This window comes from Bombus flavifrons, chromosome 10, assembly GCF_040668555.2.
Source record: "Bombus flavifrons isolate JBK064 chromosome 10, iyBomFlav1_principal, whole genome shotgun sequence".
In the NCBI taxonomy this organism is placed as follows: Eukaryota; Metazoa; Arthropoda; class Insecta; order Hymenoptera; family Apidae; genus Bombus; species Bombus flavifrons.
This window is the reverse complement of record NC_138451.1, coordinates 1591560-1879917: the sequence shown is the minus strand read 5'-3', so window position 1 is coordinate 1879917 and position 288358 is coordinate 1591560. Positions and strand designations below refer to the sequence as shown.

At 40.8% G+C, this 288358-nt stretch overlaps 3 long non-coding RNA genes and 2 pseudogenes across 3 annotated transcripts; 1 reads left to right on the top strand and 4 right to left on the bottom strand.

Annotated features, from left to right (window-relative positions):
- Window positions 1-38253: 38253 nt before the first annotated feature.
- Window positions 38254-39486, bottom strand: LOC138184409 (uncharacterized). The gene is made up of 3 exons (XR_011174315.1): window positions 39170-39486; window positions 38839-38906; window positions 38254-38454 (listed from the first exon to the last, which is right to left on the bottom strand). It is a non-coding gene; the product is annotated as an uncharacterized LOC138184409 (long non-coding RNA).
- A 72156-nt stretch (window positions 39487-111642) lies between these two features.
- LOC138184327 (cap-specific mRNA (nucleoside-2'-O-)-methyltransferase 1-like) lies at window positions 111643-114224 on the bottom strand (annotated as a pseudogene).
- A 5933-nt stretch (window positions 114225-120157) lies between these two features.
- On the bottom strand, window positions 120158-120275 carry LOC138184604 (uncharacterized; annotated as a pseudogene).
- Window positions 120276-125835: 5560 nt separating this feature from the next.
- LOC138183826 (uncharacterized) lies at window positions 125836-280659 on the bottom strand. Its single transcript, XR_011174182.1, has 2 exons — window positions 280551-280659; window positions 125836-126308 (listed from the first exon to the last, which is right to left on the bottom strand). It is a non-coding gene; the product is annotated as an uncharacterized LOC138183826 (long non-coding RNA).
- On the top strand, window positions 131716-133977 carry LOC138183873 (uncharacterized). The gene is made up of 3 exons (XR_011174193.1): window positions 131716-132254; window positions 132349-132399; window positions 133516-133977. It is a non-coding gene; the product is annotated as an uncharacterized LOC138183873 (long non-coding RNA).
- Window positions 280660-288358: the final 7699 nt, after the last annotated feature.

The window sequence follows — 288358 nt, the reverse complement described above, 5'->3', positions numbered from 1 at the left end:
ATTTCGACGTTTAAGCGCCCTTTTTACTCGATTTAACGTGCAGAATGCAATGCATGCCAGTTTCAACGTCTAAACAAGCGGAACAGCTGGCAAATTTCGATGATTTCGTCGATATTGACCAAAACTAACCGTCATTTCCTTCACGTTTGAGATATTTCGACGTTTAAGCGCCCTTTTTACTCGATTTAACGTGCAGAATATAATGCAAGCCAGTTTCAACGTCTAAACAAGCGGAACAGATCGCAAATCTCGATGATTTCGACGATTTTGACGAAAACTGACCGTCATTTCCTTCCCGCTTGAGATATTTCGACGTTTAAGCGCCCTTTTTACTCGATTTAACGTGCAGAATGCAATGCATGCCAGTTTCAGCTTCGAAACAAGCGGAACAGCTCGCAAATCTCGATGATTTCGTCGATTTTGATGAAAACTAACCGTCATTTCCTTCCCGTTTGAGATATTTCTACGTTTAAGCGCTCATTTTACTCCATTTAAAGTGCAGAATGCAATGCATGCCTGTTTCAGCTTCGAAACAAGCGGAAGAGCTCTCAAATCTCGATGATTTCGTCGATTTTGACCAAAACTGACCGTCATTTCCTTCCCGTTTGAGATATTTCGACGTTTAAGCGCTATTTTTACTCCATTTAACGTGCAGAATGTAATGCAAGGCAGTTTCAACGTCTAAACAAGCGGAACAGCTCGGAAATCTCGATGATTTCGTCGATTTTGATGAAAACTGACCGTCATTTCCTTCCCGTTTGAGATATTTCGACGTTTAAGCGCTCTTTTTATTCCATTTAACGTGCAGAATGTAATACATGCCAGTTTCAACGTCTAAACAAGCGGAACATCTCGCAAAACTCGATGATTTCGTCGATATTGACCAAACTGACCGTCATTTCCTTCCCGTTTGAGATATTTCGAAGTTTAAGCGCTCTTTTTACTCCATTTAACGTGCAGAATGCAATGCATGCCATTTCAGCTTCGAAACAAGCGGAACAGCTCGCAAATCTCAATGATTTCGTCGATTTTGACCAAAACTAACCGTCATTTCCTTCTCGTTTGAGATATTTCGACGGTTAAGCTCTCTTTTTACTCCATTTAACGTGCAGAATGTAATACATGCCAGTTTCAGCTTCGAAACAAGCGGAACAGCTCGCAAATCTCGATGATTTCGTCGATTTTGACCAAAAGTGACCGTCATTTCCTTCCCGCTTGAGACATTTCGACGTTTAAGCGCCCTTTTTACTCTATTTAACGTGCAGAATATAATGCAAGCCAGTTTCAACGTCTAAACAAGCGGAACAGATCGCAAATCTCGATGATTTCGACGATTTTGACCAAAACTGACCGTCATTTCCTTCCCGTTTGAGATATTTCGACGTTTAAGCACCCTTTTTACTCCATTTAAAGTGCAGAATGCAATACATGCCAGTTTCAACGTCTACGCAAGCGGAACATCACGCAAATCTCGATGATTCCGTCGATTTTGACGAAAACTGACCGTCATTTCCTTCCCGCTTGAGATATTTCGACGTTTAAGCGCCCTTTTTACTCGATTTAACGTGCAGAATGCAATGCATGCCAGTTTCAGCTTCGAAACAAGCGGAAGAGCTCGCAAATCTCGATGATTTCGTCGATTTTGATGAAAACTAACCGTCATTTCCTTCCCGTTTGAGATATTTCTACGGTTAAGCGCTCATTTTACTCCATTTAAAGTGCAGAATGCAATGCATGCCTGTTTCAGCTTCGAAACAAGCGGAAGAGCTCTCAAATCTCGATGATTTCGTCGATTTTGACCAAAACTGACCGTCATTTCCTTCCCGTTTGAGATATTTCGACGTTTAAGCGCTATTTTTACTCCATTTAACGTGCAGAATGTAATGCAAGGCAGTTTCAACGTCTAAACAAGCGGAACAGCTCGGAAATCTCGATGATTTCGTCGATTTTGATGAAAACTGACCGTCATTTCCTTCCCGTTTGAGATATTTCGACGTTTAAGCGCTCTTTTTATTCCATTTAACGTGCAGAATGTAATACATGCCAGTTTCAACGTCTAAACAAGCGGAACATCTCGCAAAACTCGATGATTTCGTCGATATTGACCAAACTGACCGTCATTTCCTTCCCGTTTGAGATATTTCGAAGTTTAAGCGCTCTTTTTACTCCATTTAACGTGCAGAATGCAATGCATGCCATTTCAGCTTCGAAACAAGCGGAACAGCTCGCAAATCTCAATGATTTCGTCGATTTTGACCAAAACTAACCGTCATTTCCTTCTCGTTTGAGATATTTCGACGGTTAAGCTCTCTTTTTACTCCATTTAACGTGCAGAATGTAATACATGCCAGTTTCAGCTTCGAAACAAGCGGAACAGCTCGCAAATCTCGATGATTTCGTCGATTTTGACCAAAAGTGACCGTCATTTCCTTCCCGCTTGACATATTTCGACGTTTAAGCGCCCTTTTTACTCGATTTAACGTGCAGAATATAATGCAAGCCAGTTTCAACGTCTAAACAAGCGGAACAGATCGCAAATCTCGATGATTTCGACGATTTTGACCAAAACTGACCGTCATTTCCTTCCCGTTTGAGATATTCCGACGTTTAAGCGCCCTTTTTACTCCATTTAAAGTGCAGAATGCAATACATGCCAGTTTCAACGTCTAAGCAAGCGGAACATCACGCAAATCTCGATGATTCCGTCGATTTTGACGAAAACTGACCGTCATTTCCTTCCCGCTTGAGATATTTCGACGTTTAAGCGCCCTTTTTACTCGATTTAACGTGCAGAATGCAATGCATGCCAGTTTCAGCTTCGAAACAAGCGGAACAGCTCGCAAATCTCGATGATTTCGTCGATTTTGATGAAAACTAACCGTCATTTCCTTCCCGTTTGAGATATTTCTACGTTTAAGCGCTCATTTTACTCCATTTAAAGTGCAGAATGCAATGCATGCCTGTTTCAGCTTCGAAACAAGCGGAAGAGCTCTCAAATCTCGATGATTTCGTCGATTTTGACCAGAACTAACCGTCATTTCCTTCCCGTTTGCGATATTTCGACGTTTAAGCTCTCCTTTTACTTCATTTAACGTGCAGAATGCAATGCACGCCTGTTTCAGCTTCGAAACAAGCAGAAGAGCTCGCAAATCTCGATGATTTCGTCGATTTTGTCCAAAACTAACCGTCATTTCCTTCCCGTTTGCGATATTTCGACGTTTAAGCGCTCTTTTTATTCCATTTAACGTGCAGAATGTAATACATGCCAGTTTCAACGTCTAAACAAGCGGAACATCTCGCAAAACTCGATGATTTCGTCGATATTGACCAAACTGACCGTCATTTCCTTCCCGTTTGAGATATTTCGAAGTTTAAGCGCTCTTTTTACTCCATTTAACGTGCAGAATGCAATGCATGCCATTTCAGCTTCGAAACAAGCGGAACAGCTCGCAAATCTCAATGATTTCGTCGATTTTGACCAAAACTAACCGTCATTTCCTTCTCGTTTGAGATATTTCGACGGTTAAGCTCTCTTTTTACTCCATTTAACGTGCAGAATGTAATACATGCCAGTTTCAGCTTCGAAACAAGCGGAACAGCTCGCAAATCTCGATGATTTCGTCGATTTTGACCAAAAGTGACCGTCATTTCCTTCCCGCTTGACATATTTCGACGTTTAAGCGCCCTTTTTACTCGATTTAACGTGCAGAATATAATGCAAGCCAGTTTCAACGTCTAAACAAGCGGAACAGATCGCAAATCTCGATGATTTCGACGATTTTGACCAAAACTGACCGTCATTTCCTTCCCGTTTGAGATATTCCGACGTTTAAGCGCCCTTTTTACTCCATTTAAAGTGCAGAATGCAATACATGCCAGTTTCAACGTCTAAGCAAGCGGAACATCACGCAAATCTCGATGATTCCGTCGATTTTGACGAAAACTGACCGTCATTTCCTTCCCGCTTGAGATATTTCGACGTTTAAGCGCCCTTTTTACTCGATTTAACGTGCAGAATGCAATGCATGCCAGTTTCAGCTTCGAAACAAGCGGAACAGCTCGCAAATCTCGATGATTTCGTCGATTTTGATGAAAACTAACCGTCATTTCCTTCCCGTTTGAGATATTTCTACGTTTAAGCGCTCATTTTACTCCATTTAAAGTAGAGAATGCAATGCATGCCTGTTTCAGCTTCGAAACAAGCGGAAGAGCTCTCAAATCTCGATGATTTCGTCGATTTTGACCAGAACTAACCGTCATTTCCTTCCCGTTTGCGATATTTCGACGTTTAAGCTCTCCTTTTACTTCATTTAACGTGCAGAATGCAATGCACGCCTGTTTCAGCTTCGAAACAAGCAGAAGAGCTCGCAAATCTCGATGATTTCGTCGATTTTGTCCAAAACTAACCGTCATTTCCTTCCCGTTTGCGATATTTCGACGTTTAAGCTCTCCTTTTACTTCATTTAACGTGCAGAATGCAATACACGCTAGTTTCAGCTTCGAAAAAAGCGGAACAGCTCGCAAATCTCGATGATTTCGTCGATTTTGACCAAAACTGACCGTCATTTCCTTCCCGTTTGAGATATTTCGAAGTTTAAGCGCTCTTTTTACTCCATTTAACGTGCAGAATGCAATGCATGCCATTTCAGCTTCGAAACAAGCGGAACAGCTCGCAAATCTCAATGATTTCGTCGATTTTGACCAAAACTAACCGTCATTTCCTTCTCGTTTGAGATATTTCGACGGTTAAGCTCTCTTTTTACTCCATTTAACGTGCAGAATGTAATACATGCCAGTTTCAGCTTCGAAACAAGCGGAACAGCTCGCAAATCTCGATGATTTCGTCGATTTTGACCAAAAGTGACCGTCATTTCCTTCCCGCTTGAGATATTTCGACGTTTAAGCGCCCTTTTTACTCGATTTAACGTGCAGAATATAATGCAAGCCAGTTTCAACGTCTAAACAAGCGGAACAGCTCGCAAATCTCGATGATTTCGACGATTTTGACCAAAACTGACCGTCATTTCCTTTCCGTTTGAGATATTTCGACGTTTAAGCGCTCTTTTTACTCCAATTAACGTGCAGAATGTAATGCAAGGCAGTTTCAACGTCTAAACAAGCGGAACAGCTCGCAAATCTCGACGATTTCGTCGATTTTGACGAAAACACACCGTCATTTACTTCCCGTTTGAGATATTTCGACGTTTAAGCGCTCTTTTTATTCCATTTAACGTGCAGAATGCAATGCACGCCAGTTTCAGCTTCGAAACAAGCAGAAGAGCTCGCAAATCTCGATGATTTCGTCGATTTTGACCAAAACTAACCGTCATTTCCATCCCGTTTGAGATATTTCGACGTTTAAGAGCTCTTTTTACTCCATTTAACGTGCAGAATGCAATGCATGCCAGTTTCAACGTCTAAACAAGCGGAACATCTCGCAAAACTCGATGATTTCGTCGATATTGACCAAACTGACCGTCATTTCCTTCCCGTTTGAGATATTTCGAAGTTTAAGCGCTCTTTTTACTCCATTTAACGTGCAGAATGCAATGCATGCCATTTCAGCTTCGAAACAAGCGGAACAGCTCGCAAATCTCAATGATTTCGTCGATTTTGACCAAAACTAACCGTCATTTCCTTCTCGTTTGAGATATTTCGACGGTTAAGCTCTCTTTTTACTCCATTTAACGTGCAGAATGTAATACATGCCAGTTTCAGCTTCGAAACAAGCGGAACAGCTCGCAAATCTCGATGATTTCGTCGATTTTGACCAAAAGTGACCGTCATTTCCTTCCCGCTTGACATATTTCGACGTTTAAGCGCCCTTTTTACTCGATTTAACGTGCAGAATATAATGCAAGCCAGTTTCAACGTCTAAACAAGCGGAACAGATCGCAAATCTCGATGATTTCGACGATTTTGACCAAAACTGACCGTCATTTCCTTCCCGTTTGAGATATTCCGACGTTTAAGCGCCCTTTTTACTCCATTTAAAGTGCAGAATGCAATACATGCCAGTTTCAACGTCTAAGCAAGCGGAACATCACGCAAATCTCGATGATTCCGTCGATTTTGACGAAAACTGACCGTCATTTCCTTCCCGCTTGAGATATTTCGACGTTTAAGCGCCCTTTTTACTCGATTTAACGTGCAGAATGCAATGCATGCCAGTTTCAGCTTCGAAACAAGCGGAACAGCTCGCAAATCTCGATGATTTCGTCGATTTTGATGAAAACTAACCGTCATTTCCTTCCCGTTTGAGATATTTCTACGTTTAAGCGCTCATTTTACTCCATTTAAAGTAGAGAATGCAATGCATGCCTGTTTCAGCTTCGAAACAAGCGGAAGAGCTCTCAAATCTCGATGATTTCGTCGATTTTGACCAGAACTAACCGTCATTTCCTTCCCGTTTGCGATATTTCGACGTTTAAGCTCTCCTTTTACTTCATTTAACGTGCAGAATGCAATGCACGCCTGTTTCAGCTTCGAAACAAGCAGAAGAGCTCGCAAATCTCGATGATTTCGTCGATTTTGTCCAAAACTAACCGTCATTTCCTTCCCGTTTGCGATATTTCGACGTTTAAGCTCTCCTTTTACTTCATTTAACGTGCAGAATGCAATACACGCTAGTTTCAGCTTCGAAAAAAGCGGAACAGCTCGCAAATCTCGATGATTTCGTCGATTTTGACCAAAACTGACCGTCATTTCCTTCCCGTTTGAGATATTTCGAAGTTTAAGCGCTCTTTTTACTCCATTTAACGTGCAGAATGCAATGCATGCCATTTCAGCTTCGAAACAAGCGGAACAGCTCGCAAATCTCAATGATTTCGTCGATTTTGACCAAAACTAACCGTCATTTCCTTCTCGTTTGAGATATTTCGACGGTTAAGCTCTCTTTTTACTCCATTTAACGTGCAGAATGTAATACATGCCAGTTTCAGCTTCGAAACAAGCGGAACAGCTCGCAAATCTCGATGATTTCGTCGATTTTGACCAAAAGTGACCGTCATTTCCTTCCCGCTTGAGATATTTCGACGTTTAAGCGCCCTTTTTACTCGATTTAACGTGCAGAATATAATGCAAGCCAGTTTCAACGTCTAAACAAGCGGAACAGCTCGCAAATCTCGATGATTTCGTCGACTTTGACCAAAAGTGACCGTCATTTCCTTCCCGTTTGAGATATTTCGACGTTTAAGCTCTCCTTTTACTTCATTTAACGTGCAGAATGCAATGCATGCCAGTTTCAACGTCTAAACAAGCGGAACAGCTCGCAAATCTCGATGATTTCGACGATATTGACCAAAACTGACCGTCATTTCCTTCCCGTTTGAGATATTTCGACGTTTAAGCTCTCTTTTTACTCCATTTAACGTGCAGAATGTAACACACGCCAGTTTCAGCTTCGAAACAAGCGGAACAGCTCGCAAATCTCGATGATTTCGTCGATTTTGACCAAAACTAACCGTCATTTCCTTCCCGTTTGAGATATTTCGACGTTTAAGCGCTCTTTTTACTCCATTTAACGTGCAGAATGTTATACACGCCAGTTTCAGCTTCGAAACAAGCGGAGCAGCTCCCAAATATCGTTGATTTCGTCGATTTTGACTAAAACTAACCGTCATTTCCTTCCCGTTTGAGATATTCCGACGTTTAAGCGCTCTTTTTACTCCATTTAACGTGCAGGATGTAATACAGGCCAGTTTCAGCTTCGAAACAAGCGGAACAGCTCGCAAATCTCGATGACTTCGTCGATTTTGACCAAAACTAACCGTCATTTCCTTCCCGTTTGAGATATTTCGACGTTTAAGCGCTCTTTTTACTCCATTTAACGTGCAGAATGTAATACACGCCAGTTTCAGCTTCGAAACAAGCGGAACAGCTCCCAAATATCGATGATTTCGTCGATTTTGACTAAAACTAACCGTCATTTCCTTCCCGTTTGAGATATTCCGACGTTTAAGCGCTCTTTTTACTCCATTTAAAGTGCAGAATGTAATACACGCCAGTTTCAGCTTCGAAACAAGCGGAACAGCTCGCAAATCTCGATGATTTCGTCGATTTTGACCAAAACTAACGGTCATTTCCTTCCCGTTTGAGATATTTTGACGTTTAAGCGCTCTTTTTACTCCATTTAACGTGCAGAATGTAATACACGCCAGTTTCAGCTTCGAAACAAGCGGAACAGCTCGCAAATCTCGACGATTTCGTCGATTTTGACCAAAACTAACCGTCATTTCCTTCCCCTTTGAGATATTTCGACGGTTAAGCGCTCTTTTTACTCCATTTAGCGTGCAGAATGTAATACACGCCAGTTTCAGCTTCGAAGCAAGCGGAACAGCTCGCAAATCTCGATGATTTCGTCGATTTTAACCAAAACTAACCGTCATTTCCTTCCCGTTTGAGATATTTCGACGGTTAAGCGCTCTTTTTACTCCATTTAACGTGCAGAATGTAATACACGCCAGTTTCAGCTTCGAAACAAGCGGAACAGCTCGCAAATCTCGATGATTTTGTCACGTAAAACGGATATTTGGGTCGCGAGAGAAAAGAATCCTGAGTCGTAGCCCAACTATTAATTCTCTTTTATCGAACTTTATTAAGACTTTGGCACTTACAATAACGTTGAACAGAGAAAGGGATGTTGTACAAGAACAGCAACTAGAACGAGAACTCCCCGGGCTGGGTTAAGTCTCGGCTTATATACACCCTGGCTTGCGGGTGTTGGGGGGTTTGGTGTGGATTCTAAGGAATCCGAAGGTCGGGGCTGGGGCCTTGTCTCTGGTGGGGACTAAGATGCGTCGCGGCGTTGGCGTCCGACAGTCGGGAGTCGATGTCTTTTCTCTGAGAGGTAGTTGGCGTCACAGGGAATTCGGTGTGGATTCCAAGGAGTCCGAAAGTCGGTGTTGGGGCCTTATCTCTGATGGGGACTAAGATGCGTTGCGGCGTTGGCGCCCGACAGTATCTGAGAGGTAATTGGTGTCACATACCCCCCTCTTTAGATGGATTTTGGTCCTCCAAAATCTTAGTGTTTCTTCAGCATCGACGGATGAAATTTGGCCCTGGGCGGTGTCAATAGTTCGAAACTAACTCTTGGTTCGCTTCCAGGTTGTACAGGTAACATCGGCGTGTAAACGTTTATAGGGGCGGAAGGTGTTGCGGTACCAATGTTGGGTGCATTATTAACGGTGTTTTTCTTAATTTTACAGCAAAATATGTGAATACACAGTTTTGACAGTCCTGTCTTATTAAGCAGATACAAGCATATGAGTCCAATTGATATATATCCTATAATTTGCAACGTGCTGAGACCCCAAGTTTTAATTTGTGTCATTCTGTGCGAAAAAGTTAATTGATTGGCTCTATCTTCTATTTGACTCAAGGTATCAGTATAGCCGTTTAGGTTGCTCATTACTTTGGGAGTTTTTTCTAGGATATCAAGCATTGAGGATAGATCTACGTTATTAGTTATATTTATGGTTTTAATCTTAATATCGTAAGAAACGTTCTTGGGATTACCACTGATTCTCATATGGTTGTCTCCGTACAATATATCTACGGTTATTTTAGTTCTCAACAGGGAGGGTTGCTCCAGTTTGACAATTTGATGACCTTCTTCCGAGAATATATTGAGTTCTATTGGTTTTTCTGGTATAGCTATGTAGTGATTTTCGTTTTTGAGCGGTATAGAAGTTACTTCTACGATTTTATAGACTGTGAATTTACAAAATCTCATGGTATTGTCTACACTAATTATTTTAGATGCGCAATCGTGTTTCGAATGTCTATAATGTATGGGTTGAGTTTGTTTACAAATATATAATTCGCGTCTGATTCGACATTGCTTGTCCAAATACATCTGGTCCACATTCACATAAGTTAATCCTGAGGTAATGTCACGTCCCGCGCTCCGCACGTGCCGTAACGAAGATACAAAATTACTATACGCAAATCAGCGCGAGAAAAATTTGAATACACCAAGGAACACACGCTACTACAAAACAAAATAAAAAATTAACAAATGAGGGCGACAAATAAATCCAACTATCAGCATAAAATAAAGTAAATAAAATCAATTAATAAACTGGACTAGATACGAACCAATCAAATAAATCAAGAATAAGAAGGATTCTATATGACAAATTTGCAAAATAAAGGAAAAGGAGCAACAAGAAGATATACTACAATCAATCAACGAAGACGGAATATGTAAAATACAAAAGATAGAATTTAAATCAGTAAATAAAAATTAATTAATGAATTAAACGAGTCGCGAACCAAACGAGTAAATCAAGAAATAAGAATAACTACAAAAGGAAAATAATTGAAACACCAGGAATATATGTGTATATAAATATATATTCAATCAACGCAGCAACAACTTGGAGAGTTACATATAAATATAAACATATATGCCAAACATGTAATAACCCAGAAAATATTAGAAACAATACTTCCAATACTATACTAATAATACAAATCCAACATTACCAAACTATAAATATATGAGTATATAAAATCAATGAACTTATAGTCTAACGAATACATAAAACATACAATATTGCATTATTAAAGAAATAGAGGTTACATCGTCAGAAATATACATATATGTGTGTGCACTCCACATTATTAAATTAAAATTATTAATTTAAGATACATACTTAAAACTAGCCAACATTCGGGTAAAATAATTATAAAATGAGAACTACATTACGTAACATGCATGTCTATATATATAAATATATAAATATATAATCTACACTCTAAACCAAACTACTACTAATAATCTAAATGAATATAAAAGAAATAGAACACACAACGCAACACTAGGGACTAAGTAACAACCTATCGACAGGCTAAAACGTTCAAAAATAATTAACACCGCCTCGACTGGGAGAATTGCGTACAGCATAAATATGTAAACCATATCAAACACATAATAATCTGGTAAACGATAGAAATAAAACTCTCAATACTACGTTGTCACATTACAAAACATATATGTATATATGAAAACAAATAATTGACATATAACCTCAAATACACAATTAAAGAATTTATATAAGAAAGTCACACTATCAGAAATATATACATATATACTTATATGCGTATGTGTGTATGCGTGTTCTATTCTACTAAATCAAAATTAACAATCTAGTAAACATAAAATAAACAATTAACATTTCACTTCGTATGAAACTACACCACTACAAGAAACATGTATATGCATATATATATATATATATATATGCTAGGGCCGGGGGCGTTTGGTGAGCCTCCTTCGGAGTCGGCCATCATAACCTTATCCCGCGTACTTGAACTCGTATTCCGTGAGCAAGCACTCCAGACGCGACAATCAAAGACGGTGACTACACTCGCGATAATCGAATCGGTATCCCTATGTCCCTAACGAATCCGCGACCAACGGGATGCACTTACTCGGATCAGAAGGCGCGACTACCTTCGTAGGCGAGCTCTCCAGAAAGAATGAATCTCGTCTCAATCATGCCACCGAGGGCAACTCTGATGCGGGTGTCTCCCAGGACACGAAATCATCGGACTCGTCCAGGATAGCCCTCGTTCTCGAAGTGAGGGAAGTTGACGTCGCTGTCTATTGGTCAACTTGAGACAAAGACTACTTGTCCGTTAGAAGCATCTTAATTACCAAAAAATCCCAGGTTTTATAGCCGGTCCTAGGCTAACTGGACTTGTGCTGTGTACGTGCCCCAATATCTAATATTCCTTGTCCGAAGGAACCGTTAGCGTGTTTTACTGCCGGGTACCTCTATGGGTATCCTTTTAATGAGGGTCATACTATCGCTCCATGCCTTTTTTTCTAAATCGCACGCCCGTCCCGTTGGCCGCGGCTACGTTCGGCGACGGATGGTCGCCTTGAGTCTAGGTTTTATTATCGCAAATTAAATACGACTAGATCGAGTAACAGTACTTTATTTAATTACTTTCGTTACATGTTCATAGCTTTTTCCGAGGTTCCGGCGAGGGTTCTGGTGTCCTTTTCGTCTCCGACACGGCCATCCTGACTAACACACGTCCCTGTGTGTATCTAAAATGTCGAGTTTTCTAATGTTAGACTTGGTACGGATACCCTTATTTACAACTTAGCTAGATCGATGGTCCGGTTTGCCCGTAATTTTTGTTCAGAGATTTGGTAATGAGAGGAATACGAAAAACAAATTACTAACGTCATGATTGGTGTTCGAAATGCTAGTTGCATCCTGCAGGTTGTTAATCTGGTCGCAATGACGTGATGGACCATTTTTGATTTCGCACCCAAGTGAATCTCGTTTACTGGATCGCACGACCGCCCAAAGTTTTATTACGTTATCGCCCAATGATAGATTTAATCCATTGCTCGGCCTTCCTGGCCCTTCTTACATTATCACCCAATGGTTCATTTCACCCATTGCTCGGCCTTCCTGACCTTTCTTACATTATCACTCAATGGTACCTTTAACCCATTACACAGTCTACATCCAATGGTACATTTACCCATTGCACAGTCTACCTCCAATGGTACATTTAACCCATTGCACAGTCTACATCCAATGGTACATTTAACCCATTGCACAGTCTACATCCAATGGTACATTTACCCATTGCACAGCCAACATCCAATGGTACATTTAACCCATTGCACAGTCTACATCCAATGGTACATTTAACCCATTGCACAGTCTACATCCAATGGTACATCTACCCATTGCACAGTCTACATCCAATGGTACATTTACCCATTGCACAGCCTACATCTAATGGTACATTTAACCCATTGCACAGTCTACATCCAATGGTACATTTAACCCATTGCACAGTCTACATCCAATGGTACATTTAACCCATTGCACAGTCTACATCCAATGGTACATTTAACCCATTGCACAGTCTACATCCAATGGTACATTTACCCATTGCACAGTCTACATCCAATGGTACATTTACCCATTGCACAGCCTACATCCAATGGTACATTTACCCATTGCACAGTCTACATCCAATGGTACATTTACCCATTGCACAGTCTACCTCCAATGGTACATTTAACCCATTGCACAGTCTACATCCAATGGTACATTTAACCCATTGCACAGTCTACATCCAATGGTACATTTACCCATTGCACAGCCAACATCCAATGGTACATTTAACCCATTGCACAGTCTACATCCAATGGTACATTTAACCCATTGCACAGTCTACATCCAATGGTACATCTACCCATTGCACAGTCTACATCCAATGGTACATTTACCCATTGCACAGTCTACATCCAATGGTACATTTACCCATTGCACAGCCTACATCCAATGGTACATTTAACCCATTGCACAGTCTACATCCAATGGTACATTTAACCCATTGCACAGTCTACATCCAATGGTACATTTAACCCATTGCACAGTCTACATCCAATGGTACATTTAACCCATTGCACAGTCTCACTGACCTTTCCTACATTACTCTGCTAGGCGTTATTATCATCGTGCTTGTGATCCTCCGAGATCGGGGCGCTCATATCGCCATGGTCACCGTTCTCGCCATCGCTACAGACGTCCAATTCCGCAGGGATACGACTATTCGGCATCTTTCGCAACCTATCATGACTATATTTATAGGATCGCTTGCCGTCTACTGTTTTCAGCACATATCTATCCCCTTCTAAAATTTCCGTTATTACAAAAGGGCCCCTGAATTTTGGGTCTAGCTTGGTCTGGTTCCTCTCTTCGTTTTTGAGTAATACGTAGTCGCCGGGGTTAAACTTAACTATCCTAGCTCTAGTTTTTATCGTATTTAGCGTACGCTTCCATGTTTTCTTTCGCCTGCTGCCTTACGTTGTCAAGGTCTACCTCTCTTTCTCCGATACCGTCGGCTACGACCAGTCCGTATGGTCTTGCTACTTTCCCGATTAGCAGTTCCAGTGGGCTCGACTTGGTTACGCGGTTGGTGGTGCAATTCAAAGCCAATTGCATCTCCCCGATCGCGTCTTGCCATGAACGCCCGGTCGTTTTTACCGTTGTGAACATATTTTTTAACGTGCTCATAACACGTTCTACTTGCCCATTGGCCCTACTTGCACCGGTCGCGATCAAATGAACTTTGATTTGTTTGCTTGCACAGAATTCTTGAAATTCCCGGCCCGTGAAACATCTACCCTGATCTGCTATTATCCGACAGGGCCTACCGAACAAAAACACGGTGGACTTAAGTGCCTTGATAACGCTAAGCGAATCCAATTTGCGTGTGTGGTGTAAGTGCACGAATTTCGTAAAGGCATCGATCAAGACGACGACATACTCTTTCGAGTCATTCTTGCCACTCAGCTTGCCCGTTATGTCCATGTGCACCGTATGCCACGGTATGCCGGTCTTAGGTATAGGATGCAGTTCAGCCTGTATTTTACCTGAACTAGCCTTCGAAACTCTACAAGCATGGCAGTTCTCGACGAATTTGCGAACATACTTCGCCATTCCCTCGAACCAATAATACTCATACAGTTTCTCGAGCGTTTTATCCCATCCTAAGTGCATAATTGACTGATGCACATGGTTGATAACGGACCATCTAAAACCTCTCGGAACAATGGGTAAGCAAAGGGTTCTGCTCTTTCGTTGTATTTTACGGCAAAGTGTACCGGATCGCAGTTCGTAGGTATTCGCGATATCTTCCGCGAGCTCTTCGTTCTGTAATTTATTAACGATTTCGGAGATTTGCGGATCGCGACGTTGTTCTGCCAGTAACCAGTCTCCGGAGATCTCGGCTAGGTTAATCTCCTTTTCTGCGATTTTGTTGATCGTACGGTGGTTCGAGTTCACGGGGTTTCGCGAAAAGAAGTCTACGTGGGCCATTCGCTTACCCTCTCGATACATGATGTCAAAATCAAACATTTGTAGATACGCCCACCACCGATAAACCCGGTCATTTAAGTTTACTTTGTTGCTGGAGGCCTTCAGCGAATTGCAGTCGGTAACAACTAGGAATTTCCGCCCGTGTAAATAGTGTCGGAAATGCTTGACGGCGTTCACTACTGCTAATGTCTCCAGTTCGTACGAATGATACCTGGATTCCGCGGGGCTGGTCCTTTTACTATAGTATTCAATGACCCCGTTTTTCCCCTCAACTTTGTGCATTAAAATAGCCCCATAACCCTCCGAGCTAGCGTCTGTATGTAGTTCTATGGGGTGGCTGGGGTCGAATATCATTAACACTGGCGCGTCAGTCAGGGCGGAGATCACTTTTTGTCTTATCGTTTCGTGCCTGTCCGTCCAAGTTATGTGTTTACTACTAGAAGTGAGTGCATACAGGGGTTTCACCACTTGCGAAAATTTAGGAATAAATTTTCGGAAGTACGAGGCCAAACCTATGAACTGCCTCAGCTGTGTGACGGTCGACGGTGCAGGTAAAGAATTCAAAGCTTGTATTTTTCCCGGGTTTGGACGAACTTCTCCGTTACGAATTACCTATCCCAAATAAAATTCCGACGTCTTCAGAAAAGAACATTTAGCGAAATTGAAAGAAAATCCGGCGTTTACGAGAGTGTTTAGTACAGCGTGCAACCTTTCTAGAGCTTGATCTATTGAGTCGGCGATTATTAGAACGTCGTCCAAATAAACAACGACATACGAGTAAGCGAGGTCGCCTAAGGCTTTGAAAATGGCTCTCTGGAAAACGGCCGGTGCATTCTTCAATCCAAATGGCATCGTTACGTCTTCGTATTGACCGTCGGGGGTAACGAACGCTGTATATTCCGTCGAGTTAGGATGAATAGGAATCTGATGAAATCCGCTGGCCATATCTAGGCTAATGAAGTATTTCGCGCTCTGCAATCTCGCGATTTGATCGGCAATAAGGGGTAAGGGATACCGGTCCGCGACCGTATTTCTATTTAGCGCTCGAAAGTCCACGCACAATCCGTCTGAGCCATCCCTCCTCCCCACGAGCACCGCGGGGCTCGCAAACGGCGAATTACTAGGCCTTACAATTTTCGCTCTCATTAATTCGTCCATCCTATCGCGTACTATTCTGCGCTCCTCCTCGCTAAGCCTGTAAGGGCCTCTCTGCACGGTGACGTTGGGATCAATCAGCCGCACCTCCAACCGGCCCGCACTGACGCGAGCACGCGGAAAGCCCGTGATGAATGAATCCTTAAATCTCTCAAGAACGGAAATCAATCGGTCCTTCTCGGTACCAATTACATCGGTGTCAACCTCGTTAACGTTGACCTCGTCTTCCGCGATTTTGCTACAGGCGCTAATCACTTTCGTCTTACAAATATCGACGCTATTCCGTGTAATATTTACGTCGAACCCTTGGCTTAAAATTTCACGTCCTATCATGATATCGTATTTTAAGTAGCTATCGGCCAGGACATGGAAAGTTATTTCCAAAGTAAAACCGTTGATACATACGGTGGATAAAATTTGGGATGTACTTTTAACGCACGTGTTTCCTATTCCTCGCATTACTACTACGTCAGTCGTTCTTTTGCCAGCGAATTTCGCGGCGGCGGACTCCTTAATTAACGAGTATTCGGCTCCGGAATCGAAACAAAACGGGAACGACTCACCCAGGTGGCTTAATTCGCCGATGGAAGCTTCTACCCGGCAGGCATCAATCCGTCGTTCCTTCCCGGGAGCATGGCCTTCCTTTCGTGACACTGGGCAGTGAGGGGCGATATGTCCCTCCTCATGGCACTTGAAGCAAGTCGCCTTCGACGGTGCGGCGGGTCGTTTTTCCCTTGGATTCCGTCTATCCTGCTCCTTCCTGGTTTGGATTTTCGCGTAACACTCCTTTTTCCTATGATCACGCTAGCGGTCGCGCACCACGCAGCCGGGTCGGCAACCCCACGGCTTCGGGGTTAAAACGTGGTAACACCAAACTCACAGGTTCCGCACTTGGCACTTGCTCCTTCGGCTTTTGCGTTAGCGTTTTAATCATCTCTTGCATGATGGCCATCTGCTCTTGTAGCGCTTTAAGCGGTTCTGATCCCACTTCTGATGTCGGAGAATGACCCAGGCTAGGGCCGGGGGCGTTTGGTGAGCCTCCTTCGGAGTCGGCCATCATAACCTTATCCCGCGTACTTGAACTCGTATTCCGTGAGCAAGCACTCCAGACGCGACAATCAAAGACGGTGACTACACTCGCGATAATCGAATCGGTATCCCTATGTCCCTAACGAATCCGCGACCAACGGGATGCACTTACTCGGATCAGAAGGCGCGACTACCTTCGTAGGCGAGCTCTCCAGAAAGAATGAATCTCGTTTCAATCATGCCACCGAGGGCAACTCTGATGCGGGTGTCTCCCAGGACACGAAATCATCGGACTCGTCCAGGATAGCCCTCGTTCTCGAAGTGAGGGAAGTTGACGTCGCTGTCTATTGGTCAACTTGAGACAAAGACTACTTGTCCGTTAGAAGCATCTTAATTACCAAAAAATCCCAGGTTTTATAGCCGGTCCTAGGCTAACTGGACTTGTGCTGTGTACGTGCCCCAATATCTAATATTCCTTGTCCGAAGGAACCGTTAGCGTGTTTTACTGCCGGGTACCTCTATGGGTATCCTTTTAATGAGGGTCATACTATCGCTCCATGCCTTTTTTTCTAAATCGCACGCCCGTCCCGTTGGCCGCGGCTACGTTCGGCGACGGATGGTCGCCTTGAGTCTAGGTTTTATTATCGCAAATTAAATACGACTAGATCGAGTAACAGTACTTTATTTAATTACTTTCGTTACATGTTCATAGCTTTTTCCGAGGTTCCGGCGAGGGTTCTGGTGTCCTTTTCGTCTCCGACATATATATATACGTTTGTGTGTGTCTTATATTATTGAACACTATAAAATAAACTACTTAGAACAATGAATAAGACTATCGAAAAAAAATTACAAAACATTAGTCACATTAAAATGACACACAATATAAATATATATATGTCGGGGTGTGATTGGAATTTTGGGCGCGTGACAATTCTTCACGTGAGTTATCCATTGTTTAACACAACTAAGATTATATTTTCACGTATACACAAGTCTACTACAAAGATTAACAAATAATAAGTCTAGAGAATAATAAACTTAGCAAATAATGAAGTTAGCGGAAAATATATTGAACGAATAATAAATTAAGCAAATAATAAAGTTAGTGGATAATAAGTTGAACGGTTAGTAAGTCTAACAGATAATAAAGCTAATGAATTATTACGTTTAACGGATAGTAAGTTCAATGAATAATATGGTTTACAAACAATAAGTTAATAATCGTTATAAACAATAATTTGAGTTCAAACGAATCCACGATCAACGGGATGACTCCTTACTAAGCGCAGACTGATCTTAAGCACAGAAACACGACGTGTCACTCTCTAAAGCAGTCACAAGACGAATGCCAGTCTCGTGGAGATTTTTCTCTCTGTACGATTGCATTTTGTTTTCTATACCCGTTTGGAAGCATCGAGAAGGTTCCAAACGCCGTTGCTAGGCACACTCGTTGGAAGCATCGAGAAAGTTCCAAACGCCGTTGCTAGGCAGTTTCTGCCTGGAGTTTTGATTACTAATACAATGTATGTCCCATTGCATCGGCACCTCCGAGGCAACATCACACGTGGCTAGGCCCGCTCTCGAGGTCGCATGCCGCCACAACCACATTTCTCGGAGAACACATACAACCACGCCAGACCTCCGTTAGATAAAACATCCATCCCGTGACCGTGGCTACGTTCGGCGACCAATTGTCGCCTCGAACCCAATCTTGATATCACAAATCTCGAACAATTACAGCTATGATAAAATCCAGGCTAGACTACTAGAAGATGTTCCCAAAATTTCCAAGGAACGGCTTCGGCTTTCCTTTCATCTCCGACATATATATATATATATATATATATATATATATATATATATATATGCATATACATGTTTCTTCTAGTGGTGTAGTTTCATACGAAGTGAAATGTTAATTATTTATTTTATATTAACTTCATTTAATAAGATAGAACACACACACGTACACGTATATATGTATATATTTCTAATAGTGTGATTTTCATTTAGATTCTTTAGTAATATAATGTTACGTGTATGAGGTTATGTTTTGATTTCATATATACATATATATCTTGTATTGTGACAACATAGTATTAAAGTTTTATTTCTAGATTATCGTGTGTTTAATATGTTTTCCACATATTTGTGTTTGACAGTAGAATCTCTGTACGCAATTCTTCAAGTCGTTGCGGTGTCAATTATTTTGAACGTTTTAGCCTGTCGATAGGTTGTTACTTAGTCCCTAGTGTTGCGTTGTGTGTTCTATTTCTTTTATATTCATTTAGATTATTAGTAGTAGTTTGGTTTAGAGTGTAGATTATATATTTATATGTCGGAGATGAAAGGACATCGGAGTCCTCCCTTTGGAACCCCGGGAAAATCCCTTAACACCGTAGTCTAGATTCTATCATAGGTGTAATTAAACAATTGTCGTCTTTCGATCCGATTGTATTTGTTCAAGATTTGTGATAATGAGCTTGGGCTCGAGGCGATAGCCAGTCGCCGAACGTAGCCGCGGTCAAGGGATGAACGTTTTGCCTAACAAAGGTATGAAGTAATTCTATAGCTCTCTTTAAAAGAAATATCTCTGGCGACACATGACAGTAAACATTCCAACGGTCTCTGTCCCGTGGCCACACGCAGTTCCTATTCTTCGAGAAAGATGATTGCCAGATGTCGATGTGTCTCCGCAGTACATGTTCAGCTAATCTGAGGTCCTGTTATATATCTTAAGATTTAGTTACCTAAAGTCCTTCAAACAGATAAACAGTCTTTGTCCCAACTACGGGAAGATAGGGGAGATCTATTTCTTTCAACAAACGGCGTCTCCCACTAGCAACTTTCCCTCGAGGGCGGCTAGCATCTTTTCTAACCACCGATATGGAGATAGACCAATTAGCAGCAACGTTAATTTCGCTTACTTTCTGAACGAAGACTATCCTCTACAATTCCGATGATCTCGTGCCCTTAGACACACCCCATATAGTTTTCCTCTGTGGCATCATCTGTGTCTTTACGATTAGTGATTATTTCACGTTTTACCAACAAAGAGTCAGACTTAGATTTTGTGAGAACGTTCATCTATCATCCCGTTGACCAGGGATTCGTTATCGAACCTGAGACCATCGTCACTAATGTCGCGAGTGCCTAATCGCCGTGATTAATTGTCAAGGCTGTAACAACTCCATTATTGTAATAAGCTATACCTGTGTTGTACCGTGTCAATGGCTAATCCCCGTGAAGATTCATTTAACGCCCACAGCCCTACTCCTAGCGCTAACCCGACAAATATATATCATATAACACATACCGACTCAATAGCACACCAGATATAAAGGACAAGAATCTGTCCTACTCGAGTATCACCAAACAACCATCAGAACAGAAAAAAGGCATTCTAAGGAACAAACCTTGAACAATGGCAGAAAATACAACAACGAAAAGGTCGCCATAACGATGTCAGAAATGGAAAATCACATTAGTGGGCAAGCAAAGCAGGTAAAGCCAATAATGCTGAATTTTTAACACTCTTCTAACAGTATAAGGATGGAATCGTGTAAAATAACGTTACGAAGTGTCGGTGGTCTTTCAACATATCCTGGACGTCCAGATATACTGCTAATTTCTGAAACGCATTTTACAAACTGCAGTTATTGTAAAATACCGAGATACAAAGTATACTCTGCCAGTTACCCCAGTGATAATGTACATATAGGTTCCGCCTAATGATAAAAGATATTATTAAACGCAATGTGTTACGACCTTTTATGGAGGCTTACCTACAACATACAAGCTTAGTCGTAGAAAGTCGTCGTAAAATATCAATGAAAATGTACTTAAACTTGTTTAATGCAGCTAAACACTCTTATCGAAGAGCAAGGGTAATAAACGCTCAAGGAAGCAACCTACTGTAAGCGATACAAAGGCTGCACGTACAAATCCTTGCAACTGGATAACCTACATATTGGTCTACCCACGAAAGATCTGATGTACTAGATTTCTTCGTCACAAATGCAATAAATCAAGAAAGTTTCTCTGTCTAACCATACTTAGGGCTGGAATCAAAACATACAGCAATATCGGCAACAATCACGAACCAAAGCATTACGTATAAAAAAAAGTCACCTACGTTATGTAATGCTACCTATAATGCTAAAAAACTTTTGATTAATTCCAGAAGACGGGACAGAAATAAAAATGTCACTAAAAACGGAAGGACAAATAGATGGAGCTGTAAATCATTTTATCCACGCAATACAGGCAGTTGTGTGGAAACCACACCCATCGTCGAAAAGTAAGAAACGTCCATCACTTCAACGACATAAGAGAGTTGTTAATTCAAAAAATAAGAAGATGGCAAGAAACCAAACACTTGTATGATAAAACGAGACTAAACCAAGCACACAAAAAACTGAAAATCCTACTACAGAGAAGTCGAAACGATTCGTTCAATGAATTCCTGAAAAATCTCGCACCTAACACAACTACAGATCATTCATCATGGAAATCCAGAAAAAGATAAGACAGCTTATGAAACCTGTTCCTCCGACAAAAATGGAAATTGTAAACTAGGCGAGGATTGAGATAGAAAAAGCCGAAATGTTTGCCGAGCTTCTTTCAAAAGTGTTTCAACTACCAGCAAACTAAATAAGTCACCAAGAAAACGACAGATTGACAGATCGAGCAGATGCACGGCTGAAATCATTCGATCAAATACTTCTCCCCAGGCGAAATCGAACACTTTCGAGAAACAATGCTTCTGACTGTTATCTCTGACGCGATGGTCAAAATAGGTTACTTCCCAATCTGCTGGATTGTAATGATTGCAATTGCATTGTAACAAAGTGTGGTACACCGCTGTGTTAATCAGAATCATGTTATCCTCTCATAAAATTGTACCTCTCGGACAGATTATTCTAGGGCAAAACCAAACGAACCACTCGATTTCTGTTACTTTCTATTACTTTGTTCTATTTAATCAGTATCATATATATCGTATACACGCCAGTCTTCCCGACAGTACGAAATAGTACAACAACTACCTTCGAGATGCTCCACGAAGCCTCAAAAGAATTACATCATTTAACGAAATAGAGCTCTGGTTAAGAACACGGAGAACTAAAATCAATGTTACCCGTCCTATATGTTCCCCAGTAGAATTAGACGACAATGAAATACCGTAGCAGGAAACAACCAAGTATATACTGGACGGAAAACTATTATGGAAAACGCGCATTCATAAAGAAAAGGATCGATTAAGCGAAAGGCATAGAAAACTTTTATGTCTGATTGGTAAACAGTCGCAATTAGTCTGTCAATTATAGGGCATAGCCTTAGACTGCAACATAAAAGCGATAGAAAGATGACAGAATGAAAAGCCAGGAGCTACGATGAATGCAGATTGGTACATTCGAAACCAGCAAGTAATAATTAAAAAAATTCCCCCCGTAAAAGAAGAAATCGTGCCAACATCTTGGCCATAAGTACATCTTCGAAGAACGTAGAAGATTGAAGAAATTTTATTTTCTGCAGGTACTTCAGATTTAGCGATTCAGTTAAACAGCATTAGTTTGGTATACCATTGAATGTATCGATGTTCAGGTCAACCTAACCCAGCACATGTCGATGCTCCTTATCATTAAATGATAGATTGCACGTATGCAGATATTTAAAAAAATTTATACATTTAGATATATTGCGTCGATTGAATGTACGAATGAAATCGTAACGTGAAATCGGAACATTCATAAATCTTATACTCAGTACAAACATTCATTAAATCTAACGGAAACTTTTGGTTAAAAGTGAAAGGTTCTTCACGTACGATTATTATTATGCGATGTGCGATATGATGTGCAGAGAATAACCGAAATCGACACATTCGGATGGCTTAAGGATACATACCCTTTTGGTAATTGGAACGGAATATCATGGTGGCCAGTTTCAATATAATGTACATACGTATGCATTAAAAATTTCCAATAATTTAATTTCTCTTGTCCATCTTTTCAATGTGATATCTTGCGGGATGTTTTATCTTTCTGAGAACTTCTGCAGCTTCGACTTTCTGACACCACTTAGCTGAAAAGACATTTTGGGGAAGACAAATGTATCTAAATTATTAATCTTTTGTAAAAAAAATTGTAAAATTAATATTAATCCTTAACTGACATTGTTGGATCGAAAGCGTGTGCTTATTTTCAACAGAATATTATTTAGTTACAAAATTACAAATAGATTGACTCAGGACGATTTTACTCTTTATTAAGGTTGTCGAAAAACATTGTGACATTATCAAATCCGTGTGAAAATGCAGTAAAAAGGTTGGTATCTATAAGTGTCAAACAATATGGAGCAGTTTCGTTATTTAAGAGTTCGTCGTCTCAATTCTCGTTTAAATGACGAGCTACATATTCCTCGTTTTAGTTTAAATATAGCAAAGTATTTGATCCTAGTCTTGGCAAAAGTGAAAAGAAAAGAAAGAGAAGAGTGTTGTGTTATCATCGCTTTAATGACACAACAAAAATATAAATCTTTTGTTGAAATTGCATTAGGTGATCATTCGCAGATGATCAGGTGCATCATTTACACACTGAAGAAGTAGATACGTTTCGGACGTACCAGCACCGTTTCCAGTTGGATGCAATGTCTGATACAAAAAAACCATTTCGATGTCTGTCTAGCACGACGTATGTAATTATTATATAATTATTATAATCAACGTACACGGGCAAAGAGTGGCTTTATGTCGAAAAATAAAAAAAAAATTTGACATAACATTTCTCCATCCGAGGTTTAGTTCCCGGAAAAATCGAGTTTCAAAATTTGACAAGCATACTTAAAATTGACTAATTCCCGGACTGAACAGGAGTTTAAGCTACATGTGGAAATGGCAACATATAAAGATCTAGAATAACACTTTTACTTAAGGTGTTTTGTTTTTGTCAGAAAAATAAACTTAAAAATCATATCATACGAGTGTATCAAAGTAGTTCGCAATTAAACATGTTCAAATTATATTTTCTTGAAAATAAGACTATACGAGCAAATATTACTTAACATTTTGAACTTATTTTAACATTTATAATAATTTCGTATTGATTGTTTATTCATAACTAATCGGTACTTAGTTGAGCAAGTCAAAGTATATGTTCGATTTACTTGTTAATTAATTGTACTACAATTTCCGAACCACGAAATAATTTTTTTTTTCGAAGAATCGAACAAATTAGGCTGTGATCAAAGGTTTAAGAAATCGCCTCACTATCGTGGTGATTAAGTTTATCATTTAGTTGACTACGCCGTATTTAGTATAGCCTAATTATCGATTATCCGAAACTCGATAGTAACCCGTGCTGTTCGAGTATCAAAAATGTGCTAGCTTTAATCCGGCACTTCAAATTTCATTCAATTTATTGTGAGCGACAATTTATAACGGGCAAATTTTACTTGAAGTAACAAAAAAATATTAACAACTAAAAATGATGAATCATTCGAGCGAACTTGCAATGCCAATATGTAATTTATTACTCTAGGCACAATTTTCAAATGAAATAACAAATACTTTACCTACGGACCACTGTGACACATTACAATATAATAAATTCGAATTATTTTGTTTTCGATAAATTCGATCACTTAATTTTGTATCGAATTTTCACAGTGTCACTACGAAACAACGCATCGTACTTTTCACATTTTAGGAATTTCCATTTGTTTATCAATATATTTAAGAATTAGAAGCATTTCCATTTCCAATAGAATCCCATTTATTGAAGCGAACGATATTATAGTTAGTGGAAGATTAGTATATTAACTGATCCGTGGATTAAACGTATCTATCTGGACATGAGCTCCTGTTATTTGAACATGAATCTCTAATATTAGGTTGTCCAAAATGTTTCTTTCGTTTTATAAGGAAATAATAGACGCACAATGTTTTTTGTTTTATATTAGTTTATTGAATTATGCACGAACATAATAATAGAAATGGAACGAAATGGATCATACTTAATTCAATAAAATAATATAAAACAGAAATTGTTGTTCATCTATCTATGTTGTTTCACCTTATGAAACGAGAGAAACTTTTCGAACAACCTAATACTAAGGACCTTGGAGAAATTTTCATTATACGAATCATCCGTCATCGATCAGTTTAAATAAATGAGGTTTCGTCATGTGTTTTAAAATTCAAAAGGTATAGTGCAAATGTTTGCATTGCCTTCGATTTCTTAAGCATTGCTCGGCCACTAAGTTGGAAAAGGAATTTGTGATATTCTCAAAAAATGTATTGTTGTAAAGTCATTGGACACACCTATCTAATAAACATTAGTTCTCGATAGGAAAGATATACTACCCCATGTAGAAAAATGTAGATGTTTTTGATTTTTCTTGATTACATTTTCTGGATTGATACAGATGTTTTATGCAAATGTGAATATATGGGCATGTGGTATTCAAATCTAAGGGTGTATCAAAAAAAGTTTTTTTTTTATTTACAAGTACTTTACAATCAATTCTCGCATTGAGAATTTTGAGTAAGTTTCTCTGGCGTGGCGCAGTGACATGATTAATTATTTATAAGTTTATTTCTAGCTGAATCTAGTGCTTAGGTCTAACGGATAGTATTTTCTTAGCCTGCGGATCCGGTCCAACGTATTAAGTAATTTAGTAATTAGGGGTTTTCGATGTTTGTTAACTCTTATGATATATCTATTACTACATTTTGTTATTTCTTCCTTGACTGTGGGTATCTTGAGGTCGCGATGTATTGCTTTGTTGGTAACATACCAGAGTGCGTCTATTAGGTATCTTAGAGTTTTCGATTGGAAGCGTTGATGTATTTCAATATTGGAATTACTTGCTGTTTCCCATAGCTGGATTCCGTAGGTCCAGACAGGTTTTATTATGGTCTTATAGAGCGTAATTTTGCTCTACGTGCTTAAGTTGGAACGTCGGTCAATGAGCCAGTAAAATTTTTTAAGTTTAGCCTTGAGTTGCTTCGATTTGTTTATGATGTGTTGTTTCCATGTCAATCTCCTGTCCAGAGTCATGCCCAGATATCTGACTGAATCCTTATTGGGAATTATGATATTGTTAATGGTCACCTGAGGGCAGGTTTGTTTTCGCAGCGTGAAGGTTACATGTGAGGATTTGTTTTCGTTAATTTTGAAGCCCCATTTGTGGAACCACTTTTCCATAGACCTCGCTGAAGAGTGTGAGATGCCATTATTGGGTCTGAGTGGGATGCTAGTAATGCTGTGCCGTTAGCAAATGTCGCTGTTGTTATCTCTGCTAAGTTTGGTAAATCAGCAGTGTAGATAGAGGACAGTAGGGGTCCAAGTACACTGCCTTGGGGTATGCCGGTTTCTATTGGTAATGTTGCGGTTGTGGCGTCTAAGTATTTGACCATGAATTGTCTATTGGTTAGGTAGGATTTTAGGATGGAGTAATATGTGTGTGGTAAGATTTTCTTCAGTTTGAAGAAAAATTCTTCATGCCACACTTTGTCGAATGCCTGTTGAATGTCTAGGAATACTGCAGAGCAGTATTTTTTCTTTTCTATGTTTTGGCTTATGTTGTGTGTTAAACGATGAATTTGTTCTATCGTGGAATTTTGCTTCTGTAAACCGAATTGGTGATCTGGCAGTGTTTTCAATTCCTCTAAGAGTAGTAGGAGTCGATTCGTGAGCATCTTTTCGAATAGTTTTGACGAAGTGGGTAGAAGACTAATTGGGCGGTAGGAGCTAGCTTCTTGTATTGGTTTTCCGGGTTTAGGGATGAGAGTTATCATTGATATTTTCCAGGGCTTCGGATAATATTCAAGACGAAGGATTGCATTGAAAATTGATGTGATGAGTGCAATCCCTTTTATGGGAAGTTCCTTGGTTGCTTTATTGCCTATTAGGTCGTGCCCCGCTGATTTCTTGGGATTTAGGCGACCGATTGATTCTGTAACCTCTAGACAAGTGAAAGGTTTAATAGGAAGAGACATTTGGTAGGGAGAGTGCAGATATTCCGTTATTTCCGGGGCAATGTTGGAGGAATGGGGTTTAAATTCGTTATAGTCTCCTCCAGTTATGGATCTGTTGCCCGGAGCATCAAGGAAGTTATCAAAGTCTTCTTTGGCGATGGAGTGTCTGGAAGGGCAGTATACTGCTGAAGTGATGATTGTACCATGGCAGTCTTCTATTGCTACGTTTGTTGCTTGGAGGTAGTCTTTCTGGAATGATGGAAGTTCGTAATGCTTAAGGCTGGATTTGATTATGATTCCGGTGCCGCCGTGGGCCTTTCCACTGGGATGTTGGGTATGGTAGAAGTTATAACCATTTATTTTCAGATAGTTTTTGTCGGTGAAGTGGGTTTCAGGTACGAGCATTACGTCGATTTGCTGTTGTTTTAGGAAGAGTTCTAGTTCGAATTTGTGTTAAGCTGGACCGTTGGCATTCCAAAGAGGTATGCGTCTTGGTTTTATTTTGCGTCGGGGCGAATTAATTTATCCATGATGAGTGTTAATAATGATAGTAAGTTATTTATGTGTTCTGATTGTTTTTGGATTAATTTTTCGAATCTAGAGAAATTGTCTGTGTTTTGTGGATTGGGAACACTATTTTGAGAATGGTCCCTATGAGTTTTCGGATTAGTTTGACTTCCTTGTACTGCTTGGGCATAGGAGATTGAAGTAGTAGTGAAATGTGGAGGACTGGGTATTTGGTTGATCATCTCTTTGGCTCTGAGTTTAGGATACTTCTTTATGTATAGGGTTTTGTAAGCTGAGCAACCTTTGTAGTTAGCAGGATGGTCTCCTTGACAGTGGATGCACTTCGCTGGGGTTTCTGGTGATTTAGTGCACTGCTCAGTGGGGTGTGTACCTGCGCATTTAACGCAGCGCAAATTATGATTGCAGTATTTCTGCGTATGACCGTACCTTTGGCACCTTTTACATTGCACTATCTCTTTTTTTTTTATTAAAGCAGGTTCGATTTTTACTACCGAGTTCATTAGTCGAGTTATGTTATAGATTTGTTTGCTATTTAATTTTTGTTTTAAGTCGATGAAGAATAAGGATAGCGGGTTTCTTTAGATTCTGTGTCTTATGTGGCTGATGTTAATTTCTTCATGACCAAGTTTAAGGATTTCGAACTTCAGTTCGTCTAAGTTAGCCGAGTGGTGGATGTTGCGTAGTACTACTCGATAAGGTCTTTCTTGTTTAAGTTGGTAGGTGTGATAATTAGCATTCAATGTTTTTAATAGTTTTGTTATCTTTCTATATAAGTCTGGGTTAACCGGCAGAATTTTGACTTGGTTATTATTTATTTTTAGTTTATATTCCTCTTTGTTGATTTCTTTCTCAATGGACTTCACCATTGGTTGTATATCGATGACATCAACAACAAATATAAGTGGTGGAGAGGAATTTTTTTTTCGTATGTTGGTTAGTTGGTGAATCTGCAACGTCCGTGGAGTTGTTTGTGAATTCTAGTATTCAGTATCCATTGTATGTGGTTACACAGCTTCTTGACTGTTCGTTCTGATTAGCGTTTGCGTTTGTTTTAACTGATTCTAGTTTACGCTTTTTAATGTTTTTGGTGTCAATAGTATGGAGGGATATATTGCTCTTTTGTCACGGAGGAGGTAGTACGGTGCAATTATGGTTTTGCTCCAGAGAACCTGGTCGCGATTCTTGGGCCATCATCGAGCTAATTAATTCGAGTTGAATAACTAGTCGAGAGGCTATGAGGCTATGATTCGGGTAGAGCTTAGGAGCATTGGAATTTTTCACTTATAAGATAGAAAATACTTGGATTATGTTTGTTTCAATTCACTTTCGACGGATGGGCGTCACGTGTTGTTTTGTAAACTTCACAGGGCACTAGACACACGTCTGCACGCTTTGACACTCGGACTGGAACTCGAAGGATAACTTAACGCAAAGTTCGTGCTTTCCTGATGCTACTGCATCTAGATCTTGTAGCAGGTTCAAAGGCTGACCTAAGAGTTTACGTTCGTATCATTCGTTATTGCTTAAAGCATCAAGTATTAGGCACTTAGTATTCCTTTGTTTTAAATGTGCATTGTCCTTCGTTTTCGTGATTTTGTAACCATTATATAGACTGATGTATTTGGATGTTCGAGAAACCCATAGCGTTTTTATTACGAATTTTCATCAAGCAATGAAATATTTCAATAAATACCGCTTTTGGTTGGATACTAAGGAGAATTAAGGAGGAATGTGCAAAATTCATCCCATTTGTGAAAATGAGACAAGAGTACTAACGAGAGAATGTGAGACTAATGATACCTACTATATAAATAATAATCAATAAAATTACAGCTGATTAACTTAGTTTTTAAACGGTAGCGTAAAGAGTTCCTGAGTAAAGAAATGTTAAAATATAATTCTACAACTTTCATTATTTGATAGTTTAAAGAAGGAAGATAGAAAAGAACTATCCGAGAGCGCGTTATTGTTTGATAATGGTAATAATAATTAAACAGTTCCAGGTATTTACACTATCTACGGAAGGTATTATAGAGCGACCTGAATATTATATTTCCCGATGGCTGGTGTTTTATTTCTACAGAAGTCGATCACTTGTTAGGTGTTCATTGGAAATGAATCGTATTGAACAGATCGGTCCTCTAATTGAAACCCACGAGTGCTGGTGTAAGTTAAACAATGACATTGAATGATTTTATGCGCGGCGACGATAAACAAAGTTCACTTTTGTGAACTGTGATCGATCATTGTTGACCGAAAATTGTAATGGAAAAATGGGGATGTTAATTGACAAGTGCTTGACACATTGGATAACGTATAATATAAATAATTCTAAGAACCGTTTTTATGTGTATATGTGCCATTTTGACGATCGTTGAATCAAAATATTTTATCTTATTACGTTCAATTAAATGTATTGGTTCTAAGTAATCTATTGTAGTTCGTGAACAATAGATTCCGTACTTTGCTCGACAAAGATATAAAATATATAAATTACGATTAAATACTCTAAAATTAAGTAATCTTATTCAACTTCACTAGATCTTTTGCAGTTGCTTACTCACTGTTTGGGACATAACTATAGCAGTCGAGGATTGAGAATATTCATACTTCATATTGTATTTATGTTTTAAAAATATGACATAATGGTTTCACATTTGATTTAACCATTTTCATCACAACATCTGAAGAGCGAAGTAATATTGCAAAATTACTTTGCGAAGTACACGCTGGTTTCCTCAATAACAACTACTTTGAAGAGCATAATACCAGTGCTTTCTTTTTTTTTTTTTTTTTTGTTTGTTTAACGTGGAGGAAATCCGCACGGACACCAGGTCGCTTCTGGGGAAAAGCGGCGTGGTAGTGCCGGACTCCAACCGACTAAAACCTCCACGATGACCGTCCCGGCTGCGATCGAGAGGGGCCCGGGAACCGGTGTAAGCGATACACCCCCCCCGCGCGCTCAATACGTCATATAATGGAGCGGTGTGCGGCCACGTCACACCGCGCCTCGTCGCCGGGGCCGCCGTGCCAGGCAGTCCGGTTTCCCTACCAGGCTGCTCTGCTGAGCTTCCAGCGCCTAAGCTTGTACCCCGCCGGGGGACGCGGCGGACCTAGTGCTTCTCACCGAAGCGCGTCCATGACCCCTGCCGCGCATCATATTGAGTTCTATCTGTGATCGTTCACATTAGAAATATACGTTTTAGAATATTTAACAAACTTTAGAAGCTATTTCATTTGTTTCAATAATACAGATACATATATATATATGGAAACTTAAATATCAAATTAGAATTTTTCTTGTAATTTCATAAAAATTCGTGTATACGCGTGCAATTAGTAACGATGAATATATATCGAAGACTAACTATGTAATATAAATTATAGTTCAAACAATTGAATTCCCTTTTTTTAAAAGACCGAAACGATAAAACGTACAGGTCAACTCGAAGCTCCGGAAACATAATTGCATTGTACCAATATAATCAGTCGAAAGTTAAGCTATTTCAATCCTCGGCAGTACGATGATGTTCGTTCTCGTCGAATGCGAACTTGGAGATTACGAAGCGATCGTGAGTACAGACAGATAGATCGTAATCTGACGACGAACTTCTGTATTCGCCGCATAAATCTAGCTTATCTAACAAGCCGCGCTAACCTTCTCGTAGCCTGGAAGCATCGGCAAACTTGTTATTGTTATTAGGCTCTCGAAACTCATCATGATCTCGCGCCGACGTAATTTTCACGACACGTCGAGTAGATACCCGCAATTTTGGCCGCTTGTACCGCTATTATCGCGCATCTACTTTTGAAATAACTATTTCCGTATCGTCAAACAGCACCCCCTCTTTATTTTGTAACAAGCCTCCTGAAGTCCCTATTTTCTTAAACGTCTACGATCTCGATTTTCTCGCCACGATGCGAGATATCGCAGCTTTACGTACGGAATCTGTAATTTTTTTGAAATCAAAATTATTCATAGCGCCAGCTATTTGCCCCTTCTTCGTGTCCTTTAGATTTTAATGGCATAGATAAACTTTCATTATGTTTGAAAACTGATAAAGATGAAGATCGATGTCGAAACATTGTTTTTGTTTTTATTAAAAATTTTCATTTTTGGCATTTACTTTCATTTCCTCGTAATTTAAATTTCTCAATTATTTTCAAAACTAGCTGAATGCGAAGCAGAAAAAGAAGTGAATCATTATATAGCAGCTCCTAAGGCTGGGGAAACAAGGGAAGCAATTGAGTCCAATTCCACGTTCACTGTCTCCGTTTCCATAGAGAACAAAGCTCGAGATGTTTCGCGCGCTCGCGGCAAAATGAACGCTACGATGCTCAACCTTCTATTCCTTTCACCAACTACAAAGGGTGTCAGGCAGGGAGAGAGGGAAAAAGAGACGGTGGTTGAAACAGTGTCGTAACGAACCGAGCGGGCTGTTAATCGCCCGCACGTTTTTTTCTATCCGATTCCGAAGGGGCTAAAGGAAACTACGCGATTGCGCCGCTCTTTAAGCTCCACGAACCGCGAACATAGGACAAAATAGTATTGCAGTGACTGTAGCAGGATCGAACAAGGAGAACGTGAACGGGAGCGGTTGTAGCGGCTTCTTTAACCGTTTCCACTTCCTCGTGCTATTTTAGTGAAATTGTCCTGCACTCGAGGCTCTTCTCTTTAAGATGGTCCTATTCGGGGACCGCCCGAAAAACATTCGAGTTCCCATTGTACGAGTACGTCCGTCTGTTCAGGATGCTTTACCTCGTTGATGCACACCCCCTACACTCCTTTGCAACCTGGTAAATATCCAGGTAAAATTACTCATTCCAAGTTTCTTGTTAATAGAGGATGTAAGACTTTAATCAGACTTCAGATGAATTTTATTCTATGTATTTCTGATGCCAAATAAAAATTCGTATGTATTTGCTAAATTCGTACATGTCGTTCTTTATGATAGTTGATTTTGTTCGATTAGAGAGTCGATATTAAAAATTAATCCGAACTTGATATTTCTAATCTTCCTTTTTACAGCCAAATTGCTCGAGATTCGCCGAATTTAAAGTGACAACACACAATGAACCACATATGTTAACCATGATATGTTATAGAATAAATTTATAAAATCTACTATTCTGTGAATAATGTTAGCCTACTTTGTTGTTAGATAAATAATCCTATCGATGACTTATTTTATCTCACTTAAAGCACTCCTGAAACAATGCACATCTAAACTTCATGGTTGCGACACATGATTCTTTACAGTCTTTAATTAAATTTGTCAAATAGTTTCGTTTTGAATAATAGAATTAACGAATATACAGTACATCTACTTCTACTTTCATTGGTAAATTAACTAATCCCACCTTTTTCATCTTTTTCAAAATATTCCACTAATTGCATTAACCTCTTCTGGAATTTTTAGAGACTCGGTACGATAGTAATACACGTAACCGGCAATTTAAAGCAGTTTACTATACATTATGCGATTGGATTTACGATTTACGATTTCCGATTTCAAAACGCTTATGCTTAATGAAACAGTGGTGCAGAAAGCAGTCATTTACAGTTTCCTACCATGCACTCGCGTTTGAGATACGATTCAAAGGGAAACCAGCAATACGCCATAGGCACTGACAACATTACAGAATGCATTATCGATTAAAGTTTTATGTATCAAAAAAAATCTTCAGTTGTAATGAAATTCATTTTACATATTGCATATTTCATGAATGGAATAATTTAACGTAGATTTTAAAGAATACTGTTCTAGTGCGAATTGTGATGGCGAGTTTAAAAAATATCCGTGGAATTGAATAAATAAAAAAATATAGTCCTATAATCGTTTGTGGAGGATTGGTGGAGGCACAACAACAACATGAGACGCTCTCGATCCGCCTTGTTCTATGACTCATGTGCCGCTACATCGCCACCCCTACCAGAGATAACATATTTGTTAAGTTATAATTTTTAAATTATTCACACGGTTTTCCTTTGGTCGTCGTTAGTTTAAAAGTTACCGATACATCCTGTGTCCGACAATTTACAATTCTTACCTGAAACCTGTCTGCAACCAATCGAGAAAACGGAATCTACGTCCCGACAGCGTAACGTACCTATTCCTGGTGTCCTCTTTTGATGTTCACTCGTTGCTTTCACTGTTATCGTCGCGAGAGTTCGTTTGACCTACCGAAAGCAGTACTTCACGGGATTAAGCGGTTTTTTTTCTAGGTCGTCCGAAACTACAAAGGCAGGTTTGAGACGATCTATGGAAACCGTTGCGTCGCGATTATTTATTTTAACAACGCAATTTTTCTCTTTTCCCGTTATGACTTTAAACGGCCCGTCGTACTGCGGCTGTAAGGGGCCCCCTATCACGTCATAGCGCAAGAAAACTTACGGCGATGTTTCCAGTTCTTTAAAGATGAAAATTTTCTTTTCGCCATGACGCATAACCGGATATGGCCTGACCTCCCATCCGTTGTTTTAGCCAATTCGCGTTTCTGAGTTGGCCCGCTGCTTGGTTGCTAAGAAAAATTCCGCCGGCAATCGTATGCTGGTGACGCAAATCATTTCAGTTGCCATTGCGTTTAAATCCTCCCTTATCGCGGTTCGAATGCCTAGCAAAACAATCGGCAGGATTTCGAGCCAGTTGCTCCTATCGTGGTACTTTATCGTCGTTTTAAGTTTCCTATACAAGCGCTCTACCATCCCAGTAGACGCGGGATGATAGGCCGATGTGCGCAGGTGCGTGACGCCGAGCAACTGGCATAACTCCTTAAACAGACACGATTCGAATTGGCGTCCTTTGTCCGTCGTTATTTTTAAAGGGACGCCGAAACGAGAAATCCAAGTCGAAAAGAGGACCGAAGCGACGGTTGGCGCTTCCATATCAGCAATGGGAATGACTTCGAGCCAACGCGAAAAACGATCGATACACGATAGACAATATCGATTGCTCTGCGAGCAATCATCACGATAATGTCTAAGTGTATGTGTTCGAACCGGTCTGCTAACGTTTTTAACGCTCCAACTGGTGAGGACACATGCCTTTTTTTTCCTTTTTTTTATACGAGGAGGGTAAAATGCATTACGCATACCAGACGACCCGCGTCATCGGGTTATGTGGAACTCGGCTGATGGTAGTGCCATACCCACTAAAAAACCCTCCTCTTCCAATCCTTCTTCGAGCGGAGAGTGGTCTCGACGGCACTGTTTATAGCACATTACTTCGATGAGACCCCATTCTACGCGTCAACTCCCTATCAAACAAATGCCTCCGTTTCTTCGGAGATAGTCATCATCCTCTTCGTCCCCTTCTTCGAATCGCTCCGCCTTTGTACCTTCCTTTTGCTTGTCTTGTCCTCATCACTGTCCCGCAGAAACTACGGAACAACCGCCAAGTATGGTCGTCGGCCGACACCAATGCGATTATGTTATTCACTGTGAGTGTGTCGCTAACGACATTTTCCAGTTCAGTACGCTGGTCTGACTATCTTGGACACCTCAATAAGGCGTGCTCCGCATCATCTGGGTACGCGTCGCAATCTCAGCATTTGTCGACGGTTTCCTTGTTTATTCTGACCCTATACGTGTTGAAGATACCATGCCCAGTCAACAACTGCATGGTGTAATAGTCCATACTTCGCTTCCTTTTCCTAAAGATGGCTGCATCCTCGATCAGCCTCCTTGTCCAGTTGTTCGTGTTGGACCAGTTCCACTCTTTTCCCCACTCGTCTACCGCTTCCTCTTCGTACAGATGGAGCTGATTTAGGAGTGCTTCTGAGTCGCCGAGGTCAGGTCGGGCTAGTTTTTTCCTAACCTCGTAGATGTTTCCTCGCCACCGCGCCCTGATATGAATGGGCATAGTCTCCGACAACACGCACAACGCCGCATGCGAAATCGTCGTGTAGGCCGTTGAGGTGCTTATCAAGGCACTCCTCTGTGCCCTGCAGAGCTTGCCTACTGTCTTAATCCTGCTGAGCGCATGCACCCAGGCCGGTGAAGCATATAGCACGACCGACTCCCACACCTGATAGTATAACTTCCTACGGGCATCGGAGGGGCCGTTCACATTCGGCAGGAGCCCTCTGATAGCTCCCACAATCGCATCCGTTCAATTACAAACCGCATCAAAATGATCACAATAATTCCTGTTAGAGTTCAACACTACGCCTAGGTATTTAAATATTTCGCGTGTGTTAAGCACCTCTACCATAAATGTTACATTAAACTTCTTCGGAACTCTCATTCTCGTCAACAATATAATCTTCGTTTTCTCCTTTGCTCCCTGGAGACCCGAATTTTCGCACCAATTTAATATCGTCTTCATGTGGAGATTCAAATTGACCTCCACACTATCCTTCTTCTTCAGACCCACCAAGATAGGAAGGTCGTCCGTAAATGCAATAGCTCTTAAATTGACATGATTGTCAAATCTGATCAATAGGCCATCGTAAACTAAATTCCACAAAAGCTGGCCTATCATAGAATGCTTTGGGACACCCGCAAAAATTTGTTTAACGATAAGACCATTCAGGTTGTCTAGAAATAGGAATCGTAGTTCGCGAGAACTCTCGTCAGATCATAGGGGAGACTCCTGCGCTTCGCCTCTTTCAGGATTATCTCCCGCCGCAGGGAATTTAGCATCAATGCACATCATGATGCAGACCATGCCCTGCATTCTGCAAGAAACAGCGAACTTGCAGACCTGCGTGATGGCATCGATAGTACTCTTCCCTTTGCGAAACCTACATTGATTTCGGTGGAACGGATCCATTCCCAATTTCTTCTCGGTGGCCGACTTGAATGAGTATTCCCACACTTTGCTCATTGCCGGTAGGATTCTTATTGGTCGATACGACGAGGCCACTTTCCATTTGGCTGGAACTCTTCCCATCTCGTAAATAGAGTTCACCATATCGAGCAGATCATGCGCCCAATGCTCGAAAATCCACTTGATGACTGTTCCCGGCACCCCGTCGATCCCAACGGCCTTATTCACATTCAGCCGGCCAACCGCTGCTCTAAGCTCGTCCATTTGCTCCCTCCCTCCCCAGGGTAACATTCTGCTTGCTCTTTCTGAGCCTGGCAATGACTCTTTCATACGGAAGGCCCCATGGATCACGGTCTAGGGAGGCTGTGAACTCCTTCCAGGCCAGCCTCTTGCTCGAATAGATAGCTGACCTGAGCTCTTTCCTATTCTTTCTATAATCGGCACCAAGCTGAACGGCGCGCTCCTTATTTTGTCGCCTCGATCATTGTGCTAATCTCCTCTTCCTGAGGCTCTCCCCCCTATCTCGTCGTTCCACCAATAATTTGGGTTCCTACTCCCCTTAGGAGGAAATACTTTATTGAGTAAAGTCTCACAGGATTCTTCAATGATGCGCTGTAGGTAATCCTCTTGCTTGATCGTCTCCCTGGGTTGATCTTTCAATAATTTATTTTTTTTTTGTCGTCGAAACTACTTAAAAATGTCTCGGGTATAACGTCCTTCGTTGAATATTTAAAACATCTCTTCCTTTTATAACTGGCGCCTCCGAACACATGCAAAACGTACCTGTGATCCTAGGCACTGCATTCTTCAAGGACCCCAAAACGCTTATGCTTCTCAAGGAGCTTACTGCTCACGCTCATTATATCCGAAAAGAACCCCAGTTCGAGCCTCTCTGAAATGTGAAGCCATCCAGCATCCCAATAGAAGCAAGGTGTTTCCTGTCCAGAACCTGCGTCTTTCCTCTTTTGTTAGCCTTAGCTAACATATAGCGATCGCTGAAAATCCTAATATAAAAACATAATTAGTTTGTCTCATTTGTATTTACATTTTTGTGATTGATTTTACATTTTATTACTTCGTTTCGGATTATAATAACTCTGCTTTATTCATTTAATAAATTACTGAAATTTTAATATTATCAAAAAAGAATCATTGATTGAAAAAAGACTAAGACTCGATGAACTGAAATAATTGACAATAATGTATTACCAAGATAGAAATAATCTCAGGCAATCTCTTCGTCAAAGCACATTTCCGAAAATGCAGAAACAGTGTTCAAAGTTATTGCTTTGATTCAAAAATCTGCCTGCCGCGAAGTTTTTACTTGCACATAAAATTTCACACATTCTTGTACGGAAAAAAATGAATTTTAATTCATATTTTAAGTTCTACTTATGTTTATAATATCTGAAGTCAAATAAAAGAATGTGACTTAATATTGTCACAAAATGTATGTATCGAATATTGCATGAACCGTCATTATCAACGAGTGAAAATTGCATCTTTAATTGCAACAAAATCGGAGGGCATCCGATTTCTCCGCTATAAAATGCTCAAACGAAATCGCTTCGATATCTCATATTTATACTAAAATTTATTGCTTATGATTAAATATATTTATGTCATACAGGTATATTCGTCTAGATATTTGCCTTTTTTCTATTTATACGGAACACTATTATACATATTTGTCAGTACCACGAATATATTCTCAAATTTATATGTTCAAACTAATTATTAAAAAACTAACTATTAAGAAACTAATTATTAAAAAACTAAAATTATTATAATCGCGATGTGCAAGAAGACCTATCCTGAACTAATAAATAAAGATATGAAAAAAAATGTTACTGCTTACGTGTGTAAAAAATACCCGCGATCACTATGCTCGTAAAAAATTCTACATAATACGACCAGTCAGTCACCCGTGCCGATTCGGACCTTTCATCCTATGACACGATTGAGTGACCGGAGGAACAAAAATGCATGTGATTCACCATTAGAAGCGGAGAAACGGAAAACGTTGCAATCGATACTACACTATCTCAGCAAATATCATTAGAAAGATTAACATCAGGTAGGAACCGTTGAAAATCCAATGGTGGAAATGGAGGTTGTGAAAAATCTATTACAAAACAAAACACGATAAATGATCGCTGATTATTTGGAATGTTGGATATTATGAAAAATGGAAATTCATTACATTCGTAACTATAGTAATAATAAAGATTGAAATTCTAATAAACATTCATAAATGTAAAAACTGAAACTCTAATATAAAAGTTTAAAATGTAAAAATAAAAAATCTAACGATTTTTTAAATATACTAGTCATTTATTGTATAACCTTTTATTAAGACTTTAACACTTTTTTCATTTTAATAGAAGAATAATCTTAGGAAACCCTAACCTATAAAATTTTCAAGCAAATTGTATTTCTTAATCAATATTATTCAAAGCAAAATATACAGAATACACATAATTCAAGTATGATATGTAAAGTTACTTACATTCTTGGCTTTTGAGCCACCATTGGAGCATTCCCAAAGGAGACAAAGAAGTCCAAGCTGTGATATGTCTATAACAAAACATAAAATATCATTAATATCGTTAATACACAATAACAAACATTGAACTTTAGCAATAATAAAGACTAAACTCTAATAAGTATATAAATTGAAACTCTAACATAAAATGTTAAGACTTTAAGACTTTATTTCAATTAAAAAGGACATTTACAGCTTTCTAAATTATCAATCATTTTTATTGTATAATTAACAATAAGTCAAACAAAATATAATAAATAGAACAAATTGAAATACAATATGTAAAACCACTTACATTCTTGAGCTCCTGTAGAGACTTTGTCCTCTTGAGAGATGCACTCACTCTAGTACCGAAAAAGAATGTTCAAAAGAATATAAAATAAGACAACATTACCGCGACCGCTAAAATTATAGTCGGCGAACAAGAACTCTAATGTCACGTACAAAATTGTTTGATAAAATTTTGTTACTTTCGCGTGTGATTATTTCATTGAATTTAATCAAAACGACCGTGATTTAAAAATATTGAAAAATACTTTTGCGAAGCAAACACTGACTCTACAAACCGTATTGCACGCGGTCACAAATATTCCCTAAAAATAGAGTTGTTCATGGGTGCTCTTCTTTTCCCTATCGAACGTTTATTTAGAAAATACTGCTACTTTTCTTCTCACACTTAAGAGATTATTATTGAGAAATTGGAATACGTATGAAAATTATTAGTTTAAAATTATAAAATATTCCTCGATATCGATAAAATGTTTACGAATGCCGTGAACGCAATGCGATCATTTGCAAGAATTATACTGTGAATGTTCGTTACTAGAATATGAAATATACACTCCACTACAATACATGCATTATACAATACATTATAGTCGCGTGTTATAAACAGTTGAAAATATTTCCAAGAATTCAAAGGTTCACAACTAAATATACCTAAATAATACTACAAAAACGCATGCGAAATCTTGCTTTAAAGTACTTGAGTCTACTTAGTTAAACGATAAATAAAGTTAAACGATAGTAAAAAATATAGTAACGAATAATGCGAAAAATATATTAATGACAATAATAAAGAACCAACGCCACCAATAGGTTATAACACGTTACAAACTTGACGCAACACGATCCATGTTATCGGTATGAAATGAGACGACTAAATGACTCCTTGTACCTTAGTTTCGTTGAGCAACTTCCAAAGTGGCGAGAGAAGGGGGGACACATGAGCCGGTGGCACATGCACACAGTTAACGATTACACGCAGTTACAGATTAACAATCTAGACAAAAAATGTATACATCACAGAAACATTCATCTTCTACGTAGCGCTTACACGAATCTTTCTCTACATCGATATTAACAGACATCGTACAATAATTCGTTGCCCTACTGGTAGCATTCAGTATCACAGACACATTTGTCTAACTTGGAACGAGAGAAAGAAATCCACCTTGGTAAACTCGCGGACGAGACAATCGCAGTATATGTCTCTGAATACCATGGTCTTCTCTACGACTTGTGCGAGGGAAACTGCTGGCCATGTATCGTTTGAATTGATGATCACCATGCGTCTCGTTGCTTAGACTAACCTCCTTTCGTTTGCGTAAGAAGATTTTCTCTCGTGCAGGATTATTTTGACCGATTTTCAATTGTCTATATAACTAAAAAGGAAAGACAAAGACGCAATTTTTTTATGCTTGATTTTTGTCTTATTTCGGCTTCAAGAGTTATCCCTTAAATTTTCTGACACCTGTATAATAGGAACCCTACGTGATTACTTATCTAAATCATAGTCAAGTATTTATTAAAAAATTTCTTCTTCTCAAAGTACAATTACCCAATTATATTCCTATAGTGTGCTCATCGTTTTCACATTACACTGGCACACGCAACACTTTGCAGATGAGCCTTTTTCATAATGGCTGCTTTTAAATTACACCATCGTGACTTCTTAACATTTGCCGTAATTGTTCCTTTGGATTGGATATCATAACGGTTGCACCATCCAGCTGCCTTTAAATTAAATTGTTTTATACAATTCTTCTAAATTTAAATGTATAATATATTTAATACGTCATATTTTACATGGGTTGTATATGTATTCTACATTTTGCATCTACCATATTTTTATTATATATAATTATACAGTGAATTTTTAATTATATTTCATAGTATGTATAACAATATATTTTAATGTTTGGAATCCTACTGATGTTTGCATTGCTTCTGTTAAACTTAATTTCCTCAAATTAAATGTTTTATCACATGTACTATTTTTCTTCTAAAGACTTCATTTATATTAATGATTACATTCTACTTTTCATTATAACTACTGAGATCAAATTATATTACGACCGTTCGCGGAGAGACGCGGTCGCGAGGAGAACGCGTCAGCGAGAGGCGTAAATTCTCGCTACGATTCTGCTAATCGACGCCGCGAAATAGTCGTTCCCCTGTTTCGATTAAGATAACAGAGGTGGTTCAAATGAATTTAACACTGTATTAACAGGTTAACATAAAATGGTATATTTGACAATATTTAAAAATAATATGATGAACACGTCATAAATTGTTTACGATATCTCTCATTGAATTCGTTAGACTATGCGACTTTAATTTTAATCGTGAGACCTCTCGATGTATAACGTTTGACTCTTCAAAAGGGACTGATTGCCCTTCGATCATTTCTTTGTCTTCTCTGGGAGACGATCCCCACTAAGCTCGGGTCACGCCAACGTTCGCGCCTATGGTCACGTATGCCGTCTTCTTGTGTGGAAAAAGTAACGGACCGAAATCGACGTTTCTAGAACTCGGTGCTTGGTAACAACTATGCACTTGTCACGTAAAATTGATACTTGGCTTGTGAGAGAAAAGAAAGCTGAGTCGTCACCCAACTATTAATTTTCTTTTATCGAACTTTATTATAACTTTGGCACTTACAATAATAGAATAACGCTGAACCGAAAAAGGGGTGTTGTACAAGAACAGCAACTAGAACAAGAACTGCCCGAGCTGGGTGAAGTCTCGGCTTATATACTCTCTTGCTTGAGGATGTTGAGGAAGTCGGTGTGGGTTCCAAAGGAGTCCGAAGGTCGGGGTTGAGATCTTATCTCTGATGGGGTTGAGAAGTAATTGGTGTCACACGCTCGTCGATACATTGTATATGTTTCGTCGGGCAGATAAGACGATCTGTCTGCGACATTGTAGGACCGCGAGCGACGGTTAGAAATACAGCCTGTGGTAAAACTCGTGGCGTAACAAATTATGAGAATGCAACGCAACTTACGCAGGTTGCGTTAATAATCTCATTGTAATTTCTAATGGAGTGTTCTTATGCGAATGCTCAACGATATCCCGGAATTTTCGAAACTCCTAGCAGGTGAGCAATTTTGTTAGAAGGGAAAGTTTAAGATGGCGTATCAGGTAAAATTTCACAACAGTTTCCATTGGGACGGAATATTGCGAAAGAACATTGTGCGAAACAGGTTTCGTTGGAAATTGTGCACAGGATTATTATGGATAGATCCAATGAGAATTTCTTTAGTTTTTGTGTCACTTCGTAAGTACAGTCCTTATTATTGTTGTGAAAATTGTATATGGTGGAAACAAAATAGTTCGATATGACTTCTTTTGTTATTTGGATTTAAGCGTTTTTAATAAATACGTTTTCATTCTTGTTGGAATTGGAAATCGCGATTTGCTTTAATAAAAGGAGGATTACACGTATTTTTGTATACTTGAAATACTTAGCTTTTTAAAGATTTTCGTCTGTTTCTTTATTATATCAAATGTGAAATTTTATAGTTGATTTATTATTGAACTTGTTACTACTGTGCAGGAATATTTATTGGTACTGATAGTAATTTCTTACTACCAGCTTGTCAAATTTTATGACTAATATTAATTCAATTATGCAAAAGATAATTTTTTCAGCAATGTTACATCATTTTGTACAGTATATGTTTTGACTATTAAAATTGTTGAGAATTGTGGATCTTTGGAGCCGAAATAATGTTATAGGAACACTAAATTTATACTGAAGATTAATATTAAACTACTAATATATTTATTTCATGGACGATTCCTTGTATATTCATCGATACGTACTTTTTCGCGTCTCAGCACTTTCTTCCATACACGACTCTTCACCGACACTTAACCGACTGTTAAGTTTACATTCCTTTGTTTTCGGGACGCATCGCACACACACATACTTCCACACACTGATACTCACATACAAGTATCTCTACTATGCAATTAACTCAGTCCAGCACAGAAAATTACACATATCTTAACAAAAATACAAATATATTTTAATTATTCGCTCACTTAAATAAAGTTACAAATATGCAAAGAAAATCTGACTAGAAAACTTCCCCTATCTACCTAATATTTACTTCTTACAGTACTACAATGACAACATTTTAGTAACAAGTTAGTAATATTATTAACTGATCAATTATTGCATAGAGAGTTCAGACTATAGAATTCTCTATGCAAAAATATAATAAACGATCGGATATTTCAGAAATCATCAAATTTATTTCTTACATTCTGGTCTTGACATACACAAGTAAATCAAGAATTATCTAAATTCTATTTATATAATTAATTAAATTATCAATAGCTGTAATTGTTAAACGCTAAATGACACTACAGAGTAAAAACTAAACAAAATATATCGCAGTTGTCAATCACGTTTTTTATTCGCGACCTCGACACACTCTGTCGCGTAACAAGTTTACTCTTATCGCAATTAGTATTTCCAGATATTTGAGCGGATCTCCTTTTACTTCCGCGCGTTTTATTTTCCACGAGGACGTGCCGGGGATGATGTGACGAGAATATTGAACATGATCCGTCGAATTACATCAACTTTGTGTCGGTTCGACCGGTTTTATTAATCTTAAAATATTTCTTCAACGTGGGAAAGAAAAAAAACCGGGTGCGCAACCATAACCGTAACTAATGTCAGCTTCTTTCGAAGCTTGCGGAGAACTTGTGACGTCAATTCACATCAGAAACCAGGCCACTGTCACAGATGAAATCCGACTAAACAAAGCGATAAGATAGCGAAATTCCAAGCGCCTTGGCATGAGTGACCATCAGGATAACATCCGGTCACTATCCGTTCTCAGAAATATATGATCGAAGCCTTTTCCCACTGCCACGAATAAAAGAATTTAAATACTCCCCTAAAATCATACAAGGCAGTCTTGAACAGTCACGCCTAGAGCTCGGAAGTGTATTGTAAACCAGAAAGAAAAGTTTCTTTTTTTGTTAAATTTCTTTTTATTTTACGTGACAAACTTTTCGCCGTAAAGTTTCCGCACGGCAGGCGCACCCGCGAAAAGTTTCTGCTACGGTGTACATTTGCACTCGGGTGTTTCTTGAATTTGAATATCGCTATTGGCACCGTTTCTCCCCCACGTGAATTTATCTTGTAAATTATCTCTCTCAAGTGTCACGCTCACTCAGCTGCATTCAAACGCGTGCACGCAGTGCGATTCATTCGAGTAGAATCCCGAATCTACAGAAAGAATCCGCCTGAAGAGATTGAAATCCGTAATTACGATCAGCCGTGTCAATTTACGAATAATTATAATTACAATAACGATGTACAAAATAATAGCACAAAAACTACTGTTGAAACAACCAAATGATCAGTTGACACCAATTACTTTCACACTGGCGCAACTAGCTTCTAACGATCACCACGAGCGTTGATATCAATTCCACGCATCACGATTTTTTGCTAAGATCGCGCGTATCTTGCTTACGAGTTCGATACTTAAGTCTGCATCTCATGAAATATCAATGAAGAATTGGACATTGAATTAAAAAAAATTTTTTTTAATTTTTTTTTTTTAATTTTTCCATCGAGACAACGATCTACAATGAGATCCGTTATCACGTACACACGTACACACGTACCGAGCGAAAATTCAAAGTCGATTTTCTCGAAAACAAAGCCTCAAACGAAAAATTTTTATTCTATACTTACGACTTCTTTTTTCGCGTAGGATCACCCACTTTCCGCTTGTACCACCAGTTACCAACCACCCTGTATATTTTTGACATTTATAAGGCATTAATACCTCCCTGTGGCCGTTCGATACTCCATTGTTGATGGCTGTTCTCGACCCCTTTTTTATTCATCGATAAAAATATTATCCCTGTCCCGAAAACCAGCTTATGTGGTGAAAAAGGGAAACCACGGGGTCAAAAACCTTACCGCGCATCGTATCGTTTATTTGGAAGGTCCGCTACACGTAAGCAAGTGGCACGTTGAGAGAAAGTTTGAATCACTGGAGCAATAAAAATGAATACGGGGACAATATATCTCGCCATGAAATTCTTCTTTTCCCTGTGCCAGGCCGTTGACCTATACAACTATGCATTGTCTGTCAAAGATTCGTTCATACACATAATTTTTATCGTCATACGTTTCCTTATGAAATTGATATTTTTAGATACAATCTCGAATAGTCTTAAAAGTTTCCCATACTTGTGTATTTTATTTCTTTCTCCAATATATTTTCCGAATCAGTTCTTTTATTATTTATTTATTTATTTTCACTGATAATACATTTTACAAACGAGTCATACAGTAAAATAATAGAATAAGATAACAAGTAATTTATACTTAAAAAGAAAATACATATATTGTATAAATATGTGTACTTTTCCGAGAAATGATCGTATGTAACGGAAACACCATTTTTAGAAATATTATTAGTATTTCTGTATAGTTTCGTTACATGTTAGTAATTTTGTTACTTGTTTTCTTTCATTTCAAACGAAGAAAGAGGAAACAACCTGTCCGCGGAAACTTCAGAGGAAAAAATTATGTTGCAAATTATATTGGAGAATAAATTAACTTTCTTTATACTCAAGAATAATAGTAACAGCTATAATACACGTATATGTATAGGGAAAGACAAGAGAGCACAGCTAAGGCAATATTTCATAGTAACCACGTTCGTTCACTGACCTACTCTACGTATCAGCTTTCAAAAGTATTCAAACTGACCGAATAAGCAACAGTTCAAACCATTTCTCCGTCTTTTTTTCTCTCTTCGTTCCTCTGCATGGCTCCTTGACATTCCCGGGCGACAACGGTGTGGTAAATTAAATTAAATCCGCCTACAGGGCAACGCGATCGATAGATTTTCATTTTGTGTGGAGCGTTTTCGATTGGAGCGAACAGGACGAAACGTAGGAATAGAGGAGAGAAGGCTGCAACAACGCCGTAGAGACGAAAAAGGAGAAGGAAAGAAGAAGGGCGAAATGAAATTATTGCCTCGCGACCCTTTCATCCCCATCGGTCTCTCTGACAATCGTCATCCTCTCTTGTGGGTGCCACCATTTATTCACCAAGATTTATTCACCAAGCACGCAGCTAGTCGTGAAATTTTTCTGCACCCGGTATCATAGCAATAGTGTGCCATAAGCGAACCTGACGCTGCGCTAAAACGAGATTCGGTCAACGAATTACGTATTTATTGTGCGAAGATAACTTGGAAAAGCGAGAATCATGAACATTGTGTTTATTATATTACTTAAGTCAGTTAAACGATAGTCTTGTGCGTATGTGTGTTTATCTAGTGCGATTTTGGTATTCAGGCGTCGAGATAAACTAGTGGGATGTTCAAATGATGAAAGTGAGACGTAACGTGGTGAAAATGTTGGTTCGACATTTATCAATAGACAAGTAGAACTCGTAATATTTAGCGGATTCAGTTTCAATTTCTTTAGATAAGATCATGAAAATATAACTTTGTATAAATAGTCTATTATACATAGTCCAGCATCAAAATATTCTACGAACGTTCTTATTTATAATCGAAATCCGATTCGTTTAATTGTCTATATGTTTGAGAGAAGTTTTCATTACCATATGTACCTTTCTCGCCGATTTCTATCAATCAATGGAAATATTTCTAAAGGGAGATTTTGAATTATTGCTTGATATTTATGAAATAAAAGCTGTCGATTTAGGTAGAATAGAAAAACATACATCAGAGACAATTATACAGTCTGTCAATAACACAAAGAATATTGAGCGAATTTTACATATTTACAAAAAGAATATGTACCTGGAAAGTCGAGAAAAAGACTCAATAAAATTCACAATAAGTGGGCTCACAAGAATCTGAGAGTAAGGAATATAGACTATAACGACGTTATTAGTTTCAAATGTTAACTGAAGTTATGGATATATTACTGAAGGAGGCAACAGAATAATTAATGCATGAAACCTTTGTGCTAATAACCAATCTCTCGATATATTAAAAGACAAAAACGACCAATAAACGCGACCAGCTTGATTATGAAAGCATTTGAAAGAAGACTTCTATTTGATTGAATTTTAGCAATAAGTGGATAGAGCCATGTTTTCTACTTATAAGCGGCGAACTATCCATACCGATCAATGAGGTTAAGTGTCTGCATGGCTTTATTTCGAGCAGTTTCGATAGTAAAGTACGCCGCACTTTCCATCAGCAAACAAATTACAATTATAATCATGATATATTATTTTTTTACATAATTCCTTGGATGTACCAACGTTAAAAATTAATAAGAACGAGAATAGAGATTGAAGTCGATACACCAACGACTACATCATTACAGGAGTCTGTTTTCTCGAAAGACTATGATTTAAAATTTATTAAAGGAAAACAATAGAACGAAATGAATTTTGCTTTAGTAACTAAGAGAAAATTGAAGAAATCAACAGATACGAACTTATCATATCCTTTCCGTGCGGTCTTCAAGTCAAACAAACATATAATACGATTATATGTTTGTGAATGTTTGTGAAATAGGCTAATTATTAACTGTTGGATAATTTGTAACTTCTTTATACATTTCCAGATCAGTTCCAAACTTCAGCAATATCACCATGATAATTGTGCTTTATGGCAATATTAACAATATTTCAAAAAGTTTCGTATAACACACATAATATATTCGTAAAAGTTTTCTATGATAAGTGTTCACGTACTCTCATAGGTTACTCTATAAAAGAATTAGGGTAACATTAACGGATCATATCAGTTAACGGTTAAATTCAATTTCAGATATCTAATCTTGATCGATGAGAAATTAGTTAGATCAAAAATACGGAAAGGCTTGATTTCTCAAACATGTATTCGGGAACGACGAAATTGGACAATAAGGCTGGTTCCTGGAGTTAAACAAAACGTATCTGTTAAACGGAATACTGTTACGAAATCTACTCGCCAAACAAAGCCACTGCCGTATTTCCGAATGACATCGTAGTCTTCTTCTTTTTATTTATTAACGTGAAGGAAATCCGCACGGATACCAGTGCTTCTGGGGAAAAGCGGCGTGGTAGTGCCGGACTCCAACCGACTAAAACCTCCACGACGACCGTCCCGGCTGCGATCGAGAGAGCGTATCGTGTGAACGATACGCTCCCCCCGCGCTCAATACGTCCCCTAATGCAGTGATGTGCGGCCACGTCACACTGCGCCTCGTCACCGGAGCCGCCGTGCCAGGCAGACCGGTTCCCCTACCGGGCTGCTTTGCGGCCCTGGGGCGCTGAGCTGCCAGCGCCTAAGTTTGCACACCACCGGGGGGCGCGGCGGACCAAGTGTGCTTCACCGAAGCGCATCCACGGCCTCTGCCGCGCCCTCGCCGGTCAATCCACTCAGGGTGACAGTACCGCACCCTCACCCTCTCCGCGGCCTCTTTTCGAAGCATAACTTGCTCACAGAAGGAGCTCACGGCCCTCCTCCTTCTCTCGCTTATCAACAATGCCTCGAGGATCGTCGGCGGCGAGAGGTTCCAACCGATTTCCACGATGAGGTCGCGGCGCGGCCAGTATTCCGGGCCTCGTCCAAAAGGCACACCGGCCGGAAGTCGGAAGGCGGTCCGGAGAGCGCCCCGGCTTCGGCAACAGGACCATCCGCCCCTCCTTCCACGAAGCAGGGAATTCACCTTGAGACAGGCATCCGTCGAACAGATGCATTAGTCTCGGGGCCAAAACCTCGGCCATGTTCTTCCACAGGCGGGCCGGGACTCCATCGGGACCCGGAGCTTTCCGCGCTCCGATCCTCCCGACGGTCCCGGCCAGTTCCTCCTCGGTAACACTCGATTCCGGGCTCCAACTTCCCGCGGTGACACGTGATTCTTCTTCCGGCGGTTGAGGCTCCTGCTCCTCCTCTTCGGTAACGCTGCCATCTCCCTCGTTCGCTGCTCCCTGGAACAGGGTGCCGACGACCTCCTCCAGGAATCGAGGGTTCATGGACGGAGTTTGTTCAATACCATCTTGTAAGGGCGCCCCCAGGGATCAGAGTCGAGGCTGGCTAGAAGCTCGCCCCAGGCCCGCCTCTTCGCCTCCTTGATAGCTCGTTGCAGGGGCCTTCGTGCTTCGCGGTAGGCCTCGTACAGTCGAGCCACCGTAGCTTAGTCCACCCGCCGCCTATGGCGGGATCTGGTGTACCAGCGCCGAGCGGGGATGCACGTCTCGCGGAGACGAGAGATCTCCCCGAACCACCAGTACACAGCGCCGGCGCGGCGCAGGGCTCCAGACCGCGGCATACACGAATCGCAGATCGCGTGCATGTAGCGCTTCGGCCGGGTCGCTCCCGGTTCCGCGTCCTCGTCGGTCGGGGATTCTTCCAACCAAGCGACGGCTATAGCGGCCGCCGCCATGAAGTCCTCGTCGCGCCGGGTCACCGACCACCGTGGAAATCTTCTTCTCCTTCCCGGTGGGCCGATGGGCCCGCGCGCACCCAACGAACGGTCGCCCATCGCGCCGCCAACTGCCACCTCCATCAAGATATAGAGGTGGTCCGAGAGGGTCTCCTCCGGGGAGACCTCCCAACCGGAAACACGGCGGGATGCGGCAGGGTTTGCTCATGTGAGGTCCACTATGGACTCGCCCCGCCACGCCACGCACGCGCTGGACGACGAGAGGTCGAGTGCGGCCGCCCATTCTTGTACGTCGCGTCCCCTTCCGTTGGTCCTGCGGGAGCCCCATGACATCGTAGTCTGTTCTCTGTGTAACGGATTCGCGGACTCGAGATTGTCAATCGAAACAGGACTTTCGATATGCTTGTTACCACGTGACTTAAGCGTGTTCTAAGACATGCCAAGTGGAGGCAGGGAGATGTGGAGAGAGTTGAAAACTTCAAATCTTGCAAACAGCCTCGAGAACTTATTCGCCACCCTTGTAAAGACTAATAAAGCTAAAAAATGCGGATAGAGGCGGTAAATGGCGGGATTGCTAGATAAGAAGTGGTCACCACCTGTTCGATCACTCGCGGAAAGACGCGATCGCGAGGAAACACGTCAACGGGAGTCGTAAATTCCCGTTACGATTAGATAATCGACGCCGCGAAATGATCGATCCCCTATTTCGGTTAGGAGAATAGAGGTGGTTTAACTGAGTAGTTACACTGATTCAACAGGTATAACTTAATATTTGTTCCAACAACTTTGTAGAAAAATGATTACACTGATGCGTGTGTTAAGTTAAATAAGTAGTTGACTGATCTACGGTGTAAACCCGGTTAACAAGATGTTGACGGTTTGAAGGAGAGAAAATCAGTGAGCTTCGGCGATGAAGCTGTGACTGAGGAAAACTAAGGATGGGTGTGTCTAGCGCACAGGACCATCGGATTTGTTGGTGACGCTTTTGGCTAACAGAGTGAGGGAAATAGGCTTCGTTGTTAATTGGTTATTTGCTATGGTGGTGGGTGAGGAAGGATGCTCACCGCCCTTGAGATAAAGTCGTTGGTGGGAGGCCTCATACGTGAGGAACGAAAACTTCCCGTGTCAACCCGTGGTGGGCAATAAACTTTAGGAAACAATGCAGAGAAATTCGGTTCGAAGGACCTCGACTAGGAAATTGCTGAGATTTATGGAGGGTACTTGAGAATATTGAGGGTACGCAGTAACGGCGAGCGGACATTTGGTTACCATCTTGTCCGCGGTGTGTGGCCTGGTCTAGGTAGAGTGTCGCCCGACGTAACAGATGGTACAGGTGGAACGAAAACGAGGAGAGGCTGGAGGAGGAAAGAAAGAGAGGGGGAGAAAAGTGAATAAAGAAAAAGGGGGGAGGAATTACGTAAGGGTTAAAATTGCGTTTCTGGAATGTAGTAGGGCTATTAGCAAGAACAAGGAGGTGTGGGAATACCTAAAGACTTTCGACGTGATCGGGCTCACAGAAACTTGGATAGAGGAAGACATCTGGGAAAAACTAAAATATAGACTATCCAAAAAATTCGACTGGAAGTGTAGGGCAGCATTAAGAGTAAGAAAAAAAGAAAGAGCAAAGGGGGGAATAATAACGGGTATAAATAAGGAACTAAGAGAGATAGAATACAAAAGTAAGTGATAATATATTGGAAAGAAAAATAGAATACAATGATAAGACGTATAGGGTAATGGTAGTGTAATTTCGACCAATCGCGGGGAGACGCAATCGCGAGGAGAGACGTCAACGGGAGTCGTAAATTCCCATTACGATTATACCAATCGACACCACGAGTTGATCGATCCCCTGATTTCCGTTAGGATAATAGGGGTGATTAAGTTTATATAACACTGTGATTCACAGAATTATAAAATATATATATTTCCAACACTTAAACTACACTGTTGAGTAGATATAAATCGTCGATGACAACTTGTCGCACGAAGATGAGATAGATATGAATAGTAGAGCAAGGCTCGTACAGTCGAACTTCGTATGTTAGTAGTCGTAGCACTCGAGGATACTTAATAGAAGTGAGAGTTAGATGCTAGACTTCGACGTTGTAGTATGTAGAAGACGTAAGTTGGCTTGACCTATGCGGTGTTGACGAAATAAGTTGACTTGACCCTCCTGATGTAGCAGGAGAAGTCTTCGACTTGACCCTCCTAATGTCGTAGGAGAAGTGACGAGTAGGAAGCCTCCTACCAACGTGGTTCGTGAGTGACCTTGTGCATGGGAAAACCCAGCCTGTTCTATTAGATAGCTATTCGGGTTTTCCTAATGGGTGCGTACCCGCTTTCTCCATGTGTTTAATTGCGCCTAATAAACCCAAGGACCTCTCTAAAAACCAGATGTGCGTCGAAATTATTTTTAGGCTTAAGAAATCTTTCAGGACAACGGATTGAATGAAGACACATGTGGACATAATGAAAGAGAAAAGTTATGGTTGGTCCTTAGATTTATTGAGGGTCGAAATGACGTTACGCTGGCCGTCGGCTACCCGGTCGCGAGAGCTGCAGCGCCGATCTTTTAAGCGACGTAACAGGTAGTTTATGATCAAGATACAAAAGGGGCATGGAAAGAAATAGAGGAATGAGTAGACGAAAGAGAAGAGGAAGTGATGATCATCTGCGGAGACTGGAATGCAAGAACGGGAGAGGAGGTAGGGCCGATAAACGAGGAACTAGGAAAGAAAAAAACAGACGATCAAAGGACAAGACAATAAACAGGGAAAAGAAAATTTTGTTAAAGTACCTGGAGGAAAGAGGCTGGACGATAGTCAATGGAAGAGATAAGGAAGGGGAGAGTGGACATACATTGGGGAGAGAGGAAACTCTGTGATAGATTACGTGATTGGCAACCAGGAGGCGACAGAAGAGATAATTGGCATGAAAGTAGGAAAAAGGACAGAGTCAGACCACATGGAGGAAAAAGAGGAAGAAGAGAAGGAGAAAAGGAAATGAACAAACGAAAGTAGGGAAAAATACCTGGAGGAAGGCAAAGACTGGACATGCAATGGAAGAACAGTGGAGGAAATGTGGACAGAAATCAAAAAAAAGATAAACGAAGCAATACCAAAGAAGAAAGTGAAGATAAGGAAATGGCTCATGGGGGAGAAAACGTGGTACGACAGGGAGTGGAAAGAAAGGAAAAGAGAGATGAGAAGGAAGATGACAAGGTTTAGGAAAGGAAAATGCAGCAGAGAAGCGCTTATAGAGGGAAAAAAGGCATTCAAACAGTGGTGTAAGGAAAGAAAGGAAAGACACGAAGAAGAAATGGAGAAGATAAAGATGATCAAAACAGAACAAGAAGCGTGGAAATACATTAACAGATACAGAAGAAATAGGGAAGGTATAGATGAGGATATAAGCGAAGAAGAGCGGAAAAATCATTTCATGGAAATTTTGGAAGGAACAGAGCACAAAGAGAGCGAAAAACGGGGGGCATAGAGAGGAGGAGAAAACAGCAGAGGAGAGAGAAGATAAAATAATGAAGGAAGAGGTGATTTACCAGCTAAGGAATTTGATGGAAAAGAAAGCAACGGGGGAAGACGGGTTAGAAAATGAGGTGTAGAAGTATGCACCGACGGAAGTGGGGGAGGCGTTATGGGAGTTATTAAGGAAGATATGGAAAGGGGAGGGGATACCAGAGGAATGGAAAAAAGGGGTGATATGCCCGATATATAAGAAGGGGGACAGGAGAGTAGCGAAGAGCTACAGAGGGGTAATGCTGATGGATACTGCATACGAGATCTACGCAGGGATATTGGACGAACGTCTGAAAGCAGAGATTGAAGACAAATTGGAAGAGGGCCAATTTGGATTCAGAGAAGGAAGAGAAGTAACCGATGCGGTTTACGTGATAAACCACATCATAGACAAACAGCTAGACAAAGAAAGAGGAAAATTATATGCTTGCTTTGCGGATTTAAGAGCGGCGTTCGACAGGCTAATCAGAGAGAAACTGGAGGAGAAATGAGGAAAATGGGGATTAGCGAAAAGCTAATCTGAAGCTAATCTGAGAGCCAAGAACCACAACACAAGAGAATTTTGGACTGTGAGGGGAGTCAGACAAGGATGCCCATTGAGCCCGACGTTATTCAACATCTACATGGCAGGACTAGAGGAAGAATTAAGGAAGGACAAGCCGGGGGCATAGCGGTAGGAGAAAGAAAGGTATGGTCATTGACATACGCAGACGATATTGTGCTGGTGGCGGATAGAGAAAAGAAGCTAAAGGAGGTGTTGAAGAGACTCAAAAAATTTTTGAAGGGAGCCAATTTGGAGCTGAGCACGGAAAAGACTAAAATAGTAGTCTTTGAAAAAAGAAGGAACAAAAGGAGGCAAAGAAAATGGAAGTGGGGAGAGTAAGAATTAGAAGAGATGGACGAGATAAGATACCTAGGGTATATACTGCAGAAAAACGGAAGTGATGAGAAGCACATACAAGATAGGAAAAAGGGACCAACAATTGCAATGAAGAAAATATGGAGCGTGGGAGAAAGAATATTCAAACAGGACTACAAAAGAAGAATGAAAATGTTTGGAGCACTGGTAGAGGCGTGGCGCTGTTTGGAGTAGAGATATGGGGATGGAACATGGAAGAAAGACTGGACAGAGTTCAAAGGAGATATGTGAAATGGATATTAGGCTTAGATATGACAACACCAAATTATATACTGGTAGAGAAATGCAAATTAATAGAAATGAAAGAAAAAGCATTAAAAAGAGCAGCGAGGTACGAAGAGATAGCTCTAGAATCAAAAAAGTAATTAGTAAAGGAGTGCATATAGGAGAGAGAGAGAGAATGGGGGAATGGTCAGGAAGGGAAAAGAGCAAGAAAGAGAAAGAAGAGACTAGAAGAGGTGAGAAAAGGAGGGACGCAGATAGAAACAAGAGAGGAGCAAGAAAGGATGACAACAGACCAAATTATAGAAGAAAGAAGAAAGAGAGAAACAGAAGAGTAGGTGAAAAGGGTAAGGGAATCTAAGTATAATATACACTACAGAAACATAGCCAAAGAGAAATTACCAAAGTACTTAGAAGGGAGGATGAAGTGGAAGGACAGAAGAATACTGGCAAGATTCAGATGCGGAAATGAGACCAAAGCAAGGGAATACTGGAAAGAAGAGGGGAGGGGAAGATGCAGACTATGCAGAAGGAAAGAAGAAGACCGAAGACATGTAATAGAAGAATGTGAAATAACGGGAGGACCAAAAGACATAAGAAAAACGCTGAACGAGACTGGAGAAGGTTTAGCAGAACTGAAAGCAATAATAGAGGAGAGAAGGGCAAACGACAAGAAGGAGGCACAATAAGGAGGCTAAAGACCAAAGTTGCAACAGTTTTTAGTCATTAGTTGATAATTTATAGTTCATAATGCTTAGTTTTTAGAGGTAGAATAAGCAAGGTAGTGCAATAGAACAGAGTGGAAAAGAGGGGAGGTAGACATGTAAGAAGGGAATTAGATGTAAGAGATGTAAAACCGAAAGTTCATCCAAAGCCGAAAGGCACGGACTAAACAATAATAAATAAATAATAAAATATAGTTCTGACAACGTCTCAGACGTTAGTTCCGAGTCGGCGATCATGACAAAAGTATTATAGTACTAGCATTAAAGGAATGGTTTTCGGAAGTGAAATTAGCTCAAATGAAGATGAACTTGATTTCGAAATTTTGAGAAATGAGATCGACTGTGTTCGTGAAAGAATTATTGATAGAGAAAATGAAAGCAGTGATGGAGATAATGACACAGTATTAAGTGTAAGAAATCGAAAAATTACGATAATAGGTAACGAATTCGAAAGTGGCAGTGATGCCCCATTAGATTCTAATAATTCTGAATGGACATATTGCGAAGGATCTATCGAAATACCACCGAGAATAAAATTCATAGCCGACAAAAAATTTACAGGGCCACAAGTATCCTCAAATGTTGAACAACCGTTAGATTTTTTGAAGATATTTTCCTTCGACGAGCTAATAAATCAAATAACATCCGAAGGAAACAACTATGCTGCAAAAATGATAGCGGAGAAGACACTGTCATCACATTCAATTTGGCATGTCACCAAGGTAGAATATTGGCCAAACCATTTTGATGACTGCTTCATAAATTATCATACTAAAAGATGCAGAAATTAATATTACTGAATCATATTTGCAAAGATGTAAATATAAATAAATAATTAAAATACAATATTTTTGTAAGTTAATTTGTGCATAAAATCATTTTACGCTACCAGTAAGACACGCGTCACATATGCGCTAAATCATCTTGAGTTGCTATTTCGCCCGACTGCAAAAGTCCATGAGTGCATAGGATTAGTTTGTTATCATAAAATTTCTGCACTTTAAGAAACGTGACTTCTTTTAGTTTTACGTACTTCAGTTTTAAAGTATGCTAGCTGGTTCTTACGTGTATGAGAGAATGATATAATGTATGTTAATAACCGTGTAATATAAGAGATATATATTCGACTTGATGTATATGACCATAGATTAGAAGTAAAAAGAATATAGAAAATTAAAAAAAAGTGCCAACATCACACGGAGTTCCCAAGCGGTTACCCATATAAGTACTATATTAATATGTCGGGTTTACATTGGAATTAGGGTTAGGGGCGTGAAACGAATCTTCGTTTGGATTAGACATTGTTGATAAGCAATAGAGAAGACATTGACTAGTGCAGATACGATTATTATAGAATTGGACAAGTAACCGTAGTAATTAGATACTTGAGAGACTAATGACAATGATCCTAGGTTCAATAACGAATCCGCGGTCGACGGGATGATGGATGAACGTGCTCACAAAATCTACGTCGGACTCTTTGTTAAAACGTGGAATATCCACCGAGCGTACAGACGCTAGGTAAGTCGCTAATACGATCTCGCGAAAGAGTAACTTTTCGTCGCGATGATGCTGCAGAGGAAAACTATAATGGGGTGTAAGGCAATCAATTATTCGCTCATTTAATCAACCAAAATGGTTTTTGCAATTAAACAACTTCCTGCATATAATTTAATCTACATTATTTCTACATTTCTGAATAAAATATTCATTTCCAGAAACCGATTAAACATTCTGCTTGTACACCTTGATTGGTTTATAATAGGATTAACGTATAAGCAAAAATGATAATTTTACAATCGTGGTAATATTGCTTAATTATTTATTATATACATTTGAATTTCTACACGATTAATAATGCAATAAGTACGGTCGTAATCAATGTTACATTGAGAACGAAACGTTTACATTGAGAAACAAACAATCATTTTAATTGCTCTTGGAGATACAGTCACGATGATGGATACGAAGACTTGTTGGTGAGATGTTTACGTTGCTTTACGTACAATATGTACGGTCATTTGTAAAATTCAGGAAAGCTAATATAAACGCTGGTAACCGTAATACCACAGATACTAATCGCCTAGGTCGGTAAGAGAATTTCTATATCTGAGTGAAATAAAAAGAGTTTAAAGTAGAATTGAATCTAATACAGATCGTGAATTCTATATATTAGGTTAAGTAAAAAGTTCTGAGCGTTTTTCGCTAGATGTCTTTAGTGAGCCATATCTCACGATGTGCACATCGCATCGAGTCATAGTATACACCGATTTCAAGGTGATATTACGCATCAAAAAGGTTCTTTGTCAGTTTTGTGTTCGGTGAAGCCAGTTGTGTGTTACAGCGTTCGAAAATGGAGATAAAAAAAGAGAAAATTCGATACATTCTTCAGTACCACTACGACCAAGGTGAAAAGGCGGAGCAGGCGGCCAAAAAAATTTGTGCTGTTTATGGACCCAGTACAGTATCGAATGCAACAGCAAAGCGGTGGTTCCAACGATTCCGTTCTGGTAATATGGACGTCGAAGATGAGGCACGCTCTGGTAGGCCAATCGTCGAAAATGTGGATAAAATCATGGAAATCGTCGAGTCGGACCGGCATGTGAGCACTTATTCCATTGCCCAGGAACTGAAGATTAGCCAGAAAACCGTTTGGAACCATTTGCATAAGGCTGGTCTCAAGAAGAAGCTCGACGTATGGGTGCCACATGAATTGACGCAAAAGAACCTTTTGGACCGAATTGATGCCTGCGATTCTTTGTTGAGACGTAACGAAATCGACCCATTTTTGAAGCGGATGGTGACTGGCGATGAAAAATGGGTCACATACGAGAACAACAGCCGAAAAAGATCGTGGTCCAATCGCGGTGGGCCGGCCCAAACGATCGCCAAGCGTGGATTAACGGCCAAGAAGGTTTTATTGTGTGTTTGGTGGGATTGGAAGGGAATCATCCATTATGAGCTGCTCCCATCGGGGCAAACACTTAATTCGGACCTCTATTGTCAACAACTGACCAGACTGAAGCAGGCGATCGACCAGAAGCGGCCAGAATTGGCCAATAGGAAAGGTGTTGTGTTCCATCAAGACAACGCCAGGCCGCACACATCTTTAACGACGCGTCAGAAGCTCCGAGAGCTTGGCTGGGAGGTTCTATCGCATCCGCCGTACAGTCCAGACCTGGCACCAAGCGATTATCACCTTTTTAAGTTTTTGCAAAATTTTCTTGATGGTACAAAACTGGCCTCAAGAGAGGCTTGTGAAAATGAGCTGGTCAAGTTTTTTACCAATAGGGACGAGGACTTCTTCAACCGCGGAATTATGAAATTGCCTTCAAAATGGACAAAAGTAATCGAACAAAACGGCGCATATTTAATCTAAATCGAATAATCTTGACTATGTTAATTTCATCGTCGAAATAAAGCGAAAAAGCGCTCAGAACTTTTTACTTCACCAATAAGAATGCTGATGCGGCTTAGTTGAGTACCAGTAGATCCCTCTCCTCGAACTCCCTTCGACACACACACACGCTCCCGCGCTTTTTCTGTTACTCTCAGCAAAAGAAAAAAAAAAAAAAGGAAAAAAAATAATCCACGAAAATATTTGAGTAGTGTTTTACACTGGTTGCAGCCTGTTCATATTGAACACTGTCAGTGACTTCACAGTCATGCAACTACGGACTACTTGATATTAAATACAGAGTCTTAAATAATGGCCAATAAAACAATACAAACTGAAGACGATATACCAATATTTTTATTGTTTTATTGACTATTATTTAGGGTTTGAAAGAATGTACAAAAAAAGGAATAGACATATTTCCGAAACCCATCTGGTAAATACGAATTATGAACAAATCTCCAGCTATGTAAAGTTTGACGATTGTACAAAATAGATTTACGATTTTGATGCACAGCCTGTTTGCTTTCTCGATACCACACCCTTGTTTTCATAAGGAACTTCTGAAATATTATGACTGTTCCTGGATAAATTCGAGTTACATAAATTTAAGTTACATAAGCATTGGCAAAGAATATTGTAAATTCTTCTTCGTGAATGAACTCTCTGTCGCTACATTGCCATGTTTAGCCGTTTTGAGGTAACACGCTAGGACAGTTTTGGAAGGACAGAATCATTCCGACAGTCGATGAGAAACTTTCAGAGAACTGAAAATATAAAGTTAGAGTGTCACTTAGGTGTATTATGTGTGCAGTACGCGTAGTGAGTGTTGTATGCAGTGTAGCATTACTATACGTTGTTTATTACTTAAATCGCCATATCTGTTACAAAGTATTATTTACATTTGGAGAACCTTCGGACATGCACCTTTGTTACGATGCGGTGGACAGCAATAGCACAAAAGCGCAACGTTAATAAGACGAAAAATATCCTGATATGACTATACAGATTTTTCTTTTTCTTTTTATACATGGGGAAATTCTCATGGACACTCCCCCCCCTGCTTTTGTGGGAAGCGGCAGGATAGTGTCGGACCTTAACGACTAAAACCCCACGGTGGACCGCCTGACGCTTAGCTAGGATGCCCTGGGACCTTTTGACCTCCTGCGTATTTTCCTGTCTGAGGGAGTCATTCCTTAGTTCGGGCATTGGGAGGGACCACCCCTCTGAACGCTATTTCCTGGGTCGTCGTGCAAGTCTGAAGGGATCCAGATCCTCCTCGGCGTGTCGACCTCTATGACCACCTAGGGCGGCGCAGGGCCGTCTTTTGGCGCGGAACTTTGCAAGGGTGCGATGTTCTCACTCTTTCCCACTCTGCTTTACGAGCATTATGTCTTCGCAATATGAGCGGACTGTGAGAAACTCTTGTTGCCCCCTCAGCATCGCTTTCACAACTGACGAGGGTTCTAATCTCTCGCCAATGGTTAGCCGTAGAATACGACGTGGGGCCTCCCACGCCGGACAAAATTCCAACGTGTGCTGGGCCGCGTCCTCGCCCTCGCCGCAGTGGTGACAGGTGTTCGTCACCTCTCTTCCGATTCTCTGCAGGTGTTCCCTGAATACTCCAGATCCTGCGAGCACCTGCGTCATCCGGAAGGATAACAGAAACCCTCCGCGGTACTTCCAAGCTTCCCAATTTGGCATGACCGATCTTACGGTACGGTGGCCACGGACCTGGTCTTCGGCGAGTAGGTCGGAGCTCCACCGCTCCACACCTCTCGTCTAGCTTCCCCCCGAACCTCTCGGACCACCTGTTCGGCGGGTGGAGAGTCCCCGCCTGAGCTCTGGCCCCTCTGGTTTTCGTACAATCGTCGGGGCGCCAAGGCCAGGAGCTCGAACGGAGGAGACGCCACCAGGACAGTTGCTGACGTGTATGATATCGTCCGGTTTTAAGCACGTGAAAATTCATGCGCAATAAAAGATAGTTCTGCAGGATGGTGCACTATCACATTCTACCAACGCAGTGCAGGAGCACTTGTTTAACTGTTTTGGAAATAGATGGATCGGTGGAAGGGGACTTGTGCTTTGGTTTGCTCGGTCCCCACGTTTAAATCCCCTCGACTTTTACCTCTGGGGACATATGAGGAGGTTAGTGTACGCATCGCCGGTGTCTACTGCAATAGAACTGCAACACTGCATTCTCAATACGGTAAAATTTTAAGAGAAGCGTCAGGCTCTGTTTACAACAAAACGGAGGTCTTATCGAACATGTGTCGTAATTCGTTATATCTTTTGTGGACACTCGCGGTAGAGACGATCACGGTGCGTGTGCAAGCCTTTTATGAACATTGATAATACGCTTTTTTATTTATGAATTATGGAGGCAACGGTTCAGAGGAAACATTAATTCTCTCCACTCGTAAATTTTATAGAGCTGTTTTCGATCGTTCAATAGAGCTGTTTAATGTTCAATCCAACATTTCTTTGCACAACGTCGCGCGAGATCGTTTGCGTCTCTGAATTTTCTTCTCTTTGACTTGTACGAGATGCATAAGGAACTGCGACTCGCTCGGTAGCTCATTTTTCCTTGATCTGCCGTATTGTGTAGAATTTAATTATTAATGTGTAACAATTAAATTAATAATTTACAACATTTAAGCCATTAACTTACAACGTTTGATCTATTAATTCCTCACAGTTCAACTATTAATTTATAACAATATATCATTAATCTGAAACAATTCCTCCATTAATTTTTAACAATTATACCGATAATTTATAACAGTATCCTCCCATTAATTTAAAATAATTATGCTCTTAATTTATACCATTAATCGGAAGCAATTCTTTTTTTTTTATATTTACGTGAAGGAAATCCGCACGGACGCCAGGCCGCTTCTGGGGAAAGCGGTGTGGTAGTGTCGGACTCCAACCGACTAAAACCTCCACGATGACCGTCCCGGCTGCGATCGAGAGAGGCCCGGGAACCGTTGCGAGCGTCACAACGGGGCCTCCCCCGCTCGCCTAATACCACCGCTGATGGAACGGTGTGTGTGGCCATGTCACACCGCGCCTCGTCGCCTGAGCCGCCGTGCCAGGCAGCCCGGTTCCCCTACCGGACTGCTCGGCGGCCCCGAGGCGCTGAGCCGCCAGCGCCCAAGCCCGAACCCCACCGGGGGACGCGGCGGGCCCAGCGCGTTTCGCCAACGCCACACGGAGTTCCCAGGCGATCACCCATCTAAATACTATCCGTGCCCGGCGCTACTTAACTTTCGTGATCTGACGGGTCGAGTGCTTTTTTTTTTAAAGTTTATTTAAACCAAGATACAATTTTTAATACATATTGGGTATTCACAATAAATTATGAATTTCGATAAGATGTGTTAGGCAAAAGTACCGATACGCGACGGTACGACGTAGCCATACTATATTATGTGTCGGCGTTTTACATTTTTTGTGTTTTAAATCTATTCTTTGGATTTAAGCCGCTGGGGAGCGGAGCTTTTATGTAATTTTGTTTTTGGTTGATTTTTTTGTCCTGAAAACTTGGTCGCAAAACAGGACGCTTCGGTAGTTTACATTTTGGGCGCTGTATGACTTTGGGGGGAGGTGGAATAATAGGGAGGGGCGGGGGAGGGGGATGTCAAATAGGTTTATTTACAATATTTACAGATATTTACAATTACACCTGTGTTATACGGTATCAGAGTTGTGTTCTGTCGGTTTACTGGTTTGCTCTCTTGTTTTATTATGGATTTGGAATCCACCAATATTTCTTTGTGTTTTTTCTGTGATTGTCTTTAGTGTCTTTCAGAGGGAGGGCCATGTTGTATCCCCACCTAGTGTCTGCGGTTTGTCCGTTTAAGTTTTCTTCGTGGAGTATAGTTTTGGTTCCTATTTTTCTTTTTATGTGATAGATTATTGGAATGTTATTTTGGTCTTGGAGGTAGTTTTTTTCGTCTAGGTATGGGAACGCTTCTGGGGGGATGTAGCCTGTTGTCAGAGTGTTTTTGTAATATGCGTCATTTGGGAATAAGAACTGAAGATTAGACTATTTTCTTGTATCTTTGCAGCTTGCGCGAAGTGGTTTCTTATTAATTTTAAGATGTGACAGTCTATGCGGTGAATGTTGGCTAGGTCGTAGATTGTTTTGTTTTTGACATATTTTTTGAATCCGCTGTGTTCGGATCTGTAAGTACTCAAGCAAGCTCTGATGCATCTTCTTTGAAATCTGCGAATATTTTCCATTTGGGAGGCTGATATGTTGTACCAGATTGGGCAGTCGTAGGTTATGATCTTTCTTCTGAAATTTTCTGCAGTGTTCCCTTTCTATTGGACCGATTTTGCTTGACTTGGGTCTAAACAGTATGGTTTCGCATTTGCTTGTGTTGGTTTTTAGTTTCCATGTGTTGTAATAATCGCTAATTTTCTCAAAATGTTCTTGCAGTTCCGTTTTTATTGTTTTGGTTTTGCGGCCCGTTACGTAGATGATTAGGTCATCTGCGAAGGCTATGGAGCGTTTATGGGTGGATGTATTGAGATTAAAGAGGTTTAGTAAGTCACTATTGTAAATACTGAAAAGTAACGGGGAATTTACTGTGCCTTGTTGCAGACCGTTTTTTATGGAGAATTCCTTGCTTGATGTGTGTGAACCTTCAGTCGTTACGAATGTTCTGCTTGTGATCATGTCCCAAACTATTTTAATTAGATATTTGGGAAAGTTTTTCTTGATTAATTTGTATATGAGACCTGGGATCCAGACTGTGTCGAATGCTTTTTCGAGGTCTATTAAGCAGGCGGCTACTCGTTGTATTGCGTTTACCGCCCAGCAGATGTCCGACGTAAGTTTGTTTATTGCGTGAATTGTGGAGTGTTTGTGTCGGAAGCCAAATTGATTTTCTGGGATTATGTCATTTTTTGAGCAGAAGGATGTGAGGGGGCTGTTTATGATTATTTCAAATACTTTGATTATGTTGGGGAAGAGACTTATGGGTCGCAGGTTTGCGGGTGATGAGCCGTCTTTATCTTTTTTTTGTTATAGCTATCAGTTTGGCTTTTTTCCATTTTTGGGGGAAATATGTGTTGTTTAGTGCATTGTTGAAGACTACTGTGTAGTACCGTTTTATTTTGTTCGGTAGGCGCTTGAGTAGGATGTTTGGGATGCCGTCGAAGCCGGAGGATTTTTTGTTGTTTAGTTTGGAGAAGATTTTGTTTAGTTGATTGTAGTTTGTGAAGTAGTTTATTTCTGGTTCCGGTTGTTTGTGATTGTCTGCGGTGTTTTCGTTTCAGAATGTGCTGACTGTTTTGTTTAGCTTTATGTCTTGTTCCATTTCATTTTTAGTTTATTTGTTTCAGTGATGATAATTCTGTTTAGTTGTTCACGGCCCATGTGTTCGTTTTGTGTGTGTGTTTTGGAAAAGTGGGGGCCGATAATGTCTAGTTTTTCTGTTGTTTTGGCTATTACGAAGTTACCCTCGGTGTCTTTGATGGTGTTGAGTGTCGTTATACCTGCTTCTTGGATGAGGGAGGCTTTTTCTGGGGGCAATTTGAGAGGTGGGATGGGGTTTAGTCCTTTTGGCCTGAAGATTTGATTTATCTGTGGGTACATGTTGGCTGTGTCGTTTTTGGAGATGTTTTTTATTTTGTTTGTCCAGTAATGGTTTATGGAGCTTGCGAATTCTTGTTTCAGATGTGTTTTTATTTCGTATAGAAGGTACTTTAGAAATTCTATTTCTTCTCTTTTGTCGTAAGAATAGTTGAATTTTATATTGTTTACTTTGGAGAGTATGTAGCTTTTGTCTCGTTGTAGTTCTTTTATTTTATTGTTGATATAGGGCTAGCATGAATTTTTTTCTTTTATGAGAGACACGGATTTTTGGAGAGCGATTTGTGTATGTTTTTCTATTTCGTCTAAGAATGAGTCGATTTGACTGTTTGTTAGATTGGCGTTGTTGTAGATCTTTAGGTCGCAGTTCTGTTCGAGTATGTTTTGGAATTTTTTCCAGTCTGTCTTTTTGTAATTGTACCTGGGTGCCTCGGTCTGTGTTTCGAGTGTTAGGAGGTCCGATGCATTCTTTTTTATGTGAAATACTAGGGCGTTATGGTCACTGTCATAGGCTAAGGTTTTAAGGGTGTTATTTGGACGTAGGTTTTGAAATTTTAGTCGCGCATCTGCTAAGCATATGTCCAGGTATGAGCCTCCTTTTGGGTAAGAGGGTAGCTCGGAGCTGTATAAGTTTGTTCTGAAGTGAATGCTTTTATTGTCTAGCCAGTTTCTAATGAAGTTGCCTCTCGTGTTGTTTATTTCGTTTTTCCAGCTAGTATGTTTTGCGTTAAGGTCGCCTGCTATTATATAGTAGTTTTCCGGTTTGTTGAGCTGTAAGAGTTCGAAAAGTTTATTGAATTCTTCGCTAAATTCATTCCGGTTTCCATAGGTTGCGTAGGCTGCAGTGATAAATAGGTTTTCCTTATCGCTTACTGTACTTTTATGATCGTTGTTTCTAGGATTTTGAAACTTGTTATTTTGTCATTTAGAATTGTTTTGTGTTTTATAGTTTTTTTTTTTATGAGGATTGTTGTTCCTCCTCCTTGGCTGGCGTTCGGTCTGTCTTGTCTTATCATGGAGTAGTTTTTGAAGTGTACTTTGTGTCTTTTATTTAGTTTTGTTTCTGAGATGAGTACGATGTCGGGGGTTTCTTTATTTATTAGGGTTAGCATACTGTATCGTTTTTGATTTGAAATTAGGGAGTTGGCATTTATTGCAATTATTTTCAGATGTTTTAAGTTTAATTTATATGTTTTTTGCTGTACTTGTTGGTTTTGAGGTTTTTGGTTATTTGTCATATATACCATTGAAAGTGTTGAAGATGGCGTCGAACCTTTCTTCATGCGTTGATAGTGTTGTTTTTATATCATTTAATTGCATTTGATGTTCTTTTAACGCTTGGAGTATGCTTTTTTTAAAGTCTTCAATGATGTTTATTATGTTTAGTTGGGGGGTGTTATCGGATGTAGTTGGGCTTTGGCGTGGGCGCGGATCTAAGTTTGTTATTTGTGGCGTGTCTTCGGTTGTTTTATTTTTTGTTATTTGCTGTTTTACTACGTCCGAGAACTTTAATTCTGGGACGGCTAATTTGGGCAATTCGTTTTGCCTTTGTTTCTTTGCCTTTTTTTATTTTTTCTGCTAGGTTTTTGCGTAGTTCTACGAGTTTAGGGCACCCTTTGTATGACGCTGGGTGTCCGTAGTTTTTGCAGATTACGCAGAATATTTTGTCCTTAGTGACTGCGTCTTCCTTTTTTATTTTGCAGTCGCCTGGGTCATGGGTCTCTGTGCATTTTACACAGCGATAGTTTAGGTTGCAGTTTTATGCAGTGTGCCCTAGTCGCTGGCATTTATGACATTGAATTATGTCATCCTTTCTTTTTATTATTTTTTCCCATTTTATCTTAAAATAGATAAAATGGTTTATTTTTAGTAGATTGCTTATATTGCTGTGAGGGGATAGTTGTATTATATAAATTGAGAGCAATATATTGTTCTCCCTTTATTTTTTTGTCGTGAACCGTGAGACTTTCGGAAATTGTACGTCGTCTATTTGTAATGATTGTAGGTCTGCAATTATTTCTGTTTCAGTGTAGCTGTTGTCTAGTCCTTTTAGCAAGTATGTGTGGTGTTTTTCTGTTTTGGGTGTATAGATATAGAAGGTTGTGTTTGCTGCAAGGAGTGTTTCTTTAGCTTTGTGAAAATCGGGTATGTTTCGGAGGTAGAGCGCATGTTTACCTGTGTGTATCCTTTTAATGTGGAAGTTTTTGATGTTTGACATTTTTACTATGAGTGTTATTGTGTCTTTTGAGTCTTGTGTTGTTATAATGATGGCTGGCGGTTTGATTTCCCTTGTAGTGGTAGGGGCGTTCGTACGCTCAACCGCGGTGTGTCTGCTGGGGTGTCCGTTCGGTGTCCGCCCCCCCCCCCCGGCGATGATATTGGCTGTTGGGGTTGAGATTCTGGTTCGGTTTGTAATATGTCGAATCTGTTGCTGGTTGTAATCGCTGGAGGTGGGGTTGCTCTTATGGGCCTCATGATTGTGAATTCCGTAGCTTTTTCTTCCTGTGTGCAGAGAATTTCCTCGTCTGCGTTTACTAGTCTTTTTGTCCTGGCAATCAGATTTGGTTGTGGATTGAGTTTCCGCGTCTTTTGCGCGGAAAGTCTTAAGCAATTGTTGATTTCTACAGCTGCTTTCTGTGTGTTAATTTTTCTTTTTGTTGTTTTTTTTTTTTTTTTTTTTGTTAAGTCTAAGGCGGATTCCGTTTTCTTGCTTTCTGCTTCATTATCGATGACTCCTATTTTTTTATATACCTTAATTTTGTTGTTTTTTTCTTTTATGATTTTGTTTTTTATTTTTGTTTTATGGCGATGATGTCACTGCAATATTTTTCACTGTTTGACACTTTTTTTTTCACTTTTTGTCTTTTGTTCTTTTTGTTTTGTTCGTTTTGTTTGTTTTGTTGTTTTTTGTCTTTTTCACTTTTTTTGTATTTTGTATCCATTTAGATTTATTTTTTAATTTTAAACACAGTATTTAATTTTTTACATAACTATTTTATATAAAATCAGTGCTAATGCAAAGTGTAACTATAGAGCGTCTATGGATGAAATGTAATTCTTCGTACTCGTTCAAAGCCAAGAAATCAAATCGCATTCATGGAATTGAAGAAGCAAATGCAATTTAATCGATGGCAACGAGGTTTGGTTTCTTCGATGGTAAGTTCAGTGTTCAAACATGATTATGTGGATCCATATACTGTACCTATTCTAATTAATAAATTTCAATACACGCTACTTCTTTGCTATCAAATAATTTTACATCTTCTGCTTCCCATGCTTAAAAACTCTTTATGTAAATAGAACCCGAGCGTAGTTATCTCCCCGTGACGGGGCCACTTCCCAAATAATGATACATGAAGTACTATTTTGGAAGTGTAACGTTAATTTTTTATATTAGTGTTAGATTGCTATTGCTAAACAACATATATTAATAATTCCGAGATATATCAAGATAAAAACTACTTTAATAGTTTAGTCTAGTGTTACGTCGCCTAAAACATCTGCGTTGCAGCTCTCGCGACCGGGCAGCCGATGGCCTGCGTAACGTCATTTCGACCCTCAATAAACCTGAGGACCAACCATAACTTTCTCTTTCATTGTGTACATGTATCTTCATTCAATCCGTCGTCCTGAAAGATTTTTGAGGCTAAAAATATTTTCGACGCACATCTGGTTTTTAGAGAGGTCACTCACGAACCACGTTGGTCGGAGGCTTCCTACTCATCACTTCTCCTACGACTCTGGGAGAGTCAAGTCGCAGACTTCTCCTGCTACATCAGGAAGGTCAAATCAACTTACTTCTTCTACATACTACAACGTCGAAGTCTAGCATCAAAATCTAGTGTCTATCAAGTATCCTCTAGTGCTACGTCCACTAATATACGAAATTCGATTGTACGAACCTTGCTCTATTAGTCATATCTATCTCATATTCGTGCGACAAGTGGTTATCGACGATTTGTATCTACTCAACAGTGTAGTCTAAGTGTTGGAAATATATATTTTATAATTCTGTGAATCACAGTGTTATATAAACTTAATCACCCCTATTATCTTAACGGAAATCAGGGGATCGATCAACTCGTGGTGTCGATTAGTATAATCGTAACGGGAAGTTACGACTCCCGTTGACGTCTCTCCTCGCGATTGCGTCTCCCCGCGATTGGTCGAATTTACATCTAGTCTAGATCATCCAAAACTGTTTGATGAACTAGACTGGACTAATAACCCCCTACGGGGGCACCGTCGGACGTCGTGGAACGTCGCGGGACGTCGTGGAACGTCGTGGGACAGCGTAACACGAGGCCTGCTGCTTGTTATCTCATCTAGCAAAAGAAGCCTAGTTAAGTACTATACATCTCCACCTTCGCCAATTTATTTATGTGGTTGTGAAAGGTAAGCCGCGCTAGACTGTCACGAAAACCCTACATCAGCTTAGATTTCACTGCCATTACCATGTTCTGAAGAAGTCCAAATGTAACAAGGCTGTTTTAAGTTATTATTTGAAGTATTTGATGAAACGTCGATTCAGAGCCGCCTTTTCTCCATCCAGTATAGATTATCCGTGGTATTCCCTATCGGTTGGAGATATGTAACGTGGCTCTGTCTATCTTTTAAATGAGACGTATAGTTCAGCAGGCTCTCATCTTCGTCATCAGATGTTCAAGTTCAAAATCGAAAAAAACACTATTGTTAGTCTAGAGATTATCGAGAAAACACCAGTTTTGGTTTTTCTTAGCACAAAAAACCTGTTGCACTTTCAATAGAGTATTGTTGTGTGTTCCAATCCGTCCTTTTGTAGCTTCGCTAGGTAGTAATCATTTGGGGAGCACGAGGCGGGTATGGGTTCTCAGGTCGTAGGACCACGCCCTGGGAAACCCCGATGGATCTGATGTTCTCCTATAGTCGGGTGGCGGCTGGTCGGTGCCTTTGGTACCCGTCGGTTCGCTGATCCGGTGCGGAGAATTTCGGAGAAGTTGGTGGGCCCATATCTGCCAAGACCACTCACCTCACCATCTCGTGGGGCTCCCCGTCACCCTGCACCGGCCTTGACCGGGGTAGGGTGCGAAAGAGTGAGTGGCACCAGGATGGAGATTAGTTGACGACCCGGCAACCAATTTATAAACAATATGGCAGACACAAAAACTAATAAAAACGTTTACGGTGCAGGGGAGGGAGACCCCAGTACCGGCGCAGTCGTGGGTAGTCAAGTGGGCCCCGCTGCGTCGTCATCTCACGACCACGGCCGTTCGAGGGTGGACCGCCAGGCCCCCGGACGTGTTTCTGCGTCTGGCGAGGACAATGGGATGGAGATTACGGAGGTATCTCCAAGGAGGAGGAGCACGAGGAGCTCGCTCAGAAGCACGGACAGGTCGGAGTGCGCTTTTCTCGCTCCGCCCCTGGTAGACTATGCCACGTCATCGGTGGCAGTAGGGCCGCGGACGCGAGTAAGGTCCGACGACGAGGAGTCCGTCGCCTCGATCTCGTCGCGTTCATCGCTGGCCTCTGCGACGTCCAGGGGTAAGAAGAGGAGGGTCGCCATTACAACCCCGGACGTGCCCGAAGAACTGGACATCCTGGTAAGGACGAGCTCGCCCGCGGAAGTCAGCGCGGAGGTGACGATGCGCATCTCCGAAATTATGAGGGTTGCGACGATATCGTCCAACCTGAAGGGGACGTGTATAAGGACGCTGAAAGACGCGGCGAGCTATCTCACCGCCGCTTGGAAGCACGAGTCCTGCAGGAGAAGGACCGGACAGGCGCGCGACAGCGACGTCGTAGACACGAGGCTGTCCGCGGTGGAACAAGAGAACGCAGCCCTTCGCCAAGAGCTGGCGAAATTGGCTGCTCGCGTTCAGGATTGTCCGCGATGCACCGGCCCACTGCCAGAGTATGGCCGTCCTCCGCGCGAAGACAAGAGTGACAGGGCACGCCTAGATGCCCTGGAGAGGGAGGTCCGGGAGCTCAGTCCCTCCATCGTCAAGACCATCGAGGAGCTGCTCGGGAATCGACGACCACGGACCCCCGACGCACGTCGAAGCGCGGACCGCTCCGCTACTCTCCGTGCCTCCCAAACTGCGTCGCTCCCGAGGGAGCAGGAGGGTGGCGAGTCGTGGACAGTGGTGGAGTCGAGGGGGAAAAGGCAACGGAAGAAGCGGAAGAAGACAGCCGCCGCCGCTGGAGTCGAGACGGCGAGAAACGGGGCGACCGTGGCTCCGCCGGCGACGAGCGGACGCCAGCGGATACCCCAGTCAAGAATGACAGGCGCGACGAAACCGAGCGCCGCCGCAACGAAAAGAGGACCGCCGCAGGCACCCAAGACGGTCACGCTCCCTCGAGCACCGCGAACATCCGCGGTGACTCTGACGTTGAACGAGGGACCTAGGATGTCGTACGCCGACGTGCTCAAGGCAGCCAGAGCGAAGGTCCCGCTCTCGGAGGTGGGTGTGGAGTCCGTCGACATGAGGAAGGCAATGACGGGCGCCATAATCATTAGGGTCCCTGGGGACAGGGACAGGGGAAAGGCGTCGCTGCTGGCGACGCGTCTGGCCGAGGCGCTGGACCCGACGGCGGTGAGAGTCGCCACACCAACCAGGATGGCCGAGCTTCGAGTGACCGGGATCGACATCTCGGTCAAAAAGGACGAACTGCGGCAAGCTTTGGCCTCGGCTGCAGGATGCGGCTGCGCCGAGATGCACGTCGGAGAGATCGGCGCCACCAGGGGCGGCCTCGGGTCCGCGTGGATCAAATGCCCGGTGGCAGGAGCCCGCAAACTAGCCTAGGCAGGGAAAATAGCCCTGGGTTGGTCGACAGCGAGGATCAGAGCGATCCCGAAGCGGCCCCTCCAGTGCTTCAAGTGCCTGGAGCTGGGGCATGTGCGCGCAACATGCGTGTCTGGTGTGGATCGCGGGCATCTGTGCTACAGGTGCGGCGGTAGCGGACATCGAGCCAGAGGCTGTCCGGCCTCTGCTCCCAAGTGCCCTCTGTGCGAGTCGCTCGGGGCACCCGCCAACCACAGGATGGGCGGGGCGGCCTGCGCGCCCCCGAAGACCAAGAGGAGGAGATCAATCCGCGAGCCAGTGGCGGAAAAGAGTCCAGGAAGCGCCGCAAAAGCAGCAGCGGCGGATGGTCGGGAGGAGGCCATGGAGGTGACCGCGTAATTCGTGCGCCTCCTCCAATGCAACCTCGGTAGGTCGAGAAGAGCGCAAGATCTGCTCTCGCAGACCATCCGGGAGAACGAGGTCGCACTCGCGGCGGTGGCCGAGCCGTACCGCGTTCCCGACGCTCCCAACTGGATCGCGGACCTGGACGGATCCACCGCGATAACTTGGACGTCAGCCTCGAGTGCCCCCGGCGTTCCGCTCGATCGTGGCTGCGGCTTCGTCGCGGTCGAATGGGCCGGAGTAGCGGTGGTGGCCGTCTACGTCTCTCCCAACATCGGCCTGGATGCGTACGGGGACTTCCTGGACGGGGTCGGCGAGTGCGTCAGGGGATGCCTTCCCCGCCAGGTGCTCGTCCTCGGGGACTTTAACGCCCATTCCACGCAATGGGGAAACCCCAGTACCAACTCTCGGGGAAGGATGCTCACCGATTGGGCCGCGGGTCTCGGGCTCGTGCTGGCAAACAGAGGCTCGGCGAGCACCTGTGTGGCATGGAGAGGGTCCTCCGTGGTCGACGTCACGTGGACTACCCCGGAGCTGTTCAGGCGGATCCACGACTGAAGAGTGGCCGAGGGGATGGAAACACTATCCGACCACCTCTACATACTGATGGAGGTGGCCCCCGAGACTACACAGGCCGACAACGACGACGACGCCCGTCAACAACAACGACGACGCCCGTCAACAACAACGACGACGAGGAGAGAATCGATCCCGCCCACCACCGAGATGGCGGCTCAAGGAGAGGGACAAGGACCTGCTGCGGGCGGCGGCCACCGTCTCCGCCTGGAGTTGGGACGCCCGACGGACAACAGGAGCAGCATCATCGTTGGAAAGCGTCGACGAGGAGGCGGAAGATCTTCGCCGACACATGAGCGCGGCGTGCGACGCCTCGATGCCGCGCTCCGTCCCGGGCGGTAGACGCGATCGCTGCGTGTACTGGTGGACACCGGAGATCGCGGAGCTGCGAGCGAGCTGCGTCCGAGCCCGCAGAAGATTCCTGAGGGCCCGCCGTCGCAGGCTGACGCGCGACGAAGAGGAGATCTCCAGCTGCTACGAGGCGTACAGAGAGTCGAGACGCACTCTTCAGCGGGAGATCAAGATCGCGAAAGCTCGGTGCTGGGCAGAGCTGGTCGAGGCGGTCGAATCCGATCCGTGGGGGCGGCCCTACAAGATAGCGACTAAGAAGTTGCGACCTACGGCGCCCCCGCTGACCGCGAACATGGACCCGGTGCTGCTGAACAAGGTCATCGGGACTCTGTTCCCACCGGAAGACAGGGACGCGGGGCAATCAGCGCCATCCTCCTACTTCGGCGACGACGACGACGAGGAGGCGGTGACGACGACGGAGTGGAGCGAAGAGCTCAGAGTCACCGAAGAGGAGCTCTTCGAAGCCACGAGAAGGATGGCATCCCGCGACGTGGCACCGGGTCCGGACGGAATCCCAGGCCGAGTCTGGGCGGAGACGATCGACACCATGGCTCCCCGCCTGCGACACCTATACACAAGATGCCTGAGGGAGGGTGTCTACCCCCGGACGTGGCGGACGGCGAGATTGGTTCTGCTGCGGAAAGAGGATCGTCCGCCGGACTCGCCGTCCGCGTACAGGCCTATATGCCTGCTCGACGAGGTGGGGAAGCTGTTCGAGCGAATCATCGCCGCCCGTCTGGAGGCTCATATGACGGAGAGGAGGCCCGGATGGCACGAAAGCCAGTACGGATTTCGCCGAGGCCGCTCGACGGTGGACGCGGTGAGGCGAGTCCGATCCATGGCCGAGGACACGGTCACTCGCGAAGGGGTGGGATTGGCGGTATCGCTAGACGTCACAAACGCCTTCAACTCCATCCCCTGGACCAGGATAGTGGAAGCCCTCCGATACTTCGAGGTTCCGGCGTATCTCGTCGGGGTGATCCGGGCGTACTTGAGCGACCGGTGGATTCTGTACAGCGGAAAAGACGGGGAAGAGAGAAGACGCGTCGAGCGCGGCGTGCCACAGGGCTCGGTCCTGGGACCCATACTGTGGATCACGGCCTACGACTCGGTCCTCCGATGCCCCGTGCCCCCGGGCGCGGGCCTGGTCTGCTACGCCGACGACACGTTGGTTCTGGCCGGGGGACGATGGTGGAACGAGGCGGTGAATCACGCGGAGAACGCCGTGGCATGCGCGGTACGCGCCATTCGGATGCTCGGGCTGAGAGTGTCGCCGGCCAAATCCGAGGCCCTTTGGTTCTTCGACCAACGCCGCAGAGGAACCCCTCCTCCCGACCTCTCCGTGACCATCGACGGAGAAGAGGTGCCGGTGAGACGCCAGATGAGATACCTGGGTCTCACCATCGACAGCGGATGGACGTTCGGACCACACTTCGAGCTCCTGGTCCCCAGGGTGATGGCCGCGGCCAACGCCTTGTGCGGCCTTCTACCGAACATCGGCGGAGCAGGACTGGGAGTCCGCCGACTCTACGAGGGAGTGGTCCGGTCCCGAGTCCTCTACGGGGCTCCCGTCTGGGCCGAAGATCTGGCGGCGAGTCGTCGCAGCCTGGTCCTGGTGAGAAGACTGCCATCCGCATCGCCAGAGGATACAGGACGGTGTCCTACGCGTCGGCGACCATGCTGGCGGCGTCCCCGCCGTTCGAGCTGCAGGCCCTCGCGCTCCGAAGGGTGTACGAACACCTGAGAGGTCCGAGCTCGGACGGGCGCTCGTCGACGACGACGCCACCGTCCAACAACCAGACGGTCCGAAACATTCGGGAGGAGACGAAGTCGGAGATCTGGGAGCGATGGCGCTCTCAGCTGGTGGAGGAGGACGCCGTGCGGCCACATCGCGCCGTTCGCGCCGTGCTTCCGAACTGGGACGCCTGGAGAGAACACGGCGGGGTCCCGCTAACCTTCAGGACGACGCAGGTGCTCACCGGCCACGGAGTATTCGGCGAGTACCTGCTCAGGATTCGGCGGGAGGTGACGTCCATCTGTCACCACTGCGAGGAAGAGGAGGACACGGCGCAACACACGCTGGAGCACTGCCCGGCGTGGGCAGAACCGCGACGCGTCCTACGGCTCGACATTGGCGAGAGATTAGCCCCCGAAGCGGTCGTCGAGGCGATGCTCAGAGGGCGCCAGGAGTTCATCGCCGTCCGCACATACTGCGAGCAAGTGATGCTCGCGAAGGAGCGGGCGGAAAGAGATCGGGAAAGATCGCGCCATCCCTCGAGGACGTCGCAGCAGCAGAGGTACATCAGACGCCACGAAGGCGCGGCGCAGCCGCCGCCTTAGGAGCGTGAGAATAGGATCGAGGCGTTAGGGGGCGTGGTCCCCCCCTAACGGACCAAGCAAGAACAGGACGCCTCCCTTCAAGATCTACACAGGGAGATAGACGACAGGGGGCACCCCGGTAGTACTTCGCAAGAGAGCCCGGGTGTCCCTCGACCAAACGTCAGGACAGGCCACCGTGGAGTTTTAGTCGGTAAGAGTCCGACACTACCCGCCGCTGTTTGACAGCCGCGGGTGTCCATGAGGATTTCTCCACGTTAAAAAAAAAAAAAAAAAAGGTAGTAATCATTTGGTTACCAGTGTGGAGGATTAGTCGTTATTAGGTTGAGCGAAATAACGAGGGCGAAATATTGCTGTCGCAGTCAGTCAAATATATTTTTGAATAAATAAATAAATAAATAAATTACATTAAGTTGCGGAATAAATACCCGATAAATACTCGGAGAACTGGAAAATTTGAATTTGTCTACGTTTGACGGTTGTATGTAGCGGCGACATTGTTGTGCCCGGAGTTTATTTGTTCTTACATTACTTGTAACCTAATGGTGTTGATACTTCGAGTCAAAACAACAACAGGATTTGAATTGTCAGAACTTTGTGCCGCTACACCAGGATGATTTTTGCCAGAAAAATCAATGCCAATAATTGAGATGGTTTTGAGTAATTGAGATGAGGTTGACCTCAGATCATTGGAGTAGAAGTAAATATCTCCGAATCTGCGATTGCCACAAAAGCTTGTTAACCAAGATGTGATATGGAAGGATAGAGAATATATTATCGAGACGCTGAGTCGGTAATATTTGGAATAATACTAAAATGCTAAAGATTCCCAATGCCTTCAGACGTGCGACAAACGTGTTTATTCTACGTCTCGTCTACGTATACTGATATACATGTTTATACTGTACTTCGTTCCGTCTATGTCATTGTATCTCACATGATATTACATATAAATATGTTGTCGGTAATTTACCGACCGCAAAAGTTAACTTCTATAGGATTCAAATAATCATTTCTTTAACCACATTTTAATTTCTTGAGCAATAAGATTCTCATCCTTAACGCTAGAGTATAAAACAGATATTTTGACAAATATTTTAACAACCAGTGTATTTTCGACCAATCACGAGGAGACGCAATCGCGAAGAAACACGTCAACGGGGGTCGTAAATTCCCGTTACGATTGTAATAATCGACGCCGCGAATAGATCGATCCCCTGATTTCCGTTAAGATAATAGGGGTGGTTAAGGTAGTATAACGTTGCGATTAACAGGGTTATAAACTTTATATTTTCTACACTTATGAGGTACACAGTTGAGTATGTATACGTTAAGTAAATTATTGATTTAAGGAAAGTAACCCGGTAATGACTTGTTGACTATTCTACCGTTTGCAGAATAAGTAAGTTACAGTGCCGATGCTGTGTATAAAGCTAGCGATGGGTGTGTCTAGCGCACGGGACCATCGGATTTGTTCAGGACATTTTTGGTTAGGAAAGTGAGGGCAGTATACATTGCTTCTGATTGGATAAACGGAGGTTGGTGGATTAGGAAGGGTCTTAGCCGCCCTCAATAGAGTGTTGCTAGTGGGAAGCATCGTACGTAAAAAAAAAACTAACTTTCCCGTGTCAAGCCGTAGTAGACAATAATCTTTAGAAAATGATTTAGAAAAAGGATATTTGTACGATCTGAAGGACCTTAGCTAGCAAATTACTGGGATTTATGATGGGTCCTTAAGACTATTGAGGGTACGCAGTAAGGATGAGCGGACATCTGGTTCCCGTCTGGTCCGCGGTGTGGCCTGGTCTAGGTAGAGTGTCGCCCGACATTGCAACCAGTGGTATCTCATAAGCATTTGACAGAGACAACACTAAGTACATGTGTATGCACATATGTACAGTATGCATAGTATGCACATATTTGCCATGTTTGTATACACAAATTTATGAATTCCATTAGAGTGAGTAAGACTCCTACGGGCCAGAAAATATTTCTCGAGTAAGGGACTTGAATCGATTTGTTAGACTTCGCCGTGCAGCGCTTCTTGTGTCTGCAGAACGATCGTGTTTATAACTAAACTGTATTGTATTATGTAAAACTACAATTATTTAAACAACATTCTTTTGTATCACGTGAAATACTGTATGTCTACTTTAAGTATATTGATGAAAATTATGAAAAGTAGTTTAGTTTACATTCTTTACCTTCAGAGATAATGCAAACAAAGGTGTTATCAAATCAATGCCAGCGCTACGACTAACGGCTGATTTGTAAAGCACATTTCCGAATATTAATAGCATTACCCTCTTTACTGGAGTTTACAGACCTGTGTATAAGAATGCGATATTTACAATACTTATGATTCAGGAATAATCAGATATTCATTTACGTGTGTTGGTGTTGCTTCTTAGATGCACAGATATACTTACATATATAACATGAGTTTATATATGTCGGAGATGAAAGGACATCGGAAACTTCCCTTTGGAATTTCGGGAAAATCCCTTAACACCATAATTTAGGTTCTATTATAGGCGTAATTAAACAATTGTCGTCATTCGATCCGATTGTATTTGTTCGAGATTTGTGATAATGAGCTTGGGCTCGAGGCGACAACCAGTCGCCGAACGTAGCCGCGGTCACGGGATGGACGCTTTGTCTAACAAAGGTATGGAGTATTTCTATAGCTCTCCTTAAAAGAAATATTTGTGACGGCACGCGACAGCAAACATTCCAACGGTTTCTGTCCCGTGGCTCGCCACACGCAGACCCTATTCTTCGAGTAAGATGATTGCCAGATGTCGATGCGTCTCCGCAGTACATGTTCGGCTAGCCTGAGGGCCCGTTATAAATCTTAAGATTTAGTTGGCTATAGTCCTTCAGAGAGACAAACAATCTTTGTCCCAGCTACGGGAAGATAGGAGAGACCCGTTTTTCAACGAACGGCGTCTCCCACTAGCAACTTTCCCTCGAGGGCGGCTAGCATCTTTTTCTAACCACCGATATGGAGATTGACCAATTAGCAGCTACATCAATAACTTACTTCCTGAACGAAGGCTATCCTTGACGAATCCAATGATCTCGTGTCCTTGGACACACCCCATCATAGTTTTCCTCTGTGGCATCATCGGGACGGGAAGCCATTCTCTCTCGCGGTTTCATCGACTAAAGAGTAACGTCTTTACGATCAGCGATTTTTTCACGTTTTGCTAACAAAGAGTCAGACTTAGATTTTGTGAGAGCGTTCATCTATCATCCCGTTGACCGCGGATTCGTTATCGAACTTGAGGCCATTGTCTGTGCCTAATCGCCGTGATTAATTGTCAGAACTGTAACTTGTATGAGAAATATATAGAATTTAGTATTAAAATTAATGTGTTTATTCTCGACGGTAAACATTCCAACGGTCTCTGTCCCGTGGCTCGCCACACGTAGACCTTATTCTTCTGGTAAGATGATTAGCAGATGTCGATGCGTCTCCTAAGGACTCATTATAAATCTTAAGATTTAGTTAACTAAAATCCTTCAAACATACAAACAGTCTTTGTCCCAATTACGGGAAAATAGGGGAAATCTCTTTTTCTCACGAAAGACGCTTCCCGTTAGCAACTTTCCCTCAAGGGCGGCCAGCATCCTTCTCTAACCACCACTGTGGAAATTGACTAAATAGCAGTAACGTCAATTTCTCTCACTTTCCGAGGCTTTCCTTGACGATTCCGATGATTTCATGTCCTTAGACGCACCCCATCATAGTTTTCCTCTGCAGCATCATCGCGACGGAAAGTCATTCTCTCGTGAGGTCGTATTAACGAGTTACTTAGCGTCTGCAGGCTCGGAGGATATTCCACGTTTTAACAAAGAGTAAGTTTAGTAATACTTGTATCGTAGCCAAGCAAGTCGAGTACAACTTGGGCTTTGGAAGAAAGCGCATTCTGTTATCCCGTTGACCGCGGATTCGTTATTGACCCAACGATCATTGTCATTAGCTTCTCGAGTATCTAATTACCACGGTTACTTTTCAAATTCTGCAATAACCGTATTTGCACTAGTCAATGTTTTCTCTATTGCATAACAACAATATGTAATCCAAATGAAGATTCGTTTCACGCCCCTAACACTAATCATAATGTGAACCCGACACATATATATTTTCAACAATGCAATAACTTCAATATTTGATACAATTGTGCGTATGTTGACTGCCAAACTACGAGTGAGTACGGCCCGAGATTCGTTTCGTGTTGGCGATTGTGATGAATGATTTTGACTCGATTTCTGTTTGTTACTCTGTCGATTGACTGTCTTCGACTTGGCAACTCTGATAACTTGACTTCTTACTACTTCTGTTACTCGAACTGTTTTTTAACTAACTCTTCGCTTTCGTGTCATTATGTAGAAAATCTTGGTATGGGTGTGTTTTAGCTACGAACAAAGCGGATTCGTTGCTCACATTTTTCGTTAGGAAAGTGAGGGTAACGGTCTGCAATGCCCTTTGGTTATGTTCCACGTTAATGAATGAAGATAGAAGGAGGAAGCCTCCTACCATCGTGGCTCGTGGGTGACATTGTTCATGGGGAAAACCAGCTTTTCCCGTTAGGTAAATACTCGCTTTTCTCGTTAGATAACTACACGCTTTCTCCGTGATTTTTAAGAGCGAATAATAAACATAAGGACTGTTCTAAGAACCAGCTATAAACCGAAAATACTTGCAGGATTAGATTCCGTTAAAAAGATTCGAGTTATGTGTATTATTCGGGTGGTTCCTTAGGTTTATTGAGGGTGTGTATAACGGTGCGTGGGCCTTTGACGGTCAGACAATGAAGGACGGTGCACGGACTATCCCACGCAACGTAACAGTTGGAATTATCGGATTGTATCTTGTACATGATCGTGAATTTCTGTACTTTATAAAATGAAATGTAACAATGTATTAAATCTAGTCGGAAAATAAATGGCAGAGTCAGAAATATCGGCAAGCCGAATGACGAATTACTTCGCTTGCTGTTATAAGTGGATAGGAGGCACTTAGGGCGAATACTGGTATTGTCGTGTTGTCGTCCCTTGATACGACCATTATGCATTCCTTGGAATTTGTTGCGCCATGCTGATGCCATTTTTTCCTAATCATTAGTCGTTTTTTTTTCTTTTTATTGAAATTTAGAATCAATTCTCGCATTGAGAATTTTCCTGTTCCCCATAGTTGGATTCCGTAGGTCCAGACAGGCATTATACAGGGTAATTTTATTCTGTATGCTTAGTTTGGAGCGTTTGCCCGTGAGCCAGTAGAATTTTTTTAGTTTGTTCTTCAGTTGCTTCGTTTTGTCTGTAATGTGGTTTCTCCATGTTAGTCTCCTGTCCAGGGTCATGCCCAGGTATCTGACTAAGTTCTTCGTAGGAATTGTTGTATTGTTGATGGTGATCTGGGGGCAGGTTTGTTTTCCGAACGTGAAGGTTACATGTGAGGATTTTTTTCATTAATTTTGAAGCCCCATTTATGAAACCACTTTTCCATAGAGTCGAGACATCGCTGGAGAGTGGATGAAGCAATTATCGGGTCTGCGTAGGAAGTTAATAGCGCTGTGTCGTCAGCAAATGTTGCTATTGTTATCTCTGTTGATATAGGTAAATCGGCAGTGTAGATGGAGAACAGCAGGGTTCCGAGGACACTACCTTGGGGTATGCCAGATTCAATTGGGAATGTTGTGGAAGTGGCGTCTAAGCATTTGACCATGAATTGTCTATTGGTTAGGTAGGACTTTAGGATGGAGTAGTAGGTGTGTGGTAGGATTTTTTTTGAGTTTGTATAGTACCCCATCATGCCATACTTTGTCGAATGCCCGTTGAATGTCTAGGAATACCGCTGAGCAATATTTTTTCTTTTCAAGGGTTTGGCTGATCATGTGGGTTATTCGATGGATTTTCTCTACTGTTGAATGTTGTTTCCGAAAGCCGAATTGATGATCTGGGAGTGTTTTCAGATCCTCTAGGAGTGGAAGGAGTCGATTCGCTAGCATCTTCTCGAATAGTTTAGACAGGGTCGGTAAAAGACTGATTGGGCGATAGGAGCTAGTTTCATATATCGGTTTTCCGGGATTAGGGATGAGAGTAAACAGTGAGATTTTCCAGGCCTTAGGAAAGTATTCAAGGCGAAGAATAGCGTTAAAAATCGAGGTGATGAGTGCAATCCCTTTAATGGGAAGTTCCTTGATTGCTTTCTTGCCTATTAGGTCGTGCCCTGCTGTTTTCTTGGGATTTAGGCGACTGATTGATTCTATAATCTCTACAGAAGTGAACGGTTCAATAGAAGGAGAAATTTGGAAGGGAGAGTGCAGGTATTCAGTATTGTCCGCGGCAGCTTTGGAGGAATGGGCTTTAAATACTCTAGACAAGTATTTAGCAAACAGGTTGGCTTTATCTATAGAGCTACGCTCCCATCCACCTTGCGGACGGCGGATTGGAGGGATTATTTGCGGGGGGCGCGTGAGTATCCTGGAGGCCTTCCACAGTGAGTAGTTGGAGTCAGCTGTGGGGGACAGATTGGCGAGATACTTATGAAAACAGTCGTTTTCGTAAATTTTTATGATTTTGGTTAATTTTCTAGTTGCGTTGTTTAGTTTGCGTTTGTCATCCGGTATTCTATGGGTCTGCCATACTCTTCTTAGTCTACGTTTTTCTGCTATTTTTTTTAGTATGTAATGAGGATATTCGTGTTTGCTGATGGAATTCTTAGTTGGTGTCTAGGAGCGGATAACGTTTGTTATGCTCATGTTTAAGTAATTCGTGGCTGCTTCGATATCTTCATTAGTTTTTAGTGAAGTTAGGGCTGAAGTTGAGTGGTTAAAGACTTCTCTAAAGAGCTGCCATTTGGTGAGTTGGTTATGAATAAAGCCATTAGGTGTATTCTCGATAATTGTTGTACTGACTGTTGCTACCACGGGGGAATGATCAAAAGAGAGATCAGCCGAGGAGTTGATTTGGACGTATCTTGGCGAGATATTTTTAGTTACGAAGAAGTCAAGTAGGTCGGGTATTTTGTTAGTGTCAGTGGGCCAGTATGTGCCAGTCGTAGCTGAGATTGTTGGTTATTATGCTGTTTAAGAGATTTTTGCCTCTTACTGTGACCAGTCTGTTGCCCCATTGGGTATGTTTGGCGTTATAGTCTCCTCCAGCTATGAATCTATTGCCCAGGGTGTCAAGGAAGTTATCAAAGTCTTCTTTGGCGATGGAGTGTCTGGGAGGGCAGTATACCGTTGAAGTGGTGATTGTTCCCTGGCAGTCTTCTATTGCTACGTTTGTTGCTTGGAGGTAGTCTTCCTGGAATGATGGAAGTTCATAGTGCTTAATGCTGGATTTGTTTATGATTCTAGTGCCACCGTGGGCCTTTCCACTGGGATGTTCTGTATGGCAGAAGTTATAACCATTTATTTTTAGATAGTTTTTGTCGGTGAAGTGGGTTTCTAGTTCAAATTTGTGTTAAGCAAGACCGTTGGCATTCCAAACAGTTATGCGTCTTGATTTTATTTTGCGTCGGAGCGTATTAATTTACCCATGATGAGTGTTAATAGTGATAGCAAATTATTTATTTGCTCAGATTGTTTTTCTATTAGCTTTTCAAGTCTAGAGACGTTGTCTGTGTTTTGTGAATTGGAGACACTATTTTGAGAATGGTCCCTTTGGCTATTCGGGTTATTTTGGATTCCTTGTACTGCTTGGGCATAGGATGTTGAAGTAGTGGTGAATTTAGGAGGACTGGGTATTTGATAGGTTAAAGAGATTGAAGTAATAGTGAATTTAGGAGGACTGGGTATTTGATTGGTTGTCTCCTTGGCTCTGAGTTTAGGATACTTATTTATATATAAGGTTTTGTAGGCTGAGCAGCCTTTGTAGTTATCAGGATGGTCACCTTGACAGTGGATGCACTTCGCTGGGGTTTCCGGAGATTTAGCGCACTGGTCAGTGTACCTGCACATTTTACACAGCGGAAGGTATGGTTGCAGTATTTCTGCGTGTGACCGTACCTTTGGCCGTACTTTTTAACAAGCGGTGGTTCGAATTTTACTATAGAATTCATTAAACGACTGATATTGTATATTTCCTTATTGTTAGGCTTTTGTTTTAAGTCGATAAAAAATAGGGATAACGGGTCTTTCGAGACTCTATGCCTTATGTTACTGACGTTGATAACTTCGTGGCCGTGTTTTAAGAGTTCGAATTTAAGTTCATCCACGTCCGCTGAGTGGTGGATGTTGCGTAGAACCACTCGGAAAGATCTTTCGTGTTTGAGCTGGTATGTTTGAAAGTTGGCGTTCATGGTCTTAAGAAGTTTGGTGAGTCTTCTATATGCATCAGGGTTTGTCGGCAGGATTTTTACTTTGTTATTATTTGTTTTTAGGTTGTAGTCCTTTGGGAGATATCTCTCTCTATGGACTTAATCATCGTTTGTATGTCGATGACATCATCAACAAATGTTGGTGGGGGAGGGGAATTTCTTTGGGTATGTTGGTTTGTTGGTGGGTCTACAATTTCCATGGCGATCGTTTGTGGATTCCAATATGGCGTATCTGTTGCATGTGTTTACTCTGTTTGTTGACTGTTCGTTCTGGGTGGCGTTTGTGTTTATTTTTGATGCTTCTATTTTTCGCTTCTTAGAGTTTTTGGCGTCATTCGTACGGGGGGATCTGTTGCACTTTTGCCGTGGAGGAGGTAGTCGGAGCAATTATGGGATTGCTCAGGAGAACCTGGTCGTGATTCCTGGACCATCGTTGAGCTAGTTAATTCAAATTAAATAACTAGTCGAGAGGCTATGAGGCTAGTATTAGGGTAGAGGTTCGAAGTGTGGGATTTTTCCTCTAAAGGATAGGAAACACTTAGCTGTGTTCACTTTCGACTAATGGGCGACACGTGTTGTTTTTCGAACTTCACAGAGCACTAGACACACGTCTGCACGCTTCTTCACTCAACAGCGAACTTATCGGATTTGTTGATGACAATTTTGGTAAAGGAAGTGAGGACAGTAGACACCGTTTCCGATTGATCATTAGTCGGTTGAAAGAATATTCTTTATCCCATCTACTCCACCAGTACTGTCTATACGGACAAAACTCGCCTCAATTGCTATCAGTTTAGTGGATATATCTTCGTATGCGAGTGATGTGTTTCCAACCATCAAAATCCCGAACAACGCTTATTTGAGTACTTACGAGAGAAGTTAGTAGGAAAGTTATTTGCAAGAATATTTCACAGGATATAATTTTTCAGATATGTGTAATTTTGTGTGCTACACACAAATTAGCCGCGTAATAGTGACACATATATGTGGGAGTATGTGCGTGCGCAGCGTCTCGTAGAACAGAAGAACGGAGAAAATGATGGTGAGACAAAAAGAGTGCTGAGACACGTTCAGGGTGTATCTACGAATATCTTGTAAAGCACATATTAAATAAATATGAAACTATTTTAATATCATTTCTATGTGTAATGTGAGTGTTGCTATACGTTTATTTCGGCAACTAAGATCCACAATCCTCAACAATAGTAAGACTATTAAACTGATATAAAAGTAATATAGAAACATGGTTTATTTAAAAATTATTTACAAATTAATGTTTTATCCAGGATGAAGTATTTACTTCTAGAAAAGCTCTACATCTTTCTCTTTTGTATACTCGTGACCTGGACACCGCTGTTACGGTGAAAATAGAACTTAGTGAAGCAAAAAAAGTTAACGAAAAGGAGAGGTCCATATTATTGTGTCCTTGAATATAAATGTTGTTTTTGGGTTACAAGGTCTAAAAACAAAAGAGCTATAAGTAGATTTTTATTGCTGTTTCTTGTAACTTACAGCTAGAGTTACATACCAAGATTAAGTTTTTGGTAACGTCCATTGCTGTCAATGTATCAACGTGCTCCCTATCATATTCTATTGTAATGTAACACTGCTAAATTCATCATCTGGATCAGCATATACTATACCTGTACTTAAGCTTACTTCAATATATATTTTTATTAGAAATTTATCCACGCGTTCATCTAGCAGATAACCTCAACAGTCCAGAAGCACTTTTTCGGATGACAATATTATGATAACTATGGTAAACAGAAGATTTCATTACATTATCAGTCAGCCCTAATAATTTCATAACTAATAATTCCCTAAATTTTCTATTTCTATTCTTCTTTATCGTAATCTTGTAAACTATTAAAGCGTTTTTCTGTAATTCCCAGAAGAAACTGAATGCCAAGTTTGCAGTATCGTTTGAGTCCTTTTATAATTATAATGGCATAAGAAAAGATTTGATCCGAATAATCTATACTATACTTTATTGTATGCAAGAGCAGCTAATGGTTTCAATTTTCCAGATGACTGTTACCTCGTAAAAGCAGCATGAATGTTACGAATATTTCTTGTACTTGGTACCATGATGGAAGTGAGCTTTGTTGATAAATCTCACGAATCTCTCCATTTGAGTACGACAATATCATTCTTTAATACATATATTAACTTATAAATTAATATATACATTAAATTCTAAAAAAAGGCAATAATTTCTTTGGATAATATCTCTCCTGTTTTTTAAATAAATCAATGCATAGTGTACCTCACAGATTGATAGAAGCATTAAAAATAAGGGAAAATCCACTAAATATTAAATAAAAGGATAACAAACTTAACATTGAATTTATATTGTTTCACAGCCAAAAACACAATTTTAAGGGAAAATTTAATTTTTTCCAGAGTTCGAAAGGAGACAATTTTTGTTTGTTCTATCTTCAGTTTTGTTTTATATCGTAATATGAAATTATACAAACGATTCTTTCAATTTTTTTTATGTATCATAAAAAATCTGAAAATAGGGTTCAGTTTATAATTATTCGCAGCAGTATATGTGGTATTTAATACAAGTGTTAAAAGATGTATAAAGGCGAGAAAAATATAACTAGCAGGAGAGTTTGAAAACGTGTCAACAAGTATCTATGAATCAGAGTTATTTTGTTATGAAACATGTTGGCGCACGATAACTCACTTATTATTAGCTTTCCTTATGTTTTGAAATATTAATTTATATGTCGGAGATGAAAGGACATCGGAGCCTTCCCTTTGGAACCCCGGGAAAATCCCTCAACACCGTAATCTAGATTCTATCATAGGCGTAATTAAACAATTGTCGTCTTTCGATCCGATTGTATTTGTTCAAGATTTGTGATAATGAGCTTGGGCTCGTGGCGATAGCCAGTCGCCGAACGTAGCCGCGGTCACGGGATGAACGCTTTGCCTAACAAAGGTATGAAGTAATTCTATAGCTCTCCTTAAAAGAAATATCTCTGGCGACACGCGACAGTAAACATTCCAACGGTCTCTGTCCCGTGGCTCGCCACACGCAGTCCCTATTCTTCGAGTAAGATGATTGCCAGATGTCGATGTGTCTCCACAGTACGTGATCAGCTAGAATAAGGGACCGTTATAAATCTTAACATTTAGTTGGCTATAGTCCTTCAGACAGACAAACAATCTTTGTCCCAGCTACGGGAAGATAGGAGAGACCTGTTTCTTTCAACGAACGGCGTCTCCCACTAGCAACTTTCCCTCGAGGGCGGCTAGCATCTTTTTCTAACCACCGATATGGAGATTGACCAATTAGCAGCAACGTTAATTTCCCTTACTTTCTGAACGAAGACTATCCTCGACGAATCCGATGATCTCGTGTCCTTAGACACACCCCATCATAGTTTTCCTCTGCAGCATCATCGCGTCGAAAAGTCATTCTCTCGCGAGATCGTATTAGCGACTTACTTAGCGTCTGTAAGCTCGGTGGATATTCCCCGTTTTAACAAAGAGTCCGACTCAGATTTTGTGGGCACGTTCATCCATCACCCCGTCGACCGCGGATTCGTTATTGAACCTAGGATCATTATCATTAGTTTCTCGAGTATCTAATTACCACGGTTACTTGTCCAATTCTATAATAATCGTATCTGCACTAGTCAATGTCTTCCCTATTGCTTATCGACAATGCGTAAACCAAACGACGATTCGCTTCATGCCCCTAATCCTAATTCCAATGTAAACCCGACATATACTTAAATATAACAAAATATGCAAAAATATCTAGACGCATGCTAAAATATGCAGAACTAAAACTAGATCTACATTACGTACGCTTTGAATATATTTTATATTTGTTTTACATTCTTGAATACATAAAAAATGTACTTAATCTGGTCATGCGGAATCGTTGAATTAATTTTTGTATGTACAGTCCAATAAAGATTCATGATTAGGGTTAGGGGCGTGTAGCGAATCTTCACCTGGATTAGACATTGTTGTTATGCAATAGAGAAGATATTTACTAGTACAAATATGATTACTACAGAATTTGACAAGTAACCGTGATAATTAGATACTCGAGAAGCTAATGACAATGATCGTAGGGTCAATAACGAATCCGCGGTCAACGGGATAACGGAATGCGCTTTCTTCCAAAGCCCAAGTCGTACTCGCCTTGCTTGGCTACGGTGCAAGTATTACTAAACTAACTCTTTGTTAAAACGTGGAATATCCACCAAGCGTAAAGACGCTAAATAACTCGGTAATGCGACCTCACGAGAGTATGACTTTCCATCACGATGATGCTGCAGAGGAAAACTATGATGGCCGAACATGTACTGTAGGGATGTATCGATATCTGGTAATCATCTTGCCCGAAAATAGGGTCAATGTGTGGCGAGCCACAGGATAGAAACCGTTGGAATGTCTGTCGCGTGCCGCTACGAATGTTTCTTTTAAGGAGAGCTATAGAATTATTCCATACCTCTGTTAGGTAAAAAAACGTTCGTCCCCTGACCGCGGCTACGTTTGGCGACTGATTGTCGCCTCGAGCCCAAGCTCATTATGACAAATCTCGAACAATTACAATCGGACTGGATGACTACAATTGTTTAATTACAGCTATGGTGGATGCTAGATTACAATGTTGCGGGATTATCCAAAATTCCACGGCTCCGGTGTTCTTTCATCTCCGACATATATATGTCGGAGAAGGACCCATGCTAGGGCCGGGGGCGTTTGGTGAGCCTCCTTCGGAGTCGGCCATCATGACCTTATTCCGCGTACTTGAACTCGTATTCCGTGAGCAAGCACTCCAGACGCGACAATCAAAGACGGTGACTACACTCGCGATAATCGAATTGGTATCCCTATGTCCCTAACGAATCCGCGACCAACGGGATGCACTTACTCGGATCAGAAGGCGCGACTACCTTCGTAGGCGAGCTCTCCAGAATGAATCTCGTCTCAATCATGCCACCGAGGGCAACTCTGATGCGGGTGTCTCCCAGGACACGAAATCATCGGACTCGTCCAGGATAGCCCTCGTTCTCGAAGTGAGGGAAGTTGACGTCGCTGTCTATTGGTCAACTTGAGACGAAGACTACTTGTCCGTTAGAAGCATCTTAATTACCAAAAAAACCCAGGTTTTATAGCCGGTCCTAGGCTAACTGGACTTGTGCTGTGTACGTGCCTCAATATCTAATATTCCTTGTCCGAAGGAACCGTTAGCGTGTTTTACTGCCGGGTACCTCTATGGGTATCCTTTTAATGAGGGTCATACTATCGCTCCATGCCTTTTTTTCTAAATCGCACGCCCGTCCCGTTGGCCGCGGCTACGTTCGGCGACGGATGGTCGCCTTGGGTCTAGGTTTTATTATCGCAAATTAAATACGACTAGATCGAGTAACAGTACTTTATTTAATTACTTTCGTTACATGTTCATAGCTTTTTCCGAGGTTCCGGCGAGGGTTCTGGTGTCCTTTTCGTCTCCGACATATATATATATATTGCTATTGAAAAGAAATTCACATGATTTGCGATGATTGTTATAACAATCTGGATCCCAATGACCAAGAATTTTATGACAAGGCAGGAAAGCATTCCATATGTGCAGTTATGCATCTTGCCTGTGTCACGCACTGTGAGTTTGCGCTGTACGAATCACACGACGCTCCGCCGCAGCTTGTCCTGAATGTATTGTGAATCATTTTGAAATGACAATAGCGGCAGTACACGATTTATCTGGAGGAAAGACAATATGCGTTATCACACGTTGGTGAAACGTTAAAATAAGTGCTTTAATAATAATAGTGACGGTTAATGATCAACATGTAATTATAAATGTATATAATAAAGCGTTAACAGAAGGAGGAGTCTAACCTATGCTTTCGCATTCATCGGAATTGTATAAGCAATAGTGGGGTACGACTGCAACGGTGATCATTTAAATATGATGACTATTTTCGTAAAGTTTCCAAAATTTTAACCAACTTGAATATTTAAATATCTAAAATTGAAGTGAAGGGAATTCCACATACAGTACACATATATAAAATTAAGTTAGTACATATAGGAAGTAGACTATAAATTATATACGAACAGACAGATATATACACGAGCGGTGATAATGCATAAATAATCGAAAATTGTTTCTTACGTGTGGAGGATTGGTCGAGGATAAATAATGTGAAATAACGAGAGCGAGAGATTGCTGTCGCAACCCGTCAAATATACTTGTTAGGTAGATGATACATTTATCAGGTCTGTAAGTATGAAACCGGAATTTGCCTATATAATACGTATCTCGAAATTCTACGATATATCCATTTTTTACGATGGGAATCTCGAGAAGATTGTGAGATAAGTGCTGAGGTTTTTCACTCATTGTCAGTTATGTTGCCAGAAGATTTATCAGCCTGCCAGCGTTCTATGATCAGATCTTGCTAGAAAACTCTTATCGCTCTCCACCGTCCGAAACTGTGTGTCCCCAAGTCATCGGCGGCGCGGCGCGTGGAACAGCAGGGAGCGTCGATCCTCTTGATCTTCTTGTTGACAGTCGGCACCCCGAAACTATAGCTGTAACATCCACGAATGAGAACCGCAACGGTCCTTCAAGCCGCTATCGAGATTGATCCTAAACCACAATGACACTTTTATTGTTCCGGTTTGGAGATTCGGGTTCGACACCGCGCGAAGCGTCGATCTTGACATTATGACATCAACCACATCTCAATCTACACCAGAGCTAAGACATCGACCTCCGAGCTTCGGACTCTTTTGCACATCATCCCCAAACCAAAACTTATATAAGCCGAGATTTCAGTCAGCTCGGGCAGTTCTAGTTCAGGCTTTCTCTGGTTCATTATCATTCTACCTCTGTAAAACCATTGCATTTATAATAAAGTTCGATAAATGGAAGTTAATAGTTGGGTTACGACTCAACCTTCTTTCCTTTTATAACTCTAAGTCTCGACTTTGAATTTTCGCTCGGTACGTGTGCGGTAAGTTATAACGGATCTCACTGTAGGTCGTTGTCTCGATGGAAAAATTTAAAAAAAAAATTAAAAAAAAATTTTTATTCTATATTTTCGACTTCTTTTTCGCGTAGAATCACCCCCTTTCCGCTTGTACCTCCAGTTACCAACCATATACTGTATATAAAATACATACATATAAAATACATATAAAATAAAAATACATAAATAAAATACATAAAATATATACTGTATATTAAAAAAAGGCGAATGAACAGTAGCCTGTTCGTATACTTCATTCACAAGGCGAAGTTACACTTCAATAGCAAAATACAGACTGACTTACTGACTAAAGGACTGAGATCTTTATCTCCTCACTATGATTCACATATCTCACGTGGGGAGTCCAGCTACTGTCTATTCCACCACTATCGCATGACCAGGTGTTATATGCATATCCTGAGGTCGGCGGATTCCTGGCTTCTGGGCGACGTTACACTCCTCCTTCGTAGAGTGAACTTAGTCCTCTAAGTTCGTGCGTTTCTTCAGAATCGATGGATGAAATTTGGCCTTGGGCGGTGATGATAATTCAAAACTTACTCTTGATTCTCTTTCTGTTCCAGGTTGTACAGGTAACATCGGTGTGTAAATGTTTATAGGGGCGGAAGGTGTAACAGTACTAACGTTTGGTGCTACTACTTACTGACGGTGTTTTTCTTAATTTTGCAGCAAAATATGTGAATACATTGTTTTGACAGTCCTATCTTATTAAGCAGATACAAGCATATGAGTCCAATGGATATATATCCTATAATTTGCAGCGTAGTGAGACCCCGAGTTTTAATTTGTGTCATTCTGTGCGAAAAAGTTAATTGATTGGCTCTATCTTCTATTTGATTCAAGGTTTCAGTATAATCGTTTAGGTTGCTCATTACTTTAGGAGTCTTTTCTAAGGTATCAAGCATTGAGAATAAATCTACGTTGTTAGTTATATTTATAGTTTTGATCTTAATATCGTAAGAAATGCTCTTGGGATTGCCATTGATTCTCATATGGTTGTCTCCATACAATATATCTACAGTTATTTTAGTTTTCAACAGAGAGGGTTGCTTCAGTTTGACAATTTGATGTCCTTCTTCAGAGAATACATTGAGTTCTATTGGTTTTTCTGGTATAGCTATGTAGTGATTTTCGTTTTTGAGTGGTATAAAAGTTATTTCCACGATTTTATAGACTGTGAATTTACAAAATCTCATGGTATCGTCTACACTAATTATTTCGGATGCGTAGTCGTGTTTTGAACGTCTATCATGTATGGGTTGAGTTTGTTTGCAAATATACAATTCGTGTTTGATTCGACATTGCTTGTCCAAATACATCTGGTCTACATTCATATAAGTTAATCCTGAGGTGAAAAATATCGGACGTTCGACTAATGGGGCGAGAAATGCTCCATTCTTTTGAGTCGGTATGGGGTATACCTGTTCTATTTCCCATTCTGAGTTAATTATTATTGGAATTGAAATTTTAAAGAAGATCTTTTCGCTTTGGACAAACAGTGTGAGTGTAGAGACGTCTAAAATGTTTTGGAAATTACTTTCTTCTGGTGAAAATCCTTCATTTATGATGTGATTTCCTAAAGCCTTAGCGTATTGTTCTAAGAAAGTGTCATGTTACGCCACGAGGCTTACCACAGGCTGTATTTTCTAACCGTCGCTCGCGGTCTTACAGTGTCGCAGGCAGATCATCTCATCTGCCCGGCGGATCATATACAATGTATCGACAAGCGCATAGTTGTCGCCAAGCAGCGAGCTCTAGAAACGTCGAATTTTGTCCGTTACGTTTTCCACACAAGAAGGCGGCATACGTGATCATAGGCGCGAGCGGTGGCGTGACCCGAGCATAGTGAGGGGCATCTTCCGAATAAGACAAAGAAATGATCGAAAGGCGATCAGTCCCTTCTGACCAGTCGAACGATACATATCGAGAGGTCTGACGAGCAAAATCAAAATCAAAATCACAAAGTCTAACGAAATCATTGAAAGATATTGTAAAGTCGAGTCAACTTTCTATAGCATATTACTTTATTCATTGTTAAACAATCTGTGGCGTGTTCGTTATATTATTATCAAATATATTATTTTATGTTAACCTGTGAATACTGTGTTACATTCATTGAACCACCTCTGTTATCCTAATCGAAACAGAGGAACGACTATTTCGCGGCGTCGATTATCAGAATCGTAGCGAGAATTTACGCCTCTCGCTGACGCGTTTTCCTAGCGACCGCGTCTCTCCGCGAACGGTCGTAACATGTGATGATTTATAATCTGGGGGATAATAATTCCTCGTTTTCCTAGTAAAATTAAATTGAATATTTCATCGAGTTGAAAGTGTAGATCTGACAAAGCGCTTTCTATAGAAATAGTCTTGACTGTTAGAAGTCCTAGCTTGTTTACTTGATTTATTTTATCTTGTATGTCCGCGTTTACTTTTTCTAATTGTTTTAGGTTGTCGGAGTTTAGGATTCTCCTAATTAGAGCGGTTTGGTTAGCTACAATGGTTTTCAATTCGTTTCCTTCGCTAAATAGTTTGTCGATATTCTGGTTTATCAATTGTAAATCGTCAGAATATAAGGTTCCGAAAAGAGTTTTGCTGATTGAACCTATAGCGTCTATTAATCCTCTCTTAACTCTAGAATGAGTTAATAATCTTAAATGTGTTCCTAGCGTTTTGATGTTATTGAACATGTTGGTTAGGGAAGATATCTCTGATTTTACTTGACATGGGGTGATACAATGTTTTTGGGTCTCTGTTATGTGTTTTCCTAACGTATCGATGTGGTTAAATATATCGCTTACATCTATTCCTATATATTCGTTAACTTTTTCATTATACAAATAGGCTCTAGATATTTTCTCATGGAAAATCGCATTATTTTCAATCGGTATTAATTCTAATCCGAGCACGAGGGTTGTGCATGAGATGAGCGTCCTGAAAAGTATGGTTTAATTCTGTTACCATGTACCTTCCTAATTTGATTATTGATTAAAATTTCGTAGTAAGGAGTCATAGCTTCTTCGATGTGGTAAGGACCTAACCATTCATCGTCCAATTTATATGTTTTGTGATCATTATGCGCAAGAACCGCGTCTCCTTCTTTAAATACCGTTCGTATTTTACTGATTTTTCTTTGTTGATCTCGCATGTAGTGTTTTCTACTTTGATCAAGTGTTTGTCTAGCTAGTGTTTTGTATTCGTCCAATTGTTTTTGCCATAGTGTAAACATTTCTTCATACGTGTAGTTGGAGGTTCTGAATATTGAGGATGGGAGAATAGCTTTTCGTCCAAAGGTTAGTTCAAAAGGTGGAAAACCCGTAGCATCGTGTATTGCTGTGTTATATCCTAAGCATATGAAGTTTAATACTTCGTCCCATTCTTTGTCTGAGTCGTTTAGACTTGTTCGTATCATGTCTTTTACCGTTGCGTGTGTTCTTTCTAGGGATCCGTTAGATTGTGGGTGAAAGCTGGTTGTTTTTATATGTTTTATTTTAAATGCTTCTTCGAATTTCGTCATGAGTTCGCTAATAAAGTGCTGTCCTTGATCTGTTAGTATAGTTTTAGGTGCTGAGAAGATGTAAATGTAATGATTCAATAAGGCATCTATTATGGATTCGGTTCTTTGTGTCTTGAGAGGTGTTAATATCAGATATTTGGTCAAATCATCATGAATAGAGAGTATATATTGGTCTCCTCGTTTAGTTTTCGGCATGGGACCTATTATATTCATTGCTATTGTTTCATTTGGTTCAGCGGGGGTTTGAGGTATTACGGGAATTTCTATCGCGCGGATTCTGACAAGTTTCTGTTTTTGACATGCTACGCAATTTTTTATAAATTCCTCTACTTTTGAGAACAAATGTCGGATTTTAAATCGTTCTTTGTTTTTTGCGTAAGTTTTCTGTATACCTAAGTGTCCTCGCATCGTCCTTTGACTCTTGTGCCGCTACATATGTATAAAATAGCTGTAATACATTATAAACAAAAAATGGCGAGGAATGCCTATAAACGGAATGCTGTCATTGAACCATCCTGAGGTATATAACCAATTAATGGAATGTTATTAATTGCACAAAGCCATTTCCACTCACCTATTGTCAAAATTAGTTCGTCACAGTTTGCGAAGCCTGACATAGTAACCTGAATGGTGATGCTCAGGGCCTCTTCAACTACGGATACTGCGCTATAGATGCAGAGTGTTAGGACTCTGCAACGTCACCCGATGTGAAAAATGTGATGTGTGCATTGCGCAGATATTATCAGCCGCCGCATATCTGCGGTGTATAGAAGAATATTTTGAATTAGCACTGAAACGATGGATATGATGGAGTCTAGAAATTGAAAAAAGCATCGAAGCCAAAATTCGGCGAGGAAGAAGCACTGATCAAATAAAAACTTTGTTACGTCGCCTAAAACATCGGCGCTGCAGCTCTCGCGACCGGGCAGCCGATGGCCTGCGTAACGTCATTTCGACCCTCAATAAACCTAAGGACCAACCATAACTCTTCTCTTTCATTGTGTACACATGTGTCTTCATTCAATCCGTTGTCCTGAAAGATTTCTTAAGGCTAAAAATATTTGCAACGCACATCTGGTTTTTAGAGAGGTCCTTGGGTTTATTAGGCGCAATTAAAAACACGGAGAAAGCGGGTACGCACCCATTAGGAAAAACGGAATAGCTATCTAATAGAACAGGCTGGGTTTTTCCCATGCACAAGGTCACTCACGAACCACGTTGGTAGGAGGCTTCCTACTCGTCACATCTCCTACGACTCTAGGAGGGTCAAGTCGAAGACTTCTCCTGCTACATCAGGAGGGTCAAGTCAACTTATTTCGTCAACACCGCTAGGTCAAGTCAACTTACTTCTTCTACATACTACAACGTCGAAGTATAGCATCAAAATCTAACGTCTATCAAGTATCCTCTAGTGCTACGTCCACTAACATACGAAATTCGACTGTAAGAGCCTTGCTCTACTATTCATATCTATATCATCTTCGTGCGACAAGTTGTTATCGACGATTTATATCTACTCAACAGTGTAGTTTAAGTGTTGGAAATATATATATTTTATAATTCTGTGAATCACAGTGTTATATAAACTTAATCACCCCTATTATCCTAACGGTAATCAGGGGATCGATCAACTCGTGGTGTCGATTAGTATAATCGTAACGGGAATTTACGACTCCCGTTGACGTCTCTCCTCGCGATTGCATCTCCCCGCGATTGGTCGAAATTACAAACTTATTAATGTATTAAGAAAAAACATAAACAATATAAAAAATTAATAAGAAACTGAGTCCTTAATCTACAAATATATTGGATTAATGATAAATTTAAAATTAGTCTTCACTACAAGAATAAGTAACTTTAAATTGCTTTATAAATGGGTGTGTCGCAATATTAACAAGACAAAAGCAAAGAATTCTACAGACCGCTGGACGGAGTACACCCAACGGATTACCAAGAATTGTACAACTTATTCTTAAAATAATCCTGCGTACGATTAATAATACCACCCATTTATTATCTATGTAACGAAAGTAGGATTCGTTTGGAAAAGATCTGTCCAACCTGTTACCACGTTTGGTCATTTGGAGATTTCAGATATCTTTACAGCGAAGGAGGACAGCGTTTCATGCGTAAGGATGTGAGTATTCGCACGGCAATTAAGTGTAACTTATGTGGACAACGATTAGTCATCTCTGCATCAACCACAACATGTCGAGAATACATAAAGAAGTATTTTGAAATGCCGGGAGAGACTGTTCAGGATTTGGGATGGCCGTCGCTTTATGACTCGAACCACATATCTACCTTTTTTTGGGAAAGTCCGAATTGCCTACCCCCCAAGCTGTAAACACCCTAAGTGCCCGATGGGTCAGGTCAAAGGTAAACAGCTGGCAATACTAGAGGATATGTGCCCACGAGAGCACACAATTAAAACACGGAAACCCCTGAGACGGAAAGTCAGTATATAAGGACGAAGCTTCTGCTGGCAGTATCAACAAAATCTTACAACCGTCTTCATCAGAACGTCAAATTCTTTGTGTATACTAAAAAGTGCAAATAAAATAGCCAAACCATACTAATACTCGATATATTTAATTTACCTCCACCTTGAGCGTTAATCTCGTTCAAGGTTCGCGATATCAACCAATTGCATGCAACCTGACCGATCGCCATTTAGTTGAGAATTCGCAACACAGAGAGTATTAGATCTATGTATAAGATGTGCGGTTGGCATTACAAGACGATGGCGCAAAGTGAAAAAAAAAAACACAAAACAAATCATCTCAATATCATTTAACACTAAAAGCAGAAATATCCACTTTGGAAGAGACTTGGGGAATCTATTTTTTAAATTTGCGGAGAAACATTAAACTCCGAGAACAACATAACAACGACAAAATCAAAATACAAACACTTGTATAGCAACATCGAAAATAAAGGCAGTTTATTTCGTGCGCTCATATTGACATGCGAAAAGTTAAATTAATTGGAAGGAGAATAAATACCGATAGTATGTTTTGATGATTTTGATAAAATAATAAAATAAAACTTTATTTACTCGCATAACATCACAAGGTACTATCACATCACGATATGCATTTAAAACGCGCAATTAATTAATAATCAAGAATTAAAATAGTAATGACGAATGATAATAAACAGTAAAACATCAACGTGATGGAACGTCGAGTATTAGCACGAAAACAGATATCGAAACGTCTATCTGAAACTGCAGAAATATCGACAGATTGTTAATGATGAAAACAAAACATTAACACTCGAACAATATTAAAACTCATAATGTTTATTAAGTGAACGTGTTGTAAAGCAAACGTGGAGCATAGATGACACGCGAAACGATCGGATGATTTACGAGAGATTAAAATTATGATAAACTATAAAACATAAAATAATAATTTATAATAATTATTACATGAATATGAGGGGAGGATTTTCACATGTCGAATATTATCAACTTTTCATAAATATGGAATGTATCACGAAATAAATAATGATCAAACAAGAAATCGAAATGAGCAGAAACGGTAGAGAATTGCGACTATTATGCGCGACACTCAAAGTGCTCCTCATTAAAGAAACCCAGTCCAAACATCGTAAAATCTCCTAAAAGGTTAATAATAAAACAGATCACAGAACTTCAGTAAAAAAATATTGTCCTACCGTGTAATATAACAAACCATACCTCCACTAGTTACCGTATAACAAGACACTTTACTACCGTCCAAAACGTTTTATTATATTATAAGAACGAGCACGGAGCTGTATGTGTTGCACGATTGAGCCTCGGTGTTAGAATGAGAGCTCGACGGTGTGAATTGTATTATATGCATCCTAAAATAAAACCTAATGTTACGAGTAAATGTAATATAAGGGCCGCGAAAGAGAAGATAAATGAAACTAAATATTAAGCGTTCAGATAAGTAAAATTGAATAATACGAGCTTAGGACAATTGAAGTTAAACATTAGCGACCCAGTTAAGAGTAATTAAAATATTCTGCTAATTAGTAGCGATGGGAATAAGTATATAGAGAACGTTATCATTCGAGTAATACGGTCTGATATACGTGTTTGGAACAATGAGCACCACATACCAATAAGGTAAATATCAGCTGAGATCATCATGCAGATGAGATCATAACAAAATATTGTGTGTTACTAAAAATTTAAAGAAAGAATACCATGAGACAAAACATCACGTGACACATATTTTTCATTCCAGTAAGTACAAGTGGAGCTGCAGCACGTACAGAGACGAATTTGGGTGAGTTCGAATTGAACTGTTGGTCAGTTAAGTACCAGTCTTGTACCAGTTGAATTTCCATCAATCTTGAATCAGTTTCATATGTGAGAATTAATAGTTGATAGTTTCAGAAAGCCTGTGGAAGCTACATAATTATGAAATGACATAAATACAAGATAAAAAATTTTATCCTAATAACTATTGTTTGTTAACTTAGATATGTCGCCTAAGACATCTGCACACCAGCCCTCGCGACCGGACAGCCAACGGTCTGCGTGTCGTCATTCCGACCCTCAATAAATCTAAGGACCCACCATAACCTTTCACTTTTCACTTCATTGTATCAACATATGTCTTCAGTCAATCCGTTTGTCCTGAAGTATTTCTTAGGCCCAGAAGTATTTTCGGCGCACATCTGGTTTTTAGAGAAGTCCTTGGGTTTATTATGCACTCTTAAGAATTGCGGAGAAAGCGGGTGATGACCTAACGAAAGAGGCGGTTATTTAGCTAACGGAAAATCCAGTTGCCCCTTAAACAATGACCACAACTAGCAACAGTGGTAGGAGGTTTCCTTTCCCTCTCATCTCTCATTAACATTGACTAGAACCAATGGACATCGCAGATCGTTGCCCTCACCTGACTAACGAAAAGTGTGAGCAACGAATCCCCTTTCTTCGTTCAAAATACCACACCCACACCGAGCTTTCCTCCGTAATTACATGAGAGCGGAGAGTTAGTTCCGTTCCGTCTTTTCCCTTATTGCTACGTCAACGATAACAAAAACTCTACGAGCCTTGCTCTATCACCAACGAATATTGTGCCAGTGTATCGCATCTCTATACGCTAAATCATTGTCGGCGATATATATCATAAGCAACGGTGTAACTTAAGTGTTAAAATATACATTTTATAACCCTGCTAATCGCAGTGTTATACCCTCTCAACTACCCCTATTATCTTAACAGAGATCAGGGGATCGATCAACCCGTGGTGTCGATTATTATAATCATAACGGGAATTTACGACTCCCCTTGACGTGCTTCCTCGCGATTGCGTCTCCCCGCGGCTGGTCGAAAATACAAACTTGTTCATTCTTTCTTGGTTATGTCGGGATTATTATTTAATAAATGAATTGATTTCGTTCAAGTTATTCATTCTTGCTCGACTAATTGGGGATTAAGTGAGATTGGTGAATGTTACTACCCGTTCGCTGTTGTTAGCTTTGGCCGGTAGAAGCAGCTAAAGACCTACTCATGGTTACAGTATTTTCATTAATTTGAAAGTGCTTACTGATTTTCACGTTTACTCCTACCATTGCTAGTAGGTGAATGCCGGCTCATCTTTGGGAGAAATTCTTGAACTCACGTTGAAACAAACAGAGAACATATAGAAAATTAATTGTTTTTTTTATCTAAAATGATAATCGATGTCAAGAGTAAGGAAGAATAAGCGCGATAGAAATCGTAACAGTAGAAGAACAGTATCCGAACGTTGGCATAGAAGACTTATATTAGCCGAAATAAGATGAACAGGAGAACGATATTTAAGAAAGGCAGCTAATGAACAAAGAGATGCGGAAGATATAAGCTATTCTCCTTCAATCGCTCTTATCCCTAAGTGAACGTGTGTTCTTAGGCTAGAAGAACCGCATCCGCTTTCATCAAGAACACCTGTCCAAGAATGTAGCATCGTGGATGAAAGGCCTAAGAGGTATCGAGTAAACTAAAAACAATGTGGCGAGAGCCGAAGCGCCGTCGGGCCCATCAATGTGTCGTCGGTCCTTCAATTGAACAATTCCGTAGAAAAAGACTACGTGACCCTGGTCACGAACGGTAGCGGAACACGTGCGTGGTGGGTCTAAGAAAAGACAAAAGGATGCTAGAACAGTCAGTGTCAGTGGAGAAGCCAGAGAGTGTGAATCGAGAAGTCAGAGAGTGCGAGCTTTTTTTCTTTTTTTTATTTATTAAAATTTACAATCAATTCTCTAAATATTATAGATTTAAATATTATAGATAAGTATAATTTATAAGTAAGTATTATAAATAAGTAAATATTACTTAATTTAGATAACTAATTGAATCTAGCGTTTAGGTCTAGCGGGTAGCGTCTCTTCAGCCTGCGGATCTGGTCCGACGTATCAAGTAGTCCAGTAAAGCGTTGTCGAGAGAGTGTGGTCCGCGTGAGAGAGAGAGAGAGAGAGAGAGAGAGAGAGAGAGAGAGCGTTGGATCCATTGTGACCAGAGTTGCAAATTAACTATTGAGTTGTCTAAATTATAGTCCGCTATTGCGATTAGTTCATGTTGAGGTTATTCGATGTGTAAACAGAGAAAACTCGTGGATAAATTGTAAGGCAGAAAATATATTTAAATAGAAGTGTAATTACAAGTAAGAATACAGTTTGAGCTAGTCCAGATCCGCACGCTAGCTGTGTTACCCAATAACTGAAAACCCCGAAGCCAACATCGCCTGTCTACTGTTTATGGTCTGTCTTCGTCGCAAGCTTTTGTCTACGCGCTGTCGATGGCTTCAATGCTTGAGAAAACTAAAAAGACCAGATGTAGAGTTTTCTTAGAAGTGGTAACCACTTCAACAGTTCACATTAAACAACCACCGTTCTTCTGTTATATTTACGATATTACAATAACTTATGAAAACATTAGGGAATTTAATTTGCAATTTTTGAATGATGTATTAAATAAAAGAGAGGAATGAATAAATAGTATGTATCAATAAAAGGCAATAAAATGTAAATGTATCATTGGAAGAATAACTTTAATCCTTCCCGAAGAGTACTTGTTGCGTATTATCGACTAAAGAGCAACCGGTCAGGTCAAACCCATCGGCCGATATCGCGTACCTCGAATAACTTAACGTTCAAGGTGGAGGAAATGAAATAACTCGAGTGTTAGATTTAGACGGCACTTTATTTGTATTGGTTGTAGCACTTACCCGAACTCAGATGTAGCACTTAACCGAACTAAGTGAGGACTCTGTCATCCTGTGTCTGTAGCCTTCGTTGCTTGTAATTGAACTCAGAGTATTCTCAGTCGTTGGTTACGGGTGCTTTCCTCGGCGTAGATTTATCGCCACACAGTACCCGAGCACCCCTAGGGCCATAAGGGTTGAGGTTACGCCCAATCAGCGCGCTAGGCACCTAGTGCCTTGCTACCTCGATTAACTAAGCCTGCAGGGGCTGTCGCTCGTCTCAGGTCGAACGGGGCACATTCTAAGCCCTCCCGTCTCTCCAGGACGGTTCCGGAGCAGGTGGGACGCTGCTCACCCGCCGAAGGCCATTCGGGGCGAGCCGATACCCCATAAATCGAGCCCCTTGCCAGCATTTTGGCGATCAACCACTGCCACCACGAGTCCAAACCCATAATTGGCCAAGCAGAGGGGTCGTTATTCCCTCCGGGCTTGCACTCGACCCCCGTGGTACCATCCTAAGTCATTGGAGGGACAATCGTGTGGATGTACGACCACGTCACTGCCGGCCGGCAACCTGCTAACCGTGCTCAGCAGTTCCAGATGGGACTCACGTAAGCGGGACGCTTGTCCCGGCGGTCCTCCCTGGCTGCGGGAACGTGGGTTTGTCAGCCCCCATAGACTTACATAAGCAAGTCCTCCCTGCGGGAGTAGTTGAACTCTGCGAGGACACTGTCTTCCTATGTCTGTACTGTCCGATGATTGAAGCTGAACTCAAAACTCCTCGTTCCTGATTCTCTCCTCCCGCCGTTGGATTTCTTCTCTCTCCTGCGCCCTTCCGGCTGGTCCTTTCCTGGGTTTTCCTGGCTTCGAGTCATTACGTTTACTGCCCTGGGAGGACCGATAATTCGGAATTTCCTAATGAGAGAAATGGGCCTGTCCGTGCCGTAAACGGACGACCAACTAAAATTCCGAACAGTACTCCTTAGTACTTCTCTATATTTATGTATTTCCTTTGTACTTCGGCCCATAGCAGGTAAATCGGAAACGTGGTGAACATTTATCAGTAGTATTACTTCATGAATCAACACTATTGTACAGTACTCCTTAGTACTTCTCTATATTTATGTATTTCCTTTGTACTTCGGCCCATAGCAGGTAAATCAGAAACGTGGTGAACATTTATCAGTAGTATTACTTCATGAATCAACACTATTGTTTTGTAAATTCAAGAATAATTTTACATAACGAAAAATCAAGATAGAAAATCACGACTGAGTCAGTAACATCTGAAGCTGTATAGCGCTGATTGAATGCGCTGAATTTTGGATCCACTGAACAGAGTCGTATTCTAAATTTATTTCCGTTTTGGAATAACAGAGATATAATTAGCCTCTGTCGCGCCGTTTGGCGCAGTGGTACTAATTGTTGACGAAATATTTCGACCTGAGATTCAATTCATCTAAATAACCTAAGGGTTATTTCAGGTGGCAGCGATGAGGAATAGAATTTAGTTCGAGAATAAATCAAGATGGCAAAAGTAACTTTGTTTGAATAATTAAAGTATCAGAGAACAGATACAGTAACGTGCATACAGCAAAGTAACATACATTATGTTTGATGGTAGCGGTGAGATGGCGTTGGCATCATTTGAAATTTGAATTTGAGTTGGAATTTGTAATTTTAATGAATAGGTTTAATAATTAAATATGTGTGAATTCTTAGCTTTAGGTATGCACGCATATAATCACCTTAGCCTTTAAATGCACATGTACCAAACGGATTTTCAAACTCAATTTTCTCAAGAAACGAAGTCCTCAATGAAAAAAAGTTTTATTCTGTTTTGCTTATTTTTCGCCGTACATCAACACATACACACCTCTGCCTATATGAATATGTTACCTTACACTTCTATGCTATTTACATGCAATGCTAGATTACATGCTATTATCTTCCGTCCAGGTTTGTAGTATGACATTCACGTTATAAAAACCGCCATATGAAAATAAGTGAGTCTACATACAGAAGTACCATTTCAAATCATTTTCGCCCATATTCCTTAAATTCATTATAAATAATTCGTGTATGCCCTTTGTCCTTTCCTTTCCTACCCCGGCGAGATCATAACTTGCATTTAAAGAAAATCAACTAATTGCGACAGAACAGTGTTGATAATTGAACTAACGCAATTTGAGAATAGACCAGATGGCGGCCGGTGTTGCCGACCACTCGAAATCCGAAGGACGCCAAAGTTTACCTTCCACCCTATACAATAAAGCATACACTTTACAGGTTGAGTCGAAATAGAAATGTTTTACTCGAGAACTTGTTGTTATTATAATATCTAACTAACAGGCATGTGCCTTTTATAATAGAATGAAACATAAAATTCGGAGATAATAATCGAAAATTTCTAACTTAATTCACATTCGCAACAATTTCTTAACGAAATATAGCTGTCATGTATTGTTCTGAATCGTACTATGACATTTACATTCTAACCGGGATACAGAAATTTTGCATATTCGGGTGGAAATATTGAAAGAAAGTATCTACCCTGCTATTTGATATATGTCAAAAACTCGATGCGCGATATTCTCCTCATTTGTGCCGCATACAGCGCACATCATTCGGTTTAACATATCAACTCTGGTCCTTGATAAGTCCAGCGTAATTGCAGTTTTGCATATTCAGGCTGAAATATTCAATTCAACGTATGTCTGCTACTATTATCTATATGCTGAAAACTCGATGCGCGTTATATTCCTTATTTACTTGACCATGGGACATGGGCGTGCCGTGTATGCCGGAGCCAGGGTATAAAATGTAGCCGTGAGAGAGTTGAGGCGTCTTTAGTATTGTCAGCGTTGTCGGAGAGTGTTGTCAGTGTCACGTCGATTCGGGGTAATTTCATGTACCGCACGCAAGGTGAGAAATTCGTACTTCAATTATGATCGTTTTTATAAAATTTATTAGAAACTGACAGAGTAACTATACAGAATGTTATAACAGAACAGAATAGAATGTCGGATACTGACTTTGGAGGTATTTTTATATCAGGGTTTTGGTTCCTGTGGAGGGGTCATCGCTGGATGCCGGTCACGTAGGGATCCTATTACTGCTTAGTTACTGTTTTGATGGCTAAGGTATGTGAAATATAATTATCCTTTCGCTGCAATTCTCAAGGCCACCGTAACATCAGTGTTGTCAGTGAGTGTGGCCGGCGTGAGAGACGTAGCGTCTAATCTCGCGCCAAACACTAGACACAGAATACGACGGGTGCCTCCCGCGCCGGACAAAACTCCAGCGTGTGGTGGACCGTGTCCTCGCACTCTCCGCAGTGGTGACAGGTGTTCGTCATCTATCTTCCGATTTTCTGTAGGTATTACCCGAATACTCCATGTCTTGCGAGCACCATTTTCTTTTTTTTCTTAATAGCAGAGGAGAAAATGCTATTACGCATGCCCAAGCCTGGAATATGTGGGACTGGGCCGATGGCGTTATTATACCCACTAAAAACCCTTCATCTGTCCGCTACTCTTCTATGCAAGCATCAACCCTGAAACCACCTTACGGCATTACTTCAGGGTTAGGCTTAACTATGCCGCGCTCCCCCATTCTTGAGTCCCGGAGGGACAGCGGAAGCCCTCCACTGCCCCTTATATTTCATCTGAAGCCCTACCTCGACGTCCTACTTGCATATGTCCAAACTCAAGCCGGCCGGATGTTTCCTCCCACGTCGAATGGCCCCGCTGAAAGCCATACTGGCTTTCGTGCTAACCGTGCCACTCGCCCTGACATGTGGGCCTCCAGACGGGCGGCAATGATCCTTTCGAAGAGCTAGCCCACTTCATCCAATAGGCGCACCGGACGATGCGGGTCGTCCCTCCTTCCAGAGCAGTGCCAGCCGGGCCATACGTCATATCCGAGGGTAGGCTCCCTCCCTCAGTCACCGTGTAAATAGGTGTCGTAGTCTGGGGCCATGACCCGCATCGTCTCCGCTCATACCCGTCCCGGGACTCCGAGGAGGCTAGTTTGAGACTGCCCCGTGTAATACTCTACGACATACCACGGAAAGTCCCGAAGAAGAAGTTATTGGTCTGCATCAGGAAGCAGAAGCAGAATAGATTAACAGAAGAAGACGTTGCAGCCATTAGATTCTGCTTCAGAACTGGCCGCAAGGATTCCCAAGAAACCAACTGGGTACTGGAAGTACCCCGCCCCCCAGGAAAGGGATAAATTAATAACTAGTAAAATATTTATCTCGTGGAATGCCTGTAAGGTTAGTGATTACATAGCCGATAGTCGATGCTTTAACTGCCAAGGCTACGGCCACGTGGCAAAATACTGTCGATTAAACTGCAAAATTTGCGCACACTGCGCAGAAAGCGGACATAGCACTAAACACTGCACAAGTAAGGATAAGAACGCCAGCTGCGTAAACTGTAGGAAGGCTGGGAAAAAAAGAGATCATGCGGCCTCCAATGCGGATTGCCCCATGTACAAGAAGTCGCTGGTAATAATTATCTCGAGAACCAGTTATGAGTAACGTACCAAAGAAAAACGGAAGGGATTATGGGAGAAACAGGGGAATACGGATTCTGCAACATAACATGCAGCGATCCAAAACAGTCCCCTATGAGATTAAGAAGCAGATGAAAGCTGATGGCGATGAAATCTTGCTGATGCAAGAGCCGTACAGCATCAATGGGAAGATACCTGGACTCGGTACAGGGGTCGCGATCGCCTCTCGAGGATCGAAAAACGACCCGCCAATGGCAGCCGTGGGTGTGAAATCAGAGCACCTAACGCCACAGTCGCCGGGCTCTGCACAACACGCTGCGTATGCGTGCAGATAAGTGACGGAGAGACGGAACTATACGTGGTAAGCCAGCACTTTCCACCGACTGAAGAAATAGGAGTCGGCATAGAACAGCTGGAGAAAGTATTGAGGCGTCTCAGAGGTAAGAAGACCGTCATCGGTCTGGACTCTAACGCAAAGTCACCGTTGTGGAACAGCAGGTGTATAGACGAAAGAGGAGAAGCCCTAGAGGCCGTCATGGCACAATTCGGCCTCTGTGTCCTTAACCAACCAGGACAGGCTTACACTTTCGAGACAACTCGAGGGCGGTCAAATATAGACATAACCCTAGCGAGTCCAGAGGCAACACCGCTCGTACGAGAATGGAGAGTTCAAGAGGACGGAACCTCCAGCGACCACAGAGTCCTGGAGACGCGCCTGGTTCTCGGGATAGGAAGTACCGAACCGCAGCTTCAGGAAAAACGATATAATACACGAAAAGCCGACTGGGAGGTGTTTCAAAGAATCGTCATAGACGAGAGAGAGACACTCCGAGGGACCACCCTCCAGCAAGCTGAAGACGTAGAACGAATTGCCGAACAAATGCAGGCTGTCCTTAAAAGAGCCTGCGACGCGACCATTCCCAAGAAGAAATGGCATTACAGGTCGGTACCATGGTGGACGCACGAGCAAAGAGAGACACCTACCGAGCAAGAAGGAGGTACCAGGGGGCTAAGGACCCCGCAACGAGAGAAGAAGAGAAGCTGCGGTACAGGGAAATTAGAAAAGAATACACGAGGAAGATCACGAGAGCCAAGATCCAGAGCTGGCAGGAGTTTGTTACAAAAGAGTGTAATAAAGAACTCTGGGGAATTGCTTACAGAACGGTCACGGGTAAACTTAGGGGAGAAGTGGCAGTGTCGACCCTGCGGACGCCACAAGGAGATACCTCCAACTGGCGAACGACCGCGGCAGCGATGCTGTCCGCCCTCTTACACGACGACCAAGAAGAAACGGACACGTCGTAGCAGACAGAGATCAGGAGGAGTATGACAACCCCTTCAGGCGAAGAAGACACCCCAGAGTTCCGGTTCGAAGAACTCGGCGGCACCGTGAAGCGACTGAAGAGAGGCAAATGTCCTGGCCCCGACTTGATCGAAGCGGAGATAATACAACGTGCCTGGGGGGGGGGGGAATCCACCAAGAACTCCTCAGGCTCTTGAATGGCTGCCTCACTTGTGGAGTCTTCCCAAGAATATGGAAAGTGGGGAACGTCATTACTATCCCTAAAGGACCAGATCGGGATAGAAGTAGTCCGAAGTTCTACAGACCGATTTGCCTACTATCTATGGTGGGCAAATTGCTGGAAAGGATGATAGCTACATGGATGGACCATCTTTCACACGCACGAGATGTCCTCGGACCGTCAATACGGCTTTCGTCCCGGACGATCAACGGTGGATGCGATCATTAAATTCCGAGAAAAGGTCGAACAAATGAGCGATAAGAAGTACATCCTCGCCATAGCACTTGACATATCAGGAGCCTTCGACAACGTCTAGTGGCCGAACATAATGTACGAGCTGAAGAGAAGAGGCTGCCCGAACAACCTCTATCGGCTGACGAGGAGCTACTTCTCGGATAGAACCGTGCAAATCACTGGAAAAAACGAAACAGTCAACAAGCCCGTCACGAAAGGATGCCCGCAGGGATCGGTACTGGGTCCAAGTTTCTGGAACCTAGTATTCGATGACCTGCTGGCTGATATAACGACAAGCGCGATAGAATGCGAACCTATCGCGTATGCGGATGATATAGTGATCCTAGTCGCTGGAAACGCAAGGATAGAACTACAGAAGAGAGGACAAGAAGTAGCTACACGCGTTTCCACGTGGTGCATCAGGAAGAAGCTATCGCTATCGGCGGAAAAGACGGAGATGCTCCTAGTCAAGGGCAAATTGGACGCGGAGAGACCACCGATCATCAAAATCAACGACAAAAGTGTTAAAATGGGAAAAGTGATCAAGTACCTGGGAGTGCACCTTGAAAGAGGCCTGAAAATCAATCGGCATGTGTACGAAATAACGCAAAAGTGCCAGAGACTATTCAACAGCCTCGCAAGAGTGGCCAAGACGAAATGGGGATTCGGACACGCGGCCATGAGTATCTTGTACAAAGGGTTGTTCGAACCGATAACCACTTACGCCGCAGCCGGCTGGAGCGACCTGTTGAATGGGAAAACGGTAAGCATGCTGACAAGATCACAGAGAATGGCACCCCTCCAAGTAACGAAGGCATATAGGACATCGTTAACGGAGGCATTTACAAGTCATTGCAGGTGTAATACCCATCGACCTGCTAATTGAGATCAGGGCGAGAGCCCACAAGATGAAAAGAGGACTGGACGAAGCAGCCAACCACAGAGCCATCGTCAGGGAAGCCATTGAAAAATGGCAAGAACGATGGCAGATCTCGCTGCAGGGCAGAGCAACGTACGAGTACTTTGACAGTGTCAAGGATAAGCTTGAGAACCGCTGGGTAAGACCTGACCACTACATGACACAGTTCATCAGTGGTCACGGGGACTTCAACAGTAAGCTCAGGACATTCTGACTGAGCGAGGTAGACACGTGCGATTGCGGGGAGATAGAAACCCCTCATCACATCTTAGAGGATTGTCCAATCTTCAACGAAGATAGGCAGAGACTGCGGAACGCAATAGGAGAACTGAAGAATTTTCACTGGCCGGAGGAAAAGTGGGAATTCGTATCCAAGGACACATACCCACACTTCCGCCTGTTCACAAGGAGTGTCCTGTAGGCAAAGGAGCAGAAGAAAAGGAGAATCCAACGAGAGAGAGAGAGGGCACCCCGCCACAAGGACGACCTTCAGGGTGGAGAACAACACAACTTGGCGAACTGGCACACCGGCCTCCAAGACGAAGTCCAAGGCTGGCACGACGACCACCCGAACAGCACAGAGGGGGAGAAGAGGAAGAAAAAGAAGAACCCGCAACACTGGGCAACACAGGATCCAGTGACGACGACGACAGCAATAACAACAACAACAATAACAATCACGGAGAAGACAACAACTAATAGCTGAAGAAGAAACCCCACAGAGAAGAAAACCTGGAACAACAACAGCATCGGACTCAAAATAGGAGAACCAGTATAAAAGAACCGGAAATATCAAACACAGAAAGAAAGCAGGGGAAAGGGGAAAAAACGACTAGTAAGAACCGGGGAGGAAACCCTGCGATCGTCAGTGCAGGCGGTACTCATGCAAATGAATACTGTGACGGTACAGGGAATAATCGGCTGGAAAGCCAACCTGCTTGGACCAAGCTACACGCTGGCAGCTCCGCCTCCTCGTGGCCCCCGCTGGTAACGGCGCGGCGAGATGCGCGCATTGAGCTAATTGAGCTGCCGCCCGAAAAGGTAGGTTCAACTTGTCCAATGACCCGAAAGGAGAGGGCATGGTTTTTCCAAGTCGCGCGCCGACAACCTATGCGCGCCGTTCCCCGGGCGGTAGACGCCTGAAAGTGGATGGTAATTAACGAACATCTATTAGCGAAGCTAGTATGAGTTCTATACTCGAGCAATGGCGCGGTCGGCCTTAAAGCCGAGCCCTTGCACGCTCAAACTACTTGACTCCCTCATACAGTCGGCGCACTCCGACTTCTGTCGTACGGATATTCCGCAGCAGTCCAAATAGAGCGTTGGCTGTCGTCGTCACTTTGGGAACCAGGAGCTTGAAATGCAGCCCGAACATGCATTGACTGTCGATGGCGAGACCCAGGTATTTCATCTGAGGTCCTACTTCAACCTCCGCTCCGCTTATGTCCAAGCACAGGTCGGGCGGAGGAGCCCCCCACGTCGGTAGTCGTCAGACCATATGGCTAACGACTTGACTGGGAACACCTTCAGACCCAGCCTACGTATAGCTCGTATCACGCAAGGGGCGGCAAGCTCTCCGTGGCGCAGCGTCTCGTGCCACCAGCGTCCTCCGTCCAAGACCAATGTGTCGTCCGCGTAACGCAACATGCCTGAGTCTGGGGGCATGGGGCAACGAAGCACCGCGTCGTATCCGATGATCCACAGAATCGGACCCAAAACCGAACCCTGCGGATTCCCGCGCCCAACCAACCACTGCCCTTTTCCAATCTTGCCGGTGTAGCCGACCGATCTGTCACTCAGGTAGGCCCGTACGACACGAATGATGTAGGGAGGCACCTCGAAAAATTCCAGGGCCCCCAATATCCCGTCCAGGGGTATGGTGTTGAATGCATGGACTATGTCCAAAGAGACTACCAGCGCTACCCCACCCCGGGAAACCATGGCCCGTGACATCTCTCGTAGCCGGTTTAATGCATCCATCATCGAGCGGCCCCGCCGGAAGCTGTACTGACTTTCGTGCCAACCGAGCACTTGCCTTGACATGTGGGGCTCCAAGCGGGCGGCAATGACTCTTTCGAAGAGCTTACCCACTTCATCCAGTAGGCATACCGGAGGATATGCCGTTGGCGAGTCTGTCGATTGACCCTCCTTCCGAAGCAGGACCAGCCTCGCTATGCGCCATATCCGAGGGTATACTCCCTCCCTCAGACACTTTGTAAATAGGTGACGTAGTCTGGGAGCCATGACCGCCATCGTCTCCGCCTACATCCGTCCAGGGATTCCGTCCGGGCCCGGCGCCACGTTGCGGGAGGCCATGTTATTCGTCGCATTTAACATCTCCTCCTCCGCAACCCCTAGTTCCTCGCTCCATTCCACTTTCCAAGTCGAGGCAGTAGCGGCTGCCCCGGGCTGTCCTCCTGTGGCGGGAACAGTGTGCGAATGACCTTTTCCAGCAATGCCGGATCCATATCTGGCGTCAGTGGTGGAGATCACTTCCTCGTCATGAAGCTGTGTACGGCGGGCTCTCTGGAACCGCCTGCGGCCACAAATGCATCTCGCCCGTAGCTCTGCGATATCCGGGGTCCACCAGTACACATTCCCATTCCGTCTAGACCCAGGCACGGGGCGCAGCATTGACGCATTACATTTCATGTCTCGGCGAATGTTCTCCGCCTTCTCGTCCACGCTTGTCTCCTCTGTACTGGCGTCCCTGTTCCAGGCCGCGACAATGGCTGCTGTCTAGAACATCTCGTTGTCTCTATCCTTGAGGCGCCATCTTGGTGGCAGACGGGAGCGTTCCTTTCCCCCAATGCCGCGGGCCTCTTGCGCGGGTATTGTCTCCGGACCGATATACCGTTACCAAACCTACTAGCACTATAAATTACTTTCCCACTGTACTTCAACTGATTGCATGTTTTAGATAGTTCATAAGTACGATTTATACTTTGTAGTAACGACTCAGCGATTATAGGCTATACCTTAATTTGTTATTTTAAATAAATTCGACGGTTACGACAACAAACGATAACCTCAAATAAACCTCACGGTCAAACTTCCGATATACCTTGTCCTCTACCTATTTCTTTATAAAATACCTGAATCAAATATTGATGTTAGGAAGTAATGGATTGTAGACTTAGGTACTGAAACTTATTCTATTATGGGAGCAGCTGCCACAAGCAGGTATTTAATCATTCTAACTAAAGACAAATTGTATCGACTAAATATTTATTATGTAATTATAAAATAAATTATAGAATCATGTGGTACAGTTTAATGTCATCATCCATTCCTATAACCATTCAATTATTATATGTAGCAGCGCAAGTGTCAAAGGACGACGCGAATTGAGGGCGACTTATGTTGTTGTTTTGCCTCGGGGCATTGACACAGCCTTGACGCATGAAACATAACGACAAATAAACTTCGGGAAAAAGAATGTCGCCGCTACATACAACCGTCGAATGAAGAGGAATTTGAATTTTCCGACTCTCCCCCGACCAGTATAAATAAACGGTCGCGATCGCGAGCGACACAGAATCGTACAGTATTTACACAGTATCTCTGAGTATCTCCGAGTATCACGAGTATCTCACTGTATCTACAATATCTTCGAGTGTCTACAGAGCTACGCGACGAACATTTACGAATATTTATTCCGCGATTTTATTTTGCGATTTATACTTTGTACTAACGACTCACGCATACGGCTGTATATTAATTTATTATTCTAAATATATTCAACGGTTTCAACAACGTGCAATCTCGTCATTAAACCTCACATGCCAACATCCTCTTCACATAAACATCTACATATACAATATCGCATATCATTTGTAAAAGTATATTCCATACCAAATACTATTGCAATTGAGCCACTCAGAAGACAAACTGATTAATTATATTTTCCGATATCACCTCTATGTATATAGAGATATAATACTAAATACTAAAATATATCATAAGTATTTCATATTTGAAATAACAGTCAACTTAACGGAATTAATATGTTTGACTTCTATGCGGCTCAAGTCATGTATCAATATATGTACAGTCTGTGGTTTTAATATTTTAAGCGTGTATTGTATACAGGACACTTATCTTTAATAAATTTTGCAAATCTGTTCATAGCAAGTGATGGATCATTAGGCCAATGCCAAATAAGGTCGACTTTTAAAAGATTCAATGAAACTTGCTTTTGCTGAACTTTGTCTATGAAGGTCGAGTATCTTCTCGTTTGTTTTGCAATTAAAAACATACGTCATGGAACGTGTTTTACTGACGTACCGATTCCAAGGATTAGCAGTGCTTCTTAAAAATATTACACTGTGTGGTATGAAATATAATTTGCCCTTATTGTAACCATTAACATCTAAAGTCTTTTCTGGAAGTTCGTATACTAGGCATCGCAATTATTCTTCATTTTACGTTGTGTTACTCGCAACTTTTCACATATAACCAACTGGAAATAGTTCTTTGGCACGTATTCGAGTATAGTTATTTCCTACTGGTTTCCACAAAGCTTCACAGAACAACTTCGTATCCTCGTTCCTTTAAACAAAAGTCATACATTAGTATTACGCAAAAGTACTCCTTCAAAAAACATTTCATTACTGGAAATCTATAAGTTTATTATTGAATTCCTCCTAAGTAGAATGCATATGCAATGCAAGTACTTTTTGCTAATGTCTAAACTCCTTAGTCATTTCATATACAACTTCTACGTATACAAGTGTATTTGGTAGTAATTCTATGCCAATGTCATCGACTCGAACCCAAGAGTTCTTTCTATATATATATACGTTACTCCTTCCCATGCCCATATAAAATGTAGCGTTCTTCTTATCATCATCAGCCTTGGCTTTGTACCACATGGCATACAAAACCAGTCATATGGTGATAATAATGCATTTTCAATGTTAAATTCCATCAATTGTACTGGATTAATAGTAAGGAATGTAGTGTCTTTCAAAAGAGTATTCAATTTATCTTTTCGTTTCATGTGTCTTGGGATTGTTCTAGTTTCATCAGGAAGTTTCTAATACTCTAGACATTGTTTGCGTACATCAGCTTGTTTTGTCTCAACAAAAGTATATCCTCGTAAAATGCAGCAATTTTACACAGACCTGTTATTTGCTTTCTGCCTAAATTTTTGCTAGAAGCACGTAGATATTGAATAAATTGTTTCTCTCTTTTTAATTCATTATATGATACTAATTGCAAAACATCGTCATTTTTACCACCTTTTAAAAGCAGACGATTAACATGCTTCAGATATTCCACAACATCTTGTGTCCCACCTCGTTTCTTCTTATATATTAAGTAACGTTCTAAATTTGCTGGTCTAGAAGAGTTTGTTTTAAAAATACAAACTTCTTCAAAGCAGCGATACATTAGATAAGATAAACCAGCACTAAAGGGTGTAAAAAGGTCAAATAATTTTGTCACAAAATGACCACCCTCTCTTCATCAATGCTATTAAACATTGATAAAGATACAGACGTTTTGAAACAATTTCTTATATATTTTCTTGTCCTTCTACTGAAAATCCTCCATCAGACATCAGTAAATATACTCCTTTGCCATGGGTATGCTGCATTATAAGATTTGTAGATGCCTCTTGATTATCTGGATCAAAAACATCACCATTTTCTTTTGGTCCATAGTATGGATGAAATGTTTTACAAGCACACGCGTAAAAATCTGCTAATTTGAAATCATTTTCATTCTTTAGAGTAAGTCCAAATCCTTTAGCACGCCATTTCTTTCGCCATAGAACATATTCACTAAAACCACCTGGTCCAGCACAAACATCTGCAATGTATAGCAGCTCATTGTCTCCCAAACCTTCTGGGTTAGTAAACATAAAGTTACATGCTCTATCTATATTTGCTATTTAAACAGCAACACGATTTAAGAAAAATGCTCCACGAATTGTTTCATAAGGATTAAAACGTGTCCTCGCTCGATGCACTTCAACGTCAGCCAAATGATCGAATGCTGTTTTTGCATTGATAATATTTTTCACTATACCTTCACAACAGAAATCAATTTCATCATCTATGGTCAACTTTTTAGGTCCCTGATGTAACCAGTGCTGCATTTCTTCTAATGCAGGTATATTAGAATTTGGATTTCTTATCCATTTTATATCTTCTACACACATTATTACTTACTCTGCAGGATTCCATTTAAGACCTGAAGCTTCAAGTCCAGGAACATGATGTCCAGAACCTCTAAGACCATGCTGTTTAGGTGCTTGAACTGACTCTAAACGACCTTGTCTATTTTTTCCAAGGCCGTAACCTTTTTTATATCCCACCATTCGCATTATCCTTTTACTCTTATCGAGGAGATTGTTTGACTCTTGTGTTATTACTTCTATTCTTGTATTGTTAAGTCCCTTTTTATCAATATCCCCCTCGTCAAATTCACTTGAACTTCTACGAATTTTTTGTCGTTTACTATGATTATGAGTATCTCCTTCACATTTCTTCCTTTTTGTCCTAGTTTCCAATTCTTCTTGCATGGTATGTTGATGCATCAATCGAATAACAATACACTCACGTACAAGAATATTGTAATATTCAGTAACAACGATAGAATTAACCAGTTCACAAGTATAAAAAAGTTACTTTATACACTGTGACTAAATAATATCCAAGAAACGCGTTAAAACATGCATAGAAAATACATGCATCACTCTGAGAAATCACTCCGCTCTTTCGTTACCAACTAGTCGCAGAGTGAGACTGACTGAAGCGGCCCAGATGCAACGCCAAGATAACCCAAGTGGCTACTGCCCCGCCATTTATAGTAACCCGACAGCACAGGATAATACTTGAATTGTTCTCTAAATGTAGAATTTATTTACATCAACAATATATATGTCGGGTAGATCGGGTTGGCGTTAGACTTAGGGGCGTGTAACGTATCTTCATTAGGACAAGCTATCGTTGTTGTTCAATGGAGATTATATTTACAATTATAAGTACAAATGTTGATTTAACAGAGTTTGACAATTAAACGTGGTGATTAGACATTCTTGATGTTAAAGACAATGTTCTTAGGTTCAATAACGAAACCACGATCAACAGGAAAACTCTTTGTACAAGTGAATATATTTTTAAACACAAAGTCACGTTAGCTGTGACGCACGGTATCTTTCTGACTGACCGACAAGACGATGTATGTAAACTCTCCAAGGTGATCACAAGAATAAAAGACTGATACGATCACATTTGTCAGTTGCATATTGACCGGGGATATCAACAAAATTCCAGGCGCCATTACTAGGCAGACCCGCGTAGAGCCGCCATTGCTCCTGCCCGGGACTTGTTTGTTTATACAGCGTGTATCCCTCAATATTGGTACTTCTTCTATTAAGTAAAAACGTTCATCCCGTGACCGTGGCTACGTTCGACGATCAGTTGCGTCATCTCGAGCCTAAGCCCACTGTCACAAATCTCGGGAAAACATAATCATTTTTTTTTATATGTCGGGTTATGGTTGGAATTTTGGGCGCGTAACAACTCTTCACGTGAATTAACCATTGTTTTACACAACCGAGATTATATTTACACGTATACATAAGTCTACTACAAAGATTAACAAATAATAAGTCTAGTGAATAATAAGCTTAACAAATAATAAGTTAGTGGATGACAAGTTGAACGAATAATAAGTCTAACAAATAATAAGTCTAATGAATAATAAGTTTAACGAATAGTAAGTTCAATGAATAGTATGATTTACGAACAATAAGTTTAATGAACGCTATTAACAATATTTTTGAGTTCAAACGAATCCACGGCCAACGGGATAACTCTTTACAAAGCGTAGACTGATCTTAAGCACAGAAATACGATGGTTGAAAACTCAACGTGTCACTCTTCAAAGCAGTCGCAAGAATGCCAGCCTCGTAGAGATTTTTCTCGCTGTACGATTGCATTTGTTTTTCTATGCACGTTTGGAAGCATCGAGAAGGTTTCAAACGCCGTTGCTAGGCAGACTCGTTGGAAGCATCGAGAAAGTTCCAAACGCCGTTGTTAGGCAGTTTCTGCCTGGAGTTTGATTAGTAATACAATGTATGACCCATTGTATCACACGTGGCTAGGCCCGCTCCCGAGGCCGCATGCCGCCACAACCACATTTCTCGGAAAACCCATACAACCACTCCAGACCTCCGTTAGGCAAAACGTACATCCCGTGACCGTGGCTACGTTCGGCGACCAATTGTCACCTCGAACCCAATCTCGCTATCACAAATCTCGAACAATTACAGCTATGATAAAATCCAGGCTAGAGTACCAGAGGATGTTCCCAAAATTTCCAAGGAACGGCTTCGACTCTCCTTTCATCTCCGACATATATATATATATATATATATATGTCGGAGTAGCGTTGGGGTCAGGATTGTGGGTGTTTGATGAGTCTCCATTGAAATTAGCCATCGTTGCGATATAATAAAGACACAGTTTATTAGCACAGGCACGGATGATACAAGTTTAACAATCGACTGTGGTGATTAGGCACCTGCGATACTCGTAACAATGGTCTCGGGTTCGATAACGAAACCGCGGTCAGAGGGATGATGGTTGAACGTGTTCGCGAAGTCTAAGTCCGCACAATAATTCGTAAGAACGTTACTTCCTTCAGTTGACGAGATCGCGTGAAAGAATGCCTTTTCCGTCCCGATGATGCCACAGAGGAAAACTATATCGGGGTGTGTCTAAGGGCACGAGATCATCGGATTCGTCGAGGATAGTCTTCGTTCAGGGAGTAAGGGAAATTGGCGTTGCTGCTAATTGGTCAATTTCCATATCGGTGGTTAGAAAAGATGCTAGCCGCCCTCGAGGGAAAGTTGCTAGTGGGAGACGCCGTTCGTTGAAAGAAATAGATCTCCCCTATCTTCCCGTAGTTGGGACAAAGACTGTTTATCTGTTCGAAGGACTTTAGGTAACTAGATATTAGTGTTTATAACGGCCCTCGGGCTAGCTGGTCACGTACTGTGGAGAGACATCGACATCTGGCAATCATCTTTCTCGAAGAATAGGAACTGCGTGTGGCCACGGAGCAGAGACCGTTGGAATGTTTACTGTCGTGTGTCGCCAGAGATATTTCTTTTAAGGAGAGCTATAGAATTACTTCATACCTTTGTTATGTAAAACGTTCATCCCTTGACCCGCGGGCACGTTGGCGACCGACTGTCGCCTCGAGCCCAAGCTCACTATCACAAATCTCGGACAATTACAATTAGGTTGAATAACTACAATTGTTTAATTACAGCTATAGTAGGCTCTAGGTTACAATGTTGCGGGATTATCCAGCATTCCAGAGGCTCCGGTGTTCTTTCCTCTCCGACATATATATATATATGTCGGAGACGAGAGGGACACCAGAACCCTCGCCGGAACCTCGGAGGGGGCTATGAACATGTAACGAGGGTAATTGGGTAGAGTACTGTTACTCGATCTAGTCGTATTTAATTTGCGATAATAAAACCTAGACTCAAGGCGACCATCCGTCGCCGAACGTAGCCGCGGCCAACGGGACGGGCGTGCGATTTAGAAAAAAAGGCATGGAGCGATAGTATGACCCTCATTAAAAAGATACCCATAGAGGTACCCGGCAGTAAAACACGCTAACGGTTCCTTCGGACAAGGAATATTAGATATTGAGGCACGTACACAGCACAAGTCCAGTTAGCCTAGGACCGGCTATAAAACCTGGGTTTTTTTGATAATTAAGATGCTTCTAACGGACAAGTAGTCTTTGTCTCAAGTTGACCAATAGACAGCGACGTCAACTTCCCTCACTTCGAGAACGAGGGCTATCCTGGGAGAGTCCGATGATTTCGTGTCCTGAGAGACACCCGCATCAGAGTTGCCCTCGGTGGCATGATGGAGACGAGATTCATTCTTTCTGGAGAGCTCGCCTACGAAGGTAGTCGCGCCTTCTGATCCGAGTAAGTGCATCCCGTTGGTCGCGGATTCGTTAGGGACATAGGGATACCAATCCGATTATCGCGAGTGTAGTCACCGTCTTTGATTGTCGCGTCTGGAGTGCTTGCTCACGGAATACGAATTCAAGTACGCGGGATAAGGTTATGATGGCCGACTCCGAAGGAGGCTCACCAAACGCCCCCGGCCCTAGCCTGGGTCGTTCTCCGACATATATATATATATATATATATGTCGGGGTGAGATTGGAATTTTGGGCGCGTGACAATTCTTCACGTGAGTTATCCATTGTTTAACACAACTAAGATTATATTTTCACTTATACACAAGTCTGTTACAAAGATTAACAAATAATAAGTCTAGAGAATAATAAACTTAACAAATAATGAAGTTAGCGAAAAATATATTGAACGAATAATAAATTAAACAAATAATAAAGTTAGTGGATAATAAGTTGAACGGTTAGTAAGTCTAACAGATAATAAAGCTAATGAATAATACGTTTAACGGATAGTAAGTTCAATGAATAATATGGTTTACCAACAATAAGTTAATAATCGTTATAAACAATAATTTGAGTTCAAACGAATCCACGATCAACGGGATGACTCCTTACTAAGCGCAGACTGATCTTAAGCACAGAAACACGACGTGTCACTCTCTAAAGCAGTCACAAGACGAATGCCAGTCTCGTGGAGATTTTTCTCCCTGTACGATTGCATTTTGTTTTCTATCCCCGTTTGGAAGCATCGAGAAGGTTCCAAACGCCGTTGCTAGGCACACTCGTTGGAAGCATCGAGAAAGTTCCAAAACGCCGTTGCTAGGCAGTTTCTGCCTGGAGTTTTGATTACTAATACAATGTATGTCCCATTGCATCGGCACCTCCGAGGCAACATCACACGTGGCTAGGCCCGCTCTCGAGGTCGCATGCCGCCACAACCACATTTCTCGGAGAACACATACAACCACTCCAGACCTCCGTTAGATAAAACATCCATCCCGTGACCGTGGCTACGTTCGGCGACCAATTGTCGCCTCGAACCCAATCTTGATATCACAAATCTCGAACAATTACAGCTATGATAAAATCCAGGCTAGACTACTAGAAGATGTTCCCAAAATTTCCAAGGAACGGCTTCGGCTTTCCTTTCATCTCCGACATATATATATATATATATATATATATATATATATATATATATATATATATATGTCGGGTTTACATTGGAATTAGGATTAGGGGCGTGAAACGAATCGTCGTTTGGTTTACGCATTGTCGATAAGCAATAGAGAAGACATTGACTAGTGCAGATACGATTATTATAGAATTGGACAAGCAACCGTGGCAATTAGACACTCGAGAAACTAATGATAATGATCCTAGGTTCAATAACGAATCCGCGGTCGACGGGGTGATGGATGAACGTGCCCGCAAAATCTAAGTCGGACTCTTTGTTAAAACGGGGAATATCCACCGAGCGTACAGACGCTAAGTAAGTCGCTAATACGATCTCGCGAGAGAATGACTTTTCGTCGCGATGATGCTGCAGAGGAAAACTATGATGGGATGTGTCTAAGGACACGAGATCATCGGATTCGTAGAGGATAGTCTTCATTCAGAAAGTAAGCGAAATTAACGTTGCTGCTAATTGGTCAATCTCCATATCGGTGGTTAGAAAAGATGCTAGCCGACCTCGAGGGAAAGTTGCTAGTGGGAGACGCCGTTCGTTGAAAGAAGTAGATCTCTCCAATCTTCCCGTACTTGGGACAAAGACTGTTTATCCTGTTTGAAGGACTTTAGGTAACTAGATCTTAGTGTTTATAACGGCCCTCGGGCTAGCTGATCACGTACTGTGGAGACACATCGACATCTGGCAATCATCTTACTCGAAGAATAGGGACTGCGTGAGACCGTTGGAATGTTTACTGTCGCGTGTCGCCAGAGATATTTCTTTTAAGGAGAGCTATAGAATTACTTCATACCTTTGTTAGGCAAAGCGTTCATCCTGTGACCGCGGCTACGTTCGGCGACTGGCTATCGCCTCGAGCCCAAGCTCATTATCACAAATCTTGAACAAATACAATCGGATCGAAAGACGACAATTGTTTAATACGCCTATGATAGAATCTAGATTACGGTGTTAAGGGATTTTCCCGGGGTTCCAAAGGGAAGGCTCCGATGTCCTTTCATCTCCGACATGTATATTTACGTGGAGGAAATCCGCACGGACGCCAGGCCGCTTCTAGGGAAAGCGGCGTGGTAGTGTCGGACTCTAACCGACTAAAACCTCCACGATGACCGTCCCGGCTGCGATCGAGAGAGGCCCGGGAACCGGTACGAGCGTCACAACGGAGCCTCCCCCGCGCGCCTAATACCGCCGCTGATGGAGCGGTGTGTGTGGCCATGTCACACTGCGCCTCGTCGCCGGAGCCGCCGTGCCAGGCAGCCCGATTCCCCTACCGGACTGCTTGACGGCCCCGTGGCGCTGTGCCGCCAGCGCCCAAGCCAGAACCTCACCGGGGGGCGCGGCGGGCCCAGCACGTTTCGCCAACGCCACACGGATTTCCCAGGCGACACCTATCCAAGTACTATCCGTGCCCGGCGCTGCTTAACTTTCGTGATCTGACGGGAACGAGTGCACTCAGCGCGGCTAGGAAGTTGGCGGGCAAACATAATCAGATCGTATCACAACAACTACTTCTAAGTTCTATTATTTAAGCACAGCTATAATAAATAGTTTACTATAAAGTATTGGGGATCTTCCCAGAATTCCAAAAGAAAGGCCCGATGTCCCTACATCTCCGACATATGTAATGTACAAAAATTTATAATTATTTATAATACAGTTTATAATAACATGTAAATTATATTAATTATCTGATGAACTCAATTTGAGAAAGGTAAAGATGGCGACCAGTGTGACCGATGAGGTACTTACTCTACATCTGGTTGACGTCAACTTACACCAGCGTACCTACACAATGACGCCTACGCTTCAAAACTTTTGTCGAAATTTTAATGTTTCAATGGAAAACTTCTCGTTCTTATAATATCTAACTGACAGACATGCACCACTTGTAATAGAATAAAACATATAAATTTCGTAGTTGAGAATTATTGAAAGTTTCTAATTTAATTCATAAATGCAATAATTTTTTCTAACGAAATAAGCCATTTATTTATCGTCCGGGTTTGTAGTATGACATTTATATTATAATAACAAAATGAAAATAAAGCAATCTGCATATAAAAATACTATTTCAAATCATTTTCGCCCATATTCCTTAAGTTGTTTGTAAATAATTCGTGTATGCCCTTTGTTCTTTCTGCCCCTAATCCGGCGAAACCATAACTCGCATTCGAACAAAATCAACTATGTTTTAGACCGTTCGCGGAGAGACGCGATCGCGAGATAGCGCGTCAACGAGAGTCGTAAATTCCCGTGACGATTAGATTGTCACGTAAACTTAAGGGTTGGTTGATGAAATAAAATCGATGAGTCGTAACACAACTATTGTCTTTATTTCACAGCACAGGTTTACAATGATCGAAGAGATGTTCACTATTCTAGGGTTTCTTATATTTCTCTCTAGGTGTTCTCGTCTCATTACGAAGGAAAGCTTGGTGTGGGTGTGCCCTTTTAATTAACAACGCGGATTCGCTGTTCGCACCTTTCGTTAGGAAAAGTGAGGGTAACGATCCACGATGCCAATTGGTTATAGGCCACGTTAATAAATGAAGATAGTTGGAGAAAGCCTCCTACCAACGTGGCTAGTAGGTAATATTGTTTATGGGAAAAACAAGCTTTTTCGTTAGTCAAGTATTGGGTTTTTCCCATTGGGTAACTACCTGCTTTCCCCGTAATTAGTAAAGGATGTATAACAACCTAAGGGTTGTTTCAAGGACCATCCGTAAACAGATAAGACAAAAATAACAAACTAAAAGTTTAAGTTTATGGTAGGTCTCTGGGCTAATTGAGGGTATGCGGTGAAGACCTATACACATCCGGCCTCTGATAGGAATTGACGTTACAAGATAATCGACGCCACGAACTGATCGATCTCCTTATTTCTGTTAGGATAATAGGGGTGGTCAATTGAGTATACACTGAATTAACAGGTATAAATAACAGTTTGTTCAAACAACTTGTTGACTAGAGAGATATAAACTGATAGAGCATAATTAGGTTTCTATTGTTAGACAAAGTTACAGTATAGAGTACGCAACGTAAGCTTAGATGGTGACGGGTCAAAAAATGTATAACGACTTCAGAGATGCTGATTGATCTAATGCTAAGAAACCAGTCATGAGATGTTGACTATTCTAAAAATGAGGAATAAGTGAAGTTCAGTGACGATGCTGTGGCGGAGGAAAGCGGTGTCTAGCGCACCGGGCCATTGGATTTGTTGATGACAATTTTGGCCATGAATAGTAATGTATACTCAATGAAATATCTACATTAAATGTATATTTAATAACAGTCAGCTGTAAAGTATTGTATGTGCTAATACGGAACATAAATCCATTGCACGGAATGTCAGTTTTTATCGTGTTATTAGTACCATCAGTAATGACGTAACAAGTAATTTTGTGTAAATCAATGTCCCCCCATTCGTTTAATGACGTTATGAGAAACTGATTTAAATCCTCACTTGCATGAAATTCGGCACAATGGAGAATGCTAAGCGTATACTTTTTGGATCTTCCAAAATTATTCCAACATTAATGAATCGTTAATGAAACATATCCATTTACTATACGCGGGGTTTATCCATCTGTAGAAAATGATAGAAAATATATACGTAATACATAAATACGTACGTAATACGTAAAATAATAAATACATGTACATATACAATTAGACAATTCTTTATTAATTAATAAGAATATGTGAATGAATCTATTATTTAATTAACAAAAAAGTGAAAGGATTCTAAACCATCTCATAAAAAACAATACAAAATAGTAACTAATTGAAAACTTATAAGATTATACGCGTCTTAAATTATTTTAGATGATTCCCCGTATATTCTCCCTTTTCGTCTAGTATACTTGTGATACAATATTTCGCGTGATCATTGTCCGGAATGGTATATCGTATAAAGACTCAATATTTTTTACAAAATCTCTAGAGTCTTCTTCATTGATTATACTATATGACTGTAAATTTAATATTATCATTTCAGCAATAGCATTCGTTAATGATTGAGCTCTCCGAGAATTTTCATCCAACGACGTAAAATTATTGTCTGCTGATGTTTCACACTGCATTAATCCTAGAAAATATCTGGATAGTGAACGGATCGACCCCGATTCTATTGATATTAATTTATACATTTCTATTCAGAATCAATACATATAGAAGAGGCAAATATCAAGTTAAATTAATACTCAATCGATATTTACACGAAAGTATCCATACCCCTTTGATATATGGCGGCACTTGACAAAAAAACTTTCCAACGGTTTCGTCGATACAAAGTATATCACCGAAGCGTAAGTGCCGACAGGCCTAATGAGCCATAGATATCACTACGGTTCTTCCGCTGAATATTTGGAAGAAGGTGTCACACGCTCAGAAGCAGTAATAGGGTAGACAATACATCCTGCATGCCACAATCATCGAAACAATAACCAGATAGTAAAGGAATAGACGCTTCTGATATACACACGACGATAACTTCCCCCAGAGGGACTAAAACCTCCGTATAAGAACCCTCCCAAATCAGCGCTCGACACCTTTTCTGTTGTAACACTTTGAACCGTCACTCTGTTGGATTCGCATAATAAAATTTATTACCATATACATAGTTCAATATCTTCACCTTATTTGTAAAACGTTTGAACTGCGACGCGAGGAGATCACCGGTGATCTGTCAGTTTCGTGATTTCTTGTGTCTCGTACATGACAAAGGCATACGTGGCAACGCTCGCAGACACCTAACGAACGCGTGCGTAGTGCGAATATTGAGGGGCGACAAAAAGAAACGAATAAGATTAAGAGAATAGTTGAGTTGTGACTGTTAAGCGAGATTGATCAGTCGAAATGAAGAGTTGTACGTAAAGAGTCGAAAGCGAGGATTGTTAATAAATATACTGTCAAATACTGCCGAGTATTTCCTTGGCACCCTAACACGCCGTACACCAAATCACCCCAGATACTATCGCTAAAGTATCAAATCTGTATCATTACTGATATCTATTTGATAATTTTTAATATCTTAACCTCAGTTTTCATCTCTAAACGAAACATCTAAATGTGCACCACAGGAATTTGATTTGTTCATTATTAGATTATATTGATTTCTAATAAAATTAGATATTACTACAAACTGCTACGAAATAATATATTATTTAAAGTATTGTCTTTCAGTCTGTTCCGGTTTTTATTTAGTAATTCTCCAGTTTTTTGAGAGCACAAATTCAACTGGTATAGACATAGCTATTATATAGAAGCATTTTTTTTAGCAAAAGGCGATATTTTGCTGCAAGTAGAAGTCGGATAGATGATCAAACCTCCGACATCTCTGACACTTAAATGAAACACGAAACCAATATATAATTCATAAATTATAATCAAATCTTTCTTTCAGGAAATAAACTGAAGACATTCCTGATCGATTATAGCTACAAAAATACGATCTTTAAGCAATTCTGGAAAAAGAAAATCAATAAAGTATAACCTCCGTTTTTACAAAATCAAAAAATGGCGAGTAGCTCCGGATATAATTTTTAATCATCATATATGTGTTCGCGCTTTACAGATTTTTTTTATTTAATATTTCACATTCACAATTAATCCAATTTGGACATTTGGTAGAATTGTTTAGCTGTTTGATTATCATGTGGGTGGCTACCCCCAACAGGGTACCATCTTCGTGTTTGTTAGGTTATATCCTTTATGAGATCTGCTGGGTGTTTCCTTTTTAGTCTTCTTTCTATGCTTAACGTGTTGATCGTTTCCGCTGCCAGCCGGTTCGGGTACGTTGTTATTCTTTCTCTGTACCTTCTTGCGCATCTGCTAATCTCCTCCTTGACCGTTGGTATTCCAAGGTCTGTCCGAATGTCCTCGTTTCTAACGTACCATGGGGCGTTTACTATTGTTCTAAGAATTTTATTTTGTCTCTATTTTGCTTATATGGCTCATTGCTGCTGTTACCCATAGTTGAATTCCGTACGTCCAGATTGGTTTTATGATCGTTTTGTATATTTTTAATTTATTTTCTATGCTTAATTTGGATTTTCGATCTGTTAGCCAATGCATTTGTCTCCTTGCTGTCTGTATTTTGTCTATTATTGATTTAATATGCTGTTTCCATGTGAGTTGTGTATCTGTGTGGAGTCCTAGGTTTTTAACTTGCCTTGTTTGTATTATGTGCGTGCCGTTCAGTAAGATGATTGGTGGTATCTGTTTTCGCAGTGTGAATGTGAGGTGATAGGGCATGAGAGTGATTGAAGGAACACTCGAATTTGTTTAACAATAAATGTTTATTAACGATAATATCTAATGAGTACACTTGGCGTAAACTCGCGGTTGTTAGATTCGGTTCGCGGTTCGCGGTTCGCGGATACAAGTTCAAGCTCGGATAGATACGATTCGACATGCGCTTTGAGTTCGGACGATGATCGCCGGAGAGGTCGAGGAACTCTGATTCAGTCTAGCTACCAACTACCAACTATCAATTCGGACAGGCGACTTGCGACTGACTTTTTTCTCACGATGATGCTGCACAGGAAAACTATGATGGGGTGTGTCTCAGGATACGAGATCATCGGATTCGTTGAGGAAGGTGTTGGTTCGGAAAGTGAGGGAAATGGACGTCGCTGTTAATTGGCTAAATTTTGAGTCTTTGGTTGGAAAAGGATGCTAACCACCCTTGAGAGAAAGTTGCCAGCAGGCAGCGTCGCACGTGAGGAAAACAGACTTCCAGCATCTTCTCGTATTGGGTGATAGGTATCGGGACTGTTCAGACAAAGACTATTTGTTCCTTTGGAGGACCTTAGCTAAATAATTCCTGAGATTTATGGCGGGTCCTTAGGTTAGCTGAAAGTGTTCTGAAGGAATGTATCGAGATCTGGCAAGCATCTTGTCCGAAGGACAGGGTTTTTGTGTAGCGAGCCACGGGACAGAAACCGTTGGAGAATTTGCTGTCGAGTGTCGCTACAAATGTAATATGGTTGCATTTATTGAGGATTGCTTTAATTTGTTTAACTTGCAGCCACTTTTCTATTTTTGTGATATGTTCTTGTAGTAATGCGACTGCTGTTAAAGGGTTAGTGCGCCTGACTAGTACAGCTGTGTCGTCCGCGAATGTCAGTATTTTCCTATTGGTAATTGTTGGTATGTTGGCCGTGCATAGAGTGTATAGTATTGGTTCTAAGACGCTTCCTTGCGGAACCCCTGCCTTGACGTCTTTAACTTCTGAGTATGTGTCCCTAATTTTTACTATGAAGGTTCTGCTGCTTAAGTAAGATTTTATTAATTGGTCTATCTACTCCGGGAATTGTTTTCTGATTGATTGAAGCAGGCTTTCGTGGTTTATTTTGTCAAATGCTTTCTCGATGTCTATAAAGAGGGTTGTGCAGTATTGTTTGTTTTCTAGTGCTAGTATTATTTCGTTGACCAGTCTGTGCATTTGCTCTATAGTGGAGTGTTTGTTTCTGAAACCAAATTGGTGATCCGGTATTAATTTTTCCTTCTCTATTATTGGTTTTAGGCGGGCGTATATTATTTTTTCTAGTATTTTGGAAAACACGGGAAGTAGTGATATTGGTCTGTAAGATGCTGTTTGGTGTGGGTCTTTGCCTGGTTAGATAACATTATGATCTGTGCTGGTTTCCATAGTTTAGGATAGTATTGGATTCTTAATATTGGATTGTCAATTATTGTCATTAGTCGTGTCGCTTTTGGAGGAAGGTTTTTCAAGATTTTACCATTGATTAGTTAGGTTCCTTTAGCTTTATTGCTTTTTGTTTTTTCGATTATGTTTCTAATTTCTTGTGCTGTTGTTTTAGGTATGGTGTATTGCTTGTCAGTTGCGGTACTAGTGGTTAGCTGCAAAATCAAGTAGGTCAGGTATTTTGCTTAGGTCTGTCGGCCAGTATGTCGGTCCTCCTGTGGATAATATATTGAGGTTATTGTTTCTAATGTAGTTTTCCAGGGTTCTACCTCGAGGTGTAGTGATTCTTGACCCCATAGTGTGTGCTTTGAGTTGTAATCTCCCGCTGCGATATACTTGTCACCTTACTGTTGAAAGTACTCTTCCCACATTTGTGATGTAATTTTGTGTCGCGGTGATACATATACTGCTGAAAACTGTAAATGGTTGCTGCTAGTTTGTACTGTAACGGTGGTTGCTTGGATATATTCCTTAATAACTTGGCTGTGTAAGTGGTGTTTAATGTCGTTTCTTATTATTACTGCGGGCCCTCCGTGTGCTTCTCCTGAGGGGTGCTTGGTATAACATATATGGTGTAGTACGGTATTTTTATGTAACTTTTTGTAGTGAAGTATGTTCCTGATACGAGTGGTATGTCGATATTATTGTTATACAGGCATTTCTGCGCATTTGACACACGCCGGGTTTCTGTTGCAATAATTTTTTGTATGTCCATATTGTTGACACCGCATACATTGTCGTATGTCTTTTTTATATCTGGGTGGCTCAGCTGTAATTATTGTGTTCAGAACTTTTTTAACACCGTAATTCTAGATTCCATCATAGGCTTAATTAAACAATTATCGTTTTTCGATCCGATTGCATTTGTTTGAAATTTGTGATAATGAGCTTGGGCTCGAGGCGACAGCCAGTTGCCGAACGTAGCCGTGGTCACGGGATGAACGCTTTGCTAACAAAGGTATGGAGTAATCCTATAGCTTTTCTTAAAAGAAATATTTGTGGCGGCACGCAACATAAACATTCCAACGGTTTCTGTCCCGTGGCTCGCCACTCGAAGACCCTATTTTTCGATTAAGATGATTGCCAGATGTCGATGCGTCTCCGCAGGACATGTTCAGCTAGCCTGAAGACCCGTTATAATTCTTAAGAGTTAGTTAATTAAAGTCCTTCAAACAGACAAACAGTCTTTGTCCCAACTACGGGAAGATAGGGGAGACCTATTTTTTCAACGAACGACGTCTCCCACTAGCAACTTTCCCTCGAGGGCGGCTAGCATTTTTTTCTAACCACCGATATGGAGATTGACCAATTAGCAGCAACGTCAATTCCCCTTACTTTCTGAACGAAGGCTATCCTTGACGAATCCGATGATCTCGTGTCCTGAGACACTCCCCATTATAGTTTTCCTCTGTGCCATCATCGGGATGGAAACTCATTCCTTTCTTGCTATCCCATCGACGAAAAGAGTAACGCTTTACGTCCAGTGAATATTATGCGTTCTATTAACAAAGAGTCCGACTTAGATTTTGCGAGCACGTACATCTATCATCCCGCTGACCGCGGATTCGTTATTGAACCTAGGATCGTTGTCATTAGTTTCTCGAGTATCTAATTACCACGGTTACTTGTCCAATTCTATAATAATTGTATTGGCACTAGTCAATGTCTTCTCTATTGCATAACGGCAATGTGTAATCCAAATAAAGGTTCGTTTCACGCTCCTAACCCTAATTCTAATGTAGACCCGACATATATAATATAATACATATAATATATTTTGTAAATTGAAACAATTACATATAAGCCGAGCTGGTTGCATGTTTTTCACAGACTTGCCGTTCATATTGATCACACTCTCTCATAGTGCACTTTCCTCGTTTCCGACTTCCACATGGCTTATACTGCGTGAATCAGCTCAAGTTCCAACAGATATTTATGTAAAAGTCCGTAGTATAATAATGATAAGCTTCAGGATAATAAAACCGTTTTTAAATATTAATCTTAAAATTGAAATATTTTGCACAGTTGTACGCAGGATCCGCTTATAACTTTGAAGCGTTGCGAATGAACGTAGTATGGTAGTAGAATTCCCATGGCACGTGGTTGTGTCTAACAAGTATTAATTAGTTGCAGGTGCTAAATGACGAATAGAATTTGATTATTGGAAGGTTGGCTTGTGAAATTTGTGAAATATTTTATAACTAAATATTTATAAATTGAATACTTCGTGCGAATTATTTTAATTGGAAAACTTTGTTCTCTCTTTACAATGGATCCTACAACAACCAAATAAATTATTCTACATGTGAAAGTAAGTCATAAAAACAAATGCAGTTTTATGTGAATATTAGTTGCTTCTTGGATTTTTTGTTCCAGTTATCTGATTGACCAGAATTTTGTAAGAAATATTTTCAAAAATATGTGCAATTTATGATGAATACACATTATCATATTCAAAAGCTTATTGCAGCATAAATTCTTTTTAAGTTCTTTTATATTCTGCTACGGTGTCTGTCTTTTTTCTTTTGTTACAAAATGTCCTATTTCAATAAGAAAGATAAATATCATTTGTTGCATCAGTGATGAACGCGATAAAATTATGTGGCATTTATAATACTTCTATAGTTAAATACTATGCTCTTAAAAAATAATCATGTTTCTATTAAAATCAACTTCTATAAATATTGTAATATCGTAGAATAGCTTTGATTGGAGATCGGCTGAAATTAGAAAACACCGTGTACGTCGTCCTTTGTGGTTTGTTTACATCTAAGAGCGCCTATGTGACTAAAGTGACCTAGTTCTTGCAGAGGTATGAGAAAAACGATAAACAGCGTTAGAACAAAAGACGATTTCGGTTTTCAAGGAGAGGTGACGGAGAGGTCAGAGTATGCGAGTCGAAAAGCGAGTGTGTTGCGAAGAGCAGAGTTGATCGAGACGTCGAAGCATAGAGTCGTTAGAGTTGAGTTGTGAGTGTTGTCGAGTTGCTAGTGAGAGAGAGAGAGAGAGAGTTACCAAACAGTTGTCAAGTTATTTGATGTAAATACGAGCGTTGCATTTAGTTTTTCTGTTAATCAAACATCGTCTTTTCTGTCTAACTAATATCTGTATTTTCAATCTATAATTAATAAATTATAATTAATCGGGAAAAATTACATCTTTAATATATATTCCGATATTACAATATTATCCAACACACACACGCACGCACGCACGCACACGCGCACACACACACACACATGCACGCTCGCACGCACGCGTGTGCGTGTATGTGTGTGTGTATATATATATATATATATGTCGGGTTAAGGTTAGAATTTTGGGCGCGTAACAACTCTTCATGTGAATTAGCCATTGTTTTACACAGCCGAGATTATATTTACACGTATATACAAGTCTACTACAAAGATTAACAAATAATAAGTCTAGTGAATAATAAGCTTAACGAATAATAAAGTTAGTGAAATAATAAGTTGAACAAATAATAAGTCTAACAAATAATAAGTCTAATAAATAATAAGTTTAACGCACAGTAAGATTAATGAATAGTATGATTTACGAATAATAAGTTTAATGAACGCTATTAGCACTATTTTTGAGTTCAAACGAATCCACGGTCAACGGGATTACTCTCTACTAAGCGTAAACTGATCTTAGGCACAGAAATACGATTGTTGAAAATGCTCGATGTGTCACTCTTCAAGGCAATCGCAAGAATGCCACCCTCGTGGAGATTTTTCTCGCTGTACGCTTGCATTTGTTTTCTATACTCGTTTGGAAGCATCGAGAAGGTTCCAAACGCCGTTGTTAGGCAGACTCGTTGGAAGCATCGAGAAAGTTCCAAACGCCGTTACTAGGCAGTTTCTGCCTGGAGTTTGATTATTAATACAATGTATGTCCCATTGTATCAGCACCTCCGAGGCAACATCACACGTGGCTAGACCCGCTCCCGAGGCCGCATGCCGTCACAACCACATTTCTCGGAAAACCCATACAACCACTCCAGACCTCCGTTAGGCAAAACCTCCATCCCGTGACCGTGGCTACGTTCGGCGAGCAATTGTCACCTCGAACCCAATCTCGCTATCACAAATCTGGAACAATTACAGCTATGATAAAATCTAGGCTAGAGTACTAGAGGATGTTCCCAAAATTTCCAAGGAACGGCTTCGGCTTTCCTTTCATCTCCGACATATATATATGTCGGGTTTACATTGGAATTAGGATTAGGGGCATGAAACGAATCGTCGTTTGGTTTACGCATTGTCGATAAGCAATAGAGAAGACATTGACTAGTGCAGATACGATTATTATAGAATTGGACAAGCAACCGTGGCAATTAGACACTCGAGAAACTAATGATAATGATCCTAGGTTCAATAACGAATCCGCGGTCGACGGGGTAATGGATGAACGTGCCCGCAAAATCTAAGTCGAACTCTTTGTTAAAACGGGGAATATCCACCGAGCGTACAGACGCTAAGTAAGTCGCTAATACGATCTCGCGAGAGAATGACTTTTCGTCGCGATGATGCTGCAGAGGAAAACTATGATGGGATGTGTCTAAGGACACGAGATCATCGGATTCGTCGAGGATAGTCTTCGTTCAGAAAGTAAGGGAAATTAACGTTGCTTCTAATTGGTCAATCTCCATATCGGTGGTTAGAAAAGATGCTAGCCGCCCTCGAGGGAAAGTTGCTAGTGGGAGACGCCGTTCGTTGAAAAAATAGGTCTCCCCTATCTTCCCGTAGTTAGGACAAAGACTGTTTATCTGTTTGAAGGACTTTAGGTAACTAGATCTTAGTGTTTATAACGGCCCTCGGGCTAGCTGATCACGTACTGTGGAGACACATCCACATCTGGCAATCATCTTACTCGAAGAATAGGGACTGCGTGTGGCGAGCCACGGGACAGAGACCGTTGGAATGTTTACTGTCGCGTGTCGCCAGAGATATTTCTTTTAAGGAGAGCTATAGAATTATTTCATACCTTTGTTAGGCAATGCGTTCATCCCTTGACCGCGGGCACGTTGACGACCGACTGTCGCCTCGAGCCATGCTCACTATCACAAATCTCGGACAATTACAATTAGGTTGAATAACTACAATTGTTTAATTACAGCTATAGTAGACTCTAGGTTACAATGTTGCGGGATTATCCAGCATTCCAGAGGCTGCGGTGTTCTTTCCTCTCCGACATATATATATCTTTAATGTTTCAATAGCGAGCATTGGAATACTTTCGTGAGCCATTGTACATAACACATACATATTTTATTATATTTTACATAGTTTACGTATTTTACTATACTATAACCATATATAAATTCGGGGTATAATAATCGTTATTTTCGGTATTAAAATCGTTATTAAACATCTATTTAATTAATCTTCAAGTTGAGGTACAACCATGAAAAGTTAACAAAATAATCACATCTAGATTTCACAAGTATGGCACAAGGTGACTGCGCAATGATTGTGTACATGTTCCACTTCTAGTCCTGAAGCGTAACCAATCAGCAAGCAGCACTACTCCTTTGTCGTCACTCTGTTATCCTAAATATCGGTGCTGTTCAATCGCCATTCGTATTCGAGTGAAGGTAGAGTGTACTTCGCATAAAACTTTACTAAACGTTATAATTTTTTAATTTACCAAGCATTACTTGGTAATGAGTACTATGTGGAATTAAATTTGATTAGAAACTTGATCTGCAAAGCTTCTGTAAAAAGAGATTTAGCGAAGGTAAATATTTTATACATACAATTTTATAATTTTGAAAAGATTCGTATACATATTAGTTTTGTATAAATAATTTTAACCTAAAAATTTGTTCTAGGATGGATGGAGTAGTACAGTAATTGGAAAGGAAATTATTCTATATGTAAAAGTAAGTCGTAATATAAAATACAGTTTCCTTTTTTTATGTTTTTTGTATTTTCATCACATTTTTGATTTTCATATACATAACCCTCTTTCATTTAAAGAAGAATTTACTTTCTGAATGACTTCTCATACAAATTTGAATAATAACTGCTATTTTTGATGTGTTATTTTAATCTTCGTCCTTGTTTGTTTGGGCTACTGTATCGCTTATTTCCTTTTAATGTTTGTACGCTGTACTAATTTTGTGTGAATAATTTAGAAATATATGAGGTCTTTCAAATGACATGATTTGATGTAGAAAATTCTTAACTTTCATAAAATAGTTTTGAACTGCCATGATTGGGTGGAAACGAAGAATGTCGGAAATGAATATAAAATAAACCGCTTCGCAAATGTACGTTGAGAGAATACATTACGTTTCATCTAATATTAGTTGTTTTTTTGTACTTTTATTTCACTTATCTGATCGGCCAAAATTTTTTAGAAATAAATTTTTATAAATTTCTTCTTTGTTAAAGTTATTTTTCTTTTTTACTCCGTCTTTTATTACAGACTCACATTTTAATAAGAAAAATTCTATTTATTTAGTATTATTTATGTTTATTTCTACATAAAATTATTTGTGACATATATATTCTTAGGTTAAAAGTCAAATTTGTTGGTTACTACAAAACAAACATAACAAAGTTTTTAAGTTGTTCTTAGATTACTATAATTTGTGAATTTGTCTGAATTGCTATTCTTCTATGGTAAAATGATCTTAACTTAATGCTACTGTAGAGGATTGGTTGTGGATAGATAATGTAAAATAACGAGAGCGAGAGGTTGCTGTCGCAACCCGTCAAATATATTTCGAATAAGTTAAACAAATAAATAAATAAAAGTACAAAAGACGCTCGTTCACTGTGTTCGCAACAATAGTGTATGTTCGCTTGCGGAAAATCCGATTCGTAGATATTGATCGCTAATTCGTGTCACTTGGTATATACTGTCTCGCCCGCGATCGCGTCCGTTTATTTATATTGGTCGGGGGGGGGGGGGAGTCGGAAAATTTGAATTTGTCTAAGATCGACGGTTGTCCATAAAGGTGACTTTGTTTTGTCTATCGATATGTTTGGAGCGTCAAAGCTGTGTTCGTGTTCCGAAGCACAACAACAACATGAGACACTCTCGATCCACCTCGTCCTATGACTCATGTGCCGGTACACTGTTTTTGCTTTTTAATAAAATTTGTCAGTCCTCATAACTATCTTTTTTTGTCAGAAAAGGAAATGATCCTCCTATTGTTGTTTTTTTACTGAATTTTGTTGTAAATTCTGAATACTGTATCCAATTTATTTTTCTTACACATATTATACATTTTGTTTTTATCTGTTTTGTGTTTTATACTATTTTCTGCTATTTTCTGCATTCACTGATCGTTCTTGTCTCCCAGCTACTCTGACTTTGATTGTTCTTTTACTTATTAATAGCAGTTTTATATGTAAGTAAGTAACTTTGATTATTTTTTCTATACTTTTATCATATTTATATACTTCACTATAGGTAGATTATTCTATTCTTTCTTTCTTTTCTCCAGAAAGTATCTCTGTTATTTCTTTTATTATTGTTCAGTTTAAATTTATTATTATTTCTGTATCATTGGCTTCATAATTCTATTTGAGTTTATCATGTGTGTGTAACTTTTTCCAATGTTTTCCTGTGTTTCTTCGACCATTTGCGGAGAGACGTGATCGCGAGAAATCACGTCAACAGGAGTCGTAAATTCCCATTACGATTATAATAATCGACGCCGCAAATAGATCGATCCCCTGATTTCCGTTAAGATAATAGGGGTGGTTAAGGTAGTATAACGATGCGATTAACAACAGGGTTATAAACTTTACATTTCCAACACTTATGAGGTACACTGTTGAGTATGTATACGTTAAGTAAATTATTGATTTAAGGAAAGTAACCCGGTAATGACTTGTTGACTATTCTAACGTTTGCAGAATAAGTAAGTTACAGTGCCGATGCTGTGTCGGAGGAAAGCTAGTGATGGGTGTGTCTAACGTAAGGGACCATCGGATTTGTTGATGACAATTTTAGTTAGGAAAGTGAGAGCAGTAGAAATAGCTTCAGATTGGATAAAAGAAGGTTGGTGAACTAGGAAGGGTCTTAGCCGCCCTCGATAGAAAGTTGCTAGTGTGAAGTATCATACATGAGAAAAACTAACTTTCCCGTGCCTTCCCGTGGTAAACAATAAGCTTTAGAAACGATTCAGTAAAGAGATGTTTGTTCGGTCTGAAGGACCTTAACTAGATAATTCCTGAGATTTTTGACGGGTCTTGAAGACTATTGAGGGTACGCAGTAAGGATGAGCGGATATCTGGTTCCCATCTTGCCCGCGGTGTGTGGCCTGGTCTAGGTAGAGTGTCGCCAGACGTAACAACTAGTGCATTGCCAATTAGTGTTGAAGATGAGTTGAAAATCTTCATCCAGTACTCATACTTAATTGCAATTTTGAAACCTAAGCCGCGGTTTCTGGTTCTAGAAGACTGAATTTTCCTTTTGCAAATCTTGCAAATAACACTAATCGCTATCATCGAAAATGCAGCAACAAAATTCAAGATATATTAACTAAGATCACTTGCGAACACTTCATTGTTATCTCTATTTCACAATTTTTTGGTTGATACGCTTGTTATTCGGTTCAGCAACGTGTATCAATCAAGTTACAGTTGATGTACACGTAGAACGGCATATTAGAACTGATGCAATTTTCGTAACCCATGTGCTGCTAATATACGCACTGCATCTAGTTCTCATGACGAATGCTATCGCTATAAGGTCCATTTCATATCAAACATTCTGTGCACGGCAACGGTAATGTGTAATGTTGCCAATATTGAATCGCTTCTTTAATAGCAAGGCATTCGAGATAGATTGCTTTCTTCTTTGATCCTGTTTGGTTTCAGTTTTCTTGAGAAGTACGCAACCGGAAGTAACATACCGTTATCTTGGGGTTGTTTTAAAACGGCTCCTAAACCATCACCACTTGCATCTGTATAAATGAATATTTCTTTTTTTTTTGTTCATATATTGCTAGAATCGGACTTGAACAGAGATATTTTTTGATCTTCTGAAATGATTTCTCACATTCTTCATTGCAGGTGAATTCCACATTTTTCACAATATAAATTTATAATAAAAATTAATTTTCCCCAGTAATTGTCTCACATTCTTTTTTGTTCTTTTGGCGTTCCAATTCGCCCGTCAAAAAATGTTTTTTTGGCTTTTAGCCCTTTTTTTCTCTTTTCCAGTTCGCTTTCTTCCTTTCTTCAAATTTTTATATCCTTTTTTCTGTTTTTCTCTTTTTCTAGCTATCCGCACGATATGCTAACCATGTCCACACATAGTTTGTTTCTATAATGTTTGATAGGTAGAGAACATCCCGCGAAAGCGCACGAGAACTCACGCCCAGCGAAGTGCACTGGCATCGATTCTCTAAACTGATAGACTCGAACTGACTTGAAGTGATTCCACGAGTAGTTAGATAGAAAGGAACGCGGTGTCATCGTTCAACGCTCTCTTAGAGTATGCCACGGGACGACCATGCAATTTCGTCGTTCTGTAGACCACACAATGCAGTCCATGTCTTGATGACTTCAGCAGTTAGTGTTTGAGAAAGACGCCTTATCAGTGCATCGGTTGGCAAAACAGTTAAAAGACGCTTTACGAGAGATCCAAACATTCTATTGATGGTATGCATGAATATGTGGGCCCAAGTCAGACGACGACAATACGAACATAATAAGCTAAGTTTATGAAGGGAAGCTAAACGCTACGATTAAATTTTACAGATCACTCACAATTGATGGACATAATCTGAATAAGATGCGCGACGACATAAGAAGTCATATAATTAATCTAATAAGCAGTGAGGGTTAGTTAAACCATCAATCCTCAACATTTATGTAAATTTCATGTACCCATCTATGCCATATAATACATTGAATCTATTTTTTTCTTAAATTTTGGTGATATAAAGAGTTCATCACAAAATATGCGAGCCCGAGCGAAGAATTTTGCATCTTTCATTTTCCCCCTGCTACATTTTCTTTATCTCTGCTAAGTGCGCCCCTGGTTTTGAAAGATTTTTTTTTCGTTCGGTCTTTTTTCCAGCCTGAGTAATTTCTTATTCGACCTGGCTTTTGCATTGTTCCGAGATGATTGTTACAGTGTTCCCTGTTTTCATTGCTTTTCTCTTTACTCTTTCCTTTGCTTGGCAGATAGATTTGATTATTTTGGGGGAAAATATATGTGCTGAAGGCTTTGCATCCTTAGACGTCACTGATAGTGTTCCAACGTCCTTAGATGTGGATAGTAGCGTTTCTGCGTCTTTTGATAACAGTACTTGCTGCACACTGTTGATCGCCTGTTGGTCCGTTGGATCCTCTTGCATCTGACTGTTGATATTTTGTGGTCTTTATTTGTAGTTCTCAAAATAGCACACAAGTAATGGGGAAACACATTAAAAGGAAATATTGTAGTTTCTTGGGACCCTTGAATGGCGGTTTCAATGATAACTGCTTCAAAGAAATGTTGCTTTATATAATTCCGTAACTTCGTAATTTGTTACACAGCGTTCAAAGTACTTAGTGGAGGTGGTTGTAAATGATGGACGCAGTATGGTGTATGACATAAAGTAATAATATTATTTCCTGAGCGAGATTAATTAATTCTACGATTTTAGTGTATTGACGATACGTGACCATCAAGCAACGAAAGCACTGGTTCCTCAAGCATGTGACTTGAGAATTTTACGAATCCCCTAAACCAAAGGATAAAAATTATAATATATTTTCAATGATTTATTAGGCACTTGCATTGAATATTACCGGGTTGAGTCTTGTACTATTCATAAATCAACTGTAATGAATGGAAGAGCTGCTCTGCAACAACGCGTTGAAGCGAATTGCACGACTAACGAATGTCTTCTCAGATGCTTTTAATGATAATGTTATATGCTTCTGAAGGGAAGCGTACGATCAGTTTTGCCTCCTCTTCTCTCTATTAAAGTTACGCGAAATGTTATTTTTCTCTGCTATTTGAGGAGCTAATAGTTGTCGATCCGTTAAAGTAACGCCAAATAATGTTTCTTCTGAGATTAATATGTAATTTACTAACACTTTTTCTTGGGTTTCCGATAAAACTGCCCTGTAATCATTGAATTTTTTTTTTAACAGCTTCTGAAGCAGATGAAGCTTTTTTTACTATATCTTCCAAAGTAGACTGAGGCATAGTTTTGGAAGAATTTCAAAATTCGCTGAATGTGATTGATCGCCGGTCGCTTTACCGGAGCGAGAGGTGGCCCTGGGATCGACTTTCACCCCTCGATTGACCAGTCGCTAGATGACCGTTGGCTCGAGCCTGGTACGACACTCGAAGCACCGACAGGGCCTAGGGGTCCCGAAACCCCCTGCGCCGTAATTTTTTTCTCTTTAATGAACTTGTGCATATTTGTATTAAATGTAGTGCATAGATCAGGGACATAGTCAAAATCGTCGTACCATTATACCATATCCTTCCAAAAATAGTGCTAATCATAACACATGAGTTCGCCGTTGAGTGCCGAAGCGTGCAGACATGTGTTTAGTGCTCTGTGAAGTTTGTAAAACAACACGTGACGCCCATCCGTCGAAAGTGAACACAGCCAGGTGTTTCCTATCCTTTTAGAGAAAAATTCCTACGCTCCTAACCGCTACCCGAATCATAGCCTCATAGCCTCTCGACTAGTTATTCAACTTGAATTAACTAACTCGATGATGGCCCAGGTATCACGACCAGGCTCTCCTGAGCAAATCCACAATTGCTCCGCGCTACCTCCTCCGTGGCAAAAGTGCAATAGATCCCTCCGTACTAGTGACACCAAAAACTCTAAAAAGCGTAAAATAGAATCGGCTAAAATAAACACAAACGCCAACCAGAACGAACAGTTAACAAACCAAGTAACCACATACAACAGATACGCAATATTGGAATCCTCAAATGACTCCATGGAAGTTGCAGATCCATCAACAAACCAACACATTCAAAGAAATTCCCCTCCGCCACCAATATTTGTTGATGATGTCATCGACATACAAACAATGATAAAGTCCATAGAGAAAGATATCTGCAAAGAGGACTACAACTTAAAAATAAAAAACAACAAAGTCAAAATCCTGCCGACAAACCCAGACGTATATAGAAGGCTCACAAAACTACTAAAGCCCATGAATGCCAACTTCCACACATACCAGATTAAACAAGAACACACCACTCAGCAAACTTAAATGAATTGAAATTCGAACTCTTAAAACACGGCCACGAAGTAATCAACGTTAGTAACATAAGGCATAGAATCTCGAAAGACACGCTATCCTTATTTTTTATTGACATAAAACAAAAGCCTAACAATAAGGAAATTTATAACATTAGTCGACTAATGAACTCAATAGTAAAATTCGAACCACCGCTTGTTAAAAAAGAGATAGTGCAATGTAAAAGGTGCCAAAGGTACGGTCACACGCAGAAATACTGCAACCATACCTTCTGCTGCGTTAAATGTGCAGGTACACACTCCACTGACCAGTGCACTAAATCACCGAAAACCCCAGCGAAGTGCATCCATCCTGATAACTACAAAGGCTGCTCAGCCTACAAAACCTTATATATAAATAAGTATCCTAAACTTAGAGCCACGGAGACAACCAACCAAATACCCAATCCTCCTAAATTCACTACTACTTCAATCTCCTATGCCCAAGCAGTTCAAGGAAATCAAAATAATCCGAATAGCCACAGGGACCATTCTCAAAATAGTGTACCCAATCCACAAAACACAGACAACGTCTCTAGACTTGAAAGGTTAATAGAAAAACAATCTGAACAAATAAATAATTTGCCATCACTATCAACACTCGTCATGGATAAATTAATACGCCCCGACGCAAAATAGAAACAAGACGCATACCTCTCTGGAATGCCAACGGTCTAGCTCAACACAAATTCGAACTAGAACTCTTCCTAAAACAACAACAAATCGACGTAATGCTCGTATCTGAAACCCACTTCACCGACAAAAACTAGCTGAAAATAAATGGTTATAACTTTTACTATACCCAACATCCCAGTGGAAAGGCCCACGGCGGCACCGGAATCATTATCAAATCCAGCATTAAGCACTACGAACTTCCATCATTCCAGAAAGACTACCTCCAAGCAACAAACGTAGCAATAGAAGACTGCCATGGTACAATCACCACTTCAGCGGTATACTGCCCTCCCAGACACTCCATCGCCAAAGAAGACTTTGATAACTTCCTTGACACCCTGGGCAATAGATTCATAACTGGAGGCGACTATAACGCCAACATACCCAATGGGGCTGCAGACTGGTCACAGTAAGAGGTAAAAATCTCTTAAGCAGCATAATCACCAACAATCTCAACTACCTCACCACATACGAACCCACACTCTGGCCCATCGACACTAACATAATACCTGTCTTACTTGACTTCTTCATAACTAAAAATATCGCTAAGATAAGTCCAAATCAACCCCTCGGCTGATCTCTCTTCTGATCATGCCCCCGTGATAGTCAGTTCAACAATTATCGGGAATACACCTAATGGCTTTATACATAACCAACTCACCAACAGCAGGCAGCTCTTTAGAGAAGTCTTTAATCACTCAACTTCAGCTTTAATTTCATTAAAAACTAATGAAGATATCGAATCAGCCACGGAATACTTAAACACGAGCATAATAAACGCTACCCGCTCCTCCACGCCTACTAAGACTTCTATCAGCAAACGTGAATATCCCCATTACATATTTAAAAAAATAGCAGAAAAACGTAGACTAAGAAGAGTATGGCAGACCCATAGAACACCGGATGATCAACCCAACTAGAAAGCTAACCAAAATCATCAAAAATTATAAAAATGACTGTTTTCATAAATATCTAGCCAATTTGTCCCCGACAGATGACTCCAACTACTCACTCTGGAAGGCTTCCAGGAATCTCACGCGCCCCCCGCAAATAATCCCTCCAATCCGCCGTCCGCAAGGTGGATGGGCACGTAGCCCTATTGATAAAGCCAACCTGTTTGCTAAATACTTGTCTAAAGTATTTAAACCCCATTACTCCAAAGCTGCAGCGGACATTACTGAATACCTGCACTCTCCCTTCTAAATGTCTCCTCCTATGGAACCCTTCACTTCTGCAGAGATTACAGAATCAATCAGTCGTCTAAATCCCAAGAAAGCAGCGGGGCACGACCTAATAGGCAATAAAGCAACCAAGGAACTCCCCATAAAAGGGATTGCACTCATCTCATCGATTTTTAACGCAATTCTTCGGCTTGAATACTTTCCTACGACCTGAAAAATCTCACTGATTACTCTCATCCCTAAATCCGGAAAACCCATATATGAAACTAGCTCCTATCGCCCAATTAATCTTTTACCGACCCTGTCTAAACTATTCGAGAAGATGCTAACGAATCGACTCCTTCCACTCCTAGAGGATTTGAAAACACTCCCAGATCATCAATTCGGCTTTCGAAAACAATATTTAACAGTAGAGCAATTCCATCGCATAAGTCACATTATCAGCCAAACCCTTGGAAAGAAAAAATATTGCTCAGCGGTATTCAGACATTCAACAGGCATTCCACAAAGTATGGCATGAAGGGCTACCACACAAACTTAAAAAAATCCTACCACACACCTACTACTCCATCCTAAAGTCATACCTAACCAATAGACAATTCATGGTCAAATGCTTAGACGCCACTTCCACAATATTCCCAATTGAATCTGGCATACCCCAAGGTAGTGTCCTCGGAACGCTGCAGTTCTCCATCTACACTGCCGATTTACCTATATCAACAGAGATAACAATAGCAACATTTGCTGACGACACAGCGCTATTAACTTCCCACGCAGACCCGATAATTGCTTCATTCACTTTCCAGCGATGTCTCGACTCTATGGAAAAGTGGTTTCATAAATGGGGCTTCAAAATTAATGAAAAAAATCCTCACATGTAACCTTCACGTTCGGAAAACAAACCTGCCCCCAGATCACCATCAACAATACAACAATTCCTACCAAGAACTTAGTCAGATACCTGGGCATGACCCTGGACAGGAGACTAACATGGAGAAACCACATTACAGACAAAACGAAGCAACTGAAGAACAAACTGAAAAAAGTATACTGGCTCACGGGCAGACGCTCCAAACTAAGCATACAGAATAAAATTACCCTCTACAATGCCGTAATAAAACCTGTCTGGACCTACGGAATCCAACTATGGGGAACAGCAAGTAATTCCAACATTGATATACTTCAACGCTTCCAATCGAAAACGCTAAGATCCATTATAAACGCACCCTGGTCTGTCACCAACGAACTAATACATCGCGACCTCAAGATACCAACAGTCAAAGAGGAAATCGTAAAATATAGCGACAGATATAGCAAAAGAGTCAACAAACATCGAAACCCCCTAATCACGTCGGACCAGATCCGCAGGCTGAAGAGACACTACCCGCTAGACCTAAACGCTAGATTCAATTAGTTATTTAAATTAAGTAATATTTACTTATTTATAATATTTACTTATAAATTATACTTATCTATAATAAGTATTAACTTATTATAAATAATTAGCCATGTCACTGCGCCGCGCCAGTATAAATTACTGAAAATTCTCAATGCGAGCATTGATTGTAAATTTTAATAAATAAAAAAAAATCATAACACATAGCAAAGCCAAAACGCCAACATAGATAAGCCATCAACCCATATAGTATTACTATATCAACTAATTAACTATCTCTCACATACCCAAAAAATTAACAACTTACACTATATATAATACGCAGTTATATATGTCGTGTTCACATTATGATTAGGGTTAGGGGCGTGAAACGAATCTTCGTTTGGATTAGACATTGTTGTTATGCAATAGAGAAGATATTGACTAGTACAAATATGATTATTACAGAATTTGACAACCCTGGTAATTAGATACTCGAGATGCCAATGACAATGATCCTAGGTTCAATAACGAATCCGCGGTCAACGGGATAACAAAATGCTCTTTCTTCCAAAGCCCAAATTGTACTCGACTTGCTTGGCTACGGTGGAAGTATAACTAAACTAACTCTTTGTTAAAACGTGGAATATCCACCGAGCGTAAAGACGCTATGTAACTCGCTAATGAGACCTCACGAAAGAATGACTTTCCGTCACGATGCTGCTGCAGAGGAAAACTATGATGGGGTGTGTCCGAGGACACAAGATCATCGGAATCGTCGAGGAAAGCCTTCGTTCGGAAAGTGAGGGTAATTGACGTCGCTGTTAATTGGCCAATTTCAGAATTCATTAATCAAATAATTCATTAACTAAACGTAAGAGTGGACGAAAGCTTATATAATTAATATTGATAAGCAAGTAACTATATAATAAATAATATTAGTTTAAGAAGTACTTTACTGAAACACGCGATACTTATATTATTTGTAGAAGATGAATGTTGAACTTAATAATCTTTTTTATTTTTGTTTTTACAGGTGATACAAAATAGTTGCGCGTACCTGTGCAGATATGCAGAAAGGCATACTTCAAGTTATGAGGTTGTGGATAATTTAAATATGTCCTTAATATTAAATCATTCATAACGCGGCATCCTATTACATATCATAATTATATTTCATGAGAAAGAGAAACAGAATGCCTGTTTGCGAAGGATTTACCTATTCCGCAGAACGTAAACTTTTTATTATAAGACTATGCAGACTTAATAAGTATTAAGTGAAATCTAAATGAAAATGGAAACCGGCGTTCGAGCTGATGGAGGGAGGATGAACCGCGCAACAAAACGGACCCGCACTCCCGGGGCTTCTCGTACTCATTGCGAGGAGAGGCGCACCTAGAGCGTACGCGTCGGGAGATCCGGGAAGAGTTTTCTTTTCTGTATAATAATTCGAGTTCCCTGGAAGCTTCTAGCAGGGAAAGAGGATTTGGAACACGAGGACCAACTCAGTTGCAACGGTGTCCGGATCTTCCCATCCGACCTTGAAAATCCAGGAGAGAACCACGTGGAGCTGTCGCGCTGGTTTGTACCCATATTCGCAGCAGATCGCCAAGGTAAAGAGCCTCTAGTCGATGGACTATTGTAGGTAAGGGAAGTCGGCAAATTGGATCCGTAACTTCGGAATAAAGATTGGATCCGAGCTCGGTCCCGTGCCTTGGTCTCCCGCGGATCTTCTTTGCTGATAGACTTCCGCGACGGTGGAACCGCCGCGGTCGTTCTCTTCGGCCGCCGTTCAACGCTCAGCTCAGAACTGGCACGGACTAGAGGAATACGACTGTCTAATTAAAACAAAGCATTACGATGACCCCTAAGGATTTTGACGCAATGCGATTTCTGCCCAGTGCCCTGAATTTCAACGTGAAGAAATTCAAAAATTGGGGGTAAACGGCGGGAGTAACTATGACTCTCTCGCCAAAAAGTATACAAGGAATGTCCAAGGAAGTTGGCCGATGCCATTGTAAACAATGATGTGACTCACTTGGAACCAGCCAAACAACCGCCAGATGCAGGGGATGTGAGAAGACTTTACAATGATCTATGGGGGAGAACTGACCCCATGAACCCGAAAACATCAGAAAGGAGTACCCCAGGATTGCCACTGGGTGACTACGTCGGGCCGATTACTGTCGGGGAAGTCGAGGACAAAATAAAGAAAATTAGAAAGAAGTCTGCGGCAGGGCCAGATGGGCTATTGAAAGAAAATCTACTAATACCTGGCCTGCCCATCATAGCCGCCAAATTTTTCAACATTCTATGGTATAATTCCTACTTTCCGACCTCATGGAAGGAGAATAGGACTACATTGATTCCAAAGCCCAACAAAGATACTAGCTTTATTGAAAATTGGCGACCAATAACAATTGGATCAATTCTAAGTCTAATGTTCTCGTCGATTCTCGATGGACGGCTCAGGAGTGGTATCACCCAGGATATAAGACAGAAGGGGTTTACATCCGAAAGCGAGTGTAAGGTAAACATTGATTTAATAAACGCTGCTCTAGATCATTGTAAAAGACATCGAGGCAGCGTGTTCACAACCGTGGACATCTCGAAAGCCTTCGACACCATACTTCATTCGGCTATTAGACCTTGCCTGGCTAGAAAGGGCGTACCGACCCCGATAATCGACATAATTGTCGAAATGTACAAAAACTGCAAAACAACTAATAAAGCGAAGGATAATATAGGGGTCGAGGTTGAAATCCTCGGGGGGGGGGGGGTTAAGCAGGGTGACCCGCTATCACCTCTGCTATTTAATCTGTGCCTTGAGCTGCTAATAGAAATAATTAATATGAAGACCGGCGGCGTAAATATTAATGAAAGACATAAGATTCCTATGCTGACCATTGCCGATGACATCGTCTTGCTCGGTGAAGATGAGAGGGAAGCACAGTGTCAAGTGGACGAGCTCCACAGGTACCTGGAAAGCTTGGGTATGAGAGTATCGGTTGATAAAAGTCAAACGTCCCAGATGGTAACCAAGAAGAGCACCTGGTTCGACAAAGATCCAAAAATAAAAATTGGCGAGAATAAAATATCAGAAGTAAACCCAGAAGAAGCATTCAGGTATCTGGGTGCAAAAATTGGGCCTTGGAAAGGCGTCCACTGTGGCATAGTTGTGCCTGAAATTCTGAGCATGGTGAGGAGAGTTTGCACGCTCTCCTTAAAACCATGCCAGAAAATTGAATTACTAACGAAATATATTTTTCCTCGCTTCATTTACCATCTTTTGATAAATCCACCAGGAGACGGTGTCCTGAAACTTATGAACAGCAAGGTCTGGCAGGACATGAAATCAATTTTACACTTGGTACCATCTACCGCCACCGGATTTTTTTACGCTCCCAAAAATTATGGAGGTCTAGGGTTGCCGAGATCGCAAACTTCCTGAGGATTAATTGGCCGACCACCTCCGAGGACATTGAGAAGGCCAGTAAAAGACTCAAAGGAGAGCATGTCAAACAATGGGCCGAACTTAGAAGTCAGGGTCAAGGAGTGGCTGACTTCGCGAAAGAGAAGCTTGGCAATGTGTGGTTGAGGGAGCACAACTTATTAAAACCATCTCGATTTATCGATGCCTTGCGACTCCGTACGAACACCTTTGGCACCAAAACCATCTTGGCACAGGCAAAGAAAGATATGGACGTAACGTGCAGAAGGTGCTATGCCCAACCGGAGACCCTAGGACGTGTTCTAGGATTATGTCAATTTACAAAGGGCCTTAGAATCAAAAGGCACGATGAAGTTAAAATGTTCCTGGCAAATAAGCTAAGAGAATCAATCGAGGTGTTTGTTGAGCCTACAGTTAAAGTAGGGGGTAATCAATACAATCCGGACCTTGTGGTTAAAAACGAGGAACGGATTCTCATAGTCGATGTCACAGTCCACTATGAGAATAGAGATTATCTCCAAAGAACTTATAAGGAAAAGTTCAACAAATACCGTCCATGCTTGAGTTATTTAAAGTATATATATGGCTAGGAAGAGGGAGCAATATTGCACGTTGTGCTCGGCAGCAGAGGGGCTATTCCAACTAAAACGAAGGAAATATTATATGAGCTCGGATTGAACAAAAGTGAAACCAAGACAATTATCATGAACGTCTTGAGGAGCTCTATAGAGATGGGAAATATATTTTTAGATGGATGAGAGTTTTATCAATTTATTTATTTATTTATTTATATATTTATTTATTTATTAAAATCAATTGTACATATGATAATTAATTATTCATTATTCATTGAAAATTGATTTATGTCAATTAAATGATAATAATTTTAAATCCTTACGAGGGGGTACCTCGGAAGTATGGAGCCTCTTTGAGGTTCCACAGGTTGTAGTAATAAATGATGATTTGGCGTATTTGGCTCCTGCCAGACAACCTCCTGAAGCTAAAGAAATAGAAAAGCTTTACAAAGATTTATGGGGTGTAGTGGGTCCTTCAGATCCTCCCATACCGCCAAGATGTGCTTCAGGAGGTCTTATACATGAATATTTTCCTCCGGTTGTCGCTGAGGAAATTAGTGAGAAAATTAAAAAGATAAGAAATAAAACAGCTGCAGGTCCGGATAGTGTAGAAAAGAAATACTTGGTAACCCCGGGTCTGCACATCGTATTAGCTGTACTATTTAAGTAAGTAAGGGGAGTTAAGCAAGGCGACCCTTTATCACCTTTATTATTCAACCTGTGCTTAGAACCGCTGCTCGAAGACGTAGAAGAATCCACTGAGGGGATCAGTATCAGTATCAGCGAAAATAACAAGATGCTCATATTGGCCTTTGTCGATGACATTGTCCTATTGGGCAATAGCAAAAAAAGCTCAGAAACAGTTATTCATGGTCCAGAAGTACCTGGAGGGCCTAGCTATGAATACCTCTGGAGAGAAAAGCCAGACCTTCTAGGTAGTCTCAAAGAAGGACGCCTGGTATGTGAGGGATCCAGAGATAGAGATAAGAAATAAAAAGATACCGAACATCGCACCCGAGGAAGTCTTCAAGTACCTTGGCGCTAAATTCGGTCCATGGAAAAACCTAAAGCGTGGGATAATCGTGCCAGAAATTCTGAGCACGATTAAAAGAGTAAGAAAAGTGTCATTAAAACCGGGCCAGAAAATGGAGCTTCTTCAAAATTATATATTTCCTCGCTATACTTATAATTTGTTGATCAACCCACCAAGCGAGGGAGTGTTAAAGTTTTTGGGCAATGAAATCAGGCAAGAGGCCAAAGGAATATTGCACTTAACGCCATCAACTTCAGTTAGGTTCTTTTACACGCCCAAAAATAGCGGAGGGTTAGGGTTGCTGAGGTTCGAACACCTTGTGAAACTCGGTACCCTAAAGAACGCAATTAATATTAAAAATTCCTTGGATCCAGCAGCATCTAGCCTTATAAACGAAAGCACGGAGTTGAAATTTAAGAAAATTGCTAACTCTTTGAGGATTAATTGGCCGGCTTCCACGGACTTCCACGGACATTGAAAAGGCCAAAAGAAGACTGAGAAATGAACACATTAAACAAGTGGCCGACTTCCCATGAGAGAAACTTGGCAACGTGTGGCTCAAAGAGTATCACCCGCTGAAACCGTCTCGCTTCATTGACGCCATAAGATTGCGAACGAATACCTTTGGCACAAGAGTAGCTCTTGCGACAGCTGATAAAAGGATTAACACAACATGTAGAAGATGTCATGCCCAGCCAGAGACCCTAGGGCACATTTTGGGGCTGTGCCAACATACAAAAGGTTTGAGAATAAAAAGGCATGACGAAGTAAAAGCTCTCCTCGTTAAAAAGCTACAAGACAAGGATGAAGTATTTTTCGAGCCTACCATTAAGATTGAGGAGAATCTGTTTAAACCGGACCTCGTGGTGTAAAACGAGGAACGGCTTCTCGTGGTCGACGTAACTGTCCGCTACGAGAATAAAGATCATCTCCAAAAGGCAGCCAAAGAAAAGGTTGACAAGTACTCTTCTTCTCTTAAGGAATTAAAGAAGAGATATGGCGTCAGTGAGGGAGCCGTTCTGCTGGTGGTGTTTGGTAGTAGAGGACCAATAACGCCGGAAACAGTCAGCAATTAAAAAACGATCGGAATTTCAAAGATATGAAGACAATAGTACTGAATGTGTTGCGAAGCTCTGTGGAGGTGTGCATTCTGGTTTAGACGATTAAAATAGATATTATTTATTTATTTATTTATTAACTTTAAATTGTACATACAAATTGTACATATGAATTGTAAATATAAATTTAAAATTAAAAATTAACTGGTCATTTTAAACTTGGATTAATTATCTATTTATTATAAATTGTGACTAATTACTACCGTTTTATTTATTTTAATTACTTATCAATGTTTGTTTAACTATTGACTATGTCAATTTTAAAGCAAACTAAAGTTTTAAATCCTTACGAGGGGGTGCCTCGGAAGTATGAGACTTCATTGAAGGGTCTCAGAAGCGTTGTGGCGGATTTATCCTCTTCGGAGGGGACCATGGTTGACGACTCAGCTGTGTCCCTGAACTTGAGCTCAAAAATAATGGTGCCGCTGTTGGGGGACGAGGTTGTTTGTACGGTCTGCAAAAGGGAAGTCCACCTTTTCTTTATGACGCTACCAGACCTGGACAGACACCTTGGTCAACACCACACAGATGCCCGCATCCAATGGGCATGCCTATACTGTGGAAGAAGTTTCCCGAAGTATCATGGGACAAAGTACCACATACCGAAATGTAATGGCACAAGTCGAAGATATGAAGGAGCGTGCAAATGTGAAGCTTGCCCCATGAGCTTCGCGACTCAAAGAGGCATACCCACGAATGGCATACGCACCCTGTCATAAGAAATGAGAAAAGAAGGGAACGGACCCCCCAAATACTAGGAAATGGGCGGTAGAAGAGGTTTTCCTGAAGGAGCTCGAGGAAATCTATAAAGATTATAGATACCCAAATTTAGAGATAAGCAAAATCCTCACTAGCAAAAGAATTGAACAGATAAAGAATAAGAGGAAAAAGTTAAAGATAGCTAGTGAGGATACGAGCTCTCATGAGGGTGCCCATGAGACAGAGGGAGGTTGCGATCCCGTTAATTCAGGCAATTCGCGGATACGCGAAGAGCCTGAAATTAGCGGTGAAATGAATTGTGAAGAGTCTACCCATCAGTGGAGACTCGATTTAACAAGAGAAATTGTAAGACCTGCCGAGGTGCCCCCTTGTTAAGGGACCGAGATGCCTGCTTCTTTAAGGGAGGTCTATACCCGGTTGAAACAGATCTGGGCCGATGAGAAAAATGATAGGGAACCACTAAATGAAAAGTTAGAACACTTTATATACACAACTCTATATCGAGCATTAATGAATAACACGAGCGAGAATGGGAATAAGTAACAGGCGAAGCCCCGAAATAAAAAAGACAGAGAGAAAAGAAAAAGCAATAGGAATCCGAAAAAGAGAAACTCTTAAGCACGTTGTCAAGAGATCTTTAGAGAATGTCCGAGGAAGTTAACCGACGTTGTCGTGAACAACGATCTGGCATACCTGGAGCCAACTAGGCAACCGCCAGAGGCAAGAGATGTGAAGAGGCTCTATGAGGATTTGCAGGGTCGAGCAGGACCACTCAACCCCATAGTCCCAGGAATTGTTTTCACCGATAACCGCTGAGGATATAAGCGAAAGATTGAATTTTGATTCTGAGAACTGATTATTTGGAAGATTCATATAAAACAATTGTTTAAAGTATACGAAATGATATTGGTGAAAAAAATGTGCATTTCAATTCATAAAACGACAAATAAAATTGGTCGTTATATAGCAAACATTGCACATTATATGTGAGGACCTTCAATGCTTCAGTTACTTGCCTGTAAAGAATGGAAGAAAATAGATCGCGCTATTGTATCGCGTATTGTATGTGATCGCGTATTGACTAGTGAATACATTGTCGAAAATAATATCGCAGCGCAATGGCGACTCTGAGTTATTGCTAAGATAAATGTTTTAAAATAAATATTTCTGCCTCCGTTTCATAGCATTGAACAAGTGCAGGTGGAAGATGTTCTCCATTCATGACAGCTTGCTTAGTCTAAATGCATTGTGACTCGAAAGCTGAGTTGCTTTGAGTCTACGCAGTAAATAGTGATCAAAAATATTGAAACTTAACCGCATGATTAATCTTATTTAATTTTTCGCCATAATTAGTGACGCTTGCATACAAACTATGTAAATTTTCATCAATATTGTACCTCAATCCTTGAATATTGACCACATACCAGAAACCGCAGTCTTGGCGAATCTTGTTGACCCTCGATCATACTTCGGAATTATACGCTAACGTTACATATTGTAAATCTATTGTATTCTTATACTTGATCAATAAATATTGTAAAAGAAAATATAACAGTTGGGGATCCTCCTCAACTCATCTCTTTTTTATTTTCTTCTCACGAATATTACGTGACATTTTCGCGATCCTGCCAGGGTAGTGAAAAGTGCTCGTTGAGAAAACAAGACAGTCAACCTACGGGCAAAGGATCAGCTTACACCACAGTCATCTCAAGCGACAAATCCACTATCAACAAATCCGAAAGAAACACCTGCAAAGCACAAAGCATCTACGGACACTAAATCTCAGATAAAAGCTGAATTCATTTTCACAATACAGAATTAGACGTTCTAGCTTCGACAATTAAGACTTAGAGGAAACCATAATATTTACTAAAATGACAAAAGACCGAGTAACCAACAGTGAAGACGAAGTAACGTTAAAGCAAGTATTAGATTCCATTAACAATAGAACTACCATACCAGTTAAACTGACTGGTTTAACGACTTTATTTTAAAATTCCCACTTCATGTTACATTTTTTCTCCGCAATGATGTAATGACTTTTGCAGGGATAGCTAAAGGAATAATATAATAAACTTTAATTTTGTTTTATTCATTTAGAATGAAAGTAATGTTTTATCATATTTACTTATACCAGTACCAGTCAAATTGACTGATCATTCTGTAGAGCACAGTCGTTGGAATAAGACCTGATTTCTCGTTTTATAAAACAATATTTTACAAGCCTTGAAAATGTAAACAACTGGAAGCATCCGAATTGTTGCAAAAACTGAAAAAGATATCAGTGGAATGCTCTGATATCGAGGATAGTGAATTCTCTGAATGTGAAGGAAGTAAATCAGGAGAAAAAAAAATTGAAATTTCTAGTGATGACAGTAATAGTGACATTAGTAATAAAGAAAATGAGTTCTCCGAAAGTGAGTCAGAGAATATTTTGACTGTACGCAAAAGGAGACGTGCTTGGGTGCTATCAAGTTCTGAAAATGAAACTGGAAGTGTACAAGCTAGTCCAAATAAAATTACCGTAAACGGAACCAAGTGGGAAAGAATTCAAGAAGGGTCAGCTTCTGGGAGATTACCCTTGCACAATATATTCAAAGACACATCCGGCTCCACGTGATATGCAAAAAGAAGTATTATGAAAGATAAATAATTGGCGCATTTTCCCTACTAATTGACAGCCATATGTTGCAACGTATATCTTGCGCGGAATTAGAAACCTCTCGAGTTTTGGGTAAAAAATAGACAATTACAGAAACTTGTACACACGGGGAGCATACATATTTGGAACTTTCATATTTGTGAAGTACAAAATGGGGACCAAGCTTCTTTTCCAGCACAATGAGTCGGAATGAGTATGTTGAAATATTGAAATTTATTCGATTTGACAAATGAGATGATAGAAGTCAACATTTGAAAGATGAGAAATTTGAACTAACATCAACCGTATGGGATAAATTCATTGAAAAACAGCCTGAATTGCTATAAACCTGATGCAAACATTATAATAGACGAGCTACTTTTCCCAACCAAAGCCAGATGCCGATTTACGCAATATTTCACCTTGTGGAACCTAGCAAGCGGTGGTGGTTGTTCCAGGAAATAGCGTTTCCCAGGAGAGAACCAGCGTTAGGATTAGGACATCTTGAGATGTTATAAGTGTCACATGCTGGGGCATGACGCAGCGATGTGTACGGCGATAAGTTCAGGGAGGTAGCTATATCGGAGATGCGGGGACATAAATCACACCATAAATGAGCGTAGAAATGAATCGAAGTGTGTAACAAGTGCGAGAGAGAATAGAGCCAACCTTAGACACATAACGGGATCATTGGCATGCCCGGCGGTGAAGGAGAGGATGAGAGGTGTAACTAGACACACAAGATAAAAATATTAACAATAAACCTTAATAGATGCAGGTTGCCGCAAGATTTGATGTATCGATATGCCTTCCAAGGTAAAGTGGATGTGGTTTCTATTATGGAGCCATACCGACAGCAGGCATATTGGTACAATGATGACAAAGGAGATGCATCATTGTGGGTGACATTGTTCAGAGGCAAGCACCCGGACGAGAGTAATTTAATGACTGGGGGGTCTTCCAACAGACTCGTTGGGGTTAGGTTGGGGTTAGATTGTGTTAGGCTGCGCTTGACCCAGACAGTTTTATAATCTTTGTTTACTACTAGTCTTATTTTTAGGTTAGGTGACTTACTAGTTAGATTTTGTTATACAGGTGTAGCGGAGAATAGCGAATCTTCACGAGCTGCATAGTGCTGGGGACAGATTATGTTGTAAATAAATATGTCCATATCTAAAAATAATATGATTTGATAAGCAAGTATCATGAGAAGCGATATGACAGAGCTTGTTTGAAATTAATGTAGAGTCTAAGTTAATACCATTAAATAATGAAGTTTGGTACTTACTGTGGATATTGGATGTTATATAGACGATTTATGACTATTAGCAATGTTATAAGCAATATTGCAAACAATAGTGAGTGGCTGGTGGATGAGTGATGGTGCGATAATTGGCAATCATCGAAGGAGGATGTTAATGCATCGCTAATGACAGATTACATTTACGAGCTTTACGCGTAGTCTTGTGAAATGTAAGTACTGAATTATGCACTGTTGTTATGGGGGTGTTGCGTTAAATAGGTTTATAGGAAGTCATATAGACTTTATGGCACTATGATTCTTCCGCTGCCATTTTGTAGAGCTTCGGATAGTCAAACGTAGTCTATGATCATAGATAAGCGACTATAATGGTGATCTTGCTGATCTCGAATTAAACAATATCTAGATCCGAACAAACTTTTACGAACTATTACAAACTATTATAAACCATTATAAACTATTTAAAACTATTAAAAGCTATTAATAACTATAGCGAATCTATTAGCATGAATATTAGAAGTATTAAAAGTATAAATTAATAATAATATACACGTTCAGTTTGTAGCATAATATACGTAATTTTAATATGTTATATTAATTGATCCGAATATTCACACACACATTCTGCACTGTAGCTAAATTAATTAATAGTAATGAGTTATTATATATGATTAAGGATTAATGTTTGCGTAATGATGTAATAATGGCTGGGGTAGTTTTATATGTCGTACATAAATTAATTAAATATAATTTAAGGCGGGCTTAGTTGCATGTATATAAAATAGGAATCAAATGAACGTAAGCGAAATAATTATATCGTGATATACATAGGTACGCTTATAACATAGAGTGTAATTTCGACCAATCGCGGGGGAGACGCAATCGCAAGGAGAGACGTCAACGGGAGTCGTAAATTCCCGTTACGATTATACTAATCGACACCACGAGTTGATCGATCCCCTGATTTCCGTTAAGATAATAGGGGTGATTAAGTTTATATAATACTGTGATTCACAGAATTATAAAAATATATATTTCCAACACTTAAGCTACACTGTTGAGTAGATATAAATCGTCGATAACAACTTGTCGCACGAAGATGAGATAGATATGAATAGTAGAGCAAGGCTCGTACAGTCGAATTTCGTATGTTATTGGACGTAGCACTTGAGGATACTTGATAGACGTGAGATTGTGATGTTAGACTTCGACGTTGTAGTATGTAGAAGAAGTAAGTTGACTTGACCTAGCGATGTTGACGAAATAAGTTGACTTGACCCTCCTGATGTAGCAGGAGAAGTCTGCGACTTGACCCTCCTAGAGTCGTAGGAGAAGTCTTCGACTTGACCCTCCTAGAGTCGTAGGAGAAGTGATGAGTAGGAAGCCTCCGACCAACGTGGTTCGTGAGTGACCTTGTGCATGGGAAAACCCAGCCTGTTCTATTAGACAGATGTTCGGTTTTTCCTAATGGGCGCGTACCCACTTTCTCCGTGTTTTTAATTGCGCCTAATAAACCCAAGGACCTTCCTAAAAACCTGATGTGCGTCGCAAATATTTTTAGCCTTAAGAAATCTTTCAGGACAATGGATTGAATGAAGATACATGTGTACACAATGAAAGAGAAAAGTTATGGTTGGTCCTTAGGTTTATTGAGGGTCGAAATGACGTTACGCAGGCCATCGGCTGCCCGGTCGCGAGAGTTGCAGCGCCGATGTTTTAGGCGACGTAACATAGAGCATATGACAAATATAAAATTTATATAGGTATATGGGCATATAAACATAAAGTTATAATTGAGTGACTTGTATAAGAATTATTAAAAGTGTATAGAATATTGACAAGGACATGAATATGTGGATAATATTTTCTAAAATATTTATGACGGACATATGTGAACGACTGCATGTTAATGCAAGAATATTGCGTTCGCACGGTTATGTAACAGATTTTATAACAACTGGCTATTCAGAAGGACGATGATAAATTTTGGAAATTATGGATAAGGTTATTAAAGGGGAAAAATTACGGCGCAGGGGGTTTCGGAGACCCCAGGCCCCGTCGGTGTCTTGAGTGGCTTTCCAGGCTCGACCCTACGGTCATCTGGCGACTAGGCAAACAACGGGAAGAGGGTGGGTCCCGGGGCCACCTCTCGGGGACCATAATAATGAAGAAGGGGAGAGCGACGTTGGAGGAGGATGTCAGGGGTGCAGTAGAAAGGGTAATAAGAATACTAAGAAAAATACTAAGCTCCTGGAATTTACTAATGACATACGAGAGGTGGCGGAGAAGAAGAGTTCTGGCAGCCTAAAAGCCAGTGGTGTACGAGTGCCGCCGAGAATAGTCTCGGTTATTACCGACAAGGAGGGATTTCTAGCACCGGTCGTGAAAGGAGCCATCGGAGGTGAGGGAAGTTCCCTTGTAAGCTGGTCGAGTTTGGCGGTGAAATCGGCCAGCGAAACAGTCGAAGAGACAGCTAGCGCGTCTGAAGGAGAGGTTTCCGTTTCGGAGAGCAGTAGCTATAATACTCCGATAGTGTCTAAAGCCAAGCAATCGAGGGAACCACTCTCTAGAGCGGTGATGAAGAACAAAACGAGTATTAAGAGTCGAGCCGGAAAGAGCCAACTGTGTGCTAGTCAGACTCAACGAGTGGGAAGAGATAAAGAGTTTGATAGCAGCGGCCATCGCTGATATGAAATGCGCTGTGAATATGCTTATACGTATTCCAGAAGGGCCCCAAAGATAGGGGAAATGGCAGCGTTGGCCGATAAGAAAGTGGACGGTGTATGGGAAAAGTTAAACGAAGTATGGAGTATGAAGGGTCGTAGAGGTAGGGGGTAGGGTGGTGGGGCACAGAAGCAAGAGGAAAATTGTGTCGCCACCAGAGGACAGAAAGTACGACAATATGAAAAGGGCAAAGAGGCTCGATACTTCCTAGGCAGAGGTATGCAGGGAAAGGAAAATTAACGAAGCAGACCTCGAGGATAGAGAAACATACGATTTTCGAGGTGAATGAACTGTCCAGAGGGGTAGGAAAGAAAAAAGAAGGACTAGAGAGACGAGTAATAATGGAGAATTGAGGCCACCGTTTAACGAACTCGAAATAGACCTGAGGCCCTTTTGGTGAAAGTCCGGAGAGATGAGGACTCGATTCACACTTATAAGGAGTTTATGGTGGCGAAGGAGGCGTTGGGTGGGAGCACAGACGTCAGACGAACAAGGAGCAGAAACATCCTCGTGAAATTGAAAGAGGGGGACAAAGGGGGCGATGTTACCCTCAAGATTAAAAAAGTTATTGGGGACAGGGTCTGTGTTTCCTCCCTCCGGAGTAGGGTATCTGTGGAGGTCAAGGATATCGATGCGCTAGAAAGTAGGGAGGATCCAAAGCAGGACATAGCTAGTGGGCTGAGAATTAACGATACCAGCGTGGTTGAGGTTACGTCGCTAAAGGTGTCAGCCTGGGGCACTCAGGCTGCGATTGCCGTGGTACCCGCTACGTATATCGCGAGCAAGGAGGGGAGATTAAAATAAGAACAGACCTTACAATTGCCACTACGCGGGTCCTTACCAAGGTAATCAGATACTACAGGTGCCATAGGATGGGGCACATGACGAATAGCTGTTCGTTCAGTCCTGGCAAGGAGCTGGAATAAACAGCTTTGACCAATACATTGAGAGGCTCGTCATATACATCGGGACAGCTGTGAGGAGATGCAAAGAAGTGATCGTTGCAGGTGACTTCAATGCGAAATCCATGGCATGGGGTGGCGCTAAGACGGACAGAAGGGCAAAGATGCTGTCGAAGGTTCTGGACGGGAACTGCCATGCTCCTATTTTGATCCGAGATGGCTCCTTGAGAAGCATGAGCGTTCTGGGGTCCCTGAAGACACAGATACGTTTTGCACGAGTTCAGAGGATGGGTTAGGTATAAAAGAGGGGGACTTTTTAAATATTCGACGAAGGACGTTTAACCTGAGACGTTCTTAAGTAGCTTTGACGATAAAAAAAATAAATTATTGGAAGCTCAGTTGGAGGAGACAACAAAACAACAAACTATCTGCTGCGGATTATCGAAGAATTTTGTGAGGCTGCACTTAAGAAAGTATTTCCCCCTAAGGGGAGTGGAAACCCAAATTACTGGTGGAGCGAGGAGATTGCGCGGCTTCGGAAGGAGACCCTCAAGAAGAGGAGATTAGCGCAGAGATCGAGGCGTAGAAATAAGGGGTGTGCTGCCCAGCCGGGAGTCGATTATAGAAAGAGCAAGAGGGAGCTCAGGTCAGCTATCTATTCGAGTAAGAGGCTGGCCTGGTAGGAGTTCGCAGCTACCCTTGACTGTATTCCGTGGGGCATGCCTTATAAAAGAGTCATAGCTAGGCTTAGAAGGAGCAAGCAGAATGTGAGCCTGGGAAGGGAGCAGGCTGACAACATTATCGGTACACTCTTCCTAATCGAGGATATGGGTGTCGCGAATGAGGACGTAACAGAGGATAATGGCGGTGGGACCCCCGGAGCAGGTGATGTGGACCAAATGGGCAAGCTAAGAGCAGCGGTTGGTCGGCTGAATGTTAACAAGGCCGACGGTATCGATGGGGTGCCGGGATGAGTCATTAAACTGATATTCTTGCATAGAGCGCAGGAACTGCTCGCTTGTGTGTGTTGACGGGCACCATGCCCATTCATATCAGGGCGCGGTGGCGAGGGTAAATCTACGAAGTTAGGAAGAAATTAGCTCGACCAGACCTCGGCGATCCAGAAGTGCTCTTGAATTAGCTCCATCTTTACGAAGAGGAAGCGGTGGACTAGTGGAGAAGTGGTCCACTCACTGTGGACCAGGTCCAGCGCGAACAACTGGACGAGGAGCTTGATTGAGGACGCAGCCACATTCCGTAAGAGGAAGAGAAATATCGATCACTATACCATGCAGCTGTTGACTGGGCATGGTATCTTCAACACGTATATGGTTAGAAGTAACAAGGAAACCGTCGAAAAATGTTGGGATTGCGATGCGTGTCCAGATGATGCTGAACACGCCTTACTGTGGTGTCCAAGATGGGCAGTCCAGCGTACCACTCTGGAGTATGTTATTGGCGACACCTTTACAGTGAATAATATAATCTCATTGGTGTCGGCCAACGACCTGGGGGCTATTTCGGAGCTTATGCGGGACAGTGATGAAGGCGAGATAGGCGTAAGAAAGGGTCTAAGGCGGAGCTACTAGGGGAAGGGGAATATTTCTCCGAAGAAATGGAGGCATTTGATAGATAAGGAGTTGACGCGTTGAATGGGGTTTCGCCGAAGTAATGTTTATTTAACAGTGCCGACGAGACCCTACGCTCAAAGAAGGATTGCAACAGGAGGGGTTTTTAGTGGGTATGGCCTACCATCAGCCTAGTCCCACATAACCCGGCGATGCGGGTCGTCAGGTATGAGTAATGCATTTTCCCCTCCTCGCGAAGAAAAAGAAACCCTGAGCAAAATGGAGTTTCTGAACGAGCAAATAGGACCCTGGTTGAGATGTCTGGGTGTTTGCTCATTCAGTCAGGGCTCCCTGACTATCTGTGGGGAGAATCTGTGAAAATTGCGTGTCACATAAGAAACCTATGCCCATCCGCCGCTATCGGAGATAAAATTCCATTGGAGTTATGGAAAAGTAAGGGATGCGACATCCAAGGAAAGATCAACGGGCTAAGGGTATTTAGATGCAAAGTCTGGTACCCGAGAAGCCCAAGTGATGGAAAATTTGATAGCAGGGCAGATGAAAGGATTTTTGTAGGTTACAACCGACAAGTCAAGGGTTATAGGATCTACCTACCGAAGACCAAGAAGGTAATAATCTCTTGTCATGTCCGGTTCGAGGATAATCTGTATCTCTACAAGAATGTTAAAGTGGACATCAAAGGGAAATTCTCTGAATGGATATGGAACGTTGAAGATTTCGACCTTGAAAGGGGAATTGATCCAATTAATGTTGAAACCCAAAGTGATGGTAAAAGCGATGAAGGGGAAAGTAATCATTTCATGAACAATTTAACTAATGAGAATAATCAAGAGTAGGTTATGAGTGTACCGACTGTGCCTAGGAGGTCAGCAAGACTGCATAAGCCAATGACGCGTAATAGTTGTGCTCATGTTGCAATCGTTTGCAATACTCAAGGTTTTTATGTGTCTGTGAATGTGTACGAGGACCTGAAGGGGCCAGATGCTCAAAAGTGAACCGATGCAATAATGAAGGAATTAGACAATCTAGCGAATAAGCATGTGCGGAACATAGTGCAAAGACCTTTAAACAAAAATGTTATTGACTGTAAGTGGATACTTGTAAAAAGGGATCCTGATAGATATAAGGCTAGACTTAGCTCGGGGATTCTGGCAAAGACCTGGGGTGGACTATTCAGAAACCTTCAGTCCAATCGTAAAACGTAGAACTCTAAGTATTTTGCTTGCTTTGTGTGCGGAGAATGAGTGGAGTTACCAACATATTGATCTGGAGTGTGCATACCTCAACAGTCCTGTGGATGAGGATATATACATGGAGCAACCTGAATTCGGTAAAGATCCTGAATCCATGTATGAGAGATCCGTGTGTGAATGTGAATGCAACCAAAGATCTGATTGTAGCTGTGCATGTGAACGACATTTTTGCGTTTGGAACGATGACTAGCGATGATCCCTTGACCGCGGCTACGTTCGGCGACTGGTTGTCGCCTCGAGTCTAAGCCCACTATCATAAATCTCGAACAAATACAATCGGTTTAAGTGGCGACAATTGTTTAATTACACCTAATCAGAATCTAAATTACGGTGTTAAGGGATTTTTCCGAAGTTCCAGAGGGAAGGCTCCGATATCCTTTTATCTCCGACATATATATACGTCTATGTCTAACATGTCTATATCAAAACCTGGCCGAAGCAGATAATAAGCTTTGATTCTAGCGGAAATGGGACAAACTACTAATAAAGTCCATTAAAGGAACACGTCAGGATAGAATTAGTTGGTTAACAGTGAATGGGAGAAACGGCTGTTCTGTTTTCCTGTTTGATCAGAAAATAAAAAATTTGAATCTACTCGATAGCTTTTGATTACATTAGTGGATATGTATGAACGAGCCCTAAACCTATAGTAACAAGTTACATATTTGTTACTCAGTATTAGACTGGGCGTATTTGAACCAGCAGACTTAACATCGAAAAGCGCGAAACATTTGTATGCCTGGAAAATGAGAATCGACTGCTGGTAATATGCATTGAAAACGTTGTTCAAAATGTTGACCTTTACGACGTATTGACGAAGTATCGAAATTGGAGAAGATGTAGCTTTTCTAAAAGTTTACTCATTATCACGTATTTACATGTGGTTTGGTTTTCTACCTATGTATTTTCTGCCGAGCTTTAAGTTATATTTTGTACAATAATATAAAGTAGCAAAATTAATTATTCTTGTCAATGCTCATATCGAGTGCAGTGTTTTCGTTTTTTTCGCCGCCTTATTCGACTGTGTTACGTAGCGTGACATAAACCGTACGCCATTCCGCGTTGTCGGGTCGCCAGATGTCCACCTACCCTTACTCAGATACTTAATTAACCCAAAGACCCACCATAAATCTTAGTATTTTAACAATCAGGACTCTCAAGTCCCGTAAGGGTCTTTGGTTTATGGATGGTCCTTAAACCTTTCCTTCGGATTTTTGTTCGTTCTTAAAAATCACGGACAAAGCAGGTTTTCCCATGAGTAATGTTATCCACGATCAGTGTTTGGTAGGAGGCTTGCTCCACCTATCTTCATCGACTAACGTGTTTTCTAACCAATTGGCATCGCTAAGCGTTACCCTCACTTTCCTAACGAAAAGTGTGATCAACAAATCCGCTTTCATCGTAATGTAGACACACCCATAACGAGCTTTCCTTCGTAATAACATGGCAGTAGAAAATCAGTCAAAACTCAGTCACCAACTCGCAAAGTTGCCAAAGCTCTTTACTAATCGCTAAATCGGTGAACCCATCCCGCGGTTCATATCTTATTTACGATTTATCTATCTCGCAACATCGTAATCTAACCCACGAGTACCTACGAACATTTATACTCTAACAAACAAGTTGTCGTAATAAACTGTATATTATAACCAGTTAAATCAGTGTAATATTCAATTCAACCACCCCTATTCTCATAATCGAAATAGGGGATTATTTCATAGCCTCGATTAAATAATCGTAAAGGGAAGTTACGACTCCCGTTGACGCGTTTCTGTGCGGTCGAAACATTTGGTCCTTTGAGCCAGATCCGCGCCAAGTGAAAAGAGCACTTACCAATAACTATACAGTGCCACGTGAATCTATGAAAACCAACAACGTCCATATCGCAACCACAAGGTAAGGTCGCTCAGATATCGAAACCCATCATGGCTCCTAATCAGGAAAAGCGCATAAAACAGTTGGTACGAAAACGAGAAGGGTTCAGGAGAGAATTAGAAGCATTGCGCGTTGCTCTCAGTAATTATGAGGAAAGGACACCTACAACTGCTATCCAACGTAATTTAGACAACTTAGTGGTAGAATCTACGGTGTTTAAGAAAAATTAAAGTGAATTAGATTATAGGGATGAGAGTCAAACAATGCAGGATCGTATTGACCTACAACAGATGTTGTATACCATTATGGGACGCGCGATAGACATCATTGATGCAAACAAGCGATCGGAGCAAATAACTCGAAATATTACAACAAACGTGTCGTGCACATCATTGTCGGATTCCGTCGATTTGACGAAAATTCAGTTGCCCACATTTTCGGGGGCGTACGAAGATTGGCCAGGTTTCGCGGAACAATTTCGCACCACAGTTCACGACAACCCTCGCATTGACGACAGTAAACGATCGATGTATCTCCGCTATTGTTTAAGACATGAAGCGGCTCTCGTTATAGCATTGTTAAGCAGCGCAGCAGTTCATTACTCGGCCACTTGGGACATATTGGAACAACGATACAATAAACCGGCTAAAATCGTGAAGAAACCTTTGAAGGAGATGATTGACACGGCCCCCTTATCACGGACATCACATCGAGACTTACAGTCCTATACAACCAAGATAGAGACCCACTACAAGGCCTTGGAAGCTCTCGAAAAACCGACCGCAGATTCCTTGCTGCTGTATTTATCCACATCATAAGTTAGATCGTGAAACTGAGTTAATGTGGAAGAACAACACACAATTCACACCATTCCCTACGTTCAAGGAACTCCTGAAGTTTTTAAATGATCGTTGTCAGATCATAGAACCTATAAGAACGACACGTCAAACACGAGGGCATGCATTTATCACGTCGCAATCTCCGTCGTTCTGTCCGATTTGCCGCGGACCACATAAAATTTAAAGCTTCAGGATGAAACGTTTTGTACCTGCCGAAGAAGTACCAGCGTATACCAATTGCTTGATCACAGGAAGCACCCTTCCACATTGTAACGCCGGATCCTGTCGCATATGCGGGCAATGCCATCACACGCTGTTACATGGATCCGACTCTCGAATTAAGGATCGGAACTTCACTGGCGACCAAGCACCGCCGACGACACCTCCATGCATCCGGAAGGCTCCATCAAAACATCCATATGATATGTGGCGGCACATGAGCTAGAGGACAATTCGAGCCACGCTGTTCTTTGCCTCGGAGTACTTATATCGTTAGGATATACTTAATGCAATAATAAACCAACTCCGAGCACAAGTTAGTACGGCACCACCGTTAGTACAGAAGTGGCTCGGGCAGGAGATGGAACTGCGAGGCGAGATCGCCTTCCGTGCAAACTCCAGACAACGGCTCAACCCTATCCAGGTTGCTGTTTCCGGTGACTCACCGGTACATCTGAGAACGTCGAACTACGTGTCGAGCTTATCGCAGGATCGAATTGAAATCGAGTACGAGCGATCGTCTCTGTCTCTTTACTGTTTCGACGTTGGTTCCTCCTCTTCGTACAATCTTCCGTACTACCACCATTCAGCCGCGGCCGATGTATCTTCCGAGAACGGGCCTGTCGTTTCTTGCAATCTCGCCTGTTGCATAGTCGGTCACGTCGTAACACCGGTCGCTTCGTGCTATCAGGAAACCTTCTTAAGAGGATCTTGCTACTCCGACTCGCACACCAGGATGTACTGTTATTCATTTATATTCCTCGCATATGACTTCGGCTCCCGAGCACTCAGAGAAATTGTCCTCGCCGTTCATGAGACAGCACTGCACGCTTTCCTGCTGTTACGAAACTCTGCCATCATCGAAGAGGCTCTGCCTGGACGCCAAAGACTCGATCAGGGCGAATTCGTGCCATGAAGTGCCTCCTCAAGAAACGCCGTTCTGTTTGATGAAGCTAAAGAGGCTCGTAGTCGCCTCTCCTTCGAGAACGGAGCTGGTATCGAGCACCGCGCCTCCGCCACCGGGACCAAAGTTGAAGACAGACGCCATTTTGTTCAAACCGTATTTGAACAATCCAGTGCGCAAACCCATCAAGGATCACGCGACCCAAAGAGGCTTGTCGCCAGTCACTAGCCACAGTATAATCGTCAATATCAACAATAACTGCCAAAATATCTGTAATTTGAACGAAGACAGGGAGCACGACTATGCTCTCGAGCTGAACCTGAGGTTGCCGGCAAAATTCTTCTTACCAGCGAAACAACAGGGCAACTCGGAATACGCGAACCGGTTGCAAGAGCGTATAGGAAAAATCAAGCCTCACCCGATTACGCGACACGGCGCGAAGAAAACCTTCGTTTTCCGCGATCTAGAAACATCGCCCTGTGTGCCCGACGGTGCCCGTCTCATTGTTTTGACCTCTACTTCACTACTGTCTTTAATTTTTAGCTCATCGACTAAGGACTAAACAAACTCCTCCCTACTTACAAGGGGATCTATGCCCTTAATTCGTCCTGCATAGGCGTCGCACGCACCTTATCGCCTATAACTTCGTTCAGCTTATTCACCACAACATTCGCATCACTACCAGCCCTTAGCTCTATCAATCAGTGCGTCTCATTTCATTAAATAAAAGGGCGACAGTCCACTAGAAGAGGCTTGTTATTCGGCAACATTCCGGCTGATCCGAACCTACCTCGACAACAGGTGGGTATGCTACGCCAGCAAGGAAGGGGAGGAATGACGGCCCGTCGAGCGCGGCGTTCCGCAGGGCTCGATGTTGGGACCGATCCTGTGAAACGTCGCGTACGACGAGGTACTGCGATGCCCGCTGCCCCCGGGCGCGGCCATGGTGTGCTATGCGGACGACACTCTGGTCCTGGTCGGGGGTCGTGCTTGGCACGAGACGCTGCGCATCGGCTGCGAAGTCGGAGGCCATCTGATTTTACGACAAGAAAAGGCGAGGGACACCACCGCCTGGCCTAAGCATAAACATGGCAGGCCAAACTGTCGGGGTGGGATCGTCGATGAAATACCTGGGTCTCGTCGTCGACAGCCAGTGGACGTTCGAGCCGCACTTCGACTCCCTGATTTCGAAGGTGTCGGCGGCTGCCAATGCCTTGTGCGGCCTGCTGCCGAACATCGGCGGGGCGGGAGATGTTACGTCCGGTGACACTCTACCTAGACCAGGCCACACACCGCGGGCAAGATGGTAACCAGATGTCCGCTCGTCCTCACTGCGCACCCTCAATAGTCTCAAGGACCCATCATAAATCTCAGAAATTTACTAGCTAAGGTCTTTCAGAACGAACAAATATCCCTTTTCTAAATCGCCTTCTAAATAATATTGTCTACTATGGCTTGACACGCGAAAGTTAGTATTTCTCACGTATGACGCTTCCCACCAGCAACTTTCTATCGAGGGCGGCTAAGGCCCTTCCTAGTCCACCAACCTTCTTTTATCCAATCAGAAGCAATGTATACTGCCCTCATTTTCCTAACCAAAATTGCCATCAACAAATCCGATGGTCTCTTACGTTAGACACACCCACGACTAGCTTTCCTCCTATACAGCATCGTCACTTTACCTTAATTATTCTTCATCGTTAGAATAGTCAACATGTCACTATCGGGCTTCTATACTTAAAACAATTACTTACTTAACTTGCACATACGCATCAGTGTAATCATCTCTCTACAAAGTTCTTAGAATAAACATTAAGTTATACCTGTTAATTCAGTGTAACTATTCGATTAAACCACCTCTATTATCCTAACCGAAATAGGGGATCGATCATTTCGTGGCGTCGATTACCTAATCGTAACGGGAATTAACGACTCCCGTTGACGTGCTTCCTCGCGATCGCGTCTCTCCGCGTGTGGTCGAAACAGGAGTTGCGATGCGCCGACTATACGAGGGCGTCGTTCGGACCCGAGTGATGCACGGGGCCCCGGTATGGGCGGACGATCTGATGGCGAGTCGTCACAGCATCCTGCTCCTCAGAAGGCTGCACAGAGTAACCGCCATCAGAATCATTAGGGGATACCGGACGGTGTCCCACGCGTCGGCGACCGCTCTAGTGTAACGACCACCCAAGAGGCAGGTGTAACGACCACCCAAGAGGCATGTGTAACGACCACCCAAGAGGCAGGCATCCGCTGACATCGGATATATCGACAACATCTAGTATTGTGATAACTAAGAGAAAAGACAATAGCCACACCCCCACCCATAAGATATGAGTTATAATAAAGCAATAAGATCCTCGGTCCTTTAGTCAGTAACCTCAGTTTGTAAACTGCAGCTAATAAAGCATATGAAAGGGCTATTGCTCATTCTCCTACTTATGAAACCTCGGTTTTTTACGTGACATTTTTGGCGATCTGTGCCAGGATCCATTCGGCTCAGTGTAAACGAAATTACGATTTCGGCGTACGCGCATCACTGAAGATTGAAGGATCAAGCGGACCTCTGCATAGATCAGCTCACTTTGCGTGAAAACGACTTCTACGGAAAGCGGACTACGGTCGTCACCAAAACTGAAACTGGTCAGAGCAACATTCACGAAAAGAAGAATACCCAGGTAAAAAGAAAAACTGGATTCTTTTAAACACTATCGTACTCGTCGTGATAGTTTCAATAGTACAAACTCCGACGACAGTATAACAACCACTATGAGCAAAAAATCGAAAGACACATCTCCTGTTAGCTCTATGGCTATAGGTGTGGATCTTCGGACCATACCAAACGCTATACATGACCTGTGTAAACAACTACACAACGAAAGTCAACAAAGCGTTTAAGAAGTTGAACCCTTAGGTAAGAATATCGCAGAACTACAAGTAAAAGTTCAATCAGTTACCACATCTGAGTACAATTCCATTCTTACCGAAGACGCTAGTACCAGCACCATTCAGAAAAAGCGACCATATGTTCCTAAAAAGACCAAAGTAAAACCTAATGAAACAGACAATGTAGACAGTGAAGAAGACGCGGTAAGTCATGACAATTCCGTGTACAATGCAAAAACCTGTCTAGACTTCATTCCTACACTCAATGGACAAGATGATATAAGAGTAGAAGGGTTTATTAAACGGGTAACAGAAGCTCGAGCTGAGTGTCGTGAAAAACACGCATTATTGCGCCTAATTTTGACACAAAGAATCATCGGAGAAGCGGAACGCAGTATCCGCCTCATGGAAATCGAGAGTTATGAAGATCTGTTCGAAAGCCTCAGAAAATTTGTATCCGTAAGTATTACATCTAACATCACACTTAGCACCGCAGAACTATCAAAGCTATAAATCTACCTATGGAAAGAAAAGCGATAATAGAACGACCACCGCCCAAATGTTTCAAATGTAATCAAACGGGACATTTATCCAGCGGCTGTACCCAACAGCGAAATTTTTCGTCAGCCAGCCAGAGGAACTTGCCACCTCCAAGAAATTACCATATAATAACGGAGGAAAAGAATATGAATCTCGAGGAAGAAGTGGAAGAGGAACAACGATACGAATTAACGTCATCACTGGAAGACTCCTCACAATTACCATTGGATCAAAACTTGGACTAAAGCGATATATAATAGACACTGGTGGCGGAATAAACATAGTCAAACGCTCAAGAATCATGCCCACCCCATTAAAAGACGACAAGAAAACATTCTTTATGGGCAATGACAAATACGTGACAGACGAATACGTTTACTTTAGAATCTGCGGCAAAAGAAACAAATTCTACATAGTACCTGACAACTTCCCACTAATCTAAGACGGAATCATAGGGTTGCCAATGCTAGAAAACTATCAATACAAAATTACAAACGACCAAATTCAACTCAACGATCGTGTATTCCCGTTTCAGCCACCACAGGTAATTTCTCCAGGACAAACCAAAGTCGAAACAATTTATCTGGACAAGAGAACGACGCAAGTATGCTTCTGCAATACTGGTGAGCAACCAATACCAATTTCTAAAGACCTCTCCAATGAAATTGATCTGGAACAAATTCAAAAATTCAGAAACTTAATTAGAACGAGCCATATTGAAAACAATTTCCGCATTCCTATCGAAAAAATCCTCTTACACTACATTGATGTATTCAACCTGGACACAGACACTTTACCATGCACCAATTTAACGAAACACATCATCACGTTAAAAGAAAACAAAATCATAAATACAAAATCTTACAGACCACCCGAGGTACACAAATTCGAAATCGAAAAACAAATCAAAGAAATGTTAAACAAAAACATAATCGAAGAATCAGACTCACCGTACAATAGTCCAGTATGGGTAGTCCCCAAGAAACTGGACGCCTCCGGAAAACAAAAGTGGCGCATAATGATAGATTTCCGTAAATTAAACAAATTAACTGATCAAGACGCGTACCTTTGCCAAACATTGACGATATACTCTCGCAATTAGGAAACGCGAAATTCTTCTCCGCACTAGACCTCTCCTCCGGGTTTCATCAAATACCAATGGACGTAACATCAAAAAAATACACAGCTTTTAGTACGCCTCAAGGACACTTTCAATACAATCGAATGCCATTCGGATTAAAAAATGCCCCGGCTACATTCCAACGCATGATGGACACAGCACTTCGTGATATTGCTTCGTTTATTTAGACGACATCATAATGTTCGGAAACACGATTCAACAACATAACGACAACCTTGCAATTGTATTACAAAGATTAAGAGAATTAAGACTAAAGATTCAACCAGACAAATGCGAATTCTTAAAACCAGAATTAGAATACCTTGGACACATTATCATACACGAAGGAATAAAACCAAACCCGAAAAAGATAGAAGCAGTCAAAGAATTCAAAATTCCCAAAAACTCAACCGGCGTAAAGGCATTCGTAGGACTAGCACGATATTATAGAAAATTCATACGTAACTTTTCAAAGATAGCTAAACCTCTGACCGACCTGACAAAGAAAAACACACCCTTTCATTGGACAGATAAACATCAAGATAGCTTTCAAACTCTCAAAGACGCAGTATGCAAAGTCCCGGTATTGACATATCCCAAATTTAATGAAACATTTACATTAACAACCGACGCCTATAACGAAGGAATAGGCGCTGTTCTTTCACAAAACGACCATCCTTGTTGCTACATCTCCAGAACATTAAATCCTCCTGAAAGAAATTACTCAACCACTGAAAAAGGACTCCTTGCAATCCTATGGGCAGTAAAACGTTTGAGAGAATATTTGCTAGCAAGACATTTTCTCATAAGAACCGACCATTAAGCCTTAACTTGGCTTAAAAACTGCAAAGACCCCTCATCACGTCTAATTAGATGCAGATTAAAGCTACAAGAATACGATTACGAAATACAATACCACAAAGGAAAAGATAATACGGCTGCTGATGCACTTTGCAGACAAAGTATTAACAATTTGACGACTGAAGACCATCTCCTTGACGAGTAAGACAAGTCGGAGCAAGATACCGACACACTTCCTAAACTACTAAAGATAGTCCCCAACGAAAAATCCTTCTTCCAAATAACAAAAGAAACTCTAGGACCCTACGACAAAAAGAAATGGTTAAAGAAGATCATAGAATCAGCTACCACACATAAAAAGTTAGGTATAGGAGACAACAGCTTCGATGAAATCGAAAAGGCACGAATAAAAACATTTTTGATGTATGTTAATGACAAGATAGAAAAAATAATCTTTGCATACGACCCGATTCAAATTCTAACAGACGAACAAGTTGACGCGATTACAAAAGAAAACCATAACGACGTTTCAGGACACTTAGAAATACAGAAAACTTACGCAAAAATCAAAGAACGATTTAAAATTCCACATTTGTTCTCAAAAGTGGAGGAATTTATAAAAAAAATTGCTTGGCATGTCAAAAACAGAAACTTGTCATAATCCTCGCGAAAGAAATTCCCGTAATACCTCAAACCCCTACTGAACCGAACGAAAAGATAGCAATGGACATAACTGTTCCCATGCCAAAAACTAAACGAGGAAACCAATATATACTCTCTATTCATGACGATTTGACCAAATACCTGATATTACCACCCCTCAAGACACAAAGAACTGAATCCATAATAGATGCCTTATTGAATCATTTAAAATAAAACATATAAAAACAACCAGCTTTCACCCACAATATAACGGATCCCTAGAAAGAACACACGCAACGGTAAAAGACATGATACGAACAAGTCTAAACGACTCAGACAAAGAATGGGACGAGGTACCTTCGTATGCTTAGGATATAACACAGCAATACACGGTGCAACCGGTTTTTCACCTTTTGAACTAACTTTTGGACGAAAAGCTAACCTCCCATCCTCAATATCCAAAAACCCCAACTACACGTATGAAGAAATGTTTACACTATGGCATAAACAATTAGACAAATACAAAACATTAGCTAGACGGACACTTGAACAAAGTAGAAAACGCTACATGCGAGACCAACAAAGAAAAATCATTAAGACACAAACGGTATTTAAAGAGGGAGACGCAGTTCTTGTACATAATGATCACAAAGCAGATAAATTGGACGACGAATGGTTAGGTCCTTACCACATCGAAAAGGCTATGACTCCTTATTACGAAATTCTAATCAATAACCAAATTAAAAAGATACATGGTAACAGAATTAAACCATACTTTTCAGGGCGCTCATCTCATGCACAACCCTCGTGCTAGGATTGGAATTAATACCGATCCAAAGTAACGCAATTTTCCACGAGAAAATATCTAGCGGCTATTTGTATAATGAAAAAGTTAACGTATATATAGGAATAGATGTAAACGACATATTTAACCACATCGATACATTAGGAGAACATATAACAGAGACCCAAAAACATTGTACCACCTCATGTCTAATAGAACCAGAGATACTTTCCTTAACCAACAAATTTAATAACATCAAAATACTATACTATACAAAACGCTATATAACGGTTCAATTAGCAAAACACTTTTCGGAACCTTAGATTCTGACGATTTACAATTGATAAATTGGAATCGACAAACTATTTAGCGAAGAAAACGAATTAAAAACCATTGTGGCTAACCAAACCGCTCTAATTAGGAAAATCCTAAACACCGACAGCCTAAAACAATTTGAAAAAGTAAATCAAGTAAACAGGCAAGAACTTCTAGTAGTCAAGATTATTTCCATGGAAAGCGCTTTGTCAGATCTACACTTTCAACTCGATGAAATACTGAATTTAGTTTTACTATGAAAACAAGGAATTATTAGCCTCCAGATCATGGATCATCACACTTTCTTAGAACAATACGCTAAGGCTTTAGGAACTCGCATTGTGAATAAAGGATTTTTACCAAAAGACAATAATTTCCAACACATTTTAGACATCTCTACACTCACACTGTTTGTCCAAAAGGAAAAGATCTTCTTTAAAATTTCAATTCCAACGATAATTGACTCAGAATGGGAAATAGAACAGGTATACCCCATACCGACTCAAAAGACTGGAGCATTTCTCTCCCCATTTGTCGAACATCCGATATTTTTTACCTCAGGATTAATTTATATGAATGTAGATCAGATGTATCTGGACAAGCAATGTCGAATCGAACACGAATTGTATATTTGCAAACAAACTCAACCCATACATGATAGACGTCCAAAACACGATTGCGCATCTGAAATAATTAGTGCAGACAGTACCATGAGATTTTGTAAATTCACAGTCTATAAGATCGTAGAAATAACTTATATACCACTAAAAAGCGAAAATCACTACATAGCTATACCAGAAAAACCAATAGAACTCAATATATTCTCTAAAGAAGGACATCAAATTGTTAAATTGAAGTAACCCTCTCTGTTGAAAACTAAAATAACTGTAGACATATTGTATGGAGACAACCATATGAGAATCAGTGGTAACCCCAAGAGCGGTTTTTACGTTATTAAGACCAAAATGATAAATATAACTAATAATGTAGACTTATCCTTAATGCTTGACACCTTAGAAAAAACTCCTAAAATAATGAGCAATCTAAACGGTTATACTGATACCCTGAATCAAATAGAAAATAGAGCAAATGAATTAACTTTTCCGCACAGAATACCACGAATTAAACTTGGGGTCTCACTACGTTGCAGGTAATAGGATATATATCCATTGGACTCATATGCTTCTATCTACTCAATAAGATATTACAGTCAAAATTATGCATTCACATATTTTGCTGCAAAATTAAGAAAAACATCGTTAGTAATACACCCAACATTAGTATTGCAATACCTTCCGTCCCTATAAACATTTACGCACCGATATCACCTGTGCAACTTGGAGCAGAAAAGAAATCAAAAGTAAGTTCTGAATTATCAACACCGCCCAAGGCAAAATTCCATCCATCGATTCTAAAGAAACGCAAGAACTTAGAGGACTACGTTCACTCTACGAAGGGGGTAGTGTAACGACCACCCAAGAGTATGTCGATAACACCTAGTATTGTAATAACTACGAGAAAAGACAATAGCCAGATCCCCACCCATAAGATATGAGTCATAATAAAGAAATAAAAACCCCGGTCCTTTAGTCAGTAACCTCAGTTTGTAAACTGCAGTTAATAAAGCATATGAATGGGCTGTTGCTCAGTCTCCTACTTATAAAATCTCGTTTATTTTTATTATTACGTGACACTAGCCGCGTCCCCCCAGCGGGAGCTCCGGACGCTGGCGCTCAAAAGGAGATATGAGAGTATGGGATCCGGGAGAAGACTTGACCGAGCAGGCGGCCCCAAACGACCTAGGAACCGCCGAGGAGGATACGTAGGACCAGTGGCGATCCCAGCTGATCAACGAGGGACGCGAACATAGAGGCGCGGAGGCCAGCCTCCCAAACTGGGAGACATGGAGAAGCCATCGCGGCCTCCCACTCACCTACAGGATGACCCAGGTGCTCACTGGACACAGCGTGTTCGGTGAGTACCTGAGAAAAATCGGACGGGAGACGACAGATATTTGTCACCACTGCGGAGAGGGCAGCGGCACAGCGCAGCACACGCTGGAGCTCTATCCGGCGTGAGAGCTACCCCGCTACGCTCTGCAGCACACCATATGAAAAAGATTGACCCCCTCAGCGATTGTAGAAGATTGTAGAAGAAGATTGTAGAAGGGTCACAGGAATACGAGTCCGTCCGCCTCTTCTGCGAGCGAGTTATGCTCGCGAAGGAGCGAGGAAAAGGGAGAGAAAGAAAAACTCTCACCCTTGTAGGATAAGGTGATGGAGGAGGATGGCAGTCAGGCGACCTAGAGCAGCTCCATCGCCGTCCCAACGGACCACGACTAGAAGGGGCGATAACGCTAGGGGCAATGCCCCCCCTCCACTCTAACGCCAAATTCAATAGTCAGGAATTATTAGGACTGGCTCGAACAAGAAGACGCGGGAAAGGGGTGCAGCAGAAGTTAAGTCATAAGAGCATCCTGGAGCACTCCTTTTTTTTTTTTTTATTAACGTGAAGGAAATTCGCACGGACAACAGGTCGCTTCTGGGGAAAAGCGGCGTGGTAGTGCCGAACTCAAACCGACTAAAACCTCCACGATGACCGTCCCGGTTGCGATCGGGAGGAGCCGGGGAACCGGTGTAAGTGATACACCGAGCCCACCCGCGCTCAATACGTCCCCTAATGGAGCGATGTGCGGCCACGTCACACCGCGCCTCGTCGCCGGAGCCGCCGTGCGACGCAGTCCGGTTCCCCTGCCGGGCTGCTTTGCGGCCCCGGGGCGCTGAGCTGCCAGCGCCTAAGTTTACACCGCACCGGGGGACGCGGCAGACCTAGTGCGTCTCACCGAAGCGCGTTCATGGCCTCTGCCGCGGCCTCGCCGATCAATCCTCTCAGGGTGAGAGTACCGCACCCTCACCCTCTCCGCGGCCTCTTTTCGAAGCATGACTTGCTCACAGAAGGAGGCCACGGCCCTCCTCCTTCTCTCGCTTACCAACAATGACGACGAAGAAGATGATACGAGCCAACAAGGAGAAGGGTTGGAAGGAGTTTTGTGCTATGGTGGAAAGGGATCCATGGGGAAGGCCATACAGGGCGATCATGACCAAATTAATCCCGAAAGCCGGAACGGATGGCCATCGTGTAGACACAGTGCGAGGTATTGTTCACGAGCTCTTCTTAACGAGATCGAGAGATTTCATTTGCAGAATCAACAGGAGTATCAGTATGAGCGATGGCGAGGACATCTGCTTGATTACTGAGGAAGTGTTACTAAATGCCGGAGCTGAGATAAACCCTAATAAAGCGGTAGGCGTGAACAGCATACCGGGAACGGTGATGAAGGAGTTAATTCAGAAGAGGACTGACAAGATGCTGAGAGTGTTGAACGCGGTAAATGTCAGTGGAAGGAAAGCTGCGATGTGGAAAGTGGCGAAGGTGGTACTTATCCCAAAACCGGATAGGGTTAGTATAATAGAGGTGGTTTAATTGAGTAGTTACACTGAATTAACAGGTATAACTTAATGTTTATTCCAACAACTTTGTAGAGAGATGATTACACTGATGCGTATGTACAAGTTAAGTAAGTAATTGTTTTAAGTATAGAATCCCGATAGTGACATGTTGACGTTTCTAGCGGTGTAGAAGAAGTTGACTTGACCCTCCTGATGTCGCAGGAGATGTAGTTGACTTGACCCTCCTAATGTCGTAGGGGAAGTAGTAGACTTGACCCTCCTGTTGTCGCAGGAGAAGTGAGGTACAGTGACGATGCTGTATCGGAAGAAAGCTAGTCGTGGGTGTGTCTAACGCAAGAGATCATCGGATTCGTTGATGACAATTTTGGTTAGGAAAGTGAGGGCAGTAGACATTGCTTCTGATTGGATAAAAGAAGGTTGGTGGACTAGGAATAGCTTTAGCCGCTCTCGATAGAAAGTTGCTGGTGGGAAGCATCATACGTGAAAAAAACTAACTTTCCCGTGTCAAGCCGTAGTAGATAATACTCTTTAGAAGGCGATTTAGAAAAGGGATATTTGTTCGGTCTGAAGGATCATAGCTAGTAAATTACTGCGATTTATGATGGGTCCTTGAGACTATTGAGGGTACGCAGTGAGGACGAGCGGACATCTGGTTACCATCTTGCCCGCGGTGTGTGGCCTGGTCTAGGTAGAGTGTCGCCCGACGTAACACCATCATCGTACCAGACGATCAGTGTGTTGCCAGCGTTCAGTTAAGTCTAGGAACACACTGTCAAGAATTTGATGACGGAAAGGCTGGGGCTCGACCACTTCCATATAAATCAGTTTGGATTTCGTAGGAGGAAGACTACAGTGGACGAGCTGCGCCGGGTAGGTGAATTGGTGGACAGCTCTAAGAGAAGTAAACGGACATGTGTGCTCGTAGCCACAGACATCAAGAATGCGTTCAATACTCTCAGGTGGAATAAGATTTATCTGGAGGCTGAGGCGAGAGGGATGCCCCGGAAACTTTTATGTCTTCTAGGCAGCTACCTGAAAGACAGGAAGATTGTAGTCCGTAACAGCGGAGGCACTTTGAAGAGGAACGTTTACGCGGGAGTCCCACATGGTTCCACGCTAGGTCCCCTGTTATGGAATCTTGTCTACGACAGCCTCCTGATGTAGCTTTACGATATTCCTCGTTTACCTTTGCCTTTGCCGACGGCCTGGCACTGATACTTGACGTGGCCAGCCAGGAGGAGATCGGGATAAGCTTGAGCAGGGCAATGAATATGGTCACGAGGTGGTGTGCCGACAATGGACTAGTGATAGCACACGAAAAGACGAAGGTAATCCCGCTCACCGGGAAGCGTATTGCCAAGGTCATGGATATCCAGATTGAGGACCATCCATTGAGAAATAAGAAAGAAATCAATTACCTTGGGGTACAGTTGGATAAAGGCAGGAGGTATAGGACTCACCTTGAGGAAGTTTGTGAGTAAGGCCAATGCACTTATGGGGGCGCTGAGGGCGTTGCTGAATATTGTTAACGGCCTCACTGGCTCAGTCAGGAAGCTTTACTATGGAGTATGGGAGACAGTGGTGCTTTATGCGTCCCCTGTATGGGTCCCCGCTGTTGACCAAGAATAACAGAAACATCTTGAAAAGGGCAGAAAGGGCCGCACTCATAGGATCGTCTACGGCCTACAGAACTGTGTCGCAAACAGCGCTGTGCGTATTGACGGGCACAATGCCAATTGTGCGTTTGCAAGGCCGAGATCTACGAACTAAAGAAGATGCATCAACGAGAATATGATGAGAACAGGAATTAGAGAAAATTCTATCTAGAGCAGGAATTGCTGAAAATTCTGTGCAAACGAGGAGGACGGTGGAAGAACGTATAGACGACAGGTGTAGGGATAAATGGAGTGTGCACAGAGAAAGTAATGGGACAAAGAAATTAATGGGTGACGCTTGTGCGTTTAAGAAGTACACAAAAAATATTGATCATTGGACGATGCAACTGTTGACCAGACACGGGATATTCAACGCGTATCTTAGGACGATCAGCGAAGAGGTTCACTCCAAATGCTGCGATTGCGACGCGGAAGTAGACGACGCGGAGCATGCGTTGTTACACTGCCCAAGGTAGTCCCTTGATAGGACCGAACTGGAGAGCTATGTTGAAATAAAATAGTAAAATAGTAATAGCAAAGTTAAATAGTAAGACATGTAAACAGCAATGTTTTAAGTATTTATTCTCCCTCGGACCACTTATACGTTTTACACAAATTTAAGACTAATATTTGCACCGGCAAGTTGAAATATTTTAAGTAATCGACAAGGGAACTCGAATCTGATGTTTTTATAGAGAAATTGGACGAAATGTTGACAGACGAAATTGTAAATAATACTGACGTAGCCGACAGAGCGGAAAGAATACGGAGGTGCATAGAGAAAACATGTGAGGAAAAATTGAAAAAAAGCAGGTAACGCGGTGAAGAATAAATGCAGAAACTATTGGTGGGACAACGAAATTAGTGACCTAAGAACGTGATCAAAGCGAGGAGGAACGTGACGAGAACGAAGAGAAAAGCGAATATAGCAATAGATGTTCTTATAAAGGAATTCAAGGAAATGAGGAGGAAGATGAAGTACGAAATTGTCAAAAGCAAAAAGAGAGCGTGAACGGCATTTTGTGAGGTCTTAGAAAGAGATCCCTGTGGAAAGCCATACCGTACGGTTATGACAAGATGCAGGAATAAATTTCCGCCAGATGATATGCCGGTTAGTAAGGTAAGGACAATAATAAATGAGCTATTTATAACGACACACGGACCGCTACAGCAGGATATTGTAGTAATGGACACGACCGACGATGAGGAACACGATTTAATAGTAGAAAAGGACGATGTGAAAGAAATTACAGAGTAAATTAACTCTATGAAGGCGGTAGGGATTGACGGAGTAACATCATTGAGTTAATTGTAAATCGCAAGAGCGACATAATAACGGAAATTATAAATGGGATCACCGAAACAGGACAAATTCCAAAGAGATGGAAAGTAGGCAGGTTGATTTTACTGCCAATGCCGGGTAAAGATCCGAAATTACCCAATGCGTATAGACCCATCAGCATACTACCAGCACTAAGCAAAGTATGGGGAAAATGCTTAAAACTGCTGATGGAGAGATGCATGAGCATGGATCCGTTCCATAGGAAGCAATATGGCTTTCGACGGAAACGCAGCAGCGTGGGCGCAATAACTCAAGTTATGAAAATTGCTGACAGTTGCAGATTTACGTGCTGGTAACGCTCGATATAAAGAACGCTTTCAGTACTCTCAGCCGGGAGAGTATAAGAACAGAAATGATAAGAAGATCGTTATCAGCCAAGATAAGAAAGCTAGTGAAGAACTACTTGGCCGATAGAAAAGTAATTGTCAGCAATGCGTTCGGCACGGTGGAAAGTGGGGTGTTTGCCGGAGTACCGCAGGGATCAGTGCTGGGATCATTCCTGTGGAACTTGGTATACGACGAGTTACTAGAAAAATAACGTGGCAATAAAAGCCATTGCGTTTGCGGATGACTCGAAGCTTACGTGTGCCATAAGGAGAACGAATGTACGGATCTGAGAATAAATGAAGTAATGAAAAAGGAGAGAAAATGGGGTGTTGAGATATGTATAATTTTCTGTGCTGGACTGGGTTATATGCGTAGTAGAGATACTTGTATGTGAATATCAGCGTGTGGAAGTATGTGTGTTCGCAGCGTCTCGAAAACAAGAGAATGTAAACTGTTCAGTCGGTTAACAGTCGGGTATAGAAGAAAGTGCTGAGGCGCGTGCAAGTGTGTATCGATGAATATATAAGAAATCGTTCATAAAATAAATATATTACTATTCTAATATTAATCCTCAGTATAAATTTAGTGTTCCTATAACATTATTTCGGCTTCAAAGATCCACAATTCTCAACATGGGGTATGACTGTAGGAACCAGCCTAGTGAAGGACAAAACTGAAATCATAATGATAACCGGCAGGAGAGTACCGAGGATAATCAAACTAAGGTTGAGATAGATGAAAACCTAAACGAAGGGAGCAATTTAATACTTAGGGGTTATTATTGATGGGAGGAGGAGGTTTGGTAATCACATCGCTAGTGCACGCGGGAAACCGGATGTTATGTTCAGCGCAGCGTTTTGTTTAGCAGTAATTTACCAAACATAAACGGACCTCCCTACTTAGCGCGTAGGTTGTATTATAACATATGGGATGCAATAGTGACGTACGGAGTGCCGGTGTCGGCCGGAGCCTTGAATATTTCAAAACATAAGAAATTGATGAAAGGGGCGCAAAGAACGACCCATACTTCCGAGGTAGCCCCTCGCAAGGATTAAAAAAATTTAAGTTGACTTTAAAATTGACATAGTCAATAGTAAAGTCACCATAAATAAATAAATAAATAATTTATATTCATTTTAAGTTCATATGTACAATTTATATATACATGTACAATTTGAAAATAAATAAATAAATAAATAATAAATAGTATAAATAAATAAATAGTAAATAAATAAATAGTAAATAAATTAAATAAATAATGATTGCATTTTATTCGTTTAAAAATAAGTTGCACATCTCCACAGAGCTCCTCAGTACGTTTAAAACCATTGTTTTCATGTCCTTATTAGGAATTTCCATCATTTCTAAGTCATTTACAGTTTCCGGCGTTATAGCTCCTCTGCTACCAAACGCTACCGGCAGAACGTCTCCCTTACCGACGCCATACCTTTTCTTTAATTCTTTAAGACAAGACGAGTACTTGTCGACCTTTCTTTGGCTGCTTTTTAGAGATAATCTCTATTCTCGTAGCGGACAGTAACGTCGACTACAAGAAGCCGTTCTCCGTTTTTCACCACGAGGTCCGGTTTAAATAGACTTTCCCCAATTTTAATAGTAGGCTCGACAAATACTTCGTTCTTGTCTTGTAGCTTTTTGACAAGGAGAGCTTTTATCTCGTCATGCCTTTTAATTCTTAAGCCCTTTGTATACCGGCATAGCCCCAAAAGCCAAGATATCTGAAGGCTTCCTCTGGTGCGATGTTTAGTATCCTTTTGTTATTTATCTCTATCTCTGGATCCTTTATGTACCAGGTGTCCTTCTTTAAGACCACCTGGAACGTTTGGCTTTTCTCTCCAGAGATATTCATCCCAAGGTCCTCCAGGTATTCTTGGACCGTAGATAACTGTTTTTGTGCTTCTTTGCTGTTCTTGCCCAATAGGACAATGTCATCAGCAAAGACCAATATGGAGATCTTGTTGTTTTTGCTTATACTAATCCCCTCGGTGGATTCTTCTACCGCTTCCAGCAGCGGTTCTAAGCACAGATTGAACAAAATAGGTGTTAAGGGGTCGCCTTACTTAACTCCTCTGAGGATTTCAATCTCGACCCCAGTTCCATTTTTGACCTTTATTTTTGTATTGGTACCTTTATACATATTAAGTATGAGATTGATTATCGGGATCGAGATTTCTTTCCTAGCCAGACACGGTTTAATCGCTGAGTGGGGCACCGTGTCGAATACTTTGGAGATGTCAACTATAGTGTAGACACCTCCTAGATCTCTTTTGCTATGTTCCAGGGCTGGATTAAATAATTCCACATTTATTTTCCATCCGTTATCGGATGTAAAGCCCTTTTGTCCCAGATTCTGCACGATTCCCCTCCTTAATCTCCTGTCGAGAGTGGAGGAGAAAATTCTCGTTATTATTGGACCAATAGTTATCGGCCGCCAGTTCTCGGCCGCCAGTTCTCGGCCGCCAGTTCTCGGCCTTTTTCAAATCCTTATTTGGTTTTGGTATAAGCACGGTCCTATTTTCCCTCCAGCTCTACGGATAATAAGAAATATAATACAGCATGTTAAATAATAAAGCTAGTACCATGGGCAGACCCGGGGTTACCAAGTACTTCTTTTCCAAACCACCCGGGCCTGCAGCTGTTTTATTTCTTATCTTTTTAATTTTCTCATTGATTTCCTCAGCGACTACCGGAGGAGAATATTCATGTATAAGAATATTCATGTATATTCCTGAAGCACAACAACAAACAACAAAGGTATGGAGTAATTGTATAGCTCTCCTTAAAAGAAATATTTGTAGCGGCACGCGAGAGTAAACATTCCAACGGTTTCTGTCCCGTGGCTCGTCACACGTAGACCCTATTCTTCGGGTATGATGGTTACAAGATGCCGACGCATCTCCACAGTACATGTTCAGCTAGCCTGAGGGCCCACACAAACACAAACAAATAAGGAGGGGTTCATCCGCCCTCCACTGAGCACTTGGAGCCTACAGACCGGAGAAACGTCGGAGGAAGAAAAGACCCTCGTCGACCAAGCGTCCTGCGCGAAGAAATGGAAGGCCGGCGGATATTCCGAGGTCCCCTTGGAACTGGCTGAAGAGATGAGAACATCCACTACGGAACATCTGGCAACCTCAAGGGCACATACGTGCATCAAGATGCTGAGAGAGCCCTCGAGGTCCACCCCCGCAGGCGTAAAAGAGCTTGCAAGAAGGACGGGTCCCGCCCCTGGCGCTTCCGCAATGATGAAAGGACGCATGGCAGCGTTGGAGGCGGAGAACGAGGCGCTCCGAAAGGAGGTGGCCAGATTGGTCTCGCGCTCCATGGCGGAGAAGAGCGGCGAGCCAGCGCGCCTCGCCGCGATCGAATGCAAGATGCTAGGCACCTCGTTGACTAAACTGATGGAGGAACACCTCCAAAACATCGACAGGAGGAGGAAAAAGGAGGTTGCTTTTGACCAAACTTCAAATGGTTGTTCTGAGACATACGAAATAGAAGTACGTACTTCTTTTTCGCGTAGAATCACCTCCTTTCCGCTTGTACCTCCAGTTACCAACCACCCTGTATTTAAAATGATAAATTAATGTACAGCAAGTATACGTGAGTCGTTAATACAAAGTATAAATCGCAAAATGAAATCACGGATAAATACTCGTTAATGCTCGAGATACTGTAGATACTGTTAGATACTGTTTCGCGCGACTAACTGATAACTGATTGATAATTGGTTGCTAACCGATAGATACTCGGTAGGTACTGTCCTGCTCGCGATCGAATCCGTTTATTCATACTGGTCGGAGGAGAGTCGGAAAATTCAAATTCGTCTTCATTCGACGGTTGCATGTAGCGGCGACATTGTTTTGCCCGGAGTTCATTTGTCATTACGTTTCATGCGCCAAGGCTGTGTCAATGCCCCGAGGCAAAACAACGACATGAGTTGCTCTCGATTCGCATCGTCCTTTGACTCCTGCGCCTCTACACGCGTTAGTCACTGTGAATAATTATATCATATTATTGGTTTATCAAAATCTTTTGAAGTCTTGCTTACTACGATGCATTATTAGTCATCAGCAAAACCTTTCATTAGGCGAACAGGTTGACTTATCATACAAGCAAAGTGCGTAATAAAGATGATCAAAGTATGAAGAAATAATCGTTATAAATCATCGACGTAAATAATCATTATCGTTATTTTTCCTTTGTAACTAAGGACTCTCAAACCTTTTTTCGTTTATATTTCATTTTTCCAGCATCTATCTCTGTGATTAAACATGCTCGATATTATAGTTTGTGTTCGAAGATACATAAAAAATATATATTTATACACTTCCTATATTACATATCTCATTGAACATGTGAAAAATTGCTAGAACATAGGTTATGTAAATACATCTAATTCATAAATATATTATGAAAATTATGAAAAGAAATATAAATAGAAGATAAATTTGAGATAACAAAATGATAGCACGCGCCATACAAAATATATTCTAGAAAAAATAAATGATTTGTTATATTAATTATATTAATATTTCATGTTTTACTTCCCTTGTAAAGTATCTATTATATTTCGATGTACTCAGTTTTGTAATACTTTCATGTTAAATTATATTATTCTTCCAGAGCTATGTAATTTGACGCTTTCACTATTTGAAGTTTCCTTCCACGAAACGATTCCCTTCAACGAAAACCATGCCATGCTTTGAGATACAACTTTTCAAAACACTTAATGTAAAAATAGGGTGGTCATGATGCATGCTGATATATATATATATATGTCGGAGATGAAAGGACATCGGAGTCCTCCCTTTGGAACCCCGGGAAAATCCCTTAACACCGTAGTCTAGATTCTATCATAGGCGTAATTAAACAATTGTCGTCTTTCGATCCGATTGTATTTGTTCAAGATTTGTGATAATGAGCTTGGGCTCGAGGCGATAGCCAGTCGCCGAACGTAGCCGCGGTCAAGGGATGAACGTTTTGCCTAACAAAGGTATGAAGTAATTCTATAGCTCTCCTTAAAAGAAATATCTCTGGCGACACATGACAGTAAACATTCCAACGGTCTCTGTCCCGTGGCCACACGCAGTTCCTATTCTTCGAGAAAGATGATTGCCAGATGTCGATGTCTCTCGACAGTACGTGATCAGCTAGCCCGAGGGCCGTTATAAACACTAATATCTAGTTACCTAAAGTCCTTCGAACAGATAAACAGTCTTTGTCCCAACTACGGGAAGATAGGGGAGATCTATTTCTTTCAACGAACGGCGTCTCCCACTAGCAACTTTCCCTCGAGGGCGGCTAGCATCTTTTTCTAACCACCGATATGGAGATTGACCAATTAGCAGCAACGCCAATTTCCCTCACCTTCTAAACGAAGGCTATCCTCGACGAATCCAAGAATCTCGTGTCCTTAGACACACCCCATCATAGTTTTCCTCTGCAGCATAATCGCGAAGGAAAGTCATTCTCTCTGGTGAAGTCGTATTAGCGAGTTACGTAACGTCTGCACGCTCGGTGGATATTCCACGTTTTAACAAAGAGTCCGACTTAGATTTTGTGAGCATGTTCATCCACCATCCCGTCGACCGCGGATTCGTTATTGAGCCTAGGATCATTGTCATTAGTTTCTCGAGTATCTAATTACCACGGTTCCTTGTCCAATCCTATAATAATCGTATCTGCACTAGTCAATGTCTTCTCTATTGCTTATCGACAATGCGTAAACCAAACGACGATTCGTTTCACGCCCCTAATCCTAATTGCAATGTAAACCCGACATATATATATATATATATATATATATATATATATGTCGGAGAGGAAAGAACACCGGAGCCTCTGGAATGCTGGATAATCCCGCAACATTGTAACCTAGAGCCTACTATAGCTGTAATTAAACAATTGTAGTTATTCAACCTAATTGTAATTGTCCGAGATTTGTGATAGTGAGCTTGGGCTCGAGGCGACAGTCGGTCGCCAACGTGCCCGCGGTCAAGGGATGAACGTTTTGCCTAACAAAGGTATGAAGTAATTCTATAGCTCTCCTTAAAAGAAATATCTCTGGCGACACACGACAGTAAACATTCCAACGGTCTCTGTCCCGTGGCCACACGCAGTTCCTATTCTTCGAGAAAGATGATTGCCAGATGTCGATGTCTCTCCACAGTACGTGACCAGCTAGCCCGAGGGCCGTTATAAACACTAATATCTAGTTACCTAAAGTCCTTCGAACAGATAAACAGTCTTTGTCCCAACTACGGGAAGATAGGGGAGATCTATTTCTTTCAACGAACGGCGTCTCCCACTAGCAACTTTCCCTCGAGGGCGGCTAGCATCTTTTCTAACCACCGATATGGAAATTGACCAATTAGCAGCAACGCCAATTTCCCTTACTCCCTGAACGAAGACTATCCTCGACGAATCCGATGATCTCGTGCCCTTAGACACACCCCGATATAGTTTTCCTCTGTGGCATCATCGGGACGGAAAAGGCATTCTTTCACGCGATCTCATCGACTAAAGGAGTAACATCTTTACTTCGCGAGCACGTTCATTCATCATCCCGTTGACCGCGGATTCGTTATCGAACCCGAGACCATTGTTACTAGTATCGCGGGTGCCTAATCACCACAGTCGATTGTTAAACTTGTATCATCCGTGCCCGTGCTAATAAACTGTGTCTTTATTATATCGCAACGATGGCTAATTTCAATGAAGACTCACCAAACACCCACAATCCTGACCCCAACGTCATTCCGACATATATATATATATATATATATATATATATATATATGTCGGAGATGAAAGGAAAGCCGAAGCCGTTCCCTGGAGATTTTAGGAACATCCTCTAGTACTCTAGCCTGGATTTTATGATAGCTGTAATTGTTCGAGATTTGTGATGGCGAGATTGGGTTCGAGGTGACAATTGGTCGCCGAACGTAGCCACGGTCACGGGATGGACGTTTTGCCTAACGGAGGTCTGGAGTGGTTGTATGGGTTTTCCGAGAAATGTGGTTGTGGCGGCATGCGGCCTCGGGAGCGGGCCTAGCCACGTGTGATGTTGCCTCGGAGGTGCTGATACAATGGGACATACATTGTATTAATAATCAAACTCCAGGCAGAAACTGCCTAGCAACGGCGTTTGGAACCTTCTCGATGCTTCCAAACGGGTATAGAAAAACAAATGCAATCGTACAGCGAGAAAAATCTCCACGAGGCTAGCATTCTTGCGATTGCTTTGGAGAGTGACACGTCGAGTTTTCAACCATCGTATTTCTGTGCTTAAGATCAGCCTACGCTTAGTAAAGAGTTATCCCGTTGGCCGTGGATTTGTTTGAACTCAAAAGTATTGTTAACAGCGTTCATTAAACTTATTGTTCGTAAATCATACTATTCATTAAACTTACTATTCGTTAAACTCATTATTCATTAGATTTATTATTTGTTAGACTTATTATTCGTTCAACTTATTACCCACTAACTTTATTATTTGTTAAGCTTATTATTCATTAGACTTATTATTTGTTAATCTTTGTAGTAGACTTGTGTATACGTGTAAATATAATCTCGGTTGTGTAAAACAATGGTTAATTCACGTGAAGAGTTGCTACGCGCCCAAAATTCCAACCATAACCCGACATATATATTTTCCCATTTAGAGTTAACATCGCAAAAAGTTTCTTCTTGCTTAAATTTAATTTTGTGAAGGTAAAAAGAGGATTCAGAAATACAAATAGTTTTCTTTATTTCGCACACAACAGCTATACATATATATTACTCCCTGAAGACCTGGATAACCCTCTTGCACGCACGCCTGTTATCAACCGACTCTTTCAGAAACTTCTAACAGCTTCTAACGGCCCTTTGTCTCAACGCAGACCAGGACGCCCTCTAACGCTTACACACACATTCACACGTACAGTGTAAATGTATCATCTCCCTAACAAATTTACAATAAGTATCTTCTGTTTGTTCTTCAGTCATAATCACGGAAATAAGTATTCAAAAAGGTAGTGTGCATCGATACCACTTTCCTTTTAGGGTATCCGCCTTTAGTCATCATCGCTTCTTTCATTGTTTCTGTCCTGTCTACCCTTCTTTCTATCTCGACAGGCTCTCTTCTTCTCTTCCTCCTTCTAGCCTTTTGCTCTCCACATTGTTCCAAGGAAGATAGGATACCTTTATTCAAATTTCTCCCTAATATATTTTCTCCCTTTCTCCCTTTATTCAATATCTCCCTAATCCCCTCATCCTTATTATTATCCAATTTAAATTTCCTTACTATTACGTTTAGCATCTGCACTGCATCTGCCAGGGCTTGTGTGTACCCTTTCAGCTCAGCCCTAGAAATCATGACGTCCTCATCATCGACGTCACTTGTCTGCGTGTCATCACTCGCACTGTCTTCAGCTTCACTGGCCATAGCCGATCTCACATGTTTGGCACTGGCATTCTTCTCCACCACCTTCCTGGCCAGCTGTTTCCTGGAAGCTGTTCCTCTCCCTGTGACCGGCGTACTTTGGTCGCTTTCTCTGATTCCAAAGGAACCGTCGGATTCCTCAACCACTCCTATTCCGCTCTGCCACTAGTCGTAGGGTTTCTCTGGAGCCTCCCACTCGGTTTGAAGGGGCAGAGATATTCTCCTTCCTCACCCCCATTTTCCCTCGGAATAACCGAGATTGTCACGTTGTCGCTTAGTTTGATATCTGAAACCATCCTCGGTTTCTCTCCTCCCACTACCATCTTCTTTCCCTTGACTTTCTCTTTCCCCCCAGTAGCTCTTACCGTACGAGGGGGTGCCTGGGGATATATCTACCCGCCGCCGTTCTGCCAGTAGCCGGATAACCATCGGGTCGAGCCTGGACAGCCACTCGTATTTCCGACGGAGCCTGGCGGCTCCGGAACCTAACCCCTGCGACGTAAGGTTTATTCCCTTAGTCAACTTATCCATAATGAATTTTTAAAGGTAAGTCCGTGGACATCGCCAAAGTCGTCAACAACCCAGATCAGAAAACTGTCCAAATGTATCCAATCATAAGCAAAAAAGAAAAAAAAGAATTTAATGTAATACGGTTCCATTTATTGGGATTTTCTTTAATTTGTTTAACTTGTAGCCAATTTTCTATTTTTGTGATATGTTCTTGTAGTAATGTGATTGCTGTCACAGGGTTAGTGTACTGACTTGTACCGCTGTGTCGCCCGCTAATGTCAGTATTTTGGTATAGGTAGTTGTTGGTATGTTAGCCGTGTATAGCGTGTATAGTATTGGTCCTAAGACGCTTCCTAGCGGAACCCCTGCCTTGATGTCTTTGACTTCGGAGTATGTGTCCTTGATTTTTATTACGAAGGTTCTGCTGCATAAGTAAGGTATTATTAATGGGTATATTTGCTCCGGGAATTGTTTCCTGATTGTTTGTAGTAGGCTTTCGTGGTTTAGTTTGTCAAATGCTTTCTCTATGTCCATAAAGAGGGCTGTACAGTATTGTTTGTTTTCTAGTGCTATTATTATTTCGTTGACCAGTCTTTTTTGCTCTATAGTGGAGTGTTTGTTTCTGAATTCGAATTGATGATCTGGTATTAATTTTTCCTTCTCTATTATTGGTTTTATGCGGTCGTAAATTACCTTCTCTAGTATTTTAGAGAACACAGGAAGTAATAATATTGGTTTGTATAATATAGTTTGATGTAGGTCTTTGCCAGGTTTAGGTAACATTATGATCTGTGCCAGTTTCCATAGTGTAGGAAAGTATTGAATTCTTAGTATTGCCTTGAATATTATTGTGATTGGTCTTATCGCTTTTGACGGAAGATTTTTCAAGATTTTACCATTGATTAGGTCGATCCCTGGTGCTTTATTATTTTTTGTTTTCTCGATTATGTTTCTAATTTCTTGTGCTGTTGTTTTAGGTATGGTGTAGTGTCTGTCAGTTGATGTACTAGTGATTAGCGCATTCTCGTCTGTATGATTATTGTGGTTGCTGTTATTGATATTATGTGGTGTAAATGTGTTGAATACGTGGTTGGAAATACGTGGTCTGAAAAAATCGGAAACGAGGAGAAGACGCAAGACCTACGGTACTTGCGGAATTAAAAATTTCACAAACGCGAGACTCAGTTAGAAGACTGAATGATCATAAAGTGATATTCGTCGATATTGGAATACAACGATATTAATCGCATACAGATGAGGTGATTGATCGAACGGATTCTTCCCTTCGTTGTCCAGCGATATCCCCACTAGCGTGCGTTCGTGAGATGTACCGCGGCGGCTAGGGCGCGCATGCTCTTTCGAGAATTCGGCGGAAGAGGAGTGGAGTTCAAAACCTTTTCAAGGGCCATGGGTCACTAAGCCAGTCAGTCTGAGAATAACTAGCAAACTATCTACATTCCACAACACTCACTTATAATTACTGTAATAATTGTTTAATAAATATCACATAATATTATTTCAATACAAACATTGTGTCTTCCACAGATTATTAATCTTAATTCCGAGATTAAATTCTAACAGTCGATATACAGGGCGCTCCGATAGATAAAGGAGCCAGCCTTGGAGATGAAGAAAATAGGAAGGCTACCGCGCTACGAAAGACTCATGTTGGAAAGAGCAAGTTTGAATCAAGACTCCGGTAAATACATCGTATCCCTACTCGTAAAGGAAGATCGAAATATTCCAATGACGCCAGAAAATCTACTAAACTCGTTGAGATCCCTACTGAACGTAGTAAATGAAAAACAATTAACGTCCCTTAGCAATAGCAAAGGAAATTTGGAAGAGATACCCTGCGATACACAATCAGGAAATTGAAGGAAGTATTTATGGAAAAAACCATAACTATCACCGTCTGCGGAAGTAACTATGACTCTCTTAAGGTTTCCAAAGGCCTCGTCATGTAATTAGTGACGCTACTGTAAAGCAATATGCCGCTGGGGCTTAGCTGTATTTGCTTAAAAGGCAATACACTGCTGGTTTTGGTTGCATATTGATTTTATTTTTTTCAAAAAGGTGAACAATTGCCTCGTCATTTAGTTAGTGACGTTATGGAGAAAGCAATACGCCGCTTGCACTTGGCCGCGTGTGCTGGAAAGTTGTTCATGACTGGTGCCTATGCGTGAGCTTGAGGAGCTATGTGTTGCTGGGCTAGTTGCGTATTGTGATCTTGCGAGTTTGCCAGACGGCATGCCGCCAATAAACGGCTGGTCGCTGGCTACATAAATGTCATAGTTACTCAGGGGCAGGTGAGATCTAGGTCCCGTCTGCCCAAGTCGCACTCCTACCTTCCAGTGGCACCGCTGGTAACATGTTACCGCATGTGTTACATGTTACATGTAACCGCGCAACATGTTACATGTTATACCCAGCGTGGGGTATAGTCTCCCGGATGCGGCTGACATGGCTAAATGGAGTGCGGTGATGCAGGAGCGAAAGACGAAAAACTCAATCTTGCTTGCCGATTAACGGTAAATTACCGTGAAGTTCTTGAAGAAGAATCATTTAATTAAGGGAACTTGTTCCCTGATTGATCTATGACGAGAGGCTCGTTAATGGCTTAAGAATTGGATATGATTGGAAACCATGCAAGGAGCAAAATTTATGCGAAAAATTCGATAACACAAATAATGATGCCTCGGACGCTGTGTCTCTCGGTTTCGGAGGCGCTGTGGCGGATTCATCCGATCAGAAGGGGACCAATGATGACGATTTGGCAGTGTCCATGGTTACGAATACGAAAGTAATGATGCCGCTTGTGGGGGACAAGGTGGCGTGTCCGGTCTGTGAAAAGAGGGAAGTCCATCTCTATTTTATGACACTGTCTGACCTGGATGCGCACCTTAGTCTTCACCATGTGGATACCCAAATCCAATGGGGGTGTGTAAATTGCACTAGATCGTTTACGAAGCTTCATGGGGCAAGGTGCCATTTACCAAAATGTAAAGGCGGCAGCACAAGTACAGAAGGTTTATTTAAATGCGAAGCCTGTCCCATGAGCTTCGGCACCTAAAGCGGGTTATCCACACATGAACGGTACGCCACCCTGCCATGTGTAACATTAAAAGAAGGGGAACGGACTCCCCAAATACAAGACTATGGAAAGTAGAAGAAGTAAATCTCCTGAGAGAGCTTAATGAAATTTACAAAGACCACCGATTTCCCAACGTGGAAATAAGCAAAATCCTCACCACGAAAACGGTGGAACAAATAAAGAAAAAGAGATTGGCAATGAAAGCAAGTGGTGAGGACACGAGCTCTCAGGAGGTTCAAAAAGGAGAGAATCAAAAAGATTAAGAATAAAACAGCAGCAGGCCCGGATGGAATAGAAAAGAAACACCTGACAATCCCGGGCCTGGACATTATTCTAGCATTACTATTTAATATGCTGTTTTACATCTCTCACTATCCGGAGAGTTGGAGGGAAAAAAAGGACCGTATTAATACCCAAGTCCAATAAAGATCTAAATAAGGCCGAGAACTGGCGGCCTATAACTATCGGTCCTATTTTGGCGAGAATTTTTTCCTCCACTCTTGACCGGAGAATTAGAGGGGGCACTGAGCAAAACTGAAGGCAAAAGGGCTTTACATCCGAAAACGGATGTAAAATCAACGTAGAACTTTTATTCTATTTATATTATTTTAACATTTATTTTATTTATATATGCAACGTAGAATTTAACGTAGCCCTTAAGAATAGTAAGACGGATAAGGGAGGTGTCTTTTCCATTATCGACATCTCCAAAGCTTTTGATACAGTGCCCCACTCAGCGATTAAACCGTGTCTGGCAAGAAAGAGAATAGCAATGCCTATTATTAGCCTGGTCCAGCAAATGTACAAAGGTATCAGTACAAATATAAAAGTAAAAGAGCGCAAGACGATTGATATTAAAATCCTCAGGGGCGTTAAACAAAGCGATCCCCTATCACCACTACTTTTGAACCTATGCTTAGAACCGCTGCTGGAAGCGATAGAGGAATCCACCGAAGGGATCAAGATAAACGAAAACTATGAGATCCCCATTTTGGCCTTTGCTGATGACATTGTCCTTTTGGGCAATAGTGACAAAGAAGCTCAAGAGCAAATAACGGTGGTCCAAAAATACTTGGAGTGCCTCGGGATGACTATCTCTAGGGAGGAAAGTCAAACATTCCAGGTGGTCTCGAAGAAGGACACCTGGTATGTGAAAGACCCAGAGATAGAAATTAGTAACAAAAATATACCCTACACCGCACCCGAGGAGGCCTTCAGGTATCTTGGCGCAAAAGTTGGACCATGGAAGCCGTCTCGCTTCATTGACGCCTTAAGATTAAGGACAAATACCTTTAGCACTAAAGTAGCCTTAGCTAGAGCAGATAAGAAAATTAATATAATGTGCAGGAGGTGTCATGCTCAGCCCGAGACCCTAGGGCATATTCTGGGGCTTTGCCAACACACAAAAGGCTTAAGGATAAAAAGACATGATGAGGTAAAAGCTCTCCTCGTCAACAAGTTACAAGACAAAAACGATGTATTTGTCGAGCCTACTATTAAAATTGGGGAAAATCTATTTAAACCGGACCTCGTGGTGGAAAACAAGGAACGGCTTCTCGTAGCCGACGTTACTGTCCGCTACGAGAATAGAGATTATCTCCAAAAAGCAGCCAAAGAAAAGGTCGACAAGTACTCGTCTTGTCTTAAAGAATTAAAGAAAAGATATGGCGTAGGTAAGGGAGCCGTTCTGCCGGTGATGATTGGTAGCAGAGGAGCTATAACGCCGAAAACTGTAAATAACTTAAAAATGATGGGGATTCCTAATAAGGACAGGAAAACAATGGTTTTAAACGTACTGAGAAGCTCTGTGGAGATGTGCAACTTATTTTTACACGAATAAAATGCAATCATTATTTATTTAATTTATTTACTATTATTTATTTATTAACTTTCAAATTGTACATATACATATAAATTGTACATATGAACTTAAAATGAATATAAATTATTTACTTATTTATTAATGGTGGCTTTACTATTGACTATGTCAATTTTAAATTTAACTTAAGTTTTAATCCTTACGAGAGAGTACCTCTGAAACATGAGACTTCATTGAAGTCTCACAGGAATAACCAAATTCCTCGTCATAATTAGTGACGTTATTGAGAAAGCAATACGCCGCTGGACATAGCTGCGTTTGCTCGGAAAGCAATACGCCGCTGGGCCTATGCATATGCTCTAAAAGCAATGCGCCGCTGGGGTTGGCCGCGTGTTGTGATCTCTTGAGCCCTACAAGCGGCATGTCGCCGACAAACGGTGTGCGGTGGGCAATAAGAGTGTCATAGTTACTCGTGGGCAGGCGAGACTCCGGTCTTGTGGGCCCAAGTCGCACTCCTACCTGCATCAGCGCGCATCAGCGTGGGGAATAGTCCCCCGGATACGGTGGGCATGGCTAAATGAAATGCGGTGACGAAGGAGCGAAAGGCGACCCAATTAAGAATCGGCTTGCTGATTAACGGTTATTAGAAACAGTGAATAAATGAAGTAAACAACCAACTGCTAATTGAACTCGTTCCGTTGTTGGACGATAACGACTGGAGCGAATAAGCCTTATGATTTGGAATATGGAAAGAAACACGATAAGGCGCAAATAATAATTGCCTAATTCGACACAGAAAATATACAAGCCTCGGACGCAGCGCTTGTCGGTCCCGGAAGCGCTGTGGCGGGTTTATCCGCTTTGGAGGGGACCACAGATGAATAACCGGCAACGTCGCTGGACATGAGTTACTTCAAAATTTTAGTCCCATTAATGGGGCATAAAGTTGCCTGTCCGATCTGTGAAAAGAGGGAAATACACGTACTTCTCATGACACTGCAAGATCTGGACAGGCATCTTATTGAACACCTTGCAGAGACCCCCATTCAATGGGGCTGTATAAAATGTGACCAAAGTTTCCCTAAGCTCCATGGTGCACAGTGTCACATTCCTAAATGTAGGGACCCCACGGAACATCGCGAGGGTCAATTGAAATGTGACGCTTGCCCCAGGAGCTTCGGATCCCAAAGAGGTCTTTCGACCCATGAACGACACGCGCACCCTGCCGTGAGAAATATAAAAAGAAGGGGAACGGACCCCCCTATTAATGAGGCAAGTGGTAGAGTGTGGAAAGCAGATGAGGTTGCCCTCCTGAAGGAGTTGGATGTAATTTATAGAAATCACAAATACCCCAATATTGAAATTAGCAAAATTTTAATAACTAAAACAGCGGGACAAATTAGAAATAAGAGAAAAACGCTAAAGATTGCTAATGTCGAATGGGACCTTCCGGAGAAAGCCTCAATGACAGAGGGCGGGTGCGATCTCGTTGAACCGACCATGGCGTCTACGCGCCAAGAAATAAGCGTTAATAGCGAAGAAGCGGTTCACGAGTGGAGGTAATGCCTCGCCAAAGAAATCGACAGACAAGCCGAGGTGCCCCAGTTTTAACTATTAAATTAATTATTAACTGAATTAACTATTTCATAAATACGATTTTATATGGAGCTCGTAAGAGTAAAAGTAGTAATAAAGACAAGCCCCTAAGTAAACAAAAAGCTAAAAATTACAGACAGGATGGTGAAAAGAAAATTAATGGAAATAAGAGAAAAAGGTACTCCTCCGCACGTTATCAGGAGACCTTTAAGGAATGCCCTAAAAAGTTGGCTGATGCCATAATAAGTACTGACTTGGCATATCTGGAACCAACCAGGAAACAGCCAGAAGCAAAGGATGTAAAGTTGTTATATGAAGCTCTGTGGCGGAGAACTGGACTCACTAATTTAGAAATATTGGGAAGAAGAGCTTCAAAGTTGCCTTTAGGCAACTATTTCATGTTGGTTACAATTGAGGAAATTGATTAGAAAATAAAAAGAATTAGAAATAAGACAGCAGCAGGGCTACATGGATTATTAAAGGAGAATCTGCTAATACCTGGCTTGCCCATAATATTAGCAAAATTATTTAACATGTTATGGTATAGTTCCTATTTTCCGACCGCATGGAAGGAAAATAGGACAACCTTAATACCACTGGCCAATAAAGATGGAAATATGGTCGAGAACTAGCGACCAATTACGATCGGCCCAATTTTGAGTAGAATTTTCTCATCAATCCTCGATGGACGGCTAAGACGGGATATAGATCAAATATAAGGCAAAAAGGTTTACATAAGAAAGTGGATGTAAAATCAATATTGACCTTATAAACGCTGCTTTAAATTATAGTAAAAGAAATCGAGGGGGAGTGTTCACAATAGTGGACATCTCTAATGCCTTCGATACTATACCCCATTCAGCAATAAAACCGTGTCTGGCGAGAAACGAGGGGGCATTCCGACCCCTATAATTGAAATTATAAATGAAATGTACAGAGGATGCAAAACTACGACTAAAACGAATAATAATATAGGGGTCGAGGTAGATATTCTCAGAGGAGTCAAGCAGGGTGATCCTTTATCACCGCTGCTGTTTAACTTATGTCTCGAGCCGCTGCTTAAAGTAATCGAAAAGTATACCGATGATATTAACATAAATGAAGCGAATAAAGTCTCGGTGCTGGCCTTCGCAGACGATATCGTCTTGCTTGGGAAAGATGAAAGGGAGGTATAAAGCCAGATGGACGAGCTTCACAAATATCTGGAGAGTCAAGGCATGAAAATATCGGCAGAAAAGAGTCAAACATTCCAGGTGATAGCAAAGAAAGACACCTAGTTTATCAAAGACCCGGCAATAAAAGTTGACAAAATAAGGATACCGGGAATAGATCCAGACCAAGCCTTCTGGTATTTGGGCGCTAACGTAGGGCCTTGGAAAGGCGTCCATTATAGTGCATATAGAGCATGGTGAGGAGAGTAAGGAAGCTCTCTTCAAAACCATGCCAGAAGATCAAACTGTTGACTAAGTATATTTTCTCTCGCTTTATATATAACCTGTTGATAAATCACCCCAAGTGAAGGCGTTTTAAAGCTTATGGATAGCGAGGTCAGACAGAAGATCAAAATGATATTGCACCTAGTACCATCTACTACCACCGGATTCTTCTACGCTCCAAAGAACTGTGGTGGATTAGGACTACCGAGATTCGAACATATTGTGAAGCTCGGTACCCTAAGGAGCGCATTGAAATTTAGAAGTTCTACAGATCCAGCAGCGCTCAATTTGATTGGAGACGATGTGGATAAAAAGTTAAAAAGATCGCTAACTCTCTGAGAATATATTGGCCAGCCATTGGTCTTAGAAGACGTTGAAAAGGCAAAGAAAAGACTTGAGGGAGAGCATATTAAAGAATGGGCAGGGTTAAAAAGTCAGGGCCAGGGTGTCACTAACTTTGCAAAAGAAATGATTGGCAAAGTGTGGCTTAAGGAGTATCATTTGCTAAAGCCTTCCCGCTTCATTGATGCCTTGCGAATGAGAACTAACACCTTTGGCACCAGAACCACCTTAGCACGGGCTAACAAGTATCGATGTGACATGCAGAAGAAGAGTTTTTGGTTATGATTGGATTGCATCCGGACGGTTTTCAATCAGGATTTATGACGACATATGGCTATGCCCAAGGACTAAAAACTTAAATAATAACTATGGATGATAAGTCTATAAAGGATAAACAAATTACGACGCAGGGGGTTTCGGAGCCCCCAGGCCACTCTGGCAAACAAATTGGCCAGGAAAGTAGTGGAAAGAAATGCCAGGACTAAACAGGAGAAATTGGCGATGGTTAGCGAAGCGGAGGATAGCGCCAGGGACGATACCCAGACGAGTGACGTCGATGACGATGTAACGCCAATTCACATCAGAGACCAGGTCACTGTCTCAGATGAAATCCGATTAAACAAAGCGATAAGATAGCGAAATTGCAAGCGCCTTAGCATGAGTGACCATCGGGATAACATCCGGTCACTCTATCCGTTCTCAGAAATATATGATCGAAGCCTTTTCCCACTCCCACGAATAAAAGAATTTAAATACTCCCCCTAAAATCATCCAAGGCAGTCTTGAACAGTTACGCCTAGAGCTCGGAAGTGTATTGTAAACCAGAAGAAAAATAAAGTTTCTTTTTTTTTCTTAAATTTCTTTTTATTTTACGTGACATTTTTGGCGATCCGTGCCAGGATCCATTCACTTCAGTGTAAACGAAATCACGATTTCGGCGTACGCGCATCATTGAAGATTGAAGGATCAGCGGACCACTGCGAATCTTTGCTACTACGAACCCCTGCAGCAACTTTCAACATTCCACTACGGTGAAACTAGACGAGAGGACTACGGTCAGCGCAGAGCAAGCCTACGAATAAGATTCGGAATCCAGAACCAACCAGAGAGGAAACATCCCAAAAACATCCAACGGCCACAGCTACTACGGTAAGCTGGAAATCTGGATTCATTTTTACGTTACCGTGTGAGAAAACCAAGTTTCTCAAGCGTTTCGACTTCAAATAGTAACGATAGTTCAGACTCAGTAAGCTCGATTAGAATCATGTCCACATCACGAAAAGACAAAATCGAAACTATTGATATCGTTTCTATAACCGGAGCTACGGATAAGTTGTTTCGTGCCATACTCGAGCAAATCGAACTTCTTGCGCGACGTATAGAAGAAACGCAACGAATAGCAGATATTGAAAACAAAAAACGTGCAGCAGAGATAGAACTATTAGGAAAACATATCTCTAAAATAAATTTAGGACATGGCGCTACTACTGAATTAGGCTCCTTCATTACCATGGACGAATCTAATACCAGTAATGTTCAGAGAAAACGACCACCTGTAAAACCTAACGAAACGGGCGATATGGACAGTGAAGAAGAAGTAGTAAGTTGTGACAACTCCACGTACAATGCAAAAACCTGCCTAGACTTTATCCCTATACTCAATGGACAAGACGATATAGGAGTAGAAGGGTTTATTAAACGGGTAAGAGAAGCTCGAGCCGAATGTCGAGAAAAACGCACATTATTACGACTAATTCTAACGCAAAGAATCATCGGAGAAGCGGAACGCAGTATCCGCCACACTGAAACCGAAAATTACGAGGACCTGTTTGAAAATCTCAGAAAATTTGTATCCGTGAGTATTACATCTAATGGAGCTCGTGATAAGTTGCAACGTACGCGACAAAATGTTAACGAATCGGTACACAGTTATGTGAAGAGGTTCCGACACAACCTTAACGAACTGATATACGCGCTTCAACACGAAATTCGCGATCCAGTACGTCGAGCAGTCGCCATAGATCTTGAAACTGAACGAGCGACCAAAGTTTTTGCCCTAAATTTAAAACCCAAAATAGAAATACGCACATCGGTTACAAGAACGCCACTTACCCAAAGAACTCAACTGAAATGTTTCAAATGCAACCAAATCGGACATGTCTCCAGTCAATGTAGAAATTTTCAAACACCCAGCCAACATCCGAGACCACGACAATCTCGAGACACGCAACATAGAAACAGAAACTTACGACGAAACGACGGAAGACCGAGAAAAATTCCGAGAGTTAACACCACACAGGCAAACTACTCACAATACCTTTGTCAACCCGAACCGCAGAGCGAGTATTTCTGGTCAACACAGGAGCAGGGATAAACTTGGTGAATCGTAACAAAACTGTCAACGCGATACAAAGAGAACCGAAACAAAAATTTTCCATGGGACGGAACGTATACGAAACGAACGAATACGTAACGAAACGAATTTTTGGACAAAATTACATTTTTCACATAGTACCGAACAACTTCCCTATTATCGAAGACGGAATCATTGGGCTACCATGTTTAGAAAAGTATAACTATTCAATATCCAATGACAAAATCCGACTAAACGACAAAACCATTTTATTTCAGAAACCAATACATTTAACTCCTGGAGAAAACAGAGTTCAAACAATCTATCTGGAAGACAAACCAACTAAAGTATGTTTTATCAACACTGGCGAACAAAACATTGAAATTTCTAACAATATTCAAAATTTTCGTGATGCTTCCAACGTATCAAAACTAAAAAGCCTAGTGAGAACAGATCACATTGAAAAACCAATCCGTGAATCCATCGAAAAGATTATTCTCCACTATATTGATATCTTTAATTTAGAAACCAACCTTTTGCCCTGTACTAATTTAACTCAGCACACAATTTCGTTAACCAAAGACAAAATTATTAACACACGATCGTATAGACCACCGGAATGTCATCGAGACGAGATTTCTCGACAAATAGGAGACATGTTGAAGAAAAATATTATAGAAGAATCCGAATCCCCTTATAACTCTCCGGTATGGATAGTTCCGAAAAAATTAGACGCCTCAGGAAAACAGAAATGGAGGATAGTCATTGATTTTAGGAAACTAAATGAACTCACAGAACAAGACGCTTACCCTTTACCTGATATAGACGACATTTTAACACAACTAGGAAACGCAAAATTCTTTTCCGCACTTGATTTATCCTCAGGATTCCACCAAATTCCAATGAACGAGAAATTTAAGAAATATACCGCATTTTCGACACCGCAAGGACACTTTCAATTCAATCGACTTTGCCATTCGGACTTAAAAACGCACCCGCTACTTTTCAAAGATTAATGGACAGAGCCTTAACTGGGCTTGTAGGAAAATATTGCTTTGTTTATTTGGACGACATAGTGATATTTGGAAAAACGATTCAAGAACATAACGAAAACCTCGCGATAGTATTTCAGAGACTCAGAGATTTAGGACTTAAATTGCAACCGGACAAATATGAATTCGTAAAACCCGAACTAGAATACTTAGGCCATGTAGTTATCCCCACAAATCTCAGACACGCCACTTAACCCTAACGACAAAATCGCTATGGACATCATAGGACCGATGACAAAAACCAAAGGCGGAAATCAATACATCCTTTCAATTCACGATGAACTTACGAAATATCTGATATTAGTCCCCCTTAAAACGCAATGAACTGAATCCATAATTAACGCGCTCATTGAACACTATATTTACATATTTTCGGCACCAAAGACGATCCTAACAGACCAGGGACAAAATTTTGTTAGCGATTTAATGACGAAATTTGAAGAAGCCTTTAAAATCAAACACATCAAAACAATTTTATTTCACCCACAGAGTAACGGATCTCTCGAAAGAACGCATGCCTCAATTAAAGATTTAATTCGTACTGCATTGCACGACATTGACAAAGAATGGGACGAAGTATTTAATTTCATTTGTTTAGGATACAACACCGGGAAACATGAACAGTATTCTCTCTCTTTGAATTAACCTTTGGGCGAAAAGCTAACTTACCTTCCGCAATATCCAAATTCCCCACACTTACTTATGATGATATGTACTCACTTTGGCAAAAACAGTTGAATAAATATTGGGAAACAGCTCACAAAACACTCATTTAGAATAAGCAACGATACAAGCGAGACCAAGAGAGAAAGATTGTTAAAACTCAGACCGTGTTTAGGAAAGGAGACTTTGTTCTAAGTCATAACGACCATAAAAGAGATAAGTTGGACATTGAATGGTTAGGATCCTACAGAATCAACGATGTGAAAACTCCTTATTACATTATTTCTATCGACAATGCTAAGAAAAAGATACATGGTAACCGATTGAAAACGTACTTTTTTCAGGATAATACTGACCCTAGCACTAGTAATAATACTTTTAGTTAGTTGCCTTAAATTCACGTTGATAGGAAAGAGAAAACAGAACGTACGACTTCTTTTTTTCATTTACTACGGGTTTCTATCAATTTCTACGTGCATGTTTCAACTCTTATAAATTTGTTTATAATTTTGTAATGATCACATTTTCTCTAGTACTTTTGTAGATTGAGTTTATTATTCTATCTAAAGTATATCAATTCAGTAATGAATTAAAAAGACACCTTCCAACGAGTATAGAACCAGGCATTATGTACACTTAAGCCCTAAAAGGAACGTAAGCGTGAAATATCACCGTTCACCTCCTGTATATTTCCTGTAAAATTGGTTACTTGTACGCATATAAGTAGCTGTGTTATGTATTTTCTAGTTGTACATACCAGAGAGAACGGAATTTGTATGTGTATGTATGCGTGTATGTGCGCGAGGAATTTTTTCAAGAACGCGATGAAAATTTTTTTTCTCATAAAGGATCAAGACAAAGAAGAAAAGTACACTTTTAACCAATTAGCGTCCATAAAACAATCTTGAAGAAAAACTAAGATTTCAGAGGACCAAAATCAATCTAAGGAGGGGGATATGTAACGCCAATTCACATCAGAGACCAGATCACTGTCTCAGATGAAATCCGATTAAACAAAGCGATAAGATAGCGAATGATGAGCGAATGAAGCATGAGTGACCATCGGGATAACATCCGGTCACTCTATCCGTTCTCAGAAATATATGATCGAAGCCTTTTCCCACTCCCACGAATAAAAGAATTTAAATACTCCCCCTAAAATCATCCAAGGCAGTCTTGAACAGTTACGCTTAGAGCTCGGAAGTGTATTGTAAATCAGAAGAAAAATAAAGTTTCTTTTTTTTTCTTAAATTTCTTTTTATTTTACGTGACAACGATGACGTCATGATTTCAAGAGCGGAACTGAGAGGGTTTACGCAAGCCTTTGCGGGGGCGGTACAAATGCTAAATGTATTAGTCCGAAAATTTAAATTGGACAAGGACAAGTGGATAAGAGAGATAGGAAACCTAATCAAAGGAATCCTATCGTCCTTGAAGCAATGCGGCAAACAGAAAACAAGAAGGAGAAAGCGGAGGATGGAGCCTGTTGATGAGGAAAGAATGGGCATTAGGACGGAAGTTATGAAGGAGGTGCCGATGGCCAGGGGTGGATACCCGAAGAGGAAGGTGGTATCGTCGACCGAAATGACGAGAGCGGAGGAGTTAAAGAGACCTAGGAAAGGAGAGGCTACCTACGCAGAGACGTGCGGAAAGGATAACAGGAAGAAGGCGATAGAGAAGGAGTGCAGTGAAGATTCGGAAGGTTGGACGACGGTGGAGAAAAGGAAAAGGGAGAGGAGAGCTCCCCTGGAACAGGCTATCGCTGGGATGCGTCCGGGTATTAACCGGGAGGCGAGGACTGGCGAGAAGGGTGCGCCGAAGGGCAGGAGGAGAAAGGAGGCCATACTAGTTAAAGTGGAGGAAGGCTGTGAGTGGCTAGAAGTATATAGGAAAATAATGGCGGCAAGGAGCATCTTAGAAGGAGCCACTGGAGTGAGAAGAACGATGGCAGGCCACATCCTAATCGAATTCGATAGGATGGTGGCTGTAAACGAGGTGGCGGTAAAATTGAGAGCCGCCTTGAGCGACAAAACGGAAGTGGCCGCTCTTGTGAATAGGGCCACCCTACGGGTGAGGAATATTGACCCCCTCATCAGCAAGGAGGAGCTGGTGGAAAACATGCAAAGGCAGTGGAGGATAAATTCAAACGAAGACATTGAAGTGAAGTCATTGAAGATGGCACCGTGGGGCACCCAGGTGGCGGTGATGGTACTTCCGGCTAACGGAGTGCCACGTGAGAAAAGGGATAGAAAGTTAAAGACAGGATTGACGATTGCATCGGCAGGATTATTAGTGGATGTCCAGCGGTGCTATAGGTGTCACATGCTGGGGCATATGGCGGCGAGGTGAACCGTAGTATGCCCTGGCAAGGAACTATGTAGGAAGTGTGGTAGCACGGACCACGTAATGCAAGATTGCGATAAAGAGCCGAAGTGCGCGATGTGCTCGAGGCACGAGGGCATGAACTATAAGCATACAACGGATCCATGGCGTGCCCGATGGTGCGCCAAGGTTTTAGAGAGTATAGACGGGGACTCAAATAAGAGTCCTACAGATTAACCTTAATAGGCGTAAGTTAGCAAAAAACCTGATGATGCAGTATGCGTGTGAACACAGGGTGGACATGGTGGTCATCTCAGAGCCTTACAGGCAGATGCCTTACAGGTTCAATGATGAGGGCGGGGATGCATCCATATGGGTCACCCTGTTTAATAGTAGACATGCGGTGAGCGAGACCCTGATCAGCAAGTCAGGGATAGCGAGAATCAGGGTCGAGAATGTATATTGCGTCGGTGAGTACTGTTCCCCTAACATGAATAGGCACGACTTTGATGCCTATGTAAAGGAGCTCGAAGAAGTATTGAAGAACGGTAGGAAAAGAGCTCCGGCGTTGATGGTAGCTGGTGACTTCAACGCCAAATCATCGGCATGGGGAGGCATGAAGACGGATAATTAATTAATTAAGACGGTAATTACTTAATAATTACTTGTTAGCTTCTGTAATAATCACATCTGTACCAATAAAGGTCAGCTAGGATACACAACAGCGACGACCAATTCACGTGAAGGTTCAGTATACGCCCCTAACTCTAATGATAACCCGACATATATATATATGTCGGAGGTGAAAGGACATCGGAGCCTCCCTTTTGGAATTTCGGGAAAATCCTCTAACATCGTAATCTAGATTCTATCATAGGCGTAATTAAACAATTGTCGTCTTTCGATCCGATTATATTTGTTCGAGATTTGTGATAATGAGTTTGGGCTCGAGGCGACAGCCAGTCGCCGAACGTAGCCGCGATCACGGGATGAACACTTTGTCTAACAAAGGTATGGAGTAATTCTATAGCTCTTCTTAAAAGAAATATTTGTAGCGGCACGCGATAGTAAACATTCCAACGGTTTCTGTCCCGTGGCTCGCCACACGCAAACCCTATTCTTCGAGTAAGATGATTGCCAGATGTCGATGCGTCTCCACAATACGCGATCAGCTAGCCCGAGGGCCGCTATAAACACTAAGATCTGGTCACCTAAAGTCCCTCAAACAGACAAACAGTCTTTGTCACAACTACGGGCAGATAGGAGAGATATATTTCTTTCAACGAACGGCGTCTCCCACTAGCAACTTTCCCTCGAGGGCGGCTAGCATCTTTTTCTAACCACCGATATGGAGATTAACCAATTAGTAGCAACGTTAGTTTCCCTTACTTTCTGAACGAAGACTATCCTCGACGAATCCGATGATCTCGTGTCCTTAGACACACCTCATCATAGTTTTCCTCTGCAGCATCATCGCGACGGAAATTCATTCTCTCGTGAGGTCGTATTAGCGAGTTACTTAGTGTCTGTACGTTCGGTGGATATTCCACGTTTTAACAAAGAGTCCGACTTGAATTTTGTGAACATGTTTGTCTATCATCCCGTTGACCGCGGATTCGTTATTGAACCTAGGATCATTGTCATTAGTTTCTCGGGTATCTAATTACCACGGTTACTTGTCCAATTCTATAATAATCGTAATTGCACTAGTCAATGTCTTCTCTATTGCATAACGACAATGTGTAACCCAAACGAAGATTCGTTTCACGCCCCTAACTCTAATTCTAATGTAAACCCGACATATATATGTCGAGTTAAGGTTAGAATTTTGGGCGCGTAACAACTCTTTACGTGAATTAGCCATTGTTTTACACAGCCGAGATCATATTTGCACGTATATACAAGTCTACTACAAAGATTAACAAATAATAAGTCTAGTGAATAATGAGCTTAATGAATAATAAAGTTAGTGAAATAATAAGTTGAACAAATAATAAGTCTAACAAATAATAAGTCTAATAAATAATAAGTTTAACGCACAGTAAGATTAATGAATAGTATGATTTACGAATAATAAGTTTAATGAACGCTATTAACACTATTTTTGAGTTCAAACGAATCCACGGTCAGCGGGATTACTCTCTACTAAGCGTAAACTGATCTTAGGCACAGAAATACGATTGTTGAAAATGCTCGATGTGTCACTCTCCAAGGCAATCGCCTCGTGATTTTTCTCGCTGTACGATTGCATTTGTTTTCCTATACCCGTTTGGAAGCATCGAGAATGTTCCAAACGCCGTTGCTAGGCAGACTCTTTGGAAGCATCGAGAAAGTTCCAAACGCCGTTGCTAGGCAGTTTCTGCCTGGAGTTTGATTATTAATACAATGTATGTCCCATTGTTTCAGCACCTCCGAGGCAACATCACACATGGCTAGGCCCGCTCCCGAGGCCGCATGCCGCCACAACCACATTTCTCGGAAAACCCATACAACCACTCCAGACCTCCGTTAGGCAAAACGTACATCCCGTGACCGTGGCTACATTCGGCGACCAATTGTCACCTCGAGCCCAATCTCGCTATCACAAATCTCGAACAATTACAGCTATGATAAAATCCAGGCTAGAGTACTAGAGGATGTTCCCAAAATTTCCAAGGAACGGCATAGGCTTTCCTTTCATCTCCGACATATATATATGTAAGGGTGGTGTTGTGGTTAGGGTTGTGGGTGTTTAGTGAGTCTTCATTGAAATTAGCCATCGTTGCGGTATAATAAAGATACAGTTTATTGGCACAGGTGTGGATGATACAAATTTGACAATCGACTACGGCGATTAGGCACTCGCGATACTAGTAACAATGGTCTCGGGTTTGATAACGAATCCGCGGTCAACGGGATGATGGATGAACGTGCTCACGAAGTCTAAGTCTGAACAATTACAGGTCGTAAAGACGTTACTCTTTTAGTCGATGAGGTCGCGCGAAAGAATGCCTTTCCCATTTCGATGATGCCACAGAGGAAAACTACATCGGGGCGTGTCTAAGGGCACGAGATCATCGGATTCGTCGAGGATAGCCTTCGTTCAGAGAGTAAGGGAAATTGGCGTTGCTGCTAATTGGTCAATTTCCATATCGGCGGTTAGAAAATGATGCTAACTACCCTCGAGGAAAAGTTGCTGGTGGGAGACGTCGTACGTTGACGATAGGTCTCCTCTATCTTCTCGTAGTTGGGACGAGGACTGTTCGTTCGGAAGACTTTAGTTAGCTAAATCGTAAGATTTATGACGGGTCCGCAGGCTAGTTGAACATGTACTGCGGAAACGCATCGACATCTGGCAATCATCTTACTCGAAGAATGGGGTCTGCGTGTGGCGGGCCACGGGACCTAAACCGTTGGAATGTTTACTGTCGCGTGCCACGACAAATATTTCTTTTAAGAAGAGCTATAGAATTACTCCATACCTTTGTTAGGCACAACGTTCATCCCTTGACCGCGGGCACGTTGGCGACCGACTGTCACCTCGAGCCCAAGCTCACTATCACAAATCTCGGACAATTACAATTAGGTTGAATAACTATAATTGTTTAATTACAGCTATAGTAGACTCTAGATTACAATGTTGCGGGATTATCCAGCATTCCAGAGGCTCCGGTGTTCTTTCCTCTCCAACATATATATATGTCGGAGATGAAAGGAAAGACGAAGCCGTTCCTTGGAAATGTTGGGAACATCCTCTAGTACTCTAGCCTGGATTTTATCATAGCTGTAATTGTTCGAGATTTGTGATAGCGAGATTGGGTTCGAGGTGACAATTGGTCGCCGAACGTAGCCACGGTCACGGGATGTACGTTTTGCCTAACGGAGGTCTGGAGTGGTTGTATGGGTTTTCCGAGAAATGTGGTTGTGGCGGCATGCGGCCTCGGGAGCGGGCCTAGCCACGTGTGATACAATGGGTCATACATTGTATTACTAATCAAACTCCAGGCAGAAACTGCCTAACAACGGCGTTTGGAACTTTCTCGATGCTTCCAACGAGTCTGCCTAGCAACGGCGTTTGAAACCTTCTCGATGCTTCCAAACGGGTATAGAAAAACAAATGCAATCGTACAGCGAGAAAAATCTCGACGAGGCTGGCATTCTTGCGACTGCTTTGGAGAGTGACACGTCGAGTTTTCAACCATCGTATTTCTGTGCTTAAGATCAGTCTACGCTTAGTAAAGAGTTATCCCGTTGGCCGTGGATTCGTTTGAACTCAAAAATATAGTTAATAGCGTTCATTAAACTTATTGTTCGTAAATCGTACTATTCATTGAACTTACTATTCGTTAAACTTATTATTCATTAGACTTATTATTTGTTAGACTTATTATTCGTTCAACTTATTATCCACTAACTTATTATTTGTTAAGCTTATTATTCACTAGACTTATTATTTGTTAATCTTTGTAGTAGACTTGTGTATACGTGTAAATATAATCTCGGTTGTGTAAAACAATGGTTAATTCACGTGAAGAGTTGTTACGCGCCCAAAATTCCAAGCATAACCCGACATATATATATATGCTTCACAATATGATTTTAAGTTTATCCAAATGTTGATTAGTTTCGATAGTGTTATGTTGGGTGTCCTATTTCTTTTATGTTCATTTAGATTATTAGTAGTTTGGTTTGAAATATAGATTTCATATATATACATGCATGTTTCGTAATATAGTTTTCATATATAATTCTTTGCTGGAATGTTGGCTAGTTTTAATTATGCATTTTATGTTTACTAGATTGTTAATTTGATTTAATAGTATAGAACACGCACAGATATACATATTTCTGACAATGTGATTTTCATATAAATTCTTTAATAATGTAGTATTGTGTATTTTAGGTTATGTATTCATTAGACTGTTAATTATTTGATTTCATATATACATATATATTTGTAATTTGATAATTTTGGATTTGTTACATAGTATTGAAAGTTTTGTTTCTAATTTTTACTAGGTTATTATGTGTTTCATGTGATTTAGATATATGTTTATACTTGACGGTGGAATTTCTGTATCTAATTCTCCAAGCTTGTTGCGGTGTTGGTTGTTCTTAATCGCTTGATTTGTTAACAGGTTTACTTAGTCGTTAATATTTTATCCATTTTATTTCTTGTATTTGTTAATTAAATATATGTATTCCTGTTGTTTCAATTATTTCTCTTCTGCTATTATGTCATATGTAGTCATTCTTATTTTGATTCATCAGGACAGTTTACGGCTCGTTCAGTTTATTAATTAGTTTCTTCAATCATTTTACATATTTTATACTTGTAGATTAATTAAAATGTGTCCTCCTATTGTTCCATTTATTCTCCCTTACTATTATGTTGTATGTAATCGCTCTTATTTCTTGATTTATTTGTTCGGTTCGCGACTCGTTCAATTCATTAGTTAGTTTTATTCGATGATTTTATTTTTGTTTTGTATTTTACATATTCCATCTTCGTTAATTGATTGTAGTATATCTTCCTGTTGTTCCTTTTCCTTTATTTTGCTAATTTGTCGCATATAATCCTTCTTATTCTTGATTTATTTAATCGGTCCGCGTCTAGTTTAGTTTATTAATTGATTTTATTTATTTTATTTTATACTGATTGCTATTGGTTAGGTTTTCAAATCGTACTGCGACATTTCCATCAGTTTATTAATCGATTTTATTTATTTTATTTTATACTGATTGTTATTGGTTAGATTTTCGAATCATAGTTTATTCTTCGTCGAGTTGTCGAATCATAGGTTATTCTTGCTTAATTGTAGTATTACATTATATGATATTGAACCATAGGTTTCAAATCGCGAGTCGGTTATTGGTAAGTTTATTTAATGTTATATACATATATTTTGTTTATTGATTGATTTATATGATATTGAGCCATAGGTTTTCAAATCGCGAGTCGGCTATTGGTAGTAGCGTGTGTTCATTTGTGTATTCGAATTCTTACTCGCGCGATTTGCATATAGTAGTTTTCGTTTCTTCGTTACGGCACGTGCGGAGCGCGGGACGTGACACCCCCGCCCTTGGAGTTCAAATTTCCAAAGGAAATTTGACTGATAATGTCCCTGAGTTCGCTCAGGGCGGATGTAGATGCTGTTGGTTGTTGAGTAACTGTTGATGTTATTGATATTCCTTGAAGTTGTGCCGTTTGGTCGTCGACATTTCGTCCTCTTATGAAGTATAATAGCAGGTGGGTGACTGAGCCGCATATTGCTCCTAGTAGGGCGTTTCCACATCCGTAAGTCTCGCGTAACTGTTATCCGTGTATAACTATATCTACTATCGTCTTGATTAGTTTAAATATTACAAGTATTCAAAATATTGCTGCACTGACCGTTCCAAATTCCATAGGACCAGTCCATAATTTCGATGCGGTGCGATTTCCTTGCCAAACCTGTAGTTCCGAATAACATTCCCTTGTATGTCGTACTTTTATTTGTACTGGAATGCATTTGACTATATGGACCACTTCTCCTGAGATCAAAGCCATGTGTCGTGGGGTTTTGGTTATTGTATATACGAATTCGTCGGGCAGTAGGGTTGCTAAACTTAAAGCGTTTTCTATTAATTTCTTTTCGGTGGTGCATCTTCGTGTCAGTACATCGTGGTATAGTGCCGTTTGTTTCATAAAATTTTATATGTATATGTTATCAGTGGAAATAAGTATCACAAATGCTGCTTGGTTTACAAATATATACATATATGTGTATGTATCGGTAGGTATTATAAATGAGATTTGTTTTATAATTATACATATGTATATATTATTGATAGAAATAGATATTATAAATGTTGCTCATTTTACGAATGTATATATATGTGCATGTGTCGATAAATATAAACGGACTTTATTTTATAAGTCTTATGCATTATCGATGAGAGTGGGTGTTATAAATGTTATCTGTTTCACAAACATGCATGTGTATGTATCGATAAATATAAATGAAAATTATATGCATTGCTATAAATGTTGGTCGTTTTACAAGCGGATAGCATAAATATTTATTTTGTGCGTATACTCAGTTAATAGTAAATACCGTATCCCTGTGTATACTATATTATATATTTATTATAAAGTTATAATAACTAATTATTGTTTATTAGTTTTCTCTAGTTCCATAATAACGAAAGTTAGAATAATATATGGTAATAATTATTATTATTTATTAGTTTCTTTAGTTCGATAAAGGTTATAATAATGTACTGCATTGTATTAATTATTATTTATTATTTTTCCTTAGTTTATTAAAATAGTTAGTAGTTTAATAGTCGTAGTGTTGTTCCTTATGGCTGATTTCCATAAATTCCTAATATCCCTGTTATAATGCTGTATTATATTGCATTAGCTATTATTCATTTTCTTGTTATAATGTTCTCTTTGTTTTATTACCATCTTATTAAATATTTATTTCTTCGTTGAAAATACAATTTATTTTGTAACGCATGCACGTGTTGATTATCCAAAATGGCCGCCTGTGAATGTCCCTAGTATAAAGTGACTTTTATTAATATTGAATTAATTATTTGTATATCAATTTTAACTTGTTTCAATAGATGACGTGTAATTAGAATGGGTTAAGTATTATTTCATGTTTATGACAATGTATCTATTTATGGTATGTATTTCAGTGCATATGTGTGAAATGCGCGCGACGAATTTCCAAAATGGTCGCTTGCCTGTATCTTCTGTAGGAATATGGTGTTAATTTAATGTCAACAGTAACGTCTTGTCGAAATAACTAATTGTTCGTTAATCATTGTGATTTTATTTACTGGATGCCGAATTGAAGGGGAATAATATTGTTTTGTGTTTATTATAAGGTGCGCCTCATAGCACATGCGCGAAAGATGCCTTGTGTTCGGGGGGAATTTTCAAATGGCTGTTCGTGTGTATCTTTAATGAAGGTAACGTGTTATGCAGTGTTTTACCAAAATAATTATTTACTTATGTTAAATTTTATTTAGTAAGGTGTGAATAATAATGTTTTATGTTCGTTGTAATGTGTGTATAAATACTATGTGTTACTTTAATGTAATAGCGTGGATTATATTATTATCGAATTTATTAATTGCTAATAGAGTCGTTTCACTGTTTGATTATACGTGGTTTGTATTTATATAAGTTTCGTTTAATTTGGTTAATTCAATGTGTGCATTGTGTATTGTGTCACCAGTCACTTTTGTGTAGCATAACCTTATTTCTTTATACCAAGTTTAGTATAGCTCAATTCAATATAATATTTTCTAATTCTAATCATGTTTTGTTGTAAATACTCAGTTAATCTATGTTGATTAATTTCTAACCTATTTCTGTGTTTATTGACTGTTCTTATTTCTTTCCTATTAATTTGTCGTTGCTTTGTACTTGTTATTTGTTGTTATTTCATGTATAGTATGAATTTTAAGTTAATCCATGTATTGATGATTAAAATTTATTTATTGAATTACTATGGTCTGTAATTTTTCAGATTCTATTCTTTCGATGCTGCGTTGCTTACCTGGAACATTCCTACAGCATTATCCGGTTCTTTGTTACACCTTAAATACTAACTGCGGGTGCCTTCAATCATCCTACATCTGTGAGCATAAAGGTATCATTTAATTCATTTAATTTAATATGTGTGTAATGCATTATGTGAGCGACTGCTATTGTGCATTACATAATCTGTTTCTATATGTTAGACATAATAATATAACAGTATTACGTAGGTTAGTACAGTATAGTATCCTATTGTCTGTAATTCTTCAGATTCTATTCCTTCGATGCTGCGCCGCTTACCTGGAACATTCCTACAGCATTATCTGGTTCTTCGTTACACCTTAAATACTTACTGCGGGTGCCTTCAATCATCCTACATCTGTGAGCATAAAGGTATCATTTAATTCATTTAATTTAATATGTGTGTAATGCATTGTGTGAGCGATCGCTATTGTGCATTACAAAATCTGTTTCTATATGTTAGATATAATAATATAACAGTATTACGTAGGTTAGTACAGTATAGTATCTTTCTATTCTGGTTATATTTATTATTAACTTTCAATTAACCTGTCTTAATTATTTCCTAACCACTTTCTATACTTATCAGCTATTTTATTTCTTCTTACTAATTGTTTATTACTTCATAACTATGTAATATAGTCGAAGCTAATCCATATCTTGTAAGTTAGAACTTATTTACTATATTATTACTGTTTATGGCTACTTGGTCCTTATTCTCCAGGTCTACATGCTGCGCCGCTCATGCAAGACACCCACACAGCATGCACCTGGCGTCACCGAGTTCCTCAACACGCCTTCGACACTCATCACGAGTGCCTTCATTTATTCTACATTTGTAAGTACTAAGAACACTATTTAATTAATTTAAATCAATAGGTATTGTATGGTATCAGTGATCGCTGTTGTGTATTATAGAATTTATTTCAAAGTATAATAATTTAACAATATTATATAAGTTAACATAGTATAATACCTTCTTATTATAGTCATTTTTAGTATTGACATTCGGTTAACCTATTCTAATTATTTTACAACCTCTTTTCACACTTATTAACTGATCTTTGTCTCTTTCCTATTGAGACCGCTGCATTGACGTTGAGTCAGTAGTTTCCTTGATTTTTCAGTTCAATTTTCCATTGGCCAACTGTAGGTTTGTTGTCAAGCATCAATTATTGATTATTATCGTGTTTCTTTTAGTAAAATTTTAATGGTATTATTTTCTTTTGTATATATCAAGGTGGTTGGGGATGGCTTATCCATTTGTTCTGACTGACAATCGTATACTATATTCTACTGAGTGGATGCGTAATTTGTTCCTGCAAAATTCATGCATGTACACTTCCTTGTATGGTGATTGATTGTTCACAAGGTAACTTCCACTTTCACTGTTTTAATTATTTATTGAATTAACACGTTTTATATTCAAACAATAATTGGAGCACACATAATAATTTTCCCTTTTTTTTTTCTTTTTAGGTTTCCGCCACCTGTATTATTCGACTAACAGTGTCACACTTCCTTTTGATTTAACCACAATATTGTTATAACATTTAGTAGTATTGTATTTTGCATTAAGACAATTGAAGTTAATTCATTCATTTATTTCAGCTGGCTGTCATACATTGTGTTCCGTAAACAGGGATCCATAACCTATATTTGCACATGCACTTTCTTGTATGATGATTACTTGTTCACAAGGTAACTTTCACTTTCACTATTTTAATTATTCATTGAATTAACACGTTTTATATTCAAACAATAATTGGAGCACACATAATAATTTTCCCTTTTTTTTTTCTTTTTAGGTTTCCGCCACCTGTATTATTCGACGAACAGTGTCACACTTCCTTTTGATTTAACCACAATATTGTTATAACATTTAGTAGTATTGTATTTTGCATTAAGACAATTGAAGTTAATTCATTCATTTATTTCAGCTGGCTGTCGTACATTGTGTTCCGCAAACAGGGATCCATAACCTATATTTGCACATACACTTTCTTGTATGATGATTACTTGTTCACAAGGTAATTTTCACTTTTGCTATTTTAATTATTCATTGAATTAACACGTTTTATATTCAAACAATAATTGGAGCACACGTAATAATTTTCTTTTTCCTTTTAGGTTTCCACTATCTGTATTATTCGACGAACAGTGTCACACTTCCTTTTCTTCATTTTAGTTTTTATTTTGCGCCAAGACGCAAGTTTACTGACACCGATCCAATTATCCAATTGCTTGCCAATAGCATTTGAAATACAAATTTTTGAAAATGCCGTAGCTATATCAACCCAAAAATATTTTAGTTATAGTATAGTGTGATACCATCTATATTTTTCAAGAGGAATCATAAGATTAGCACTTATGTTATCTACGTCACATGCTAGATGTAACAACCAATGAAGTATTTTTAATCCAATTATAATCCAATGGCTAGCGTACTTATTTGAGTTTTTATATATATCTTCGACTGGTGATTCCCTATTTTCTCCCTTTTATTTCTTTGAGCACGTTGAATTTGCGTTTTTTCGGCTTGAAAGTGTTTAGAATCCTTTTCCTTAGTTATCCATTCTTCTTCTTTATTTACTTTATTCACAACACGTTGATTTTTCTCTACCTTTTCAGGATGAATAGTTTCACTGGAAGTGCTTAATATAATTAAATGATTATTTATTTGTATGGAACGTTTAGGAATATTTGATGAACGTGCCCGCAAAATCTAAGTCGGACTCTTTGTTAAAACGTGTAATATCCACCGAGCGTACAGACGCTAAGTAAGTCGCTAATACGATTTCGCGAGAGAATGACTTTTCGTCGCGATGATGCTGCAGAGGAAAACTATGATGGGGTGTGTCTAAGGACACGAGATCATCGGATTCTTCGAGGATAGCCTTCGTTCAGGAAGTAAGCTATTGACGTAGCTGCTAATTGGTCAATCTCCATATCGGTGGTTAGAAAAAGATGTTAGCCGCCCTCGAGGGGAAGTTGTTAGTGGGAGACGTCGTTCGTTGAAAAAAATAGATCTCCCCTATCTTCCCGTAGTTGGGACAAAGACTGTTTGAAGGACTTTAGGTGACTAGATCTTAGTGTTTATAACAGCTCTTGGGCTAGCCGAACATGTACTGCGAAGACGCATCGACATCTGGCAATCATCCTACTCGAAGAATAGGGTCTGCGTGTGGCCAGCTACGGGACAGGGACCGTTGGAATGTTTACTGCCGCGTGTCACAAGAAATATTTCTTTTAAGGAGAGCTATAGAATTACTACTCCATGCCTTTGTTAGACAAAACGTTCATCCCTTTGACCGCGGCTACGTTGGCGACTGACTGTCGCCTCGAGCCCAAGCTCATTATCACAGATCTCGGACAATTACAATCGAATTGAATAACTACAATTGTTTAATTACAGCTATAGTGGACTCTAGGTTATAATGTTGCGGGATTATCCAAGATTCCAAGGCTCCGGTGTTCTTTCATCTCCGACACGGTCATCCTGACTATCACACGTCCTCGTGTGTAACTAAAATATTAAGTTTCCCAACATTAGTTTCGACGCAACTGACATCATTTACAATTTAACTAAATGTCCGAATAAGCCAGGGGTCCAGTGCGACAACAAAATTTCGTTCGGGGGTTTGACAGCGGGAGAAATAAAGAGAACAAAAATTTGTATGTTATAATTATTGTTCAAGGTACCAGTTGTGTCCTGTGAGTTGTCAGTCGGATCGTAAAGGCACGATTGACCATTCTCGATTTCGCACGTAGAATTTCTAGATCGCAGTAGGGCATAGAGTATCGTTCCACGGTCTCCCTGAGCTTTATTACATCCGTCGCTCTTGGAAGCATCACATGTCCCAATGAGTCTTATCACACCTGTCACTCTTGGAAGCATCACATGTCCCAATGAGTCTTATTACACCTGTCACTCTTGGAAGCATCACATGTCCCAATGAGTCTTATCACACCTGTCACTCTTGGAAGCATCACATGTCCCAATGAGTATTATTACACCTGTCACTCTTGGAAGCATCACATGTCCCAATGAGTCTTATCACACCTGTCACTCTTGGAAGCATCACATGTCCCAATGAGTCTTATTACACCTGTCACTCTTGGAAGCATCACATGTCCCAATGAGTCTTATCACACCGATTGCCCTGGGAAACGCGTGCGAACGCACTCCGCCATCGTGCTATTGACCTTCGGAGATCAGGGTACTCATATCGTCATGGTCACTGTTGTTGCCATCGCTACCGACGTCCAACTCAGCGGGAATGTAACTTTCTGGCATTTTTCTTAATCTGTCATGACTCTCTTTATATGACCGTTTGCTGTCTAAGGTTTTTAAAGTATATCTGTCCCCTTCCAGAATTTCTGCTATCACGAATGGGCCCCTGAATTTCGGATCTAACTTCGTTTGGTTTCTTTCCTCGTTTTTACGTAATACAAGATCACCGAGATTAAACCTAACTATTTTGGCTTTCGTTTTATCAAATTTATCTTTGTCGTATTTAGCGCAACTCTCTATATTCTGTATCGCCTGTTGGCTTATACCGGAGATGTCCACTTCTTTATCCTCGATGTTATCGGGCAACGATAAGCCGTAGGGCCTGGCTGCCTTGCCAATTAATAATTCTAGAGGGCTCGATTTAGTCACACGGTTGGTAGTGCAGTTCAAGGCTAATTGTACTTCCCCGATCGCGTCTTGCCATGAGCGCCCGTTCGTTTCTACCGTTGTGAACATATCTTTTAGCGTACGCATCATACGCTCTACCTGTCCATTGGCCTTACTCGCACCGGTCGCAATCAGGTGAACTTTAATCTGTCTCCACAGAACTCTCGGAATTCCCTGCCCGTGAAACATCTTCCTTGATCCGCTATTATCCGACAGGGACTGCCGAATAAAAATATAGCGGACTGGAGTGCTTTGATGACATTGAGGGAGTCTATTTTATGCGTATGGTGCAGATACACAAACTTCGTGAAGCCATCGATCAAAACAATGACATATTCCTTAGAATCGTTTTTGCCGCTTAGTTTGCCCGTTATGTCCATGTGCACTGTTTGCCACGGTATGCTGGTCTTAGGTATAGGATGTAATTCGGCTTGTATTTTACCTGAACTTGCCTTCGAAACTTGACAAGCATGACAGTTCTCTACGAATTTACGAACATATTTTTGTCATTCCTTGGAACCAGTAATACTCGTACAGTTTCTCAAGCGTTTTATCTTAACCTAAGTGCATAATGAACTGGTGCACATGGTTAATAACGGACCACCTAAAACCTCTTGGGACAATGGGCAAGCAGAGAGTTCTGCCTTTTCTCTGTATCTTACGATGAAGGGTACCGGACCGTAATTCATACATATTCGCGATATCTTCCGCGAGCTCTTCGTTTCGTAGTTTGTCGGTGATTTCTACAATTTGGGGATCGCAACGCTGTTCCGCTAGTAACCAATCTTCCGATATTTCAGCCAGATGAATTTCTTTCTCCGCGATTCTATTAATTGAACGTTTATCCGATTCTACGGGGTTTCGCGAAAAGAAATCCACGTGGGCCATTCTTTTACCTTCTCGATACATGATACTAAAATTAAATGTTTGCAAATAAGCCCACCACCTATAGACCCGGTCGTTTAAATTTACCTTGTTGCTAGAGGCTTTCAACGAATTACAGTCGGTAACAACTAGGAATTCTCGCCCGTGCAAATAGTGTCGGAAATGCTTGACGGCGTTTACGACTGCTAACGTTTCCAGTTCATACGAATGATACCTGGATTCCGCAGGGCTGGTCCTTTTACTGTAATACTCGACAACCCTGTTTTCCCCTCGACCCTATGCATTAAAATGGCCCCATATCCGTCAGAACTAGCGTCAGTGTGTAATTCTATGGGGTAATTAGGGTCAAACATCATACCGGCGGAAATTACCAGTTAGGGCGGAAATTACCTTTTGTCTGATATTCTCGTGTTTCTCTGTCCAGGTTATGTTTTTATTGTTTGATGTAAGCGCATATAAAGGCCTCATTACTCGCGAGAATTTGGAGACGAATTTTCGAAAGTAAGAGGCTAAACCTATAAACTGCCTGAGCTGCGTGATGGTCGCTGGCGCAGGTAACGAACTTAAGGCGTGTATTTTACCCGGGTTGGGACGGACTTCTCCGTTATGGATTACATATCCCAAATAGAGTACCGAAGTCTTTAGAAAAGAACATTTCGCAAAGTTAAACGAGAATCCGTCTTTTACGAGGGTATCTAAGACGACGTTCAATCTTTCTAACGCCTGATCTATCGAATCGGCAATAATTAGGACGTCGTCTAAATAAACGATAACGTATGAATAAGCAAGATCGCCTAGGGCATTGAGAATGGCCCTCTGAAAAACGGACGGTGCATTCTTCAATCCAAACGGCATCGTTATATACTCGTATTGTCCGTCGGGGATAACGAACGCTGTATATTCTGTCGAATTCGGGTGAATAGGGATTTGGTGGAACCCGCTGGCCATGTCCAGGCTGATAAAGTATTTCGCCTTTTGCAGTCTTGCGATCTGATCAGCTATAAGGGGAAGGGGATACCGACCCGCGACGGTATTCTTATTTAGCGCTCGGAAGTTTACGCACAATCTATCTGTGCCGTCCTTTTTCATCACGAGTATCATAGGGCTCGCGAATGGTGAACTACTGGGCCTTATGATTTTTGCTCGAATCAATTCGCCTATCCTCTCTCGGACTATTCTCCGCTCCTCCTCGCTAAGTCTATAAGGGCTTCTTTGTACGGTAATGTTGGGATCAATTAATCGAATTTCTAACTGGCCCGTATTTACACGAGTGCGCGGGAAACCCGTAATAAATGACTCTTTAAAATCTTGGAGAATAGAAATTAATCGGCTTTTATCGCTACCAAATACCTCAGTGTCTACCGCATTAAGATCGATCTCATTTTCGGCGGTTTTATTGCAAACGTTAACTATCTTTGTTTTGCGAACATCGAAGCTATTGCGCGTGACGAGTACATCGAATCCTTGGTCTAAAATTTCGCGACCAACCATAATATCATATTTTAAATAACTATCGGCGAGGACGTGAAAAGTTATCTCCAACATAAAACCGTTAATGCGTACGACGGACAAAATCTGAGACGTACTTTTAACGCAAGTATTCCCGTTTGCTCGCATTACTACTATATCGGTCGTTCTTTCACCGGAGAATTTCGGAGCTACGAATTCTTTGATTAACGAGCATTCGGCTTCAGAGTCGAAATAAAATGGGAACGACTCACCCCGATGACTTAATTCACCCGTGGGAGACCCCGCCGCACAGGCGTCGATTCGATGTTCTTTGTCGGGGTTGCTTCCTTTACGCAGCAGCGGGCAGTAAGTCGCGATGTGTCCCTCCTCGTTACACCTGAAGCGCAGCACCTTCGACGGTGCGGCCAGTCGACTGTCCCCTGGTTTCCGTATGTTACATTTCTGCTCCAACCTTATCCTCTTGCGACACTCCGTCGCTCTATGCCCGGAATTCCCGCAGTGGAAACACCTGAGACGGGGGTCTGATGGCCTGCTCCGCTTGGTTCCGGGGTTCGCTGATGAATATCCTGGCGAAGACATCGGCTGACCGTCATCGGGAAGAAGTCTCATCTCATCGTCGAATTGATCCTCCGTCTTGATATTATTCTCGAGCGTTAGTCGTCGAAAACGTTGGTCTCGGGGGCTCAACATATAAAGGATAACGGCATTGAGTAATTCGGGCGTCGTTAGATTGCCCAACCTCGTCTGTGCCATGGAACGAAGGCGATTACCATAAGATCCTAGGGATTCGGTTTCCGACGGTAGTTCTCCGGATATCTCTATCAGCGTCGAGGCTGCTATCGCTCTGCCACCGAAGCGTAATAGGAATCGTTGCTAAAACACTGGCCAGGTACACTCTCCACCGCGCACTATTTGTGAAAGCCAATGCACAGCAGAACCCTTTAGGGCGCGATTCAGAGCATCAAGTAACGCATTATCTTTTTTTCTCTGTTTTTTCAAAATCAGGTCAGCATGTTAGCACCACGCGGCAGGATCCGCGCCCGCGCCTTCATTATCAAAATGTGGTAATGTTACATCCTTAGGTTCCGTACTCGGTCTTTGTTCCCTCAGCTTCGTTCCACCACTGTCATCAGCTGTTCTGATCCCACTTCTGATGTCGGGGTAGCGTCGGGAGTAGGGTTGCGGGCGTTTGAAGAATCTTCATCGAAATTAGCCATCGTACAAGTATAAAAGGATATGGTTTATTAACGCAAATTTGTACACCACAGGCTTGACAACCCGCTACGGCGATTAGGCACTCACGACACTAGTGATAATGGCCCGAGGTTCAATAACGAATCCGCGGTCAACGGGATGACAGGTACACGTACTCACAAAATCTAAGTCTGACCCTCTATTACGAAAACACACAAAATGTATTGATCGAAAGGCGTTACTCTGCTCGTCGACGAGATCACAAGAAGAAGTGACTTTCCGTCGCGATGATGCTGCAGAGGAAAACTATGATTGAGCGTGTCTAAGGACACGAGATCCTTGGATTCGTCGAGGATAGCCTTCGTTTAGAAGGTGAGGGAAATTGGCGTTGCTGCTAATTGGTCAATCTCAATATCGGTGGTTAGAAAAAGATGCTGTCCGCCCTCGAGGGAAAGTTGCTAGTGGGAGAAGCCTTTCGTTGAAAAATAGGTCTCTCCTATCTTCCCGTAGCTGGAACAAAGATTGTTTGTCTGTCTGAAGGACTTTAGCCAACTAAATCTTAAGATTTATAACGGGCCCTCAGGCTAGCCGAACATGTACTGCGGAGATGCATCGACATCTGGCAATCATCCTAGTCGAAGAATAGGATCTGCGTGTGGCGAGCTACGGGATAGGAACCGTTGGAATGTTTACTGTCGCGTGTCGCTAGAAATATTTCTTTTAAGGAGAGATATAGAATTACTCCATGTCTTTGTTAGACAAAACGTTCATCCCTTTGACCGCGGCTACGTTGGCGACTGACTGTCCCCTCGAGCCCAAGCTCATTATCACAGATCTCGGACAATTACAATTAGGTTCAATAACTACAATTGTTTAATTACAGCTATAGTGGTCTCTAGGTTACAATGTTGCGGGATTATCCAGCATTCCAGAGGCTCCGGTGTTCTTTCCTCTCCGACATATATATATATATATATATATATGTATAAATTGTTCGAGAATTCGATTTCTTTAAAATTCGATTTCGCTGCACAGAATTTATTTAAACTTGAATATCAATGATTTAAATTGTTATATATGTGTATATATATATATATATATATATGTGTGTGTGTATTTCACAATATAGTTTCATATAGAATTCATATAATTTTAAAGCGTTAGTTAATGTTAGTTTTGATAACATATAGATATATATATGTATTTGTATATATATAAAAATATAATTTTCATATAGCATTTGTCTGTTAAAGTATAGTTTCGTATATGTATTTTTATGATTACTAGGTTCTGTTATATATATATATATATATATATATGCTTCACAATATGATTTTAAGTTTATCCAAATGTTGATTAGTTTCGATAGTGTTATGTTGGGTGTCCTATTTCTTTTATGTTCATTTAGATTATTAGTAGTTTGGTTTGAAATATAGATTTCATATATATACATGCATGTTTCGTAATATAGTTTTCATATATAATTCTCTGCTGGAATGTTGGCTAGTTTTAATTATGCATTTTATGTTTACTAGATTGTTAATTTGATTTAATAGTATAGAACACGCACAGATATACATATTTCTGACAATGTGATTTTCATATAAATTCTTTAATAATGTAGTATTGTGTATTTTAGGTTATGTATTCATTAGACTGTTAATTATTTGATTTCATATATACATATATATTTGTAATTTGATAATTTTGGATTTGTTACATAGTATTGAAAGTTTTGTTTCTAATTTTTACTAGGTTATTATGTGTTTCATGTGATTTACATATATGTTTATACTTGACGGTGGAATTTCTGTATCTAATTCTCCAAGCTTGTTGCGGTGTTGGTTGTTCTTAATCGCTTGATTTGTTAACAGGTTTACTTAGTCGTTAATATTTTATCCATTTTATTTCTTGTATTTGTTAATTAAATATATGTATTCCTGTTGTTTCAATTATTTCCCTTCTGCTATTATGTCATATGTAGTCATTCTTATTTTGATTCATCAGGACAGTTTACGGCTCGTTCAGTTTATTAATTAGTTTCTTCAATCATTTTACATATTTTATACTTGTAGATTAATTAAAATGTGTCCTCCTATTGTTCCATTTATTCTCCCTTACTATTATGTTGTATGTAATCGCTCTTATTTCTTGATTTATTTGTTCGGTTCGCGACTCGTTCAATTCATTAGTTAGTTTTATTCGATGATTTTATTTTTGTTTTGTATTTTACATATTCCATCTTCGTTAATTGATTGTAGTATATCTTCCTGTTGTTCCTTTTCCTTTATTTTGCTAATTTGTCGCATATAATCCTTCTTATTCTTGATTTATTTGATCGGTCCGCGTCTAGTTTAGTTTATTAATTGATTTTATTTATTTTATTTTATACTGATTGCTATTGATTAGGTTTTCAAATCGTACTGCAACATTTCCATCAGTTTATTAATCGATTTTATTTATTTTATTTTATACTGATTGTTATTGGTTAGATTTTCGAATCATAGTTTATTCTTCGTCGAGTTGTCGAATCATAGGTTATTCTTGCTTAATTGTAGTATTACATTATATGATATTGAACCATAGGTTTCAAATCGCGAGTCGGTTATTGGTAGGTTTATTTAATGTTATACACATATATTTTGTTTATTGATTGATTTATATGATATTGAGCCATAGGTTTTCAAATCGGAAGTCGGCTATTGGTAGTAGCGTGTGTTCATTTGTGTATTCGAATCCTTACTCGCGCGATTTGCATATAGTAGTTTTCGTTCCTTCGTTACGGCACGTGCGGAGCGCGGGACGTGACACTTCTATATTTTCTTTTGTATGTTTTTACTAGAATATGATTAAATAAAATCTCGAAATTTTTAAATATAAAAATATGTCCGGAATTTAAAAGAACAATATATTGCATATTAAACGAATAAAAACCCTTTTCATTCAAGAAAATATAACATCACTTCAAATCGAACATCCCCGTCTTACCGATTAATCTCACCAATCACACGCGTTATATCTGTTTCCTACTGCAGAGAAACCAAGAATCGGTTGAAATTTACTCGTTTGATTTTCCTGAAAACATTGGAGCAAAGGGGCGATACAGAGATCAACAATTCTATGTTGAGAAATGTTAAGTTGGTATGATCACTGGTTGCTACAAGCTAAGTTGGTACGACTTCTAACGACGCTCTTTTGTCTTAGAAGTCGACCACGTTGTTCTGTTGGCTTGGAGATTCCTGTGTCGTAAGACGTGCAATAAGACTGAAATATATTGGAGAAAACGAATCTAAGTGAATCGTTATTTTATAAACCCAAAACCTTATTAAATAACAGGTTATGGGCCCAGAACAGTAAACTGCGGGGAAAAACGGTATTATTTTTTGAGTTTTGTGTTTTATAAGATAACCCGAGAAGAGACCACGCCATGGCCGATCACGACAAAGTAAGTGATGTGGACAGAGATATGAAGCCGGTCCTAAGAAAGGAGAATTACGAGTATTGGAAGACAATGACGGAAGCCTCGCTAGTTTTCCTGGGTTGCTGGGAGGCAATAGAACCAGGATTTACGGCAGCGCAAAGGCTGGACCCAGAATGCATGAGGAAGGATAACATGGCACGTGCGTATCTTTTCCGACATATTCGCCCCGAATTTATCGGAGAAATTAAATCCTTGAAGACAGCGAGGGATTGTTGGAAGGCGCTAGAGGACGTCCATGGGAGGTCCACGTCGATGGACACTGTCCTATGCATACGGGAACTGGGTACCATAGAAAAAACCCCCGATATGGACGTCGGAAAGTACTGCGGGAAGATATACGATTTGTGCGAAAAAATTTCCAACGCAGGTTTAAGAATCGAAGACCACATGATGGCGTGTTTCATCTTAGCCGGCCTCGTGTCGGACCCAAACTATGCGACATATCTTAGGACGGTAAGACTCGATAAGAATCTAACATCGAGGGTCGTGAAATCCGATCTCCTACTTGAGGAAAGGAGAATGTAAGCGGCTATGGGTCCCTCCGAGAAGAACAGTGCAATGGCGGCTTGCAAACAATCGAAGACCAAGCCCCAACAAAGTCAAGATGGCACTAAGAAAAAGCACAAAAACCCAAAGGATAAAAGGTGCTATAAATGTGGAAAACGAGGCCACATATCGTACAACTGCCAAGAGGGAAAGGAAGACAAGGAAGGGAAAGACCCAGAAAACAAAGTGGAAGATAAACCGAGATCCAAGGGACTTATCTCCACACTGGCTTTATCATCTATCAACCACGTGGAAAGGGACAGGATCAGCTATCTCGACTCGGGAGCCTCAAACTTCGTGGACTTCGTGCCTGCGGCCGGACAGATCCGGATTGGTAAGGGGTACCTGGAAGTCAAGGGAAAAGGCACGATCGTCGTGAAGATGACCAAGGCTTGCGGCGGGTGGAGTCTATCCTTGTCGAACGCCCTGTGGGTACCTGAGTTAGATGTAAATCTAATATCGATCAGGCAATTGGCAGTGAAAGGCGTCACCACAGTATGTACGAAGGATGAGGCCGTCGGCACACATGATGATGGGGACGTGGTATTCAACTCAAAGGTAGGAGACAACGTGTACTACCTAGAGACAATACCACCTGAGAGGCATGCAGCAAACGTTTCCATGGAGAACGATCAAGAAGAACCTGGAAATGATAACGACCACGCCGAGGTTATTGAAGCTAAGGCGTACAAAGGTATCGTATCATGGCATGAGAGGTTAGGTCATCTACATGGGAATGCGATGAGAATAATCCCTGTAAGGAGCGTGAAGGAAGACTCTAGGATACATGAGGAACCATGCGGGGTCTGCGTGAAAGGGAAAATGACAAAAGTACCTTTTCCAAAGACCGCCCACCACATGTGTCGGCGTCCTTTAGAAATAATTCACAGCGATATTAGTGGCAGAACACAATGCAAGTCGCTGGGCGGAGGTAATTATTTCGTAACGTTCATAGATGATTTTTCTCGGTTCATGCACGTCAGAATCATCAGTAGGAAGAATGAAGTACTCAAGTGTTTCAAGGAGTACCAGGCGGAGCTGGAGGCTTTACACCAATCCAAGATAAGTGCACTTCAAACAGATAACGGGGGTGAGTACACAGGAGAAAACTTTGAGAACTACCTGAAGGAGAAAGGCATCTTACACAGGAAAACTGTTCCTAGAAACCCTGAACAAAATGGGGTCTCCGAACGAGCGAACAGAACCCTAGTCGAGATGTCCAGATGTTTACTCATCCAATCTGGACTCCCTGACTATCTGTGGGGGGAGGCTGTGAACACGGCATGCCACATAAGGAACCTATGCCTATCCGCTGCCATCGGAGACAAGATCCCACTGGAATTATGGAAGGGTAAGAGATGTGACCTCCAAGGGGAGATAAGCAGACTGCGAGTGTTTGGATGCAGAGTCTGGTATCTAAAGAGTCCAAGCGGAGGAAAATTCGAGAGCAGAGCGGATGAGGGGATATTTGTGGGATATGACAGACAGGTCAAAGGTTATAGAATTTACCTACCGAAGACCCAAAAGGTGATAATATCCTGTCACGTCAGATTCGAGGAGAACACGTTTCCCTACAAGAGCGCTAAGGTGGAAACGAACCATATAAAGGATAAGTCCTCGGAATAGATATGGGATGTAGAAACCTTTGAACATAGGGGAGAAGCCGGTCAAACTGACGTGGAGACACAGAGTGACGGAGAAAACGACGAAGGGGAAACCGACTACTTTATGGATAGTTTAACGTGTGAGGACAATCCAGTGGATACTGTGAGTGTACCGTTTGTGCCGAGGAGGTCGGCAAGGCTACACAAACCGAGAACATGTGATTGTTGTGCTCGCACTGCGACTGTTTGTAAAGCTCAGAACATGTGTGTACCTGTGAATGTGCATGAAGCCCTGAGAGGGCCAGACGCTCAAAAGTGGACTGATGCAATAAAGAAGGAACTAGACAATCTAAAAAGTAAAGATGTGTGGGACATCGTGCAAAGACCCTTAGATAAAAACGTTATAGACTGTAAGTGGGTGCTTGCGATAAAGAGAGACCCTGATAGATATAAGGCTAGGTTAGTAGCTCGGGGATTCTGGCAGAGGCCTGGAGTAGATTATTCAGAAACCTTTAGTCCGATAGTAAAACGCAGAACTCTAAGAATTCTGCTTGCTCTATGTGCGGAGAATGAGTGGGTTTACGAGCACATCGATGTGGAATGTGCATATCTCAACAGCCCTCTGGATGAGGATATATACATGGAGCAACCAGAACTCTTTGGAGTTCCAGGCAAAGACAGAACTAAATTTGTGTGTAAGCTCAAAAAGAGCTTGTATGGACTGAAGCAAGCTGGAAGAATGTGGTTTAGGCACATCAATAGCATTTTAAGAGGTATGAGTCTGAGCCCATGCGTGAGTGATCCATGTGTGTATGTGGATGCGTCTAAAAGGTTGATTGTAGCTGTGTATGTGGACGACATCCTTGTGTTTGGGACGAATGAGTGGATTGAGATACTCAAAACTAGGGCGAGGGACAAATTAGATGTTAGAATGCTAGGTGTAGACACTCAATTTCTGTCCATCCACCTGAGTAAGCCAAACAGCACCACGGTAGTATTCGATCAATCTGTACAGATAGGTCAAATGCTGGATCTGTTTGACATTACTCACGAGGTTGGGGTGGTGGGAGTGTCGACACCGCTAGCTAGGGAATGTGAGGCTGGTTTTGATATTGAACGCGATGAGCCTTTCGACAGCAAATTATATGAACAAGCTGTGGGGCACATTATGTATGTCGCTACTGTAAGTCGTCCTGATGTTGCGTGTGCAATAGGAAAATTGAGCCAAAGATGCGCGAATCCGACTGTATCCGATTGGAAAGCAGTGAAGCGGGTATTCAGATATTTATTAAAGACCAAAGACTTAAAGTTAGTATACCAGAGGACCGGGCAACCTCTGAAAGTATTTTGCGACTCGGATTTTGCGGGTTGTACGGTAGACAGGATATCCAGGAGCGGGTATGTATTCATACTCGCTGGTGCTGCGATATTCTGGCTATCCAAAAAACTACCGATTATAGCTCAGTCGACGTGCGAAGCGGAATTCGTGGCAATGCAGGAAGCAGCAAGGGAAACAGTGTGGATTTCTTTACTGTTAAAGGAATTGGGTCAACTGTCATATTGCCCTCGCCCCTGCAAAATATTCTGCGATAATATCGGAGCTATTTCATGGTCAAAGGACGAAATAGTTGCCGAGAGTTCTAAGCACGTCCAAGTGCGCTACTTTTACGTTAAGAACTGCGTATCGAGGGGGATACTAGATTATATTTATGTACCTAGTCCGGAGAATGTCGCTGACATTCTTACCAAAGGGTTAAATAGGATTAAGACTCAGCAATTTACCAAAGCTATGGGGCTTGTAGAAACTAGCGATCAAAGGGGAGTGTTGAGAAATGTTAAGTTGGTATGATCACTGGTTGCTACAAGCTAAGTTGGTACGACTTCTAACGACGCTCTTTTGTCTTAAAAGTCGACCACGTTGTTCTATTGACTTGGAGATTCCTGTGTGGTAAGACGTGTTATAAGACTGAATTATCAGACTGAAATATATTGGAGAAAACGAATCTAAGTGAATCGTTATTTTATAAACCCAAAACCTTATTAAATAACATTCTATGCAATGCCTCTAATGATTTCGCTCGTAGAATTTCGAGCACGTCGATTCGGGGAGGGCAATAGACTTTCGAGTACCACTTACGTCTAAGAAGTTTCGGTAACTTGCGCTTACTGAATTATGTTACACGTACGATCCTATGTAGTATATCACGTCAAGCATTATAGACGCGCAACAAGTTAGTAGCAGCGTAACATCACCAAGTATCCCGTGGATTGACACAGTTAATGCTATCACTTGCGACAGCTTTCTCAAGGATCAACGAATCGGCTGTTAATTATCGCAGCTATGTAAACGTTTGCCTCCATTTAATTATGGATCTCGAGAAATTACGCTAATCGATCGCTTGAAGGTATAAACGAACGTGTTACGCATTTACGCTGGACCCGTGGAAAGATCCTTAAAAAGAGAATAGCCTTCCGGCCTGTTTTAAACGACGCTCGGTACGAAAGGTACGATTTCCTGTTTATCAGGCGTTTACCAATTATAATAATATTTCACAAACGATCCAACGAAATCTCGTATTACTTTCATTATTCTCTTACAATCTCTATTTTGCAATAATTTGGCGATGGTTTGAATTACACGGATCTCGTAAAATCAAACGGTTAAACTTGGTCGTCCGAGGTAGGACGAGATCAATCCCAGTGCCGTATAAAATGGCGTAATGCACGAGGTACGTCGATCGAAATCAGGTGCAGCGAATTTAACCACCGTCCAAATTTTTGGCACGTAAATCCAGTTTGGAGGCATCAATACTGATGATACCGACCGGAGATCGAACGGAATAGCATGCTCCCGACGGTCAGGGCCAATCAGCCGTGCTACACAGACATGTCTTTCGTTCGTTCCACGTACAACACCCAGTTGAACCTTGAAAAATTTCTTATTGCACCCGATGATTCGGCCAGTTGTGTTAAAATTTTCGCGATCCAACGGTAACGACATAGTTTCACTGTCGATTTAACTATTATGTACTTGAACTGGGATGATCGCCCAAGTAACTGCAATTGCGTGTGCTCGCTTCTATTAACGAAAAACGACGCGGCGTTTCCCCGAGCTGTCTCCACCCATTCTCGTCCGGTTAATTTTTGTTTTAACCCGTTACGTCCATCCCTTTCATCGGCCAAAAAAGGAACTACTACTACTACTACTACAAATACTAAAAGCGAGCATAGTGACAAAGTAGTAACAAGAATGACTTCCCATGCGCTGGATGATCCAGAGGATAGGGAGTCATTGGTAGTTGCCCTCTTCTATAACAGTTTGCCGGGCCTTTTCGGCTCATAGCATCTTCTTTCTTCGGGCGCAATGCCCGCTGAAACTTACATCTAAGCTCGGGACGTTCTAAATCGCAAACCAAAAAATAAAGTACAAAGGTGAAATAAACACATAAATCGCGGAAGTTGATCCAAGGAGCAATATTAACGTTCGTTTCCAAAACCACTCGCGATCACGACCGCGAAATTCAAAAAATCGACGAGCAAGGCCATAGACGATGATATGTTTCATTCGTGCCAGTTTTACCGACGATTATTCGATGAAATTCCCTGAAACAGATTGGACACTCGAAAACGCATCTACCCGACCAGAGGTCCACCTCCACGGTTCTCACACATAACACCCGTGCGCAAGAGCCTACACTACAGAGAACGTCCCGGGACGCCTCCGACACCCGAGCTTAACACACAGCATGCACACTCTAAGGTGCGTACCTTTTTCCTGAAATCGACTGACGAAGGCTAGTAACTATTGCGTAAAACGTGATAAAACACGTCTGAGGAAATGATATCGTTAAAATAAATGTAAGTTAACTTGTAATTGAATATAATTATAATAGAATTATTAATTATTAATTATTAATATAATTATTAATTATGAATATAATTATAATAGAATTAATTATAATAGAATTATAATTGTAATTGACGGCAATATTAAAAGCGTGGTTACACTTAATCGTGTGGATGATATTATCAGAAATTGTGATTGTATCGAGACGTAAATTGAATCGATATATGTCTCGACATTTTTAATATTTGAAGTTGTAACGAATGAGAAAAAGCGACGCAATTCCACGGCCTAACAACACACACAAACACACACACACACAATGTGGAAAATACGTCGTGGACGATACACTAACACATAGTCAGTGGCTGAGAAATTACTATATTAAATGTGATTATTGTGCCCAATGTCTTTCTCCCCTTCAGGTAATACCTCGGCTAGTGAATCAGGTCCTGACAATGGGCACGGAAAGGATTAAACTTGAAAATCCTGATCTGAAAAGATGATTAGTCTGTGTAATATTTATTTAACGGACTAACGTTCTTTGATTTTATATTTTACTACTTCGATTCTCATTAACTCTACTTTATTAATTTAATAGTAACTAAGTAACTCTATGTTAGGTAGATGATACATTTACGCTGTACATGTGAATGTGTGGGTAAGCGTCAGAGTACGTTCAGGCTTAGTTGAGACAAAAGACTGTTGGTAGCTGTTAGAAGCATCTAGAATAGTCGGTTGACAACAAGCGTGCGTGTTAGAAGGTTATAGAGGTCTTCAGAGTGTAATATATATGTATAGCTGTTGTGTGTGAGTAAATTAAATTATTTATTATTCCGAATCCTCTGTATAGCTCAACACCCTACTTTATTAATTTAATAAACCAGAACAAAATTTTAATATTGCAAAGAAGGTAGCGAAAAAGACTGAGACTCAATCAAATGGAATAACTGACTCTAAATATATTACTAAGAAAGAAATAATCTCAGACGATCTCTTCATCAAAGCACATAATCGAAAATGCAGAAGCAGTGTTCAAAGTTATTGCTTTGATTAAAAAATCTGCCTGTCGCGAAGTGTCTTCTTGCACGTAAAATTTCACACATTCTTATACGGAAAAAATTAATTTTAACTGACATTTTAAATTCTAGGAGAAGTGAAATAAACGAACGCGACTTAACCCCTTGACGTACGACTTATGTTCGAGAATGCCCGTAATATTTACGTTTGGTTCGATCATCGTACTACGGGCATAGCCCGTAGTAGTAGGTTAAGGGGTTAATATTGTCACGATCAATTCATTGCTTAAGATCAAGTATATTTATGTCATACAGGTATATTCGTGTAGATATGTGCCATTTGCAAATATTCATACGGAATATTAAGATGCATATTTATAAATACCACGAATATATTCTCAAGTGTATATGTTTAACTTAATTATTAAAAAACTAATTATTATAATCGTGCTGTAGAAGAAGACCTATCCTAAACTAATAAATTTGAAAAAAAGAGCGTTACTACTCACGGGTATAAAAGATACCCGCGTTCACTCGCAAAGAATTCTACGTAATACAACCAGTCACCCGTGCCGATTCGGACCTTTTATCCTACGACATAATTGAGTGACCGGAGGAACAGAAATGCATGCGACTCACCGTTCAAAGCAGAAAAACAGAGAACATTACCGTGGATGCTGCGCTATCCCAGAAAATATCATCCGGAAGACTGACATCAGACAGAAACCGTTGAAAGGCCAATAGTAGAAATAGAGGTTGCGAAAAATCTGTTACAAAACAAAACACGATGAGTGATCGCTGACTATTTGAAAAGTTGGAGATAACGGAAAATGGGGGTTTATTAACTTTAGTAACTTTCGTAATAATGAAGATTGAAAGTCTAACAAACTTTGATACGTATAAAAACTGAAACTATAATATGAAAGTGTAAAGTATGTTAGTCATTTGTTTTAGAATTCGGTATTAAGACTTTAACTCTTATTTTATTTTAATGAAAAAATAACCTCAGAAAATCCTCCTAAATTTTCAATCAAATTGTATTTCTTCATTGACAGTGATCAAAGAAAAATATACAGAATAGACATAACTGAAAGTAAGTATGTAAAAATATTTACATACTTGGCTTTTGAACCACTGTTAGAACACTCCTAAAGATGAAGAAGAAGTCGAAGCAGTGATATGTCTATAACAAGACATAAGATATCATTAATATCGGTAATACATATTAATAAACTTGAAACTTTAGCAACAATAAAGACTAAACTCTAATAAAAAATGTAATCTTTTTATATATATATAACTAATATAAAAGCTTGAGAACAAAACATTCAGTGATTTTTCATGCGTATCAGACAGTTTTATTGTACTTTAATGTTAAGATTTTAAGACTTTATTTCAATTCAGAAGGACGTTTACAGCTTTCTAAATTATCAATCATTTTTATTGTATAATTAACAATAATTCAAATAAAATATAATAAAGAGAACAAATTGAAATACAATATGTAGAACTACTTACATTCTTGAGCCCCTGTAGAAGCTTTGTCCTCTTGAGAGATGCACTGACTCTAATACCGAAAAAGAATGTTCAAAAGAATATAAAATAAGATCACATTACCGCGACCGCTAAAATATAATCGGCGAACAAGAACTCCAACGTCGCGTACAAAATTATTTGATAAAATTTTATTACTTTCGCGTGTGATTTTTTAATTGGATTAAATTATTGGAGTAATAAAAGACCGACGCCGCCAATACGTTACAATACGTTGCAAACCTGACGCAACGCGTTCCATGTTATCGGTACGAAATAAGACGACTAAATGACTCCTTGTACCTTAGTTTCGCCGAGTAACTTACAAAGTGGCGGGGGAAGGGGGGACACATGAGCCGATGGCACAAGCAGCTACGCAGTTAACGATTCTACGTAGTTACAGATTAACGAGACAAAGAAATGTATACATCAACAAAAATATTCATTTTTTACGAAGCACTTCCTTTCGAATTACGCAGCAGGAATCTTTCTCTACATCGATATTTACAAACATCGCACAATAATTCGTAGCCCTACTGGCAACATCACAGACACATTTGCCTAACTTATTACCTTACTTACCTTACTTTAGTACCTGAATTTCGTCAAACAAAGCGAGATTTAAATAACAGCATGAAGAAAATGAAAAAGTACTTAAAATTACTGTTCGACAATGACCCAGTATGCAGATGAAGTGTTAAGCGCTTTTTAAGTGCGTATTCTCTTTTAATACTAATATAAAAATAATAAAAGAGAAACGTTATTTATTCCTAAGTGCAAAATGTAGTAAAAGAATAATTTTCTCACGGTTGAAAATTTGAAGTCCATTGATATTTTCTCTATAATATTTTTATTATCACGATGTAATATCTGAAGTTTTGATCGATCCAATGATTTTTATTCTTAGAAATATCTTGAACACGGAGAATTAAGAAATGTGAAATGAAGGATATAAATAATGGAAATTAATTATGGCAGAGGAATCAACGAGGAAAAGTTATTTTGCTAATTATTATACGAATGAATATTCAGAATGTCGCAACGACTACTAAACTATTTAATTAACACTAACCTCACCAGCCCTAGCCAAATGACTGGTGTAAAAATCTAATTTAAAGTTGTACATTTATCGTTATTTCTTTTGTTCATCTAGCTTTATGTGAATTCTTATATTCTCCGATTAATTGATTTCTCAACTTTTAAAACCAGTTATTTGACCGGGCCTGGTGAGATTAGTGTCAAAAGCCAGCCTGAAATTTTCTTCAATTTCTGATCTTCGGCTGATTTTCAGTATTTTGCCTTCCACTTTTCACCAGAAATTAGATGTGAAAAACGAAACGCAATGTAAGACCTGCTAACATTTAGGCCATGTTGCTTCTAATTGCAACAGACTGCCGCAGCGTTAAATTCAATGATGAATTACGATCCAGATGCAAGTATTGACTCAGATTCCTGTACCGAAGAAAGCGAGGATAACACAAATCAACCTTGTTGCGTGTCACGTAAAAATTTTGGTCATTCTGTTCACATCAAGATTGCTCTCAACGCTTATTGTTACTGTTAAAAAGGCGATGGCAAAAGAGAATTTGGAATATTAACGAAGAGCGAAACAAATAAATACGATTCGTTCGTGAAACAAGTGACTCAAAAATTACTTGCAGTCAATCTTGCAACCTCGGATTCGAGCGCAGTCCGCTCGACCACCCATTGAGGCACTTAAACAACGTGTGCTCGACGTCATCCAGATCGTCCCCATAATCCCAGCAACTGGTATGGCTCTCTTTGCCCAAACTATGCCGATAGTAATTAAAAATACCATGGCCGGTAAGGATCTGCATTACATAATGGTTGATTCTCTTCTTCCTCCTTACGAAGATCAGGGGATTCCTAATCAACCTTCTTGTCCAATTACTAGGATTGTGGAATACCCATTCTATACCCCACCTGTCCTCGGCATCTTGTATCAAACTCTTCAAATCCTCCACCAATTCATATGCCTCGCCCTGCCGATTTTTACCATTTCTTCGCCTCATACTCCTTCCACCGAAGCCTGGCCTTAATATGAATGGGCAGCATGCACCAAACACAACGTCCCGTGCGATACTGTCCTGTACGCCGTCGACGTACGAACCAAAGCCGCCCGTTGCGCACTCACCAGGATCTTCCTGTTCTTGTCCATACCGAGGGCAAATGCCCATATCGACGCAGCATACAAGACCGCCGATTCCCAGACACCGTAATACAATTTCCTCACGGTATCGGGGAGCCCATTAACGTTAAGCAGCAGGTTCCTTATAGCTTCCACAAATCTCTCCGCCTTATCGCACACCTGCTCCAGATGGGAGGAATACCTCCTGGCATTATCCAATAGCACCCCCAGGTATTTCTCCAAATTTTTGGTGGTGATCTCGCCACCACCCACGTCAAAAAAATCTTCGGAACTCTTTTCCCGGCGAGCAGTGTGACTTCCATCTTCTCCCGTGCCAGATGAAGACCCGTGTCCTTGCATCATTCTGTGACCATCTTTATAGTATATCGTACCCTGTCAGCGATGTCCTGCGACCTCCGCATGGTGCTCACCAGGGCCAGGTCATCCGCAAACGCTATCGCGTCCACATCCTTAATCGGGTCCAGCACCTTTAGGAGTCCGTCATACACCAGGTTCCATAACAACGGACCCAATACCTACCCCTGAGACACTCCCGCATAAACACTTCTCCTTACAATACTATCCCGGCAGTGCACCACAATCTTCCTATCCGAAAGATATTCGTTCAATAAGTTTAGCAGTTGACCTGGTAACCGCCTTTCCCTGGCCTCTGCAAGGATTCTCCTCCAACTGAGCATATTAAACGCATTCTTCACGTCCAGAGCGACCAAAACACACACCAATCCTCTCTTCCGACATAGATCCGCTACTCCGCACACTCTACCCAGCGCATCCAACGTGACCCTGCACTTCCTAAATCCCTATTGCTCCTTATGGAAGGGGTCCCTTCCTTGGCACCTTTCGATCAACATCTTACACGTGTGCTCCCAGACCTTACTCAGAGCCGGCAGAATGCTTATCGGCCCATATGATGATGACAACAGCGGAACCCTTGCCGGCTTCGGCAAAAGAACCACCCTCGCCACCCTCCACACCGCCGGTATTCTATCAGACCTATTTATGCTGTTAAACAGGTCCAGGAGCCGCCCAGGTCGTTGTTCCACGATGATCCTAACGATCTCCCCAGGTACCCCTTCCACACCTGCAACTTTCCTCGAGTCGCATTTCGCAATAGCCGTCCGCAGGTCCTCCTCCGTTACGCGTAGATCTTACTCCTCTTCTTCTAGTATCTGCGGGGATCGGGAACTATGATCTTCGTCTTCCTGCTCCGCTCGCCTGGTGACGAAGAGGTCCTCAAAAGTTCTCGCTACTCTGTCCTTACGAAGACCCTCCGGCGGTAACCCCCGAGTCATTCTTGCTCTTACGACTCGATATGGCCTTCCCCAGGTATCCTGGTCCAGAGTTGCGCAAAACTCCTTCCACCTTTCCTCCTTGCAGCGTTCAATCGCCCTTCTTAGCCTCCTCCTTGCCTCCATAAACTCAACTACCATTTGGCCAGCATTGTCTCTACCAGCTGCCACTGCCCGCTGCGCCCTTCTTCTCAATCTCAGGGTTGCCCTTCTCAACCCGGACGACTTCTCGTTCCACCAGTAATTAATACTGCTCCTACCACGCGGCTGGAAGACACTTTTCAACTCATCGGCACACGTTCGCTCCAGACATTTCTGGAAATGAACGCCGTGTGTCGCCTCGTCATTCACCATAAAGTTCAAGTTACCGTCGAACCTTCTCAGGAATTTTCCCTCGCCAATATTCTTTGTCGAATATCTAAAACTACCCCGCGCTGGCTTCTTGCAATTACTCGAAAATTCATGTAATAAATACAGGTGATCAGAGGCAGAGTACCAATATCTTAACTTAACATAACAGAAATCTTTTTCCAAATCTGACTCATTCGTCTATTAACACTTAAAATGTCTGGGAAGCTTGTACATCCATTCCTAACAAAAGAGTACAACCCCGTCGTCTTAATCGGCATCAACTCGTTCCTTGTCAGCATATCCAGCAGACATGTCCCCCTAAATACCCACTGATACACATCGTGTCCTCCACTTTAATGCCGACCAATCCCTCCTTGCTAACCAATGTCTCGCCGCATGCCTTCCATTGAACAGGGTAACCCATAGTGGTGCATCCCCGAATGTATTATTGCACCAATTGGGTGTCTGTACGGTTAGGAGATGAATACTACGTCCATCCTATTCTCACATGCGTACTGCATTAATAAGTCTTGTGCAAGCTTGCACCTACTTAGGTTTTGTTAAGGTATAGAGAGGATTCGGAAATACAAACAGTTTACTTTATTTCACACACAACAGCTTTACATATGTCGAAGATGAAAGGACATCGGAGCCTTCACTTTGGAACTTCGGGAAAATCCCTTAACACCGTAATCTAGATTCTATTATAGGCGTAATTAAACAATTGTAGTTATTCAATTCGATTGTAATTGTCCGAGATCTGTGATAATGAGATTGGGCTCGAGGCGACAGTCAGTCGCCAACGTAGCCGCGGTCAAAGGGATGAACGCTTTGTCTAACAAAGGCATGGAGTAATTCTACAGCTCTCCTTAAAAGAAATATTTCTAGCGACACGCGACAGTAAACATTCCAACGGTCCCTGTCCCGTAGCTCGCCACACGCAAACCCTATTCTTCGAGGAGGATGATTGCTAGATGTCAATGCATCTCCGCAATACATGTTCGGCTAGCCTGAGGGCCCGTTATAAATCTTAAGATTTAGTTGGCTAAAGTCCTTCAGACAGACAAACAATCTTTGTCCCAGCTACAGGAAGATAGGAGAGATCTATTTCTTTCAACGAACGGCGTTTCCCACTAGCAACTTTCCCTCGAGGGCGGCTAGCACCTTTTCTAACCACCGATATGGAGATTGACCAATTAGCAGCAACGTCAATTTCACTTACTTTCTGAACGAAGACTACCCTCGACGAATCCGATGATCTCGTGCCCTTAGACACACTCCATCATAGTTTTCCTCTGCAGCATCATCGCGACGAAAAGTCATTCTCTTGCGAGATCGTATTAGCGAGTTACTTAGCGTCTGCACGCTCGGTGGATATTACACGTTTTAACAAAAAGTCCGACTTAGATTTTGTGAGCATGTTCATCCATCATCCCGTTGACCGCGGATTCGTTATTGAACCTAGGATCATTGTCATTAGTTTCTTGAGTATCTAATTAACACGGTTACTTGTCCAATCCTATAATAATCGCATTTGCACTAGTCAATGTCTTCTCTATTATAACGACATAACGGCATAACGGCATAACGACACTGTGTAATCCAAACGAAGATTCGTTTCACGCCCCTAATTCTAAATTCCAACCTACTCCGACATCAGAAGTGGGATCAGTGCCGGTTATAACAGTGCAAGAGCTTACGACCATCGTGCGCGAGTTAATTCAGTCGCTAGTGCAAAAATTGAGTGTGGGACCTAACAATTTTTTCGCTACCGCGTTTTAACCCTGAAACCGCGGGCTTCTACTCTGCTGCATGGTGCGCAGCTGTCAATCTGATTATGGAGGAAAATCCTTTACAAAGCAGTGCCCCGAACGTAATCCCAATAACGAGTGTTGAATCGACTTCTACGTAGTGGAGGCACCAACTGGTAGATCAAGCCATCCGGGTGAGTCGTTTCCATTTTACCCCGATTTTGGAGCCGAGTGCTCACTAATTAAAGAGTCCGTAGTCTTGAGATTTTCTGGCAAAAGAACGATTGATATAGTAGTAATGCGAGGAATAAGAAATATTTGTACTAAACGTACATCTCAAATCTTGCCCGTTGCAGGTGTTAGTGGTTTTACATTAGAGATAAATTTTTCATGTCCTCGCTGATAGTTATTTAAAATATGATATCGTGAATGATCGTAAATCTTAAGCCAAGGTTTTGACGTAATATTACACAAAATAGCCTCCCTATGTGAAAACAAAAATAATTAATGCCTGTAACAATACCGCCGAAAAACGAGATCGATGTTAATGGAGTTGACAATGATATACGTGATAGTGATAAAAGTCGATTAATCTTTCTTTTCGAAAATTCAGAGATTCACCCGCTACGGGTTTCCTACGTACTCGGGTAAATACAGGCCGGTTAGAAATACAATTAATTGATCCTAATATCACTGTACAAAGAAGTCTTTATAGACTTAAGAGGAAGAGCGCAGAATAGTACGTGAGAGAATAAGCAAATTAATTAGAGCCAAAAATCATAAGGTCTAGTAATTCACCGTTCACGAGCCCGAGCCGAGTTATTCGTGAAGACGAACGATGGTTCAGATAGATGATTTGTAGATTTTCGAGAATTAAATAAAAATACGGTCGCGGTTCGATATCCTTTACCCCTTTTTGCGGAACAAATCGCAAGATTGCGTAAGCGAGATACTTTATTAGTCTGGACATGGCTAGCGGGTTTCAAAAACCCTATTCATCCTAATTCTAGGAAGTATACAGCATTGGTTACCCTCGATGGACAATACGGACAATAAGTTGTTATTTTCTTCAAATTCTTTTGTGCCTTTGTTCGGTTTATTCGACGTCTTTTGTTTGCATAACATGGTTTGCATGCGCGTCTAATGTTTCTTGCGGAGTGGTTTTTCCAAACGGCGATATTATGCTGACTCCGTCGAAAGCAGGGATGTTTGTATTTTTAAACAACCCTAACAGTTTTACAACTAATACTTATCTAAGTATTCTAATATTTATGTTCTTCCTTGCTGCAATTTTGTAAACCATCAAAGCGTTTACAACGGAAATCCCCAGATGCACGCCAAGTCTTTGGTACCATTTGATCCCTTTTCTAATTGTGGTGGCATAAGAGACCATTTGGTCGGAATAGCCTATACCACACTTTCCTTCCTTATATTCAGCAACAGCTGGTGGTTTTAGTGTTGCGAACAAACGAAACGAGAGATCATTCTTGAGATTCCTTTGAAAACACGCGTGATAGCCAACGTCCCAATCGTACGTTGTTGTTTATTTGGATGCTCTAATTATTGCCGACCCCATAGGTCAAGCTCTAGAAAGATTGTACACCGTATTAAATACCCTCGTAAATGCCGGATTTTCTTCTAATTTTCTAAATGCTCTTTCCTAAACATATCGGTACTCTGTTTGGGGTATGTAATTCATAACGGAGAAGTTCGCCTCAATCCGGGTAAAATACAAATCTTGAGTTCTTTACCTGAACCAACGACCGTCACACGGCATAGACACTTCATAGGTTTAGTTTCTTACTTCTGGAATTGGTCTCTAAATTTTCACAGGTAACGAAACCTCTATGCACACTTACTTCCGGTAACAAAAACATAACTTGGGCAGATAAACGTGAAAAGATGAGGCAAAAGGTTATTTCCGTCCTGACTGATGCTTTGGTATTAACGATATTTGACCCTAATTATCCGATAGGATTATGTATTGATGCTAGTTTGGATGTATATGGAGTTACTTTAATGTATATGGTCGAAGGTAAAAACAGGGTAGTGAAATATTACAGCAAAAAAACTAGCCCCGCGGAATCTAGGCATCATTCATCTGGACTAGACGCGTTAGCAGTCGTTAAACGATGTTAAACATTTTCACCACTATTTACATGATCGAGAATTTCTTGTTGTTACTGATTGTAATTCCTTGAAGTCATCTAGAAATGGGATGAATTTAAATAACAGGGTTTACAGGTGGTATGCTTACTTACAAACTTTTACTTCTGACATTATGTATCAAGAAGGTAAACGAGAGGCCCATGTAGATTTCTTCTCGCGAAACCCCGTAAACTTGGATCACCGTACGATCAACAAAGTCGTAGAGAAGGAAATCAATCCGACCGAAATCTCCGAAGATTGGTTATTAGTGGGACAACGTTGCGATCCCCAAATTTCTGAGATCGTCAATAAATTGCAAAACGAGGAGCTCACGGAAAATATCGCGAATACGTATGAATTACGGTCCGGTACCCTTCATCGTAAGATACAGAGAGAAGGCAGAACTCTCTGCTTGCCCATTGTCCCAAGAGGTTTTAGGTGGTCCCTTATTAACCATGTGCACCAGTTCATTATGCACTTAGGTTAGGATAAAACGCTTGAGAAACTGTACGAATATTACTGGTTCCAAGGAATGACAAAAATATGTTCGTAAATTTGTAGAGAACTGTCATGCTTGTCAAGTTTCGAAGGCAAGTTCAGGTAAAATACAAGCCGAATTACATCCTATACCTAAGACCAGCATACCCTGGCATACAGTTCACGTGGACATAACGGGCAAACTAAGCGGTAAAAGTGATTCGAAAGAATATGTCATTGTTTTGGTCGACGTCTTCACTAAATTCGTATATCTGCATCATACTCGTAAAATAGATTCCCTTAGTATCGTTAAAACACTTAAGTATGCAATATTTTTATTCGGGAGTCTTCGCTGGATAATATCGGACCAGGGAATTTAAGGGCAAAGAATTTGAAGACTTTTGTCAAGATAGACACATTAAACTCCACTTAATGGCAACCGGTGCTAGTAGAGCTAATGGACAGGTAGAGCGTATTATGGGTACGCTAAAAAAATATGTTCACAACAATAGAAACGACCGGGCGGTCTTGGCAAGACGCGATTGGGGAAATACAAATGGCTTTAAATTGCACCACGAACCGCGTGACTAAGTCGAGCCCATTGGAACTGTTAATCGGTTAAACAGTAAGACCCTACGGCTTGCCCTACCCGACAATATCGAAGAAAGAGTAGTAGGCATCTCCGATGTAAGACAGCAGGCAATAAAGAATATAGAGACTAGCGCTAAGTATGATAAAGATAGATTCGACAAAACTAAAGCTAAAGTAGTTAGGTTTAATCTTGGTGATTTTGTATTACGCAAGAATGGGGAAAGAAATCAAACTAAGTTAGATCCGAAATTCAGGGGCCCATTCGTGATAGCAGAAATTCTGGAAGGGGACAGATATACTTTAAAAACCTTAGACAGCAAACGGTCATATAAAGAGAGTCATGACAGATTAAAAAAAATGCCAGAAAGTTACATTCCCGCTGAGTTGGACGTCGGTAGCGATGGCAACAACAGTGACCATGACGATATGAGTACCCTGATCTCCGAAGGTCAATAGCACGATGGCGGAGTGCGTTCGCACACGTTTCCCAGGGCAATCGGTGTGATAAGACTCATTGGGACATGTGATGCTTCCAAGAGTGACAGGTGTAATAAGACTCATTGGGACATGTGATGCTTCCAAGAGTGACAGGTGTGATAAGACTCATTGGGACATGTGATGCTTCCAAGAGCGACAGGTGTGATAAGGCTCATTGGGACATGTGATGCTTCCAAGAGCGACAGGTGTGATAAGGCTCATTGGGACATGTGATGCTTCCAAGAGCGACGGACGTAATAAAGCTCAGGGAGACCGTGGAACGATACTCTATGCCCTACTGCGATCTAGAAAGTCTAGGTACGAAATCGAGAATGGTCAATCATGCCTTTACGATCTGAGTGATAACTCACAGGACACAACTGGCACCTCGAATATTAATTATAACGTTACTAATTTTTGTTCTCTTTTATTTCTTCCGTTGTCAAACCTCCGAACGAAATTTTGTTGTCGTACTAGACCCTTGACTTATTTGGAACATTTAATTGAATGGTAAATAATATCAGTTACGTCAAGTCTAATGTTGGAAAAACGCAATATTTTAGTTACACACGAGGACGTGTGATAGTCAGGATGGTCGTGTCGGAGATGAAAAGACATCGGAGCCTTCCCTTTGGAACTTCGGGAAAATCTCTTAACACCGTAATCTAGAATCTATTATAGGCGTAATTAAATAATTGTCGTCATTCGATCCGATTGTATTTGTTCGAGATTTGTGATAATGAGCTTGGGCTCGAGGCGGCAGTCAGTCGCCAACGTAGCCGCGGTCACGGGATGGACGCTTTGTCTAACAAAGGTATGGAGTAATTCTATAGCTCTCCTTAAAAGAAATATTTGTGACGGCACGCGACAGTAAACATTCCAACGTTTTCTGTCCCGTGGCTCGCCACACGCACATCCTATTCTTCGAGTAAGATGATTGCCAGATGTTGATGCGTCTTCGCAGTACATGTTCGGCTAGCCCGAGGGCCGTTATAAACACTAAGATCTAGTCACCTAAAGTCCTTCAAACAGACAAACAGTCTTTGTCCCAACTACGGGAAGATAGGGGAGATCTATTTTTTTCAACGAACGACGTCTCCCACTAACAACTTCCCCTCGAGGGCGGCTAACATCTTTTTCTAACCACCGATATGGAGATTGACCAATTAGCAGCTACGTCAATAGCTTACTTCCTGAACGAAGGCTATCCTCGAAGAATCCTATGATCTCGTGTCCTTAGACACACCCCATCATAGTTTTCCTCTGTGGCATCATCGGGATGGATAGTCATTCTCTCTCGCGATCTCATCGACTAAAGAGTAACGTCTTTACGATCAGCGATTATTTCACGTTTTGCTTAGATTTTGTGAGAACGTTCATCTATCATCCCGTTGACCGCGGATTCGTTATCGAACCTGAGACCATTGTCACTGGTGTCGCGAGTGCCTAATCGCCGTGATTAATTGTCAGAACTGTAACTAAAACTAAACTAAACTAAACTGTAAACTACACCTGTGTTGTGCCGCATCAATGGCTAATTCCCGTGGAGATTCATTTGACGCCCACAACCTTAATCCCTGTGCTCATCCGACATATAGAAGAAGATTGGGCGAACTTGGGTATTCCACAGATCCTTCGAATTATAGCCGCTTGCAGAACTGCGTAATAAAAATTATTATTATTAATGGTATGAGTTAGGTTTAGAATAATCGAAGTCTTTTAAATTACAGTTTATATCGAGCTTTATATTTTATTATTCTTATTTCAACTTAAATACATTTCAGCCAATACCAACAATGATTCTTACAGTCTCGAATACGCAGTTGTAAATAATTAAATATTGTTGGATTCGGAAAGTAGAGTTCAAAGACAAAAACATCAATGTCTAATGAATGTAAATAAACAAATCGCCAAACAATACGACGAACAAAGCGGCGAACGTGTTAGCTATGTTTGCGACTCTGTTAGAGATATACATGTAGTGTTACCGACAGTTTTTGCGAATAACTCGGAAACTAAGACCGAGCGGCGGTAAAATGCCAAGGAAGAAGTTGTTGAAAATGTTGATTTCTACAGCATATCATGGAAATTCAAGCTGTCGGCAACTTCTTAAATAATTTATTATTTAAAATTTTATTCTCATTCTTATTCATTATTCATTTATTTTTTCTTTAAAAAGAACATTTATTTGTCCGTTTTTTTTCTAAATAATTATGTTCGATACGTTATAGAGAAAATTTTTATTCGTCTTTATGCAATAAAAAATTCTCACTTATGAATTGATTTCAATGTATCACTCTACAACTGGTAAAGACGAATAGTAGCAGAATAAACCATAAATAACTCGAAAATAAGATCACATCACGTATATGTATATTTATATAAGCTTCTTTTCTTGTTTGCTAAATCTGTCCCTGCTATATTTATTAAGTACAACAAAATATCTCGTAGAATTCTGGTATTACCTCCTCTATCTGAAGTATTGAGATAAACATAAAAAGATTGCTTTTAAAAAATTGTTGTGGGTATACGTAAAAGTACTCTTCTTGTATATTGTTGACAGTGAGCAAAATATGTATATATACATCGTACATGTATAATACAGCTTTGTATACACTGTTCCCCAGGGTCATTGTTTGGTCATGTGGAGATTAAAGAATAGTTACGTATAGAGTATCTTCTTCGATATAGCTATAAGCATTGTAGCGGTTTATGCTATGTATTATACTTACGTATGTGTGTAGCAGTTACACAATTTTCAGTGGCAATTGCAGATCAAGGGATTGGGACTGAGGATGTCCCCTGAGAAGTCCGAGGCAATGTGGTTTTGCCGCAAGGCCGATCACGGGACGCCTCCAGCGGGTTACCGCCTGAGGTTGGAACGGACTGAGATCGGGGTCGGAACCAGCATGAAGTATCTGAGCCTGACCCTCGACAGCCACTAGACCTTCGGCGCTCACTTCGAGCGCCTGACGCCGTCTGTTGAGGCGACGGACAACGCCTTAGAACGTCTGCTGCCTCGGCTGGGAGGGCCCGACTTCGGAGTGCGCCGGCTGTACGCCGGCGTGGTGCGATCGAGGCTCCTCTACGGAGCTCCGGTCTGGGCGGAGGACCTGATGACCAACCGTCGCAGTCTCCTAGTGGTCAGAAGGCTGCACAGGACGGTGGCCATCAGGGTAGTGAGGGGCTTCCGCACCATTTCGGCGACGGCAGCGGCGGTGCTCGCCGGGTTTCCCCCGTTCTAATTGCAGGCCCTGAGGTACCGTGAGATTTATCTCCACACTCGGGGTCTGTCGGACGGGGCGGGCCCGGAGGGCGCCGACGTCAGGGTTCGGGCTCGGCGAGCTTTGCTCGACAGATGGCGCGTCAGCCTCGACACGAGAGCGGGTGCGCCGGGGATAAGGGTCCTCGGGGCCGTCCTTTCAAACTGGGACGTTTGGTTGGACGGCGGCGGGCCTCCCCTGACCTACAGGGTGACGCAGGTGCTCACCGGACACGGTTGCTTCGGTGAGTATCTGCACCGAATCGGGAAGGAGGCGACCGCGCGCTGCCACCACTGCGATGCGAGCGTGGATTCGGCGCAGCACACGCTGGAATACTGTCCGGCGTGGGCGCGGCCGCGCCATGACCTCATCGTGGAAATCGGTTGGGATCTTTCGCCGCCAGCGATCCTCGAGGCATTGTTGATAAGCGAGAGAAGGAGGAGGGCCGTGACCTCCTTCTGTGAACAAGTCATGCTTCGAAAAGAGGCTGCGGAGAGGGTGAGGGTGCGGTACTCTCACCCTGAGAGGACTGACCGGCGAGGCGCGGCAGAGGTCATGGACGCGCTTCGGTGAGACGCACTAGGTCCACCGCGTCCCCCGGTGGGGCGCAAACTTAGGCGCTGGCAGCTCAGCGTCCCGGGGCCGCAAAGCAGCCCGGTAGGGGAACCGGACTGCCTGGCACGGCGGCCCCGACGACGAGGCACGGTGTGACGTGGCCGCACATCGCTCCATTAGGCGACGTATTGAGCGCGGGGGGGGGGGCGGTGTATCGCCTACACCGGTTCCCGGGCCCCTCTCGATCGCAGCCGGGACGGTCATCGTGGAGGTTTTAATCGGTTGGAGTCCGACACTTCCACGTCGCTTTTCCCCAGAAGCGACCTGGTGTCCGTGCGGATTTCCTCCACGTTAATAAAAAAAAAAAGTGGCGACTGCAGATATAGCCTCCATTTTTTGCCAAATATCTCTAGCATTACTTGCGCTTCACGGGAGAACAATCATTAAATTAACTATTTTCTATAAAATATTGTACAATTATTACATAGTTTGAATATATTTTGCATTTACATATTTTATCCACTTTGATGATAACATCTATATAAAAATCAGCCGCGTAATAGTGACAATTTTCGAAATGTAAAGTCGTTACTGTATTGTAGTAAAATTGACATATTAGGTGGTCCGAAAAATTTGTTTCGTTTTATAAGGAAATAATGGATGCACAACATCTTTCGTTTTATATTATTTTATCGAATTACGTACGATCCATTTTGTTTTATCACGATAAAAATCACAACTTTTGAGACATTAGGTTTCATGTTTGTATAAAGATGTGTTGTTGTAAAAGACGTGACTGTAAAGGAAAGACTCTTTTCGGACAACCTTATATAATCGGCGCAGAGACATTTGCGCAGCGTACAGGATTCGCTTACAGTCCAGAAGCGTAGACAATGAACAAGCAGTACGAATCTGCCTTTAATAGGGACGGTATTGTTCAACAGTCTTCCATGTTCGAAACGCGGGAGTGTGGACGTGGTACGGAATAGTTACCTATTTAAACGTTACAATTTTTGCGTTTAGCAAGTGTTTGTGCAATTGGTAAGAAGTGCTAGTTGTTAGATAAAATATAAAATCTCGTTATTCGAAAGGTGACTTGCAATTTTCTATAAAAAGGATTTATTCAGGATAAACACTTTATACCTGTAAATTTTATGAATTAAAAACTTTCCGTGGATTATTTTAATCTAATAATTTTGTTCTGTCCCTAGGATGGGTCATACGGCAACCAGATGGACTATTCTATAATACATATGGAAGTAAGTCGTAGAAATCAATACAGTTTTCTTATTTATTTTTCTTTTTTCTTATTTTTATTATATTTTTCGTCTCTAATGTACTACTTGTATTTATACATTTATATTAACGTAAGAGCGATGATACACATATTTATGTTTTAGTTTTAATTAAACGTATTGATTATATTTTCTGTATAAAAGTGAGGTCGTTCTTCCTATCTTATTTTCTTCCGCTAAAAAATGTTTTCATCAAAGGTAATGCTTATTGAGAACCAAGAATAATGTCGATCATCGATAATGGTTACTAATTACAGAACTTAACGTATAATTGTTTCTATAATTGAATATTATGTTCTTATAAAATAATTATGTTTTTGTTAATATTAATTATTGTTCGAATCTCGTATTGTATTTATCTGATAGATAGTAATTTTTTACGAAATTTGTTTAAGAATCCTTCCCTGATGCACTTCGTGATACACAAAGAAGCTTATTCCAGTAACACTATATAATTCTTCATAAATTCCTTTCCATGCTGTTAAGGCAAGTTTTTTCCCTACTTCTTTTTGATTATCTACTATTACTGTATTATTTGCTGTAATGTCTGCATTTTAATCGCAAAATGTATTGTTTCATTTAAGAAACGCGATACAGTATATTCATTCGTTATCTTTTCTATTTATTAACCAAAAATTATGAATGAAAAATATCTCAGTTTTCAGATTCTGTTGCAAGTCATTACAATTAGATATGGACATGATTTAAATAATATACCGAGTCTGATATCTACAAAATCGTCTAAAACTTTCTATTTTTCTATGTGTTTTATGTATAGATATTTTATTACACATAGAAATTTATTATACAAGGAAACCTAATCTCAATATTTAACCAATGGCGAAACAATAAGCGGTAGAATATCTGACGTAATATTGATGCCATCAAAAATAGTTTTAACAAAAGTTATGTAATTTCGACCAATCGCGGGGAGACGCAATCGCGAGGAGAGACGTCAACGGGAGTCGTAAATTCCCGTTACGATTATACTAATCGACACCACGAGTTGATCGATCCCCTGATTTCCGTTAAGATAATAGGGGTGATTAAGTTTATATAACACTGTGATTCACAGAATTATAAAATATATATTTCCAACACTTAGACTACACTGTTGAGTAGATATAAATCGTCGATAACAACTTGTCGCACGAATATGAGATAGATATGAATAGTAGAGCAAGGCTCGTACCGTCGAATTTCGTATGTTATTGGACGTAGCACTTGAGGATACTTGATAGACGTGAGATTGTGATGTTAGACTTCGACGTTGTAGTATGTAGAAGAAGTAAGTTGACTTGACCTAGCGATGTTGACGAAAAGTTGACTTGATCCTCCTGATGTAGCAGGAGAAGTCTGCGACTTGACCCTCCTAGAGTCGTAGGAGAAGTATTCGACTTGACTCTCCTAGAGTCGTAGGAGAAGTGATGAGTAGGAAGCCTCCGACCAACGTGGTTCGTGAGTGACCTTGTGCATGGGAAAACCCAGCCTGTTCTATTAGACAGATGTTCGGTTTTTCCTAATGGGCGCGTACCCGCTTTTTCCGTGTTTTTAATTGCGCCTAATAAACCCAAGGACCTCTCTAAAAACCTGATGTGCGTCGAAAATATTTTTAGCCTTAAGAAATCTTTCAAGATAACGGATCGCCTGAAGACCCATGTTGACACAATACAAAGAAACAGACCAGTTATGGTGGGTCCTTAGGTTTATTGAGGGACGAAATGACGTTACGCAGGCCATCGGCTGCCCGGTCGCGAGAGCTGCAGCGCCGATGTTTTAGGCGACGTAACAAGTTATTTAGTTCGAAAGAAGACATTACATACGGTGCAAATTACTTTTTTGTAGATCCAGTGGTAGGGTCCCATTTCAACTTCATTTTTGCAAATGGAACCATATATTTTTTAATACATTTATCGATCTATCTTCGTATTTCTTATGAAAAAATTAAAAGGAACTGTTAGTTCACCAGATATCTTAACTTAAATTCGTCGTATGAAAAAAAGGTAAGGACGCGAAACGGTACTCTTGTGTTTACGTTGTCCTTGTCTTTCGTTTGTTTTAGCATAAACACAATACCGCTTCGTGTCCTATGCTTATCTTTCATACGACAAATTAAACTTAAGATATAATTTAAACTAACAGTTTTTCGACATAAATAGGTTAATACTTTTGTATATGATATGAAACGTTACGATATCGGTTACACCACTGTTGCTTACAAATCACGAGTTTCGATTGATTAGTGGATAAAAAAAAAAAAAGAATAATAACAAGAAAGAACCGGTTCGGAAGAACGAACCTTTCGTTTACCTCCGAATCTCTCATCATACAGGTCATATTGTAGGATGTGAGCATACTTTCCGCGGTAAACGTATGTATATATTATTTATATATATTGTTCTGATATAGTTATTAACTATGTTTATTGTTATGTATATTTATATTGTAGTATAATAATCATCCTGTTTTAAACCCCTTCCTTTAATGTATGTAATTAGCATTTTGTAGACATAAACGCACAAAAGATATATGGATGCTATTATTTCGTTTAACGGAATCATCGAATAACACAAACAATTCTTTTTCACATTATTTTCCGAGATACGAAGCCGCAGTTCTGTTCTTAATGGGAACTACGACGGTTGACTGAAATTCTTTTTTTTTTTTTTTATTTAGTTGTTTACAATCACAATTTGTCCGATTTGGACATTTGGTAGAATTTTTTGGCTGTTTGATTATCATATGGGTGGCTACCCCCAGCGGGGTACCATCTTCGTGTTTGTTAGGTTACGTCCTTTGTGAGATTTGTTGGGTGTTTCCTGTTTAGTGTTCTTTCTATGCTTGATGTGCTGATTGTTTCCACTGCCAGCCGGTTCCGGTGCGTTGCTATTCTTTCTCTGCTAATCTCCTCCTTGACCGTTGGTATTCCAAGGTCTTTCCGTATATCTTCGTTTCTGACGTACCATGGTGCGTTTATTATTGTTCTGAGGATTTTAACTTGGATTATCTCTATTTTGTTTATATGGCTCATTGCTGCTGTTCCCCATAGTGGTATTCCGTACGTCCAGACTAGTTTTATAATTGTTTTGTATATTTTTAATTTGTTTTCTATGCTTAGTTTGGATTTTCGACTTGTTAACCATTGCATTTGTCTCCTTGCTGTCTGTATTTTGTATATTATTGATTTAATATGTTGCTTCCATGTAAATCGTGTATCTAGGTGGAGTCCTAGGTATTTGACTTGCCTTGTTTGTGTTATTTGCGTGCCGTTAAGTATAATGCTTGGTGGTATCTGTTTTCGCAGTGTGAATGTAATATGGTTGCATTTACTGGGGGTTGCTTTAATTTGTTTAACTTGTAGCCACTTTTCTATTTTTGTGACATGTTCTTGTAGTAATGTGACTGCTGCTACAGGGTTAGTGTGCCTGACTAGTACAGCTGTGTCATTCGTAAATGTCAGTATTTTGCTATTGTAATATCGGAATATATTAAAGGTATAGTTTTGTCCGATTAATTATAGTTTATTAATAATGGATTGAAATTACAGATATTAGTTAGACAGAAAACGATGTTTGATTAACAGGAAAACTAAATACAACGCTCGTATTTACATCAAATAACTTGACAACTATTTGGTAACTCTCTCTCTCTCTCTCTCTCTCACTAGCAACTCTAACAACTCTACAACACACTAACAGCTCAATTCTAACGACTCTATGCTTCGACGTCTCGATCAACTCTGCCCTTCGCAACACACTCGCTTTTCGACTCGCATACCCTGACCTCTCCGTCACCTCTCCTTGAAAACCCTAACCGTCTTTTGTTCTAACGCTGTTTATCGTTTTTCTCATACCTCTGCAAGAACTAGGTCACTTTAGTCACATAGGCGCTCTTAGATATAAACAAACCACAAAGGACGACGTATACGGTGTTTTTCTAGTTTCAGCCGATTTCCAATCGAAGCTATTCTACGATATTACAATCGGCCTTTCCTGACAATCACATCTGCCCTCAGATGTGCTCATCGTCGCTGCTCGTATTTTCATCACTATCGTCGGCATTCCACCACTTCATGTGATCGGCTGCCGTGGAAGTTGTACGTGGCCCTTCGTGCTCCCCCTCTCGCTGCACTATGTATCGGTCATTACGCAGGACTTTTATCACCCGATACGGTCCAAGAAACTTCGGATGCAGCTTTAGCCCGGGACCCCTCTGCACCCTTTCGATTGCCACTAGATCTCCCGTCCTGTATGCTGTCGCCTTCTTGCGTCTCCTGTTATACGCCCGCTTGTTTCGGATTTGGATCTCCTCAATCCGTCTTCTTGCGTCTGCGCGCAGCTGATCTCGTTCCTCTTGGAACACCGCGGCCTGTTCGTCCTCAATTAGCTGACTGATCTGTGGATCGTCTCGCAGCCTCATTCGTGTTCCGAACAACAACTGGAACGGGGCAGCGTTCGTACTTACATTGGGAGCTGCATTTAGATACCTCTGCGCTGTCTCCAGGTGTTTGAACCACTTGTCCGGCGTTGGCGCAGATAGCTTCGTCAACAGTGAAATAAGCGTCCGGTTCACTCTTTCCACTTGTCCGTTTGCCCGCGGGATCTCAGTTGTAGTCCGAACGTGCTGTATGCCTTCCTCTCTGCAGTAGTCTTCGAAGGCGCCGGCCGTGAACGCTGTTCCGCGATCGGAGATGATTCTCCTTGGGTTCCCAAAGTTCACGGACTGCTTCCTCAGGCGACTAATGACCTCGGCAGAACCCGTCGACTTAGTGGGATACAACCATACAAACTTTGTGAACGCGTCCACCACTACAAAGACATGTCGGTAGCTTTTTTTTGTGGAGGGTAATGGCCCAAGGTGGTCGACGTGGTAGGTGTCGAGCGGCAATTCCCCCTTGTCGATGGTATTTAGCAACCCTTCCTGTTTTCCCTGTTTTCTCTCTGCAAGGATACAGTCGATGCAACTCTGCACTAAATTTTCTACTTTTTCGTGCATTCCTCTGAACCAATAATCCCTCCTTAATAATGCTTCTGTTTTGGTGATACTCATCGTGGTCCTGATACACCGCGCGCGTGCCTCTCCTGTATTCTCGCGCGCCTCGTTTATCGTCCTCACCTTCACTTTCGTCGGAGCTCTCTTCTTCCGACGATACATCATTTCCTTCTAGGGCCGCCTGCAACCGTGCGCGTAATTCTGATTTTCTTCCCGTTACCTTCAACCCCAAGCTAGCGAGACGCGTTCTCAACTCTTTCGTCCTCAGCTTCTCGAGGTCTTCCTCTCCCTCTTGACTGCGTTCGGCTCTCTGCTTGCTTCTTAGACCTCGCTGGTTTGTTGGTTCTTCACCACGCTTCGAATCCTTAGGAGTAGATCGACCAGGCTTGCACGCTCTGTTCAACCTGGCGACCAGCACCGATCTCGCACCAGATATAGGCAGATTCATCTGTGCGAGCTTACTCCTCAGCTCCTCCAGCGTCAAATCCTCTTCACCCGACAATCGTTCATCCTCAACGTTTGCCATTTTACTCTATTCTTTTTCTACTCCCGCACAAATAGCTCCGTTAAATCGTGTCGTTCTCTGTCTTATTCAATCCCGGACGAGCCCCCAAGTTGTAATATCGGAATATATTAAAGGTATAGTTTTGTCCGATTAATTATAGTTTATTAATAATGGATTGAAATTACAGATATTAGTTAGACAGAAAACGATGTTTGATTAACAGGAAAACTAAATACAACGCTCGTATTTACATCAAATAACTTGACAACTATTTGGTAACTCTCTCTCTCACTAGCAACTCTAACAACTCTGAAACACACTAACAGCTCAATTCTAACGACTCTATGCTTCGACGTCTCGATCAACTCTGCCCTTCGCAACACACTCGCTTTTCGACTCGCATACCCTGACCTCTCCGTCACCTCTCCTTGAAAACCCTAACCGTCTTTTGTTCTAACGCTGTTTATCGTTTTTCTCATACCTCTGTAAGAACTAGGTCACTTTAGTCACATAGGCGCTCTTAGATATAAACAAACCACAAAGGACGAGGTACACGGTGTTTTTCTAGTTTCAGCCGATTTCCAATCGAAGCTATCTTACGATATTACACTATTGGTAGTTGTTGGTATGTTGGCCGTGTATAGTGTGTATAGTATTGGTCCTAAGACGCTTCCTTGCGGAACCCCTGCCTTGATATCTTTAACTTCAGAGTATGTGTCCTTAATTTTTACTACGAAGGTTCTACTGCTTAAGTAAGATTTTAATAAATGGTATATTTGTTTCGGAAATTGTTTCCTGATTGTTTGTAGAAGGCTTTCGTGGTTTATTTTATCGAATGCCTTCTCTATGTCCATAAAGAGTGCTGTAGAGTATTCTTTGCTTTCTAGTGCTGTTATTACTTCGTTAGTGAGTCTGTGCATTTGCTCTATCGTGGAGTGTTTGTTTCTGAATACAAATTGGTGATCTGGTATTAATTTTTCCTTCTCTATTATTGGTTTTAAGCGAGCGTAAATTATTTTTTCTAGTATTTTGGAAAACACGGGAAGTAGTGATATTGGTCTGTAAGATGCTGTTTGGTGTGGATCTTTGCCTGGTTTAGGTAACATTATGATCTGTGCTAGTTTCCATAGTTCCATAGTTCCATAGGATAGTATTGGATTCTTAATATTGCATTGTAAATTATTGTAATTAGTCGTATCGCTTTTGGAGGAAGGTTTTTCAAGATTTTACCACTGATTAGGTCGATTCCTGGTGCTTTATTGTTTTTTGTTTTCTCGATTATGTTTCTAATTTCTTGAGCTGTTGTTTTAGGTATGATGTAGTGTTTGTCAGTTGAGGTACTAGTGTTACTGCATCCTCGTCGGTATGACAATTGAGGTTGCTGTTATTGATATTATGGGGTGTGAATGTGTTGCTTAGGTGGTTGGTAAATTCTTCCGCTTGTTCTTCATTGCTTCTTGCCCATGTGTTATCCGCTTTTCTGATTGCTGGGACTAGTTTTATTGGCTTCCTTATTTTTTTTGTTGCTTTCCATAGGGAGTAGTTGGAGTTCTCATGTGCGGATAGTGACTCTATGAATTTTGTGAACTCGTTGTTCTTGTGTTCTTTTATTTTGTTTTTGATTTCCTTTGCAAGTTTATTTAGGTGTTTTTTGTTTTCTTTTGATCTATGTTTTTGCCATTTTGCTTTCGCTTTTCTTTTTTCTCTAATTTTTTCGAGAATGTCTGGCGGAATTATTTTTGTTTGTCTATTAGTTGATTCAAGTATGGTGGTTGCCCATGCTGCTTCCTGAATAGTTTCTGCAAATGTTGCTATTGCTTGTTCGATGTGTTCAGGTGTTTTCAATGGGATGTTGCAGTTGACTTTCTTTCAATGTTTGCCATTTGGTGGTTTTATTGCATAGTGTCTCTGAATTGTTGTAAAGTATTGGTTTGTTTCTGTATGTAATTATTATGGGTGTATGATCGAAGCTAAGCTCGAGGCTGGGTGTTATATTTAGTTTATTTGCGTTTAGTCCCTTTGTAACTACAAAATCAAGTAGGTCAGGTATTTTGCTCAGGTCTGTCGGCCAGTATGTCGGTCTTCCTGTGGATAATATATTGAGGTTATTGTTTCTAATGTATTTTTCCAAGGTTCTACCTCGTGGTGTAGTGATTCTTGATCCCTATAGCGTGTGAATTGTAGTCTCCCGCTGCGATATACTTGTCACCTAAATGTTGAAAGTACTCTTCCCACATTTGGGATGTAATTTTGTGTCGCGGTGGTACACATACTGCTGACAACTGTAAATGGTTGCTACTAGTTTGTACTGTAACGGTGGTTGCTTGGGTATATTCCTTACTAACTTGGCTGTGTAAATGGTGTTTAATGTCGTTTCTTATTATTGCTGCGGTCCCTCCGTGTGCTTTTCCTGAGGGATGCTTGGTATCATATATGGTGTAGTACGGTATTTTTATATAACTTTTTATAGTGAAGTGTGTTTCTGAAACAAGTAGTGTATCGATATTATTGTTATACAGGAATGTTTTAGTTTCTAGGTCCCTTTGTTGTAGGCCGTTAGAGTTCCAGGCTTGTATTTTAAGCGTGTCCATTTTTATTTTTTGCTTAGCATGTTTGTAAGTAGTTATAGCATGACTGTGATTTGTTGCGTTTGCTGTCTGAGGACTGCGTTTTGTTCGCTTATCATTTTTGTTAGCATTTTCGTGTTTTTGATGGATTGCTTTAACAGTTCTTTGATTTCTGTAGCGTCGTTGATGTTATTATTCTGGTTTTATTTATCTAAGGATGTTGATTGTTTGGCTACTTGCGCGTAACTTCGGCTACCAAAGGTGTTGGTATTATTATGATTGATGTTCATTACATGCTGTACGTTTGTTGATGCTCAGTTACTGTGCTGTCTTCTTGTGTGTGAGAGTTATCGTATGTCCTGTTTCTGACTAAACAGCCTTTGTAGCTAGCTGGGTGGTTTCCACCGTAATTGTAGCATTTTACATCATTTATTTTTCCCGTGTGTGGGCAGTTCATTGTTAGGTGCTTTCCTGCGCATTTGACACACGCCGGGTTTCTGTTGCAGTAATTTTTCGTGTGTCCATATTGTTGATACCGCATACATTGCGGTATGTCTTTTTTGTGTCTGGGTGGCCCGACTGTGTTTAGAATTTTTTTAATTTCGAAAATTTCCTTGTTATTATTTTTAAGTTCAAGTTCTATTAAAAATAGCGGTAATGGTTGTTTAGTATCATATCTGGTTATGTTTTTTATTGTTCTCATCTGGTGTCCGATTTTGGCTAATTCCTCGCATATGTTATTCGTATTTGTCTTAGTGTGTAAACCTCTGATTACTGCTTTGTAGCTTTTATCAGTTTTGGGTTGGTAAATATGATACTCACCATTTTTTTCTTTTAGTGCTTTCGTCACTTTCCTGTAAAATTCTGGGGTATTAGTTTGTACTTATACCCGATCCAATTTAAGTTGTTTGATGTTAAGTTGTTTGATTTGATTTCTTTTTCTGCCGTGATGTTTAGCAGATCAATGAGAGGGTCTATTATTTTAGCATCTATGTAGATTGGTGGTGGTTTGGGAATGTGTATTATTGGTTTTTCAGCTGTGTCTCAATTCATCTCTTCTGGCAGTGAGCTGAAGGAGTTTTATAGAGGAATTTCCTGTAGCCACTGTTGCCTTTCTGTTTCTATAGCCCTCCTAGCATTTGTGTTTGAAGTTATTTTTCGTTTTTTGCTGGGAGTTACATTCTTCCAGCTTTCGTTCTGATGTGGTAGATCATTGTTGATATTATTCTTTTTGTCATTATTTTGTGTAGTATCCATTTCTATCTCATTTATAACTGAGCAACCCTGATCTTCGTTTGTTGATTTATGTGGGTTTGTTTTATCTACAGCTCTGTTTATAGAATATGTTTCACCTTTGCTTAATATTTTTATTGGTGGTATTTTTTGCATGTTTTCCATCATTTAGCGATTGGTTCTATTATGAGTCACTTTGTTTTCCCACTTGTCGCACTTACGGAAGCATTGATTCACACGTCCGTATAGCTCGACTGCTCGGGCAGAACTCGGTTGACTGAAATGAAGCAGAAAGAAAATGAAAATTCAATTCATTACCTATAAAATATGTTAATTATTTTTCGATATAATTGCCATTTGCATCAATCCATATAACAATAAATAAATACATAATAAGTAAATAAATAATTAAATAAATAATGATTATTTTTCATTCATTTAAAAATAAGTTGCACATCTCCACAGAGCTTCTCAACACATTCTATCGTTTTTATATCTTTATTAGGAATTCCCATCATTTTTAAATTATTAACTGTTTCCGGCGTTATTGCTCCTCTACTGCTAAGGATCACCAGCAGAACGGCTCCCTTACCGACGCCATATCTTTTCTTTAATTCTTTTAGACAAGAAGAGTACTTGCCCACCTTTTCTTTGGCTGCTTTTTGGAGGTAATCTCTATTCTCGTAGCGGACGGTAACGTCGACTACGAGAAGTCATTTCTCGTTTTTAACTACGAGGTCCGGATTATAACGATTACCCCTCACTATTGCTGTTGGTTCGGCAAACACCTCATTCTGTTCTCTTAATTTATTGGCCGGAATGTCCTTTACTTCATCGTGCCTTTTGATGCGTAGGCCCTTTGTAAACTGGCATAACCCTAGCACATGTGCCAGGGTTTCCGGTCGGGCATGGCACCTTCTGCATGTTCACCAAAGGTGTCCGTTCTCAAACGCGGGATGACTTTAGCAAATGGTACTCCCTACGTTGCTCACTTTTTCTTTCGCAAAGTCAGCGACACCCTAGCCCTGACTTTTTTTTGTTTTTTTTTTTTAATCCTGCCCACTCCTTAATGTGCTCTGCTTTTAATCTTCTCTTTGCCTTCTCCACATCTTCCAAGCTGGCTGGCCAATTTATTCTCAGAGAGTTAGCAATTTTCTTTAATTTTTTCTCCTCGTTGCCTCCAATTAAACTTGCCACTGCTGGATCTATTGAGCTTTTGATTTTTAAAGCGCTCCTTAGGGTGCCGAGCTTCACAACATGTTCGAATCTCGGTAGCCCTAATCCACCACAGTTCATTGGAGCGTAGAAGAATCCGGTGGCAGTAGATGGTAACAGGTGCAGCATTGTTTTTATTTATTGCCTGAACTCGCTATTCATAAGCTTTAAAACGCCTTCACTCGGGGGATTTATCAGCAGATAATATACATATCGAGGGAAGATATATTTGGTCAATAATTCTATCTTCTGGCATGGCTTTAAGGTATGCGGTTATGCGTAGCGGCGACGTTGTTTTGTCCAGAGTCTATTTGTTCTTACATTACTTGTGTCTTAACGATGTTAATACTCCGAGGCAAAACAGCAACATGATTTGAATTGTCCTGTACTCATGTGCCGCTACATATTTATATACAATTGAGTATACGAACTTGAAGCTTTGTGGAAATATGACTTTTCTTCATTTTGAAAAGTGTGCAAAAATCTAGCCTCAAATGTTTATTAGTTCTCGCAAAAGTTATTTAGCGAATAAAACAGCGTTTTATTTGATCCTGATTTCTACAATTTTTGCACTTTGCACAGCAACTGATAGCAACTCAGTTCTATTCTTTCTATTGGTTCTCTACACAAGAGTTGCATTATTATGTGCAAGTCCAATAGATTTTCGATTTCGAACTATTAAAAAATGGCCTGGAGTTCAAAAAAAGATAAAGACATAGAAACACAAAATTCGTAAAAAAATGCAAACTTTACTGTGATCCACGTGAGGCTTCAAAGGGAGTAAAATTGCGGATGTCTTTTCTCTATTATTAGCCATCGTGTCACAAAACTAAGGTCCCATCAATTAAGAAATCATTTTTAGTGAACTATTCCGAATACTCTTAAATAGATGTAAGAATTCGAAAAGAAAATGAACTTTAAGGCCATTGGCTATAAAAGAAGTTTTTTGACGCGTAAGATACCGTCTAGTGTCATCCAAATATCGAGCCTGCTTCCGGTAAATACCGTATATAGGTACCGTAGTATTGGTTGTGTGGATCGTCCATCACGGAGATTTTCAAATCTTCTCTCATGTTCGTCTGAATCTGAAGTGGATTTCTTTTTCTGGTAGCTGCGTGAGTTTTGTTTTGAGTGGATCGTTCGACTGAAATTGGTCAAACTAAGAGTCGATGGTCGGTGAGGCAAATGCATCTCTTGAAAGGTAAAGTTGGAAGTAGCAGAGCATATTCGCAGATATTCTTGCTCAGTTCCTGAATAGTTGCGCCTTCAGCTATTAGTAGTTAGAAGTAGTTAATGATAGTAGTTAATGATATATAAATAAATAAATAATAGTCAATAAATAAATAACAATAATAATTTAACATTTAAAATAAATAATAATAAACAAGTAAATAAATAATAATATTTTGCTCATCCATCTAAAAATACGTTGCACATCTCTATAGAGCTACTTACAACATTCATAACAATCGCGTTCATTTCACGTTTCGTGACGCCAAGTTTCCTTAAAATTTCGATGGTTTTTGGCGTTATGGCCCCTCTACTGCCCAAGACCATGGGTAAAATCTCTCCATCGTCCACACTGTATTTTTCAATTAGGTGGTTCAGGTGTGGGAAGTATTTGTCGACCTTCTCCTCCGCTTTAAGGAAGCAATCTCCACGAGAATCCGTTCCTCGTTTTCGAAATGCGGCTTATATAGATTACCTCCTACTTTTATCGTAGGCTTGACAAATACTTCATTGTACTTACTGAATTTATTCACGAGGTAAGACTTCACCACATCTTGTCTTCTTATTCTTAGACCTTTGGTGTATTGGCACAAACCTAAGAGGTGTCCTAGGTTTCCTGGTTGGGCGCGACACCTCCTGAAAGCTACGTGCATTCTTTTTTCGGTTCGTGCCAATACAGTTTTTGTACCAAAGGTGTTCATCCTTAGTCTCAGTGCATCTATAAACCTTGATGGCTTGAGCAAATTATACTCCATCAACCACATGTTGCCAATCTTTTCTCTTGAGAAGTCTTTAACTCCGTGGCCCTGACTTCTCAATTCGGGCCACTGCTTTACGTGTCCTCTCTTTAGCCTCTTTTTCGCTTTTTCAATGTCCTCAGAAATATCTTTAGAGAAATCTTTAGGGAGTTCGCTATTTTCTTTAATTTTTATCTCCCTCGTCGCTTATCAAGCTAGACGCCGCTGGATCCAGTGAGTTCTTTTGCGCTGTTTTGGATACCGAGATTCACAATGTGTTCAAACCTCGGTAACCCTAATCCTCCGCATGCTTTCGGAGCATAGAAGAAACCAGTGGCTGTCGAAGGCACCAGATGTAGCATGACCTTAATTTCTTGCCTGACTTCGCTATCCAATATTCTCAAGACACCGTCGCTTGCTGGATTATTCAACAGATTATAAATGTAGCGAGTGAAGATGTAATTCACAATTAACTTTATTTTCTGGCATGGCTTAAAAGAGAGCTTTCTGACTCTTCCCACTACGCTCAGAATTTCCGGCACTATTATGCCACAGTGGATACCCTTCCAATGCCCCATTTTGGCAGCTAAATATCTGAAGGCTTGCTAAGTGTCAATGATTGATACCAAAGCTTTTTCTAATTTTATTTTAGGGTCTTTGACGAACCAGGTGCCCTTTTTAGCGACTACCTAGAACGCTTGACTTTTTTTCTCTCGAGATTGACATTTCCAGGCTCTTCAGGTATTTGTGGAGCGTATCCACCTGACATTGTGCCTCCCTCTCATCTTCACCCAGCAAAACGATGTCGTCAGCGAAAGCCAGGATTGGGACTATATTTTTATCATTTATATTTATGCCACTGGTTTTCTCCTCTATTTCATCCAACAGCGGTTCCAAACACAGATTAAATAGCAGCGGTGACAGAGGGTGAGCCTGCCTAACTCCCCTAAGGAATTCGATCTCGACCCCTATATTATCTTTAGCTTTTATCTTTCTTTTACAATTCTAGTACATATTTTCTATTAAGTCTATTATAGGGGTCGGAACACCTTTCCTCTCCAGGCAAGGTTTTATCGCCGAATGGGGTACCGTGTCAAACGCTTTGGAGATATTCACAATAGTGAATACCCCCGCCCCCTCCCTCCACACATTGTTTCTCTTGCTATAGTTTAAGACAGTGTTAAATAATTCAATATTTATTTTACATCCGTCTTCTGCCTTAAACTTTGCACGATACCCCTCCTTATCCTGCCGTCGAGGGTTGACGAAAAGATTCGGCCGAGAATGGGGCCTATAATTACAGGACTCCAATTCTCGACCTTGCTGATATCCTTATTTGTTTTACGTATCAACGTTGTCCTATTTTCCTTCCATGTCGTTGGAAAATAGAAACTGAAGCAAAATATATTATACACTTTTGTTATTATTGCAAGCATGTCAGGTATCATCAAGTGCTCCTTTTGTAATCCGTCTGGCGGTGCCGCAGTTTTATTTCTCATCTTTTTCAATCTTCCGCTTATATCCTCGGCGGTATCGGCAGAAACACATCGTGTGATAAGAATTTGGAGGCTCTATCTCCTGGGACTATGGGATTGGATGGACCTGCTTCGACCCCATAAATCTTCATAGAGCCTCTTCACCTCTCTTGCCTCTGGCGGTTGCCTGGCCGGCACCAGGTATACCAGGTCGTTGTTCACGACAGCGTCGACCAACTTTCTCGGACATTCTTAGAGATCTCTTGACAACGTGCGTAAAAGTATCGTTGTTGTTTCTATACTCAGGAGTAGGATCACAATAGTTATTATTTTATTGAATGGATATACATATCTGACCATTGTGAGCCAAAAAAACCTTTATTGCAGGCGCTTACAAGAACTAGGGATAAAAACAAAAAGGCATCTTAAGCCTATCGATTAAATCTATCGATTGTAACTAAGATTATCTTCTAGTTACTATTTCTTATAACTAACGCATCTGCATATGGATGGCGAGCACGAATTCACGTTGTCATTTTCAACAAGTATCTCTTCTTCCGATTTCCACTATTCTTTCCATCTTTTCCGTCTTTTCTATTTCGGGGCTTCGACTGTTTCATGCTCTCCTCCTCACTCATGTTTTTCGCTAGTGCTCCACGTAGAGGTGTGCATACAAAATGTTCTAATTTTTTATTCAGCGCTTCCCTATAATTTCTCTCTTCGGCCCGGATCTGTCCCCAACCGGGTATAGACCTCCCTTAATAGGTTCGTCGCCCAGCGTGATTCGGCTATGTTTCCTGCGGGGCCCAAATCCGACCGCCGGCACGCAGAACGTAAATAGAGCGATAAGCGGGAATTCATTGTTTATCTTTTTCGATTCACTGTTTATCCCCTTCGATTCACTGTTTATTGTCTTCGATTCATTGTAAAGAACATATTTAGTTCTGAAATGGAGAAAGCGATAAACTTTCCAGCTAGAGTATTCCGAGGGATCTCATGGCAGATATCTCAGATCTTTGATTTAGTCGAGAAGCATACTTGTGAGACGTACATTAGTGATTTTTCATCCTCAAAGTGTTCAGTAAAAAGCGTGAAAATATATTTGAAAGTGAGGAGAGTAGTGATGACGAAGTAGTGAATTTTAGAAAAAAAATCATAAATAGAATTTCATCGAGTTCGAATATTGAGGAAGTATATGCAAGCGAAGACCTCAAAGACATGTTGGAAGAACTTGGTATAAACGAAGAAGAGAAATTCGACTCTATTGATAAATCGTTGAACGATATTGAATGGAATGAATTCGCTAACAGGCAACAGACATTTCCGTTCACGGGAAGAAGCAGACTTCTGATGGAGTCGTAAATTCCCGTTACGATTAGATAATCGATGCCACGAAATGATCGATCCCCTATTTCGGTTAGGATAATAGAGGTGGTTTAATTGAATATGACACTGATATAACAAGTTATAAATCACAGTTTATTCCAACAACTTTGTAAAGAAGATAGTTACGCTGGTGCGTATGTATAAGATAAGTGAGTGACTGATCTACGGGTATAAACCCGGTCAAAAGTATGTTGACTGTTTGAAAGATGGAAAATCAGTGAAGTTCGGTGACGATGCTGTGGCGGAGGAAAGCTAAGGATGGGTGTGTCTAGCGCACGGAACCATCGGATTTGTTGATGACGATTTTGGCTAAGAGAGTGAGGGAAATAGGCTTCGTTGTTAATTGGTTATTTGCTATGATGGTGGGTGAGGAAGGATGCTAACCGCCCTCGAGATAAAGTTGCTAGTGGGAGGCTTTCATACGTGAGAAAAGGCAACTTTCCCCTGTCAACCCATGGTGGACCATAAACTTTAGGAAACAATTCAGCGAAAGAATATCTGTTCGGTCTGAAGGATTTTGACTAGGAAATTCCTGAGACTTATGGAGGGTACTTGAGACTATTGAGGGTACGCAGTAAGGATCCGAAGACATCTGGCTGCCATCTTGCCCGCGGTATGTGGCCTGGTTTAGATAGTGTTGCCCGACGCAACAGAGGTGAAACCCAACCACTTCCAAAGAAATGATAAAATTTATCGAACTAATGGTTTGGATGGGTCTAGTACAGACACCGCTTATTATCAACGAACCGTCTTTACAATTTTCCGTTTCCACGCTGCAGAATGTCCCGTAATCGTTTCGAATTGCTATTGGCAAACTTGCATTTTGTAAATAACGAAACTATAGAACAGAGTAACAGACTTGGAAAAGTTTTACCACTCATAAACATATTGACAGACAATTACCAACAAATTTTTTCACCAGGCAAAGATATTGTAGTCGACGAGACAATGGTTCCTTGGAGGGGACGACTAATATTCCGGCAATACATACCGAAGAAATCACATAAGTATGGTATAAAACTATTCAAACTGTGTTCCACCGAAGGTTACACATGGTCTGTAAAGGTATATTCTGGACGAGAAATCACCGGAAATAAGCAAGTTGGCATAACTGAAAACGTCTGCATTGAACTTGCAGATAAATTGCTAAATGAAGGACGAACTTTGCTCGTCGACAACTTTTATGCGAGCTATCAGTTAGCAGTGAAATTTTGAAATTTTAGGACGCATGTCGTTGGAACTGTACGGCACAACAAAAAATATATGCCCCATTCCGTAACGTCATACCCGTTGAAGAAAGATGACATGATAGCACGAGAAGATAAGAACGGTATTGTGATCCTCAAATGGAGAGATGTTCGAAATGTTAGAATATTATCAACAAAACATGCACCCATTATGATTTCAAGTTCAAATTCTACATATCACGGATGTCCTTCGAAACAGAAACCTTTGGCAGTAATTGCATATAATAATGGAAATATTGGTATCGACAGAAGTGACCAGATGGTCTCATATGCCACTACGACACGGAAAAGCATCAAGTGGTATCGGAAATTAGCATTTCGGGAAATTCTCGTTTCCGAATGGTCCTCAGAAAATACTGCGCCCGACAACCATCCGAAGAAAACGACGAAGGTGGCCCACCATTTGGAGATACGTAAGAATCAGGAGGGCAAGCCTATAAGAAGGATGTGCACCCTATGTTACAAGAAGAAGAGGTAAACTGTCTCGCGACATTGTTCATGGTTAACTTAATGTTTCTTAGGCCCTTTTCCCCAATGCTACATACGTCTTTACCCAATGATCAGTTAGGAACAGACTTGAGACACACCCACCACGAACCTTCCTCTACGACAGCAACATCCCCAAGAGACACTCTTGCACCAGTATTCTAAGAGTCAACGTATAACAGTATTCAGTCAGTGACCATTATATTTAACAGGATAGCCAGTGAATCAAAGACAGTTGTATTCAAAGTATTAAGTGGAACTCAGTGAACTTAAATACAGTTGTATTCTGAGTATTGAGTGGAATAAATAAGGTGAACTAAACCTCGCTCTTTACATTTATTATAATTCTCCACCTTGGACGCTAATAACGTTTAAGGCTCGCGGTACCAACCGATCAGTTGTGTCTGACTTGTCGAGGTTATTCGATGTGTAATCAGAGAAAACTAGTGGATAAATTGTAAGGCAGAAAATATATTTAAATATAAGTGTAATTATAAGTAAGAATACAATTTGAGCTGGTCCAGATCCGCACGCTAGCTGTGTTACCCAATAACTGAAAAAGCCCGAAGCCAACGTCGCTTGTCTACTGTTTATAGTCTGACTTCGTCGCAGTCTTTTGTCTACGCGCTGTCGATGGCTTCAATGCTTGAGAAACTAAAATGACCAGATGTAGAGTTTTCTTATAAGTGGTGACCACTTCAACACCTAGCACTCGTCTAACTTGCAGTAACATGGTTTTGGAATCTTTAATTCTTTGGATTCAGAGAACTCGTGAATCTGTCAGGGGCCTTCCTGATACGCCTCTTTATGGCTCTATAGCACTTGCCGTGTTCCATGAACGATGCGATAAAGTAACATAGTGTGCCGAAGCGCTTCTCCAGCCGATTTAAGATGCGAGAGATTCTGTGTTTGTCATGTAACATACCTCAGAAGCGGGAATAAAGATATCTCTCAACGCAATTGAAATCCCATGTGAGAGCTGGAACGAAGGCTTCTAGGGCCGAAAGAATATTATTATTTATGGTCTGGAGGACGATCTCTACTTCTTGAACGTTGTCTCAGTGTTCTTATCCTCGTGGACAGAGATATCAAATTCTGGCAGCTTGGTACAGAAAAATATCCAGCTTTTTCGAGAGTACCAAATCCAAGAACGACTGCGCCTTAACAAATCAAATGCCATCAAAATCAGTGTCACTGAACTGGAGGATCAGATCCACCTGTTACTCGTTAAATCAGTGTCACAGGTTCTCGTATCTGTTATTATTTAACGTGCTGCACCAGGGAACGTGTCTCGCGTTGTAACCACCACCGGGGATAAAAAAATTGTATCGCACAGATAGAGTTTTTCGAAAAGCGCGTCTCATTCTTCGGCAAAGACGTGACAAGACACAAGCTTTGGAGCCTGCAACGAAAATAGAATATATGAAAAGCCGCGTTGTTTGCTAGGTTTATCGTGACAACTGAAAGATCCATTTTACCCTTGTTTGTACGTGTTTAGTGATTATCGCTTCAAAGTTAAATGCCATGCTAATCGAAATGAATTAAATGATAAAGCCGTTCCGCTCCCGAACTTCGAGTTCAAGTGGTCACACCCTTTCGAAACGAAGACCATTGAACAGGACGTTATGCCTCTTCGTGAGTTTCGTCTTTGCAAGCAGCACCACTGCAATCGAGAGAGCTTGCAGGGGCTGCAGCAGTAGCAACCTACGATTATTAGAAACAAGCGGATTGGTAATGAATTTCGCAATTTCGAAGTTTGTTCGACGTCCATAGTCATTTGTGGTAAATCTGTCAGAATTTATCCGTGCCATCTTAGCGATAATGCGTTCACCTCCGTCAAATGAACATGGAACAATTCCTTGAAGAGGTCTATGCTGTCCATCAGGTTCACGATGTTGTCCATACTCATCGTGCGCTCTACTGAGACAAGGGATTACTTTGATCAGGAGTATTGTTTGTAAAGGGGTGAAAATGTGTGGAGCTCTTTGGCGGGCTTACGAAGTTGTTGAAGGATTTTATTTTACTCTTCTTCCGCTTCTCTGCCACTTCAGCACGCTTCTTGATTTCTAAATGAATCGAGTCTCTTCTGTATAGCACCTGACTTCCTGTTCTTCGTTTGCTGGCTCACAACTATATATCTGTTTATCGGGCATGAGTTCGGAGCGTAATCACCCATCACACTTCACACACAGTATTCTATACTTTTACTGTTGCAGTTCGCTGCAATGTAATCGATACTTCGAGTTCTTGCATTGTAGTCTGTAGGATTTCCTGTATATATCTCATGTCACTATCTTGCCGAGCATATAGTGCCTCTGGAACAGACTCCTTATCACACTTCCAAGTGATAGTTTCATGATAAACGTGTCGAGTTTTTTATTGTTTTGTTGAAAATGGTTAGTTTCGAATCTGTTCACTTTAACAACTTTGACCTAAATCATATTAGAACTAGTTCTTCGAAGACGTTTTGCGGAAAGTGGTCCTCACACATACTTTTTACAATCCCATTTATATGGTTCTCCTGTGGTATGAATGTAAAGAACTTCACTCTTCCAGTTTTCAACGTGTTGCACGTGCTTTTGAATTAATTAATGGGCCTACGCTCCCATTATTCCTCTTATTCGTCGGCATAGCAACGGTGGAATCTGGAACTTTATCTTCCCTGTTTGGTGTCCGGGGAACTTAAATGTATTATTTTTCCCCGTATCCGAAATCTGTTTGATAATTCAAGCTCTTCAGAGACTGATATATGGGCCAGAATTGAGCAATAAAAATAAATTTGAAATACACTTATTGTCAGAAGTTGGGAAACATTGTACTGTGTATTTTTTATTTTCTGAGATACATTGGACGAAATTAAAAATAGTGTCAGAAGATAACAGTGAATATATGAAATCGCAATCATATACGTTTTTTCGGTTAGACTCGTGTAAGATTAATACTGAATCGGGAAATTTTGCGACAAAGGTTAAGAAACATATATTGTTCGCATCATATAATTACTTGTAACGAAAAGTTTCAACAAAAAAATAATCTAATAAAATTTTGGATAACTCTTATATCTCTTGGATTCGCACACGCAAGGCAGTCGATATTTCACACCACACTTTGTAATTTTTTGCGTTAAGATTGAATTCCCAATTGACATCCAACGTTAATCACAGAAGTACACGATTGAGTACAATTACTTATAGATCACTTAATTAATACTTACAGTATTACAGAATTAAATCTTCCCGTGAAACAGGAAACTATATTTCATGTCGTGTAATCGTCTTTTCAAATTATCTGCTTCGTTGGAGCAAACTCGCGTGAAAATGGGATCACGGGTACCTGTATTATTTAAATTATCCAACACATTATGCAACGTTTCAAAGAAGGTAGCAGTGTGTTGAACCATAGTTGTCTGTATGCATCCTGTCAATGAAGCGGGAAAGTAATATGACCATCCCTTACTAAGGACATCGAGAGCAAGTTTACATTTCATTTTATCGAAAAAATCTGACCGTATGTGTTTTTCTGGTAATTTATAAATTGCTGCATTTATTTTTTTCTAAATTCTACAGTAGGACTAAATCGGACCAAGAAACGAAGGATCCATTAGTTGGAAAATCATTTTTAAATAAATTATTCCGAATACTCTTAAATAGATGTAAAAAATTGAGAAGAAAATAAACTTTCTGGCCATTCGTTATAAAAGGTTTTTGAATGGAAGAAATTAGATAAAAATAATTTAGCTATCTTTTAGATTTTTAAGATATGCGTTCTACAGATATCATGATTATAATGATATGAATCATTGACTTACTTATAATGCCTATCGTTGCATTATGGCTGATACTTCAGTTCATAAGTCATAAGTTCAGTCTTTTTTCTTAATTCATTAAAAAATTGTGCGACATGTCTGAGATGGTATGGTGTAATAGGTACTGAAGGTACACTCAAATATGTTCAATCAATAGCGTTTATTAAACTCTATCACTCGATAACAATGAATAACAATTAACGATAGTAACGATTAACAGCGGTTGAATAACAATTAACAATAGTGGACGCTTTGACGCCGATTAACAACAGCGACGATTGACCGATCTCTTGAAGAATAGCCGACCCGTTTCTCTTCGCCATTCGCGCTTCGCGGCTCGGGGTAGAATGTCCTTTTTCCAGATCGAACTGATCCTTCCCTTCGTTGCCCATCGATATCCCCACTAGCGTGCGTTCATTAGATGTACCGCAGCGGCTGGCACGTGTATGCTCTTCCGAGAATTCGGCGGAAGGAACGTGAAGATATCGATGGCACTGTAACGACCACCCAAGAGGCAGGCATCCACTGACACCGAATATGTCGATAACACCTAGTATTGTGATAACTAAGAGAAAAGACAATAGCCACACCCCCACCCATAAGATGAATCATAATAAAGAAATAAAAACCCCGGTCCTATAGTCAGTAATCTCAGTTTGTAAACTGCAGCTAATAAAGCATATGAATGGGCAATTGCTCATTCTCCTACTTAAAAAACCTCGTTTTCTTTATTATTACGTGACATTTTTGACGATCCTGCCAGGATCCATTCGGCTCAGTGTAAACGAAATTACGATTTCGGCGTACGCGCAACACTGAAGATTGAAGGATCAAGCTGACCTCTGCATAGATCAGCTCACTTTGCGTGAAAACGACTTCTACGGAAAGCGGACTACGGTCGTCACCAAAACTGAAACTGGTCAGAGCAACATTCACGAAAAGAAGAATACCCAGGTAAAAAGAAAAACTGGATTCTTTTAAACACTATCGTACTCGTCGTGACAGTTTCAATAGTACAGACTCCGACGACAATATAACAACCACTATGAGCAAAAAATCGAAAGACACATCTCCTGTTAGCTCTATGGCTATAGGTGTGGATCTTCGGACCATACTAGACGCTATACATGACCTGCGTAAACAACTACACAACGAAAGTCAACAACGCCTTAAAGAAGTTGAACTCTTAGGTAAGAATATCGCAGAACTACAAGTAAAAGTTCAGTCAGTTACCACGTCTGAGTTCAGTTCCATTCTTACCGAAGACGCTAGTACCAGCACCATTCAGAAAAAGCGACCATATGTTCCTAAAAAGACCGAAGTAAAACCTAATGAAACAGACAATGTAGACAGTGAAGAAGACGCAGTAAGTCATGACAAATCCGTGTACAATGCAAAAACCTGTCTAGACTTCATTCCTACACTCAATGGACAAGATGATATAGGAGTAGAAGGGTTTATTAAACGGGTAACAGAAGCTCGAGCTGAGTGAAAAACACGCATTATTGCGCCTATTTTGACACAAAGAATCATCGGAGAAGCGGAACGCAGTATCCGCCACATGGAAATCGAGAGTTATGAAGATCTGTTCGAAAGCCTCAGAAAATTTGTATCCGTAAGTATTACATCTAACATCACACTTAGCACCGCAGCACTATCAAAGCCAATAAATCTACCTATGGAAAGAAAAGCGATAATAGAACGACCACCGCCCAAATGTTTCAAATGTAATCAAATGGGACATTTATCCAGCGGCTGTAACCAACAGCGAAATTTTCCGTCAGCCAGCCAGAGAAACTTACCACCTCCAAGAAATTACCATATAATGACGGACGAAAAGAATATGAATCTCGAGGAAGAAGTGGAAGAGGACCAACGATACGAATTAACGCCATCACTGGAAGACTCCTCACAATTACCATTGGATCAAAACTTGGACTAAAGCGATATTTAATAGACACTGGTGCCGGAATAAACATAGTCAAACGCTCAAGAATCATGTCCACCCCATTAAAAGACGACAAGAAAACATTCTTTATGGGCAATGACAAATACGTGACAGACGAATACGTTTACCTTAGAATCTGCGGCAAAAGAAACAAATTCTACATAGTACCTGACAACTTCCCACTAATCTAAAACGGAATCATAGGGTTGCCAATGCTAGAAAACTATCAATACAAAATTACAAACGACCAAATTCAACTCAACGATCGTGTATTCCCGTTTCAGCCACCACAGGTAATTTCTCCAGGACAAACCAAAGTCGAAACAATTTATCTGGACAAGAGACCGACGCAAGTATGCTTCTGCAATACTGGTGAACAACCAATACCAATTTCTAATGACCTCTCCTGTTACGTCGCCTAAACATCGGCGCTGCAGCTCTCGCGACCGGGCAGCCGATGGCCTGCGTAACGTCATTTCGACCCTCAATAAACCTAAGGACCCACCATAACTTGTCTGTTTCTTTGTATTGTGTCAACATGGGTCTTCAGGCGATCCGTTGTCTTGAAAGATTTCTTAAGGCTAAAAATATTTTCGACGCACATCAGGTTTTTAGATGTCCTTGGGTTTATTAGGCGCAATTAAAAACACGGAGTAAGCGGGTACGCACCCATTAGGAAAAACCGAACATCTATCTAATAGAACAGGCTGGGTTTTTCCATGCACAAGGTAACTCACGAACCACGTTGGTCGGAGGCTTCCTACTCATCACTTCTCCTACGACTTTAGGAGGGTCAAGTCGAATACTTCTCCTACGACTCTAGGAGAGTCAAGTCGAATACTTCTCCTACGACTCTAGGAGGGTCAAGTCGCAGACTTCTCCTGCTATATCAGGAAGGTCAAATCAACTTATTTCGTCAACACCGCTAGGTCAAGTCAACTTACTTCTTCTACATACTACAACGTCGAAGTCTAACATCACAATCTCACGTCTATCAAGTATCCTCAAGTGCTACGTCCAATAACATACGAAATTCGACTGTACGAGCCTTGCTCTACTATTCATATCTATCTCATATTCGTGCGACAAGTTGTTATCGACGATTTATATCTACTCAACAGTGTAGCTTAAGTGTTGGAAATATATATTTTTATAATTCTGTGAATCACAGTGTTATATAAACTTAATCACCCCTATTATCTTAACGGAAATCAGGGGATCGATCAACTCGTGGTGTCGATTAGTATAAACGTAACGGGAATTTACGACTCCCGTTGACGTCTCTCCTCGCGATTGCGTCTTCCCGCGATTGGTCGAAATTACATCTCCAATGAAATTGATCTGGAACAAATTCAAAAATTCAGAAACTTAATTAGAACGAGCCATATTGAAAACAATTTCCGCATTCCTATCGAAAAAATCCTCTTACACTACATTGATGTATTCAACCTGGACACAGACACTTTACCATGCACCAATTTAACGAAACACATCATCACGTTAAAAGAAAACAAAATCATAAATACAAAATCTTACAGACCACCCGAGGTACACAAATTAGAAATCGAAAAACAAATCAAAGAAATGTTAAACAAAAACATAATCGAAGAATCAGACTCACCGTACAATAGTCCAGTATGGGTAGTCCCCAAGAAACTGGACGCCTCCGGAAAACAAAAGTGGCGCATAATGATAGATTTCCGTAAATTAAACGAATTAACTGATCAAGACGCGTACCTTTGCCAAACATTGACGATATACTCTCGCAATTAGGAAACGCGAAATTCTTCTCCGCACTAGACCTCTCCTCCGGGTTTCATCAAATACCAATGGACGTAACATCAAAAAAATACACAGATTTTAGTACGCCTCAAGGACACTTTCAATACAATCGAATGCCATTCGGATTAAAAAATGCCCCGGCTACATTCCAACGCATGATGGACACAGCACTTCGTGATATTGCTTCGTTTATTTAGACGACATCCTAATGTTCGGAAACACGATTCAACAACATAACGACAACCTTGCAATTGTATTACAAAGATTAAGAGAATTAAGACTAAAGATTCAACCAGACAAATGCGAATTCTTAAAACCAGAATTAGAATACCTTGGACACATTATCATACACGAAGGAATAAAACCAAACCCGAAAAAGATAGAAGCAGTCAAAGAATTCAAAATTCCCAAAAACTCAACCGGCGTAAAGGCATTCGTAGGACTAGCACGATATTATAGAAAATTCATACGTAACTTTTCAAAGATAGCTAAACCTCTGACCGACCTGACAAAGAAAAACACACCCTTTCATTGGACAGATAAACATCAAGATAGCTTTCAAACTCTCAAAGACGCAGTATGCAAAGTCCCGGTATTGACATATCCCAAATTTAATGAAACATTTACATTAACAACCGACGCCTATAACGAAGGAATAGGCGCTGTTCTTTCACAAAACGACCATCCTTGTTGCTACATCTCCAGAACATTAAATCCTCCTGAAAGAAATTACTCAACCACTGAAAAAGGACTCCTTGCAATCCTATGGGCAGTAAAACGTTTGAGAGAATATTTGCTAGCAAGACATTTTCTCATAAGAACCGACCATTAAGCCTTAACTTGGCTTAAAAACTGCAAAGACCCCTCATCACGTCTAATTAGATGCAGATTAAAGCTACAAGAATACGATTACGAAATACAATACCACAAAGGAAAAGATAATACGGCTGCTGATGCACTTTGCAGACAAAGTATTAACAATTTGACGACTGAAGACCATCTCCTTGACGAGTAAGACAAGTCGGAGCAAGATACCGACACACTTCCTAAACTACTAAAGATAGTCCCCAACGAAAAATCCTTCTTCCAAATAACAAAAGAAACTCTAGGACCCTACGACAAAAAGAAATGGTTAAAGAAGATCATAGAATCAGCTACCACACATAAAAAGTTAGGTATAGGAGACAACAGCTTCGATGAAATCGAAAAGGCACGAATAAAAACATTTTTGATGTATGTTAATGACAAGATAGAAAAAATAATCTTTGCATACGACCCGATTCAAATTCTAACAGACGAACAAGTTGACGCGATTGTAAAAGAAAACCATAACGACGTTTCAGGACACTTAGAAATACAGAAAACTTACGCAAAAATCAAAGAACGATTTAAAATTCCACATTTGTTCTCAAAAGTGGAGGAATTTATAAAAAATTGCTTAGCATGTCAAAAACAGAAACTTGTCAGAATCCTCGCGAAAGAAATTACCGTAATACCTCAAACCCCTACTGAACCGAACGAAAAGATAGCAATGGACATAACTGGTCCCATGCCAAAAACTAAACGAGGAAACCAATATATACTCTCTATTCATGACGATTTGACAAAATACCTGATATTAACACCCCTCAAGACACAAAGAACTGAATCCATAATAGATGCCTTATTGAATCATTACATTTACATTTTCTCAGCACCTAAAACTATACTAACAGACCAAGGACGGAACTTTATTAGCGAACTCATGACGAAATTCGAAGAAGCATTTAAAATAAAACATATAAAAACAACCAGCTTTCACCCACAATCTAACGGATCCCTAGAAAGAACACACGCAACGGTAAAAGACATGATACGAACAAGTCTAAACGACTCAGACAAAGAATGGGACGAGGTACCTTCGTATGCTTAGGATATAACACAGCAATACACGGTGCAACCGGTTTTTCACCTTTTGAACTAACCTTTGGACGAAAAGCTAACCTCCCATCCTCAATATCCAGAAACCCCAACTACACGTATGAAGAAATGTTTACACTATGGCAAAAACAATTAGATAAATACACAACATTAGCTAGACGGACACTTGAACAAAGTAGAAAACGCTACATGCGAGACCAACATAGAAAAATCATTAAGACACAAACGGTATTTAAAGAGGGAGACGCAGTTCTTGTACATAATGATCACAAAGCAGATAAATTGGACGACGAATGGTTAGGTCCTTACCACATCGAAAAGGCTATGACTCCTTATTACGAAATTCTAATCAATAACCAAATTAAAAAGATACATGGTAACAGAATTAAACCATACTTTTCAGGGCGCTCATCTCATGCACAACCCTCGTGCTAGGATTGGAATTAATACCGATCGAAAGTAACGCAATTTTCCACGAGAAAATATCTAGCGGCTATTTGTATAATGAAAAAGTTAACGTATATATAGGAATAGATGTAAACGACATATTTAACCACATCGATACATTAGAGGAACATATAACAGAGACCCAAAAACATTGTACCACCTCATGTCTAATAGAACCAGAGATACTATCCTTAACCAACAAATTTAATAACATCAAAATACTATACTATACAAAACGCTATATAACGGTTCAATTAGCAAAACACTTTTCGGAACCTTAGATTCTGACGATTTACAATTGATAAATTGGAATCGACAAACTATTTAGCGAAGAAAACGAATTAAAAACCATTGTGGCTAACCAAACCGCTCTAATTAGGAAAATCCTAAACACCGACAGCCTAAAACAATTTGAAAAAGTAAATCAAGTAAACAGGCAAGAACTTCTAGTAGTCAAGATTATTTCCATGGAAAGCGCTTTGTCAGATCTACACTTTCAACTCGATGAAATACTGAATTTAGTTTTACTATGAAAACAAGGAATTATTAGCCTCCAGATCATGGATCATCACACTTTCTTAGAACAATACGCTAAGGCTTTAGGAACTCGCATTGTGAATAAAGGATTTTTACCAAAAGACAATAATTTCCAACACATTTTAGACATCTCTACACTCACACTGTTTGTCCAAAAAGAAAAGATCTTCTTTAAAATTTCAATTCCAACGATAATTGACTCAGAATGGGAAATAGAACAGGTATACGCCATACCGACTCAAAAGAATGGAGCATTTCTCGCCCCATTAGTCGAACATCCGATATTTTTTACCTCAGGATTAACTTATATGAATGTAGATCAGATGTATCTGGACAAGCAATGTCGAATCAAACACGAATTGTATATTTGCAAACAAACTCAACCCATACATGATAGACGTTCAAAACACGATTGCGCATCTGAAATAATTAGTGTAGACAATATCATGATATTTTGTAAATTCACAGTCTATAAGATCGTAGAAATAACTTTTATACCACTCAAAAGCGAAAATCACTACATAGCTGTACCAGAAAAACCAATAGAACTCAATATATTCTCTAAAGAAGGACATCAAATTGTTAAATTGAAGCAACCCTCTGTGTTGAAAACTGAAATAACTGTAGACATATTGTATGGAGACAACCATATGAGAATCAGTGGTAACCCCAAGAGCGTTTTTTACGATATTAAGACCAAAATGATAAATATAACTGATAATGTAGACTTATTCTTAATGCTTGACACCTTAGAAAAAACTCTTAAACTAATAAACAACCTAAACGATTATACTGATAGCCTGAATCAAATAGAAAATAGAGCCAATCAATTAACTTTTTCTCACAGAATAACACGAATTAAAACTTGGGGTCTCACTACGTTGCCGGTAATAGGATATATATCCATTGGACTCATATGCTTGTATCTGCTCAATAAGATAGGACAAAATTATGTATTCACATATTTTGCTGCAAAATTAAGAAAACATCGTTAATAATACACCCAACATTAGTCCTGCAACACCTTCCTTCCCTATAAACATTTACGCACCGGTATCACCTGTGCAACCTGGAGCAGAATAGAAATCAAGAGTAAGTTTTGAATTATCAACACCGCCCAAGGCCAAATCCCATCCATCGACTTTAAAGAAACGCAAGAACTTACAGTACTAAGTTCACTCCACGAAGGGGGGAGTGTAACGACCACCCAAGAGGCAGGCATCCACTTACATCGGATATGTCACCTAGTATTGTGATAACTGAGAGAGAAGACAATAGCCAGACCCCCACCCATAAGATATGAGTCATAATAAAGAAATAAAAACCCCGGTCCTTTAGTCAGTAACCTGTTGAGAAATGTTAAGTTGGTATGATCGCTGGTTGCTACAAGCTAAGTTGGTACGACTTCTAACGACGCTCTTTTGTCTTAGAAGTCGACCACGTTGTTCTGTTGGCTTGGAGATTCCTGTGTGGTAAGACGTGTTATAAGACTGAATTGTTAGACTGAAATATATTGGAGAAAACGAATCTAAGTGAATCGTTATTTTATAAACCCAAAACCTTATTAAATAACATCACACACAACAGCTATACATATATATTACACTCTGAAGACCTCGATAACCTTCTTGCACGCACGCTTGTTGTCAACCAACTTCACCAGATTCTTCTAACGGCTTTCAACCGCCTTTTGTATCAACTCAGACCCGGACGCCCTCTGATACCTACACACACATTCAAATGTACAGTGTAAATGTATCATCTATCTAACACGCCTCCTTACATTTATACTGTACACTTAATCGTATTTACATGCTTGTCGAAGTAATTAACAGAAAATTTAACACTTATTGCTTTAATTACATTCCTCTTAGTTTACATTCATCCATGACTTACACCTTTCGAATTTCTCCCTACATAGTGCCTTCGTAAAAATATCCGCAGTATTTTCGTCCGTACTTACTTTAATTATATTTATCTTGTTTTCCTTTAAGCATTCGTGAACGTAGTGGTAATGAACTTCAATGTGTTTGGAATTTTTTGCTATACTTATCACTCTAGAGTTATCCTCATAAATTTTTACAGGGTTATCGTCTAGATTCTTTACATTGAAGACCTTCATAATTTCTTTAATAGACATTAATTCACTCACCGCTTCCCATAGAGCTACATACTCTGTATACGTCGAGGATTTTGTCACACACCCTTGTTTTTTAGACTTCCAACCGATTACATTTCCATACAATTTAATTACATATCCAGAAGTAGATTTCCTATCTATATGATCTTTTCCCTAATCAGCGTCCACATAACAATCTATCGTTTCACACTTTTCATTCCTTTTATAATGTAACCTTAAATCTCTAATCCGGTACAAATATTTCAATATTCGCAAAGCATATTTAAAATGTGTCTCGCTACAACAATCTTGAAATCTACTCAGACAATTCACACTATAACTTATATCGGGTCTGGTATTTGTACTAATATACAGCAATGCACCAATTAAATTCTTGTATCCAATGTCCTCTTTATTTATCTCAGCTTTTTCAATTTTTAAATTTGTCTCCATAGGTGTACAGTACAATTTGCTGTCTTGTAATTTATATTTGTTTGCTAATGATTCAATGTATTTAGTTTGACTTTGTCTCATTTCATTTTTGATATAATCATACTCTATATTTATTCCAAGATATTCTTTTACTTTACCTAAATCTTTCATTTTAAATTTATCAGTTAATAACTTCTTTACATTTTGTATCCTTTTTTTGTTTTTACTACAGAGTAACAAATCGTCTACATATATTAGTAAATAAACATTTTCTCCCTCTCCATGAGTATATAGGCATAATTCTACGTTATTCTTCTTAAAACCTAATCTCGCCACATACTTATCCCTCGGACTTTCTTTTAATCCATACAGCGCTCTCGATAATTTACAAACTCTATTCGTTCCGTCTGCATATCCCTTTGGTTGATTTACATATACCTCCGAGCTCACTTCACCATTTAAGAAGGCAGTTTCTACATCCACTTGCTCAATGATTAATCCATTTTGGCAACAATATGATAGTAATATCTTAGGGGTCTGATTACTCGCTACTGGAGAATATATGTCATCGACTACGTTTCTTTGTTGAAATCCTCTTACCATCAATCTAGCCTTATACCTGTCATCTGATTTTCTCGTGTAAACCCATTTTACATCTAATACTTCTTTGCCTTTTACCCGTTCTACCAATTACCAAGTTTTATTCTTATAGAGACATTCTATTTCTTTATCCATAGCCTGTTTCCAATCTTCACTATTTTCACAACAAATCGCCTCCTCAAATGTACAAGGGATATCTACTCTACAATAATTTGCGTGAATCTCACTACTGTTTTCCTTTTCTGGATACCTTACTGGAGTTCTCTTATTACGTGTAGATCTCCTAGGGATCGTTAAGCTTTCAGAACTATTATCATTTTACCTTCTCTAGTTTCTAACTTTTCCTTATCCATGCTGTCCAATAGATAATTATCTTTACTATCATCGCTATCTGCATCGAATGAATTCTCCTCAAAACCGATACATTTTGTGTCTGTTTCTATGACCTTTACATGTCTAGCTACTGTTATTTTTCCACCTAATACGACTCTGTAACCTACTTCACTATATCCTAACACAATTCCCATATCTGCCTTCTTATCCCATTTAGAAACTCTTTTTTGTTCTGGCCTTCTTACAAAAACTTAACTTCCATATATATGTCGGAGAAGGTTGGAATTTAGATTTAGGGGCGTGAAACGAATCTTCGTTTGGATTACACATTGTCGATAAGCAATAGAGAAGACATTGACTAGTGCAGGTACGATTATTATAGAATTGGACAAGTAACCGTGGTAATTAGATACTCGAGAAACTAATGACAATGATCCTAGGTTCAATAACGAATCCGCGGTCGACGGGATGATGGACGAACGTGCTCACAAAATCTAAGTCGGACTCTTTGTTAAAACGTGGAATATCCACCGGGCGTACAGATGCTAAATAAGTCGCTAATACTATCTCGTGAGAGAATGACTTTTCGTCGCGATGATGCTGCAGAGGAAAACTATGATGGAGTGTGTCTAAGGGCACGAGATCATCGGATTCGTCGAGGGTAGTCTTCGTTCAGAAAGTAAGTGAAATTAACGTTGCTGCTAATTGGTCAATCTCCATATCGGTGGTTAGAAAAGATGCTATCCGCCCTCCAGGGAACGTTGCTAGTGGGGGACGTCGTTCGTTGAAAAATAGGTCTCCTCTATCTTCTCGTAGTTGGGACAAAGACTGTCTGTTTGAAGGACTTTAGTTAGCTAAATCTTAGTGTTTATAACGGCCCTCAGGCTAGCTGAACATGTACTGCGGAGACGCATCGACATCTGGCAATCATCTTACTCGAAGAATAGGGTCTGCGTGTGACGAGCCACGGGACAGAAACCGTTGGAATGTTTACTGTCGCGTGCCGTCACAAATATTTCTTTTAAGGAGAGCTATAGAATTACCCCATACCTTTGTTAGACAAAGCGTCCATCCCGTGACCGCGGCTACGTTCGGCGACTGGTTGTCGCCTCGAGCCCAAGCTCATTATCACAAATCTCGAACAAATACAATCGGATCGAATGATGACAATTGTTATTCTATCTAACAATTGACAATTGTTAATCTAGAATCTAGATTACGGTGTTAAGGGATTTTCCCGAAGTTCCAAAGGGAAGGCTCCGATGTCCTTTCATCTCCGACATATACATAGATTTTCAACACTTGGTTTTCTCCCTAAGAATGTTTCAAAAGGTGTCTTTCTCTCTACAGTGTTTGCCAGTATTCGATTTTTCAAGTATGCCGCTGTACATACTATTTCCAGCCAGTACTCTTTATGTACTTTCGCTTCCGTTAAGAAGCAACGCGCCATATCCATCACTGTTCTATTATACCTTTCCGCTGTCCCGTTTAATTCATGTACGTAGGTTGGACAAGTATTTATTATGATATCTTTATCCCTAGCAAATTTATAAATTCGATTGTTTAAGTATTCTCTTCCATTATCGCATCTCAATATTTTTAACCTCTTGCCCGTTAAGTTCTCAACTTCATTTACAAACTGTACGAGAGAATCGAAAACCTCATCTTTTTATTTTATACAATAGACCCTAGCTACTTTAATATAATCATCGATAAATGAAATAAAATATTTCTCTCCATTTAATCCGATAGTCTTAAAGGGACCGCACACGTCCGTATGAATAATTTCCATTATCTCCCTAGCCTTAGTTCGATTATTTTTGAAAGGCAAATTATGCATTTTACTTTCTATACACACCTTACATTTCAAAAATTCCTTTTCAAATTTATTCGGTATATCTGTCACTAACTGCTCTTTACCCAAAATATTTAAGCATCTAAAATTTTCGTGTTCTAGCATCTTATACCATTTTTCCTTTTTACTCATACCACTACGTTCGGCCCTGTTTGCTAAGTGCTCCTTCCCTTCAATATACTTTTCATTTTATATGTTCCATTCTCTTCGGCCGCTGCAGCTTTAACCGCTGTAACTTTATTGTTCTCATCTATTATATTTGCAACATTTCCTTTTGAAATAGCCATATTATTATTATCCGTTAACTTGCCTAAACTAATCAAGTGTGCGGACACTTCTTTCGCATAAAAACTTTATTCGTATTTATTTTATTTCGCTTTCCAAATGCTTCAAAATAGCTTATAACATTTCCTACTTTTTTTGCCTTTATCGATCTATTATCGCCTAAATATAATATATATTTGTCGGTTGTACAAGGTCCATTATGTGATCGGTACAACCGCTGTCTAATAGCCACATTATTTCGTTATCACTTACCTCGTTCATCTCGCTGCTGTGTGCTGCGAGACACATTCATCATCTATGGAAGATATAATTATTTGGGACTACGGTTATCCGTAACAACAAAGTAACTATCACGAACCAAGTGAAGCGACAATAAAAGGTAAACTGGATTCCTTTGTACGTTACCGTGACAGAAAATTTAGCTTCAGTAGCCAAGACTCGTCTTCGTCTGAAAATAGTAAAATCAGCGCAATAATGTCTAAGGCAAACGAATCTCAAACTTCAACCTCAACTGACCCAATGTTGCGAGCAATATTGGACAGTATTCAAAAACAGAACGAGAACATTGCCCTTTTACGAGATGAAATGTTACGTTTGTCTATGCAAAATGACGAAGAGAACAGACACAGGACAGCAGAAATCGAGAATCTCGGGAAAAACGTCGCAGCGCTACGGATTGGGTTCGGATCCACTACAACTGATGACTTTGCTTCCATTATCACCGAAGACAATGAAAGTGCATCGACAGCAATCAATCGCACCGGGAATATGGCAAAAGCACGCAAACTGTCAGGGTTAGCAGCTCCAGACATCCCACCTGTCCACCTCGATATCGAACAACCCGAGGTGGAAGAAAAAGGCTATTTTCCGCCCGCTCCTCCCACTCTACGAGTTAAGGATGCAATACGCTACATCCCAACGCTCAACGGAGATGATAATGTAGGAGTTGAAGACTTCGTCAAAGAAGTGAGAAGTATGAAGGATCGCTATATGGAGCAAGATCTATTGCTAAAAGCAATAAAAGTGGAAAAGATCGTGGGGAAAGCAGCCCAAAGTATTCGCAACATTCCTATTGAGCGTTACAGTGATCTGTACGACGCACTGAGAAATAATTTAGCAGCACAAGTGACTTCGGATGAGTACCAAGAACAATTACGAGAGTTGAGACAGGGGCGTGAGGAATCAGTGTGAACTTTTAATATTCGGTTTAGAAGAATACTCAACCGTTTGCTGTACGCAGTAACCAATGAGTACCCACAACCACTGACACGTAAAATTATGACCGAAGAAATCACGAAGAAGACTATTCGTGTGTACCTAAAGGGACTCAGAGACGACATAGGGCGAATACTATTAAGCAGTGAACCCTTGAATCTTCCGGAAGCTGATAAAATGGCAGCCGATGTAGAACGCTACTTGCGAGAAGAACGACAACCTAATTGGTCATGTAATCGCTTACCTTCCGCTAGTAATCGCCCCAACAACCAGCCAATGCAGGTAAGACGATCTAATGTACCATCAAGATCGCCTAACACGCCAGTAGTTCAGAAACCTGCTACATTTAACCAAATAGAAAATAGACCACCTGCTGAACGCGCGCAGATGAAGTGCTTCAAGTGCGGAAAGCTGGGACATATTGTCAACAAGTGTCAAAATTTTCTACCACCGAGCCAGCACGATCGACCACCCGCAAGGATTCAGGCAGTCCAGAAAAGGGACGAAATACAAGAAACAACATCGAACCAGGAGATGGACGAACCGTACGAGACATACGAGTCAATATCGCCACAGGAAGACTACTCGCAATACCTTTGTGAACCCGAACTGAAGAGCGAGTATTTCTAGTCGATACAGGAGCAGGGATAAACCTGGTGAAACGTAACAAAACTGTCAACGCGATAAAAATAGGGCCTAAACAAAAATTTTCTATGGGACGAGACAAATACGAAACTAACGAATACGTAATGAAACGAATTTTTGGACAAAATCATATTTTTCACATAGTACCGAACAATTTCCCTATTATCGAAGACGGAATCATTGGGCTACCATGTTTAGAGAAGTATAATTATTCCATATCCAACGACAAAATCCGATTAAACGACAAAACCATTTTATTTCAGAAACCAATACATTTGACTCCTGGAGAAAACAGAGTTCAAACAATCTATTTGGAAGGCAAACCAACTAAAGTATGTTTTATCAACACCGATGAGCAAAACATTGAAATTTCTAGCAATATTCAAAATTCTCATGACTTTTCTAACGCATCAAAACTAAAAAGCCTAGTGAGAACAGATCACATTGAAAAACCAATCCGTGAATCCGTCGAAAAGATTATTCTCAAAATAGGAAACATGTTGAAGAAAAATATTATAGAAGAATCCGAATCCCCTTATAACTCTCCGGTATGGGTAGTTCGAAGAAAATTAGAACCTCAGGAAAACAGAAATGGAGTATAGTTATCGATTTCAGGAAACTAAATGAACTCACAGAACAAGACGCTTACCCTTTACCTGATATAGACGACATTTTAACACAACTAGGAAACGCAAAATTCTTTTCGGCACTTGATTTATCCTCAGGATTCCACCAAATGCCAATGAACGAGAAATCTAAAAAATATACCGCTTTTTCGACACCGCAAGAGCATTTTCAGTTCAATCGAATGCCATTCGGACTTAAAAACGCCCCCGCTACCTTTCAAAGATTAATGGACAGAGCCTTAACTGGGCTTGTAGGAAAATATTGCTTTGTTTATTTGGACGACATAGTGATATTCGGAAAAACGATTCAAGAACATAACGAAAACCTCGCGATAGTATTTCAGAGACTCGGAGAATGAAGACTTAAATTGCAACTGGACAAATGTGAATTCGTAAAACCGGAACTAGAATACTTAGGCCATGTAGTTTCATCCGAAGGAGTTAAGCCAAACCCCAAGAAATTAGACGCTGTAAAAAAGTTTCGATTACCCCGCAATGCCACGGACGTGAAATCATTCTTAGGTTTAGCAGGTTATTACCGCAAATTCATTCGAAACTTTTCCAAAATCGCGAAAAGCCTTACAGACTTAACAAAAAAGGACACACTATTCCATTGGACTGACAAACACCAGACTAGCTTTGATACTTTAAAAGACAAACTCTGTAATTTCCCAATATTAGCTTATCCAGACTTTAACAAAACCTTTACCTTAACTACCAACGCAAGTAACGAAGGACTAGGAGCAATACTGTCACAGGACGGTCATCCTTGTTGTTAGATTTCAAGAACACTGAATCCACCCGAACGAAACTATACCACGACGGAAAAAGAACTTTTAGCCATCGTATGGGCCGTGAAAAGATTAAGACAATACTTGTTAGGACGACGCTTCATTATTCGAACCGACCACCAAGCTCTTAAGTGGCTACACAATTGCAAAGACCCTCCTAGCAGACTGATTCGTTGGAGACTTAAACTAGAAGAATATGACTATGAAATCGAATATACAAAGGGTAAAGATAACACAGCTGCAGACGCTTTATCTCGAGTTCACGCGGTAACTCGCGACGAAGTAATTAACCTCGACCTAGTAATTGATCACACTAATTCATTCAACGCATGGAAAGATAACAACGAGAATCTGAAACTCTTAGAAATTAAACCGAATGACCAAACTGTTACGACCGTTCGCGGAGAGACGCGGTCGCTAGGAAAACGCGTCAGCGAGAGGCGTAAATTCTCGCTACGATTCTGTTAATCGACGCCGCGAAATAGTCGTTCCTCTGTTTCGATTAGGATAACAGAGGTGGTTCAATGAATGTAACACTGTATTAACAGGTTAACATAAAATAATATATTTAACAATAATATAATGAACAAGCCACAAATTGTTTTACACTGAATAAGGTAATATACTATAGAAAGTTGATTCGACTGTACAATAGCTTTCAATGAATTCGTTAGAGTTTGTAATTTCGACCAATCGCGGGGAGACGCAATCGCGAGGAGAGACGTCAACGGGAGTCGTAAATTCCCGTTACGATTATACTAATCGACACCACGAGTTGATCGATCCCCTGATTTCCGTTAAGATAATAGGGGTGATTAAGTTTATATAACACGGTAATTCACAGAATTATAAAATATATATTTCCAACACTTAGACTACACTGATGAGTAGATATAAATCGTCGATAACAACTTGTCGCACGAATATGAGATATATATGAATAGTAGAGCAAGGCTCGTACAGTCGAATTTCGTATGTTATTGGACGTAGCACTTGAGGATACTTGATAGACGTGAGATTGTAATGTTAGACTTCGACGTTGTAGTATGTAGAAGAAGTAAGTTGACTTGACCTAGCGGTGTTGACGAAATAAGTTGATTTGACCTTCCTGATGTAGCAGGAGAAGTCTGCGACTTGACTCTCCTAGAGTCGTAGGAGAAGTGATGAGTAGGAAGCCTCCGACCAACGTGGTTCGTGAGTGACCTTGTGCATGGGAAAACCCAGCCTGTTCTATTAGACAGATGTTCGGTTTTTCCTAATGGGCGCGTACCCGCTTTTTCCGTGTTTTTAATTGCGCCTAATAAACCCAAGGACCTCTCGAAAAACCTGATGTGCGTCGAAAATATTTTTAGCCTTAAGAAATCTTTCAGGACAACGGATTGAATGAAGATACATGTGTACACAATGAAAGAGAAAGTTATGGTTGGTCCTCAGGTTTATTGAGGGTCGAAATGACGTTACGCAGGCCATCGGCTGCCCGGTCGCGAGAGCTGCAGCGCCGATGTTTTAGGCGACGTAACAGAGTTTGTGATTTTTAATTTGCTCGTCAGATCTCTCGATATGTATCGTTCGACTCGTCAGAAGGGACTGATCGCCTTTCGATCATTCCTTTGTCTTGTTTGGAAGATGACCCCCACTATGCTCGGGTCACGCCACTGATCACGCCATGATCACGCGTGTCACCTTCTTGTGTGGAAACGTAACGGACAAAATTCGACGTTTCTAGAGCTCGCTGCTTGGCGACAACTATGCGCTTGTCGATACATTGTATATGATCCGCCGGGCAGATAAGACGATCTGCCTGCGACTCTGTAGGACAGCGAGCGACGGTTAAGAATACGGCCTATGGATGGCCTCGTGGCGTAACACAAACATTTTACCAATTAACTCGAAACGACTTAGGAGAATACGACGAGACACTTTGGATCAGAAGACTTTACAAAATTCTTAAAGATACAACAAAAATCGGCATAGGAAATAACGATTTCAACTTTTCACTTAGAGAAAACGCAGATTAAACTCATGCTAATATATTTTAACGACACGTAGGACATTTAGGGATACAGAAAACATATCAACGTATCAAGGATAAATCCAAAATTTCCAGACTTTTAGAAAGAGTAGAAAACTTCGTGAAAACATGCGACACATGTAAAAAAAAAATCCAGTTCTGTCCGAGCAGCCGAGCTGAGAGGACGTGAAGCAGCGGTGGTATAGTGCGTCATAAAAGTGCGGAAAGTGACTAAAATAAATACATGAACGGCTACGCCCATAGCTAAATGTTGGAAACCTGCGTTTTCCAGTAAGAAGACTATAAAGAAAAACAAAATGAAAGTTACACCAATAAAGATAATTAATAAAGACGAACAATATTATATAAACAAAACAACAGACACAACAAAGCCAAGTCAACAAATAAATCAAGATCAGGATTGCTCTGATACAACTGAAGTGGAAATGGAAACGAACAAAGAAACAACACAACAGGATGGAAGCTGGAAGGTGGCGACCTATAATAAAAAAAGAAAAATTATAGGTAATATAGAATCAGAAAAGCAGCGATGGCTGCAAGAATTACCATTAACAAATTCCTTCAGCTCGCTAACGGAAGAAATTGACGATGACCCAACAAGCAAAATCACAACTCAACCAACACACATTACAAAACCACCACCAATACTTGTCGAGGCGCAAATAATAGACCCGCTTATCGATAGATTAAACAACATAGCTGGGAAGGAAAATTACACAATGAAACAAGTAAAACTGGAACAGGTAAAAATCCAAACAAACTCCCCAGAAAGCTATAGAAATGTAATAAACGAACTTAAGGAGAAAAATGCTATATACCACACGTACCAGCTCAAAACAGAAAGGAGCTACAAAGTAGTGATAAGAGGACTACATCCAAAAATCAGCATAGAAAAATTAAGTGAGGAACTAAAAAAAATAGGACACAAAACAAGAACAATCAATAATATGACCAGGTATGACACCAAACAACCACTACCATTATTCCTAATTGAACTAGAACCGGGAACCAACAATAAAGCAATATACGAAGTCAAAAAAATCCTAAACACAATAGTAACAGTGGAACCACCACGCTACAAAAAAGAAATACTTCAATGCATGCGGTGCCAACAATACGGACACACAAAAAACTATTGCAATAGAAGCCCAGTATGTGTTAAATGTGCAAAAAACCATTTAACAAAACACTGCTCATACACAGGAAAAATTGAGGAAGTTAGATGTTACAATTGTAACGGAAACCACCCAGCCAGCTATAAAGGATGTGAAATCAGGAAACAACTACAACGTAAACTGTTTCCACCACTTCGCAATAGATCAGTTGATAACTACCAACAACAACAAAATACAACGGAAAACAAAGCAACATTGAAAACTCAAAATGAAATAAAATCTACAATCAGAAACACAGAAATGCAAGAAAGCCGAAGTTACGCGCAAGTAACACAAAATATCAGACAAGAAACGCCCATTAACAATCAGAGTCAAAGCAACAACACCGACGACACTACAGAAATCAAAGAACTACTAAAACAATCAATTAAAAATATTGATATACTTACAAAAACGATAATCGAACAAAACGCAACCCTTAGACAGCAAACGGAACAAATAACACTTATGCTACAACTACTCACAAACATGCTGAGCAAAAAATAAGAAATAAAAATGGACACGCTTAAAGTAACAGCCTAGAACTCTAACGGCCTACAACAAAGAGCTCTAGAAACCAAAACATACCTGTACAGTAACAACATAGATATACTACTCGTATCAGAAACGCACTTCACTACAAAAAGCTATTTAAAAATTCCGTACTACACCATTTATGACACCAAGCATCCCTCAGGAAAAGCACATGGAGGGACCGCAGTAATAATAAAAAGCGACATTAAACATCACCTAAACAGCCAAGTCAGTAAGGAACATATACAAGCAACCACCGTCACAGTACAAACTAGCAGCAACCATTTTCAGTTGTCAGCAGTATACGTACCGCCGAGAAACAAAATTACACCTCAAAAGTGGGAAGAGTACTTTCAACAATTAGGTGACAAGTTTATCGCAGCGGAAGACTACAATGCAAAGCACACAATATGGGGATCAATAATCACTACACCTCGAGGTAGAACCTTGGAAAAATACATTAGAAACAATAACCTCAATATATTATTCACAGGAAGACCGACATACTGGCCGACAGACCTGAGAAAAACACCTGACCTACTTGATTTTGCGGTTACAAAGGGACTAAACGCAAATAAACTAAATATAGCACCCAGCCTCGAGCTTACCTCCGACCATACTCCCATAATAATTACATATAGAAAAAAACCAAAACTTCAAAACAATCCAGAGACACTAAGCAACAAAACAACCAATTGGCAAACATTTAAAGAAATAATTGAGAGCAAAATCAACTGCAACATCCCATTGAAAACACCTGAACACATCGAACAAGCAGTAACAACACTTACAGAAACTATTCAGAAAGCAGCATGGGCAACCACCATACCTGAATTAACAAATAGACAAACAAAAGTAATTCCGCCAGACATCCTCGAAAAAATCAGAGAAAAAAGAAAAGCGAAAGCAAAATGGCAAAAACATAGAACAAAAGAAAACAAAAAACACCTAAACAAACTTGCAAAAGAAATAAAAAACAAAATAAAAGAACAACGAGTTCACAAAATTCATAGAGTCACTATCCGCACACGAGAACACAAACTACTCCCTATGGAAAACAATAAAAAAAATAAAGAAGCCAATAAAACAAGTCCCAGCAATCAGAAAAGCAGATAACACATGGGCAAGAAGCAATTAAGAACAAGCGGAAGAATTTGCCAACCACCTAAGCAACACATTTACACCCCATAATATCAATAACAGCAACCTCAACTGTCATACCGACGAGGATGCAGTAACCACTAGTACGTCAACCGACAAACAGTACATCATACCTAAAACAACAGAACAAGAAATCAGAAACATAATCGAAAAAACAAAAAACAATAAAGCACCAGGAATCGACCTAATCAATGGTAAAATCCTAAAAAACCTACCTCCAAAAGCGGTACAACTAATCACAATAATTTACAATGGAATATTAAGAATCCAGTACTATCCTAAACTATGGAAACTAGCACAGATCAAAATGCTACCTAAGCCAGGCGAAGACCCACACCAAACAGCATCATACATACCAATTTCACTACTTCCTGTACTATCCAGAATACTAGAAAAAATAATTTACGCCCGCTTAAAACAAATAAGGAAACAAACAGATAAGGAAAAACTGATACCAGATCACCAATTTGGATTCAGAAACAAACACTCTACGATAGAGCAAATGCACAGACTCACTAACGAAGTAATAACAGCACTAGAAAGCAAAGAATACTGTACAGCACTCTTTATGGATATAGAGAAGGCATTCGATAAAATAAACCACGAAAGCCTTCTACAAACATTCAGGAAATAATTTCCGAAACAAATATACCATTTATTAAAATCGTACTTAAGCAGCAGAACCTTTATAGTAAAAATTAAAGATTCATGCTCTGAAGTTAAATATATCAAGGCAGGGGTTCCGCAAGGAAGCGTCCTAGGACCAATGCTATACACATTATACACGGCAAACATACCAACAACCATCAATAGCAAAATATTAACATTTGCGGATGACACAGCTGTACTAGTCCGGTACACTAACCCTGTAACAGCAGTCACATTACTACAAGAACATGTCACAAAAATAGAAAAGTGGCTACAAGTTAAACAAATTAAAGCAACCCCCAGTAAATGCAACCATATTACATTCACACTGCGAAAACAGATACCACCAAGCATTATACTTAACGGCACGCAAATAACACAAACAAGGCAAGTCAAATACCTAGGACTCCACCTAGATACACGATTTACATGGAAGCAACATATTAAATCAATAATATACAAAATACAGACAGCAAGGAGACAAATGCAATGGTTAACAAGTCGAAAATCCAAACTAAGCATAGAAAACAAATTAAAAATATACAAAACAATTATAAAACTAGTCTGGACGTACGGAATACCACTATGGGGAACAGCAGCAATGAGCCATATAAACAAAATAGAGATAATCCAAGTTAAAATCCTCAGAACAATAGTAAACGCACCATGGTACGTCAGAAACGAAGATATACGGAAAGACCTTGGAATACCAACGGTCAAGGAAGAGATTAGCAGATGCGCAAGAAGGTATAGAGAAAGAGTAGCAACGCACCCGAATCGGCTAGCAGCGAAAACGATCAACACATAAAACATAGAAAGAAGACTAAAAAGGAAACACCCAACAGATCTCACAAAGGACACAACCTAACAAACACGAAGATGGTACCCCGCTGGAGGTAACCACCCACATGCTATATTATTACAACACCAAGATATAACATTTTACCAAATGTCCTAGTGGACAAATTGTAAAATTCAAACAAATAAATAGAAGAAAAAAAAATAAACAGTAGACAGGCGACGTTGGCTTCCGGGTTTTCAGTTATTGGGTAACACAGCTAGCGTGCGGATCTGGACCAGCCCAAATTGTATTCTTAGTTATAAAACACTTCTATTTAAATATATTTTCTGCCTTACAATTTATCCACAAGTTTTCTCCGTTTACACATCGAATAACCTCAACAGATATGATTGTATATGAAATACTGATTTAAGATTTCCGATTAATACGGTAATTGCTGCCACCAGAAATAGTCTAAGGTCTATTTCAAAAAATTTTTCTTTTATTGAACGATACTATTTTGAATATTTAGACATACATTCGAAAACTACGATTTACACGGTAGTTGCTGCCACCAGAAACAGTCTAAGGACTGTTTCAATTAGAGAAATTTCTTTTATACTTATTTTTCGAAATAATTTATCGATAAATTAATTACTTATGGGTAGCGTTAACTAGCGTTTGGGCTACTGATAGATAAATTCCACGTTTTCGGCTAACCTGCTATGTGCAGGAATACTGGCACGGGAGAGGATTAAAGTTGGATAAAATAAATATTCGATTTCGTTACACAGTTTATTTATGTTTGTATATTGATATGCGATGATCTATCCTAATATTCCAGATTATTTAAATTGTTATAAATATATATATAATAGTGTTAGAGACAGTAGAACATGGAGTTTTTCGTGTTGGTAGATTCGATAGGGTTTTGGGCTTTCGTTGTTCGATACAAATTTATCCCTACATTTTCCTTCTTCTTCTCTTTTAATTTTGCTAATGGATCTGTCGTTTCAACTGAAGCTCAGTTCATCTGCTAGGGTGGTTTGTACCGTTACGACTTCCTTGCCTTTCGAATTCAATAATTAGGAAAATGACTTTAACGATCCTCTCTGTGTGAGGTTTGTGTGATTTCGCAAGGCTTGCCCAAAGACAAGCAATATTTTGCCAACAATGGGAGCAGGAATGCGAAGTTCAAAATCAATAGTTTATCTTTAAGACGTTTACAGAATAGAAAACAAGACCGAATATATTAATTGTTGATAAGTAGATTTAGTTCGGTACCCGGATACAACGAAACTATCAGAGAAGAAGGAATTTTATAAATTTTAAATTTCCTACCTTGGGGTGTGTATGCCTTGGTGATGATGAGTCGAATTTTGACAATTAAACTTTGATTTCGCAGATGAAGTGACAATACGAATGTTTGATTCGAACGATGATGAACGTTCGGAATTTTAAACTAATCCCTATCGATACTCGGATTCGGTGGACCGAGTCGCAACACGAAAACTTTGATTTTCGAATAGTTATTTGACGCTCGGATTTTTCAAACTTAATTAGCTTTTCTAATAGACAATTCTGTCGGACAGAATGATGATGTGTACAGTCTGAATTTTGAATAAGGACTCTTTACTCTAATTAACTTTTCTAACACTTGATTTCGACGGACAAAGTGACGATGTGAACGGTCTGAATTTTGAATACCGACTCTTTTACTCTATGTTATTCCCGCTTATTTATAATTTTCCTAATTGTCACGTAATGGATTATCTCTATGGGAATCACAGCATTGCTACGTGACAAATTATGAATTTTATAACTGCCTACTTTCGCGGATTGTGCTGAAGTTTCGTCTTCTTGATTTCTCATGTGTCATTTGGT